Source organism: Nyctereutes procyonoides, unplaced genomic scaffold (genome assembly GCF_905146905.1).
Source record: "Nyctereutes procyonoides isolate TBG_1078 unplaced genomic scaffold, NYPRO_anot_genome, whole genome shotgun sequence".
NCBI lineage: Eukaryota > Metazoa > Chordata > Mammalia > Carnivora > Canidae > Nyctereutes > Nyctereutes procyonoides.
The window spans coordinates 23,884,880-24,170,910 of record NW_026575020.1 but is presented as its reverse complement, the minus strand read 5'-3'; the positions used below and the strand labels follow the sequence as shown (position 1 = coordinate 24,170,910).

The 286,031-nt window shown below is 49.7% G+C and overlaps 4 protein-coding genes across 8 annotated transcripts; 2 read left to right on the top strand and 2 right to left on the bottom strand.

The window, feature by feature from the left end:
- Positions 1 to 16,874: 16,874 nt before the first annotated feature.
- Positions 16,875 to 53,295, top strand: NOS2 (nitric oxide synthase 2). Its single transcript, XM_055335012.1, has 26 exons — positions 16,875 to 16,984; positions 22,914 to 22,998; positions 23,750 to 23,872; positions 25,366 to 25,514; positions 28,906 to 29,068; positions 30,028 to 30,119; positions 31,093 to 31,234; positions 31,330 to 31,469; positions 33,168 to 33,342; positions 33,451 to 33,552; positions 37,176 to 37,370; positions 38,550 to 38,632; positions 39,029 to 39,173; positions 39,788 to 39,892; positions 40,849 to 40,898; positions 41,274 to 41,448; positions 42,487 to 42,619; positions 43,771 to 43,849; positions 44,950 to 45,131; positions 46,318 to 46,481; positions 47,694 to 47,901; positions 49,719 to 49,806; positions 50,234 to 50,355; positions 50,641 to 50,789; positions 51,919 to 52,113; positions 52,676 to 53,295. Exons 1-26 carry the CDS (start codon positions 16,875 to 16,877, stop codon positions 52,793 to 52,795), a joined length of 3,474 nt encoding a protein of 1,157 aa, XP_055190987.1. The 3' UTR covers positions 52,796 to 53,295.
- Positions 53,296 to 53,427: 132 nt separating this feature from the next.
- On the bottom strand, positions 53,428 to 71,600 carry LGALS9 (galectin 9). Of its 3 annotated transcripts, none has more exons than XM_055335034.1 (12): positions 71,496 to 71,600; positions 66,836 to 66,927; positions 63,529 to 63,730; positions 62,120 to 62,230; positions 60,526 to 60,621; positions 58,864 to 58,899; positions 58,289 to 58,339; positions 57,839 to 57,880; positions 57,306 to 57,394; positions 57,015 to 57,177; positions 55,307 to 55,453; positions 53,428 to 53,656 (listed from the first exon to the last, which is right to left on the bottom strand). In XM_055335034.1, exons 1-11 carry the CDS (start codon positions 71,532 to 71,534, stop codon positions 55,307 to 55,309), a joined length of 1,068 nt encoding a protein of 355 aa, XP_055191009.1. In that variant the 5' UTR covers positions 71,535 to 71,600; the 3' UTR covers positions 53,428 to 53,656. The 3 variants fall into 3 exon arrangements, with proteins under 3 accessions (XP_055191009.1, XP_055191001.1, XP_055191020.1); XM_055335026.1 differs by lacking the exon at positions 53,428 to 53,656 and adding an exon at positions 54,657 to 54,823; XM_055335045.1 differs by lacking the exons at positions 53,428 to 53,656; positions 60,526 to 60,621 and adding an exon at positions 54,657 to 54,823.
- Positions 71,601 to 88,006: 16,406 nt separating this feature from the next.
- KSR1 (kinase suppressor of ras 1) lies at positions 88,007 to 242,331 on the bottom strand. 3 transcript variants are annotated; one of them, XM_055322096.1, is made up of 21 exons: positions 241,738 to 242,331; positions 157,481 to 157,621; positions 132,414 to 132,561; positions 127,804 to 128,263; positions 125,827 to 125,831; positions 123,178 to 123,238; positions 119,607 to 119,690; positions 117,975 to 118,036; positions 117,770 to 117,876; positions 114,441 to 114,609; positions 112,244 to 112,285; positions 109,679 to 109,733; positions 108,810 to 108,858; positions 107,612 to 107,991; positions 104,970 to 105,066; positions 103,204 to 103,337; positions 102,466 to 102,597; positions 100,961 to 101,096; positions 95,517 to 95,650; positions 92,906 to 92,986; positions 88,007 to 91,061 (listed from the first exon to the last, which is right to left on the bottom strand). In XM_055322096.1, exons 1-21 carry the CDS (start codon positions 241,966 to 241,968, stop codon positions 90,983 to 90,985), a joined length of 2,787 nt encoding a protein of 928 aa, XP_055178071.1. In that variant the 5' UTR covers positions 241,969 to 242,331; the 3' UTR covers positions 88,007 to 90,982. The 3 variants fall into 3 exon arrangements, with proteins under 3 accessions (XP_055178071.1, XP_055178079.1, XP_055178085.1); XM_055322104.1 differs by lacking the exon at positions 92,906 to 92,986; XM_055322110.1 differs by lacking the exons at positions 92,906 to 92,986; positions 112,244 to 112,285.
- On the top strand, positions 190,603 to 191,435 carry LOC129507577 (40S ribosomal protein S4, X isoform-like). The gene has a single exon (XM_055322087.1). It carries the CDS (start codon positions 190,617 to 190,619, stop codon positions 191,406 to 191,408), a length of 792 nt encoding a protein of 263 aa, XP_055178062.1. The 5' UTR covers positions 190,603 to 190,616; the 3' UTR covers positions 191,409 to 191,435.
- Positions 242,332 to 286,031: the final 43,700 nt, after the last annotated feature.

The following is a 286,031-nucleotide window of genomic DNA, read 5'->3' as shown; positions in this document are numbered from 1 at the left end:
TTTACTTTCTTAATAATGTCTTTTGATGAACAGAAAGTTCAAATTTTTTTAGAAGGTTTTAATTTTAATGAGGTCCAATCTATCAATTTTTTTTCTTTTCTGGTTAGTACTTTTTGTGTTCTGTTTAAGCAATCTCTGTCTGTCCCAAGATCATGAAGATATTCTCCTACCTTTTCTTCCAGGTTTTGTTGTTTTACCTTTCTCAGGTAGGTCTGTGATCCATTTTGAATCAATTTTTGTGTTTGATGTGAGGTAGGAGTCAAAGTTCATAATACTGCATAAGGAAATCCATTTTTCCGGTACCAGGTAGTGGACCACCATTTCCATCCATGATAGGAGCCCTGCTTTTAAGGTTGAGCTCTAGTCTAAAAAAGGGTTCTGAATGCCTGTAGTGTGGGTCTCCAGACTATGCCCCAGGAGGAAGAGATGAAAGAGGTGGGGGGTTTAGATACTCTGGGCAACACTAAGGTGGATAAGGCAGGTTCTCTCTGTCTGTGAAATTCCTTGTCTCCATAATGCTTAGAGAAGGATGTCACACCCGGCCAAGAGTTTTCAGCTGTTGCAGGAAAAATGAGATTTCCAAGAAACCACACTTGGAAAAAAAAAGAACCTGGTTTCACATTTTAAAATGTTTTCACTACTGTTCACGTTGCCTGGGCCAAGTTATTGCTTCCGGAAGAAAACAGGCTTCAAACTATGAACGATTAAGTAAGTAAATTAGTACTGGCAATAGCAGTAACTAGGGAAACTCCTGAATATTGTGAGATCCAAAACTATTTATTTCTGTAAGTGAAAGAGAAAGAGTGTCCCAGGCTCAGGTTCTGCAGATGTCAGACTTTGGACTAATATGTTCCAGACAGATGACAGCTGTCCAGAGCTTTCCCAACCACTCCCCAGGGCTTTCTCTTGGGTTACATGAACCTGGGCAGCCCTTCCACCATTTACGAGGGACAAGAAAGCCACTTTTTATACCTTGCTTTGATACCTTGAAGATGGGGCTGAAGGGTGCTTGTTATTTCTCACTGTTTATGGAGTATGTGGGGTTCAGACTTGGCTGGTAGGCACAGCACCAGGGAGTGGATATGGGGATGAGGCCTTGGCTCCCAAATTGATGCTAGAAGAGTATTTCATTCCCTGACTTGTGGTTTATTTCTGAGTACCTGGAATCTGCAGGGACAGCTGTGCCTGAGGATAAAGCACCTTCAGATCCGTGGGCTCACTAGCCCAGGACCATCCTTGAAGTCCACTCTCCTGGGAAAGTAATAGCATTTGTAGTTAACAAATAATTTATTCTCTGATATATTTTTTTTATTTTTTTATTTATTTATGATAGTCACAGAGAGAGAGGCAGAGACACAGGCAGAGGGAGAAGCAGGCTCCATGCACCGGGAGCCCGACGTGGGACTCGATCCCAGGTCTCCAGGTCCAGGATCGCGCCCTGGGCCAAAGGCAGGCGCCAAACCGCTGCGCCACCCAGGGATCCCCTATTCTCTGATATATTAATCAATACATTCACCCAACAAATTTTTATGGAGATAGACACTGTGTTAGGGTCTGGGCGTACATCAATGAACAGCACAGACAAAATTTCCTACTCTCATGGGGCCTTCTTTCCAGTGGGGGAAAACACGGAACAAACAATAAATAAATATAGGATGTGAAGTTAAGGTCCAGGGCAGGAGGGTCGGGGGAGGAACTATAATTTTAAGTAAAGGTGATAGGGTTGGCCTCAATGAGGAGGTGACATATGAACAAAGTCTTCAAGGAGGAGAAGAAATGAGTCATGGGGTTATCTGGAGGAAAAGCTGTCCATGCAAGGCTTTGGCTCACCTCTAAGTTAGGCATATTCTAAATCCAAAGATCTCTCCCTCCGTCCCTATCTTCTTTCCTACCTTCACTCTTTCCTCCTTTCCTTCCCTCTTCCCTATAGTTCTCCTCTCACTGAGAGACAAGGGACAAATGTGTTTCCCCCTGAGAGCTCTCCGGACCTCTCAAAACAGGACTTGGACATCTTCAGAAATGCCCCTAATATTACAGGACAGATGGGAATTTAGTGATGGATTGATTGTCTCTCTAATATTAGAACCCCATAGATGCCCCCAGAATGAAATTAAACTTTAATATGCTCACTCCAACTAATTTTATTTCATCCCAACTAATCCCTATCTTCTGAGGCCTTTGATGGGCACTTTAATTAAATCATGAAGGAGGGTGGAAACCTTCCCCATCCCTCCATCTTCCTCTACCTGCCCCCTGCACTGACTGGTGAGGAATGCCTCCTGTTCCCAGGGTGCTGGGATGGCAGGACCCTGTTCTGGACGTGGTCTCCACCCCAAACCCTACTCCTAGGTTCAGAGGAGTCTTTCCAGTAGAGATAGCAGCAGCCCTTCATGGATGAAACCATTGCTGGATTCCAGGCACTTGATAAATATTATTGAAAACAACCTGCCCCAAATGCTGTGTGTCTCTGTGACTCTCTGCTCTGGCCTGTTATAAGCCTCTGTGAATCTTTTCTACAGCACACTTCAGCTTTACAGCTTCCCTGCCACATGTGGCCAGAGCTGTGTTTCCTATCCTGTGAATGCCCTTGCCTGGCTGGGGCTGACCATTCATGCATGTATACATGTTTTCATTCGGCATTCATTCCTTCATCTCCACTTTCATGTCCCACAGGCATTTCAACCTTAATGAGGCCAACTTTGAGCTTCTGATCTAATCCCACCCCTAAATCAGCTCCTCCTCCTGTCTTCAGTGCCTCAGTAAGCGGCATCTGTGCCTCTCAGTCACAGCATCTAGAAACCTGGGAGTCATCCCTGAGAAAGACAATTATTATACGATCTTACCCATGTGTGGAATTTAAGAAACAAAACAGGATCATAGGGGAAGGGAAGAAAAAATAAAACAAGATGAAATCAGAAAGGGAGATAAACCATAAAAGATTCTTTTTTTTTTAAGATTTTATTTATTTATTCATGAGAGACACACAGAGAGAGAGAGGCAGAGACACAGGCAGAGAGAGAAGCAGACTCCATGCAGGGAGCCTGATGTGGGACTCAATCCTGGGACTCCAGGATCATGCCCTGGGCTGAAGGCAGACACTTCAACCACTGAGCCACCCAGGCGTCCCCATAAGAGAGTCTTAATCATAGGAAACAAACTGAGGTTGCTGGGTTGGGGGGATAGGGTAACTGAGTGAGTAAGGCAACTAATCTCTTTGCACCTTTTCCCATAGTGACATGGAAATAACATTATCACTATACTTTAGAGGATTGTTAGAGGGAGTAGGATTTACTACATCAAAAGAACCATGTCTAGGACATAGTAAGGACCAAATATATGTTAGCTGACAGAAAATGGTGTTGGCTATGTCTCCATCCTTTAGCCAAGTAGCAGCTCATTTTGTTAGTTTTAAGATTTTATTTATTTATTTATTTATTTATTTATTTATTTATTTATTTATGACAGAGATAGGGACAGAGACAGAGAGAGAGCATGATCAGGGAGAGGGAGAAGCAGACTCCCCACTCAGCAGGGAGCCCAATGAGGGCTGGATCCCAGACCCTGGGATCATGACCTGAGCCAAAAGCAGACACTTAACCGATTGAGCCATCCAGGCATCCCTAAATTACTTATTTTCACGTTAATGTAGATGTTTCTATAAACCAAGAAAAACTGAATAGTATTATACATTTTAAAAATTAATTTATTTCTTTATCTTTTTAAATTTTTATTTAAATTCAAGGTATTTGAGGAGCCTGCCTGGGTGGCTCAGTGGTTGAGTGTCTGCCTTTGGCTCAGGTGGTGATTCCGGGGTGGTGATCCCGAGGGATTGAGTCCTGCATTGGGCTCCCTCACAGGGAGCCTGCTTCTCCCTCTGCCTATGTCTCTGCCTCTCTCTGTGTGTCCCTCTCTGTCATCAGAACTGTTTTGGCTCTGGCCTGGGGCTTTATTACATGTGTGAGACCCTGAATCCTGAAGCTTCCCTGCTTTGGCTGCTGATTATGAAGGTCCAGGCTGTGGGTAGGGGGTGTTCCAATACCCACAGGGTTTGGGGCTGCAGGAAAGCAGCTACCAGAATGTATTTTTTAAGAAATTCCACCTTGGTGGAATAAAGTAAACTTTATTCTCTGAAAAAAAAAAAAAAAAAAAAAAAGAAGGGACACTCTCTGTGTGTCCCTTATAAATAAATAAAGAAATAAAATCTTGAGATCCCTGGGTGGCGCAACAGTTTGGCGCCTGCCTTTGGCCCAGGGTGCGATCCTGGAGACCCGGGATCGAATCCCACGTCGGGCTCCAGGTGCATGGAGCCTGCTTCTCCCTTTACCTGTGTCTCTGCCTCTCTCTCTCTCTCTCTCTCTCTGTGACTATCATAAATAAATAAAAATTTAAAAAAAAGAAATAAAATCTTAATAAAAATAAATAAATATTAAATTCTAGGTAGTTAGCATCCAGTGCAGTATTGGTTTCAAGAGTACAGTTCAGTGATTCATCACTTACATACAACACCCAGTGCTCATGGCGACAAGTGCCCTCCTTAATCCCCATCCTTCCACAGGAATTTCGGCCAAGCTTTGCTTCCTCAGAGCCTGGGAAAATGCAGTATCAGGGTACTTTCCAGTGTGACACCTTATCATAGTCTAGCTCCCCTTCTTCCTCAATCGCAGGTGAAACAGTTGCTCTCATTTTTATCCCGGAACAAGAGACTCCCTCAATAAAGCAGCAGCAGTGTCCTTCCTCATGAAGGAGGACTGGGCTCTGTTAAAGAGCCAGAGCAAGGCCAGTCCTTCCCACAGGTTCAGGGAATGAGTTTATTGTAGAATTCTCTAGGCAATAAGGAAGCTGGGCTGGATGGCATGGTCTGGCGTCATGCAGCCTGGGGGGGGGGGAGTCCCACTCCCCAAATGCCATCTGCCTCGGGGCTTGGGGTTTGTCCACACGGCCTGGCTGGGGCCATGTCCCCTCCATTCCCTCACCTCAGAGCGCTGCTCACCGTGACTTCTCTGTCTTCTCTCTGAGGGTCTTCTGGACATCTACCCTGCTATCAACCACTGCTCCTCTTGGAAGCAACCACTGCTCCTCTTGGAAACTCCAATTCAAACCCTCTGAGGCAGGGGCCCACCAGGTTGCCTCCAGGGCCACTGGCTGCCCCAGGGAGAGGGGCCCACCTGTCCAGTCAACTGGGAGGGGTCACGTACCCAGCAGGGAGACTGAGGCCCAGAAAACCTCTCAGAAGTGGCTGCACCAGGGCAGATGTCCTGATGCTTCTAGAAGGAGTCTCTCCAGATAGAAGTATTTTTTCTTTAAAGATTTCATTTGTTTATTCATGAGAGACACACAGAGAGAGGCAGAGACAGAGGGAGAGGGAGAAGCAGACTCCCTGCGGGGAGCCCAATGTGGGACTCGATCCCAGGACCTCGGGATCATACACTGACCCGAAGGCAGACATTCAACCACTGAGTCACCCAGGTGCCCCAGGAGTTAAGTATTAACGACAATACAATTCATATGGAATTATAGACAAAACAAGGGCCTGGAACAAAATTGCAATCACAAAGTTGGCTGTGTTTCTCTGCATTTTCTCCACCTCTCGCAAGCCACCCCATGCTTCGGTTTCCCTTCTGGTAAAACAGAGAGCATTATTCTCCCTCCACCCCAATACATGCAACTTTCTCTTCTTGACAAGGGTCCTTGAAGTCATCTGGCGACTTACACAGTGGCCTTGTGAGGTGTATCACCACTGTCACCATGTTACCTGGATCAGGGAACTCGCTCACCTGGAGTCTCTCAGATGAGCCAGGAATCTCCCCAAAGTGGGCCTGGCTCTAAAAGCCCTCCCTCATGGGGACTCTCAGGGTGGTGGTGGCAGCCTCTGCGGGCCCCCATAATTCTAGCGTTACCCTCAGGGTGGGGGGCAAGCAGAGCAATGGCTGCCACCACCCAGTCATTTCAGCGATTTATTTTATCCTTCTCTTTTTTCTCTCCTGACCTTTTGACTACCCCAACCAACAAATTACTTAGGGGACCCAGACAGCTCATCTTACAGTGATCTACAACAGTAAACACAGGTCATTGCTCTTATAATGACCTGTCCCATATAATGTCCCAGCCAGAGACAGACACAGCCTCTTTTTCCTACTGGACCTGAAAATCCTCCATGCTATGAGGCTCTGAGTAGCTTGAGGTGCTGAGAAGCTGTTATTTGCCTATTAAGATTGGTCCTGGAATCTATGAAGATTGGTCCCCCCTTGCTGAGTTGGAACTAGCACTTCTCAGGTGCCCCCTCCCATCTCCCCACCCCCTCGGAGGCCCTAAATAGGAGGACCCTAGCTCAGGGATCCGGAAAACAGGAGTGCTTGAGGATACAAATGGCTGGGAAGAAATCCCCTCCTAAGGCCAGTGCTAATCCTCTCGGGAATGTCTTCCACTCCCACCCACTCAGTGACCTGACCGCTGCTCCCCCCCCCACTGCAATTTCCTGCTGTGTATGAACCTCTCAGCTGTCTCTTTCCCTCCCCCGCTTTCATTGCCCCCTCTTTTCAAGTTCCTTTCCAGTAGTTAATGAATGAAGCAACATTTATGCACATACTGGACAAACCTCTGTGAAAACCAACTGGAAAAAAGGAACACCCACCATGTACTGCGTCCTATGTAGGCAGTTTGTGAACATTCCCTTATTCTACTGTCATCCCACAGGGCCGGCTTATTATTTTTACTTCACAGAAGAGGAAACTGAGGCCTAAGGGGGAGCCAGAGATTGCCCCATCCAGAAAAGGGTCCTTCAGAGCCTCTCCAGGGGCCTAGGGGAGTCCAAGCCCCCTGGATTCCTTGAACTACCTAGGACTGAGGCAGAGTGGGTATCTGGAACCACAGTGTAGGGCCGGCTGCAGATTGGTCTGTCTCTACTTGGTGTGGGCCCCAGTGACTGGGGAGCACTCTCCTACGAAAACCAGAGCTCGTAGCTCAGATACTGGCATTCACTTTTACATAACCAACCATCCATCCATCCATCCATCCATCCATCCAAAGGCCACTGGCCACAGCACACCCACTTGGAAGCTATAATAAAAAAAAAAAAAGACAGGCAATGGGCAGCCTGGGTGGCTCAGAGGTTTAGCGCCTCCTTCCGCCCAGGGCGTGATCCTAGAGACCCGGGATGGAGTCTCATGTCTGGCTCCCTGCATGGAGCCTGATTCTCCCTCTGCCTGTGTCTCTCATGAATAAATAAATAAAATCTTAAAAAAAAAAAAGGCAATAACAAATGTTGGTGAGGATGTGGAGAAATCAGAACACATTGTTGGTGGGAGTATAAAATGGAGCAACCACTTGGGAAAACAGTCTGGCAGGTCCTCAAAAAGTTAAACATAAAAAAAAAAAAGCTAAACATGAAGTTACCCTGTGACCCAGCAATTCCACTCTTAAGTAATACCCAAGAGAATTGAAAACATCTGTTCACACAAAAACCTGTACATAAATGTTCATAGCAACTTTATTCACAATATCCAAACAGTAAAAGCAACCCAAATGGCCATCAATTAACGAATGAATAAAAAATTGGTATGTCCGTACAATAGAATATACATTCTACAACATTAATAAGCTTTGATAAGGTTATGCTAAGTGAAATAAGCCGGGCCCAAAAGACTGCATATTGCATAATTCCATTTATATACAATATTCAGAATAAGTAAATCCGTTGAGACAAAAGGCAGATTAGTGGTTGCCTAGGGCTGGGGACAGGAGAAAATGGGCAGTGACTACTAATGGGTATGGGGCTTCTTTTAGGGTGATGGAAATGTTCTGGAATTGAATAGTGGTGATGGTTGCATAACCTTGTGAATATACTAAAAACCATTGCATTGTACAATTTTAAAAGGTGAATTTTTTAGAAAGATGTTATTTATTTATTTATGAGAGACAAAGAAGAGGCAGAGACATAGGCAGAGAGAGAAGCCAGCTCCCTGTGGGGAGACTGATGTGGGACTCTATCCCAGGACCCCGGGATCACCCACTGAGCTAAAGGCAGACTCTCAACCACTCTCAGAGCCACCCAGGTGTCCCTTAATAAAAGACTTTTACTGAGTACCTAGTATATGCCAGGCACAGTGCTACTGCCACAAAGATGTGTGTGTGAGACATGGCTTTGGGGAGCTTGTGTCTAGTAAAGGAGACAGATGATTGAGCCACAATTAAAATAGTAGGATCTGTGTTGGGCTAGATGGGAACCCCAGGGAGCATGGGAATCGAAGGTCAGGGGAACCTTCTAGAAGTGACAATACAATAAAGTAAAACAGATTCAGAAGGGCCCCGAGGGACCAGGATGAGGTAGCAGAAGTATAGGTATTGAATGCTGAAGGCCCAGTTTCCCTCTGGTGTCTCCCTAGTAAGTTCAGCAGCCAGCCAGGCAGGAGGAAACAAAGCATTCCTTCCAGTGGGGGAATGTCAGTCTCCTCTGTGGGCTCTCCTCCCCGTACACACAGCAAACAAACTACCTGTTCCCCTGGCCTTCCCCACCCCCTGCCCACATGGAAAGTACAGAGAAACATAAAGAAGAAAATAACTATTGCTCATACTTCCAGTGATGTCAATATTTTAGTATTTTTGTCTCACAGATTTTTTTCCCCCCGGTGCCTTTATTTTATGTGGTGGGAATCATTGAGCACTATATATAATCTGATGTTTTTCTATGGATACCACACGCATTATTCCTTGTCATAAAAAATTCTTGATATACTTCCTTTCTTTGACTATATTGTGGCCCACCATAAAGCTGGACCCTAAAGCTTGGCCAGCATGCCTTTCTTCAGTGATGACCATCTTGTATGCATTGGTGCTCTGAACATCTTTGTGCACCCAGTGGCCAGAGTCTGGAGTTGGGGGTGCCAGTTACTGTTCTGCTTTTTGGTGGGCACTCTGGTCAGGAAGGGGACTCTCCTAAGAGCACCAGAGACAGGACATCCATGAAGTAGGGAGACTCTGAAAGCCTAAATTATCAGAGCTGTAAAGGCTCCAGAGAATCACAATTGAAAAAACAGAGGCCCAGAGGGCTCACATGGCCCAACCAAAAATGGACAGCTTTTCAGGGAAGGATCCAAGAGGCTGCGTTTAGCTGATTGGAAGGCATTTAGAGCTCCTTCTTGGATCAGCATCCAACATCCTCAGAGGCTGAGGTTGGGGAGAAAGTGACCAAACACTTCTCTTCCTCCTCTATTCAGGTTAGCCCTTACCCACCTGTAGCATGCAGCGCGTGTTCTGCCCACATTTGTCATTCCAGCCCATCCTGTGAATTCAGGCTGCCAGCATCTGCATCTCTGGGTCTGAGAGCTTTTCCAGAACCAAGGAAGGCCACTCACTTGCAACAGGCCTTGGGGAGTTAAATCTCCCTGGGAGCAGCCCCAACCAGTGATGCTCTGGAATTGCTAGGCCAACAGCTAGCAGCCTTGCCCCTCAGGTGGGACCACTCTGGGGCCTGGGCTCTACGTTACATCCTATGTTTCCCTGTGAGGTTAAGCTCCAGTTGCCTGTTGTGGTAACAGGCTTAAAAGTGTACCCGTGGGATGCCTGGGTGGCTCAGTGGTTGAGTGTCTGCCTTTGGCTCAGGGCATGATCCTAGGGTCCCGGAATCGAGTCCCACATTGGGCTTCCTGGATGGAGCCAGCTTCTCCCTCTGCCTGGGTCTCTGCCTCTCTCTGTGTGTCTCTCATGAATAAATAAATAAAATGTTAAAAAAAATAGTGTACCCCTGATGACTGCCTGTCCTTCTCCATTTGCTTACCAATGTCCCCTGCACTTCCCAAATATACTACTTGCAAGTGAATCCTTGCCTCTTAAAGTATACCTCTGGGGCTGCCTGGATGCCACTTATCATATTAATCCTCAACCCAGGAAGCAGCATGGAAAGGCAGAAAAGAAAGAAATGTTCTGGGAAGTGTCAACAAGGAATCCAACCCTTAAAGAAAATTCCTGGCTGGACCACCCCCACAAGCTGGTCAGGTCCTGACCCACGGTGCCAGCCAGCGTGAGTCACATTCCAGGGACTCAGCAAGCAAAGTCATCCGAATTTGGGCCACCTTAGGTCCATCCACCCCAGGTGACTACCTGGGCATTTCCAGGAAAAATCCCTCTGCTTCTGTCATGTCCCAGTCACTCAAGGCGGTACACAGCCAGGGAGACTTTGGCTACCCAGTGGCTGGAATTTGTGTGACTCACGCCCTCCAGTGGTCAGTTGACAAATGACGTGGGGCTCTGGGGCTAGGAGCCCGTTTGAGGCTGGATGCCTTAGGGTATCAGAGCTGAGAGGATCCTCACACAGCTTCTTCCCCAGTGCTGTCCTCTGACAGGTGAGGGGAGGGGACGCTCTGCTAGGACATGTGATTCACCAAGAGTCTCTGGTGGGCGCGTGCACACACACATACAACTGCTGAGAAGTCAAACTTGCCTGCCCTCTAGTATATTTTCCTTGCGGTTATTTGTGTTCTACCCTCATAATTCTTATCACACCTGCATACCACCTACACTATAATTTGCTGAAATATTTTTTCCTTAAAACAATTCTTTTTTTTTAACTTAAGTTATTCCAGGTACCACCCCAAACACCCTCTGGATTGCCTTAAGGGCATTGATCACACTTTGGGAGACCAGTCATTTAACCCAGATATGGGCTTGCCTTTAGCATCATCAGTAAGGATATCTATCGAGCACCTACTGTGTGCAGAATTCTGAGATTATAAGACACTCAAGGGAGAGACCAGATATATAAGCAGCCATGTCACCATCTGAAAAGGGGATGGTACCAGAGGACCTGGGGAGAAAGCCGGCGGGGGGGGGGGGGGTGGCGGCAGATGAGCTCAAGGGAGGTCAGGAGCTTTCTGGACTGGAAGAAGGGGTAAGCCAAGACAAATTGCTGTGAGACTTAGGAGTGAGATACTCTTGGCTTCAGGTTCCCCATCTGCTAGGAAGGGAACTATTAAGTATCTCTTTGGTTCCTGACACTTTGTAGACAGGATCTCATTTTATCCTCAGGAAAATTGTACAAAAAAAGCTCTCACTGCAGGTAAAGAAACTGAGGTTGGGGACTTGGCCAGGTTCATATAGTCCAGTCTGGCCTCACCGCCACATGTATACCGCATGGGGACGGGAAGCCCGATGGTCGCAGGGCCTTGCAGAAACGCCATCACTAGGCAGTCAGCAATGACAGCACTTGCCTGAAGCTGCCTGGCAACCTGGCCCAGCTAAAGCTGAGAGTTGCTTCCAATCTTCCTGGCCACTCGGACAGCAAGTGACACAATCTCCCTGAAAGAACTCTGTCTCACCATAATGACTACATGCTGACACCTTGCTACTTTCTTTATTCCTACTGGGACACCGGGTGCCAGGGGTATTGAGCTGGAGCTTCCTGGACAATGGTGGGAACCCCCTGGGTCCAGAGAGATACAGCATCTCCATTGGGGGAATGGACATCATCACTCTCACTTAGAAGTGATGGAGGTTTAGGCTTCTCCTCTGGCCTGAGAGCCCATCTAAATCCCTCTGTCCTTCAAGCGCCCTCTTGCCTGAAGGATTGCAGCCTTATCAAGTCCCCACCGCCCCTGGAGGCCCCGTGCCCTCCACATCTGAGTAGCACAGCTCAGCACTTTGTGCAGTATAGGGATCAGGAAAGTGTCCCCCAGGGGACAGCTCCCTGGCTTCAGTGCAGGGAGGATGCAGGACTGCATTTCTGGCTCTCCAGTTTTGGGTGTTTTTTGGAGGGAAGGGAGGTAATGGTAGAAGGAAAGGGAGAGTGAGAAACTTTTTTTTTTAATTTTTTAAAAATTTATTTATGATAGTCACAGAGAGAGAGAGAGAGGCAGAGACACAGGCAGAGGGAGAAGCAGGCTCCATGCACCGGGAGCCCGACGTGGGATTCGATCCTGGGTCTCCAGGATCGCGCCCTGGGCCAAAGGCAGGCGCTAAACCGCTGCGCCACCCAGGGATCCCAGGAGAGTGAGAATCTTAAGCAGGCTCCAAACCCAGTGCAGAGTCCGGCTATCCAGTTTTGATCCATGGTTCTTGAGACAGTGGGCCACCCCTTTGAGCCTCGATACCCCACCTGTAAAATGGGAACAATGACACTTGGATTGCAGAGTTGTCACCAGGTCAGGTAAAGCACTGTGCACATAGCACACAGATCCTCCATGCAAGCAATGTTCAACCACCTACTGTATACCACAGAAATTCAGAGATAAGCGTGACAGAGTCTTCCTGTCCTTGTGGAACTTGCGGTACAGAGAAGGGCGGCCTTCCTTCCCTTATTATTATGCATATTCTGGAAGTGAGGAGGACTAGGGCTGTGTTTTTGGGATCATGGCTTCACCCACCATCATGCTGAGCCCTACCTAAAGGCAGCCCATAAACACATGGCATAGGAGGAACCTGCCTTTGGAGTCTGACCATTCTGGGTTCAAATCCTAGCTCTGCCTCGTACTTCATGGCTAACTCAGGCAGGTCATTTTCCCTATTAAACTGTAGATTCCTCCTCTTTGAGTAGCTCCCTTGAAGATCTGTTGACAGGACTCCATGGGGGCTTCTGTGAAGCAGGGGCATGGGACAGGGACTCCTCTGTCTCTTCCTGGGAGCTCCTGCACCTGCCTCATATTGTACAGAGCCAGCCTCAGTTTCCCACTCGCTACTATTTGCTCCCCTTGCCCCTGGGGTGTGCTTACATGCAGCCAAATGGGCAGCAGGTACATGCACATGGGCACACAAGGTGAGGAGTCATCTGGACTCAGCAAGACCTTGATCTCAGATCTACGACAAGCCTCAGCTCTGCCTTTTATGAGCTGAGTGACGTTGGGCTGGTTGCTCAATGTTTCTGGACTTCAGTTTCTTTACTTGTCAAATTGGCAAAATAATAGTACCTTCTTCCCAGAGGGCTGCTGGAGCTCTTGACTAAGATAATGAGTGGAAGGGACACCTGGATGACTCAGTGGTTGAGTGTCTCCCTTCCTCTCAGGTCGTGATCCCTGGGTTCAAAGATCAAATCCTGCATCAGGCTCCCCGGAGGAGCTTGCTTCTCCCTCTGCCTGTGTCTCTGCCTCTCTCTCTCTCTCTCTCTCTCTCTCTCTGTGTCTCTCAGGAATAAATAAAATCTTTAAAAACAAAAAACAGGCAGTGGGGTGTGGAGCAGGAGCCTTGCTCCCCTGGAGCTCTGTCTGTCCTGGTTCTGCCCTTTGCAGGGGCTGATAGTTGCAGGAAGTACAGAGGGGGACTCCAGCCTGTGAGCTGGGTCTGCCAGGTTTTAGCCTCAGCACTGCCTATGTGATCCTGGACAAGTCATTTGACTTCACTGAGCCTCAGTTTCCCCATCTATAAAATGGGGCTAGTAGCTTTTTTAAAAAAAGATTTTATTAAGGTGGGAGGAATCGAAGGCAGCAAAGAGCATACAGGCGGCTGGGCAGGTATAAGCACCACACTCTTCAGGGGGTCACGAAAAGGGGGGCCTTTGCACAGGTCAGTTGACAATAAGACAACGAGGACACAGAGACACTCTCAGGAACTGCATTTGGGAGGGGTCCTCTTTGTCAGGGATGAGAGCATCTGAGATGGAGTCAGGGCTCCACCCTCAAGAGAAAGGCAAGGCACATATGTACTGGGGCTTCCTGGCCCATCCATCCAATGCCCAACTGTCACATGTTTGACAGGCCAAATAACTGAATAACTGCATCTTCTGAAGCAAAACCAATCAGCTGCTCTGACACCAGCTAGATGCAATTCTAGAGGATTCCATGAATCCTCTAGCAAATAATAGTACCCATCTCATAAGATCGCTGGAGGAGTTAAAGGAATTAATACATGTGTTTGCCGCAAAAATAGCCAGAATATGTTGAAAGCAGTTAGAAGGAACAGGGGTTAGAGTGAGGCAAACTCCTAACCATCCCTCAAAACCCTGTCCTGGTGTCCTCTCCCCTGTGAACCTTATCTGAACAATGTAGATTCGGCTACTTCAACCATACCATCCCTCTATCATTGCAGGCATCACTCTGTACCAGAATTATCCAACATTCTTTTCTGGAAGCTTTGCACTCCCTGAGCCCAAGGACTCACGGTCTTTCCTCAAGCAGATTGGTTTCCCTGAACTGAACTGGCTAAAGGCCAAAAGAGGATGGCCTTGCTATGCTGAAACTCATTGCAGCCTACTCCTATTTTCATTCATTCATTCATTCATTCATTCATTCAACAAAGATCTTTGAGCTTCTCTTCGTGTCTTTTTTGTGGCTCAGTTTACCTTACACGAATTCGATCCATCTTAACAATGCGTTTAATTTGAGGTGGCCAGGAAGGAGATGGATGGATGGCGACAGTGATGTGATAGGATGGTGAGGTCACAGTGGAATAATTCACACCATACAGGAATACTGTATATGAAGTACTATAATAAATTCCATAATAAATGGAATTATAAGGAATGATAATTTTCCATAAAATAAGTTATAAAAGAATTTCTGTCATAAAACAGGAATATTTCCCCTGTAGAAAATAATTCTACCTGCCATCCTACCATAGCTTACTTAGAGCTGAAGGGTGAGACATCGGTGACACCAACATCTGAGAGGTATCTGTGTGCCAGTGGCTTTCCTTCCCTTGCTCAAACCACAAGCTGAATATTTCAGTGACCTGTTTGGAATACTGGCGTCACCCAGCATCACTGGACTTCTGTAGCCTGGGCATTTTCCAGTATGTTCCATGCTGTCAATACTCCCCAGCTTCCTGGATTCCTGCCACAAACTGGAAAACTAAGAGTTTGGACAGGAATTAGCCAGAGAGCTCCCTGCTGAGGGAAAAAAGTACCTAGATGCTAAGAGCCAAGGCAGTCAGGCTCTGCAATGACTTTTTGATACCCCTGCCCCCTCTGATGAGCCGCCACCACAGACTTGGGATCAGGAAGCAGTGGGTCTACTGAGGATGCACCACACAGAGTGATGTAACAGCAAGGTCAGGTCACCCATAGGCCAGGAGCCCCAGGCCAGAAGTCCCAGTCATAAATTAGCAAACTGTACACCCAGCCCGGGACACTCCCTTTGGAAAAATAAAAAGAGACCTTTATGCAAAAACGGCTCCCTGGAATGATGTGGGGTGGGTATAAATACCTCTTTAGCAGCCTGTGTGCTCATGACTTTGCAGTAGATTGAGTCTGAGACTCTCTGACCCCAGAGAACTCAGCGTTGCTGGTCTGAGACCTCTCAGCCACCCCTGGTGAGAGGACAGGGAAGTTAGAGGTGGTTCTGAAGGCCTAGAGATACAGGTATCCTCCTGTGTGCTTGTCCATCCTCTTCAAGAGGCAGTGCGGCCAGTTGCGAGGTAAGTTTTTCTTTTATTTATGGGTAAGCTACTGCTTTTTCCTATTTGGGGAGGCCCAGGCAATTCTGGGAGGTCCAGATTCCCTATTTGTAATTGGACAATTGGAAGGCCCAATTCCTTATTTGGGAATTTTTGGCCTACCAAGAAGTTTATCTCTGGTGGCAAATCTAAGAAATAAATGCCCACGTGAAGTTCGGCCACTTAAAAAGAGCATCTTGCTCAGATTTTTTTTCCTTCAGGATTTGCTACATTTCAAGGAAAACTCTGTTGGAAAATTCAGATTGGAGAGCGGGGAGGAGCCCACTAAGAATTTTTTACCCAGATTATCTTGTCCAGTCCTTATAATGGGCACCTCTACCCTGGCAAACAAATTCTGTTAAGATGAATATTATTAAGCCCATTTCACAGATGAAGAAATGAGTCTCAGATAAATAAGTTGGTCCAGGTCATATAACTAGTAGAGCCAGGACTTGAACCTTAGAGGTTTGGCGGCTTCTTCCAAGGGCCACATCACACACTGCCTCCCAGTGCAGTTTTGCCATTGAGAAGGCATGGTGGGCACAAGCCCAGACTAGACCTGGCCTCCACTTTGGTCAGTGTCCCTTTTTCATTTTTTTGTTTTTGTTTTTTTTTTTTTCTTAAAGAAGGTGATCTCAAATGTTGAGAGTTGAGTGTATTCTTTTCACAAACAATTCCACAAACAATTTCACAATTATCCATCCCTCCCACTCCACGCTCTGTAATAAAAAGGGAGCAGGCGGGAGAGTTGACAACAGTTGTAGTCTTAAAAGAAAGGCAGCTACAACTTGAGTGCTCTCTCCAATGACAGGCATAACATGACAGTTGCTAATTAGCCTGCTGGGAAGACCTTGCAGAACCAGGCAAAGGCACCCCATTTTTAACAGAAGTGGGCTCCTCCCCACCTTGCCTGGGTCAGAGGGCCAGCAACTCCCATTAAGAAGGCTCACAGGGTATTTGCTTTGTCCTCGTTGAGCAACGGGTTTGGTGTTTTTCCTTTAGATCGTTATGTCAAATTAGAATCTTTGACAAAAGATTTTTTGTCAAATTAGAATCTATGTCCATGGAACCCCAAATCCAACCTCAAAATAAGAACAGAAATTGCAAGCACAGATGAAGTGGGTGTTTAAGACTGTTTATGTCAAAAAAAAAAAAAGACTGTTTATGTCAGCTTTTGTACTGATTCTATAGTAACCTAGCCATATTGAGAAGGGCCAGTTCTGCAAACTCTTCCTAACCTTTTTATTTAAAAAAAAAAAAAGATTTTATTTATTTATTCATGAGAGACACAGAGAGAGGGAGAGACATAGGCAGAGGGAGAAGCAGGCTTCTTGCAGGGAGCCTGATGAGGAATTCGATCCCAGGACCCTGGGATCATGACTTGAGCCAAAGGCAGATACTCAACCACCGAGCCACCCAGGTGCCCCTCTTCCTAACATTCTGACCTTCTCTTTTGTCAGCCCATAGTGAAGAATCTCTGAGTTTAAATCCAAATAAGCCAACTGCTTTGCAAAACCATAGAGATGGCCTGTCCCTGGCAGTTTCTGTTCAAGGCCAGATCCTACCAGTACAACTTGACCGAGGAAACAGACATTAACAACAACGTGGGGAAAGCCAGCCAGGCCCCCTCCAGGTAAGCTTTTGCCTGCTGCCACTTGCTGCTTGTGTCCCCTGGGCTCCCACGTTCTGCTTTGTGCTGCCAACTCAGAATTCCTCTCCGTGCATCTGGCTTCTTACTGGAGATCTGTTCTCACCAGTTGTTTCTTGGATATCTCTGTTGGAATTTAGTACAGCTATTCTTTTTTAGTGGACACCTCGTTGCACCTGACCCCATGTGAAAAAGGAAGGGACATGGCACAGTCCTGTCCCTCAAGGATTCTGGAATCTCTGGGGGAAGAATATAGGAGAGGAATATGGAATACCTGACTTGAGAGTGGGAGGCAGTGGAGCCCAATGGTTAGAACCAGGGCGGCATCCTGGCTGATGTTTGTTCTAATTCACTGTTGCATACGCCTCACAAATTGCTGGATATTTTGAATATTGATCTGGTACAGAGTTCCAGGACGTTAGACAGATGGTATCCAAGCTTTGTGCTGGGCTGCACTTGCTGGTCCTGTGCTGTCTCTCACCAGCTGTGTGACCTAGGGCAAGTTAACCTCTCTGATACTCACACATAGTATGAGGACACCAATAGTATGAGGACACCCATAGTATGAGGACACTTCATAGCTTGTTGAGGATGAAACAAGAGTGTGCATAGAAAGCACTCAGCAGAGTGCTCGCACAGAGCATAACTCCATTAATGTTAGGGTCTCTTATCATTTACCGGGCACCCTGAGTTACTGAGTAACTCTGTGCCAGGGTTATACAGGGCACTTCACATGCATTGCACCTCAACTGATTCCCACAGCGGCTCTGTGAAGTGTGAGTTATTCTCTCATTTTACAGATGAGGAAATGGAAGCTCTAAGAGGAGAGTGACTTCCCCGGAGTCACATGACTGATGGTCATTGATCCCCAACCACACTCCCACTCCACCCCCAGTCAGTGTGCAATAACATGATCCTATAAATCAGAACAAAGCCCTAGTCTGCACGGCGCTGCCCCCTCGTCTCACAGCCCAGAGCCACTTTCGCATGGACTCTGGTGGGCAGCACGGCAACCCAGAGCGCACCCACCAGAGGCCGCAGAAAAACATCAAGGTTAAAAGCACGGACTTGGAGATAAGCAGGTGGCTTTGCCACTTACTAGCCCTGTGACCTTTGGCAAGTCCCCTAGCACCGGAGCCTCAGTTTCCTCATCTGCAAGAAGGGGTTAGGAAGGCCTATTTCCTGAGGTCATGGTAAGAATGAAATGAGTTCTTTTTTTTTTTTTTTAAGATTTCATTTATTTATTCATGAGAGACAGAGAGAGAGAGAGAGAGAGAGAGAGAGAGAGAGGCAGAGACACAGGCAGAGGGAGAAGCAGGCTCCATGCAGGGAGCCTGAGGTGGGACCGGATCCCGGGTCTCCAGGATCACACCCTGAGCCAAAGGCAGGCACCAAACCGCTGAGCCACCCAAGGGTCCCGTGAAATGAGTTTTTGCAAGCAACAAATAGCCCCATGCCTGGCAGAGAGAAAATGCTTGGTAAATGGCATCTCATCTAAGATGAGGCAGAGCAATGTTAGGCGAGGTCCCCTTGAAGGGCTTCTGAGAAGTGAGGTGGGTTCGGTGGACTTGAAGAGAGGGTAGAATGTGGGGAGGGGGTGAAGACAAGTAGCAAAGGCATTCCAGGAAGGGGGCGAGGAGGGGGGCAAAGATTCACAGACAGAAGCAAGCATGACTGTGCTTGCGGGCTGCCACAGAAGAGGTGAGGCAGGGAGCCACCGCAGATTCTGGAACGAGACAGGTGTGGCTGGAAATAGAGGTGAGCGTGCTGGAAACCAGGCAGGCTGAGCTGTGGTGGCCTAGAGACCGGGAGATGAGAACGCAGGCTTGGACAGCCTCTAGGTATCTTCCTGGCATTTCAGACTCAAAAATGCGGACTGATAGCTTTATTACTCCTCTCAGGATCTCAAAAAGTTCACCCTTCTCTTCACTGCTTGGCAGCAGCCCCTCACACTGCTCTGACCTCTTACTCCAACTTGACTTCTAGTAAGCCACGCTCCTGCTCTAGAGTCTGCAGTGGCTCCCCATGGCCTGTCACCACACCGAGGCTTGACTATGGCATTCTGTGTGACCAGCTCTCCCAGGCGGGGTGCCTATCCTACCGCCCAGTTCCCCAGTCCCCATACTCAGCACATTCCTCCCTCTACTCCTCCAGACCCACTCTATTCCCCAACCCCCCCCGCCCCCATCTTTCAAGATCATCCTGAATCCTTCTCCTCTCTAGCCCCCGCTGTGTGGCCTAAAGCCTTTAGCCCTGAATCCCACACTTCTAATAGCACTGACAGTTATTCCCGACTTGGGGCTTTGGACCATTCAGAAACTCAGCTGTAAGTTGACTGGAGGCAAACCAGCTGACTCCGTGCCTCCTGCGAGGACTAGCCCCCTCAGCACCAGCAGCCCGCCCTGTCTCCCATGACACGTCACCCCCAGCCCTGTGCTTCCTTTGGCTTCTTTGCTAGACTCACAGAACACGCCCGGAGAGAGCAGGTCTTGGGGCAGCCGTATGGGACGAGAGGGCTGGAGCTGTGGCCTGGGGCAAGATCCTTAGCCTCTCAGGGGAGCCCCCAGCTTCCTTCTCAAGAGAGAGAGAAAACCATACAAAGCTGCCTTTTTGCCTGGATTCAGTAAGGGACAGATGAAATAACAGGAAAGTGCTTTCTCAACTAGAAGCGCCCTGCAGTGGGAGTCATTACGAAAACCTTTGGTTCTTTGCGGGGAATGAACAGGCCCGCGGGCGGCCGTGCAGGCCCCTGCTCAGGGCCCGGGGGGCGCCGGGGAGCGCCGGGGAGCGCCGGGGAGCGCCGGGGCCGCCCCAGAGGCTGACTGCGCCGCGGCCGCCGGGGTGTGGAGGGCCCGGGCGCGGGACGCGGCGGGGCCGGGCTGGGCGGCGGGCGCAGGGCGGAGCCGGGGGTGGGCTGCTCCGGGCTCGCTCCGCCCCGGGGCGGGGGCTGCGGGGCCGCGCGGCGCTAAATGGGCCGGGCCGGGCCGCGGCGGGCGGGGCGCCCTGGGAGCTGCGCCCGCGGCCGGGCCATGCGCGAGGGGCTGGGCGCTGCGTGCGAGGCCGCCCGGCCCCGGCTCTGCCGCCTCCTCCGCAGGATCCTGCGGCCGCAGCCCGCCTGCAGGCCCCCGCGAGCCAGGTACCCCCGCCGGGCCGGGTCCGCCCTGGGAGGGGGGCGGGCGGCTCCGCACCCGGGCCTTGGCGCCGACCCGCTGCGGGCCTCGGTTTTGCGTGAAAGTAGGAGGCTGTAGAGTGCTCGCTCCGTCGGATTGCGGTGAGGGTTTGCCTCCCTGCCATGCTTCCCTCCTTTAGAACGCAGAAGAGGTTGCAGGGCAGTAGCCACAGACGATCCACAGAAGCCCCGCGTGCACCCTTGAGAGGCGTCTATGCGGGCAGCACCAGGAATGGTGGATGTTTCAACATGGGGGCTGTGCACACTTTAGGACTGATAGGATTAAGAGAGCAAAGAGGGTCTTGTTTTACAAGTTAGACCCATTTCCCAGAGCGCTCCACCCACCCACCCCGTGTTTGCAGCGGCGGGCGGTGGTGGGGAGTGGGAACTGCCAGGGAAGTCAGGACCCCCGTTACCCCAAACAAGCCACGGACCGCAGCTCCCTCCTCAGTAACCCCGGGGCTATGGATAGTTACGGGGTCTAAGCACTACACTCCAGCGCTCCTTCTGATGGCAGCTTCTTAAGGGTCTGCTGCTCCCATGAAGGACCAGACAGGACTGGGCATAGCTGTGGGTTAGCCAAATTGCAGGAGAGTCTGGACAGACTGTGCAATAATTGGGCGACAAGTATCCAGAACCTTAGTATGCTCACCTGGCTTCTGGCTACCCAGTCTCCCAGCAGCCAGCCCAGAGAAATTAGCTACCTGGGGGAGGCCGGGGACCATGCATAGCTTTGTTTATTGGTTTTTCAAATGAAAAAAAAAAAAAAACCCTAATTATGAAGAGTGCATGGTCATAGTGAAAGTTGAAAAATGCAGAAACCTATAAAGGAAAATTCACATCTCCTATGCTGTCATCACATCACGCTAGCCACTGTTAGTATTTACTGGCATTTTCTATGCTTGACACACACACACACACACACACACACACACACAGCATGGACCGTATACAGTAACAGTTTGAGGCATTATTGATGATAGTGGAGAAACTGATACAACATAAATGTGCAGCCATAGGCAGTGGGGTCAGACTGACTATGGACCCCCTAGATAGTGGATTTTCAGGTAGTTTTTTAATATTTGGGGGCAGTAGTTATGTAAAGTATACAAAAACGGTGTTTCTCCATCTAAATGTTACTGTGGACCAGTAGGCTTCTCCATTTCTCCAGTCCTGTGGCCACAGGCAAGTGAAAGGAAGCAAGAACCAGCAGGATGGAGGTGGGGGTAAGGTAAGGAATGATGGCAAAAGATCCAGAAGAGCGGTAAGGCATTGCCTCACTGAGGACTTCAGCCTCAAAACAACTTCCATTTTAAGAAGCCCCGTGATGAATTGCTCAGGTGGCTTACCTGCTCTGACTCAACAGATTTTGAGCTCTTTCCTGGTGGGGCCTCCAGTCTGACCCAGAGAGGTGATGGTAGGGTTTGAGTCACTCCATTCAGATAGAAGTTGTGTTCTGATACATACTTAGGTTCTCTTAAAGAGACACTATCTCTTTGTAGTTATTATCATGTAATGCTACTATATAATGTGTGTAGTTAATTATATAATGTTAATTTAAATATACAGTCATATTTTTTCCACTAATTAAAGTAATACATACTCATTCTTCACATTCCAACACATTCCAAATATGTATAAAGTAGAAAATGAGAGACCTTTATGATATTTTCTGACTTCTTTCCCCTTGGATGTGTACACACATGCGTGTCCACCCCAGAAATACCCAGAAGAGCACGGACCACGGACCACAGCAAGGTTTCATACTGAAGTACTCCTATAGTGTGATTCACCCTAGGAGGAGGCATGTGGGGGGTGGTGCTATTAGGGGGTGCTCATGTGTAAGGAGCCTAGAAAGGTCACATGCTTGCTGTTTTCTGTAGCATCTGCTGGGAGAACAAATCTGGAATCCCAAATCAGAGGGAGTGGTTCCTAAGTGATTTCAGACTACTGGGCTTTTTCACCTTCAAAGGACAGGCAAAGTTTTTTACATCTGTCATTTTGAAATAAACATAAGCAACATATCTTTTAAAAGAGTTCTTGACTTCCAGATATCCTTACTGAGATATTTCGGGGATGACCTGACAGCTCAGATTTGCTTTGAAATGATGGCAAATGCTGGGAGAGTAGAGTTGAAATAAAACTGGCCCTGGGTTGATACTTGTTGAGTGGAGTTGAATCTGGGTGAAGGGCCTGTGGAGATTTATTATACTATTTTTTCTACTTGTGTACACTTAACATTTACCATAAATAATAAAAAAATTAGAATAAGTAAATAAACCAATATAAGTCAAGGACTTTAAATAAAAAAGCCTAAGTCCCCCCCAAACAAGTGGATAGTGGGCCCTGCTGCTGTCCTGGAGTGGGGGGATTAAAGGAGCCATTTTCTCTGTATTTAGTCTCATCTCATATTTGTAGTTGACTTTTTTTGGGGGGGGCATCTTCCTAGAGCTTCCATGGGTCACCATTTGGGCAGCTAACTTTGTCTTAGCTCTCCCTTTTGTAGGGGGAAGGCAAGAGAAGAGGAGGAGGAGGAGGGAGGGTGATGATGGTGGGGAGATTGGGTCTGGTGGGCTGCCTCCCCCACCACATACACACATACTTCTGGTGTGGCAACTGTGAAATTCACTCCTACCCTCTGAACCTCGGTTCCCTCATCCATCAAATGAGGGTTGGCAAGGGGGACTCCAAGATCCCTCTCTGCCCTTAGGTACTCTATCTCATGATGGCTGTTTCCTTTCGCAGTCTAGTGACACAGGATGACCCCAAGTGTCACAGCCTCAGCAAGCACCAGGATGAGTCCCCCCAGTCCCTCACAGGGACGGTAAAGGTCAGTGAGTCACAAGGGTGTGGGAAGCCCCTTTCTTCCTTGCCCAGGCAGATGCAGGCTGAGCAGCCTAGTGGAGGCTGAGGCCTGGGCAATGAGTGGGGATCCTCAGGGGTACAGGTAGTGAGGAAGGGCCTTGGGAGAGTGGGATGATCCCTGGTAAGCAGGAGTGGTGGATTCTATGGTGCTATGGTCCCTGGATGGCTTGCCTGTGCAGGCTACAGGCACAGATGCAAGGCGGACATTCATGGATCCCGGGGGGGGGCACCCCAACACAATCCCAGACTCAGCAGCTGAACCCCAGTTCCAGCTCCCAGCTTCTAGCCCAAAGGTCCCATCTTTCCTAAGAGCTTTGGATCCCAGCATTCCGGAGAGGTGGGCAGAGAAATGGGTGGGAGGTGGGAGAGAATATGGATTCCATGTTCTTAAATAACTCCAGGGAAGTCCTGATTTCTGCTCTCTGCAGTACTGGCTGTGACAAGAGCCACTCTTGCATCTAACCTCAGTCCCTCCTGTTGCAATTTCACTGAGGGAACATTTGGCAGGGTCTTAGGTGAGGAGAGAAGCCTGGCCCGTGGCCCAGGCACCTGGGGCTCTTAGCAGGCACTGGCCCAGGTGGCCAGGCTGCTGGGAAAGGAGGAGGGGGACACAGACCGACATCCTGACCTGGGTCCCCTCATAGTCCCCCACCCCAAGCCAAAGTGGGGTCCTGGGGTAGAGGCATTTGTAAATCCTTGATGTTTCCCTCTCTTAGACGTCTCCAGAATCCACAATCAAGCCAGCTGCGCCCCCACTGGCCTGCCCACGGCATGTGAGGATCAAAAACTGGGGCAATGGGATGACCTTCCAAGACACACTTCACCACAAGGCCAAAGGGGTGAGAAGGCTGGAGCTCAGGGAGAACCACCTTCGTCCCAAGCTGGTGGAGCCACTAGGGCCCTTAGTAGATCAAATGGATGCACCCCTGGGCAAGCCAGACAGTTATCTGCTTGGACACAGCGTGGTGGGAACAGGAGCCAGTGGTCCACACAAATGACAGAGGATGGAGACAAAGCCAGCTCCCTGTTAGTTCCCATAATGGGTGTTGGATAATCCAGGAGACAGGATGAATGATTACAGGAAGAAATGCAGTCTTTTTTTACAGAGACAGCATAGTAATGGGGGGAATTTTTTTCCTTTTTCCTTTTCTTTTTAATTTTTTTCTTTTAAATTTACTTATTCATGAGAGACACAGGGAGAGAGGAAGAGAGACAGGCAGAGGGAGATGCAGGCTCCATGCAGGGAGCCTGACGTGGGACTCGATTCCAGGACTCCAGAATCCCACCCTAAGCTGAAGGCAGACGCTTAACCTCTGAGCCACCCAGGCATCCCTCCTTTTCTTTTAATCAGGGAAAGTTTTCTTTTTTTACAATTTTATTTTATTTTTGTTTGAGAGAGAGAGAGATAGAGAGAGAGAACAAGCAGGGTGGGGAGGGGCATGGTGAGAGGGAGAAGCAGACTCGCCACTGAGCAGGAAGCTTGATGCAGGGCTGGATCCCAGGACTTTGAGATCATGACCTGAGTGGAAGGCAGACGCTTAACCGACGCTGAACCATCCAGGTGCCCCTAATCAGGGAGAATTTTCTAAAAGAACTGCCCAAAGCTGGACTGAGCAAATCGGGAGATAGTGAGCTCCTTGCCACTAGAAGAATTCAAATTTGATAGGGAGATGGGAGAGGGGTTCAAGCAGCCAGTGAGTAGTTGGAATAAGAGTCCTTCAAGGCTCCTTCTTCTAAGTGTCTTAATCTAACTATAGAATGCATTCTGATTATAAAATAGAAAGGAAATGAAAATTTCAAGACCGTGAAAACAGAAAGATTTCCCATACCTTCCAGAAATTACCACAATTAACATTTGGATGTACATTCTTCCAGCATTTTTTCTGTGCCATCTTCTAACTTTAGGATTTGTATCCTCTCCATTTGATTCATTTTGGCTAAGTACAAAACTGTGTTCCCACGAGTCACATCAGCCTCTTTAAATGAGAAGGTAGTTGAGATATTCCCCGGGATCGAGCTGTTGACTTTGTCCTGGGTCTGAGTCTGGCCAGGGAGCAGAGCCAGAGAGCCAGAGACTGAGCCCAAGGTGGTGGGAATAACCCCAGCTCACACCCCCTTGGGTCAGCCAGTAGAGGAAAGGAGATGTGGGTGGTGAGAAAGCTTGGTGGGCCCCAAGGAGGAGGTAACACAGGGGTGGAGAGGGGCAGCAGGAAGCTGGAGCAGCTGGAGGAGAAAGAGATGGCTAGGAGAGCTGGCCCGGAAGGAAGACGCCCATCAACATCTTCCTGAGGGTTCCAGGCAGCCCCCTCACCACTTGCCTCTCCCTTCCCAGGATCTCGCTTGCAAGTCCAAGTCTTGTCTGGGAGCCATCATGAACCCCAAAAGTTTGACCAGAGAACCCAGGGACAAGCCAACCCCCCCAGACGAGCTTCTACCTCAAGCCATTGAATTTGTCAACCAGTATTACAGCTCCTTCAAAGAGTAAGTCTCACTTGGACTGGGTCGCTGCCTCCCCGTTTCCCTGAGCTCTCCTGTCTCCAGTCATTTCCCTCTGACCCCAGGCTCTCTCCCTTCCCAGATTCACAGTGGAGCCAGGGCTCAAGCATAGTTTTCCAAGGGAGGAGACCCCAACCCAGCATAGGTTCTCATAATTATAAGAAAAAGAGGCAGAGCAATAGTGGTGAAAAGCGCGGATCAGGAGTATAGCTGTTTGACTTTGAATCCTGGCTGTGCCAGTAACTAGCCCTGTATCCTTAGGAAATCTGTTCATCTCTGCATGTCAACTTCCTCCTCTGTAAAAGTAGGGTGAGAATAGAATCCAGCTCGTAAGATTGTTGTGAGGATTATGTAAGTTCAGAACAAAGTGACCTTGACTGTGAACTGGTGTGCACCCTTTTATTAGGAAATGTTTGAGGCAGGAAGGACTTTCGGGACCACCTGGTCAGACCCTCCTCCACATGAACAGGGAAGCCCAGTCCCAGCTAGAATCCATGCCACGTGTCTTGGAGAGAGCAGGTCATGCTCTTTGCATTGATCTCTGTGCAGTTCTGTATTCCTGGATTCCATAAAATACGTGATTATTAATTTAAGCCCATTTATAACTTTAAAATAAAAATACACAAAGGGATTGTGAGACAGAATGGCTGACAGAGTGGATTTGCTGTTTGATGGGCTGGGAGGGGAGTGTGGCTTTTATGGTGTAGGCCATGCAGCACTCTGCGGCATGAAAGTAATCATAGAAGCATACCTGGGACCCCCATGGTGGAAAGAGTGGTTCCTGGTGATACCACATCCTCTCTACTATGACCCTACAAATATCTGAGCTGGAAGGAGCCTAGCGTCTATGAAAAAGGAGATAAAGATCTTCCACGGCCACTGATTTCAATCCTGGCTGTCATAGAATCACCTGAGGACTTTGTAAAATGCTGATGCTGGGGTGCCTTGGCCAAGGGCCTCAGGATCTCAGGAAGTGTGGAGTGGGAAGACCTCTGTGTTCTCTCCAAAAAGCTCCTCCGGCGATTCTCAGAGAGAACCAGGCTGAGTAACCTGCTGGGGTTTGGCTGCCACATGTGCTGTGTAACTGCAGCCTCTATGGGAGTGCTTCGCCACTAGGAGGTTCAAGGTCTTGGGCTGTGAGCCCTGCCAGTGACCAATGAGCCTTTCAGAGTCTAGGAATTCTCTTGATGGGCCTCCTTGGGCCACCGTATCAACACTGACATTTACTGAGCACTAAGTACATCCCGGGCCGTGTGTAAGTGCTTTATAAGTAATGCTCACCACAACTCTAGGAAATGAGTATCATTGTGATTTTACAGACATTTTACAGATAACTGTAGGAACCCCCCAGTTTATGGGAACTGAAGGCCACAGATGAAATCATTTGCTTGAAGTCAGACGTTTGGGAGTCCTGCAGTGGGATTTGAACCCAGGCAGTTTGGCACCAGAGCCCCTGCTTTTAACCTGTGTTCTAGAAGATTCCAACTTCATTCTGGACCTAGGAGGTCCTGCGGGTGTTTAGAAGGCACTGGGTGGGTGTTAGCCCAGGGAAGCAACTAAGTTGTTCTTGGTAGCTGTTCAAACACAGTTGTTTCTCACAAAGGGAAAGTCCCAACCCCATACCTTGAACCCGTCAAGAGATCCTGGAGGGTACAAAGGATGAATGGCAGTCCATCCACAACTACACTAGCAGCCAGAGTCACAGATGGCTGGCAGTTTTGATTGTTAGCGAATGAAGGATTGTTATAGTTAGAAATTGTAACTTGCTGAATGTTCTGTTCAAATTCATTCACTGAGTCCAAAAGCAATACTCTCTCTCTCTCTTTTTTTTTTTTTTTTGGAAACATAAGCATCATAACGTCTGTAGTGCCTCAGAAATGTGACTGTATGGGAACAGTGGTAAAATATAAAACTCTAAAGGAATTGGGGGAAATGTGAAAAATAATGCTTTCTTTACATAGCCACACATTAACACTACTACTGTGCTTAGGGCTTCTGTCCTGGTGACTGGTACTGTTTCTATGCATAGACATAGAGCAAGGAGTCTTGCTAGAAGCTTTAGAAGCTTTGTGTGGGAAGGGAGGGGGCTTCCAGTGTGGCAACGTCAATCTCACCCAGCAGGTCCTTATGCCAGGAGTGTCCTTGAAGAGCCCCCAATGTTTTGTCTCCAAGCTTTTTTCTTTAATAAAGGAAGAGTTGTCAAGACACTCTTCATACACAGAAAGGCCACTTTGTTCAGAGTCGGCCATTCTCCTTAATCAGGAGTTCATTCCTTAAATAGTTTTGATTGTTGCCATTTCAAATTGTCTTTGGTGTTGATTGGAAATTTCAAGGTTGGCGTGTGTGTGTGTGTGTGTGTGTGTGTGTGTGTGTGTGTGTGTCTCAAAGCCTTTCTGAATTCCCACCCTGGGAGATATTTTTGTAGCCTGGGAGGGGTGAGGAGAAACACTTTAGAAATCTCCCCTGGGATTGATTGCTGGCTGAGCAATGCCGAGGTTGAGAAAAAGCATATTCTAGGGGGCCTGCGATATTGGATCGTGCTGTGGAGGGCTCCTTCCTGGGTAGGCCCTGCGGCCCTACAGGCTGAGTCCTGAAAACCCATCCCAGCTCAGGAAAGCGTGGGTGGGCCCTCAACATCTCTGCGCTTGCAATCCCCTAGGGTGGAGGGTGGAAGGTTAAGAGCCTGGCCTTGGCATTAGGGCAACCTGAATGTAAATCCTGATTGCTCTTTATCACACTTACGTTCTCAGGCTAGTACTTAACCTGCTAGAGCCTTCATACTCCAGATTATAAAATGAGCAGAAAAATGCCACCCTCACAGATTCGGCAAGACCCGGACTGTGAGTGGCTTTGCCCAGTTCCTGGCTCATAATGATTCCTCGGTACATGGGAGCATTCATGGGAGGGACTGCTCATCTCTGGATCATAGGATGGTGGCCGGGAAGCAGGATGCAGCTGTGGCTTGATGGGCACTCCTCCAGGTCGTGCAGGTATCTGAGAAAGGTTGCACTCCTTGTTGATGCTTACCAAGCTGAGAAGAATATGACTGGAGTAAAAGTATCTGGAAACAAGGATGCCAATGAGAACAGGACCAGTGTAACTGGACCCAGTGGCAAAGTGAAAATGTGGGCTCCCTGTTCAAAAATGATTAAGAATTTCGAGACAGCGACAGCAGAGCACTAAGCCAGGCCTGGGGCCCTTCTGAATTCTGGGCCACAGTCTTACACCTATGAAGCTGACCCTGGAGGGGACAGTCTCGGTGAGGGACATCTTGCCCTCCTGGTATCCTAGCTCAGTTCCTGCTTCTGTGGTTCGAATTAATCCCCATCTAAGGCCATCTCATTGTTGATCTTCCTGCTGTCTTCCTGTCCCCCAGGGCAAAAATAGAGGAACATCTGGCCAGAGTGGAAGCAGTAACAAAGGAGATAGAAACAACAGGAACCTATCAGCTGACGGGGGATGAGCTCATCTTCGCCACCAAGCAGGCCTGGCGCAACGCTCCCCGCTGCATCGGGAGGATCCAGTGGTCCAACCTCCAGGTGGCCTTCCTTAGACCTGGGCAGGAGAGGAAATTGGGGGTGGGGCGGAGAGCAGGCGCTGAGTATGTGGCTCCGAGTCGCCCGGTGGGACTCCCCAGTTCTCTCTTCACATTTGTGAACTTGACATAGGGGCTCATAGGGCTCCCCCTGGAAGTCTAGAATCTGATTTCAAGATTTTTTTTAAAATTCATTTATTCACGAGAGACACAGAGAAAGAGGCAGAGACATAGGCAGAGGGAGAAGCAGGCTCCCTATGGGGAGCCTGATGTGGGACTTGATCCCAGGACCGTGGGATCACCACCTGAGCCGAAGGTAGATGCTCAACCACTGAGCCACCCAGGTGCCCCTAGAACCTGATTTCAGCACAGGATTTCTATCCGGTCTTTTCTCTTAAGTTAAACAGACATAAAACCAAATGACCTGTTGAAACCACAAGAGAGAGAGTTTACCTCGTCTGTTTGAATCCTTGGCTCCTAGGAAACATTTTCTTTATCCTAGCCTCCTAGGTGTCTTTATCTTGGGGGATCATTCACTGCTGGGCAATATGGAAATTGCTGGGGTGGGAAAATTGATAAGAAATGCCAGTGAAACCAACACTGGCTGAAAAAAAAGAATGTGCTCGGAGCCCCGTGGAAAAGGTGCTGACATTGTGGGGGCACTAGGCTAGGGCAGTGGGAATCATGATTCTTGTGTTCAAAAGTCAGATTTTCTTGGGATTTGGGTTTTGATGGAGTCTTCCAAGAGGAGTTGCCTGGGATCCCCTAGGAGAGCAGAAGAAAGGCTAGATGAGGCAACCCTGAGGTGGGAGGTGGCGATGCAAAGAGGAGAAAGCTTGGTGTTTGGGGTGGGGTAGGGGGTTCAGGTCACTCCCCCGGTCCCTTGTAACTTAGCTTCTGATCAACCCCAAGTCCTCTGTCCTCACAATCCTTGATGGTCTGGGCTGTGTGGGCTGTGTGCAGGTCTTTGATGCCCGGAGGTGTTCCACTGCCAAGGAAATGTTTGAGCACATCTGCAGGCACCTGCGTTATGCCAGCAACAATGGCAATATCAGGTGAGTGTGCCTTTCCCAGGGCTGGGGCTGGGGCTGGGGCCCACCCTGACCCTGAGTCTGAGCCAAAGGATGCAGATGGGTTTAGGGGAGGCTTCTCCAGGAGAAGCCAGGGAGAAAGAGAGAAGAGAAAGATGCAGGCTTTTTCGGCGAGAAGAAGCTGCCCTAGTACTGAGGCTAGCCCCCCTTACTAGCCCATGTCCTTGGTTTCCTTCTGACTTGGAACCATTTGGAGGGGGTGGGGGATCTTTAAGAAGCAACATCTTCACTGCTCAAGGTCAGCTGGCTCCCCACTTTTTAGAAGGAACAAGAGGTTGGTTTTGCAGCTCAAGCCTCCATTTTTCTTAGAACCAAGAGAGTCACTGCTCATCAGTACCCACCCCCTACCTCCCTCCTCTTACCCCCAACCAAAGAGGTCAGAGCTGATAGGACTGAAATGCCCATTTGGTCATTCATTCATTTTTTTGTTTAGCAAACATGTAGCACCTACATAAGGGGAACCCAAGTCATGACTAGGCATAGCAGTGGGGCGGGAGCAATGCAGAGGTGACTTAGGACACTGCTCCAGCCCACTGGGAACCTAGGTGTGGCACTAGACAAGCATCCAGCTAACTGAATTTCATGAGAGCAATGTGCAGCAAGGGCAAAGGCTGAGGCAGTTAACCCTGCCTGAGAGATGGGGAATGATCAAGGGATGGTGGTGGGGGGTGGGGTGGTGTCCTTGAATTGGTCTTGAAGGAAGGGGAGGAGCCGGAAGGAGAAGAAGGAGAGTGAGGGTGTGTCAGGAAGGGGGGCAGGTTACACAGAAGCCCATGAGAACCTAGCATGTTGTGTTGTTGCAGGAGTTTGGTTAAGCTAGCACGGGGGCAGAGGAATGGGGAGCAGGAAGATGGGAAGCAGAGGGGCCCTGTGGGGACTGGGAGCCCCCCTCCTCCTGAACCGAGGAGTAAATGGCACTATTCTTGTCTTGGTGAAGGTCAGCCATCACCGTGTTCCCCCAGCGAACTGATGGGAAACATGACTTCCGAGTCTGGAACGCCCAGCTCATCCGCTATGCTGGCTACCAGATGCCCGATGGCACCATCCTGGGGGACCCTGCCAGTGTGGAGTTCACCCAGGTGCGAGATCCAGGCTTGGTGGCTGACAGAGTGAAGCCAGAGGGGTCAAGGGGCTTGGGTCAGGCCCAGACTCACTGCACTTATCTTGTCCCCAGCTGTGCATCGACCTGGGCTGGAAGCCCAAGTACGGCCGCTTTGATGTGGTGCCTCTGGTGCTGCAGGCTGATGGCCAAGACCCTGAGTTCTTCGAAATCCCACCTGACCTTGTGCTCGAGGTACCCATGGAACATCCCAAGTAAGCAGGCTAGGGGTGAGGTAACATGCATGCTCTAGTACTCTCTTAAGGAGCAGATGGTGTCCAGAAGGGCTGGCTTTCAAGCCTTGTTGATGCTTGTACAGGAATCCTGGGCTTGAGTCTTGGGCCTCAGACTTAAAACGATATGTTGATGATGAAGGGGAAGCAGAGGCTTAGACATATGGGGCCCTAGGAACTAGGAAAGCAGTGACCTTGGGAGAGGAGCCCTCAAAAGGCTCTAATATTCTCACACTGAGCAGCCCAGGCCTCTTGTCTTCCTGCCAACTCTCTTAGCTGCCCCTCTTCTGACTGTGGTGAAAGTATATGGCCGAAGTGACTTCTGGAGCTCATCTGGTTCAGCCCCTGCTCTGGGCAGCAGTCACAATCACAAAAATACCTCCATCTATTGAGACTCACTGTGTAGCAGGCATTGAGTTGGACTTGACTTTTCATCCTCTGCATACATTGAACTCAGTCCTAACCTAAGGGCTTTTGCACTTGCTGTTCCCGCCACCTGACATACCTTTTCCTCAGAAATGTAAAGGATTCATTTCTTGACAATGAGGTATTTCCTTAATGTAACCCCCTCTAGGGGCGCCTGGGTGGCTCAGGTGGTTAAGCATCTGCCTTTGGCTCAGGTCATGATCCCAGGGGCCTGGGATCAAGCCCCACATCAGCTCCCGGCTCAGAGGGGAGTCTGCTTCTCCCTCTCCCTCTGCCCATCCCCCCCCACCTTATTCATGCTTGCTCTGTCACTCTCTCAAATAAATAAATAAAATCTTTAAAAAAAATGTGACCCCCTCTATAGGCCTCTATTCTGAACACTCAATCTAGAGAAGACACTCTCATCCTCTGTCTACCACCTCATCTTGTTTTGATTTTTCTATTCATCTGCCTACTTGCTTATAGTCTAGAATCTAGACTCTAGTCTGTAAGCTCCTTGAGAATAGGGATCTTGCCTTTTTTTTTTTAAGATTTTATTTATTTACTCATGAGAGACACAGAGAGAAAGGCAGAGACATAGGCAGAGGGAGAAGCAGGCTCCCTGCAAGGAGCCCTATGCAGGACTTAATCTCAGATCCCGGGATCATGCCTGGAGCTGAAGGCGGACACTCAACAGTTGAGCCACGCGTCCTGGATCTTGCTTTTCTTATTCAGCTATACATCCCTAACACCTAAAAGGGTACCTGGCACATAGTAGGCGCTCAATTATAAATATTTCTGGAATAAATCAATTTATAAATGAATGATACCATTATCTTTATAGTAAGCCCATGGGTTTGATGGTAGTATCTCTGTTTTACTGCTGGGGTTTCTGAGGTTCAGAGAGGCTAACTCACATCCCAAGGCCACACAGCAGGCAAGCAGTAAGGCAGACCAGAACCTGGGTTTTCTGACACGGTTTTCTGTCCTTAACCGCTATGTTCTATCGGGTTCTCCGCATTTAGCACAGTGCCTGTCGCGTACTTGGTGCTTAACATATGTTTGCAGGAATGAGAGAATAAATGAATGTGTAGTGAATGAATGATACCTACTGTGCCCAGTTCATCTCTCCAGGTTGGATGAATGTAGAGAACAACACTTGGAAAGGAGTTTTCTCGGTTGACTCTCTTTCTGAAGCCTTTTTTGTTGGGGGTTGGGGTGAGTATGGGCAAAAAGTACAGGCCACAATCATTGCTGGTTCCACCTCCCTGCCAGGTATGAGTGGTTCCGGGAGCTGGAGCTGAAGTGGTACGCCCTGCCTGCAGTGGCCAACATGCTGCTTGAGGTGGGTGGCCTCGAGTTCCCAGGGTGCCCCTTCAACGGCTGGTACATGGGCACGGAGATTGGGGTCCGGGACTTCTGTGATGTTCAGCGCTACAACATCCTGGAGGTAAGAAGAGCCATCCAGGAGGGCTGGCTGCAGATGTGGGCCTGTCAGGAGTGGGGGTGGGGGAATGCACCCTGAGGACCAACTCACCCCATCACTCTGCCTCTGCAGGAAGTGGGCAGAAGGATGGGCCTGGAAACACACAAGCTGGCCTCACTCTGGAAGGACCGTGCTGTCATTGAGATCAATGTCGCTGTACTCCACAGTTTCCAGGTATGTTGTGTTCTGTGGGTCTGGAGACTTGCTGGTCAGAAGGTTATCTGGTCCAACCACTCATCTCAGGCTTGGTTCTCCCCTGACAGCACTGTCCATTTTTTTTCAAGCATCACACAAGTATCGAGTACCTAGTTTGTGCCAGGTGCTGCACAGGATGCAAACAAATAAGCCATCCTACTCACGCTGGGTCTTCTAGCATAAATTTGCTTCTAGCAACAGGTGACTCCTTACTTTCAAAACTCATCAGGTCCTTGAACTTGAGCACTGAGTCCTGTTCCCTCTCACTTTCTCAAGGACTGTACTCCTGAAAATTCCACCTCCTTTCTGTCTCATCAGTGTCTTCCTCTCTGTTGGGTCATTTTTATCAGTGACCAATAGCTATAATGGTCCCCATCTCAAAGAAATAAACGACCACCTAATTGAATAAGTCTCCCAGCAGCTACTACCTTGTTTTCCTGCTCCCCTTTACAGGTAAACCACTGAAAGGTCTCACTACACCTCCTTATCCTCCAGCCACTCCAGTCAGGGGTCTGTCCTCTACTACTCTGGAATTCTTGGTGTTTGCCAAACTCACCATGATGGTTCCCACCTTAGGGCCTTTGCACTTGCTTTTTCCTCTGCCTAGAACACCCTTCCTACAAATCATCCCCTGACCCCCTCCTTCCCTTCATCCAGGTCTCTACTGTCACCTCCGTAGAGTAGCTCTTCCTGACCACACCATGGAAGATGGCACCCTTACCTCCACCTCCATCCCATCCCTCTCTCTTCTTCCTTTAACTCTGTATTTTTCTTCATAATTCTTTTTTTAAAGATTTTATTTATTCATTCATGAGAGACACAGAGAGAGAACGAGGCAGAGGCACAGGCAGAGGGAGAAGCAGGTTCCACGCAGGGAGCCCGATGTGGGACTCGATCCTGGGTCTCTAGGATCAGGCCCTGGGCTGAAGGCAGGCGCTAAACCACTGAGCCACCTAGGCATCCCCATAATTCTTATTAGCTTCTGACATTACATAGTACATCTACTTCTTGCCTGTTAGGGCCAGGCCTTGTCTCTTTTGTTCACTACTCTGTCTCTAGAGTGTAGTGGAATGTCTGGCCATTGTAGATACTGAAAAAAAATATGTACTGAATGAATGAATGAGAGTGCATGTCCACACGAGCAGAGGCTGCTCTTCCATCTGCTGAGCAAATGGACCATCCCCATTGGCCTACACACAGGTCAGCTTTTGTGTGGGGCTGAGCCTTTTGGTCTGTCCACTGCTTTTATTCATAGAAATGTTCCTCTTCCTTTTGGGAAGGAGGCAGGGGATATGTGAAGATGTTACTTTTTTTTTTTTAAGATTTTACTTATTTATTCATGAGAGAGACACACACACACAGAGAAAGAGAGATAGGCAGAGACACAGGCAGAGGGAGAAGCAGGCTCCATGCAGGGAGCCCGATGTGGGACTCCATCCGAGTCGCCAGGATCAGGCCCTGGGCTGAAGGCGGTGCTAAACCGCTGAGCCACCCGGGCTGCCCAAGATGTTACCTTAAAGACTGAAACCGTCTCTACAAAGCTTGCAGATGCCCTGGAGGCCAGACCGCTAGGAAGACAGTCCTTTATTCATTCAGTAAAGTATATTGAACATTTTGCATGTGCCAGGCATAAGGCTTGGCCAAGGATGTGAGTAGTGAGCAAAATAGACAAAAACCCTTCTCCTGTGGAGTGGGGCAGGGACTTGACATTGAACAAACATCCAGTAAATATTTACAATCACACAGTTTCCCAGGGCTGGTCACCCCACAGGCAGGTCAAGCTTGTGTTTGTTGTTCTGAAGTGGGATGGGGGGGTCTGGGGCGGAAAAGGAAGAGCCCCCACCTTAGGGCTGGGGCTGTGACTGGCCTGGCTCAGAAGGACCCTGCTGCCTGTGGACTGCACATCCTGGCTCCTGGGGCTCTGCGCACCAGCTCCGTCACTGCAGGATGCAGATATGTCCCAGAAAATCTGCGATCCTCGGCTGTCTCCTGGCCATTGCTGACCACACACCCCCCTCCACTGCTTGAGAGTCTCCAGGACTTCCTCATCATCTTCCTTCAGGATAAACTTCCTCATCTGTAAAATGGGAATAAATAGTAGGATCTCCCTTACTAGGTTATTGTAAGAATTCAGTGAAACTGTGTGCAAAACACTTAGCTGGGCTGCCTGGCCCATAGCGAACATTCTGTAGGTATTCATTTTGCTGTTCTTCTTATTTATTATTACCATCATCAGCTTCTGAGCATCAAACTGGTCTGGCACCCAGGAGCTGCTTGCATATGTGTAAGATTTCAGAAGGCCGCCTGAGCCCTCCATTGGTAGGCTCCCCCTGTGCCTCCAGCCTGACTCAGGCAGTGTCCTCCTCCAGAAATGCCCATCCCCCACCCAATTTGTGCCCATCTCCCAAGACTTGCCTCCTCTTAGAAGCAGCCTCTCCTCCAGGCCTCTGCCTGAGCTCAGCCCCCTCTGGCTCCCAACAGCACCTGCACTCTCCTCCTTTACATCTTGTAGCAGACCACATGGAAGGCCAACTTACTCTGCCTCCTCTCCTTAGAATATAATCTTTTTTTAAGATTTTATTTATTTATTCATGAGAGACACAGAGGGAGAGAGGCAGAGACATAGGCAGAGAGAGAAGCAGGCCCCATGCAGGGAGCCCGATGTGGAACTTGATCCCGGGACTCCGGGACCACACCTGAGTCAAAGGCAGATACTCAACCACTGAGCCACCCAGGGATCCCTCCTTAGAATATAATCTAATGCAGAAAGGGGGCCACATTTTCACCTCTATAATGCCTGTGCTTTATGCAGTGCCTAGCAGATAGAATAATGGCAGCTAATGCTTATTGCGCATGTTCTGTGCTCTGCTTGTGCCCTTGAGCAGCCTCATATCTTCCATATGAGGAAACTGAGGCTTAGTGAAGTTCAGGAGCTAAGAGCTCATGCTCAAAGGGCCAGTAAGAGGCCAAGGTTTGAATCACGACACTGAACACTTGACTAGATGAGTTGCTCTGGGCAGTGAGGGGTGTGGCTGCTTCTTTTGGATCATTCCAGGAAGGCTCAGACCCCTTGGCTTCTAAATTTAGGATGTGGGACATTGTGGTGACTTGTCTTCCATACGCTGTGATTATCCCGATGCTCAGTCCTCTTCAGAGATGTCTACTTCCTTCTTGGCTGAGAGAGCCACATTCTTGGGGATGTGACTCCTGAAAATCTCTACTAACAAGTGACAAGAAGCCTCTGTGGCTAGATTTATCAGCATCAAGAGGGAGCCATTTGTGGGGAGTTGGGGGAGACTTGTAGGTATAGCCTGAAAAGCTGACACGGCCCCTAGAGAGCCAAGGGGGGCCACCATGTGATCTGTGGGTCGAGCATGACTGTAGTGATTTCTGGGGCTCCTTTGGAGGCCCAGAAAGTGCCTTCCACTTGAGTATTTATTTTTAGCAGCAAGGAGGTGGCCAGGGGCAATTGCTGTCACATTTTACTGATGCCAGGCCTTTCCATAGTCCCATCTTAGGAGCCCTGCCGCTGACAGACCGTGTTCCTGACTCCTCCCCATCCCTTACATCAAACCCTCCTTCTTTGCCTCCTTCTAATTCAGAAGCAAAATGTGACCATCATGGATCACCACTCAGCTGCAGAGTCCTTCATGAAGTACATGCAGAGCGAGTACCGCTCCCGAGGGGGCTGCCCTGCCGACTGGATTTGGCTGGTCCCCCCGATTTCTGGGAGTATCACTCCTGTGTTCCACCAGGAGATGTTAAATTACGTCCTGTCCCCTTTTTACTACTACCAGGTAAGGGAGGGCTTTCCTCTCCTCTCTGTCTTGGGAGCTCAGGGATGGAGAGAGTGTGACTGGATGTGTACGTGGGTGTGTGTGCGTGAGCAGATGTGTGCACGTATGCATGCTAACTCATGCAAGACACACAGGGGAGGGTCAGGGACACAGAGGCCTATGCTTTGCAGGCTGCACTCCTAGAGGCTGAACAGCGTTTGTCCATTTTCACAGAGAATGGAACTTAAGGAAATAGGTTTTTTTTTTTCTAATATATTTATTTGTTCATGAGAGACACACAGAGAGAGGCAGAGACATAGAGGGAGAAGCAGGGTCCCTGCAGGGAGCTTGATGCAGGACTGGATCCCAGGACTCTGGGATCACGCCTTGGGCGGAAGGCAGACGCTCAACCACTGAGCCACCCAGGTGCCCCAAGGAAATACCTTTTATTCTACCTTTAGTGGCCCATTGCTTCATGGGGCTTCTGCTTCTAAGGTTGATCACTGTGACCCTCACCTATCATATCCCATAATGGTGAGGAGCTTGGCTCCTGGGTCAGACATGCCTGCGGGCAACTCTCCCACTTCCTAGCCATATGATCTTGGGTGGGTCTTTTCACCCATGTAGGCCCCACTCTTCTTACTCTAAAAACACTGGGCATTAACTCCACTATAGGAGGTGGTATGGATCATATGAATTGGTGTATGCCCAACCCTGAATGCCTTCTATCACTGCTACCTGTTGAAACCAGTTCATTTTTTTGTTAAAAAGGACTTTGGTTAGATTTGGGCAAGAGGTTCCTTACTTTGACACGAAGTAGGGTGACTGATTGCTGGGACAATTTGTGTCTGTTGTCATAGTGACAGACACTCCTTCTACTCTCAAAGGTACCCGGTTTGGACTCTACGTCATATGGCCTGCCTAGTGATTAGACACTAAAAATGAAAGTGAGGTGGGCTTCTTCCTTCTGGGGAGACACTAGTGGAAAATAAGCCAACTGACCCCATCCCGGTGTGTGCAGGCTCTAAACTGGTTACTGGAGCTGTGACTCTGAAGGACACAGAGCCCCTGTCCTCCCCCATGGGGCATCCAGAGACCCCCACCTCACAAACGGCATGAAGGGTCCTCTAGCTCCCTCATATCCCCAAGCCCGAGCTGAACCAGGGCCCACCTGCCTCACATTTGTCTTCTTTTCTGGAGGTGGAGGCCTGGAAAACCCACGTGTGGCAGGATGAGAAGCGGAGACCCCAGAGGAGAAAGATTCAACTTAAAGTCTTGGTTAAGTAAGTGAGAATGGCCAGAGCTGACACACCTGAGCAGCAGCCCTTCCTTCCAGGCAGCCTGCCCTTCTAGGCCGTGACGGGCAGGGCACAAATCGAAATGATGATCTTTACGGAGTTTGGCTGGCAGAGGTCCAGACGCCAAGGGGGACCACCTGCCACCATCAGCCCAACCTTGCCTGTCCTCCATTTCCCTGGGGCTGAGTAGCGGGTCGGGCAGGGGAGGGAAAGAGAAGGGCCACAGGTCAGCGTCAGTGGCTGGTAAGATATGTGCATTCCTTTCCCTTGTCCTGCCACACTTTGAACTCTGTCCCTCTCCCATTCTCCTGGGCTCCCCCTACTCCCTGTGTTCCTCTGGAGGGTGGAGTCAGCACAGTGTCCGTCTGTCTGTCCACACAGAGCTGTGCTTTTTGCCTCCATGCTGATGCGCAAGACCATGGCATCCCGAGTCAGAGTCACAATCCTCTTTGCGACAGAGACGGGAAAGTCAGAAACGCTAGCCCGGGACCTAGGGGCCTTGTTCAGCTGTGCCTTCCACCCCAAGGTAGTGAACTCAGCTGGACGTGGGCCTTTCTCTCTGCCTGTGCACAGACAAGTTGGCAAAAGTTAAAGTGGTTGCTCTGCCCCTGAATGTCCCAGAGCCTTGGATGTGCTGAAGTACATTGTAAATCTGGGATAGAAGGATAGATTTGGGTCCAGGGATTCCCAGATTTACATAGTAAATACATTTTCCAGGGTGTTGCATGGGAACACAGTTTGAGAAACACTTTCTTAATCCAAGTCTCTCTCTCTATATATATATATATTTTGTGTGGAAAATACGTCCACACACTCAGAATTCAGAGTAGCAGTGGAAGTGTTTTCATTTGGGACTTAGCAGGATTTTGAAGGCGAGCCCTCCAGGGCTTGTGGAAGTGTTGGTGTTGGGGCTTGAGTGGGGTAGGAGGATGAGGAGCGAGGTGTTCATATAGGTTTATTTGACTAAGATTCACAGAACCCTCACCCCTGTACCACACTGGTGCTGGACGTGGGCGGGATGGGGGGAAACAGGTGATAAGGGTCACCTGGGTTGGGGAGGAAGCACAGGGCATCTGGAGATGGCATAGAGGACCTTGGCCTGGGAACACAGGGCTGATGTCCACCCCTGGGGCCTTGCAGGTTCTCTGCATGGACGAGTACAAGCTGAGCCACCTGGAGGAGGAGCAGCTACTGTTGGTGGTGACCAGCACATTTGGGAACGGAGACTCCCCTGGCAATGGAGAAGTGGGTGGCCTGGGGCCCAGTGGTCTGGGTGCAGGGTTGTGGGGGATGCCAGGCCCCAAGGGAACCAAGGAAAGGATCTGGGGATTCAGCATGTCCTAAGGAGGACATTTGGAAATGAGTGCTCAGATCACTCTGGGCTGCCAGCATTTACCTGCCTTCTTTGTAATTCTCACCATATGTACGTGATGCCTTTCCAATGGCATACTTTATATTTTCAAGTAAATTGACTCACCTTTTTAAAATAAAAAATTTATGTCTAAAGGAAACGTTATATCACTCTCACAAAGGGAAAGCTGACAAAATAAATCTTATGAGAGCCAAAGTTCTTGAATTTGAGCTAACTACTATTGTCTGGCCGTAGCAGGCTTTGTTTTTTAAAATGAGTAATAGGCAAGTATTAGAGGTCTTTGGGCTCCAAGAGCCCCAAGCTGAGGATCTCCCTAGTTTTCATAAAGATGATAAAAATAGTAGAAACGGGAATAAATTTAAAAAAAATTACAGAAAAGAGAATACTTTCTTACCATGTGATTTGACATTCTTTCTGTTGGGTCACATTCCACATTCCATTCCTCAGAAATCAGGGTTATCTTAGGGAGTGCGGGATCAATTATCATTCTTACCAGGTTCCAAACAGGAAGAGGGGCTCATGCCCCATCAGGAGATCCTCTAAAGATGCCCTGCTGCAAGGCAGCCCTGCCCTCTGCCAGAGCTGGATGGGGCTGGGCTGTTCTGAGTCCCCCACCAAGGGACAGGCCTGCCTGAGTTGCTAAGGCTGAACTTCTCCCTCAGCCCCAGGAAATTGTCCCTACACAGAAACTGACTTCCATTTATGGGTCTTGAACCTTCTTCTGCCAGATGTGGCCAGTTTTTAAATGGGCTACCAGAAGAAGAAGAAGAGTAAAGCAGTGCTTTTCTTAATCTTGTCCTAAGAACTCCGTGGTTCTCTCTCTTTCTAGAAACTAAAAAAATCTCTCTTCATGCTGAAAGAGCTTACCAACAAGTTCAGGTAAGGCTTCTCCCCACTCCCACTTGTCCAAGCCTTGCCTGATGGACCTAAGGGTTCCGGGGAGGGTACTGGTTGTGTATAAGGGAGGGGGGGTCTTATCCAAGATGTCCAGGCACAGAGAGATCCTGTCGTCAGAGTGTACTAAGAGTCAGGCCAGGGAAACCAAGTCCCTCTCACAGATCTGCAGACCAACTCATGGGAGTTGGCGATAAGGTTTGGGAGCTGGAGAGGACCAGAAGATGGCGTGCACTGGCCGGTGCTGTGCCCAGCTGGAGTAGAAGTGTCTGAGGCTGGCTCATGGGTGGGTGGTGCTACATAGTGCTTGCATGGGTGGGCTCACTCCTGTCTCTGTGTATGTGTGTCCTCCTCGGGCAGGTATGCCGTGTTTGGCCTCGGCTCCAGCATGTACCCTCAGTTCTGTGCCTTTGCTCATGACATCGACCAGAAGCTATCGCATCTGGGAGCCTCTCAGCTTGCCCCAATAGGGGAAGGGGATGAGCTCAGTGGACAGGAGGAAGCCTTCCGCTGCTGGGCCGTGCAAACCTTCAAGGTCAGTTTGTAGCTGGAGCTGCCTCACCACAGGGACAAGGATGCCACAGCCCATTCATGCCCAGGATATCTGTGCATCCTGGGTGGCACGACCCCTGCCGCGTCCTGTAGGCATCAGCCTGAAGGCTCAGATCACCACTGTTCTCCCTCAGCCCCCCAGAACCCTACTTTAGACATGTGTCCCTGGATGGGAGAAGAGCCCTGAGATGCCTCCCACCCTCAGGGAGCTTTTTCAGTTTAAGATGTTCGCCCTCTAATTGTCCAGGTCACCTCTTGATGACTTTGCCCTGTTTCAGCCTCCCAACCACAGAGAGCCTGGGGACAGGGACCATGCAGTGGAGTCCTTTGGATCCATGTCAGAATCTCAGTAGACTTTTGATTCCTGTGGCCTGACACCCCTAATTTAACTGTCATTGGGGTTCCCCAGGTGGCTCAGTCAGTTAAGTGCCCGGCTCTTGATTTCAGCTCAGGTCATGATCTCAGGGTCATGGGATTGAGCCTCTTGTCAGGCTCTGTGCTCAGCAGGGAGTCTGCTTGAGATTCTCTCTCTCCCTCTCCCTCTGCCCCTCCCTGCACTCATTCTTCTCAAATAAATCAATGAAATCTTAAAATATAATAATAATAATAATAATAATAATAATAATAATAATAAAAGCCTCCTCATGTAAGCAGACCATTTCAGCCAGCAGTGGTACTTAGAACACCAGCTTGAGTCAAGGCAGACCTGGTTCCCAGGCCCACACCACCTCCACATGACTCCACATCTGGAGAATGGGAGTAATCAAATCTCAGAGCTCAGGCATACGGGTAAAATGAGATAGTGTATTAATATCCATACTAATAGCAGTAACAACTGTGTGCTAAGTCCAGCCACTTCTTTGAGTCCTTGTAGCAACTCTATCAGATCCATGTGCTCAGTAATTTTACAGGAAGCCCTTTACTGATTTGTAAGGACCTACAAAATGGTGGCCGATGATGACATTGACATTGTTAACCACAATGACAGTGGTTAACACCGGCCTGCTCCATCCTCTTCCAGGCAGCCTGTGAGACGTTTGAAGTGCGAGGCAAACACTGTATTCAGATCCCCAGGCTCTACACTTCCAATGTGACCTGGGACCCACACCAATACAGGCTCGTGCAGGACTCGCAGCCTCTGGACCTCAACAAAGGTACCTGCTTTGCCGCACCACACGGGACTGGTTGCCCTTCCTGCTGGGGTGGAGGTCTCTGACCCTGGGGTCTATGGTCCAGGAGACCACTAGGACCCTCTGAACAGAGACAGCTGGCTTAGGGCTGCTAGGCCTCTCTCTCGTATCCAAGAGCCTGCTGGCATGCAAGACTGGAGAGCTTGCTTCATCTCTGAGGGAGGCTGTTTCAGGAGGAAGCCCTGGGAGGGTGGTGGAGAGACAAAGGGAACCAGCACCAACTGAGAGCCTCCTATGTGCCAGGCACTGTTCTGGGCTCCTCGCCTGCCCACTCTCAGTGAGCCCTGACACTCATCTTGCAAGAAGGGCACAAAGACCAGGGCCCCCAGCTGGCTCAGTTGGTAGGAGCAGCTCTGGGTCATGAGTTCAAGCCCCAGACTGGGTACCGGGATTACTTTAAAAAAGAAGAAGAAGGAGGAGGAGGAGGACGAGGACGAGGAGGAGGAGGAGGAGGAAGAAGAAAGAAGAAGAAGAAGAAGAAGAAGAAGGAGGAGGAGGAGGAGGAGGAGGAAGAAGAAAGAAGAAGAAGAAGAAGGAGGAGGAGGAGGAGGACGAGGAGGAGGAGGAGGAGAAGAAGAAGAATATAAAGAAACTGAAGCTCACAGAAGTGAAGCAAGTTGCTAGCATATGGCTGAGCTGGGATTTGAGCCCCAGCTGTCCAGTTCTGACAGCAGCCAAGAATTGTAAACTATCGCAAAGAACATCATGCAGAGGCAACCCTAGGCTGCCGTTGGTAAACTCTCCTTCTGGACACTGATTCCTCTTTTCTTGTACCATGAGTACAGCAGTATTGTGGTTTTCCTGCATGGTTAGCCTAGGCCCGACTTCAGCTAAGCTCTCCTGTGGATGCCAGGCCATGGGAATGGCTCAGAAATGCCCATATTTGGGCACCTAGTGTATTTCCTCCTCACCTAGCAGCGTCACAAACACCCCTGTCAGTCCAAGGGTCTTTATTTATGATTCAGAAACACAGCAGGGAAAAAGAAAACCCCACTACCATCACAGAGGGACACCCCCAGGGTAGTGTCCAGGTAAAACTGACTCAGACACATGGAGGCTACCCCCACCAGCACTTAAGAGCCACTTTTTCACTTCATCATCTCTGTCTCCCACAGCCCTCAGCAGAATGCATGCCAAGAACGTGTTCACCCTGAGGCTCAAATCACAACGGAATCTACAGAGTCCAAAATCCAGGTAGGGGAGACTACCAGGCTGCTTGGGTGATGTTCTGCCGGTTTAATTTAAGACAAAACAAAACAAAACAAAAAGACCAGAGCCAGTCAGTGTTTGAAAGGAGAGAGGTGTACACAGCATTAGCAATGATGCCATCGGTAGGACCAGCTTGGCTGGTAACCCCTGTGACCTCCAGTGCCTTTAGGTCTGGTCTCCATTAACCATACACTGGTTTTTCAGCTTGAGAACTAGGCCCCTGCTTTACCACCTGCCCTTTGTCACTAAACCCTTTCACCAAAGGTGGAGAGCAAGAGAAACTCAAACCATTTGGCTCTTAAGAACTTTCAGGAAAAATTTTGGCAGGGAAGGACATTTCCCCACCAGGAGAAATGGGTGTTATGCATTCCTTGTGGGTTTTGTTCATCTGTGCTGTCCCCCCACCCCAATCATTAGGAAAACCAGCTTTGGGGATGCCTGAGTGGCTCAGTGGTTGGGTGTCTGCCTTCAGCTCGGGGCATGATCCGGAGGCCTGGGATTGAGTCCCACTTCGGGCTCCCTGCATGGAGCCTGCTTCTCCCTCTGCCTATGTCTCTGCCTCTCTCTCTGTGTGTCTCTCATGAATAAATAGATAAAATCTTAAAAAAAGAGAAAGAAAGAAAGAAAAAGAAAGAAAAAGAAGAAAGAAAGAAAGAAAGAAAGAAAGAAAGAAAGAAAGAAAGAAAGAAAGAAAGAAAAGAAAGAAAGAAAAAGAAAATCGGCTTTGTTCAAATGAGAGCCAGATTTGTGCTGGGGACAAGGAAGGGTTTGTCCTAATGGCCACTGATCTCCCAGGGGGGATTCTCTCTTTAGATGGAGGGTGTAGTCAAGCCTGGGTGGGCTCGGGAGTGCTGCACCTGGAGGCTGTGGCCCACCCTTTTCCCACAGAGAAGCCCCAGGCCTGGTTGGCCGCAGGCCCTCTTGAGCACCCCAGCTTCAGTGGGGGCTGGTCACCTGACCGTGTTCACGGAACTAAGCAGGAAAATGAAAGAGGGCACATTTCCTGGGGAAGCCAGCCCGCCCCTCAGGGAGCTCTGGAGGAAATCCTGGTGGCGTCACCAGAGGCTTCTTTTTCCCTTCTCCAGCCGCACCACTCTCCTGATCGAGCTCTCCTGTGAGGACAGCCAGGAGCTGAGCTACCTGCCAGGAGAACATCTCGGAGTTTTCCCAGGCAACCAGCTGGCCCTGGTGCAAGGCATCTTGGAGCGAGTAGTAGACAGCCCTGCACCCCACCAGCCTGTGCACCTGGAGACCCTCAGCGAGAGGGGTGAGACCTTAGCACGGTGGCCCCAGCATCCGCCCTGCCTCCTCAGCAGCCTCCCAACCCCGCTGTTTGGGCTGGTCCCATGCCTGCACCATGGGCGCCCAACCCCGTCCTTCCTGCTGAGTGGGTGGACCACCCAAGCCCAGGCTAATACAGCTTTGCGAACAGAAGGGATGCTTCTCTAGGGCTCTCTGCCCAGCCCAACAGGCTGGGGAGTCTCTTTCCTTTCATCCTTTTGCTCACCTGGCCACTTTTTTGTTAATTGATAGATTCATTTATTTTTCCATTGAAATTTTAACTAGTCAGTTGCATCTATATACGAGGCATGCCCTGGGCTACAAAAATGAATGAGACTCAGTTTCTGCACTTAGAAAGCTCACTACCTAGTACAGGAGGCAGATAGGCAAGAGTATTTGTCACCATCGTCATCATCAACAGTAGCAGCTAGTATTTCCTGCGTAATTATTAGATGCCAGCATTTTACATGTCTTGTCTCTTCAGTCCTCGCGATAGACGTGTTGATGGTTTGCCTGATGACATGATGGAGAAATGTGGGAACGGTGTAGTAATATTGGGCTTTGAAGGTTCAAGTCCCTGATCCATTACTTCCTAGCTGCATTACCATTGGCATATGAGTCAACCTCTCAAGGCTTTATTTCTTTGTCCACACCGTGACCCCCTGCATACTGCCTCCTGGGACTCCTTGGGACTTGACGCTTTGGGCTGCTTTGCTGCTTGCCCAGTACCTATTGGCATAGCCCCAGGGGACTGCAGTCATGGGCTTTTTTCTCAATGAATTACTGGCCTGGGGGGGCGGGGGGAATACATCAGTCTTTCGTGAATTTAGTCACTGTGAGTCTGTAGTTCACCTGTGGGTGTTTTGCTCTAGTTCAGGTCTGAACCAGAGAGGAACTGAACTCTGGTGTGTAATTTTTAGGATCATGTCAACTTGGGGGCCTTTCAGAGGGCTGTTGATCAGCCTTCCCTAGCAACCCTACCTCTGAGCACTGCTTTCTTGCACATGAATTGGGTAGAGGAGCACTTTCGCTATTCCTGGAGACAGAAATTCAGTGTCTTCTCTCCCCTGCAGCTGAAAGGCGGAGAGTATCTTCCCCAGAGGCTTATCCCCCTTCAGGAAAGACTTGTTTTGCTGTTTCACCATCTCCTGACTCCTTCTTTCCCTGTCCAGGAAGCTACTGGGTCAGAGACAAGCGGCTGCCTCCGTGCTCACTCAGCCAGGCCCTCACCTACTTCCTGGACATCACCACTCCCCCAACCCAGCTGCTGCTCCGAAAGCTGGCACAGCTGGCCACAGAAGAGGCCGAGAGGCAGAGGTTGGAGATCCTGTGCCAGGTAAAAGTTGGGCTGGTGGAGCCCCAGAGTCAGGGGGCACCAAAACCCAGAGCTGGTCTTTAACCTCCAAGGGGGAATTCGACTCAGCTTCCCAAAGTGAAACTTGTCAAAAGCTGGTGGGAAGTCAGTATCCTCTCCCATTCTATATCCAGGACACAGCTGTGTTAAGTGAACTAAAATTTTCTGAGTGTCTGCGGGATGCCACCAATGTGCACTTCATTAAAAATTAGCTAGAAAAGGAGAGCCATGTAGGCTCTGCCCAGCCTTACCAGGAAATGCAGTGCATGTAGCTTCTGCCCTCACGGACCTTCCCATCTAGACGGGCAGTGAAGAGAGACTTGTAGAAATAGACAGTTGTCATTATGCAGGTGCTAAGAAGCATAGGGTGCTCTGAGGTCAGAGGATAGGGGATGGGCTAACATAGCCTGGGAGGTCCAGAACCTTGTCTCCTTGGACTTGTCTCCTGCCCCAGATGAACTGTCCTTGCCCTGCACGGTGTCTTGTCTTTGTATATTCCCCAAGCCTGGAATAAGCTTGGAACTTAGGAAGTGTTGGAGGATGGAAGGTGAGGATGAATGGAAAAGTAGACATAGTAACAGACGGGTAATAGAGTTAATAACTTAATGAGAGGACGCATTAACTCACCTGCAAATTTCTAGGCCAATGCCTCTGCAAAAGGCACTGGATGGTATTATTACCATCATCTTCACTAATTAACTTGATTCTAGCCACCTCCACTGCCGTTATCCTGTGGCCACACTGTACTAACTCAGCACACATTTTCTTATTTCATTCTCCCAACGTCCCCATGAGGGAGACGACACTATTCTCATGTGACAAAGGTTAACTGATTGGGACAAGATCCCACAGCCATAAAGGCACCCAGTCAGGATTTGAACCCAGGTCTGTAGGATTCCAAAGCCCTGTCCAAAATTAGATTATAATAAAGGTGTGACTCTTGCCCACCGGTGGCTGACGGTGGAGTTCTAAGCACACGAATTAGGTAAATACTACTCATTGGCCTGAGTTCTTCCAGGACGGACACCATTTTCTCTCCAGCTTGGTCGTGTCAGCACCCTGGACAGCGCCTGGCACTTGGCGGTGTTTGTTGAGAAAGTGAATGAGCGAATAAATGAATGCTGGATTGTGACAGCCTCCTGCCTCCGTGTGGGGCACATGCCACGAGTTGCTCACACTGCCTTTGGCTTTCAGCCCTCAGAGTACAACAAGTGGAAGTTAACCAACAGTCCCACCTTCCTGGAGGTGCTGGAGGAGTTCCCATCCCTGCGGGTGTCTGCTGACTTCCTGCTCTCCCAGCTCCCTATTCTGAAACCGCGGTACTACTCCATCAGCTCCTCCAGGGACTGCACACCCATGGAGGTCCACCTCACGGTGGCTGTGCTCGTGTACCCCACCCGAGGTAAGGCTGGGCAGAGGCTTTGGAGCAGTCCAATCCTGCTACTTCTTGGGCAGCTGCTCAACATCTCTGAGCTATGATTTCCTCATCAGTTAAAAACCTACCTCCCAGAGGGTTAATAGCAGTAGCAGGCATGTTATAGTAATCATAGAGATATTACTATGTAATAATAAAGAGATTACTATGAGCAGGCGCCAAGCAGACCCTCTGTATATGTATTATCGGTAACCACAGGAGATGGGTACTGTTTGCATTTTACAGGTGAGGAAACTGAGACATAAAGAGGATAAGCCCCAGGGGCAGCCTGAGTGGCTCAGTGGTTTAGCGCCGCCTTCAGCCCAGGGTCTAATCCTGGGGACCCGGGATTGAGTCCCACGTTGGGCTCCCTGCATGGAGCCTACTTCTCCCTCTGCCTGTGTCTCTCTGCCTCTCTCTCCCTCTCTGTGTGTCTCTCATGAATAAATAAATAAAATCTTAAAAAAAAAAGAGGGTAAACCCCAGAGTCACACTGTTAGCAAGTAGAGAAATGGAATTCACACCCACACAGTCTCATTGCTGGACCACCCTGCTTCACTCTGCTGTCCTGCTACTGCTGGGATGGTTTAATGAGTGAGATCAAATGGAGAAAGTACCCAATACTTGGTGGGAGCCCAGTGGGTCTTAGTATTCCTTATAGTCTACGCTGGGTATGGAGGTGATTATGCCTTGCTTGCTCACTCACTCACTCAGCAGTGGTTTATTTCATACCTCTCTACGCTTGTCATGATGTTGGGTGTGGAAACATGGTACATGTAGCTTCTGCCCTCATGGAGCTTCTCGTCTAGATGGGGCAGTGAAGAGAGACTTGTAGAAATAGACAAGTGTCATTATGCAGGTGGTAAGAAGCATAGGGTGCTCTGAGGGCAGAGGTTAGGGGATGGGCTAACATAGCCTGGGTGGCCCAAAACCTTTCTCCTTGGACTTGTCTCCCATGGATGGACTGTCCCCTTGCCCTGCCCTCTGTAATGCAGCATTGTCCATGTTGGCAAAGTTGGGTGAAAAGCACAATCACACAGTTTCTAAACCCTGGGCAGAGACTTTGTCTGCTCTGCTGGAGGACATCTTCCCAGGCCAACTCTCAGTCCTCAGACAGGACTGGGGTGGGTACATCTTATGAAAGCCAGATCCCATTCTGAGGGAGAAAGGGACTTCTCAGGTTGGTTGGGATAGCTTTAAACGCCAGGCCTTTGGAAAGGGAATGTAACCCAGAGGAAGCTGGGGTTTCCACAGGCCCAGGAGGAGCCACCAGGGAGAGAGGTGTCAGAGCAGACCAGGATGCTCAAGAGGCTGGCTACCACTCAGGGATCATACCAGCAAGGGCTTTACCTCATGAAGACACTGTGGGGCAGTGACTATGGCCACCCTGCAGGGCCACTCTTTGCTACAGCCACCAGAGCTGAGTGGTGGGCTGGGAGGGTCCCTGGAGCAACTCTTGGAAGGAACGTTGGAGTAGGAGTCAGGGAAGCTAAGCTGTGATCTGATTTGACTACTACCTGAGTGGCCTGGTGCGAATCACTTTGCTTCTCTGAGATTTTCTGCAATGCAAGATAAGAGGCTGGCACACTTCTTAAGGTGCCTTTCAGCTTTCCCCAACTCTGGCTGCATAGAAGGAGAACCACAAAACCAGGAGAAGAATTGCCCCCTCACTAAAACCCACAGAGTGCCTGAGTGGGCACTTGCAGGAGGCTCACTGGCATGGGAGGAGCCTCTGGGACAATTCATTCCCCCAAGGGGTGGGAGGGTGGGGGATGATGTTGGTCAAGTCTGTTTTGTCCTTGCAGATGGCCAAGGTCCTTTGCACCATGGTGTCTGTAGCACATGGCTCAGCAACCTGAAGCCCCAAGACCCAGTACCCTGCTTTGTACGAAGGTAAGCACCCTCTCCACTCCAGCCATTGTAGGACCACTGGCCCTGGGAGCAGTGGTTTGAAAGGGAGAGATCTAGGCCCTTAAGAAGGCATCAGGGTCCCACGGGGCCTCTCCATTCTATCCCCTGGCAATAGAGCATGGCAAGGTCTCCAGTAGGGACAGAGAGGACAGCGGTGGGGGGCCCAGAGTACAATGAGGTTCAGCCTTTTTTCAAAAGGAGCCCAGGACAAGGTGAGGGTGTGCCTGGACAGGGGAAATGAAACAGCCTAGGGGACTTGGGAAGTCAAATTTGAGCTCATTGTCTTCTCCACCCCCACCACGCTACCACTGCCCCTCCCCCCCTGCACCTTCGGCTCCCCAGTCCCCGTCTAACTGTGCATCCATCCCAGGGTGTCTGAGAACTGAGCCTCTCCATCTGTCCCCCTCAGTGCCGGCAACTTCAAGCTCCCCGAGGATCCCTCCCGTCCTTGCATCCTCATTGGACCTGGCACAGGCATCGCCCCCTTCCGCAGTTTCTGGCAGCAGCGGCTCCATGACATCAAGCACAAAGGTACAGTTAGGGGCTTCCCTAAAGGCGGGGAGGGAGCACCAGGTGACCTGGCATCTCCCTGGGAGTAGAACTACAGCGACTGGAGAGTTGTGCCTCCGCCCGCTCTCCCATTTGCCTCAGCCTGTATGGACCAGTGATCAGAACACTCTGGGCCTGGGTTTCCACATTTGTAAAGTGGGGACAATACTAGGTAGGACACTTGGGGGTATCTGGCTGGACAGGTCTGGAGCAGTGGCCCGCCCTCTGGTGGCCTCCCTGGTAACTGCAGCCTGCTGGGTCTTGCAGGGCTCCGGGGCAGCCGCATGACCCTGGTGTTTGGGTGCCGCCGCCCAGATGAGGACCACCTGTATCGGGAGGAGATGTTGGAGATGGCCCAGAGTGGGGTGCTGCATGAGGTGCACACAGCCTATTCTCGCCTGCCTGGCCAGCCCAAGGTAAGTATGGCAGCGGCCCGAGCAGCAGGTGGAGCTTTAAAAGCACAGATTGGGGGCACCTGGGTGGCTCAGTGGTTGAGCGTCTGCCTTCGGCTCAGGTCTTGATCCCAGGGTCCTGGGATCAAGTCCCACCTCGGGCTCCCTGCAGGGAGCCTGCTTCTCCCTCTGCCTATGTCTCTGCCTCTCTCTGTGTCTCTGATGAATAAATAAATAAAATATTTGGGGGAAAAAAGCACAGACTGGTGCACTCCGGCTCCCAAAAGCCCCTTGTTCTCTGAGCCTTCATCTTAGCTCTAAAACAGAGGCAGTTGTACAACCATCAGAGCAGTGCTGTGAGGCTATCGTGTTTGCCAGGAGAAGAGAGGAGCCCTGAGCCATTCAGGAATAAACAGGGTCACGTGGTGGGCTAGTCCCAGTGCCCAGCTTTGCTACGAGTTAGGGGCTGGGATGCACACCTGGGATGCACACCTGCCTGGGAACAGGTGGCCCAGGCTGGCTTCATGCTTAAACACCATGCCCCGCTGATGGTCCCTGCTACCTTTGGGAGCACTTAGCCCCGTGAAACACGAGGAGTCAGAACAGACGGTTACCTCAGCCCTTGAGAATTTGTTCTCTCCAGACTCCTCCCAGACCCAGTGTTTTGTGTCCAGTGCTGGGGTCACTGGGTTTCTTGTGTGGAACAAGAGCAGAGGCTCCTAGACTTCTGTGTGACTGGGGAGCCCAGCGCACTGTGCCCTGCTCTGAGTTACAGTGGAGCTTCCATGAATAGTCTGCACTAAGAGGCTCCCTTTCTGGGATGCACACAGGTGGGCCTCAGAGCTCTGGGCGGGGGAGTGGCTTGATTGATGCCTCTCTCAAGCATGGTAAAATTCAAAGTAAATGCAGGAGCTTCACTGAATGGTCAGCTTCTTGAGACCAGGGTGGTGGCCAACGTTCATCTCTAGCTGGGCTGGGCAGGATGCCGGTGCACTCCTCATCCTGAGCCTGATCCCTGGGCAAGGTTCTGGCTGGGATGGCACTCACCTTGCAGCCCACCGTGCCCCCCACAGCCCCCTCCTGGCCATCAGGCCTGACTGCAAGCTTCACCCCAGCAGCGGGGACCTGGACCCACCATTTCCTCTGCTTTCAGGTCTATGTTCAAGACATCCTGCAGCAGCAGCTGGCCAGCCAGGTGCTCTGCATGCTCCATGAGGAGCAGGGCCATCTTTATGTCTGTGGGGATGTGCGTATGGCCCGGGATGTGGCCCATACCCTGAAGCACCTGGTGGCTGCCAAGCTGAGCCTGAGTGAAGAGCAAGTTGAGGACTATTTTTTCCAGCTTAAGGTATGGCAGCTGGTGTTTGGGCTGCAGCTCAAGGACACAGACAGGGGAGCCAGGACTGGGAGAGTCAGATCTAGGGGAATCAGGCTCATTCTAGTCCTGAAACTCAAAGGAATCCTAGAGGTGACTGGATGTCTGAGCTAGATGGGCTGTTAGAAGGCCTGCCTGTCCCATCCTGGTCTGCTTGCTCAATTAAACAAAGGCAACACGTTGCTTTATGACAAGACTCCTCAGAGCCTCTACCGTGCTACCGTGCATCGTGACTCCTCAAGATTGGGAGAAAGTATGCAGCATTTTCCAAATGCATTTATCTCAGAGCCTATGTTTCCTGGAGCATCTTGTGGGACAGGCATGAGGCAGGCTTGGCAAGCTGTTCAGGTGGTTCATCTCAGCTCAGGTGCTGATGGGAGTTAGTCTAGTGGGATTCAAGTACACTCTAAGCGTGACAGTTGTGAAAGCAAATGGTGTGTGGGTATATGTGTGATAAGGAAGCTGGGGGAGCCCCAATGAACAAGAAGTGGCTGGACCAGCAGAGCTGACACTCTGATTCTGTTTTCCCTTAAAGAGCCAGAAGCGCTATCATGAAGATATCTTTGGTGCTGTGTTTCCCTACGAGGTGAAAAAAGATGGTGCAGCAAAACAGCCCAGCGATCCCAGAGTTCCAGCAACCCACGGAAGAAGTTAAAGTTGCTGCCATAGAATTGAATGATGAAACCAACTCTCGATTATCTGAGGGCACAGGGCCTGGGGAGATGGAAGGAAATTGCATCCCCGAGCCTCATATCTTATCTCCCCAGCTGCTTCCCCACCAAACCCGATACTTGACCTGGACTATATAGCTCCCTGGACTGAGTGGAACCTCTTGTCTCCCTTGAGCCCACCCTTTCCAGGTAATGGAGAGTTGGGCCTTCCAGGTCCCTTGAAGACTAAATCTGCAGTGCCAGGCCCAGCTGATGGGTGAGAAGGATGGCACTTTCATCTGATTGCACCACTTTGAGTGACCAGCAGGAGACGATGTCGTCCTGCCCTGTATTTATTTGCCCTGTGTACAGTTATTTATAACTCTGTATTTAAAAAAAACAAAACAAAACAAAAACCCAGTCTTCTCTTAAGGGCCACTTGGGCCCTCCCTGTATGACTCCTTGATGGAGATATTTATATGAAATGCATTTTATTTTAACCACATTGTATGTGTGTGTGGGTGTTTTGTAGGGAAAGCAGCTCCTTTCGACAGAGTTAGGGATTGGTGGATGGTACCACCTGGACCCAAACCCCCCCAAGAGGGACATACTAGCTTGGCCAGGCTGCTTCTCAGAAATGGCCACCAGGTATGGGGCAGCATGTGGAACTTTGTGCATATCCGCAGGCCCGAAAGCGGGGTGAGGAAGCCAGGCTTGCCTGCCAGGCCTGCACTGTGCCTCACCCGGGGGACACCCTACTTCGGGGGGGTAGTAGAAATGCAGTCCTGCCTGTGATGCCGACTCCGCAGTGAAGGCCTTGACCACAATCCCATCGTAGAAAGTCACAGTGTTTGGCTCTGGGGCACCTGGGTGACAAAGTGGGTGAGATCGGACCACGTGTCAAAGACTTGACAGTGAGTGAAGGACACATATGTTCCCTGGGGAAGGCTTATGGGGCCAAGCCATGTTTCCTTCTCTTAGAATAAGGAAGGAGCTCAGCCAGGGGCTAAGTGAGCAGTCTGGGAAAATCAGGCTCCACAGCTTGGGTTGGGCCTCTGTTTCGTCGGCTCCCTGGCCCACTTCTCCCCTCCCCCTACTCAGAGGGGGGAGGCAAGGGGAGAGAGAGGCAGGCCAGAGTCCCAGCAATACATCTGAACCGTATGGTCAAGAACACGGTCACCCAGACCCAGGCTTTTCCCCTCCAAGATGCACACAGACCGCCTGGGATCTCGTTACAAAGGCAGACTGATTCTGGAAACCCAGCGGCAGCGCCTAGGATCCGGCCATTCTGATAGGCTTCAGGCGCTGCTGGTCCAAGGCCAATGCCCTGAGCCCCCGGCCTGGTTCCTGAGGCACTGGATTCTTGATGGAGTTAGCAGGGTGGGTTGGCATCACATGGACCCAGAACCAGCCCCTCCTGCTCTGGCCCAGGGGCTGGTAGAAACCCACACACTGAGTCACTCTCCCCACCACACCCTGACCCTGAACGCCAGGACCCGCAGTGGAACAACACAAACAGGTGTCAGCCTGAGTCAGCTTCTCCTGACACCACACCTGCCACCTCCTCCCACTGGGACACAGGCTTCTCTGATAAGCCAGCCCCGCTATTTGGCCTCTGGCCCAGCCTTTGGTCCCTCTCAGAAGTGTGAGGCTATTTGCTGGGTTTACCTGTTACCAAGCTTTCTTGCATCACAGATTCCAGCCCAGGAAGTCTGAGCCCAGCCTGCTTTCTCCCACCTGTGTGGGGTTTGTGGGGAACCACTGGGAGCAGGTGTGGAGGTCAGGACCCACACCATCAAAGCGAGCTCATGCTCTTTCCTCCCAATGCCCTCGCCCAGAACCTCCCCAATTCCAGAGACTCCAAAATGTCTTAAACACATTTAATAGCTGCAAAGATCCATGTGGATGTGCCAACAAGCATTTGTCTTTCTTTGAAAGACTGGGCAAGAGAAGTGCCCCCTGCTGAGAAAGGTCCTGGTGGTGGATACCAGTGGAGAATCGGGGTATCTTTCCTGGAGCAGGTAGGGTTGGACCTGGGTGGAAGGAAAGGTTGAAGGTAGGAGACCGCCTCCCCTGTGGAATGAACAGCCGGTGGCTTGAGGCCAAGATGGAGTTAACTGGGGGGAGATGTGACTGAGCAGCAGATGGGGTGGAGGCCTGGGCTGGGAGCTTGGGAAGGCCCAGGACTCTCCCTTTCTGCCAAGGGGACCGAACGTAGGGCTTAGCCTGCAGAGACCACCCTCCTCTCCCCAGATGGTAGGATTTAGGCAGCTGGAGCCCCAGGTGCTGCCCTGCCCGAGGAAGGCAGCCCCGCCAGGTGCCTCCTCCCCTCCAGCCTGGCTACAGCGGGAAGCAGAGCCAGACAAGGACACCATCTCTCCAGAAAAGCCCCAAGTCCTTCAGCAGGCTGGGAAGCACTGAGGCAGGGACAGGGGGACAGGGAACACGAAGGTGATGAGCAGATCCAGACAGCAGCATGCCCCAGCCGTGTCATCCCCAGGGCCGCGGAGACCCACCTATGTCTGCACGTGGGTCAGTTGGACGTCGCCCGCCACTTCCATGTTGTTGATGGCCGGCAGGTTCTTCAGGCGGTGGTAGTACTCAAACAGGTGCTGACCATCCACAGCTACCTTGAAGCAGTGGCCCTCACACATGATCCACACCTGGGCAGAGGCCACATCATTCGCACTCCCCTCGGAAAGTTCTCAGACCCAGCGCAGGCTCGCATCTCCCTCCGCCTACCTGCCTTCCTCAAACATTTAAGCAGGTCTCACGCCTGCCTTCAGGCCCACTGGGGGAGACACACTCCCCTCCACACGTCACCTGTGCTGTTATATACCCCATCCGGCACGCCTCGCCCACGTGGGTAACTGCTCGCCCTTCAGCCTCGCCCTCCCAGCAAGTCTCCCCTGCCTTCCCCGCACCTCGAGCCCTCCTGGTCAGGTGTCCCCCACCCCACCCCCATTCTGCCACTGACTCCGAGCCTCTAGGGGCAAGAAAACCGGCCTGGGCCACCCCTGTCCTCAGTGGCCAGCACACAGCTGAGTGCCTGTGAGTGCCTCACACCTGCACAGCTGCAGTGCAGCCTCCTGACTTGTCCTTCCCGCCCCCCTCATTCTCCAGGAGGCAACAGCCACATGTTAAAACATCACGACAGCTGACACTTGTGGCACACTTACTGTGCCCCGGCCACTGTCCCAAGCCTGTCACAGACATTATTTCATTTCATCCTTCTACCTCTATGAGACTGATACTCTCATTAGCCCCATTTTTCCTTTAGATGAGAAACTGAGGCACAGAGCAGTTAAGTCACTCGCCCCAAGTCACACAGCTATCTGTGGATCAAAGTATGCTCCTCTCTGGCTTGAAACACACTGACTTACTGCACTGAAATTCAGTCTTCTTTCCATGGCTCTCCCGGCCCTACATTAATCACTGTCAATGCTGGGTGAGGAGCATTAGGGCATATCTAGAAATACGGACGTTCAGGCAGGGGTGCAGCCAAACATTGCTTTTTCTTTCTGAAGCTCCTCAGGTGATTTGCATGTGTAGTTGAGGTCACGAACACCTACTCTGTGTGATCAGGCCTCTAGCCACACCACCCACACCTGTCCTACGTACAAGCCCCTCACTTCCCTGTCCCTAGACAGGCCCTGGCCATGACTGCTTTTGCAATGATAGCTGCCCATCAGGAATGCCCCCCACCTTGGGCCTTTGCAAGGTGGGATGCTTCTGTCCATGAGGTCTTGGCTTACATTGTGGCCTCCTCTGAGAGCTGTCCATCTAAGGCGGGGTGTCCCCTGCCCCAGAGCTCACTTGATCCCATTATTTATTCTGTTTTGCTTTCTGCACAGACCTATTATTTCCAGTATTCTGTTCATGATTGTTGAATGAATAAGTGAATAAATGAATGACAGCTCATGGTTGGGTCCCACCTGGTACTTATGGACTATAGGGCCTCAGGCCAGTAACCTGCACTGGTGAATCTGTCCCATTTGCAAGCAGGAGGTACCACCAGCCACCTTATGTGGGACAGTACGGGCACAACAAGAATAGTTGCTGAATAGAAGATTCCTGAATATGTGGGGCACTTTCTCTCCGGGGCCCAGCCCTCACCCCAGAGGTGTCAGCTCTCATGTGATTCAAGGGGCCCCCAGACGCCCTCTGCTCCCTCGTTCTGTTGACCCCTGGAGCCCCTCTGAGCTCTAGGCTGCAGCCCCTTACCGAGAAGCTCTGGCCTTGGACAAAAGGCATTTTTCGGGGCAGGCTTCGCTCCTCAGACCCCCAAGAGTTGTTGATCTGCGTGTTGCGGACCACGGTGTTCTCATTGAAGCGGGGGTTCAGGTGGAAGGCAATGTCATTCCCAGAGCGCAGGTTGATGTGGAACCTGGGGGTGGACAGCTCAAGTGGACCTCCTCTGCCCCCTGAGCCCTGAGCCCCTACCTGCTCCCACAACCTGCCCAGAGCCAGGGGGATGACCAGGGGGACCTTGGGTTCCTGAGAGCCCTGGCTTACCTCTTGGCACTGGGCAGGACAGTGCCTGACACGATGATGTTCTTGGAGGGGTACAACCCACCCGGGATGGAGGTGAAGAAAGGCATCGGCTGTTGTGGGGAAAGGGGCAGGTCAGCTGCGGGGGAGGAGCTTTGTGCCAATTACTGTGAATTTGGACTGTCAACTAAGTTTGACAGCCATACCTGTGAATAATATATTTTCAAGAAAGAATTCCATGATGTCATTACTTGGTTCAGGAAATGCCAAAGGAAAACTTTCCAGCATTCCTCAAAGTAATGGGCTTCAACTGTCATGAAAAGAACTTCAGCTGGACACAAAAGGATACTTGGGTCAAGAAGGGAAGGCCCTCTAAGATGCTTATGTTGAAGGGACAGTTTTAAAGGTGACAACTCCTTTCAACAGCCTTTTAATTCATTTGGATGTTTCCAGAACTTCAGCTTACAGAAGGACTGCCCTCATGTTGTAAGCCACCCATCACCTCCCACTCTGCCTGACACAGACAAGGCCTCCGCCCTCTCCAAGAAACCACTTACATAGGTTGGGGTGGGGTACGCCATAGGTGGGATGATAGGATTCTGTTGAAAGAGACCAGAAGTTCAGTTTGGGAATGCACACTCACACAGCCCCCCACCTGCTAGCAGGGGCGCCCTAGCGTGTGGCCCTTGGCTTCTCCCTTTCACCTTCCTTCCCAAGTCAGTCTTGGTGGGACTGCTTACCATCCTTTCGGTGATGGAAGGACCCGTTTTCTTGCTGGTCCCTAGGGGACCTGCTTCTTAGGCCACTGGGTAAATCCACCCTGATCCAGAATCTCCATTGTCCCAAGGGGAATTTTACTCACATGGCTCTTGAGCAGAAGGCCCAACCCCAGATACCCCCATCCTCCTTGCTACTCTGCTTTCTTCCTGCCTCTGGGACTAGAGTTCAGTCCTTGATGAAGAGGAAGCGTGGTCAGGCTGTGATTTGACCAGAGCTTTCAGACTTACAGGGAACGGCTGTCCAGGGGTGGTCTGCACAGTGTGGATGACTGTTTGAGTCTAGAAGAAAGAAACCCAGATTTGAATGGGCTCTCACCAGCATGAAGACCACCACCTGCCACCAGAGGGCACCACTTAACAGACAGCCTATGAGGTGAATCCACCTGGAGCCCCTAACCAGCCCAACCGCCCCCCCAGGCCCCCAGAATTGGCAAGTAGAAGTGTTTCTTCTCTCAAGGGGATGAGGTGGGGGCAAAGGTTTCTTCTACTTGGAGAAGAAATAGGCTGCACTTGTGGCCTGTGGCCCATCTTTCTTCTCAGGGGACTCTCTCTAGCGCAGCCTCACTTTCCAGGAGGAATAAGTCAATGTGGGGCCTCGGGCTCCTGTGGCTGCTCATGGAAAGGCGGGGCCTTGAGCAGAAAGGTGGCAATTCAGGTTGTTCCCCAATTCATGAGGGCCAACCACTCCCCCCACCCCCACCCCCACACACAGTGGGAGAGGCCCGGTGCCTGCCCTGCCTCCTCCTTCTAACACGTGGGAGAAGCAAAATGAGAGGGATCCCAGGAGAACTCGAGAAACTTACGATGGGAGCTGAGTTGCTCTGCCAAACGCCTGGAGACTGACCGGGATGAGAAAAGCAAAACGGTAGTTAATGTTGCTGTTATATTCCGGGGGCGATGCTGGCAGAAACCGTGGTAAAAAAGGCCTCTCCAGACTCACGCTCCCCTACTTCCTGCTCCCCATCAAGCTTTCCAGAGCCAGTAGCTGCAGACTCTCCCCCCCAATCCATCCCAGGTATGCTCTGGTTGGGGGGGGGGCACAGGAGCGAGGACATGCTCATTGGCTCCTCCAGAGGGAGAGACCACAGCCTCCCTCAGCTCCCAGAGGCAAAACCATGAAATCCAGTGCTGAATCTTATGGTCAGGTGAAGCCCTTAGTGAAGGCCTCCTGCCCCAGGCTCTGGCTCCAGCACTTTCACCGGGGAGGCACCCTCCGCTCCTGTTTCACTAGTGAGGCTGCGACGCTCAGAGAGGCCAATCCACTTGCCCAAGCCCCTCCAGGTACAAGTGATAGGATCCCAAATGCTACCCAGTTCTGGTTGATCATATCTGCCACATCCTGTCCTCTCCAGGCCAGAACCAAAGTTGGACTGCCCTGCAAAGACTCCCTGAAGCTTGCCCAGCCCTGAAGTCATCTTGGCAGGAAGCCACTGGGGCCCTCTTGGGACCTCGATGGACCATGGAAAGCTGGGTAGAGAGGCACCCCTTCCTATAGCCCCCCCCCACTCCAGTAGCCACAGGAAGGGCTGGGCCCTGCTTCCCTTATTGTTCTAACCCTCTCCCCCCCAGACTATCCTTGCCCTGGCCAGTCTCCCATTCTGCTGGCTGTGCACGCCACACCCCACATTCCTGGAGTCCCTGCTGCTTGCTCAGGCACTGTGCAAAGTGGGGGGATACAGATGAACAAGCCACAATCCCAGCCCACAAGGGGCTTGTGGGTGTGGGGGAGGAGGGGCCGGAGTGACAGGGACAGACACGTAAGCACAGTTACAACAGGATGTGGTAGCTGGCATAGCACGGATATGGACGAAGTACACGGGGTCACGGGGGAGCACCCGATGATGTTCCAAGCACCAAAGATGCTCCAAAAGAGTGACATTTAAGCAGAGCATTGAAGGGCTGGTTAAGGTCAGCTGGGGGGTTGGGGAGGGGTGGCGCAGAATGCTGTCAGCACTGGAACTGCAGGTGCCAAAAGTATGGTAGCCCAAGAAAGCCTCAAGTGAGGGAGTGTGACCAGGAGGTGGGCTGGGGCAGGACTGGGGGGCTGGATGGGGTTTTGCACATCCTGCTGGGGAATCCAGGCTTTACTAGAAGACCTTGGATGGAGCCTTTAAGATGTTTAAGCAGGGAGAGGATGCAATCAGATTTGGATGTACAAGGGCAGGGTCTCAGTGGGTGGGGTGGGTGGGGAACTAGACCAATGGTCTTTGTAGTCAGGGGTCAGATGGCCTAGCCTGAGGAAGGCAGTGGTGTGTGGATGGAGAGGCATGGGAGCACCACAGGGGTAAGGAGGGGAAGAGAGAGCCAAGGCCAACCCCCAGGTCCTCAGCTCGGCCCAGGTGGTGTGGTGCAGACAGGGCAGCTATGGGTGGGCATGATGGGGCCTGCCTGCTGGAACCAGCCTCTTGGACCCTCTGTCCTTCCTGCTGAGTGCTCAGCCTCCAAGGCCTCCACATCAAACTCACTTTTGGCTTTCGCCCCTTGGGCCTGGGTGGGAAACAGGCAGTCTGGGGGAACTGCATCGTGGAGAAGGCAGACTGGGTAATGGTAACTCGGGTGTTCTGTTAAAACAAAAGGCACCACAGCGTGAAGAGAAACATTAATGGAGCTAGAGGGCAGGCGCCTGGGCCAGAGGGAGGAAGCCTGGCAGGAAGGGGAGGGGAGGGCACTCAGGATCACACGGAGGGCCAGAGGCAGGGGTTAGGCTCCAGCGACGGACAGCAGGCCACAAACTCTCTCCCCACACCCCTACTCCCCTCCATCTCTCTCTCCTTCCCTGCTCTCTCCCCCCAGTAGGGAGGGAATATGAGAGATTAGGACAAAACAGAAAGGAGCTTGCATCTGTTGCAGGCCTACTGTGTGCTTTTCTCATCTCAGTGAGCACAGACTGAAAGTGGTGACAGCAGCTCCACCCAGCCTCCTACAGCCCTGTGGGAACATAGGTCCAGTGTCTCCCATCCTCCTGGTTTTCAAAATGGCCAGAAATCCAGATTTCCATGTGATACCACCTGACTTTTTCTTTTTAAATTGTGGCAAATAGGGAATCCCTGGGTGGCGCAGCGGTTTGGCGCCTGCCTTTGGCTCAGGGCGCGATCCTGGAGACCCGGGATCGAATCCCACATCGGGCTCCCGGTGCATGGAGCCTGCTTCTCCCTCTGCCTGTGTCTCTACCTCTCTCTCTGTGACTATCATAAATAAATAAAAAATCAAAAATATATATATATATCTTTAAATTGTGGCAAATAAGATTTCCCATCTCGGGGGATCCCTGGGTGGCTCAGCAGTTGAGCGGCTGCCTTCAGCCCAGGGTGTGATCCTGGAGACCCGGGATGTAGTCCCACATCGGGCTCCCTGCATGGAGCCTGCTTCTCCCTCTGCCTGTGTCTCTGCTTCTCTCTCTGTGTGTGTCTCTCATGAATAAATAAATAAAATCTTTTTAAAAATTTCCAATCTCAACCAATTTTAAGTGTATGGCTCAGTGGCATTAAGTACATTCCTAGGATGGTGTGGCTGGTACCACCAGCCATCTCCAAAATGCAGAAACTTCTTCTCCTGACCTTTTAGATGCTGGCAACACATTCAAAAACATTAAAACACAGAGAAGGTCAAACAGAGCCTGGCTTGGGCGCATACAGGCCGTTTTGTGACCTCTGACATATATTGCCACTGGGGCAGCAGTGACTATGCCCCTTCCACAGATGGGGGAACTGAGGCTGGGGGAGGCAAAGTCGCTTGTCTCAGATCCTGCAGTGGATGACAACGTGCAGACTTGAGCTAGATTCCGTTAGATTCCCAAATTCTTTCTGGATCCACATGGCCTCCTGACCGTGGTAGAAGTAGAGAATGAGAGAGGAGTGGCCTGGGAGTCTGAGAGACTGAGGCGAGTGTTCTGGACAAAGACAGGAACACAGAAGGACCAGACAGGGGAGCTGGACGGGTATCCCCAGAATCACCTGGGTAGGAGATTGGCTGTTATCATCAGGCCCACCCAACAGGAAGTATAGCTAGAAGGGGCCCCACACTCGGCCTCTGAGACAAGTGCCAAGTGGACAATCTGACCTGGAAGCTAATGTAGGACAGCTGCACAGCCCCAGTGATGGAGAGGGTGTCCACACAGTGGAAGGGCACGCGATGTGAATACTGCATAAAATGGCTCCCGTTCACCATCACCTGCCAAGACAAATGCATATTCCAGAAGAGGGGTCTCAGGCCAAGGCAGAAGATCTGTGCCCCTGCTCCCAGGAATTAAGACCTATGTCTGGTTTTCACATCTGTCCCCTGGGAGGTCAGGGGCACCAGCCTTCAGAGCTGTGCCAGTTGTAAGAACATGGCCTTACAACAACAAGATCCAGAGTGTATCTGAACCTAGTCTCTAATTGGCTCTTCTTGACTCTTTGGGTTCTTATGGTTGTTTATTGCAGTCAGTTTCTCTTTCTAATCGGAGCTTCCCTGAGGTTTTATTTAAATATGCATAAACATGTTCATGGGAAGCAGAGGAGAGGCAACCCTGGGTTGTACATTGAGTGGGAGGCACATCCACCCCCACATGGAGGACAGACACGGGGATACTCCCCCCCGCCCCCGTCTCCCAAGCCCAGATACACTACTCTGTTTACCAGTGCAATGCACAACAAAACTAAGCCATCCCTAGAACCTGGATAAAGCCTGAACAATATAGGGGCACCTGGGTGATTCAGTCAGTTTAGTGGCTCAGGTCATGATCTCAGGGTCCTAGGATCAAGCCCCACATCGGGCTCCCTGCTCAGCGGGGAGTCTGCCTCTCTCTCTCCCCAGCTTGTGTTCTCTCTCTCTCAATCTATTGAATAAATGAATGAATGAATGAATGAATGAATGAATAAATAAATAAATAAATAAATCTATCTAAGAGAAAGAAGAAAAGGCTGCAACAATATTACTGAAAAACAAGTGTTATCCTGGACCTGCAGTGGAGGAATGACTACAGCAAAGGAATAGGATTAACTAGAACTTTAAAGATCTGCAGGGCCAAAAAGCACCATGGTGATGTATCTAGTTCTTATTTCCTGAGTAAAAGAAGCGATATGTGGCCTGTAGATGCAGGGGAAGGTGTGTGAGGAGACTGTAACCCCAGAAGCACCCCTACAAGGGGAAGGTGCTGCTGGGTAATGGCACTGCACGTGTGATTACTTAAAAGCTCACGTGCTTTATAGGAGGCACCTGGGTGGCTCAGTTGGTTGAGAGTCCAACTCTTGATTTTGGCCCAGGTCACGGTCTCAGGGTCGTAGGATCAAGCCCTGCATCAGGCTCTTACACTCAGCAGAGTCGGCTTGAGATTCTCTCTCCCCCTCTCCCTCTGCTTGCACCCTCTCAATACATACATACGTATAATCATTTAAAAAAAGTGAAGGCTCACATGCTTTATAAAAGGCTATTCATCACATGCGATGGGGCTGGGAGGTAGACAGCAAGAAGGGGGGGTCACTGCTCACCTTGAAATCGCAGCTGTTCACCATGAAGCAGAGCTCAAATGGATTCCCCATCTGGAAGGGCATATGCATCTTCCTCTCCTCTGACCCCCAGGATCCTTTCTGCTTCGTGTTACAGACCACATATCCACCCTCCTCAAAGCGAGGGTTGAAGTGGAAGGCGATGTCACTGTCGCTGTGGCCACTATGAAAGTTCACAGCAAACCTAGCAGAGGGAAAGCAGACAGCCTTCTGTAGCCTGGTTTATCGCCCGCAGAGGGGGCAGCCTTGCGCCTTTGAGCCTTTGACTTGGGATTGTGTCAGTCTGTAGACCTGGACCTGCGTGCAACTTGTATGGCAGGTTTGGGCCTGTCCTTGGTTGGTTGCTATCCTTCCTAGTCACCTAATTTGTACTTCCTGTGTTTTTGTGCAGTGATTGCAATTTGCCCTTACAGTGTGATTTTCCAAAAATACATAGGAAATGGGTAGAGAAAAATGTTGACACTAGCAACAAGAAGCATAGGGCTTGAACACGGATTCAGATTTATATCAGAGATGGAAGTCAAGAAATGTGCCCAGAAGCAAGTGACTTTCATGCCAAGTTGATACTTGGAGGCCAGTCTCCATCAGCTCAATTGCAAAAGAAGAAAACAAATTTAAAGAATGTGTGAAATTGGGTACCAGGGTGGCTCTGTTGGTTAAGCGTCCGCCTTCGGCTCAGGTCATGGTCCCAGGGTCCTGGGATGGAGCCCCACATCGGGCTCCCTGCTCAGTAGGGAGTCTGCTTCTCCCTCTACCTCTCCCCCATTTGTGATCTCTCTCTCAAATAAATAAATAATATCTTTTTTAAAAAATGGGGGAAGAAGAAGGAGAACATGTGAAATTGATGAAATATACCTACAAAGGTAGTTACTAATAGAGAAACATCGATTAAACAGTAGCTCCAGGCATAAGAGCTTTCCATATGTCTGTCTGTCTCTCAATAGAGGTTGGCTTGTGTCTCACGCATGATGTGTGGGGAGGTGGCCCTGAAGTCAGCAGGCAGGCCTGGACCCAGATCAGACCCCAGCTCTGCACTGTTTGTCATTTGTGATCATCCTGAACCACACTACTCTCAGGTCATCATACCCTGGGAGCTGAGTGACTTCTTTTCTCTGGGGATGCTTAGTGAGGCGGTGTCAGGTGGCCCCCAACCAAGTAAACGCCTGTTCCTATCTCTCTTCAGAGGAAGCCCCCTCACCATCAAAACCACCTTTGGGTACAGCCATGGCTCTAAGGTGAGGAATTAAAACAAAGAACTTTGCAAAGAGCCTGGCTCACAAAAGGGGCACAATAAACGTTTGCTGGTCCTAAAACAAGTTCCAGTCTGAGGTTCTCCTCCCAGGCACCTCTGTCTTACCCCAGCCTTCCCTGAACTCAGCACCAGCCTCATTTGCCACCTGCTTCTCGGGGTCACTCTGGTCTCCCCAGCTACCGCCCAGTGCTCTCCTGTTACCCACAGCCCCCACAGTGTTAAGCCCAGGGGTGGGCCTTAGGAGGCATTCTATTAAATTCTTGCAGAGCCTGCTTGATTTCTTGCTAGAGGAACGTGAGTTCTGGATATTGTCCTCAACACCAGGTAGCTCCGAGCCAGCAGGCCCCACAGGAAACTGCCATGGCCCTGAACCCAGCCAGCCCTCCTTCTGGGAAAGGAGGCTGCCAGGGACTCTGGAAGCGCAGTCTAAGCCTGTATTCTTCTGGAAATGGAGAATATTGTTTCTGAAGTGTCTCTGGGTGGGCAGCCCGGATGGCTCAGTGGTTTAGCGCCTCCTTCAGCCCAGGGCCTCATCCTGGAGACCCGGGATCGAGTCCCATGTCGGGCTCCCTGCATGGAGCCTGCTTCTCCCTCTGCCTGTGTCTCTGCTACTCTCTGTGTATGTGTCTCTCATGAATAAATAAATCTTAAAAAAAAAAAGAAAGAGGGATCCCTGGGTGGCGCAGCGGTTTAGCGCCTGCCTTTGGCCCAGGGCGTGATCCTGGAGACCCGGAATCGAGTCCCACGTCGGGCTCCCTGCGTGGAGCCTGCTTCTCCCTCTGCCTGTGTCTCTACCTCTCTCTCTCTCTCTCTCTCTCTCTCTCTCTCTCTCTGTGCGACTATCAAAAATAAATAAAAATTAAAAAAAAAAAGAAAGAAAGAAATGTCTCTGGGTATATTTTTCCCTCCAGCTTAGAAAAATCCTGTCTTAGGGGCACCTGGGTGGCTCAGCAGTTGATCAGCAGTTGAGCATCTGCCTTCAGCTCAGGTCGTGATCCCAGGATCCTGTGATCGAGTTCTGCATCGGGCTCCCCATGGGGAGCCTGCTTCTCCCCCTGCCTGTGTCTCCGCCTCTCTCTCTGTGTCTCTCATGAATAAGTAAATAAAATCATAAAAAAAAACAAAACAAATCCCCACGTTAGAAAATCCCTGCCCCCAGGGAAGGATGAGGGCAGGAGCTTTTCAGGGGCGGGGGGGGGGGGGGGGGGAGAGGTGGGGCCGGTCTCTGTTGGACAGGATGGGAGTAGAAAGCCATCTTGGTGCTGGAGGAGAGGGAGGCAGGGGGAGAAAGGGACATTCAGAGGCCGAGGTCCCCAAGTCCCCTGCTGGTAGGGAGTAGGGAACTCTTGGCCTCGCTCCCCTCAGAGTCTCCTGGGGGCCCTGAGGTCTCTCAGAGAAGACCCACCGTCTGCATGGCCATATCCACCCAGCAGGGAAAGCCAAGGTGGAGGAAGTTGTCTAGAATCGAGGTGCCCAGCTGGGCCTGGGAGTGGTGTGAAGGGATCCAGGAGGTCCCAGACCCCTGGGAGGTGATCAAAGAGAGGACCAAGAGAAGGGCTTCCAAGAGAGAGGACCACGTGTCCTCTGTGTATCCCCCAGGTACACAGACCCCATGCAAACCGGGCAAGAGCCCCACTGCCTCACGCCACCTGGATGCTGCAGTCGTTACAGCAACTGCATGAGCTTCAGAGGGGTCTCCAGCCTCTGAAGAGATGGCAAGCTCCTCCCTGTTCCGGGAGATGCTCCCTTGAACAGGAGGAGGAGGAAAGAGCACGAGAGGGGTGTTTGTATTTTGAACCAACTTAGCATTTCCCTGAAAAGACCTTGAAACTGAAAGAGACCAAAATGCACTTGATGACAAGTTTAAAATAAATCTAGATCAGCCAAATGAGGGTTCCGGGCAGTTATGGGAAATGAAGGAAGCGATACCAGGCCGGGCACAGGCAGCTCAGGGGGTGTTGGGTGAAACAACCTGAGCTGATGGCCGCCACGGTTTGCTAAGGGCAGAGTCTGGAGGAAAGAAACAGTTCCAGGTACCTGGTTCCATTGGAGTAAAGAATGGTCCCACTGATTGTGATTTTAAGTCCGTCCTGGAGACCCCCCTGGATTTTCCCGGAGAAGGGGACACCCTGCAAGGAAAAAATGCAGGTCAGTCAGTGGGCCTGCCTCCTCCTGCTTGTTCGTCAGCACTTGCTAGCGCGGCCTGGGTGTGTCAGGCCCATGCAAGGGCGTCTCAGCCTCACAGATCTTCCAGGCCTATGAGGAAGCAGACTTGAGTCCAGGTAGTTCCACAGACATTCTGCAATTGTTCCGGGGAAACTTTGGGGCTCCGAGAGTTGTGATGGACAACTCCTCTCCCTTGAGCATCTGAGAGGAAATGACAGTTTCTAAGAGGAGGAAGTAGCATGTCCACAGCCCAGAGATGGGAAGAAGCCAGGGTAGTGATGGGGGCTGTGGGACCCCAGGCCAAGCTCCTAGCAAAAGCCCCAGGGCCCTGGCTGGAGACTCGAATGCCCAAGGGACCAAAGAGACCACCAATGTGTTCTAGAGGATAAACCTTCCGCTCGTGACAAGGCCAGGAAGAAGGCATCCTCCCCTGCTCCTGCCCACCCCACCCCCGGGACTATGGTGACCACGACTTTGCCCTCCTAGCCACCTCAGGTAGCACCTCAGTCCCAGGATCGAGTCCCGCGTCCGGCTCCCTGCATGGATCCTGCTTCTCCCTCTGCCTGCCTCTCTGCCTGCCTCTCTCTCTGTGTCTCTCATGAATAAATAAATAAATTCTCTTAAAAAAAACTTTAAAAAATGGATTTGATGTAGGTTCCACAAAAAAAAAAAAGAGGAAGAAGGAAATTCTTTGAGAACTGATATGAAATGATGCCATTTGTATGTAAAAAATGGGTGGGGGAGGCTATAAACATGCATTTAACTTATTATAGATGAAATATGTGTGGATGGATTCAAAGACACTGACAACCCTGGTTGACTCCAAGGAGGAATGGGGGGCTGACCCCACTGCCCCAGACATCCACATTCCAATCCCCAGACTTTGTGGATGCTGTATGTCACCTTACAAGGCAAAGGGGACTTTACAGGTGTGATTAAGTAAAGGATCCTGAGAGGGGGAGGTTATCCTGGATTATCTGGGTGGGCCTCCAGGTCCTCGGAGAGGGAAGCAGGAGAACAGAGTCAGTAAGTAATAGGACATGTGACAACAGAGGCAGGAAGCTGCTGGCTGTAAAGATGGCAGAAGGGACCCCCAGCCAAGTAAGCCAGCTGCTTCTGGAAGCTAGAAAAAGCAAGCAAGGCATGATCTTCCTTTGAAGCTTTATTGATACTTCTAAATTTCTGACCCCCAGAAGTGTAAGAAAGCAAATTTGTGTTGTTCTAACCCTGGCGGGACAAGGCTGTGGTGCAGTTTGGGCACGTGAGGGGGGGGCACACGCACATGCACAACCGCACACTTCTATGAGAAAGAGAGAGAACTTTTGGATTTACGGTCCCACAGACATGGGTTCGCCCCCCCACCACCACCACCAGTTCCTCGTGCTAACAGCTCTCCTACTGGGCAAGTCACTTGACCTGTCTGCACCCCAGGTCCCTTCTCAGAACAATAGCACTGCCTTACAGTGTTCTTGAGAGGATTAGATGAGAGCCCCAGTGGTGTCCAGGCCTTTGACAATGGCAACTGTTTGCATCAGGATGAATTAATCCCTCTACTCCTGGCTGTGCCTGGAGCCTGAGGACTTCCTCCTCTTCTGGCCAGGCTCTACAGGTGTGAGGGTGGGCAGCCTCCATCTGGAAGCCCCGTGTCACCTGAGGACCCAGCTGGCAGAGGTGGCTCACCAGCAGGAGGCAGCAGGAGACTTTTAGCCAAAGGATGCTGCCCGCCCCCTCAAGAGGTTCTGCGGCCGTTTTGGTGACTTAACCTGCCCCTATTACCTCATTACCCAGTATTAGTGCACTTTTACAGAGGAAACTGAGGCACAGAAGATTTGGTAGTTTGCCCAAAGCCACTTACCTGGTCAGCAAAAGCATGGGGTTGAAACTCTAGCACTCGTGCCCCATAGGCTGCTTCTCAGGATGAAGCACAGAAATCCTCTCCTGGCTCACCAAACGCTTCCCCAGACCAAACATTGAGTCTTGTTCTAATTGTGGTTCCAGATTCTGTCCTGGACCTCTGATAAGGCTGACCAGGTGAGGCGGGTGGCAGGTGACACTATGGGCAAGGAATGGGGGCCAGACTCCCCAGGCAGCCTGGCCGTGTGACCTTCCCACCCCACTTTGGAGGAAGCAAGGTTCCCACAGCTGGATGTCAGTGGGCTGTTTGGGAGAGGGTGCCCATGAGGGTGGGCATTGTTCCCGAGCCTGGGGCGGGGGGTGGTGGCTGCAACCATCTTATTTCTTGTCTGGACTCCAAGGCCCTATTTTAGCTCACTGTTGCCCATAGGAGGATTTTCCTTCTGATTTGAACATCTCGGATGCAAGGATAGGAAAGTAAAAACTAGTCAGCAGAATAATTAAATGTCAGGGCCTGGGAGGATCTTGGGGATTCTCTGATGGGGAAGGAACCCAAGGTGACATGCTTTTGTTTTTGTTTTTTTTTTAATTGGCATTTTATTTATTTATTTTTTAAAGATTTTATTTATTCATGAGAGACACAGAGAGAGAGAGAGAGAGAGGCAGAGACACAGGCAGAGGGAGAAGCAGACTCCATGCAAGGATGGGAAGGAACCCAAGGTGACATGTTTTGTTTTGTTTTTTTTAATTGGCATTTTATATTTTATTTATTTTTATTTTTTTAAAGATTTTATTTATTCATGAGAGACACACAGAGAGAGAGAGAGAGGCAGAGACACAGGCAGAGGGAGAAGCAGACTCCATGCAAGGAGCCCGATGTGGGACTTGATCCCAGGTCCCCAGGACCACATCCTGGGCTGCAGGCAGCACTAAAACGCTGTGCCACCAGGGCTACCCAGGTGACATGTTTTGATCCTGAGAGTGCCATGGAAGGTCAATCACTAGGGCCTGATCCGGCTTCCTCCAGCGACCCGCCCCCACTAGCAGTGCCAGAAAAGAGGCCAAGCAGGCCCCCTGCTGAGGTGGGTTCCAGTGTGGAGCCTAGCAGTTTTCCTGCTTAAGTGGCTGTTGCCCACCCCATGCCCATCCCGCATCCCCACCCCCCACCCCCCAAAGGGCGCTGTCAGCCCTTTGGCCCAGGCCCCTTGGGAAGCTCAGAGGGGCTCTGCTACAGGGCAGGGCCCAGGACACTAGCTTCCTAGGCCTGGGGCTGCTGCTTGGGTGCCTTCTGTTATCACTGCCCTCTCAGCAGGCACCTCCCTCTTCTGGGGATAAGACAAAGCACTTCCCTTATCTGCCACTTATCTTCTGGGCACAGTGACCTTAACTTCTCTGAGTCTCGATTTTCCGTGTATTATGTGGGGCTAATAAGGCTCACAGGGTTTATTTTATTTTATTTTTAAGATTTTATTTATTTATTCATAGACACACAGAGAGAGAGGCAGAGACACAGGAGGAGGGAGAAGCAGGCTCCATGAAGGGAGCCCAATGTGGGACTCGATCCCGGGTCTCCAGGATCACGCCCTGGGCTGAAGGTGACACTAAACCGCTACGCCACCAGGGCTGCCCAGTTCACAGGGTTTAAACAAGATCTGTGCAGACAGAACCTACACGCATGTGGCCAAAGGTACAAAAGGCAGCCCTGGGACGCCTGGGTGGCTCAGCGGTTGAGCATCTGCCTTGGGATCAGGCCGGCTCAGGGCCTGATCCTGGAGTCCTGGAATCAGTCCCCTATCGGGCTCCCTGCATGGAGCCCGCTTCTCCCTCTGCCTGTGTCTCTGCCTCTCTCTCTGTGTGTCTCTGTGTGTCTCTGTGCGTCTCTCATGAATAAATAAAATCTTAAACAACAACAACAACAACAAAAACCAAAAGGCAGCCCTTTGAGCCACACACTGCAGGAACAGCCCACTTCCTTCTCACTCCTGAGATGGCCCCTCTACAGACTCCCTTGGCCTGCCTCTGCCTTAGCTTACCTCTCAGGGAGCAGAAACCTCCTCAGGTCTTCCCTGCTGCCTCCAGACTCCTAATAATACAAAACACTTCCCAAGGACCCCCAGTGTGCCAGGCACTGTTCAAACACTCGAGACATGCTGCCTCTCAAATCCTTACTTACTCTAGGAGGTGAGTTTGAGGATGATCCCCATCTTACAGATGTGGAAATTGAGGCCCAGTGAGGTCAAAGTAACTTGCCGGAGGCCACCCAGCTATTCAATGGCTGGACCCAGTCTCCAAAGTAAGCTCACTAAACTGCCACGCTGGGCTGTTAGCCTCCCTCAGGAACCCTGTTTATTTCCCTGTTCCTACAAACTGTCACTCTCCTAGTTATCGTTCATGCCTGTCTCCCACTCCCCATTTCCCCTCACCAAGGACAGGCTCCCAGGGGAGCTTGGTAAGCATTAGTCAAAGGCACAACCCCTGGTGATCACCAGCCCACCAGCCCTGGGAAGCAGGGGAGACCGGCTTGGGGTTGTGTCAGGATTGCCTCACTTCTTTGCCCATTTTGTGCCATCTTTGGGACGTCTGCCCTCTTCACCTGCTGCCACCCCAGAGTTACCTCTCTGGGGACCCAGTGCATCCTGGGGCCCGCACCACCCCTGCCCGCAGCCCCGGAACTCACTGGGCTCAGGTAGGGAGGCTGGGAGCTGCTGAAGGCCATCTTCACACCACCTCTGTGGCCACCAATGCTCTTCACACCAGCCAGCCGGTCCTCTGCTCTGGGAGGAGTTATTACCGGGGAAATAGAAACCAAAGCAAATTGGCAGTGACCCAAGGAGGAGGAGCCAGGGGCAGGAGGAAGTGGGTCTAGAAAAAGAAAGCAAGTAGCGTGTTGAGTGGGGGCTGGAGGTATGACCCAGGCAAGGATGGGGACACTTCCCCCCCCAGTGAAATTTTCCCCTCCTCTCTCCTTTGCTCCACCCCTTTCAGAAAGCCTTAGGGAGCCTAGATAAACATCCTATGAGTGAGCTTGTATTTCTCTTCCTGCACCCTCATTCCCTCCTAGCCACCCCCAGAGGACCCTGATAAAGGCAGAACTTCAGGTCTGTGCTGGTGCGCACGCTCTCTCTCTCTCACTCTCTCTTTCCCTACAGCCTCCCTGTGTAGCCCCTGTGTGCCCTGCAGCCCCTATGACTTGTGAGTAAGAAACCTCGAATTTTCACAGGTCCCCGATGGTTGCTGCTGAGGTGTGCCTTATAGGTATAAGAAGAACCAAAGGGCTGGTCCAGCCACAACACTGGCTCCAATGCGGGAAATATCTGAGGGGGTCTCACCACAAGTGGTATGAGGTCAGTGATCACCCCAGGTATTTCTAGCCTGTAGCATCACTGAATCAGCTGAGACAAAAGCAACAACAGTTTGGTGGTTCCTTAAAAAATTAAACATAGAGGGCACTTAGGTGGCTCAATGGTTAAGCATCTGCCTTTGGCTCAGGGTGTGATCCTGGGGTCCTGGGATCAAGTCCTGCATGGGGCTCCCCACGGGGAGCCTGCTTCTTCCTCTGCCTATGTCTCTGCCTCTCTCTGTGTCTCTCATGAATAAATAAATAAAACCTTAAAAAAAAACCCTAAACATAGAATTCTTTCATGATCCAGCATTACCACTTCACAAGTGTCATAAAGGATTGAAAGCAGGGACTCGAAGAGATATTTAAAACCCATATTTATAGCAGCATTATTTATAATAGCCAAGAGATAGGAGCAACCCAAGTGTCCATTGTTGGATACACGGATTAAAAATGTGTGTGTCTGTGTGTCTATAGAATGGAATATTATGCAGTCTTAAAAAGGGGGGAAATTTTGACATAAGCTACAACGGTGGATGAATCTTGAAGACATTACACTGAGTTGAAAGAAGCCAGTCACAAAAAAACAAACGCTATATAAGTTCATTTACATGAGGTATCTAGAGCAGTCAAATTTATGGAAAAGAAAGTAGAATTGTGGTTGCACAGGGGTTGGGTCAGGGGAATGGGGATTTGTTTAATGGTTATGGAGTTTCAGTTTTGCGAGATGAAGAATGTTGTGAGTCGATGGCAGCACAACAGTGGGGAAGTACTCGATGCCTTCAAACTGTACACTTTAGAAAAAACTGTACACTTTAAAAGGGCTAAGATAGTAAGTTTTATGTTATGGGTGTTTTACCACAATTAAGAATTTTTTTAGGGGCACTTGGGTGGCTCAGTGGTTGGGTGTCTGCCTTTGGCTCGGGTTGTGATCCAGGGTCCTGGGACCGAGTCCTGCAACAGGCTCTCCATAGGGAGCCTGCTGCTTCTCCCTCTGCCTATGTTTCTGCCCCTCTCTCTCTGTGTCTCTGGTGAATAAATAAATAAAAATCTTTAAAACAATAAAATAAAAAATTTTTTTAGAATGTGACTCTGGGGATCCCTGGGTGGCTCAGCTGTTTGGTGCCTGCCTTCTGCCCAGGGCCTGATCCTGGAGTCCCGGGATCAAGTCCCACGTGGGGCTCCCTGCATGGAGCCTGCTTCTCCCTCTGCCTGTGTCTCTGCTTCTCTCTCTCTCTGTGTGTGTGTGTGTGTGTGTGTGTCTCTCATGAATAAATAAATAAAATCTTAAAAAAAAAAAAAAAAGAATGTGACTCTGATGGTCTGTATTGTCAGGCCAAGAACTGATCACTGTGGGGTCTCTGCTCCATTTGGTCTCACAGGGCTGAATCCAAAGCACTTCCTGTTGGGCTGATAAGGGCAGGCGGGCCTCCAGGGCTTTCCAGGGGAAACCAGACCAGCTGACAAGGAATCCGAATCTCACGCTAGGGTAGGGGAGGGCAGAGGAGGGAGAGGAGAGCCAGGGCCCCAAAGTCCCCAGGGAGCTCTGTCTCCTCAGGACTGAAGGGGAGAGGTGGGCTCTCAGCCAGGCATTGTGGGGAGGAAGGGTCGCCAAAGAACTTCCCAGGCAGCAAAGGTGAAATCCTGGAGCTGAGTTCGGACAAGTTTAGGAAAGGACAGAGGCAGCGAGCAAGAGAGGGAGTGGAGGAGGGCAGAGCCCACAAAGGCAGGGCCCATCGGGGTCCAGACCTTACTTCACAAGCAATGAGGAGCCTTTAGAAGTTGCTGATTTTTTTTTTACTTTTTTTATTTATTTATTCATGAGAGACACACACACACAGAGAGGCAGAGACACAGGCAGAGGGAGAAGCAGGCTCCATGCAAGGAGCCTGATGTGGGTCTCGATCCAGGGTCTCCAGGATCACACCCTGGGCTGCAGGCGGCGCTAAACCGCTGCGCCACCAGGGCTGCCCTGAAGTTGCTGATTTTTTAATCAAGGTAGAAACTACAAACAGTAAAATGCACCGGTCCTTAGTGTAGAGGGGAAAAAGGTGGTAGATGTCTGCATGCGTGTAACTACCACAGGCATTAGGAGGGAGGACGTCTCCCGACCCCGGAGATTTTCTTTGCGGCCTGGTGTGCCTTTGTATGGGCAAACCATAATTTATCCATTCGTTCTTCTGCTGGTGGAGATTTGTGTGGCTTTCAGCTTTATCTCTACAGCTGCTGTGAACAACGGTGGTGTGCGTATCTCCTGGCGCACAGACGCATGGTGCCTGTGGGACTCACCGCAATGTGGGGTAGACAGGTCTCCCTTTAGCGGCCTAGGAGGCTTTCAGCAGATAACAGACACAGATGTGTAGTTTGGGAGAATCACACAAACTTCCATGTGAAGCCTAGAGAAGCTTCGGCAATGGTGAGGGTCAAGGACTCATGTTCCAGTCTTGTACTCAGGAGGGTGTCGTGTACAAAACAGAAACTTAACAAAACTCTAGCTTGCAACTTGCTTCTTCCTCCTTTCTTGTGCAACCAAAGGTTGACCTTGCACTCTAGAGTGACCCCAGGGAGACCGTGTCCTTAATGATCTAGATAAGATTGACTCGAACCACATGCCAAACCTCAAAACTTTCCAAGGACCATTGTTCAATTTTGGTGTGTGATGAAAAGATCAGATTCTCGTGGATGTTGGCTCGCAACTACTGTTTCCACACATTTACATAAATTAAATTAGTTCCTTTTATCTTTCCTTCTCTGCCTTCCTGCCTGTCAGGGGCCATGCTCTTAGCCAGGTCACTGTTCTGCTTCTCAGATAGTTTGATGAGAAAAAGCCCGTGGCTTGCATTCAGACAGACCTAGGATTCATTCCTGAATGATATGTATTGTAAATCCTAGGGCAACTACTAAAAAAAAAAAAAAACAGAGGATAGTGAAGAGAAGATAAAAATGTAGAAAAGACAATGTGGAATTTAAAGGATACCTTTTAATCCAAAAAGAAAAATCAGGAAAAGAGGGAAAAGCACAGCCAGGACAAATAGAAAACCAGCAACAAACTAGTCAACCTAAACCCAGTTGAATCCATGATGACATGAAATGGTGAGGGACTTGACACTCCAAACCAAAGGCAGAGATTGTGATGACGGATAAAAAAGCAAGACCTAGGGGCGCCTGGGTGGTTCCGAGGTTGAGCGTCTGCCTTTGGCTCAGGTTGTGATCCCGGGATCCTGGGGTCGAATCACACATCAGGCTCCCTGGACAGAGCCTGCTTCTCCTTCTGCCTGTTTCTCTCTCTCTCTCTCTCTCTCTCTCTCTCTCTCTCTCTCTGTGTGTGTGTGTCTTTCATGAATAAATAAATAAAATCTTAAAAAAAAAAAAAGCAAGACCTAGAGTGATGTATTTTTTTAATTCTGGCATAATTCACAAACAGTGTTGTATTAGCTTCAGGTGTACCATAGAGTGATTTGACAATTCTATACATTTCTCAGTGCCCACTATGGTAAATTCACTCTGAAACCCCTTCACAGAGTGGTATGTTTTAATTGAGACCTCTTAGTTAAGCTGGGACTATGTTTCCTGAATATTCTCTCTTTCTGCATAATTCTGGATGCCACAAAACAAGTTTTGCTTGCAGTTTGGAAGGAGGAACTGGAGTTGCTTCCACACCCAGACGGTTGCCACTTGTGGGTGTTATTGCTCACCTGCTAGCTGTCCTGTTGGCGTGGGGGTAGCGGCGGGGCCTGAATTCAGCACCACTGCATCTCCTCCTTCACCTGCTTCTGACTCTGCTCAGATGTGTGATCAAAGGCTCATGCTTTTCTCCCGGGACATGCTCATCATCAAAGAGAGAGGCTTGGAGGCAGTGAGAGAAAATGTGTTCCACAACCTCGTGGGTTCCACTGATTCTCACAGGTTCCATTTTTGTCCTTGTTCCATTTTGTCCATTGTGTCCTTGCACATACCCCTTTGTGTCCCTGTCCTCTTCCTGACTGCCTGTCCTGCTGACTTCAGACTGTAACAGTGAACATAGAAGACTACTTGCCCAGCTCCCACAATTACAGATTCCTAGTAACCACATCCTACTCAAATTCCTGCAAAGCACATTGGAAAATTGTTCTGGGAGTTTCTTGCAAAGTTAAGCATACCTTCCTTATGACCTAGAGATTCCACTCCTCAGTATTTACTTCAGAGTGAATAAAGTCATATATCCACACCGAGACCCATGTAAGAATTTCATAGCAGCTTAACACATAGCCCAAGTATCCACCAAAAAACAGATGAACACACTGTAGCATAGCCACACAACAAATACAGTAATAGAATGAAACAAACTACGGATAAACACAATATAGGTAAGTCTCAAAGATATTATGCTGAGAAAAAGAAGGCAGTCACAAAATGTATGAATGCTTCCATTTCTATGAAGTTCTACAACAGACACCAGTGGCCCATGATGAAGGAGTGCAAACAGTGGTGCTTGCATCCCCACTGGGGTTGGGCAGGAGGGATCTTTCTGGGGTGATAGAGATGCTCTCTGTCTCAACAAGATCATGGGCCACTTGGGTGTAGGTACTTGTCAGAAATCACTGAACTATACATTTCCATTCTGTTCTTCCCACTTGTGTGCAAAGTAAACCTCAGTTTCTAAAAACTAGCTTGAGGGAGGCCCAAGGAACGAAACTCCATGTGTATTTCAAAATTTTTAAAAAGCTTTTTTTTTAAACAAAAACCAGGCCCTGCTGTATGTCAGCAAGAAAGACATCATATACGGTGTCCCCGTCCCCACGTTTCTGCCAGAGGATACATCTCAGGCCCCCCAAGGGATGCCTGAAACCCTGGATGTACCAGCTCTTGTATGTGTACTACACTTTTTCCTCTACATATGTACAGATGGCAAAGTCGCGTTTATACATTGGGCACAGTGAAAGATTACAATAATAATAAAATGGAACGATCACAACAATACTGTAATAAAAGTCATGTGAAGGTGGTTTCTCTCTCTCTCTCTCAAAATATTCTACTGCACTCCCCCTTCTTCTTGTGATGTGAGCTGCTAACATGCACGCGTGACCAGGTGGAGCGAGGGGAGTGAGGTGGCGCAGGCTCCTGCGGACCTGGCAGTTTGTCGGAAGGAGGATCTGCTGTTTCCAGACAGTCCTGGAAAGGGCGGATAAGGGGGGCGCTACTGCATTCCTGGGGAAGAGCCGCGTCAAGCAGTCGGAGGTCCCCTCCAGGGATCTAGCCTGGGGGGACCACCTGCAGGCCTGGCTGCCTCTGCCACTGCCTGGGCAGCTCAAGGGGAAGCGCAGTGGAGTGTAGAATAGCCTCCATTGGCCGTCTCCCCGCTGCCTGGGGGGCGATCCTCCTCCAGCCCACACTTTCCCTCCTAGTCTCTTACGGTGAGGACTTGCAGGCTCCAGTGGGCTCTTCTGCCAGGGGTATATACAGGGCAAATGAAAGGCCGCCAGGCTTTCTTGGGGTAACTCGGGGACACCCGGGGTGAGCTCTGTCTCCACCGTGGGCTTGACCTTCCTCCACAGGGGCTGCTGATTGAGTCACCCCTTCCCAGAGCAGAAGTCAAAACTGACCACTTGTTCAGAAGGAATGGGGAAGGGGAAGCACACTTGTCTTGGGAGGGGAAGGGGACCATGAGGTAGGGTAGGGACAGACGGTGGCAGGACAGGGTGACATCTTCCCCTGGCCTGGGCCCCCTTCCGCCCTCTGGCCCCAGCCAAACGCTCACTGGCATGCCCAGGTCTTGGCCTGATAAGAAGGAATCGAAACTGTGTCCCATGCGTGACTTAGGCAGTTAAGAGTCTGCCTTTGGCTCAGGTCATGATCTCGGGCCAGGGTCATGGGATCAAGTCCCTGCATCGGGCTCCCTGCTCCCTGGCAGAGAGCCTGCTTCTCTCTCTCCTTCTGCCTGCCGCTCCCCCTGCTTGCACTCTCTCTCTCTCTAATAAATAAAAAAATAAAAATAATAAAAAAAAAGAAGTAGGAATCAAAACTACTCAGAACTCAAGGAACTTCTACTGGAATCCACAGCTTTCCAGGAAAAGGAGGGTACATATATACAACGACTCTTCCGGGAGCCCCGAAACAAATAACCCCAGCGCCGGCATAGGGTGGAAACGTTTAGCACGGTGATACTCAAACTTTAGTGAGCCCAGAATCTTTCCCAGGACCTGGGATTGGGTAGTTTGGAGGTGTCTGGAATTCTGCATTTCCGACAGACCCCTCACACAGAGCTGGGTAACCCATATTACAAGCCTGGGAGGCACCTTAAGGAAAAAGAACACACGCTTAACTACAATAGATGACTAAATAAACACACTGCTGGGGCCCTGCCCACAGGTCACACAAAGGAGTGGCCCTGCAGTCAGAGCCTCTTATGCCTGCTGGTGAGCCCACCTCTGAGCCCAGAGGATTCTGATGTCAGAGGCAGGTGGCACTCCATAGAAGAGGCACAGACTAGCACAGGTGTATACTGAGGCTGCATGCCCAGCGCTGGGCTTGGCTCTGGGACCAGAGACCAAGAAGATGTTGTCCTTTCCCTCCAGTGGTTCACAAATCATCAGGGTTGGTGGAGATGCAAGTTGTGAAATGCACTGATGGACAATGAAGGAAGCATATTCAGCCTGCAGTCGGGGCACAGCAGCTGAGTGAGGCCAGGCAGGTTACTTGAACTCTGTCAGCCTCCGTTTCCTCGTCCATAAGATGAAGCTAATCACGGGGCCTTATTTCATTAGGTTTTGAGGACCAAGTGAGCTGATGCTTGTGAGGCACCAAAGTCAGTGCATGGAGTAAGCACTCCTGAAATTCCGTTTGTTCACATACCGTACTTGCGGGTGGCCCCTGGACTAAGTCTTGAGACAGTGGTGATATCCCTTCCATGGACGGCGGGGATAAGGAGCCGAAGAGCATGCTGCACCGGAGAATCACTGGGGGCAATCATGCAGTACCAGATGTGCAGAAGTAATCTTATCATATCAACAAATTAGCCAGACACACCACTGCTCTGCCTTTAGTGCTTGTGTGACTAATTTTACTTGCCAATTTCCTGTAAATCAACTTATATGCATTTGTTTTTAAAAGAAAACTTCAGGGGTGCCTAGGTGGCTCAGTTGGTTAAACATCTGCCTTGGGCCCAGGTCACGATGCTGGGGTCCTAGGATGGAGCTCTAAGCAGGGAGCCTGCTTCTCCCTCTCCCTCTTCCCCCACCCAATGTTCTCTCTCTCAAATAAATAAATACGATCTTTAAAAAATTAATAAGATAAATAAATAAAAGCAAATTTCATGGCATCATCATAAATGAAAACCATCACCACTCCCATAAATAAGAACTCCTGGTGGGCAAAATGGGTGAAGGTGGTCACCCAAATTTTGGGGGGACACAAATATTGAAACCATTGCAGTCAACAAATACCCTGCACATCATAAAATCTAGAAAAATATATATTTTTTAAATTTAATTTCCTGGTGGGCAGCCCGGGTGGCTCAGCAGTTTAGCACCACCTCCAACCTGGGCTGTGATCCCGGAGTCCTGGGATCAAGTACCACATCGGGCTCCCTGCATGGAGCCTGCTTCTCCCTCTGCCTGTGTCTCTGCCTCTCTCTCTCTCTCTCTGTGTGTGTGTCTCTCACGAATAAATAAATAAAATCTTTAAAAAAATTAATTTCCTGGCACTATAATACTTTCCTACTTTTTTGGCTGCATACTCTTTGCTTCTCTCTGTGGGATGAAGATGTGACACATTTTCCATAAAGGAAGTAGGAAGAGCATCTACTTCTTGAAGTCCACCGCGTGTGTACTCTGGGACACATTCCATTGGGATGTGTTTCTGGCCCCGCAACTTTTTATATGGACCCAGGTGGTCTGGCACAAGGGGCAGGAGGAGGGTTCCAGAAGCCATTCCTAAACTGGGACAGCTGGGAATCACTGAATTATTCACCGAAGTGTCCGTGAACCACATGCATATATCCCATTCAACCTAGAATAAACATATGCCCATCTCAACAACTCTCTTAGTTCGATCCCCAAAATGCATATGGCCTCTCCGATACTACCTGACCCAAGAGGCCTTATGATAGAGGAGAAGTCATAGGCGAAGGAGACTATAGTGTTAATCAGTTCACTCCATACATCTTAGCTCTTGCAAATGTTATGCACTCCTGTGGCCCTGCAAACCCATTGCCTCTGCAGTGAAGAACCCTGAAGTCCAAGCTTCTCGGTGACCCCACCTCTGGGTTCTGCTCCTAACCCTGCCGGGAAGACAGACAGCAGTCGGGCTGGCAGCCAGCGGCACTTGCCACAGGAAGATGAAACCTGGTTTGTCTATAGCTCCTGGCCCCAACCCATGCCTTTCCTCTCCGTGGCTCCCCTGCCCCCCTCCTTCCCTACACTGCTTTCAGGAGCCAAGTCCCTCTTCATTCACCAGGAACGCCCCAGAAAAGGAACCAGTGTTTATGGACACCAGTGGGCCAAGGATTTTACATCTGTCACCTCTGGTCAAGCTCCTGGCAGGCCTTGCCGTGCTGAATCATCAAGGAATCTAAGAATCAGAGAAGTGCCCCGTGCCACACCTGTAATGAGCAGCCGAACCAGAATAAAGACCGGGTCACCCTGGCTTGCAGGTCTGGCACTCCTCCTGCCACCCCCAGTGGCCCCTCTCTCCATTTTGGTGTCCCTGGAAGAGATGGCCTGAGCGACCAGCCACCAGCTACTGACCTGCTGAGTCGATGCCACCAGCGCTGCTTAATCTAGTCCATGTCCTAATGATCTGCTGCGTGAAATTATACAAAAACTGAGTAGCTTCAAACAATGAGAACATTCACCTGGCTCACAAATCTGAACTCCAGCAGCGCCTGGTGGGGAGAGCTCGTCTCTGCCCCAGAGTGGGAGCCAGATGGACTTTTTTATTTTATTTTTTTAAATTCTTATTTATTTATGATAGTCACAGAGAGAGAGAGAGAGAGGCAGAGACACAGGCAGAGGGAGAAGCAGGCTCCATGCACCGGGAGCCTGACGTGGGATTCGATCCCGGGTCTCCAGGATCGCGCCCTGGGCCAAAGGCAGGCGCCAAACTGCTGCGCCACCCAGGGATCCCTTTTATTTTTTTGTTAAAGGTTTTATTTATTTGAGAGAGAGAGAGAGAGAGAGAGCGTGTGTACAAGCAGGGGAGAGGGAGAAGCAGGCTGCCCATCCAGCAGGGAGCCTGATATGGGGCTCGATCCCAGGACCGGGAATCATGACCTGAGCTGAAGGCAGCCACTCAACCAAATGAACCACCCAGGCACCCCCAGATGGACTGTATAACCTAGCCTCGGAGAGCCATTTCCTCCACATTCTACTTCTCCAGGCAGTCCCAAAGCCCCACCCAGGTCCAAGGAGCAGAAGGAGACCTCACCTCTTGGTGGGGAGCAGTAAGACTCTGGAAGGGCTTGGGGACTGGTAATGTTTGGAAGACACAATGACTGCCATGGTCAATAACCAAGTGCTGGGATCTCCTGGGCACTGGGCTCAAGGAAGACCTGATAGGTACAGACAAGGAAGTGCTCAGAGACGGGTTTGGTTTTTTTTTTTTTTTTTCTTTTTAAGATTTTATTTATTTATTTGAGAGAGAGTGAGAAAGAGAGATCACAGAGGGAGAAGGAGAGGGAGAAAGAGAAGCAGATTCACCGTTGAGCAGGGAGCCCAACACAGGGCTTGATCCCAGGACCCCGGGATCATGATGCAAGCCAAAGGCAGATGCTTAACCGACTGAGCCACTCAAGTGCCCCTCAGTTTTAAGGTAATTTAACACTGGTATAGTGCTGATTATGTGCTGAGCACCGACCTAGGTGCCTTACATTTAATCCTCCATTAGCTTTATGAAGTAGGTGCAATTAATTATGTCTAGTCCACGTGGGATGAAAGCACAGAGAGGTGAAGCAACATGCCCAAGGTCACACAGCCAGAAAGTGTCGCAGCTGGGATTCAGCCTAGGCAGTGCAGCAATGAAGCCTGTGCTGCTAACCCCTGCACCGCCCTGCCTCATTTTTCAGATGCCTTTTCATAGAATGGGCTTCCTTTCACGGGCCCCAACATCTGTTGGGAACATGGTCCCATGTGGCTGTGTGTTTTCGCTCCCAGGGATGAGGAGACCTCTGCCAGAATCTGTCTCCTGGTTTCATTTTCTTTTTTTAAAGATTTATTTATTTGAGAGAGAGAGAGAGAGAGAGAGAGAGAGAGAGAGAGAGAATGGGGAGAGGGAACAGAGGGAGAGGGAGAGAATCTCAAGCAGGCTCCCTGGTGAGCATAGAGCCTGACATGGGGCTCCATCCCAGGACTCTGAGATTATGACCTGACCTGAAATCAAGAGTTATCTGCCCAACTGACTGAGCCACCCAGTCCCTCCTGGTTTCATTTTTGATCAATATTTTCCATGCCTGGGCAGGAGGAAGCCTAGAGCATCAGGTGCTGCTTTGGGTCCTGTCAACACCCTCTCATCCAGGGCTTGTTCCAGAGGGGGCAGCAGGGAACAGGGGGTGGAGGCTGCTCTGCTGAACAGACAGGAACAATGAATCCATTCTCTTTTGTATCCAGGGATTTCCTTGGAAAAAGTTAACATGGAGTGAAATGGTATTTCCCATGGTATTCCCATGGAGTGGAACATCATTTACAGAGGAACCCTGGGGGCAGCCCAGGTGGCTCAGCCGTTTAGTGCTGCTTTCAGTCCAGGGCCTGATCCTGGAGACCTGGGATCAAGTCCCATGTCGGACTCCCTGCATGGAGCCTGCTTCTCCCTCTGCCTGTGTCTCTGTCTCTGTCTCTGTGTGTGTGTGTGTGTCTCATGAATAAATAAATAAAATCTTAAAAAAAAAAAAAGGAACCCAGGGGTCAAAGCAAGAGCCAGACACTTTGAGTCAGCCAAACTTGTCTTCAAATCCTTCAAGTCCAAGCTTCCTCATGGTTAGATGAGGTTGGACAGACGGTTGGATGTCCAACCATGGTTACTTCTCCTCAGTGGTCCCCTACTCCTTCTGTAGATGGGGGTAATACTTGTTTCATATAATGTTATGAAATGAGAAGACAGGGATCCCTGGGTGGCGCAGCGGTTTGGCGCCTGTCTTTGGCCCGGGGCGCGATCCTGGAGACCCGGGATCGAATCCCACGTCGGGCTCCCGGTGTATGGAGCCTGCTTCTCCCTCTGCCTGTGTCTCTGCCTCTCTCTCTCTCTCTCTCTCTGTGACTATCATAAGTAAATAAAAAAAAATGAAATAAGAAGACATATACCACACAACAGGCATGTAGCGATGTTCTCTTGCTTTACCTTGGCCTCCTGGTATGTGTCCAGACCTACATCCTGCACCCAAAATCTCTGAACAATATATAACCATGTGGAGCTTTCACCTCTAGTTTCTAGACACTCTACCTCTAGTAATATGGCCTAACATGGTATTATTTTTAGCAGCCCTGTCATTCAGTGGTTCTTACCAATTAATATCCTACAGTTTTTTCCATATGTCACAGCTGGTCCTCAGCCTCCTCCCAGCAACCATCATAATGTGCCCAGGTGCAGACATTGATGGTTGGTAGTGTTCCAGAAATGTGGCAAATCCCAGGCTCCTTCCTCTATGACTCAGGGCTTTCTTCCACATTGCCATGGAAGGCTTGCCCGATCCACCCAACAAAGGAGGGGCCGGGTAAGATTCAGAGCCCAGGCTCCCTGCACCTCGGCCCTGACCACCTCTATTCCCAAGGGGTGTCGGCCCAGTAATGTGCTCAAGAGGGAAAGATGGGAAAGATAGTAGACACTCAGTTCCTACTCGATAAGGTGAATGAACCTGTGCTGGTATACTCCTCCAATGCTGTTCCTTCCTCCCAGACTAGAAACTTACTGAAATGACTGACGATCTTTTTATTATTTATTTAAAGGTAAGGATGGGGGTGGAAGAAGGAAACTCGCAACCACTTTGGAAATTAGACAGTGCCCTGGCCCATCTCCGTACACAAACTTTTTTTTTTTAAAGATTTTATTTCTTTATTCATTCATGAGACAAACAGAGAGAGGCAGAGACATAGGCAGAGGGAGGAGCAGGCTCCCTGAGGGGAGCCCGATGTGGGACCCAATCCCAGGACCCCAGGATCATGCCCTGAGCCAAAGGGTTGAATCTCTTCCCCAGAGCGCTAGAAGCCCGGGTTTTAGCTGGGCTTGTGACAGCACTGATTAAAGAGGACACTACCAGCTGAGGGCTCTTCACCCCACAACTTACCTTTCAGGTCTGCTTCTTTTCTCATTTGTAAGACTGGGACGGTAGTAGTACCTCCCGAGTAGAGCCGTAGGAGGATTAAGTGAGTTAATCGTGCATAGTGCTTACAGCAGGGCCTGGCACATAACATGTGCATGGGGACAGCTGTTCACAGGTGCTGTGGACTTTTGGATCAGAACAAAAGAGACTTTGTGTGTTGTCCTGGGGCCATCCTCACCAATCCCCTCCCATTCCAAGCTGCTCTGGGGAGCAAAAGAGAGGGCCTAGCTTTCCCTTCCCAGGATTAATCCACATCAGAAAGCTTGTTCCCTCTGAAGGCTTATATCCTAAGGGCTGGAGCCCAGGTCTTTATTTATTTTTAAAGATTTTATCTATTTATTCATGAGAGACAGAGAGGGGCAGAGACACAGGCAGAGGGAGAAGCAGGCTCCACGCAGGGAGCCCGACGTGGGGCTCGATCCCGGGTCTCCAGGATCATGCCCTGGGTTGAAGGAGGTGCTAAACCGCTGAGCGCCACCCAGGCTGCCCTGGAGCCCAGGTCTTTAGAGATACTCTAAAGTGCATCCACGCCGCTTGCAATGTGACTGCTCTTCCTCCCCTCGAGAGATGGAGTCTCCTTTCCTGCCCCTGAATTGGGGTTGGCGCATAACTTACTGTGGCCGACAGAACGCAAAAGCGACATTGTGCAATTTCTGGGGGGGGGCCTTAGGCGCCACACAGTTAAATGGTTAAAATGAGATTTATGTTTATTTAAGAGGTGGGGGTGGAGGGAGAAGGCTATTAAGCTCCAGCTGTAAAACGCTGTTCCTGGGAAGTTCTGAGTCTGCAAGGGGCCGAGACTGTGGTAAAAGGCGGATCAGCGCTGGTGGGAGAGGAGGCTACTAACCATCCGGGCCTTTCCTCTTGGGGTCCCCAGAGGGACTGAAGGATACTTGGAAAGAGAATCACTTTCTCACTGTGTGACTCTACATCACTTGCTGCCTCAAGGCGGGTTAAGGACCTACCAGTAGCTGGGGCCTCTCCCTGGGCAGCTCTCAGCTGGGGGGCAGTGGCCGTGTGCTCTGGGGCAGGCAGGTGGGAGCACAGGATCAGGCTCTCGTCGTCGGGCGGCCCTGTTGACAGCGGGATCTGCAGGAGGGCTGGGGACTGTCCAGGCCCCAAATCGAACAGGGATTAATGCGAGTGGCTGGACTCCAGAGCTCTGGTACGTAAGTCGCCCCCACGCGTCCACTGCTCGGGCGCCGCCAGAGGACACCCCCTTGCACCGAAGTCCAGTGACATGTCGGGCTCCCACCACCAAGCCCCGGGCCTTCTGGAGAGGGGTGCTGCCATGTGCGGTGAATCAGCGTGTGTCCCCAGAGCACACGGCCCGGGCGGCAGGGAGGAGGGCGAGCCTGCACAATCTCCCCTGATGCTGGGCCTCCTGGCACCAGCTCGTCCTTAGCTCCAGCTGCCTCCTGCCGGCCCCCAGGGTCGGGCCAGAACCTACACTGGGTGGCCTGTGGGCCACGGCCAGTCTGCAAACTGGTTTTGTTTGTCCTATACACAGAATAAAAATAAAACAATAAAATAAAATGAAAAAGAAAAGCTAACTTTTGGAAATTTGGAGATTTCACCAAAAAAAATAAAAAATAAAAAATCCAGACTTCTAGGTCCTGTTAAAAACAAACGAAAAGAATGATAAACAAGGGATGTTTGGGTAACTCAGTGGTTGAGCATCTTTGGCTCAGGGCACCATCCTGGGTCTGGGGATCACGTCCCACATCGGGCTCCCTGTGGGGAACCTGCTTCTCCTTCTGCCTATGTCTCTGCCTCTCTCATGAATAAATAAATAAAATCTTAAAAGAAAAAAAAAAGATAAAAGGGAAGGTCTGGCAACACTGGGTTCTCCTTCCCAGGAGGCGACAGTTCACCAGAGATGGGGACCAGCTGTCTCACAGAGCACATTGTCCAGTTCCCCAGTCTTCACCACCCTCCCACTTGTGGGAAGAATTCTCGCTGGGTGCCGGCTGCTCCCTCAGGCGATTGCTCTAGCTCCTATCAACTTCGAGCCCTGAGCACCTTCTCCTGCAAACCAGTTGGTACTTGGCCCTGAGAACATCTTTGAGCTACCTTCCTCAACCACTGCTTTCAACTGGCCCCTTGGGGCTTCTGGCACAGGATGGGGAGACCCATTTCGGAGTCACACACACTTTCTGAAGACACAAAGCTCCTGTCAACGTTTTGGGAGGCGCAGGCCTAAAGACTGGATTGTATCTGCATTCTTCTCAGCCTAGCAGCAGGCGATGGGAGAGCTCATTCTTCCAGTTACAAAGCTCTCCTCCGGGGATCCCTGGGTGGCTCAGTGGTTTAGCGCCTGCCTTCGGCCCCTGTGCGTGACCCTGGAGTCCGGGGATCGAGTCCCACGTTGGGCTCCCAGTATGGAGCCTGCTTCTCCCTCTGCCTGTGTCTCTGCCTCTCTCTCTATGTCTATCATGAATAAATAAGATCTCTTAAAAAAAAAAAAACTACTCTAAAAAAACAAAGCTCTCCTCCACGTATACGCGTTAAAACTTATGCCCAAGGACCCAGGTGCGCTGCCATGTGGGAGCTGTGGTACCCTTTGTCCCTCCTCCATACACCAGCCACCAGTACCTGCCAGCGCTGCCCCCAACCCCCACTATATTCCTGTGCCAAACTCTGGAGCCATCTATCCCTGCAGAAGCCTGCATGAATGCAATAGCATACAAAAAATCCAATTGCAGGGTACAGAGGTAATTAGGGAATGTTAAATATTAAACAATGTGTCAAAGGGCCACTGTGTGCCAAACCCTCCCTCCCCCTTTCCAAGATAACCAGGGATCTTTTTTTTTTTTTTAAAGATTTTATTCATCTATTAATGAGAGACATAGAGAAGCAGAGACACAGGCAGAGGGAGAAGCAGGCTCCATGCAGGGCTCATAGCTGAAGGCAAGGGCACTACCACCTTTTTATCTGTGTTCTAGAACTTAGCACCATTGCCTGAGCACAGGTGCTCAGTAAATGACTGGTAAGTTCCTTGTCTTTCGCTGAAAGGAAGTTTTGGCGTCAAAGCCATGAACTGCATCCTGAACTAGCCACCTTTCAGCCATGTCATCTTGGGGGATCAACCTCTTGTGCCCCAGCTTCCTTGATTGAAACATCACAATTCCTGCCTCATGGCATCGTTTGGAGGATTACACTAAGGAGGGTGGGTGGCATGTACAGAAAGCACCTCCCTGGCTCAGAAGAGGGCCTTGTGAATACTGGATCCCTCTCCTCTATCTGTTCTGCTCACTCCAACCTCCAAAGCACCTACTTCTCTACCTGACTGGCAAGGAGAGGCTCCTAGAAATAAGATTCAGATAAATGAGCGTTCCACTTCCCACCCCACCTCTAAGGCTTCCATGAGGCAAGGCATCTCCAGCCCAGGAGACACTGACTGGATTTAGGTCTGCTTACTCTTGAGGGCTGGATGACCATCCTCTGTGCATCATGGGTTCTGATGCCATTCTGTCTCCACTCTTCTGTGCCTTCAAGGTCCATGGATAATTTCTTTCTTCGGAAGGTGCTCCTAGAGGGGGTGCAACCCCCACTGACTCCCCCACCCCCATTCCTGTTCCCTGTGCCATCCGAGTAGCTCCTCACACTCATCTGGAACTGATCCAAGTAGACACAAGCCCCAGACATCATGGTACACTTTTATTCACAAACTCCAGACACCCAGGCTTGGCCTGGCACAAAAGATGTGTTCTTGCCAGTGGCAAAAAACTAATACAGCACGTTCATTAATACTAACCATTTTAATTTAAATTAATAGCATTTCTGGAAGACAAATGCAGTTGATAGAAAATATAAAAACTTTTACTGTACAAATTTTACATCACATTCAAAAAAGCAAGTGTGTGCCTGTGGCCACGGAAGACGCTGGTTTTACACACACTAATGAAATCCGGGCTAACACTGCAGCATCACACAAGCTCTCTAAACGGCTTCACATTTACATCTCCACTCGGCCCCCTAATCAACACGGAACAACAGCAATGCAGGCTTATAGGACACACAGCTGCCCCCTGTAGTCACGAGAAATGCCACTAAGAGGGCAGAGGCGCTCCAGCACCCTGCATGGATTTGGTGACATGGTGAGGTCAACGTTGCTACACTGCCCACGACCAACAGGGAGCTTGCTAGGACTGAAGACCTTGAGTTGGACAGAGACCTAGGGACTGCAGCTCTGGTGGCTAAAGGCAGCAGGGACAAGGGCCCTAGGGTTTTGGAGGGGATGCTAGGGACTGGGGACGTGCCATGAAGGACCAATGCTTGGGGTCCACTCTCAGACCCTGGTGGGGATCCCCCGCTATCCCCAGAGCTCTCGCCAAGGAGGCCATCTCAGCTTCTCCATCCCCTTCACAGTTGGCCATGCAGGCTGAATTCACAGTATCTGCCGTCCTTCGTGTTTCCACAACAGACGGGAAGAGCACACAGAAGGGCAAGCATGTCTTCTCAACCTCAATTCACAGTCACTTTGAGTGGGAGAAGGGGACTACTTTTCTCTTAAATGACAGGCAGTGCAGGGGTAGGCCAAGAGCTGGGAGGCTGTCCAGGGTCCTGCAGATGAAGGGGCTGTCACCACCAGACCTTCACCTCCGCCTCACGGTTCCTGGCAGAGGGTCAGTTCCTTTAAGGGCAGAGACTGTGGCTGCTCCTGTTGCGGAGTCCCCTGCACTTGCACAAGACACCGTTGGTGTTTGACGAAAGCTTCCTGAAACTGATCTGCGGCATGATACTCATTGGGGAGGCCAAGGGATGAGGAGGTGAAAGCAGTCCCACCTGGAGCTGAATCCAGCTGGTTTACAGCTCCAATCTTCCCCAAGCACCCTGACTGGGAAGGGTTAAGGAGCTCAGGTCTGGGGTGCTGATGGGCAGTGGGAGCCCAGATACCCTGCATGGCTGCACAGCTCTGCTAAGCGTGTGTCAGCCAAGGGGTGCCTGACCTGGGGACAGGAAGACAGCCCTACAACTTCTAGGTAGTGGCTTGCTTCATAGGACATTTTGGCTAGACTCCAGGGAAGGCCCTGAAGATTGGGAGCTTTGCTAAATGGGTCTAAATGAAAGGGATGAGAGGACCACATGCCCCTCCATCTTGGCTCAGGGCATGGCTCAGAGCATTCTGGGTCTGAATCCAACCACATCTCCACCCTTGTCACCTTCAGTCAGTTCTGGCTTGAGGCCTAACATGGTAACACCCACTGAAGGCTTCTTTGCCATTTGGTACTTTCCCTTTGGGTGACAGCTTCTAATGAAGATAGGGAGGGTGCTCTCACATCACAGACTTCCCCTACTCACACCCCTCCTTCTCGTGCAAAGGTACACACATAGATAGGTGGCCCTGACTTAGTTCATGGGAAGGCTCGAAGACTGGTGGGCTGGGTGGGTCTAGATGAATGGTGTGGAGGGGCACAGGCCTCCTGTCTTAGCTAAGAGCTCAGAACACGGACTGCAGAAGAGTCAGGAGTGGCTATGGGCTTTCATTTCAACAGTACAGGGGGAGAATGGGCAGGCAGTTCCAGAACCCTGGCATGACTGATAGAGCTTCCAAAGAGCCAGGTCACCCCTGTGACTGGGAGGGTGGGCTCAGGAGCCCTGCCACTTCTCCCTTCCCTTTGTCCTCACCAAGCAAGCTTTCATGGTATACACAGCTGCTGGGCTGGGCCTTAGGTCTGGGGTCAAAGGTCAGCCAGGACTGGGACGTGTCTAAAAAGCTGAAGCCCTGAGTGCCATCTCCTTGGTGTCTTCCTGGAAGCTGTGTGAAAGAAACCTCTCCACAGGTGAGAGGCTACCTCCACCCTGGCTACCAACCCACGAACCCCTGGATCAATCTAGATACTATTTGCATTTTATCTGTCTCTCTTTTTCCAGCAGGGATGGGCTGGATTATTGGGGTCAAAAGGGAAACAAACTCTTGGAAATTCCTGACCCTCATAATCTAGCTTGGTTCCTAGCCAGGGTTTCTTCTGACAGAAGAAAAAGGGACAGCGTCTCTTTGATAGGATAGGGCAAGAACCCAACACAGGGACATTCTCCATGGCTGGGCTTTAGGGCCAAAGCAGAGTCCATCCAGGTCAAACCTCATGGTTCCCCTTCCTCCCTGGAGAACAGCCACAATCATGATGCTTTTCTTTCTTTTCCTCAATGCCGACAGGGTCCTCCAGAGGGAAGGCCACTTCTGCCATCCTGGCCAGTGGTGCCAGTGTGCCTCTGCAGAGCACTTTTTATTATTACCTACTGCAAAGCATCGAATTCACTCCCCAGAAACATATATGTAAACATTCGCTGCCTGTTGGGGCAGGTCTGGTTGTCAGTAATGTCACTTTAAGAAACAGCAGGTGCAGCTCCATCTCCAGCCCGGGTGTTTTTGTGGATGAATGGTCTGAGTCGAGGACTCACACTCCTGATTTGCAGCACTTAGGGTAGACTGATGTTTTGAAGAGTGTTTTCATTTTTGTCACGGTGGTTGTTTGGATGCTTCAGAAACACATTTAAGAAAGAAAGAAATTGGCAGAAAAAACTGCACAGCTGGCTACATCTTTGGATTACTGGACTCCAGGACACCCAAGCCAAACCTTTCAAACCGGGGTACAACTTTGCTGCTGTTAATGCTGCAAAGAGGAACAAAAACATGAGTTACAGCCACGCTGGTCTTGACGGAAGTAGGGTAATGTTAGCTCAGGAGCAGGCCAGTTTCAGAAGCTCCATAGAGGACCTGACCCCAGCAAGAAGTAAGGACGACTACAAGCCAACAGCCTCGGCAGAGCTGCTCCTGGTCATACTTGGCCAAGGGAGTTTAAGACTTGGCCGCATACCCTCCTGAGGGGACAGGGGCTTGTTCATCTTGGAGTCCTTGGCCCACGGCATGTCATCATTGCCACAGGCCTGAGTACTTTCTCACTTGCAGCCAGGAAGGCTCTGCTCCAAGTGCAAAGGAAGAAAAGAGAAACTGGACCCCAAATACTAGGGCGGGCAGGCATCAGGACCATCTGGAAAGCAAGTATAAATGCAGACTCTCAGAGCCTGCCTCCAGAGACCTGGACTTGGTTTGGGGGGTGACCCCAGGAATCTGCACTTGGGAAGCAGCACAGTGATGGTGTGTGGCCTCTTAGCCTCACTCGTGATGAGCCTGACTTGGGGTCTGGTACTTTCTGTCTGTAAAGGGAGTGAGGGCTGGCGGCAGAAGCTTTGTTCTTATCAGTGAAATTATTTGGCGACAGGCCCCCTTCGTCTTAGGACAGCTTTCCTGAGGGCACTGCTGAGGACAGAGCCCTTTCCAGCTAGTGTTTTTCATAGCAATAGGACTCTGATGTCCATCGCCCCAGCCCTCCAGATGGGGCGGGCCTCAAGCAGCTCTGAAATCATCCCACTCCTTGTTGGATGAGACCTCTGCAGGTTAACAGCCAAACAGAAAGCCCTCCCCTGTACTGCGGACACAGCCCACAGGGGGGCTGATGTGCTCAGCAGGGAATTGATCCCATTGAGGTGTTAGTAGGGAGCCAGGATCACCCAAACAAACCGGTGCCGCCCTCACACAGAGGATGAGTTAGAGAATGATGTCCTGTCAGAGTAGGCAGCTCTGCTGGGTGGGGTGAGGGCAGGGTCTGTTAGGGGATTGTGGACAGCAGTTATTCAGGTACACGTGGGCCATGGAGAGGGGAGGGGGCCCGTTTTAAAAACAAACAAAGCAAAAGAAGTCTCGGGAGAGGTGCCTGGCGCGGCAGAGATCACATCCCCTGGGTTAGTGCCCGCACATCAGTTTGCGTTTGAGCAGAAGTCACGGTGCCAAGTGTCGATTAGGAGGAAGAAAGCCCCTGGTGCATGCAAGGCAGCCAGGCCTACAACCTACGGGAAGAAAGAGAAGAGGGGAGAAGAGTCAGCAACCCGAGCCCTTGGAGGAGCAGGAGGAGTGGCAGAGGCCTGGCCAGGGCGGGGGGGGGGGCACTTTCCCTGCAGAGGGAAAGGGCATCCCCGCTCTATGCCAGGCTTGGCAACACAGCGAGCTCAAAAGGGACCTGGCACAAAGCACCTGTCCCAAGTTCCCCTGGGACAGCCACAGAATGTTTAGACAGAGGTTGGCCAATGGACCCATTCCCCTCAGCCCCTGACTATCAAAACGGACCTCCTGAAAGTTCATTCATCCTGCTTACTGCATTCCCTTCTTTAAGCTCTGGTCAAAGGGCACCCTGGATTTGGATGAAGGACCCAAGTTCTCTTCCACCCAGCGACAAGCCACAGCAGGTAGACGGAGGTCCTGCCGTATGCCTGCGCCTCCACTCAGCCCGGCAAGAGCCACACAAGCCTGTGGGACCCTTGCCGGTGGCCAGTTCAGCTATGAGAACATCACTTTGGCTTTAGGGGAACAAAACAGGCAAAAAGGGAAGCTGGATGCAGACACAAGACAGGAAGCAGGGTACAAACAGGCAGGAAACAAGGGCAATCACAAAAGACACACTATTCCTCCAGAGCCGGACAGGAGTTCTTAAAGTCCAGGTGACCGTAACGCCCCTTCCCGTAGTAGCGGCTCCGCCAGCGGCTGGGGGTCCCCCCGCGACCGTTTTGCCAAGTGTGGGAAGAATGCAGCCCGGTGGGTGATGGAATCAGGCACCCAACGCAGACAGGTGGAGGAGGAGCGGCAGGAAATCACGATGGTGGGAAGTGGGGAGATGACAGCACAGGCCAGCACATGCGCCACCCCCCACCGCCGAAAATAAAACAGTAACAAGACAGATGGAAAAGAAAAGAGAAAATGAGAATTAGAGGCAGAATGTGTTAAAGTACAAATTATGAACAGGAAGCTCTGACTGAGGCTCATTCAGATAGGCTGGCATTTTTTTCCTCCCAGCGGCTGAAACAGATGGTTTGGGGTGGGGAATGCCGATTTACGGCTCTGTCTCCCACCTGTAAATGAGAAGGTGGGGCTATATGGTCTTTAGGGAATCTGAAATCATCTCCTGAATGCCTGACCTGCCTAGTGCAGCCTTCTCCTCTCTTCTGTGGATGACAAAACCAGGAACCAGGATATTAAACAAGTGCCCAAGTCCAGGGGAACCCCAGTCTCCTGGTCTCTGCCAGGACAGTTCCTGTTTGAAACCCAGTTCCAAAGACCCCTCTTTCTGGAGACCCTTTCTCAAGCTTTCTGGGTGGGCAGAGAAGCCCCTGTGTGGGCTCCCACAAAGGCTGTTCTTCATCATAGCTCTTAGCATGTTATAATCATTCCCTCATCCATTCTCCAATTAGACTAGAAACTCCTGGCTGGCCGAGGCCTGGCCTTGGCCTTCGTCTCTGTGGGTGTGTAGCAGGCACTCTGCAATGGATAGGCTGAACCCACATTTCTAATCACAACATTCTGTTGTGCCCTGTTTGCCTTAGACTCTGACCCACCTTAAGAGCAAAATATGGAAACTAATGTGGCATTTTAAGAGACAGCATTCCCAACCCCAAACGGTCATTCCTCTAGGCTGTCCCTGCAGATGACCTAAATCAGTGGTTCTCCTACTGCACCCTCTGGTCACCCTCGGGTGACCTGTGCTGGGCCTCCTCTCACCCATGACTCGAAACCCAATACAGTTTGTTTTCAAGATGGGCCAGCAAACTAAATACAAGCTAAATCCAGCCACAAACAGATTAATCACTTTAAAGTTTTAAAAGAAAAAATTCAAAAACCAAAAATACCAAGAACAGATGATAGAGATCATATGACCTACAAACCTAAAATATTTACCAACTAGAATAGGAGGAGTGCTGCTGCCACCACATGCCTGGGCAACAGACAGAAGATCCAAGTGCCGCTTCTCCAGGGGCTCTGTGATGTGACTGCAGGTGCCACTTGCATCATGACTGGGGACCCCAGGAGCCACCTTGGGGATGTGGATGGGCTCCTGCCCACACAACTACCAAGAGCAGCTATATTTTATCTGCTTTATAATATTGGGACTTTGGGGGGAGATTGCACTTTTAGAAAGTGCCCTTTGCCTGAAAAAAGTTTAAAACCATTCATATCAGGAGTGCCTGGGTGGCTCAGTGGTTGAGTGAGCGTCACATATTGTGAAATCTTCTTTTATTTTTTTCCCTCGAAAAGCAGTATGTGAAAGTTGCATGGAATTTAAGTTGGAGCATCATAATTAGCTTAGAGCCCCCAGCCACTCTTGGTTTACATGCTGTCTGTGACTGCTCCCACATCAAATGGCAGAGCTGAGTCCTTGCCTTGCAATACAGACCGTCCACAGTGCTGTCATAGCTTCGCACCGCTGCTGGGCACACTAGAAATCCCAGGGACAGGAGCTGTAACTTGAAATTTCCCTCCATGTCTGTAAGGCTTAATGCATTTCCCATGCTCACCCACCCCCCACCCCGCTCTGGCCCAAGCCCTACTTTTAAAAGCTGTGGATACTGAGGCCTGGAACAAATGACTTCCTGAGATTCTCACAAAGGGTTTATGGCAGGGCAAAGGTCTGCTTTGGAGCGTTCAGGCAGAGTGTGCCAGAGGGACAGAACAAAAGGGGAATGAGACAGAATGTACAAGAGGAGTGAAGGCTGCCCAGTACCAAGGGGTACAAACAATTGTGTGATTCAACAGGAGAAAGATGGACTTCCAGCATCAAAGCAGCACATAAACTCTGGCCATGTGGCCCTCTAACAGGTGGCTGATGTGGGGCTAGAAAGCTGTCTCGAGTCTGCACCCTTTTAAGTAATAGCCGCTCTGCTGACATTGCTGATGCTCTAGGACCCATGCTGCTCTGGCTTCCAGCTGGCCCCGTGTGGCCCCTTCCAAGGCAAAATCTTCTTGTCCTGGCCCAGAGTCTGCACTGCCCTGATAATAGTGATAGGCAGCTTTTCACAGAAGAGCACTAGAGATACTTGCCTCTCAAAAGGAGTTCTCTGAAATAAACAAGATCCTAGTATCACTTGGGCAAGGGGACGAGTCTAGTTACCTCTGGCTAATCTGCTCTGTGTATTCCCCGAATCAACACTGTAGGCAGACAGATTGGACGGTGCCCTTTAAGAAACCAGATAAGGCTGTACAGGCTTGGTTGGTGAGTTTGGCCCACTCAGGGGAAACTTACTCAGCAGACTTCCAGAAGTGCCCAGGGTGGGAGAGCCTCCGGTTCAGCTTGGGCAGTTTTTCCAGCATGTCCATCAGCAGGGTGAAGCTGGGCCTCTCCTGCAGGTCAAAAGCCCAGCAGGCAGAGAGGATCTCCTGCAAGCAGAGCCAGCATTAGTGGGTGTGAGAGCTGGCTGGGAGGGAGGAGGGCACAGCTGGGGTACTCGCACAGGGTCCCTTTGATGCTCTCGAGTCCCCCTTCTCCATCTGGTGGTCCCCTGAACATTCTGCCAATATTTGGAAGATTGGTCATTTCTAGAATAGGGCTGAGAAACAACTGAATCTCAGAAAAGCTCTCATGCTTCCAGTTGAAAACAAAGTGCATGAGCTTGTCTCCCCTCTTTCCTTCTTAGACTGCCCTGGAATAACAGGAACAAGGCTGGATAAACAGGTAATAAAAAAGAGATCAGAAATTGGGTTGTAGATTTTTGGAATGGAAAGCAGAGAAATGCAAGAGCTCAGAATACATGTGGGGCGGACGGGATGCATCAGAGGCAGAAGCCCAAGTATTATAAGAATGGAGGCTGGGAGCGACCAAAAGGATGAAACAGCAGAACACCTGTCCTGACCGCCCCCCAGCCCAGGGGTGCCGGGGTGGCTCAGTTGGTTAAGTGTCCAATTCTTGATCTCAGCTCAGGTCTTGATCTCAGGGTCGTGAGTTAAAGCCCTACGCTGGGCATGGAGCCTACTTAGAAAAAAGAGTAAAGCTCCTCTCACTTTGATAGTTTGCTGCCTACTCTCTGGATCTGCACATTTCCCACACACCTCTCAGCCTTTCGATTCAGGAGAGCTCCCGCAAGAAAACAGGCCTACACACACGACCAGGCAGAAAGTGCTCACCTACTTAGGCTCAGCAACTCAGGTTTTTGTTCTTAAGTACAACTAGACCTCATTGGGTTGCCTACCAGGTCAGGAAAACAAGAGATGAAAGACAAACTGACCAAAACACCAACCCTGGAGAAAAGTGTGTGTGTGTGTGTGTGTGTGTGTGTGTGTGTGTGTGTGTAGAACCTACTCTGTCCATAAAAGAAGATCAGGATGCAATAAAAAAAACACACTAACAAATAAGAAAGAGATTGAAATTAATAATATAACTTCTGAAACAAAATATTAGGAATACTGGCAGATAAGATCCAGGAAATTCCTCAGATTGTGCACTCAATTTTATTTATTTTTTATTTTTTAAAGTTTTTATTTATTTATTCATGAGAGACCCAGAGAGACAGGCAGAGACATAGGGAGAAGGAGAAGCAGGCTCTCTGTAGGGAGCCTGATGCGGGACACGATCCCAGGATCATGTCCTGAGCCAAAGGCAGACACTCAACCACTGAGCCACCCAGGCGCCCCAGCACTCAATTTTCGATAGAGAATAGAAAACATTAAGGAAGGTAAAAGACACAGAACCTCACTAAGGACCGATTTCTGTCCAATGGAAGTTTCCACAAGAGAAAACAAAGGAACTATAGGGCAGAAGCCATATAATGAAGACTTAATAAGAGAGAATTTCTCAGAAACCTTTGAGGGGAACTGGAATCTTCATCTGAAAAGGCCCAGAGAAGAAGGGACCTCACTGAAAAAAGAAAATCAAACCAAGAAAAAGAACTTATTCTATAAGGTACATTTTAATGAAATTTCAAAGTAACAAGGATAGGGCAGCCCGGATGGCTCAGCGGTTTAGCGCCGCCTTCGGCCCAGGGTATGATCCTGGAGACCCGGAATCGAGTCCCATGTCAGGCTCCCTGCATGGAGCCTGCTTCTCCCTCTGCTTGTGTCTGTGCCTCGCCTCTCTCTCCCTCTCTCTGTGTCTCTCATGAATAAATAAAATCTTTAAAATACAAAAATAAAAATAAAAACAAAAATAAAGTAACAAGGATAAAGAGAAGATCCTAGACATTCCCAAAGAGAATAAACCAGGGCATCTACAAAAGACTGAGAATTAAGATTAATATCAGATTTTTCAACAATGCATTGGACACTTAGTAGACAGTAGAGCAAAAATTTCATGTTCTTAGGGAAGATTACTATGAACCTCTTGGTGTAAAAACAAAATCAGGACTTGTGTAGGCATGTGAGGAGTCAAAAATTATCTCTTATGCATCCATTGGGAGGAAGTTCCTTTAGGATTCACTCTCTCTCTCTCTCTCTCTCTCTCTCTTTTAATATTTTATTTACTCGTTCATGAGAGACACAGAGAGAGAGAGAAAGAGAGGCAGGACACAGGGTCCATGCAGGGAGCCCGACATGGCACCCGATCTAGGGTCTCCAGGATCATGCCCTGGGCCGAAGGTGATGCTAAACCACTGAGCCACCCGGGCTGCCTAGGATTCACTCTCATTTTGCTGGAATGTAAATAAAGAAATGGGAAGACATGAGATACAAAAAATTCTAGTATTGAACCAGGATTGAAAAGAAATGGAAGGATAACAGCACTACAGTAGGCCAAAAATTCCATTATCCAGGTTACAAGAAATCAGTGGGCCCTGGAAGAATGCAACAAATTGCATTCCATAAACAGTATGTAGGAACTGCAAGACCTCGGGAATATGGTAAAGGTGACTGTGACTATTCTCAACAAGAAGAAAGACAGACAATTAGAAACTACAGGAAAAACCTAAAGGTGCACAAGAAAACCATGGTCCACATGTGAAGCCAACAAAATTGTGGCGAGCCTTTGAATAACTGATAGAATGGAAGAAAAGAAGTGGACCCGCAAAAAAGAGAATGTAGTGAACTACTGAATCAGCAGCTAATGGCAACTACAATCTATTATAATAATGTACACATATTTATCGTCCTTTCATTTTTAGCCTCAATCTATAGACACAGCATGGACAATTTAATCATGTCAACACAAAATCAATTTCAATAAAAGGATAAAGGGAAAGCTGATGGAAGTTAAACAGAGAAGGGGCAGAGGGACAGGGAATGAAGAGGTGATGGAACAAGAAGTTGGTCTTTTGGAGAGTGACCTCAGGTAAGGAACTGGTGGTTTTCATTAAGAATCATTCTGGCCTCTTGATGTCATCCTGTGTACACTAACTCACTGTGGCTGCCTTGATGCAGAAACTTGGTGGTGAACTTACAACAGTGTGGCTGAAGGGGCAGAGAACAGTGCCCCCCAGAGGGCACTCCCTGCTTTTGACTATGATTCAAAATCACTTTTTATTGCCATTGACCAATGTCTCATCTACCCTCCAATGGCAATGTGTTAAAAAAAAAAAAAAAAAAGACCAAAAAGGAAAGCCAAATTTCATGAGCCAGAAGCTGACTGCTTGAACTTTATCTGTCCCCATTTCCCCGCTCCCTGTCCCTAATCTATTCTTGAAAGGCTTCAAAGGACCCATAGCCTTTGTAAGCTATCCTTTCTATAAGGTATCCTTTCAGAACAGAACTCTAGCTGTGCACTAGGAGGAGCTTTACTTAAAATGAAAGATTAAAAAAATTATGATCTTAGCCTCAGCCCAGGCCAAGTAAATCTTTCTTTCTGGTAAAGGCCTGGTCCTTATATTTTTAAAAGCTCCCAGATGACTCTTATAGCCAGCACTGAACTCTGACTCCCTTGTCCTTGCCTCTGATGGGCTCTAGACTCTGCTCCAGGCCTTCACCCTCTTGAAGACTCCACCTCTGTGCTCTAAGATTCTAAGTGTGCAGAAATATAACGAGATAGCTGCCAGGAAAGCAACTTACTCTTTTTTTTTGCGGGGGGGGGGGGGATAAAACAAACACATCTGTACACTCTAGTTTACACAAAGGTGTCCTTAATAACTTTGTTGTAATGGGCAAAAATTGGAAATAGCCTAAATGTCCAACAACAGAGAAGTTGTTTTTTGTTGTTGTTTTAAAGATTTTACTTATTTATCCATGAGAGACATAGAGAGAGACAGAGAGAGACAGAGAGGCAGAGAGAGAGGCAGAGACATAGGCAGAGGGAGAAGCAGGCTCCCCACGTGGAGCCCAATGCAGTACGCCATCCCAGGACCCTGGATCACAACCTGAGCTGAAGGCAGACTCTCAACCACTGAGCCACCCAGGTGTCCCCAGAGAAGTAGCTGGACTATGGTGTAAGCCATAGGACACAAAGGTAGACAGGTTTAAAAATAAGGTTTTGTCAATGATTTGAGATAAGGATAACAAAAGATCATGTGGGGAAAAAATGTCATGATTAAAAAAATCAGCTATATGTTATGATCTTGATTTTGTTAAACATATATCTTCAAAAAAATTAAGGGGCATCTTGGTGGCTCAGTGGGTTAAGCGTCCAGCATTTTTTTTTTTTTTTTTGAGGATTTTATTGGATCCCTGGGTGGCTCGGTGATTTAGCGCCTGCCTTTGGCCCAGGGCATGATCCTGGAGTCCCAGGATTGAGTCCTGTATCAGGCTTCCTGCATGGAGCCTGCTTCTCCTTGTGCCTGTGTCTCTGCCACCCACCCTGTGTCTCTCATGAAAATCTCATTTATTTATAATATTTATTTATTTATTCCTGAGGACACACAGAGAGAGGCAGAGACATAGGCAGAGGGAGAAGTAGGCTAGGCTCCCCCATGGAGAGCCCGATATGGGACTCAATCCTGGGACCCCAGGATCACCACCTAAAGCTGAAGGCAGATCCTTAACCACTGAGCCACCCAGGCATACCAAGCATCTAGCTCTTGATTTCAGCTCAGGTCATGATCTCAGGGTCATGGGATAGAGCCCTGAGTTGGGATCTGCACTGAGCATGGAGCCTGCTTGGGGTTCTCTCTTCCACTGCTGCACCTCCCTCCACTCATGCATGTATATGCGCTCTTTCTCCCAAATAATAAATCTTAAAAAAAAAAAAAAAAAAAAAAAAAAAACAAGACAGGAAGCTGAGTAGCTGCTCAGGTGTTCTCTCAACTACTCAATAGTCAGGAGCCTGCATCATTGTGTCAGGGCCAGGAAACTTATAAACTGCAATGCAAAGAAACCATCAAAGGTATCTGGAAATAGGTCAGTACCTGTATTACAATCTGATATTTTGGCAAGAAATAGGCTGTGGAAACTTCGATTTGTTCTTGAACAGTTATAAAGAACATTTTGGAGAAGAGATTTGACGCCACAGTAAAACCCTGTCAGTGTTCTGTACAGTGAGGATTTTATCACCTTTTTTCATCTAAGATACAGGGCACTACTATCTTTTCAACTCATAACTCAATTAAAACTATGATCTTTATTTCTTTCCAGTCTTTTTTTTTTTAAAGCTTTTTCTAAAGAAAAATAATTGAGTAATAAAAGACACAGCTGTATTAGCCAGATGCAAGGAGACCCACCCGGCATACTTCTGCCTCCGGGGCTCATTTCTCAGGTGAGTGAATGAAGAAGGGCACACCTATCGTGTGCCCAGGCTCACCCTCTACCCTTCTTCCCGGAACACAGGTGGCTACTCACAGTGACTTCCTTCCCCAGGCTGACGGAGGCCAGGACGCGCTTCATACCCTCTCCGCTCCCAATCTGCCAGATCAAGGCCTCTGCGGCTTGGTTCTTAAATGGCCAGTCTCTTGCTTGCAGTTCATACCAAACAGTCCTGTGGGGACGGTCCATACAGCGTGAGCTCTGGAACCACCTGGCCCAGCTCATGCCCAGGGGCTTCTGTTGCCACAGTGCCAGGAACCCAGCCAGAGCATCCAGGATCCTCCTCCAGCTCTCCCCACTCACCGGGCTTCCAGAAATCCTGTGATGCCATCCTGGTGGCTCCTCCTGAGTACAAGAGGACCCCTGGCCCTACATATCTGTTGTGGTGGGAAGTCTGAGGCTGCACAGGCTCTGAACAGAGTTCCTGGTACAGGATCCTGTCTAGAATACGGCCATACCACCCTGAACACACCTGATCTTGTCTGATCTCTGAAGTTAAGCAGGGTGGGGCCTGGTTAGTACTTGGATAGGAGAGATCCCGTCTAATCTCAGTAGGGCTAATGCCAATGTCCAAGGTTGTTTGGGGAGTAACGAATGTAACACAGAGGTGCTCAGGAAGTAATAGTCCAAGGTCAGGAGATGGAAGCACTACCCCTAAGGGAAAGTACCCAGAGATTACACAGTGAGGCCCTCACCTAGCCTCTCCAAATTCCCTCACCTTTCTTGACTCACCTTGGCCTTCTCCATAAGCCCCTAACTGCCACTGCCGAGGGTTGGGGCCACTAGCCACGTGGGGCTACTGAACAACTGACATGTGGGGAGTAGACCTGAGGTGTGCTGTAACATATTCTATACCAGATTCTGGAAACTTTGTGGGGTCAAACGGTTCCTTCATTTTTAAATTTTGATTACATGTCAAAATAATAGTATTTTGGATCTACTGAGTTAGACACATTATTAAAACAGATTTTATCTGTTTTTCTTTCCTTTTTAAGATTTTATTTATTTATTCATGAGGACACAGAGAGAAGGGAGAGACATATAAGGCAGAGGGAGAAGCAGGTTCCTGCAGGAAGCCCAATGTGGAACTCCATCCCAGAACCTCGGGATCACACCCTGAGCCGAAGGCAGACGCTCAACCGCTGAGCCACCCAGGTGGCCCTCACGTTATGTTTCTATGCTACTTTTCTTTTGGTCAGCTTCGTGGGGCACTAGAGACTGGCTGGTAGGATCCTATGGTTCTCCCAGGGGGACAGTTCTGAGCTCTGGGCAGTGCCTTCACGGGGTCAGGGGTGAGACTGACACCTAGAAATCACCTTAGTCCTCGTGAAGCAACCTTACAGGAGGTATTGTTAATTCTCTGCATTTTAGAGCAGGGAAAAGAGAAGGTCCAGGATGTGGTCTCTTAGCCAGAGAGGCAGAGCCAGGACTCAAAGCACAACACTCCCCCTTCCTCCCTGTCCCCAATGCCAGCAGGGCCCCTTCTTTGGGTCACACTTGGCCTTAGAGCCACAGGAGGGAGGATGTCAGGGCCTCCTCACCCAAATGCATAGACATCAGCAGCTTTGGAGAACGGCAGCTGGTCCTCGTCCTTCCCAGGGGTCATCTCTCGTACGATCTCCGGGGCCAGGTAGCAGAGCCAGTCATGCGACAGCTTCAGCTGGTTCTCACGCCTGGAGGCCAAGAAGCCAGGGCAAGGACATGAGGCCTTTTGGCCAGGGGAGGAGAGGCTGCCTAGCATACCTATGCCCCAGGGCCAGCACACCACCCATGCATGACCCAGAAAACAGTGCTGCTCCTACACTTGCAAAGGCAAGAATGTTACAGAAAACTGAAACCAGGTTCTTTCAGGAAAGTGGGCCGGTAACAGGTATCAGTAGGGGGTGTATTCTCTACCCTAGGATAACTGCCTACCTGTGGATCTTAGAACCTGGCCTGGGGCTCATCTCCAGATAACGTGCTACTCTCCCTCCTGGCGGTCCCCCAGATTCTTGGAGAGAAGCCTTTCTCCCCACTCCTGCCTTTCAAGATTTGGGGAAATAAAATCGGATGCTCTTCCTCATTGGGGACATGAACCTTGGCCCTCCGCCCAAGTCAGTGAGCAAACAGGGGACCTAGCCTCTTATGAAGGTCAGCCTGAGAATGCAGGGCTATGTATGAGGGAAGGCTGCCCCTCAGTAACAGACTGCAAGGGTGCCCAGACCTCAGTGACACCCCGAAGCCTGGCTGGCACTGCCCAGCTCCTCCCTATTCTATCCAGACACTCAAAACCAACTTACCGGCCCTCTCGGACCACGCCCGAGATCCCAAATAGTCCGAAGTCGGTGATGACAACTTTGCCATTGTCATAGAAGACGTTCTTGGATTTGAGATCTTTATGCACAATACCTTTGGCATGTAGATAGCCCATGCCCTGGAAAATAGCAAGCCTCATGTCAGGGGGGCAGGAAGATGAGGGACAATGGTTCAGCCCCCACCTGGGCTGGGCAAAGAGCTGGATGCCTCATGCAAGTCCCTTCCTGTCATCTTCAAAATCCTATGCAGTAAAAGGTCTCCACTGAACAGATGAGGAAACCAAGCTTCAGGGAGGGGAAGTCACTTGCCCCAGGCCACACAGCAATTAAGCAGCATTGCTGAAGTTTTGGTTCCAGGCTAGTCCACAGCCTCAAAGAGCTAGCTTTAAGAGACAAGACATAAAGCACCCATGTCTGGAGCACAGACTCCCCTCCCCACAATGTCATACTGTTTCCCAAGTAGTCCCCAAGTCACAAACCTAGCCAAAAGTTCAGGACCTTGTTAATGCACTTTGAACCTCAAAACACCACAGATGAGTACAAAAGGAAGTGGCTTAGAAAGTTCTGGAAGGGGGCAAGGGACAGCTTCTTGGCAGGAGGAAAACCAAACAAGACAGCAGAGAGGTGGCTTCCGGCTCTGCAGCTCTAAAGTCTCAGAAGTAACATCTCATCTGCCCCTAGGATCTTCCGGATGGCTTGTTCATCTGACCTTAGCCAGTCAGCAACAAGCCACGACTCCCCAGTGCTCTTACCATAAGGAGAAGGGAGGAGGGCAGAGAAGGGGCGAGAGGGGAAATAGGACCCAGCAAGTTTGGGGGACAGTCTGAAACAAGTGTGATACCCAGTAGGTCCCTCCAACTCCTCTGAAACGAGACATACTGCAAGTGAAGGCAGAAATGTGCTATTTCAATTTCGAGGCTTTCAAAGTTTATTTAATTCATTTAATTTAGCCACATGTTAAGTGTCACGTGGAAATCCTGGTTTGCTCATAAAAGTCACTGTGATTTTTTTGGTGTTTTCCTTGTGAAAGACACACCACACACACACACACACACACACATATGATGGGTAGGAGGGAGGGAGAGAAAGGAAAGGTAGGAGTGAACGCAGAGGAGAAAGCAGGGGACAGAGAGTTGAGGGAAGCTGGTTACAGCAAGCTTTTCGACAAAAACAAGAGAAGAGGAACCCCTATCCAGCAGCAGTCTGGCTTTTATCCAAGCCTGCTTGGTGTTAAAGAAAGCAACTTAAAAAGAAACTTTTCTTTTGTGTTTCATTACTTTAAAAAAAGATGAAAGAAAGAAAAAAGGCTGCCTGAAGGCCAGTCCTCATGAAACTTAGATCTGGATATTACCCTGCCCTTAATCAGTTCTAGCAAACTGTCACTGAGTGCCAGGCCCTGTGCCCAACATGCTCTCAGTGGATTTTTCTTGCACCAATCCAATGGAGGAGGCTACGGTGGAATTCCTATGCTACGGGAGAGGAAGCCAAGGCTCAGAGAGACTGAATGACCTACCCAGAGCCACACAGCTGGTGCTACCAGGATTCGAACTCAGGCCATGTGTCTTTAAAGCCTGCTGCATTCCAACCAATTCATCTGTCATCACAGACTGGGCATCTAGCTCCTGGCTCTAAGTAGCTGAGACACAGACGAGGGAAGGCGATGGGGTCCTACCCTTGAGGAACCCTAGCTAAGAGAAGAAACGGAGCAGGGGACAGCCAGGAACCCTGGAACCAGCTGGATAACCCTTTACCTTGATGATCTCCTGAGCAATCTGTCTGGTCTTGTTGATGTCCAGAGACGTCTTGGGGTCCCTCACAAATGAGTGCAAAGTCCGCCCCTTGCAGAAGCTGTCAAGAGTGGTGAGGTCAGATTGAGGGATGGGGCCAGTGCAGCCGAACCCCAGCCCGCTGGGAGCCTCAGAGAAGTCATGGAGAGAGTTGTGCCCCCGGCCTCTGGAGGACTCTCTCTGTCCCCTGGACTGTGAGGGTCAGAATCCTTGTTCTTTTTTTTTTAAGATTATTTATTCATGAGAGACACAGAGACATAGGCAGAGGTAGAAGCAGGCTCCCTGTAGGGAGCCTGATACAGGACTTGATCCCAGGACCCTGGGATCACAACCCGAGCCAAATGCAGATGTTCAACCACTGAGCCACCCAGGCACCCCCAGAATCCTCGTTCTTAACCAAGCCCCTGACAACCATTCTTTCTTGGGCTGGGCCTGAGTGTGCAAAATCATATACATGTCCCCCGATCCCTGCAGCTCAGGGCCTATGCACCCCAGAACAGGACACCCAGTTCACTGAGACTCCTGGCAACCCAGAGCAGCTTACCTTTGGAGGATTCAAGGCCGAAACATGTCCCCCCTCAAACTCAGGGAAGATCCTGGTCTTTTAGAGGACTATAATCAAGCAACATCTGGTACTGTCTATAATGATTCTCATGACCATTTTTACTGCTTTCTGAATATAGAGATTTTATTACAGTAAAGGCATGTGTAGGAGCGGGGTGGCTTCAAGGATATCAGAGTGATTACCAGACAATGGGCTCGAGTTTTCAGGTCTCCCCCTGCACGGATTCCCAAAACCCAGGATGAGCAAGCACCCAGAGAGAATGTATGGCTCATTGCCCCCTGTTTCCAAGAGTTCACTAAGGCAGCTCATGAAGGGGCTAGTTTTAGGAAACTTTTCCAAGGAGAGAGGATTCTTAGAGCCTCAGAGACTTTGAGAACTGGCTGAAGGGTCTGGGACATTGGCTGATGGTTCCTTGTCTGTTTTCTGATCCCCTCAGCATATCCTAAAATGTGATTTTTTTTGGGGGGGGTAATGAATGCTTTGCTATTTTTTTATATGTATTTCCTTTAAGCAGACTGAGATTCTCACAGCCCTGGGTGGGTAAATAGAGCCGGACAGGTGAATAGACAGACAGCGCCGGGGGTGCTAGGGCCCTGGGGGCTGCTGAGCTGATATAACTTAAAGCATCATGTTGTGCTTTGGGCTGGAATTTTGTTCCCTTGCTGTGTGACCTGCCCGAATCACAGTGCTCAGGAATTCTGGTGGTTCTGGTTTACATCTCTGATAAACAGGAAAAAGGGAAATGAATTTTTACTTAGTAAATACAGGTGATTTGAGGGGGGACGAAGGTTCTTTCAAAGCACAGGGTCTGGCTATGGGGAATGTCATCAGAATATTAAAGAGGGGACTCTTGGCTGATAGGATTAAAGTGATTTCTAGTTGCTTTTTGAAACCTCCCTGTATATTCCAAACTACCTTCAGTAACCTCTAATTACTGTTCCTGACTGTAAAAGTAAACACCCAACAACAATTTTTTGAATGCCAAGGGCAGCCTCACAGCCCTGGTACTGGGGGAATGGACTGTCATACACCAAAGTTGGGGGGCAGGGGGGACTGGTGAGCACTTTCTGGAGTAGAAAGGGACAATGTACCTCAGAGCAGCACATTCATATACTCTCCCCTAGCACTTGCACTCACAGAAGTCCACCAACACGTTCACTATAGCAAAGTGCCCAGCAAAAGAGGACTGACTAAATAAATAAACTTGGGCGACCAGTGATCAGCCGGAGGGAGAACATGTCGTTAGCTTGAAATCAGCTGTGGTGAGAGTATTTACACCACAGGCTCGGCTTTCCTCCCCACCACCTAGGAACCAAGCACACCACTGGGTTCCACTTCGTGCCAGGAATGCTGGGTAAGCATTGAAAGATTACGCTTGGCCCCAGACTTGCACTCAAGTTGGAGAACATTGCACTCAAGTTGGAGTGATCCAGTAGAACCTGTTCTATTTTTACAAAGGAATAGTTTAAAAAACATAAGTAGGGGTGCCTGGGTGGCTCAGTCGCTTAAATGTCTGCCTTCAGCTCAAGTCATGACCCCAGGGTCCTGGGATCGAGTCCCAAGGGCTCCCTGTTCAGCGAGGAGTCTGTTTCTCCCTCTCCCACTCCCCCTGCTTGTGCTCTCTGTCAAATAAATAAATAAATAAATAAATAAATAAATAAATAAATAAATAAATAAATAAATAAATAAATAAATAAAATCTTTAAAAAAATTAAAAAAAAAAAAAAACCACAAGTATCAACAAACTTCTCAAAGTAACAGAAGGCACACTAAGGATCTGTTCACAGTTTCCGCCTTTGGGGGAGAAGCACCCAGTTGGGATGAGAGGAGGCTGGTTTTCACTCTGTGCCTTTTTAGAACATCTGATTTTCTTTAACCTTAGGCACCATTTTATTTTTTCACGTCACTGGGGCTATGATGGGAAGCTATTTTGGTTTCTTTCTTTGTACCTCTCCCCATTCAGGCCTCCCAGTTCCCCAGAGCGTCCCCACAGATAACAGGGCACCTGGGGCAATGGCGGGATGGGCAGGGGCTTGGTTACCTGGTGATGATGGCCAGGTGGGGCGGGTTCATGCAAGCCCCCATGAAGAGCACCACGTTCTCGTGTCGCGTTTGCCGATAGTTCATCACCTCCTTCTTGAACAGCTTCAGGTGGTCCTGGTTGTGACCGTCCATCTCCAGCAGGCGGATGGCCACCTCGCCATGCCAGCGGCCACGGTGCACCCGGCCCCAGCGGCCCTGCCCAATGGGCTCACCCAGCTCCACCTGCTCGAAGGGGATGTCCCACTCCTGCAGGTACACGCTGGTCTGGCTGGCCTTGCGAGAGATGGGGCCCCGCCAGGGCCGGCGGGAGCTCGGCAAGTCATCCACCTCGTCCTCGTCGTCCTCTGCCTCTGACTTGCCAGCCTCTGGCTCCTCAGCCTGGAAGGAGGGGGAGGGCATGGGGGGCTGGGCAGCGGATCTGGGCTCGGCTGACGCGCTCTCCCCAGAGCCCCAAGAGAGAGGCATGGGATCAGGAGATCCAGGTTCTGGTTGTAGCTCTTGCTCTGACCTGCTGTGGGCAGGTCACTTAGCACCACAGGACCTCAACGTCCTCATCCACACAATATGGTGGGTGGCCCAGGTGGGCCCAAGGCCCTTCTTCCCAAGAATGCTCCAAGATTTACTCATTACTGATATCTAACTCCCAGCAAAGAGCATTAACATCCCCTGGCACAGATGAATTTAACCCCATTTATCCTTTCTGGGCATTCTTTTGTTTAAACAGTTTCTGATGCTCCTCTCAGCAGGAATAAGTCAGTCAGCGAACATTCTAAGGCACGTTGCATTGATGGAAGCCAGGCTTGGCTGATGCTTTAGTTCAAGGGTTTAAGACAGTGGTTCTTGGGCCTAACTATAATCAGGATCACTTGGGGCGCTTTGACATCACACAGATGCCTGGCCCCACCCTAGACTGACTAGGAGTCTCCCACACTGGGCACCAGGCCTCTGGGCTAGGGGTGGGAACCAGGAGAATCGAGTACTTACTTTAGCTTCAAAGATAAAAACAAAACAAAACAAAAAAAAAAGCCTGCTTCATTGTACTCCTCATTCTTCCCTGCTGTGCACCTGCCTCAGTGGGCCCCTGAGATGGCCCTTGCTGGCCCGGCACCCCTGTGCTCCCCACACCTTTGTGTGTGCTGAGACAACATGGAGAGAAGGAAGGCAGGGTCCCTGGGCTGCATGTCCCCCTCACTCACCTCCACTTCGTGATCCTCCAGCACATCTGCTTTTGGCTGGTGGTCGAGCCTAAAGGTAAAATAGTTGGTCAGGGAGATGCTGAGGGCGGTCCACCCTGCTCTCACATCTGGACTCCCATGTGAGGTCAGAGAGAGGGCTACCAGGCCCGCATCCAGACTGTGACCTACCTGGTCATGGGAAAGGCAGTCTGGATGCTGTAGAAACAGACAGGAGGCCCAAGACCAAACCCCATTTCCCTTCTTTGGCCTTGGCCTTCTTCAGACTAACCCGAGGGTGGTGGGGAAGACGGGTCATCAGGGACCACAAGGCCCCTTTCAAATCTGATGCCCAGTGCTTGGGCTCTGAGTGTGTGTGCGTACACACACACACACACACACACACACACACGGGGTTTGAAATTTGAAATTCTACCTGAGAACCAACTTCACGTAATTTCTTAACATCTCTGTGCGGGCTTTCTCCTCCGTATGTTACGGATGACACCTACTTAGACACCTGCCTTCACCAGGCTGAGGCCCGTGTGAGGAAATGGGAGCCAAGGGCTGGGCAGAGCCGGGCTCCCTGAAAGGGTTCCGCAAACAGGAGCCATTTTTAGTAGTTGTCTCTAACTCCAAGTGGCCTTTGCTCACCTCTCCTGCATCACAAAACTGCTCCAGGGTTACATATATCCCTATCCAATGCCAGCTGCACCTCTGGCCGAGTTCACAGATGCAGGGAGTGAATTGCCCAAGGGGTATCTTGCCTGGCTGGCCCAGGCATACGGCAGCATCTGGAGCTGAGGGGGGACGGTGGTCAGACACTTATAGGTGGGGTGGGAGGTGGTCCAGGGTATGGGTCTAGAAAGAGACCATGGCATAGGGATGCCTACCGGGTGCTGTCCGCCGCATCAGGGGATGGCACTGCCTGTGGAAATGCCGAAATGTCTGGAGGAAACAAAAATCAAACACAAGGCCTGAGACCCCCCTCCCCCTCCCCCAAAGGGCAAGGTGCTTACAAACCCAGCCCACACAGTGGAGTGGCTCCTCCTCGAGCGGCCAGCCCCTCGCAGGGCTGAGTACGTGTTCGCCAGGCCACTGCCACTCCTAAAATGGGACACAGAAGTGACCTCTACTGTACTTGGTTTGGCTCACACGGCTCAGTGCTGGGAAGGGACTCCAGGTGAGAGAGAAGGTTGAGATTCTCCAGTGAACCCCGTTCCCCTGTAGCCAAACTGTGCACTAGGAGCAGGTGATAAAAGCAGACTGGATTATTATTTACTGGACATGTGGGGGTCAAGGCCCCCCTTGTCTGCTCAGAGGCAGCAGCTGGATGCAATAGCCCTGGAGAACAGTGAGCTGCCTTGGCCCAGGCCAGCAGAGGCCCAGAGGCAGGGCTCGCAGATGGCTCAGTAGTGACACCTGGTGTCTGGCTCAGCTGCTGGGCATTTCTGGTGGGAGCCAGAGGCCCCACCCCCTTGGCTTTCCAGGTGTTTAGGTCGTTGATGGAGCAGCTCTTTGATGGAGCAGCTCTCTGGGGAGACGAAGAAATGCACAGTCTATACTTCCTGGGGCCCGAAGATTGGGCAGGAGCTGACCCTGAGCCTAGGGGTTTCCCACTTTTAGCACTGAAAGTCTCACATCTGGGGAACACCAAACAGATGGGTCACCCCAGTGTGGAACCAAAACCTTCCAGGGCTCCTTCTGCTGCCTGCTTCCTTCTGGTCCCTCTCTCTGGTTCCCCTGAGGCTGGCAGCCCCAGGCCTGGCTGGGCCCCTCACTCCCTCCTCTTTGGTCAACAAAAGAAAAGAGACTATAGGTGACAGTGGCTCAAGCTATTAGCAGCCTCTCCCTGCCTTCTAGGACAAAGAGCTGCCCAACTCAGCTACCAACACCCCCTCAAGTTCTAAGGCTTTATCCAAGGCTACCCCCTAAAGATCATCTATGCGACCTCACAGACTTGGAGAATCTGAGAGAGGCCGTGGGACTCTTTATCAGGGAAGTGCACACATGCAACATTTCTGGGGGATCCTGGGCCCTTGAAGACTCTGCCAAGGCCTCCCCCAGATACCATTACATGGTGTCTGCAGACTACCAGGGGCAGCCTGACCTTTCTACCTCTCCGATACAGCTCAAATATTCCCACAGAAGATAGATGCATGCATAGGGGGTGGTAGTGGGGAGAAACAGCACCCCAAGTGAGAGGGAATAGTGTCTCTGAGGCCTCCTATGTTTCCTTAAACATTAAGAGTGTCTTTTGCATTCTGCTGCAAAATGTGTCCATGTTTATTTTAACAGAAATACGTTCCTTCTCCTCTCTCCTTGACATATGTTCAGAGCAAGATGGACCCTTCGGGAAGGAGAGCGACATTCTTCCAATGCTTTTGAGTACTCCTCTGTACTGTCCTACAGCTGGTAACCAGAGAGGCTCTTAGAGGCGAACCATGACAAAAAAGGGTGTGAAACCACCAAGGCAGCTCAGAGAGCCTCCACAGGACCAGCCCCAGGCCCCTGACCCCTGCCAGCCTGCTCACACCTGGCCAAAGCCATACAAATAGTCCTGTAAGAACTTACAAATGCTCCAGATCACTCCCCTAATGGAGCTGGGCTGGGGAACAGAAAATGCTGAGCTAACCAAAATAGCATTTCAGGACAGGTCTGTTTAACCCAGGAGAAAAATAATTAGCCACAGTCTTTGTCTAAACACACAGCGACTCCCTATGACTCAATTAAGAATTAAAGTAGCCCCCCCCCCAAAAAAAGAATTAAGGTAGCCAATCACTAATAGGAATGCTTGTCATCCTCAGCTGGAGAAATAGGTACTAACCACACAAATTCCTTGGGGGAAGCAATATGGCCAAAGGCAAAGGTTGGCACACAGTGAGTGTGCAAAGCAAGTTTTGTGGAAGGAAATCAGAGATTCAAAGTGGTCTCCTTGAAACTCGAAAACAAAGCTGCATTTTATCTTATCGCCAGCAGGAGGCGCTAGGCAGCAACGCTCAGGAAGGAGAAGCCCAGTCAGTAAGTGAAGCCTGCAGACTTTTCCCAACTGGCTTCCCTTTCTAAGATAGGTTCTGTAAGCAGCTTCCTAGTCATGACATAGGGGAAGATATCCTGACAGATGCTCAGAAGGCATTAGCAAAAAGGTCTCTTTCTTCATTCTACAAACTGGATTTTGGCCACCTCCCTGCTGCATGATCCTGTAGTCTCTCTATGCAAGAGGCTGAACAGGCTCCATGCCAAGGTCCCTCTCAGGAAGTCACTGCCCCTGTGAAGGGTCCCCTCAAGGTGAACCCCCCCCCCAACTGTCTTTTCCAGCTATGACACACAGTCAGCTCTCAAAATAGGTATATGTGAGACTCCAGCATCTCAGAGGTGCCCAGGGAAAGGGTGCCCAGGTGGGCTGGACAGAAGGCTCACCGTGAGGGGCAGTTAGTGGAACCATGCAAAGGACTCACCTGGAAAGATAAACTGCTGTCTATGATGAATGAAGTAGGCAGCTTTAAACAGAAGAGGAGGTGAGTCACACACACAGAACAGCAAATGCAGGGGCTTGGCCCAGGGGTGGGGGCTGATTATGGAGTGGGGCAGAGCAGGGTGATCCATGCAGGAAGGAGGATGGGAGCTAGAAGGAAACGGGTGCTGGCAGGAGCCCCCAGGAAGGACTGGTCCATGAAGGATCTGCTGCAGAGCCCTGGCCCATTCCCTTTATCTCCCAGGCTTGCTTCTCTGTGCAATCTGTGTGAGCTCAGCTGGGGCAAAACCCAAGGGGGAAGAAATGGTGCTTGTGAAAGCCGGCTGAGCCATGTGCAGAGGAGTGGCCCCCCTCAGCCCCACATTCACCCCCTTGGCAACCCGACCGCCCCACACAAAACAAAACAAAAACCCAGCTCACTGAAGGGGATGCGCTGGGGCTCTGGACTCTGACACAGTTGTCATATTGTCAAACAGGGGTACAGATAGCCTTTCCCCGGCTTTATTCTTGGAGATAAACAGAAATGCTCCCCTGAAGTGCAGGATGGGGGCATGGTGGGAGTTATGACTTCCCAGATTAACCACCAGGCCGGGCCCAGGGGCACTGCCATGCCCAGCGAGACCACAGATCCTGGAGAGACGGAGGGCTCTGTGCACAGAACAATGAGGGCCCATCAGGGAAAGCTGAGAGGCTCTGGCTGACATCACAAAACGGACTTTTTCTGTGGCCTGTTTTTCAAACAGGGACTTCCTTTTAGAAAAATCCAGGGATCCCTGGGTGGCGCAGCGGTTTGGCGCCTGCCTTTGGCCCAGGGCGCGATCCTGGAGACCCGGGATCGAATCCCACGTCGGGCTCCCGGTGCATGGAGCCTGCTTCTCCCTCTGCCTGTGTCTCTGCCTCTCTCTCTCTCTGTGTGACTATCATAAATAAATAAAAATTAAAAAAAAAAAAAGAAAAATCCAACCTATGAGTTTAGCAAAAGATCCAGTTTCAGAGCATAATGACAGAGCCGAATGGGAGAGGAGGTCGCTCAAAAGGGCTGTCGCTCCACTTGCAGGGAGGGGATAGGTGTGATGGGGACAATGCAGAGGGTATCCAGCCAGGTGCATGTTAGAGCAAAGGGGCAGGCAAAAGAGAAAAGATCCCCACAAAAATCTCAGTTTCCCAGTGACCCTAAAAGAAATCCCTGGCACATTGGTAAAATGGGCCCAGAGAGGCTACCTGGCCTCTTGCTGGCTGCATGTGGCCCCAGCTAAGAGTCCCCTGGCACAGGAAAATCTGTGGCCCTGACCCCTCCACCCACCCACCAGGTCTGGAGCCCCAAGGACCAGTGACAGGTGGGGCCTGACCTGACTGGGCCCAGAGCAAACTGGAGTGTCCCAGTGGCTGCTCCTTCTTCCTGGCTGCCAACCGAAGGGCCAAGACCAATTGCAAGGAGATGTGAGGGAGGCCCAAGCCAAGGTATGTCCTGAGACAGGCAAGTGGGCCTTGCTGAGACGGGGGTGGGGAGGGGGGCACCCTGGCCTTACAGAGTGCAGGGCAGCCCGGGCTATGGTGGAGGCAAAGGTTACCTCTAGCATGCACCCCTGAGACTCAGTGTACTCATCTGCACAGTAGGAATAAACCAAATCCCAACTTCATGGGGTCTTTTGTTTCATGGTAACAAAAGTTCCTCCATAAGCAGCTTTTTTAGATCACAGAGCAGGTAAGCAATTGAGCCTCAGAGTCCCTCTCCCAGACCTCCTGGGTCTGCCCCAGCCCTCCGTGCTGCCTGCCATGCTTCCTGAGAGCTCAAAGCCCTGAGTGAACAGTGCTTAGGAGAAGCCACCGCATGCATGGGAGGGCGGCCTGGGGATCCTGTCAAGAATCCAGGCTTTATGCCAGACAGATTTGGCCTTGATGGTGGCTCTGTCCCTTACGTGTTATACAGCTCAGAGTAAGCCACTTCCTCTGAAACCTCAGTATCCCCATCTGTAAAATGGGTGTGATAACAGCATCTACCTCAGAGCTCTCATCAGGTGTAAATATGGTAATGTACTTGAACTTGGCACAATGCTTGGCTCCCAGCAAATGTTCTTTCTTAGTGGTGGCAGTGTTTGACCTTGAGCCTGCTAGGGCATGCTGAGAAGGGGCATCTGACCCTACCCTGAAGGCACACAGAAGCCCCAAGGTGTGGTTACCTGGGAAGTTGAACCTGCTGTCCCGCTGGCCAGGAGAGGGGTTGGGGGGTGTGGTTGCACTGGATGGATTGGACGATGTTGGGAAAGGTGCCGGCGAGGAGGGCGTGGAGGAGGTGGTAGAGGATGGGTTGCTACTGGAGTCCAAGTGGTTCATGGCCGGAGGATGCTCCTGTGGGACGAGAGACACCAGAAGTGGGCAGGGACTGTCACTGCCCTGACCAGCCTGCCTCCTGTACCCCATGCTGGGACCCTCCCCTCCCTGCCTAAAAATGAAGAAGTCTGCCCAGGGCATCCTGACATTCTACTGGTCTAATATTCAAGGGAAGAATGGCACAGAGAGACCCTCACCTCAATGCCATCCCCTGGGGCACACCTGCTCATCTTTCTTCAGCTCATACTTTCCTCTCAGAAGCCCTTCTCAATCCCAGTGGGGACCATGCTCCTCCTCATCCTCCTATAGCTAGCACCTTTCCTCATCTTGGGGGGTTTCTGAAAAATGTCTCTCCCCCACCCCCCAGAGTGTCCTGTGAGGGCAGGGACTGGCCTGCTCCTCATAAACCCAGTGCCTGGCTCTGAGCCAAGCACACAACAGGGTTTCTTAATGAATTTAGCCTCTGACAAGTGTTTGGTATGTGGTACACAGTGGTGTCTAATAAATGCTCCCTCCACTCTTTTGCAGACCTACTGGTTAGGACTGCCCAGTGGTTTGGGCCCTAGCAAAGTCAAAGGGCCAGCTGAGAGAGGGCTACAGGGGGACTCTGTGTCAGGTGGGACACTGGCCCTGACCAAGTTCCCAGACCCAAACTCCAATCCTTTAGGGGACAGGATTGGAATTCCTTGGTCAAAAAATTGGGGGCTAGGGACACCTGGTTGGCTTAGTCAGTAGAGCATATGACTCCTGATCTTGGGGTTGTGAATTTGAGCCCCACACTGGGTGTAGAGATGACTTAAAAATACAATCTTTAAAACATAAAGTTGGGGCCAAATTATATTGAATGTTGAGTTCTATAGGTTTTTCTTCTGCAGACCATCAAGGCTCTGGGGACCCCAGAACCCACCAGAGCCACGCAGTGGGCCTCATAGTCCAGGGACAGCCACCACTACCCAGTGCCACATGCCAGTGGGGGAGAGAGCTGGGTCCACTGAGCCTGTCCTCTCCCTGTGCACCCCACAATGATCCTGCATCCCATCTCTGTTCCCCAGGGCTAGGCCCGCCAGGGGAGGAGGAAAAGCTATGAGGCAGGCGGGTTGAATCCCGGGCTCCTCAGCTCAGCGCCCATGTGACTTGCTTCAAATCAGCCCATCTTTCTGAGCCACAGTGGTTCTCTATAAAAGAACCAGCTGCTGCTTCACGGGCTCAGTGTTCAAGGCCAACATGTTCTTACCACAAGCTATGTGCCAGGCTCTGATGCAGGCACCAGGTAGAGGCAAGACGACAAGGCCCCGCCCTCCAGAGCACCCACCCGCTGGGGAGATAGGCCCTCAGCGGGCACACAGGTGACTGTGCCATGCGGTCAGGCTGCAAAAAACATCCAGAAGGGGGTGAGTGCAGCCAGGGGCCCCGATCCTTAGCCCACATCTTGGCAAAGTGTCCCTGAGGAGTGAGTGTGTAAACCCGAGAAGGTGGGTGTGGGCAGAGCTGCTGTAAGCAGAGGCAGCTGGAGGAGAGGCTGTAGAGACAGGAAGGCCCTGAAAATGAATGGGTCAAACACGTGGCCCTCAGCACAGTGCCTGGCAAGAACTCAGTAACCATTAGCTCTGGTTATGAAAACGACTACAAATAGGGGTGAGGGAAGGATGACAGCCGGCCAGTGTCCTCAGTGAGGTAAGAGAAGGCATAGTCTAGAACTATGTCGGGGCAGGGCCGAGCAGGTGCATGTAGGAGGGCCTCCTGGAAGAGGAGGGGCCTGAGTGGGTCCTGAAGAACCAACAAGGACTGAATGTGGTGAGATGGTATAAATGGGGGTGCATCTGGTGCTGCCAGACAAGAGGACAACACTGGCAGGGTGGGAGTGGCAGATCCAGGGCCTAGCATCCCTCCCAAGAAAGTGCATCTATCTGTGACAGCCTGGACACCACCACTACTCCTGATGAGCAAATTCATGAACGTCATCTCGTTACCCTCACAACACCCTGAAAACGAAGCATTCTCATCCCCACTTACAAACCAGGAAGCTGAGGTTCAGAGAAGTAAAGGAATTCACCCACGGTCACAGGGGCAAGAAAGGGGACTAGTTGGGACTGGAGCTCAGGCCTGTGATCCTACACCCTCCATTCTACCTCTATTCCTGCTGGGAACGCCACCTCGGGGGAAATGCAATGATGGGGGAGGGAGGCCGGAGAGACAGCACAGGCTGGCCCATGAGGAAGTCAGCTCTGAGGCACTGGCCTCCCCTGTTGGACAGTGAGACGTGGAGCAGCCCCTTACGCTGGATCTTCAGGTCCCCGGTGTTCATCAGCTGTGCCATCTGCTTCTCTTCTCCCTGCCTGAACCTCCACCCCAGCCTGGCCCAAGCCTTGGAGAAGCCTCAGTAAGGCAGGCAAGGGCATGCTAAGCCCCGGTGTAGGCCTGGGACACAACACACTGAAAACCCAAAGCCACCCCCGCAGCAGCATCGGGGCAGAGTGGGGAAGCCACCGGCTGTATGGTCACCAGGGAGCTGCCATCAGAAGCCACTAGTGCCTGGAGGCCACAACAGGTGTGTTGAGACTCTCCTTTCAAAAATCTGTGTTATGGCAGAGCACACCAGCTCTGGGCCTGCCCCTCACTCACGGGGGACCCTGTGCCCACTTTCCTCATCTAAAACCGAGGTACCGGGATCCCTGGGTGGCGAAGCGGTTTAGCGCCTGTCTTTGGCCCAGGGCGCGATCCTGGAAACCCGGGATCGAATCCCATGTCGGGCTCCCGGTGCATGGAGCCTGCTTCTCCCTCTGCCTATGTCTCTGCCTCTCTCTCTCTCATTCTGTGTGACTATCATAAATAAATAAAAATTTAAAACCGAGGTACCATCAGTATGCGATTTTTACAACTACTGTGAGGATCAAAAGACACATTGATGGAAAAAGTTCCCAACTCACAGTACATGCTCAGGAAACATCAGGTTAAACTGGGGAAGGAGGTCATGGGCACATTAACTATGATTTTGAACATAAAATATGAGGTCTTAAAAATGGCTAAAGACAGAATCCCTGAAGGCCACCCTCTGGCCTTGGATCCTGGATTGCACGCCCCACACTTCCCTGCTGAACTCTCCCTTTTGGAAAGGAGCAGGACGGGTTTCTCCCAGCAGAAGCAGCTGACCAGGGGACCACTGCTGCCACCAGCGTACCTTCTTTGTTAGTGCTTTGGGGAGGGTTCCGAAATGGGGCTCAGCTGCTCTGTCCACTGGGTTGTTGATGTCCGAGGGGACAGACTCTGTCCTCCGAAGCCGAGGTTCTATTGAGAAATGACAGGGGAAACCATTAACAGGGAGCAGATCAAGCTACAGAAAAGTTCACCCCAAACCCAGTGAAAGCAAAGAGCAGAACACTCACGTGGAAGGAAGGATATTCGACAGGCAGGGGCTTCTTTTGTACACTTGTTGTGACACTTCAATCTGAGAAAGAAGGCAGGGTCAGTGCTCAGGGGGCCACTCGGGGCTCCCAGGGCTCGCACAGGGGGCTCTGGGCACTGGGCACAGCAGCTCTGGGCACTCTCTCATGGCTGCCTCAATCTCCACACATTTCTCAACAAACATTAATTCAGGAGTTTGGAACATCCCACATCAATTGCCCTAGCAGCTATGGGGAGCAGGACACTTTCCCTTTGGTGTATGCCTAATCTTCACAGTGGAGCAGTTTTACTTGCACCCATTGTAACTTGTGTGGGTCACATATCTATTTCTCTTCTCTAAAGAAAAGGGAGACCCTCCGCTCACATTCAGAAAACTGGAGAGAATAGGAACTTACAAAAAAAAGATGAATTGGAAGGAGAGCATCTACATGACCAAAGGGATCCCAGGAATGCACAGGGTGGCTCCTGTTGCATTCCAACATGGGCTACGTGGTTTGAGAGTCAGCCGGGGGGCCAAATTGGAAAGAGCAGGGCCCTCAGTTTGGTCCTACCTGCTGCACCATGTCTTAGTGGTTCTCAACAATCAGATGGGTTGATATTGGTGCCCTACCAACCTTAAACCACAATTGTAGGAGAGCGTGGGGCTCAAAAATCATGCTATGCTCTCCATGTGAAAGGCACTGCTTGAAAAGAAGAGGGGGTCCCCAATTTAAAGCCAGGAGCCACAGAAGACCTAGACTGGTGGAAAGCTCTGACATCATCTCCTTGGTGGTCAGGGGAGTCATCAGGAAAACACAATTTATCCAAATGACAGGCACGAGACCCGGTCTGGTGGGAGCCGAGATGCTTTTATTACACGCACTAGCTCAGAATATTGAAGCAATCCTGATAGATAAAGAGCCTGGGATCATCCGCCTGCCCGGTTGTGAAATGAGGCCCAGAAAGGGCAGGCATCTTGCCCCGGGTCACAAAGCAATGAAGGGGCTGTGATCTGGGAGCAGAGACTCCAGGTCCATCCTCTGTAAGATGAAGGCAGCTGATAGCAGCAGAGGCCACTCTGCCCCCAACATGGTTCCCTTCCTCATCCTTCTGTCCTACCAGAAAGCATAATGGTAGGAAATAAGTTGGGTCTGTAGAGAAGCCATTCTCCCTGAACTCTCCTCTTCTGTGAATACCACAGGTCATCTCCGCTTTCACGTCTATCTGACCCTTCTCCTCACTTTGTGTGCTAACATGTAAGGTTAAACTTCAGAACTCCTTATAGATAAGAACAGTCCTCCCATTCCTCTTGGACTTGTACAAGGTCAAAGGTTTGGAATTCTTTTTCTTTCTTATCTACCTGGTAAACTTCTACTCCTCCTTCAACACCCACCTCAAACATCCTCTTCTTCTGGGAATGCCTTGCTTGATGCTTCCTTAATCTCCCTACAGAGAGCTGATCATACCGAGGTATGTCAAATGGGATTATAAATAATAGGTTTAAGAACTCTCAAAGGCGTTCCCTTGCACTCTGACTCAACCTAGGGCCAAGAATCAAGTAGTAGGACTCTTACTAAACTAAAAGTATGGAGTTTACTTGCCTCTCTCACCCTCTTCCACCCTCTTCCCATCACCTGCAATGCTTGCATTTCACTCCAAACATCATGCTCTTCTGGCACACATGGCAGACCTGTGACAGCCAAGATTTCGTGGAGAATCTGCAGAAGGTAGACAGGAAAATGCTCACATGGTAGGAGACCAGAGCCTGGGCAGGGAAGGGCCCCAGGAAAACCAGGAGACTAGGTTCCATCCCAAAGCCTCTAGTGCCCTTTCCCAGGGAAGGGCAGGGACACCCAGGGCCACTGCCTGCCCCTGAGCATTCAGATTTCCCCGCTGTAAAGTCATCATTGCCAAAACCCCAAAGTTAGTATGATCACGGATACCAGCTCTCTGGCAGCAGCCATCAAAATTACAAGAGTGCATACCAAATGACTCCCGTCTCAGGAAGTGACCCAATAGATACTCCCAACTGGTGTCAAATGATGTACAGACAAGGTTACTCCCTGCCGTATGTTTGCAGTGTAGAAGACTGCAAACAACCTATGCTGTTTAGGTGTATAGACAGCTGACTGTGCAAAGTACAGTCCAACTACACCATCAGACACCATGAGGCCAGAAAACAAAGTAAGAAAGCTCTTTTTGTACAAATACAGGATGATCTCCAAATTACATTATCAAGGGAAGAAGTACATGACTCTATTTACATGAAGTTCAAATATAGGAAAATGTAACCAATGAAGACATAAGTGAACAGTAACCCGTGGTGGTAGTGCTATGGACCCAGAAGGGCCAAAGATCAATTTCTGGGGGGCCAGAATATTCTAGATCTTCCCCAGGATGACACACATCGGTGTATCCATATGTAAAAATGCATTTGTGCTCTCAGCTATATGTAAATTATGCCTCCATTTTTACAAGAGAAGCAGAGTATAGAACAGTGTATATAGTATACATATGTATTTGCTTTTATAAAAACATCTCAAGAAACTGCCAAGATCTGCCTATAGGGGGACCTAGAGGGCTGGGGGGTAACAGCAGGAGGGGACTATATACGTATTATGTGCATATATAGTATACATAGTGTAATATATATATGTGTGTGTGTGTGTATAGTAACCCTTCTATACTTCTTGAATTCTGACTGTATTTCAATCCAAATTAAAAAAAATTTAAAAACACAAAAGATAGATTGGAAGGAAGGACGAGGATTGAGTGGGTAGACGTGTCCTGCAGAGAAAAACTCTAAGGCAGTCCCCAGAGTGGGAAGGCTGAAGGGAAGAAAGAACTCACATTTTTGGAGGAGCAGATTTTTGAAAGCATAGTAGATCATAGTAACAACAGAACAAATAGCAACAGTATTTGGGAAACAGTTTGTAACACATCCATGAACATTAGCTCACTCCACCCCAGGGTGGAGATGCTTAGTACACAGGCAAAGGAACCAGAGAGGTTAGGTGACTTCCTGGGGTCACACAGTTGGGATGTTGCTGCAGCAGGGTCTGGACCCCAGGTCCCTAAACTCAGAGCTGCACAGCTTTTGAGACCACGAGGGCAGAGCATAGAGAAAGAACATGGGCTTTGGGATCAGACTGCACCGGTGTGATTCCTACCAACTACTGGCTGTGGGATGCCTCGGAGCCTCTACAAATGAGGCCAACATCCTCATAGGGACCTGGGGAGATCACATGTGTGAACGTGTAGTGCACACGAGAGCTACTGTCTCCACCCAGCCAAGACGGGTGCTTCCAGGGACAAGGACAGAGGTGCTCATGTCCCTGATGTACCTTTTAGGAGCCCTAATCCTACCTATCTGGGATCCACAGACTCTCTCTGGGCTTCAATCTTCTCTCATGCCAACAGTGGGAATAAGGGGAGCAGCTCAGTGAGAGGACCTCCACTCAGAAATCTTGAAAACGGGGCAAAGTGGTGGGTCAGATCTGGCCCTGAGAAGAGGCAAGTGATAGAAAGGGTGTAGGCATAAAAGCCTTCCCAGACTGGGAATGGACCATGATTAGACTAAAGCACTTTAGATTTTCCTGCTGAGGGCAGCCCGGGTGGCTCAGCGGTTTAGCGCCACCTTTAGCCCAAGGGGTTATCTCAGAGTCGAGTCCCATGTCAGGTGACCTGCATGGAGCCTGCTTTTCCCTCTGCCTCTCTTTCTCTCTGTGTCTCTCATGAATAAATAAAATCTTAAAAAATATATATATATTTTCCTGCTGAGCAAGAGAGGCCTGGAACCAGGGCTTAAAAAACCAAGCAGGGAATGCTCAACCCTGAGCATCAGCTTCGGCTCAGGTAGTGATCCCGGGGTCCTGGGATTGAGCCCACATCAGGGTCCTGCCACAGGGAGCCTGCTTCTCCCTCTGCCTATGTCTCTGCCTCTCTGCGTCTCTCATGAATAAATAAATGATTCTTTTTTTTTTTAATTCACCTTTTAAAATTGTATAATGCAGTGATTTTTAGTATATTCACATCACCACTAGTGATGATGCACCACTAGTTGCATATTTAGTATATGCAACCATCACCACTATTCAATCCCAGAACATTTCCATTACCCCAGAAAGAAACCCCATACTCGTTAGCAGTCACTGTCCACTTTCACGGAGGAGGAATAAGTGGGCTTCCTGTTGATGAGATGCCGTGCAGGCCTGTTATCTGTGGCACACACCAGCCTCACACCCTGGGAAGATCCCGCTGGGCACCTGGGGACAGAGGAGGGAAGACCTCGGACCTTCACATGAAGGGCTTGTCCCCATTGTGGCACCAGGGCCTCTCTTCCTCAACACTCAGCCCTGACAAGGCTCCGGAGGTGCCTGGGTGCCAGTCAGAGGACTCAACCACTATCTCACCAGCAGCATGACCTTAGGCAATTACTTAAGCCCTCAGAGCCACAGCTGGGTCTCCAGGTCTGGCCAGAATTCCAGGCCAGTCTTCCAGGCTCACTGCCGCTACAGTTCATGCTCAGGGGGAAATGAAAGTCCCTGGCAAGTTGCAAAGCTCCTGACAAGTGTGTTCCCAACAGTCTGTGGCAGGGATGGCCAGAGCACCAGCATCCCTAGGCACTGTTCCAGTGGTTGTCCAGGGTGATGAGATGCTGTGCAGGCCTGTTGTCTGTGGCACACCCCAGCCTCACGGGAACTAAGGCCAAGTCTCCTGGTCCATCCACGTCATGGGCCTGTGTCAACCCATGACAACACACACCAGCCACTAGAGTCACTAGAAGTTGTTGGAAATCCAGGCTACCAAGCCAAGAACTTTAGGGATGGGCCATGGGACCCTGGAGTTTCAAAGCTTCATGGACTCTGATGTGAGGCCAGCTGTAAGCCTCAACATGATCTCACGGTGGGACCTGCAGGAAGCTCGCAGCTCCTCCTCCCTGAGACCATAACCGTGTTTCTCCTGGGACCTGTGTCTTCCCTCAGCAGGGGTGGGGTCAGGGAGGGTCCAGTGAGTCCATACAGCCACTGGTGACAGGCAGGGGCTCCACATGGGTGGGTGATGGACAGGCCAGAGGCAAAGAGCCCCAAGAAACAGGGATCAGGCCGGACACCCACCCACAATGAAGACTGACCCCTCAGTGGGTGCCCTGAGACCCCAGTCCAGCTCTACGTCCCCTTCCTGTCCCAGCCCGGCTGGACCTACCTGTGAGTCACTGACAGTCCGATATCCCTTCGTACCATCTGTGGGGATCCATGTGGGAGATCTGTGGGGAAAGAGGCCAGGTCAGGCAGGCTGAAGAGGCCTGTGCAACTGTGGCCTTCTAGATCAGAGACCACAGGCTAGGTGGGTTAGATGACTTGCTGCAGAGTAGATAAAGTTGTCCCTAACATTCAGAACAGGGACGGTCCAGGGAGACCAATGGGGCAGTGTAGTTACCGTCATGCCTGACCTGCTTCTCCTGTGAACATTACTGTCTGGTCTCTGCAGGTGGTTACGAAACCATCGCTGTGTGGCTCCTCGCTGCAGTGGCAGGCAGCAGGCAAAGCAAAGGTAAGGACAGAAGTCTCCACCTATGCCCACCTCTCGCGCTCCCTCATGGACACATCCTTAGGTCATCATTTGCAAGGGCTTAATTTGGGTCTCTTCTTGTTTAGTGGGTAGGAGCTCTCTGATCTTTGGCGGAGGTTCTGAGGCTGAGCAGCCATGTAGCACATCCAGGACCTTTATAGCTACAAGCACCTTGAGAATTTTGCTCTGAGAGCCACCAGAGCCAGATCTTAGCAGGTAGAGCAAGGACAAAGTGAAGTTGTATCATGCTCCGACTTGGGCCAGTCCCACTGGCTTCTGGAGGAGTCTCAGATCACAAGCTTTGAGATGAGCCTTATGTCTGCCTTCCTAGAGGGGACCCAGGCTCTCCCTGTCCTAATCCTGGGTTCCCCCATAAGAACAGCATCCCTAGTGGTTAGGCCTTACAGGTCAGGCAGTGGAGGAACACCTGGAGGCAAGCCCTGCATCCACTGGCAGTCCACATGTCCCACTGCCTCCTGCCTCTCCCCCACTTCCCAGTCCTGCCTCTGCCCCTACTTAGCACTGCCTACCTCCTCCTAGAGGAGGGGTTCTCAACTGAGTCCCTGGATGGACTTCAGGGGTTCTGGGAATCCTCTGGACTGGAAAGCTTTGTGGGTGGACTTTTCCCTGGAAGGTAGGTCTAAACTTGTATCCAGTTATCAAAAAGAACCATAACCCAGAAAGGTCAGAAACATGGTGCTTGAGGGATCTGTGGCTGTCTCCTGTCCTCAGAATCAGCAACAATCCCAGACCCCCTGCCTCCTCGTGCTGGCCTGGCACATACCTGGTGCTCATTAAGTGCCGGTTCACTTAATGCCAAGTACCACATACCTGAGCACACAGAGAAGGAAGGACATGCCGGAGGTGCTGGCTCCTCCTCCCACACTAAGGGGGTTTGATCAGGACCAAAGGGCCCTGTGCTACCCCCTGATGATTTGGGAACCCACAATCACACTACCACAGTTCTCTCTGGCATATCTGCTCTGGGACTGACTTGTCCTGCCTCCCCCCTGGGACCCACTTCACTGTGAACAGCCAAGGCCATCAAAGTACATGGGTGTAAAAGGGATTAGGCTGCCAGCCTAAGAGAAACAGACTGTAGGAAAAATGAGACTTCGACCATATATACAACCTGTAGTGGACTTGTAATGTCAGCTGTGGGTGAGAGATACGAGGCAGGTGAGAGGGCACAAGGGCCAGGCATCAAGCACCCCTCATCTAGATGAAATACTCGCCCTGAAGACTGTCTGCCTCCTGGCAAGCTAGGCAAGCAGTCCCACAGCAACTGGGAGGATGTGGGGACTGGGTTATCCGAAGGATGCTGATGATGGATTCTCCTCCAAGGCTCTGGTAAGGGCCCTGAAGTTTTCACCTTGTGCCCTGGGGAAGGGACAGTGCAGCCTCCCTCCTCGCTCACTCTATGCCTCTCTGGTGGTCCTGCAGCCAGCTTCATTTTGGCAGAGCTACAGCCTATTATCCCCCTAACCTACTGCCCCCTACCTTGTCACTAAGACCCTGCTGACAGCTTTGTCACTCTGCTTAGCCAGCTCAGGACAGGACAAAAAATAAACTGCTATTTTGCTCAGGCAAAAACCAGACGTCTCTGCATTTCCACTGAGACAATTCAAAGCAGACCCCAAAGGCATGGTAGTTTCCCTCCACTCTGACTCAGGAGTGAGAAGCCCTTTCACAACAGCCAAGTGCAAGACCCCACTTCTGACCTGGAGGTGGATAAAGGGATCAGGGGCCACGTGGGTCTCCTCCCCTCTTAAAGGGGAATTCTCATTCACATCCTCCGATCTCTTGGGGCCTCATTCAGAGCCAAGCTACATTCCTGCTGGCAAGGTTGCCTCTCCCCTAAAAAGAGAGGTCCCAAGACATCAGCTGGGTTCTGTGGACAGCTAAAATCCACCTACACCAGACAGATGGTGCATACCTCTTGGTTATCATGGCAGCCCAGCAGGCAAGGCTCCCTGCCAGAAGTCACCTGTGGGGATGACGAGGTACAGACTGGGCCTGAGTAGGTACTGCCTGCAGCCCAGGATGCTCTCCAGGTCTCTGCTTCGCAGAGAGCAGCTCCTGGCTGGTCTGAGGCCACCTCATATCATCCTAAGGTCACCTGTCTTAGAGCTACTTCCTGAGGTGGTTCCCAGCACCTCTGCTTCTGAATGGTGAAAAGGCCAAGTGGACTGGGACAGGTTCAAAGAAATCCACCCCAGATGGGGACAGCAACACAAACACGACTCCCAGGCAGCAGAGGGGATGAAAATGAATCACTCTTACCAAATCTGCAGGAGACAAAAGAGAGAGAAAGTGGGATGGCACCACGCTGGTTCAGCATGTCCCCCAGGATATCCCCTCTTGGGAGGGAGTGGGTAATGTGCTCAGGTAAGGACTTTGAGCCCCCCGAGCATGGGGTAAGGTTGGCTACGTGACTATGGAGACAATTCCTCAATGGAAAGGGCTAGAAGTTACCCCTAATGGACACTGGAGCTACACACTTGAAAAGGAGAGCCTATGTCCGGAGAAAAGCCAAGTTCCCCAACCCTCAGAGGTACAAGAAAGTAGAAGGCATCCAAAGAAAACTCCCCCCTTGCCCTGTGCCCTGCCGACAAGGGCAATTTTTGTAATAGCAAAACTGACAATGACCTGAAGGTCTATCAGGAAGGGAGAGGGTAGGTAAACTATACACTGCAATGATATGAAAAGGTTAAGAATAGGAGGTAGTTTGAGGGCGCTTGGGTGGCTCAATCAATTATGTGTCTGCTTTCAGCTCAGGTCATGATCCAGGAGTCCTGGAATGGAGCCCCACATCACTCTCTGCTCAGCAGGGAGTCTGCCTCTCCCTCTCCCTCTGATGCTCCCCCTTGCTTGTGCTCTTGCTCTCTCTCAAATAATTTTTTTTTAAAAAGGTGAGGTAGTTAAAAAAAAAAAAAGCTGAAGTAGTTTGAATAATTATAGGTATATACAAAATTGATAACCTGGTTGGCTCCCCAAGGGCAATGGGGTGACAGGAAAAATGGTGGGGGTAACTCACACCGTCTGCCCCCTACAAACTATAGGAGCCACAAGGCTTCTACATCTTGAGACACGTTACTGTTAATACCCATTTCAGTAGATTAAAAATTTTTTTAACATAAAAAAGATATTTTAAGATATATGTACATAAAGTTCTCAGATATAAAGTAAGTTGAAAAACATTGGTTAGGGGTACCTGGGTGGCTAAATTGGTTGAGCACTCAACTCTTGATTTCAGCTCAGGTCATGATCTCAGGGTCATGAGATTGAGCCCTATGTCAGGCTCCGCACTCAGCAGGGAGTCTGCTGAAGATTTTCTCTCTCTCCTTCTCCCTCTGCCCTTCCCCCTATTCATGCTTGCATGCTCTCTCAAATAAATGAATAAATCTTTGGAGGAAAGAAAATAGAGTCTAGAAAAGACTACATGGTATTTGACAATCATTAGAGGTTTCAGTCTTATATTTCAGTTCTCCCCATTTGGGCATATGGGAGAATTACATTTCTTGGTTCCTTTGGGTAGGGCCGTGATGGTGAGTGGAATTTCTAGGAAACAGCTTCTAATCACTAGTGTCTAACATCTAAAATTCTTTCTTCCTCTGCTCTAGTGGAAGTTTCCAGATAATGTTTGAGAAAGTGTCTGCTCTGTCAGCCTGGGACCTGGAATGAGACCAACCCACAATGGACAGGTAGCATGAGCAAGAAATAAATCTTTGTCGTTTTAAGACTCAGAGAATTAGGGGTTATTTGTTACTGCAGCATAATGTAGTCTATCCTGACTGATGCATGGTACCATTCTGTGTGTGTGTGTGTGTGTGTGTGTGTCCAGAAAGAACCTAGTAGGCAGCATTCAGCTCAAACTATAATGAAGCCTGGAGAGTGAAGTGAGAGACACAGGTGCTTTTCACTGTGCACACCTTTTTTTTTTTTTTTAAGATTTCATTTTATTTATTTGAGAGAGAAAAAATGAGAGACAGAGCATGAATAGGGGGTAGGGGAGAGGGAGAGGGAGAAGCAGACTCCCCATTGAGCAAAGAGCCAGATGCAGGTTTCCATCCCAGGGCCCCAGGATCATGACCTGAGCCCAAGGCAGACGCTTAACTGACTGAGCCACCTTGGTGTCCACACTCTGCACCCTTCTACATTGACTGATTTTATTTGTCCTTTTAAAATAAAGCCCATATTACCTTTATAATGGGAAAACCGCAGACAGAACTTTCAGGGGACGGCAAACTGAGCACTCACCTCATCGGGGAGACCTCATCAATGCGGTTCCCCAACTGTGACTCATGGGACTTGCTCCGGGTGAGTGTGGGGAAGCTGGGCAGCAGCTGAAAGACCTTGCGGCTGGGCGGGGGTGGTGTCCGCGGCGGCTTCAGCTTGGTGTGCCTTCGCAGCTGGGGTGTGGTTGGGGGGGTGATGAAGCTGTGCAGGGCCCGGGGGGTCAGCCGACCACTGGTGTGCAGGAGGATACAGGTGTCCGAGAGGCCCTCGCAGGGGCCAGGGGTCAGGGAGTCTGAGGTGGGCAGAGCTGACACGGACACGGAGCGTGGGCCCTGGGCACCGCTGCCCATTCTGCCCAGCTGGGCACTCCCTGGGGGCCAGGGCAGGCTGGCTGGCGATGGGGTATCCACCGAAGACCCAGAGCCACTTTCCCGCCGGGCATCCAATGAACTCCAGCCTGAGTCTTCTTTGTGCTCCCCTCCTGTGGGCCAAGAAGTCGAGTCACAGATGATGGGAGCTAGAGGGAGGTGGGTCAGCACCCAGAGACGGTAACACTTTGTCCAGGGGTGCACATTTCCTTAACAGGAGGCTTTGACTACCAGCCTTCATACAGGCTTCTCACACACACATATCACCCATGTCACCTGTGACTACGAGGGCACCAGCACAGGTATTACTGTCCCCATTTTATAGAGGTGAAATGAGGCCCAGAGAGAGAATGGCTTGTCCAGAGTTCTTGCTGCCAGGTCTGTGGGGAGCAATGCGGGAAACCCAACCCAAAAATGGGTGACCTCAGAGAGGAAGCGGTAACTGATCTTTAGAAGTCAGGAAGGGGAAGCTAGGGTGCTTAAAGGGAATGACTACATCAAGAAAATTCAGGCACCAGGAGAGGAGCATACCAACCTTCAGTAGTAATCTGCTCTGGAAATTTGCTAGGAAAGAAATCCGGTTAAAAGAGGAATGAATGAATGAATGAATGAATGAATGAATGAATGAATGAATATAATAAATAAATAAATAAATAAATAAATATCAATAGCCACTTCCTTCTGAGAGGAGCCCATGACTTTTGGCTGCCCACACAGAAGACCCCTAAGACCATGGGGGCAGTTCCGACTCAACAGCCTAGTCTGTCCATTCTTTCAAGCATATACTGGAGGCCGGGTGTCAGGCCTTGGAAAAGGCATCCACTGTGCTCCAAGAGTCCAAGGAAGGTGACAGTAGCATGCCAAGACAGAGATGCCTGGCCCCAAGGGAGCACAGAGGAGGGGGACCCTAACTAGCCTGGAGGTCCAGAGCTTCCCAGAGGAAGTGGCACTCGAGCTGAGCCAGCAGGAGAGGGCAGCAAAGCAGGTGCACCAAGCAGAGGGAACAGCATGTGCAAAGGCAGGGAGCACATGGCACCATCTGGTGACTATGAAGAGTTCCCTGTGCCTTGAGAGGTCAAGGTCAGGACGAGCCCAAGAGATGCAAGAGATGAAGTGGGCTGGTCAGCCCCTCTGGGGCCAGCTCAGGAGGGGTCCTGAAGGCCTCCCTAAGGACTTCAGGTTGGAGCTTAGAAGGCTTGGGGAGATACCGAAGGGCTGGGGGCAGGGAGAAATGAGCCTGTCTATAGAGACCCCACTGCAGGGAAGGAAGACACCTCCCTCCCGGTTTTATCAATGAGTGGAAGGTATGAGAAGGTAGCTTTTGATTCAAGACCAAATGAACTTCCACATCGGAGTCATCTACTTTGTTCCCCATCTTGCTCAGTCTTCCCAGCACATCAGGGAGGCCATGGACACTGCAGAGGTCTGGCGGCTAAGCGAGAAGTGGGCCGGGAACAGAGCCCTCAGTCCCAACCACAGCACTGGGCCTCCTCCCACAGGGCTGTCCGTGCTGAACAGCCTACAAATACGACACAGCCTGGAGAGCTGCAGAGCTCCCTAGGGTCAGAGGTGCTCAAGCCCAGCCCATACAGCCATTTATCAGGGATGGTGGGGAGAAACTGTCCTTCCCGACTCTTGTACAAAGAGGGGGCTCTTTGTACACACCCTCCCTCCTACTCCCTGGCATCAGGACTTTCTTTTCAGGAGCCAGTTCTACAGAGGGAGTTACTCAACCTGTGCGTGCCTTGCATTCGCTCTTGTAGAACTGCAGCCACCACTGTAACTCAGAAACTAATCTACTAGATGCACTGGCCTGTCTCTTACTGAGGGGAGCAAAGAGTGAGTTCCACAACCCATGGGCAAGTCTGCCACCCAAGTAAACAAATCGCAAACTCTTCCAGTTGCCCATTTGATCAGCATCACTCTGAACCAGCACAGAGGTGGCAGATGGGTCTTGACATGCATTCCAACACCAGTTAACCAGCAGTGGCTCTTGAAGATGACCTGGAGTCAATCAGTAGGAAGAGCCTGGGAGCAGTTAGTGATGTGTGCTACGGATGAGGGACAGGAAGTGTGGGCAGAAATAGTCTCTCCTGTTCACTAGCCACAGGCACAGAGAACTATCCCTTACCTTTCTTAAGACCAGCGGCCACAATGTCAATGTATTCAACATTTTCCATGACCCTGTAAGCCCAATACTGAAAAGAGCACTAATATATGCCAGGCTCTCGCCTAAGCACTGGACCTTCACCCATTTCATCCTCACAACAACACTATGAGAAAATGTTATTACCTTCATTGTACAGGTGAGGAAACTGAAGCACAGAGGAGTTAGGTAACCAAGGTCCCATGGATTCTAAGGGTGCTAGGCCCAGGCAGATGGATTCCACCGTCCATCTTTACTGCAAATAAATTGCTCTCACCAAGCCCTGTTAGTTGCAACAGACTCTCTGATGGCATGATCTGAGAGGCACGGTGATGGGGGTACCCACTCAGTTCCCAGCAGATGCCCCTGTAGCATGGTCACCGCTCAGCAGACCCATTTGGGTTGGGTGTGGCCAGGACCCTCTTGGGGACATAGGGGTACCCAAGCTGGTACCCAAGCATAGGGTACAAGCTGAGACCAGATGAGAAGGATGTGGAAAAGATCCCCTCCTCCCCAGAGGCCTCCTCTGGGGCATAGCAGAAAATCACCCTTTGAGGAAGAAACCCAGCTCTGCCAAGTGCCGAATGTGGGACCCCAGATAATTCACCCAATGCCTCCGATGCTCTAGCTACAACAGGCGCTCAACACCACCACTTAAAAAGGTGTTGCCACACACATGGCAAGTGCCTGGTTTAATAAATTAGTGCTTAATGAGCTGGTGATCTCCCTAGCTTGGCACCCAGGATGGGCAGTCACCTTCCTAACACAAATAGGTCACCACCACTTGACAGCTGGCTTTTCCACATTCCTTACAATTCCAGATATAAGGAGGGAGGGCTGACAAGTTACCCCCAATCCCAGCTTGGGTGGCAAGTACTTCTAAATTTCCACAGTGTAGACACAGCCTAGCCATCAACAAAGACTGAGGCCGGAATTCCAGCTCTGCCACCCACTGTTGTGTGTCCTCGGCAAAGCCCTATCCTCTCTCTGGGCTCAGTCTCCAGCCTTCTCTGTAAAATGTGGGGATGAGAAGGAGGACTACATCTGTCTCGTGTTTCTTTGGTACCTGCTGGAAGGCCTGGCCTGTCGAGGTCTTCTGACCTGAGTGAAGCGCTCCACACTGTGTTCAGAGGACTTGGGGGACAGTAGGGCCCAGGAAGAAATAAAGCCCACTCCCCTCTGGGGGGAAAAAAATCAAGCAGAGCATAAACCTCGATAGCTTCCTGAAGCCACAGGCAGTCAGAAATAAGATAGGTGGCTCAGATAATTAAAAACAGGACTGCTACGCCTGGGTGGCTCAGTGGTTGAACATCTGCCTTCAGTGCAGGGTGTGATCCCGGGATGCAGGATCAAGTCCCGCATGGGGCTCCCTGCATGGAGCCTGCTTCTCCTCCCTCTGCCTATGTCTCTGCCTCTCTCTCGGTCTCTCATGAATAAATAAAATCTTAAAAAAAAAAAAAAAAAAACAGGACTAATTCTATTCATTAGGCTCATTTTAAAGCCTTATCGGCATGGTAGTGGGAATATTAAATCACAGCAGTTGAAGCTGTTTAAGACAAGATTTAGAAAGCCTGCAAATAATTCCCGAGGAACTCATTCTAATGCCAGGATTACACACTTTGCCTGGGGCGGCCATGTCCATGCTCACAGCTGAAACACCATACAATTTCTCTCATCATGCTACTGCCTTCTGAGCAGATAGCCCAGCATCCAGTGGGGACAGGAAAAGGTAGGGAATAGGCTGGGGGTGAACCAGGTTGGGGATGGGGCTGGAATGCAGGGAGCCCCAGGAGGGTTCAGAGCCCAACAGATGTGCTCCAAAGAGGGGAAATCCCACAGGGCCCACCTAGTGGCCCGGTATAGGGCCTCTGACCATGGCAAAAGCTTTCCTAGCTCGACCAGTCAGGATGCAAACCCTATATCCCAAGTCAGGCCAATCCACACACTCTCTGGCCTTTCCAAGCTGTCCCACAAGCCCTGGGCTACACCTGCCCCACCCCCATCAGGGGCCCCAAAGAACCAGGACAGGCCTGGAGAAGGCTGATGTCCCAGCCCAAGTGGAGGGACAGGAAGCTGATGGGGTTGCCCTCAGCACCGGGGACGCTGGTCCTACCTACCCAGACCTGTCACTTTCCGCAGGCAGGCAAGTGCATACTGCAGGCGGCTACACTCCTCGGTGTTGGCCCCGTAGCGCCGAAGCGTCTCCTTCACCTTGACCTCGTTCATGTCCAGCAGGGCATCCAGTGTGAGCTCGCTGAGGATCTCCTGAGGAAGCACAGAAGGGACAGGCAGATAGCAGTGAGTAGTCAGGCCGGCCCTGGCGCCCTCCTCATCCTCTCCGTGGCCAGGGCTGGGCTCCCCCGCTGACTGGCAGGGGCCAGGTGCCGGCAGGCCAGCCTCCGACCAGAAGCTGCCACTTGTCAGAGGACACAGGCCGCCAGCTCTCACCCCCACCCCCAGAGCTACCAGAGACAGCAGCTGAGGCCAAGATACCAAAGCTTCAGGGTCGGGGTGGGGGAAGGAAAAGAAAGGAAAAACAGTGAAGTTACAATGAGGGCACATTGCCCACTTGTTTCTTTTCATGCCTCTGCACAGAAAAATGATGAATCATGACAACTTTTTAGAATGACAAGAACTTCAGATAAAGATGGCCCTTTACCACTTTGTTACACCTGAATTAGACAAGATAGATTCCAAATAAAATTGGCTCAACAAGAGAAGGATTAAAAAGAACGAACCCTCACCGAGCCCCGTATAGGCCCTTATACCTTGCTGTATTTAATTCTCAAAAACCTTTCAAGGGTTCAAGGTAGCAGAGAGGAAGAGAGAGACTCGTGTCACAAGGGCTCCATGTGGCCTCTGGAGGAATGGAGGGGACAGGTGAGAAGGGACGCAGGTGGCTTCTAGCAGAGAGAGTGGTCCCTGGCTGACCAGCAAGGTAAAGGGAGCCTCAGACCTACCCAAAAGGAACTGGCTTCTGCCAACAACCTGAACGCACCTAGACATTGCTTCTTCCCAAAGCTTCCAGGTAAGAGGCCAGGCTTGCTGACACCTAATATTCTTGGGCCCAGTGAGATCCTACGCAGGGAAAAGCTAGCTGAGCCCACCTGAGCTCCTCTATCCAGTTCTCCTCCTACAGAACCGTGAGCCAATAAATGGGGGATGTTTCAAGTTGCTCTGTTTGTGGTTGTGATACAGCAACAGAAAACTAATAGAGAGAGTGAATATTTGAATCAGGGCCTGACTTCGAAGCTTGTGTTCCTTCTTCTCATCAAGGAAGGAGGGGCACCTGGGTGGCTCAGTGGTTAGGCCTTTGGCTCCAGTTGTGATCCCGGAGTTCTGGGATCAAGTCCCGCGTCAGGCTCCCCACAAGGAGCTTGCTCCCTCTCTGCCTATGCCTCTGACTCTGTGTCTCTCTTATGAATGAATGAATGAATAAATAAATAAATAAATAAATAAATAAATAAATAAATAAATAAATAAATAAATAAAATCTTAAAAAATAATAATAAAGGAAAAAGGAACCCCCCCCCACCCCACCTTGGCTGATTGCTTTGAGCCATATGTGATACCAAGTCCGGGGTAGATACAGAGAGAAGGGACAGGTCTCTGGCCTCAAGAGGCTTGCAGGTGATTGACATAAAAACAAGTCATTGCAGGGATCCCTGGGTGGCGCAGTGGTTTAGCGCCTGCCTTTGGCCCAGGACGCGATCCTGGAGACCCCGGATCGAATCCCACATCGGGCTCCCGGTGCATGGAGCCTGCTTCTCCCTCTGCCTGTGTCTCTGCCTCTTTCTCTCTCCCTGTGTGACTATCATAAATTTAAAAAAAAATAAAAATTAAAAAAAAAAAGTCACTGCAAAGCAATATGATATGGCCTAGCACAGAGAAAACTCAAAGAGCTACCTGATGAGGGGTGGGGAGGATGAGATTGGGGATTGGGTTTTTTTTCCTCTTCTTTGGTGCCTTTCAGTATTTCCCAGATTTTTTCTATCAGGGAAGGCCAGGTATCCCACATTAAATGATTCATATAAAGCTTGTAGTTCTTCAGAAGCTAAGCTGATTTTCATTGATTTCAGCAAGCTGTGCAATTTTATTTTAGAAAAGGTTTTGTCAATTCATGCTGGTATAGATCTTAGACTCAGGTGTCAAAACAGAACCTGATGGAGATACTGGCTTTAGTCCTTAGAGCAACGGGCTGGGGGGATTTGCGATCCTGGTGGTGGGAGGCCACAGCTGAGGCCTGGGGTCAGGCCAGATCCCACCCCACCCCACCCCCTGCACCTTTGTGTCTTGTCTGTATATTCTTCGATCTCCAGGGTTGTGGACAAGAATCTCAGAGCTGTTTAGAATGATTCACCTCGAAATTTGGAAAAATAGGCATGAAAAAGTACCAAGAAGCTAGCTCATCATTGGCTGGACAAACCCTTGGTTGTCAGAAATCCTTCCATGTGATCAAACTAGAGTGTCACAGGAAACTGCTGATAAGAACAGTACAGACGGGAGGCTGGTCAGATAAATGTCTCCAGGCAGCAGCTTTTGTTCATCCATGAAACTTCCTTTATTGGCTACCATGACATTCTTCATCAAACTGCAGCTTTGACATCTTTTCCCCTCCTTCTACTATGGAAACCAATTTGGCAATACTGTCAAGAACGAATGGAAGTGATGCTGACCTTTACACAACTGCACAAAATGACCCCGCCACCTTTCCCTGGAGTGTCCCCTCTTCTCACCAAAGGAGCATTTCCACACCACCACCCCCCAGGCTGTGATGACTCAGCAGTTCCCCAGAAAAGAGATTCTGAAACCAGCCTAGAAACCCAAGCCCCAATCTAATTATAATGCAAATAGGGATTTTCTGCCTTCCTTTCTGTCTTTCTATTCTTTTCCTCCCCACCCACACCAAGTTTCCAGTTCTCAAACATAATAAGTACGTTTATTACGACAAACCATCTGCCCAGTACGATGTGCCCAGTGCTTTGTATGCTCTCTCTGTTCAGCACGATTCAGCAAGAGCAGGCAGTGAGGCGCGCCTTCCCAGGCCTTGGAGTCCTCAGGCAGGGCAAGCTACTGAACTATGGGCCAGACCTGAAACCCATGTGTGGATTGCAGGGCTCCTTCAACTATTTCCCACTGACATTCCTCAACATGCCAAAGCCTTGGGAAGCAATTAATAGATTAATTTTTCCAAAGTAAATTAAGTGAATTAATTTCTACCTGCTTTCTGAAAAAAAAAAAAATTTCCTGTGTAATGGAAAGTCTTTGTTCTTCATCAAGTGAAGCAACCTCCTAGAAAAGGAAAAGAATATGTTTAAATCCATTTCCTTTTAAAAAAACAATGAAGAAAAAAGGTATTTCCCTTAACGTTTCAAATTAGCTGGGAAGTTTCTCCCACTGCCATGAAGCTTCATGCATCAGCCCAGCACACAGAAAAAGGCAGCAGGGGCCACCTTCCCTCTCTTCCTCTGCCCTTTTTATGCACCAATTCAAACCAGAGGTTGGCAAGACATAACGGGGGCGGGTGGGTGTACTGGGACAAAAGAGCCAATCCAGGGTCCCACTTAAATCGGAGCCGCCCCCACCTCTCCCGGGACAAGCCTGCTTTCCGGAGTGTGAACTGTGTACATCCATCCGTGAAATGAGAGCGCTAGCACAACACATCATCATTTCTGACTGCCCCTTCCATTCCCTAACCCCTCCTCTCCTACAGGGTTGGATCACTGAACTGGAGAGAGGGACCACCCCACTCTACCTAAAAGCTGTGGTCAAAAAAGCTATCCACCAGTCAGCAAGTTACTCGGGAGAGTGAGGGTCTCAAATACATAAGCCTCAGGGCCAGGCCGTGGGAAATGAGACCAGTAGGGGATGTAGCCCACTTGATCTACCTTTTATTAGAGATAGAAGTAGTAAAGACACTTTTCTTCTTTACTGGACAGCGAGAAAGCCACAGCAGCAAGGATGATGCTAATCAGAAACCCACCCTTTGCCTGCACTCAGTGTTGGGGTTCTGAGGTGAGGCAATGAAGGGTTGCCAGATCTCACATAGAGAAATCTGGGGGCATTGGGGTGGCTCAGTTGATTGGGCACCCGGCTCTTGATTTCAGCTCAGGTCTTGATCTCAGGGTTGTAAGACTGAGCCCCATGCCGGGCCCTGTGCTGAGCATGGAGCCTGGTTAAGAGTCTCTCCCTCCTTTCCCTCCCTGCTTCTCTCTCCCCATAAAAAAAAAAAAAAAAAAAAAAAAAAGAAGAAAGAAAGAAAGAAAGAAAGAAAGAAAGAAAGAAAGAAAGAAAGAAAGAAAGAAAGAAAGAAAGAAAGAAAATTAAAATGAAAAAATTGAAAAAAATCTGGATCTTTACTTTAGCTTATTTGGGGGTGGCTAGGTAGCTGAGTCAGGCGTCTGACTTTACCTGAGGTCATGATCTCAGGGTTCCTGCTGGAGGGGGTCTTCTTCTTCTGTCCCTCCCCTTGCTTATATTCTTTCTCAATAAATAGATAAAATCTTAAAATAAGTAAAATAGCTGATTTTTATAGGGTAGCAACTAATACAAAACTGTGCAGACCAACAGTCACATCTGAGAGTTATAGGGAGTCCCCAGCAAGGAGACCCTATGTGAAGAATGTAACACCTTCCCAACTACTGTCTGATTAGCAACTTCTAAAGCTTTATTTCTGTAGGCACATGAGGAGGGGAGGCAGCCCAGAAGCAAATGCCCTGGGGAACATAGCATGGGGTGGCCATGCCTTCTCAGTGAGGTGTCCATGCTGGCCCTAGAACCCCACCCGAAAAACAAAGTACCCCAGCCTTTCAACACCTACAAGTGATTTCAGACCTAAAATTAATTCAGTCGAGGTGGGAAAGTGCATAAAGCAATCATGCTGGAGTCAGGGGAACTGGTATACAAAGAAAAGGCATACCTCCAGCTCTGAGCTGCACCTTCAGCTAGATATCAGTCAGGCCTGGGGAGTGGCCCTGCTATCTCAAGCCATGGCCCCAAGCAACTCAACACCCCCAAACCTCACATATTGACGTGACCTGCCCACCCACACAGGAGGGCCCAGCCAAGTCTGAGTTAGGAAGTTCTTTTAAGCCATGTGCAACAACTTCCCTGGATCATCCCTAAACTGAAAGCACACTAGGGAATGAGTTTCACCAACTGCTGCAGGTGACCCCACATGCCCACCGACTACCCTGCAGGTGAAGCTGCTCTGTCTCAAAGACAAGGACCCAGATCCTGGAGCTCAGGGCAGGGAGACTGATAGTCCATACTGCTTTGAGGAGAATTCCTGCCCATTCCATCCCAGCTGCTGTCTAAAAACAAAACGTGAACCTAGGACACGGTACGGCGGGGGATGTCAAGCCCCGGCTCTCACAAGACTTCCATTAGCACCAGCACAGAATGGGGCAGCAAGGACCTGGGACAGAGCAAGAGCTCCTGCCCACCCCCACCCCCCATCCTTCAGGTCACCGCATATGTTCTCCCGGTGATGGGAAGTTACTCTTCTTGATATTAAACAGTAGGGTTGGTTGAGTGCTGAGGTCACCCCTGGCCTATGCTGTTCAAATACCGGTTTTGTTCTCTCAGGCAGCACCTGGTGTTAGAGGCCAGGATGCTGTCAGACGGTATGGTATCCTGGGACTTACCAGCAGCCACGGGGCTGCATGGGGTCTATACTTAGAAACCTGTACCGGCTGACACCAAGAGTTGTCCACACTCACCCTAGTCAGTCAGGAGTGGAAATGCCTGGGGCTTCAGCGCCTGTTTGTGGGCCACGTGCTAGAAACCAGGGCAGCTCCAGGCTGAATTCCGGTGAAGGCCTGGGTTAAAGAAAGCCCAGGAAGCAAACCCACACTTTGTGGTTTATTTAGTCTTCTGGTCCGAGAGCACAGGATGGGTCAATAAAGTCAGTAAGTGCCCTGTCAGTGCTGCTAGCTCTCCAGGTCCATTTGCAGAACTCAGATGTCTGGTATGTGGGTGCAGGGGCATCCCCCACCCCCACTTCCCTGGCTGCCAGATAAGTAAAAGGCCAGGATCCTTCACTGATGCTTCCCTGGGACTGGTCACAACCCCAGAGCCCGGTGGATGGTGATGCAGACCCCTGCACACCCCTCTGAGGCCAGGGGAGCAGCTAGGGAAAGAAAGAGAGGGGAAGAGCAAGGGAGTTTCTCTGGCAACCCAGGTGGGGAGTCCACATGCCCGTTTGGCAAGGGAACACCTGCCAGGTGTTCCTCTCTGCCCTCTGCCCACAGCTGGGCCTGAGGAAGAGGGGCAGCAAGACTTGGGTGACAATAGTTGGAAATTCTGGAAGGCACAGGTGGAGCTGAGGCAATGAGAGCCTGGATTGGGCAGCTTTCTGGGGCTTCCATGGAGATCCAAAAGACAGCTTTGTCCATAGGGTATACTGGCTTGGTCTGTGGACCAGTCCTGGGCCCAGCCTCTTCTTATCTCAGCACTAGGAAATGAGAAATACCCCCTTCCCAGAAGTCAGCCACATTCTGGAGGGCTTCTCTCCACCACCTCCCAGTCGGACAACATAGTGAAGGAAGGGCCAGGCCTGGTCACTGGAAACCCCATGACCTTGGGCCAGTCCCAACCCCTCTCCTGAGGTCTGGTTTCACATTTGTAAAATGAGTGTGTTTGGCTGATTTAGATCAGTGGTTCTTAACCCTGGCTGGGGGGCTTTTAAAAAGGATCCTGATGCCCAAGCTCTACCTCAGATCAATCAAATCAGAATTTCTCAGGGTGGGGACCATGAGAGAAGGCAGGCTGCAGGGGCTTACATCCAGCTAAAGTAGCCCAGGGCAGAGAGTCTGAGAAAGAAGACAGGTCTGGCTAGGGCAGGGCAGGGCTGCGCCCTGGGGCTGACCACTGCCTGTCTTCTCATGAGGCCCACACTTCTTCAACTCAACCCCAGCCTAGCCCAAGCTCACAGAAGTCCTAGGAAAGGTCTGTACCTGCCCTCCTCCCTCCCATAAGACAGGATGGGGGCTCAAAGAGTGGGGAGGCAGGCTGGAATCTTTAGGGAGTGGCTGTCTCTGGCCTATGCATTGGTATGTCTGGGCTTAAAAGCCTCAGAAAGATGAAGCAGCAGTGGGGTGAGGTGTGGGGGTCGAGAAATGCAGGTCAAAGGAGGAACTGAGGAGGAGGAGGTCAAGAAAGAGCAAGCAATGAGCATTTATTATGCATCTCCTCAGTGCTAGGTGCTCTGTGGGACGAACTATAGAAGTGTTTATGATTCTGATAACATCTTGAGATGCACGGTAAGGTTCAGAGAGGGTAGATAACTTGCTCAAGACCACACAGCCAGATTGGTAAGGCTGAGGCTACCTCTTCCTATTCCCAGCCAGCTGGCCCTGCCTGAGCTGGTGCCCACTTCTTTGCTTTATTAAGTGAGTTCTTCTGCCCAGGTAGAGTTTACTTGGCATCACAAGGTCACGTCTGGTTTTCCTGGCTCCACACCATGCCCTATCCATTATGCCAAGCTGGGTCGAGCTCTGGCTGTAGGGGTTAAAAGCACCTGAAGGCGCCACCCCCCACCCAAGGGGCTTCTCCCCACATTCCCTTTCAAGGCTCTCTGTTTTCTTTGTGCCTTCTGGAGGAAACCAGTGCTTCCTGACTCCACCTCAGACAAGATCTCCAGCTTCTGGTGGCATGTGCTGTCACCACAGCCACCACCATCACCCCAGGAGCTGGCCCCGCCTTCCTAGAAAGCCTGCCCTTTGTCTCCATGAGCCCTGAGGTACCTAGGGCAGGGACTGGCAGGCTTTTCCTGAACAGAGAGCGAATAATCTTCAGCTTTGTACGTATATGGTCTGTGGAAGAACTACTCAAACCTGCCATAAGAGGTGCCCAAACAGCCATGGACAGTATGTCAATAAATGGGTGAGACCACATTCCAATAAAACTTCAAGTATAGGGGGATCCCTGGGTGGCTCAGCAGTTTACTGCCTGCGTTCCGCCTAGGGCGTGGTCCTGGAGTCCCGGGATCAAGTCCTGCATCGGGCTTCCTGCATGGAGCCTGCTTCTCCCTCTGCCTGTGTCTCTGCCTCTCTCTCTCTGTCTCTCATGAATAAATAAATAAATAAAAATTAAAAAAAAAACTTTAAGTATAGACACAAACATGACTGTCATATAATTTTCATGTGTCACGGAATAGTCTTTTTTCTGTTGGCTCAAAATGTGAAAACCATTCTTAGTTTACAAGGCTGTACAAGAAACAGTGGTGCTCTGGATTTGGCCCAGAAGGCACAGTTTGGCAACCCCTGATCTAGGGGGTCACCCAGCTACTCAACAAACACACATCAACTATGCTGGGTTCCATCTCCTCGTGGCCTGCACCTCACTGCTCCTTCTTTTCCACCTCCCTCTGTGCTGACAGGCCTTCTTCCCCACCCAGCAGCACCAGCACACAATCTGCAGAAGGGGACACAGAGGAGAGGCTTCAACGGAGGCCCACACACACCTGCCATCTAGGGTACCTGCATTTTGTCACCTTCCTCTGTAGCATCAACACACATTGCCAAAACTGCTCCTCCTGGCTGCTGTTTGCAAACAGCCACACACACCCAGCTTTAAGAGAAACACACCTACACACACACACACACACCAGCTTCGGGGTTGTGTGCTCACCCCTCAAATACACGCTACTTCCCAAATGGACACAGGAGACATGTAGGCTTCTACAGGGGTGGAGGATCTTGTCTACACCCAGGATCTTTGCTGGACGGGGGGCGGCGGCTACTGTCCCCTAGACTCCACAGTAAAATACTCTAAAACAAATAAAGAATAGAACATTCAAAGATAAGATTGGGGTCAGAGTGGGACAGGGAGAGGGTTTGCCAGCAGCCAGAGAGCTACACTAACCCTTGGGTGACTACCAAATGGGAAAGTCCCTTCCTGGACAAGTAGGGCAGGAGGAGGGAGGGAGAGCTGCCCCAGAGCCGCAAGCCCGTCCTGGCAACCCTGGTTGACACAGCAGCTGACAGCAGGACAAGCATGGTGGCAATGGGGATGCAAGCCAGGCCAGCAACTGGGTGACGAGAGGCTCCAGAGTGAGGGTGGGTGTACGAGGGACCCACAGGGACACCTCTGAGAGGGGGGAACTGTAACTGCTTGGGGAGCAAGAGCCCCAAACTGGGATGCCTGTTAATCCCACGCACAGGGTGCAGGGAGTGGGGTCTGGTTTGAAATGGATCTCCTCATGGGAAACCCCAGCTCTTCTGAGGGCAAAGGCAAGGATGGAAACCAATAGGGGCTCCTGGGTGTGGCCATGCCTAGGGCCATCTTTACTGCTGGCCAGTGCTTCCATCCAAACATACTATTAAAAAGAGGATTCCCACCAGGTCAACTGGTCTGCTACTTGCACCTCCCTCCATACCTATCAGATTGGGGGCAGGGGGCGGCGCAGCTGAGTCTAACCAGTGAGGCCCACCACACCAGAGTGCACCCAGACTGGAGAACAGTCCCTCAGGCCACAGCAGCTTTGCTTAGGGTCCTGACACATGCCTGGCCCCAGCCTCGGAACCTGGTGGGCCCCATCCTGGGGCCAAGAGCCAAATCACAGACCCCTCTACCAGAGTGGCACGTGCTAACATGCGGTTATATAGTCTGTCCTTTGGGGTTGTTTATCTGTCTGGGTGGGGGAGACACTGGGCCACAGAAAGTGAGCCCAGGGCGGAGACCTGAGAACCAGGACGTTCCACCTGAAAACAGGGGCTGCATTGTTTCCACACTACCCCACAGGCATCCAACCAGGAGACCAAGATCTTTTAGGAGATCTCTGTAGTTTTCCAGAAACCCTGTAAACAACTCCTGCCCCACAGCAACAATGGCCTCAAAGTATAGAAGCCCAAGCGGATGGCCAAGACTCAAGCCAAGCCATTGCTGGTGCCACCAAGGTCTGAGGTCATGAAAAATGCTAATGGATATTCATGAGGTTGAGAAGAAGATAAATCCTTCCTCTGCCAAGGTCAAAGGGCAGAGTTTAAAAGGGACCTGAGAAACAATTTAGTCCAAGACTCATTTTATGAAGAAAACCAAGGATCACAGAGAGGAGGGGACATGCCTGGGTCACCCTGACCAGGGCCCAGATTTCCCTATCACTGTCCAGCACTGTTGATCCCGGGTCCCTGGGAGAGCTCACTGGTTTTCATCATGGGCTTTCCTCACACAGATGTAAAGGTTTCACTCCTGCCAGATTCTCTGAGCTGCTCTAAGAAGCGAGCCAAGGGTAAGAACTACCTTGAGATCTGCCCAGAGAATCACCTCCAAGGCACTTCCTGGAATGCCAAGCCAGGTGCTTGCCTAGTGGGCCCAGAGTCCTACGGAATCCAAAAGCAAAGGACTTCTAGGCTTATGGCCTTACCCAGAGACCAGCAAGTCCCTTATGTCTTGGTGGCTTAAAAGACAAGTGGGCAGAAAATCTCAACTCCATGTTCTTGTCCACCCCTACCCGTGCCCACTGATGACAGTGCCCATTTTTCTTTTTATTGATAAGAAGCAACAAATCCCACCCAAACACCTAAGTCCTGCCATGCGGCCTAAGACCTGCCTAGGGCTGAGGCGCATTGATTCTTACTCAGCTTCTCTGCATGCTTCCTCTTTCCACAAACAATCTAGTCATAAAAATAACCACTACTGGTACTGTCACTGCTCGTGAAGTGGCCTGGGCACAGCTGCTTGGTAGCTAAGGAAACTGAGGCTCAGAGAGGTTAAGTTACTCACTTAAGACACAGCCACAGAGCACCGGAGCCCGGATTGGACTCTGATCCATGTAACTCCAAAGCTAGCACTCACAGCCTCTACACCCCGTGGCCTCGCCTGGGTGACCAGAAGCACCAACAGGCAGGGCTGGGCAGCCTGTACAAGTTCAATTTCTTAAGCTCCCTACAGAAGGATCAGGCTCAAAACAAGTATATATCCTGCCCAAAACAAAAGCCTGAACAAGCCAAAAGTCAGTCATTCACTAAAAGGATGGGGAAGATCCATTTCGGTAAGATCCTAACAGTTCCCCAGCCACTTTACCACAAGAAAGCCAGGGAATGAAACAATGAAATGGAAATCACAATCTAGATCTTTTCAGATACATTCTATAGACAGTTAGCAATGCAAGAACTCAGAGCCCAGCCAAATGTTCCCGTTCTGGGGACTCACAGAAGGGCCACCTGATCCTGGACCCCAGGACCTACCTTGTAACCCTCCAGACTGGGCTGGTCCAGGCTTTGTGTTTCTTGCAGGACCACGGGTGGTGGGGTCCCCGAACCCCGTGCGGCCTTGGCCATCACCCAGCTCCATAGGCAATGCATGGTGGGGGTCCCAAGCCCAGGGTCCCCAGCAGCCCCAGCCCCGGGAGCAGTGTCTCAGAAAAGGACAAGGCAGGGAGAGCAGTTTCTGTTTTCATGACTGTAGTGAACAGTCACTGTAGCCAAAAATAGTTTGTGCCTGGGAGCTGGGGAGTCAGCACATACCTCCTGGAGCAGGTGCTAGTTTTAAGACACTCCGGCTCTGGCGGGCCTCATTGCAGGGGCCTAAGGACCCAGACACCCAAGATACCTGGGATACCAGGCCACAGACAGAGAGGTGTTCTCTGCCTCACTGCTCACCTCCAGAAAGTTTGACCTGAGTCAATAAGGAACACCATCGTCTCCCTCCTCCCAGTGAATCATCTGGGGAACCCCCACCCCCACATGAACTCCAACTATCCCCAACTTTCCTGGAGCTCTCACACATTTGGGACTGGGTGGTTTGGACAACCACAGGAAGAGTTCTGTGAACTACGGCGATGCCCTAGACGGTACATAAGACAACCATTACAAATGAGGTGCGGCTGTCGAAGCTCTTAGAACTTTACCATATACACATGAAAAAAAAATGTAATAAAAGTTAAGGGGGACTGCCAGTGGCTGTTGGAGTTGTGGGAGAATTTTGTTTGTTGTTTTGTTTGTTTTTAAAGTAGGCTTGAATTCAAGGCCCTGAGATGGAGAGTAGCATGCTGTAACTACCTCATTGTTTTCTTTTTGGAGCTGATTTTTTTTTTTCAAATTTGCCTGCAATGAATATTTGTAACTAGATTTATGAAATGCTATTTTGAAATAAAACTGTGAAAAAGGAAAAATGTTCAGGTGTCACAGAGGGAATGTATCACATGGTTCTTAGAGAACTGAAAATTTGGGTTTGGGTGTATCCTGTGATGCCTGCTATGGAGCCAGATACCCTGGATAGGGATCCTGGCCTCATCACGTACCATCTAGGGGACCTCAGATAAATGACACCTTCAGTTTCTCTAGCTCAATTGCATATTGAGCATTAAAGCATTGCCTCCTGCTATAGACTAAATATTTGTGCCCCCACCTCAAAACCTAATCCCCAGGGTGTTGATATTAGAGTAGGGTTTTTGGGAGGTGAGGGGATTATTAAGGGTGGAAGCCTCACGATAGGATCAGTGCCCCTAGAAAAGAGACCCCAGAGAGCTGCCTGGCCCCTCCTACTATGCGAAGACATAGCAGAAAGACAGCTGCCTATGAACCAGGAAGTGGGTTCTCACCAGATGCTGAATCTGCTGGCACCCTGATCTTGGATTTCCCAGCCTCCAGAACTGTGAGAAATACATTTCTGTTGCTCATAAGCTCCCAGTCTATAGTATTTTGTTATAGCAGACTAAGACATCACCTTATAAGGCTTTGGGGAGGACTGAATGAGAGACATTCCATGTACAGCTCATAGCTCAGCCCCAGGCACATTGGGAACACTCACTATAGAATTATAGCACAGGGGTGCCTGGTTGGCTCGGTCAGTGGAGTATGTGACTCTATATCTCAAGGCTGTGGGTTTGAGCCCCAAGATGGATATAGGGATTACTTAAAAATAAAACAATATTTAAAAAAAAAAAAAGAGGGATGCCTGGGTGGCTCAGCAGTTGATCGTCTGCTTGTGGCTCAGGGAGTGATCTCGGGGTTCGGGGATCGAGTCCCATATTGGGCTTCCGGCATGAAGCCTGCTTCTCCCTCTGTCTATGTCTCTGCCTCTCTCCCTGTGTGTGTCTCTCATGAATAAATAAATAAAAACTAAATTAAAAAAAGAATTATAGCATAAATTCCTTAATAAACTTCATTTAAAAAAGAAGAAAGAGAAAGAAAAGTCAACAATGAAGGCTGACTGGAAGGAAATGCACCAAAATGTTTATACTATTTCCTGAGAGTAGTAAGATTAAGGGATAAATCATCAATAAATGTAGAATTATTATTTTACTTTCTATGCTTTTCACATTTTGAAAATGAACATCTAGGTAAATTACTAGATATTAAAAAAAGAAAAGCAAAAAGCCAAGAAGCAATGATTACCTCTGTGAAGGATTTCAGGTTACTTAACTTTGCTTCTCTATATTTTCTAATCTGAAATAAATACTTAGTGCTTTCACAGTGAAGAAAAAGAGAAATGTCATCAAAAACAAAAATGAGGGGATGGGTTCACTAATTATATTCTAGAAATGTGATCTCTGCTGGCCCCACCAGGGTCAGGCCTTATGCAGTATCTCGAGCCTGAGGCCCTTTGTCTCCCACACAGACACAGGAGCTCTGCTCAGTGATGGAAATGGGACACAGTGGTCACCCCTGAGACCCACGGGGGAAAGCCAGGTGACCCATCCCCATGGAGAGGCCCTGCTGAGGGTGGAGACCACTGCTCTTACCATCTGGGGATGACAGTGTTTATGCACACCTCTTCTGCCGCCCGAACTGTCTTTCCTCCAGGAACCCATTTCCCCGAGTGCAGGTGGCACTGAGCCTTCAGACCCCACACTCTCCACCATGCTATTAAAGGGCTGAACCATGAGCCAGTGTGGGCTAACTGGAGTTTCTCATCTTCCTAGCCCTGTGATTGGTTCTGGTATAACATATGACCAAAGGCAGGCCATTCAGAGCCTTCCCTGGGATTTTTCAGCTACCACTCTTGGGAAGAAGTTCTCCCTAGGCAAGCACTACCGGTTATGCATGAAGAAAGTGAGGCTTAGCAGCTGGTGCCTGGGGCCTGCCATGTGGAGTGGGCCTGGCTGAGTAGTATACGCTAACTGCATCATCTGAACTTCTGTGTCCAGACTTCCCCAGACTTGTATTACTTTAGCTGACAAGTCTTTAGTTTATACCTGTCAGTATTGGAACTTGCTACAGCAAAATTCCAATTAGTAGGAGAATATAATCGCTTGTACTTAGTATGTACTTACTATGTGCTCTGGTACCATTAATGCCTCCATCTATTTATCCCTCCCTTTCAACCATCTCATCAATAGACAGCTACTGAATACTGACTGTGTGCTAGACACTTTATTCCACGCTAGGAATATGACAGCAAACAAAATATGTAATCTTTTTCTAGTTTCTAGCAAGCTTACATCTATTAGGGAAACATAATTTAAAAAATAAAATAAAATATGTACTTGAAATTTGTGAATAAATGTTAAAAAGTAAAGAGCATGTTGAGATACGGGGGGCATCTCATTTTAGACAGGGTGGCCTCTCTGAAGAACAGACTTCTAAAGATCCTAGCCATGTGAGTATAGAAATTTCCAGGCAGAGGAAACAGAACATACAAAGGCCCTGGGCTATGACAGGAAACCTGACGTATTCTGGCACAAGGCGAAGTGCGGAGGGGTAGGAGATGGTGTGGAAGAAGGAGGCAGATGCCAAATACTTCAGGGCCTTGCAGATAATGGTGAAGGGGCTTAGATCTTATGCTGAGTGCAAGACATTAAATGAAGGACTGTACTCAGAAAAGTGAAATGATCAGATCTGGGGTATCAGAAAAATCATATTTGGCTGAAAAATGAAATGAAGGAGAGGGCAAGAATAGATAGAGTGATGATAGGTGCTACTGCACAAGTCCGTGCAGTAGCTAGGCCTGGGGAAAGGGCAGTACTGAAAAAGAGACATAGATGGATTTGGGATTTATTTGGAAATAGAGCCAGGAGGCTTTGCTAGTCAATCAAATGTGGAGGTTAAGGATGCAAAAGGAATGAGAAGTGACTCCTCAGTTTCTACCTAGAGAACGTACAACAGAATAAGCAGGCTGAGAGGGAAGGGACTTGTCCATTAGCAAGTGGCAAAATCCAATTTCTGCCTGCCTCCCAAAACCAGGTTCTGAGTTATTTCCAATCTTGCTACTTGCCCCAAAGCATATGGATGAGAACCAAGTCACCAAAACGTCTATGTTGACTGTCTTGTGAAAGAAGGGTAATAAGAGAAGAGGCTTTATCTGCAATAATTAAAACACTGTGGTGTGGACACAAGAATTCCCCAATGATATCTGGCTGGTGAGGTGTGTCCTGGAGCAATCTTGCCTTTGAGGCCAGTCCCGGAGGATGAAAGAACACAAACTGGCAGCCCAGGAGCTGGATGGCCCCAGAGGTGGCTCCAGCACACCCTAAGCCAGAGTCATCCCGCAGCAGGACTACAGGCACACAGTTGACCCAAGTCCAGCCCCTCACCAAACAGAGCAGAGGCAGCTCAGGAATCCCGACCTCAGCAGCCCCCAAATACCTCCCTGCAGCGGCCCCTGTAATCCAACCTTCACGAGCCTAGATGAGAAAGTTCCTGAGACCCCTCAGCCCAAGGGACCAGAGCTCTGGGTGATCTGATCTTAATTCGTTCATTCAACGAGGACACTTCAATGTGCCAGGCAGCAGGGACAGAGTCTCGAACAAAATAGCCCGATTCCTGCCTGCATGGCTCTTCCAGTCTGGCCAGTTTTCACTGGACACAGCAACAGCCCAGAAATCCAAAGAATTGAGGAGATGGACTCACCATTCATAAATGCCAACCAGGAGAAGGGGCAACCAGGACCATCATGCTCTGATTTTTTCTGATTTCTAGAAACCAGGGGCAACCTCACACTCAAAGCTTCAAAGAGGGCCTTTTGGCTCAGAATTAGAAAAAAATCACTTCATTAATTGGAGAGAGGGAGGTATGCAAGTTCAATTAGGACAGGAACCCATGCGTGCCACCTGGAACAGGACCTGGCATACAACAGGAACTAACTACACTGAATGAGAGCCTGACTGGGAGGGCAGGAGACAACACAGGAAGGCCCTCGGCTCTGTATGGTGCCCCATCTCAGCCCTTCCTCTCCTAAGGCCCCATCTGCTTCCTCAGCTGTTATCTGTAGATCTGTACATCCCACCACCCTGCAAGCCCCCCCAAGAAGACTGTATTTTGTTCATCAGTTATCCCCCACCATAATTTTTTTTAAGATTTTATTTATTTATTCATAGAGACAGAGAGAGAGAGGCAGAGACACAGGCAGAGGGAGAAGCAGGCTCCATGCAGGGAGCCCAATGTGGGTCTCGATCCAGGGTCTCCAGGATCATGCCCTGGGCTGCAGGCGGCGCTAAACTGCTGCGCCACCGGGGCTGCCCCCCCACCCTACTTAATCCGGATAAGTGATCAATGTATGTAGAATGAATGTATATTAAGGAAAGACGGAGGAGGAAAGGAAGAAAAGGACAAAGGACAGAGGAAGGGAGGAAGGGAGAGAGAAAGAGATCAGTTCAATCATACAGTTGCAGGAGGTAACCCCAGGCTGGGCTCTTGTAAATAAGAAACCAAGTCAAGGAAGGAACTCTGGCTTTGCAATCACAGAGACCTGACTTTGAATCCTGACCCAGCTAACAGGCTCACTGTGTGACACTGACCTGTCACTCAACTTCTCTAAACCTCAGTTTGCTCAGCGATAAAATGGGAACCAAGGTGTCCCCGCCTCCCTCTACCCTGGGTATAAGGATTAAAGAGGACAATATAAACACAAAAACGCCGCCTTCCTTCCATACCACCCCACTTCCAGCCCTTCTCCTGACTGGTTGGGTGACATGGGCACACTGGCCCCCCGTCCAGGCCTCCATCGCCCCATCCCGCTGGGCTGGTACTGACACCTCAAATTGTCAGTAGCAAAGCAGCCCTGGGCTGCTGGAGCCAACACGCTGGTGCCGATCCCTCCACGCAGCCTCGGGAGAGTGTGAGCTGCATTTGGAGGTGGCTCCCAGCTGCCAAGAGCAAGGCTGCTGAACCGTGGAGCCTCTGGCTCTGGGGAGTGGGTGGGGGTGACGGGAAGATGGGCAGGAGGAGAAGCTGGGCAGAAGGGTAGCAGGATTCATGTGCCTTAAAGCTGAACCCAGGAGCCAAATACCGGCTCGCTTTTGCAGTTTACTTTTTCACAGCCTCCTGCTTCATCCAGCCCGCTCACCAGGGCCCATACAGAGCTACGGCCACTCCCAGCCAGTGGGAAACCAAGATGGTGGCAGACTTCAGGTAGCTTTCTTCCCCATCCCCAAGAGAAGGCCTGATTTTCAACATGAGAATTCGAGGGGAGTAGAGGAAAGGCTGTAAAGAGAAACTTGCCCAGGGCCTTAACAAAACCCCCTTACCGGACTCGCCTGCATCTTCAGTTGACAAAACACCACCAGCAAGAGCTCACTCAGGGGAGCCTGTGGCCTGTTGCTTGGGCCCTGGAATCTCGGCCTCTGCAGTGCCCACCTCTCACTCTCACAGCTGGGACTGATCCCAGTCAGTGCTCGCCACTTCCTCTAATGACTTCCAACAGGGAAATTGCCCAAAGGAAAAAAAATGGCTCCATGCCAGCAGGCTCTGAAATCATTTCCCCCCAGCTGCAGCCACAAGATGAAGCTGTGATTTTTAACCTGTGGAAGCTTCAAGCGGTGAGGGTGGAGGAGAGAGTCACAGTGTGTGACTCTACGTGTCTGGAGAGGGAGGGGAAAGGCACCCTTCCTCTGAACCCAGGCTCAAGCTCAGTGCTAGGTCTGAGGGCCCCTCCTCCACGCGGCACCCCGCGTTCCCACACCAGCACCTTCTCACCTTTCACTGTCCTCATGATGAACCCAGCGTCTCACCAGCAGGGGTTTTAGTTTCCCTAAAACAATTCTAATGTTCTCTCTCCCCCTCCAGTACACATGCACGGCATTGATCTCCAGATAAATCCCTCCATGCGAAGATTTCCATAAACTGACCCTTTGCTCACTGGTCTCCTCCCAGGCCAAGCCCTTTGCCAGCACTTCCTTTGAGTCCCAAGCAGCTCTCTCAGACCTCAGGGTCTCTGCTGGTACAGTTTCCGCCCTCTTGTCCTTCCTGCCAGCCTAGCTCCCAGCTCTGAGGGAAGCTCTCCCTGGTGCTGGTCCTTCTCCGACTCCCAGGGTAGGTTTGCCTGCTTGCTCCCATGAATCCCAGGCTGCCTTGTCAGGGCATTTGGTGTCGGCTCTCAGCAAGTCTCACCACAGCCTATGAGCTCCTGGGGCAGGGGGGAGTGTCTCTAGCATCTCAGTTGTGAGCACAAAGTCCCGCCAGGGCAGGCTCCAGACCTGCCCTGTCCAATACAGCCAGGGCCATGTGTCTCTGCGTTAAAATTCATAAAACAGAGCAGCCCGGGTGGCTCAGCGGTTTAGTGCCACCTCCAGCCCAGGACCGGATCCTGGAGACCCGGGATCAAGTCCCGTGTTGGGCTCCCTGCATGGAACCTGCTTCTCCCTCTGCCTGTGTCTCTGCCTCTCTCTCTCTCTCTCTCTCTCTCTCTCTCATGAATGAATAAAATCTTTAAAAAAAATTCATAAAACAAAATTCAAATTTTGGTTTATCAGTCACACTAATCCTGTTTCAGGTGCTCCATGGCCATATGTGGTTGATGGCTACCATGCTGGGTAGGGCAGTACAGAATGCTGCTATCGTCACCGAAAGTTCTATTTATTGGATAGGGTCGCTCTAGACAAAGATCTGATGGTTGAGTAAACATACGAAGATGTCTCCCAGGCTGTCTGTCTCCAAAGAAGCTAGAATTAAAGGTCATTTAAGTCCAAAGCACCCACAGCAGGCTCTGGAGCTGCAGAGGGCTGAGATTGGACTCGGAAGGGAAGAAAGAGAGCAGAGTCCCTTCATCCACACCAGAAACCAGGAAGTGTCACTACCACCCTGTGGCCACTTCCACATGCATCCCCTCTCTTCATCAAGCAGAAGGGCACTATTTCCCAGAAGGGTCAAGATAAGCAGAGAAATGAGAGGCCCAAAGGACAACTCCCAGCACTGGAAGGCCATGCCCAGAGGCCTCAGGGAATGGCAGTGACATTCCTCAGGGAATGGCATGTCAGCAGTGACAGCTCAGGCAAAGGAAATTGCCAGACTTCATGGTTCAGATCTGTTCTCCAAAAAAACAACCAAATAAAAAAAAAGATACACAGATAAGACCATGTCTTGGGGCAGCCAGGGTGGCTCAGCGGTTTAGTGCCACCTTCAGCCCAGGGTGTGATCCTGGAGGCTCAGGATTGAGTTTCACATCGGGCTCCCTGCGTGGAGCCTGTTTCTCCCTCTGCCTGTGTCTCTGGCTCGCTCGCTCTCTCTCTCTCTCTCTCTCTCTCTCTCTCTCTCTCTCTCGAATAAATAAATAAATAAATCTTAAAAAAAAAAAAGACCATGTTTTAAACTCTCCATCTGGGACTCCTTGGTGGCTCGGCGGTTGAGCATCTGCCTTTGGCTCAGGGCGTGATCCCGGAGTCCCAGGATAGAGTTTCACATTGGGCTCCCCCCAGGGAGCCTGCTTCTCCCTCTGCCTGTGTCTCTGCCTCTCTCTGTGTGTCTCTCATGAATAAATAAATAAAATATTTTTAAAAATAAAAATAAAAAAATAAACTATCTTAGGGCATCTGGGTGGCTCAGGTTATGATCCCAGGGTCCTGAGATCCAGCCTCACGTGGCAGGAGTGGTGCTGCTCAGCAGCCTCCATCCCATGAGGACTTTCATTCATTCCTTGGTCACCCCTTCACCCAGCAAATATTTGCCAAGGACTTCCCACAGGCCAGGTGCTATGCAGCTGTGCACATGGACTCTTCTAGGTACAGGCTGAAGCCTTCTGTGTGTGCCTCTATGTGCACAGATGGGTACCCTTCAGACAGTCACTGCTAAGCTGGCTTGCAGAAATCCTACTTCTTAAAGAGGAATGAGATGCATTTGTATGAATAACACAGAGACGAGATTAAGACAGAAAATACTGTATGAGCCCATTTTAGCAACTATAAAAAATAAAAATAAAAAAAGAAACAAATTTGTATGTAAATAAGAACAATGTGCCATCCTGGATTGGCTCCTAGAACTGAAAAGAAGACACTAATGGAAAAACTGGTGAAATCCAAAAAGAGTCTGGAATTTAGTTAACAGTAACATACCAACATTTTCTGTTTTGACAAATGTACAACAGTAATGTATGATGTTAATGATGGGGGAATCTGGGTGAGGACCATATACAGGAACCACTGCAGTTTTCCCATAAATCTAAAACTCTTCCAAAATAAAACATTTTTTAAGAAAATTAGCCATGTTCAGATGCCATTCAGAAGCTAAAGGGTTCTATCTCTGACGTCAATTTTGGAAAAGCACGGGTTTTTATGCTGTTTGGACCTTTGGTTTCTAAGATTTGCACCTATCTTTGATGGGTGGAAGTTTTAGAACCAATTCCGGCTACAAGCACACAAGACCCATCAGGGCCAAAAACAGGGTAGAGTAGGTGTCAGAGTCCAAACAACCATCTGAGTGTAAAATCAGACCCATACCCTGGGACCAATCTTGAGGCTTACGCCAGGGAGCTGCTCTAACTCCGGGCCCCCATCACTATGCCCTCATACAGGTAATAAGGAGAGATTCCAGGAGCAGAGCTGAGTGGAGGCTGCCCCCTCCCCAATCAGCAGGGGCTGGGGTTACTAATGGAAATTGCCCTCCTTTCCAACCTTCAGCATGCTCTGGCCTGAGCCTAAGAACCAACCTGAGATTTGAAGGGAAGAAACAGAATAATCTTGAGAAAAGGGGTCTGGAGACTTTAGGGAAGACATACTGTGATACCCAGCCAATGGTTCCTTGTGAACCTTAAAACCCATGCAGAAAACTGTTGGTCTGCTCCCCAGCTCCTCTCAGGTAGCCTGGCCCACCCTTCTCATGCTCCCTACCCTTTCAGGCCTCATTCCTCAAACTTTCTGGTAAGGATGCCCATGACTGGCCTTTGGCACCAGGGATGGGGGCGGCAGGGTGGGGGTGGCAGTGAGGAAGCTTCTGTCCCTGCCACCCTTCTTAGGCCTTGAGCAGATTCCCATTGCCTCTTGATTCAGAAAACTGCTTCCAGCCTTCCCTTCATTCCCTTCTTTGCACTCCCCAGATGGTTATTTCAAGCTACCTGTGTGCAAACCTCCAGCAGTCTCTGTGGGTCTGGCTCTCACTCAGGAATAACAGCGGCTGAGGATGAAAAGTGAGGAAATTGCCCAAATTTTCTCTCCTCCACCCCAGTGAACACCACTGTGGTTCTAAGTACTTGACCTTCCCAAGTGCTTCACAGTGTAAGAGGCACACGGGTCATGGTACAGCCCCAGACTACAGAGGCCTCGCAGTGAAGGGTTGGCCCAGCTCCTGGAAGCACAACCCTTTAACGAGTGAAGCGTGTTGGTATGGTCACAAGAGGGGTGCCAAAGAGGCCCAAGGACTCCCCAGGGCAATGGCTTGTCCCGGCCTTCCTGAGGTACCAACTTTCCCAGGGCTCCTCCCAGAAGCTGACTTGTGGGTAGACGGCTCAGGCCCTAGAGCTGGGAAGGTAGATCATGGGGCTGTGATTCTAAAGAGGCTTCTCTTGTGGAGCATGAAAAGTCAGAGTAATCTGTGCCACTCACTCAGAACCAAACCCTCGACTCCTGGGACATCCACCACAAGGATGAGATTCAACCCTACCTCCCCTCTCAATCGTCACACTGAGCCCAACACCTAGTGGGTTGTCGTGGAGCATGTATTCCAGCAGGAGAGAACAGATAGACGACATACAGTTAGATACACTCCAGAAAGTGGTCGGTGTCAACGAGAAAAATCAGCCAAGATGCACTGGTAGAAAATAAAGGGTATGAGTGATCAGGTTATCAGAGAAGGCTGCTTAGAGGAGGTGACAATGGACCTGATGCTATAGTGATGTCCCCAGGAGAAGCCAAGGAGAAAGCACTCCAGGGAGAGGAAGAGGGTGGGGATGGGGAGAGGTAGACAAGTCTGCAGATCTGGGGGCAGAGCTCACGGGGTTCACATATGTGAGAGAGGGCAAGGGAAGACTCAGGGCTGTAGCCTGAGCAACTGGGCAGATGATGCTACTGTTCTCTGAGATGGGCAGAGGTGGGAAGAAAACATGCCTATGTGAATAGAAGGAGAAGAGCAAGAGTTCGGCCTGAAACATGTTGTTTCTGAGCGGCCCCCGGTCCCCAGGCAGCTGGAGATGCTTTTGCTCTCTCACCCTGACCCCGTCGTTCCCACAGAGTTCTCTGCTCAGTCTCGACCCCAGTCCCCTGGGCCATGTAGCATCCTGGTTCCCAAACCATATCTGGCTCTTGGGCTCTCCCTCCTACCTAACCCTTCCATACAAATGGGCCTGCCCCCTCATTTACCACCAGCTCTGAGGCATCACTCACAACCTCATGACTCAAACATCACCTAACTCAGTATCTGCTATGCCTCCGGGTCTGGCTGGGAGACCCCGGTCCCAGCTGCCCCCTGCAGCCAGTCTCCATGGCACCAGCTTCTGCAACGGGCACATCTGGCTCCTGTCTCACAGGCAGGTATAGGTGGAACTGGGTGCCTGGCACACTGGCAGATCTCTGCAGATCTAAGGAGAACGCCTAGAGAAGCTAAACCAACTGATGGAGATGGCTCAGGCCCTAGAACGGAAGTTAGAAGGCACAGTTTGGAGTACAGAAGGCCTGGGTCAGAACCCCAAGAGTGTCCCTATTACCAGCTCCAGACTATCGCAGAGCCCTTTGGCCTCTTGAACGTGTGGTGGTCCTCTGTCAAGGAGGGATGCTGCTGGGGAGATGTTGGGCAAGTCATTGCCTCTGTGGGGCATCCTCCACTGCAAGCTACAGATGCAGGTGTGAAGGGAAACTGCTTTTCACCTCTGAGACTGGGGGAGAGGAGGAGTAAAGGTTGGGGTTAGTGGGGGGGGGGGCAGGATTCAACTCTTCCTAGCTCCCAAGTCCATGATTTTAAACATGATATCATGGACAACCATTATATATATGTTGAGATCTCCTTCCTATACAACAGAAAGCTGTTAAGACAGGTTGGTGGGGGACGCCTGGGTGGCTCAGCAGTTGAGCATCTGCCCTTGGCTCAGGTCATGACGCCAGGGTCCTAGGATCGAGTCCTGCATTGGGCTCCCCACAGGGAGCCTGCTTCTCCCTCTGCCTATGCCTCTCTCTCTGTGTCTCTCATGAATAAATAAATTCTTAAAAAAAAAAAAAAAGATAGGTGGGTGGGTGGAGAGACATGGCTCCTTATACATGTGTGCATGTGTAAGTGTTAATAATGCCCTAGGAAACACCATCTCACAGGGCAGTTTCCCTCAGCCTTCACACAGACAAGCTCCTTCCTGCCAGCTTTGTAACCTTTGGCGTGCACCACAAATATGAGGGCCGCCAGGGCTGGGCCAGGCCAGGCACATGTGACGTGTTGACAGCACCCCGTGGGTCCACCGTTCACCCCCACCTGCTCCACTCACCTCATGACAAGACCATCTAAGTTTATGTCACTTCCTGTCCAGGAAATCTCTCCCAGGAAAAATTCCTAAATATACAAATAGCTGCATAAATCATATTAACTACTGCATTAGATAGAATACCCAAGGACTGAGATGAGCCTCTGCCTGATAAACCACATCCCATGCACACAATCAAACATTATACAGCTACTTTAAAAAGAGAGGGGGGTTATTGTTAAAGTATGAAGAAAACATGCTGGCTAGCATAGCAAATGATAAAAACAAAACTGTTTATTCAAGATGGCTAGTATGTTGTTGTTGTTTTTTTAAGATTTTATTTATTTATTCATGAGAAGCACAGAGAAAGAGAAAGGCAGAGACACAAGTAGAGGGAGAAGCAGGCTCTCTGCGAGGAGCCCGATGCGGGACTCGACCTCAGAACACTGGGATCACACCCTGAGTTAAAGGCAGACACTCAATCACTGAGCCACCCAGGTGTCCCTATTCAGGATGGTTTAAACCAGTGTTGCCCAAGAGTAATATAATACAAGCCATATACTCAAATTTTTGAGTCACAACATTTTAACAAGTACACATGAAATTAATTTTAATGACATTGTATTTACCTTAATATACCCCAAAGTGTCATCTCAATGTATACTAAATATGAAAAGTTATTAATATTTTATTTTTTTCTATAAAAAGTCTTCAGAATTCAGCACATCTTTGGATTTCTATCTTTGAAATTACAGCACATCTCATGTGGATTTGCCACGTGGCAAGTACATCATAGCCTCACTGGCTTGTAACTACCTTACAGCACGGTGGGTCTGACCCATTAGAAATTTCAAAAAGACTTAGGTACTAGGGAGGAAAACTAGAAGGAAATATCAAAATCTTAATGATCAGAGACTTTTGCTGAAAGGTGGGAATATATATGTGATTTTTTTCCTCCTCTGTTTTCCAAAGTGTCTATAAATAATCAATTCATATTGCTTTTAAACAACAGCAAGTGTCAACTTTTTAATTTTAGAATTGAAGGGATTTAAGAGATCTGACGGTGAACTCCACCTGCTATAGACTGATTTACTGACTCCTCAAGAGAGCTGTCCTGTGTCCCTGACACCTGGCACAGAGTACACTCTCCAAGCTCACTGGCTGCTTAGTTGGTGGGTGGGTGGGTGGGTGGGTAGGCTGGCTGGATGGGAAGAGGGAATCAAGGAGGGAAGATAATACAACAGATACAAGAGAGAACTAAACTCAGACTCTTGTTTCTGAATCCCAAAGTGATCCCTTGCTAGCTGTTGGACTTCAAACAAGGCATGTAACCAACCACTCTGTGCTTTAATTTCCTCAAGTATGAAACAGCAATAATGACAGTATTCCTTCAGAGTTTTGTGAGAATTAAGTGAGATTATCTAGACAAAGTGTTTAGCACGGTGTCTGTCACACAGCCAATGCTTCCAGAAATGCTGGCTGGCTCTACTTATGGTGGTGAGTCAGTGAACCATCAGTGTGGTCAGGCTGTCTACCTCATAAAGCAGCAACACCCAGGACACATGCTAGAGCCACAGGTACTGTGGGTTCCTCCCACTGTGGCATCCTCCCAAGTCCCCCCCCCCCCCCCCAGTTCCCACACCCTGCTTACCTGTACCACTGCTGACCTCACACTGAAGGTACACAGCCAGTCACTGAAACGGGGGTAGCTGTTGAGCTCTGGGGTCCTCTCGCCAGGAGCCACGCTCAGCTTGCACTGCTGCTGTTTGCAAATGTACCGGACCAGCTTTGCCTGTGGGAGCCCAGGGGAAAAAAAGGCCAGTTCATTTGGGGCGCACACATGCATGTGGCAGCCCCAAGCACAATACACAGGAGCCTGCTGTAATCCCCCCTGCGGTCATTCAAACACCGATAAAGTAGGAAATGGAAGGATGAGAAGAGGAGACGGGCGTGAGAAAGCTGGCAGGAGACCTGGAGAGCCACTCGTGACCCCTCTGCACCCTGAGGCTGGCTGACACTGCCTCACCCTCAGGACTCCCATCCTCGGAGATCAACGGGTAACACTGGTCAGGACAGAGAACTGGGTTAACACATAAGAGCCTCCCACCTGGGGAAGCTGGGGGTGTGGGGGGACAGACAGTAAGTGAGGACAAGGAAGATGTGGGGATTTGGGGAGAATGAGTAACCCTCCACTTAGGAACCTTCCAACCTAGTTTCAAACTGCCTAAGTTGGGATCCGGGGACTCAGGCATACCCTAACGAGGGACCCTGAATGAATTACTGAACCCCAACACCCAAAAAGCCTCAGTTTCCTCCTCCAGAAAATGAAGTAATAACAGAACCTCCCTCCCTCTCAGGGAGGCCAAGAAGAAATGAAGCACTTGGTGCATGCCTGGCACACATGAGCATACCACATGCTGGCCATGCCTTTTGGGATGTGGCCTTCTGGGCAAAGGTCCTTGACTTGGGCTCACCAATGGGTTTTTAGGAAGCACACCCCAATATGTATGCAAATTTCAGAGGTACGACTCTGCATTTTCCAGGGGAAGAGTGTCCATAGTTTTCAAAAGCCTCTCAAAAAGCTAAAACTTTAAGAAGGGAAGTTGAAATAAGGACAGCCTGGTCCTCTCTCTGACAAACACTGGGCTCTAACCAGGTGCTCTGCACAGGACTAAAGAATGCAGAGGGAGGGGTGATGGGATGGGCAGGATGGGTGCCCCCATCAGTGCCCAGGGTTTATTAAAAGAAGGTTGAGCTGATAGAACAGATAGAAATGAGCTCACAGTCTCAAGAGGAGGACCAGGGAGCTTCCTGGCTCCGCTGAGATCCAGGGACGCAGAGACTCCATGAGGGCTCCGGTCACACTGGCCTCCCCTTGGTGCCTTTCAAGCTTCCCCAGAAGGAATGCACCTTCAAAGTCTTGTGCAGGAACTCTCCCAAGTAGAGCTACTTCCCAGTACCCCCTGACCTCAAGGGGTTTTGTTGTTCATTCATTCCTTTCTTCCTCATCTGTAAATATCTCAGCGCATTTCTCTAAGGGTAAGGAATCCTTCTGTTACTCACGATACTAGTAATAATAAGTATTCTGTTACTCACAAAAAAGTAATAACAATTAATTAACATTTCAAGTATTTAGAAAGGCTCCCCAATTCCTAACAGGAGCTCTTGACTATTTGGGGACCATGGACCCCTCCCCAGTAGACTAGGGAGGTCCCCAGTCCCTTTCTAAGAATGATGCTTCTAACGAAACACTTAGGATTATAAAGGAAATCAATTCTATTTAAATACATTTCTCAAAATATTTATAATGGTGAAAGAGTACTAAAAGCCCAACTTTCTTCCTTTAAAGATTTATTTATGTGGGGGAGGTGAGCAGGGGGTAGGACAGTGGGCGAGGGAGAGCCCAAAACAGATGACATACTGAGTATGGAGCCTCACAACAGGTTCAAACCCAGGATCCTGAGATCACAACTTGAGCCGAAATCAAGAGTCGGACGCCTAACCAACTGAATCACCCAGGCGCCCCCAAAAGCCCGTCTTTATTACAGCATGAAACAATAGCTGGCTGTGGGTCTCATAACTATGACAGCTTTTATATTGTGACAAGTGTCAACTACTTTTTTAGATATAGCCACAACTGTAAGGTGATATGCAAACAGCTGTGCTTTTCGCTGGTGACTGAGTCACACATATATGCTAAGATGACTGTGCCTTGTTGCCTACATTCAAACTGAGTAACATTAAATTCCAGTTAAGGTTAATGAAAATAAAGGTTCCTTTTTTCCCCCTACAAATTCATGGATCCCCTGAATTCTATCCACAGGTAAAGAATCCTTGTGGGGCACTTGGGATGCTCAGTTGGTTAAGCATCTGCCTTCAGCTCAGGTCATAATCTGGGGGTCCTGGGATGAAGCCCCACAGCAGGCTCCTACTCAGTGGGGAGCTTGCTTCTCTCTCTCCCTCTGCTCTTCCCCCAGCTCATGCTCTCCCTCTCTATTTCTCTCAAATAAAGTCTTTTTTTTTTTTTTAAAGAATTCACTTATTTATTAATGAGAGACACAGAGAGAGAGAGAGAGAGAGAAGCAGAGATACAGGCAGAGGGAGAAGCAGGCTCCATGCAGGGAGCCTGACGTGGGACTTGATCCCGGGTCTCCGGAATCACGCCCTGGGCTGAAGGCAGCGCTAAACCGCTGAGCCACCTGGGCTACCCTCAAATAAAGTCTTAAAAAAAAAAAAAAAAAAAAAGAGTCCTTGTGAGATGTGAAACGAGACCCACACTGACAACAAAACAAGACCATTTGCTTCTCCATCAGCCTTTCTGAAAATTCCCCTAGAAACTCTGGTCCCAGGACTAGACTCAGGGATACCCACCCCTTCGTACGGCCCTGAGCACCATTATGTGCCACCACCTCCAGAGGGCTCAGTGGCAAGTGGGCACAATTGCCAGGGAGGGAAAAGGGAATCAAAACAAAAATGATTCCAATTTCCAGTTTCGATGTTTAGAGAAATCTACACAGAGGCAGACCCCTGGCCTTCCTGCACCACGGGCCCCGCAGGCACCCCAAGCTGACACTGCTAATCAAACACTCTCTGCGGAGGCTTTACACCCCTGAGTGACACGGCTAACAGAACACCACTCTGTACAATCCCAAGTGCCACTTGAGAAGTACATCCGCTGTCCTACCATGGAACTAAGCCCCGGGAACATCTTCAGAGCACAGTTAACAAACAGGAAGATGTGAGTGCCACTTTTATCCTACAGGGTTAAGTAAAGGCACTCCTGTCCCCCCCATCCGGCCTAACCTCACAACAATCTATCCCTTCCAGTGTGACCAGAGGCCGAGGACTCCCCACCTTCCTTCCCAGGCTCATCTCTGCTCCCCTCCACCCCTGGCTCACCCTGCCCTGCAGGTGCACACTCACCTAGGAGCTATTTCTCCAATACTTCCTGTACTTTCCTACCCCTGGGCCTCTGCTCAAGCTGCGTGCAGTGGTTACAAGTCCTTCCCTCCCCTGGCCACGGCATCCTCGTGCTGGGCAAGACTTCCCAGGCCTTCTTACAGTCCCCGTCTCCCCTTCTGCACATGTGCTCTACATCTCTACGGCTGCACCCCCAACCGGTGTGAGTTCCCAGGGCAGCAGACACAGCACCGGGCCCCGGAGTTGAGCCAAATCAGGATTCAAATGTAGGTTCTACCCCACGTTCACAGTTATATGACTTCGGGGAAGTTTGTTCATCTTTCTGAGTTTTGGTTCTCTCATCTGTACAACGACAGGCATGATGACATCCAGCCCATGCTCTGTTGGGGGAATCGAACAGTACAGAAAAACCCTGAGGATACGTAAGTCCCCAGATTATTACGTATCAGGTCAGGACCGTGTCCATCTCATCTGTGACCGTCCCCACCTGCCTATTACTGCACCTGGTATGCAACATATGCTCAAAACGGCCCAAGGAAGGAAGGAGGCAAGGACACACATGGACCACAGCCCCATGCTGAAGCCACTCTTTCCCTCCATCCCAGCCACTCTCCAAACATGGCTCAAAGAGCTGGCCAAAGACAGGGCAAAACATCAAATAACTGTCCAGAGTCCAAACCGTTAAGCAGAGGTCTGGCACTCACAGCAGATCAAGACTGGCCCCCTTGGCCTCAGCCATGAGAGCCAGGGTCCCGGCTTCCTAGACTTCAGCCCCTTCCCACATACCCAGCCCCTTTCGGCCTCAAGGCTCTCTGCCCAGAGGCTCTCTTCCGTAACCTCTGGGCCACAGCTCAGCTTAGAACTCCATTCTTCCAGAGAGCACTGCCCATGCCCCTCAGCCCACCTCCCTGACCAGAACACACAACCAAGTTCTAATATTTTACTCTTCTGATTCCCACCGTATGCCCCCCCCCTCCCCCGGTCAGGTGTCTGCTGTGTTCGGATCCCTGCTACGAACCAGCAGAGCCCCCAGAGCACACGGTCTGCTACTGTAAAACCTCTGCTGGACGAATGGACACAGGAACACACAATCTACCTTGGAGTCCTGCCAGGCTCAGACATTTACCAGAATGAGAGCAGAAAATAAAGGCTAACTATGCAAGTGGTCACTCAGGAGCTCAACAGTCTCAAAAGGCAAGGCAGGTTCCCCAGAAGAGGAATGAGTGGGCTTCTCTTCTTAAAGGTTGCTAGAGATCCCTGCTAGACAGCACAGAGGCTGGGTAGGATTCTGCAGAATGTGAAGGGACTCCTCACTACACCCAGTTAACAACCCATATGCCTGGCTGGCTATGCTGGGACAAGGAAAGACACACAGCGCGCTGTGACCCATCTGCCAGCAGGTCTGATGCTCTGGCAGCTGCTATCTATCCCCCGGAGCTCATAAAGAAACACCTCATAGGTCTGGTTTCTGCTAAAGCAGCAAAACTATTCTCATTCAAAAAAAAAAAAAAAAAAAACAACTATTCTCATTCACAGAGGATGCAGGTACCCAGCATGCAGCAGCTTCCATCTGAGTAAGCCAGTCTGCCTCACTTTTTGGAAAGTTGGTCACAGTCACAGAAGCAACCAGGGGCTACTTTCCCAGACAAACCACAGTGGGACCTGCCAGCCCAGCCCCAGGGGCCTACAAGGGGACCGTTCACAGGCAGTGTCATTTTTTTCTTAACCACAAAACCGCAAGATAGAAATTTTCCGGAATAGAAAAGCACCTGGGGTTTCAGCGAAGGAACGTGCAGCAAGAGGGAAAGACTTACTGGCTCTCTGGTCGCTGGGGAGGACCCCAGGCCGGAAGTGAACTCGTAACCCCACCCCCAATATTCTTCTGCTTCACTGAATGTGTGCTTCACCCCTGCCCTGACACTCAGCCTGGCTTCACAGCTGAGAGGTAGTACCAGCCACTAGAGTACACAGGAAGCCCTCATAAGTGTCCTAGGCTGAAAGAGCCAGGACCTGGTCCCAGCCCTGACATTTAGATCAAGGATCTAAGGGGAAATCCCCCTTAGCTCAGCTTCAATCTCACCACCTATAAAAAGGGTATCATTTTATAGAAGCTGGGGCCAAGTGAGTGACCATATATAAAACTGTTTGGAATGAGGGAAAAAAATATGACAAGTCCTACTACATTACTGTTAGGTTACTCCAACCACATCCAAGAGGCAGCACTCTGGCTCAAGATAGATGGACCTGGCCTCTCAGCCCCAGTCCACACACACTCCACGAGTGGACACAGATTTAGCCTGTCGGTCTTAGTTTTACCACCTATAAAATGAGACTGATCTACCTCAGAAGGTTGTTGTGGAGATTTACATGAGAAAATATGGACATGAAACATTCAGCAAAGTGCCTGGAAGAAGGAAAACATGTGCTCAGTGGGCGGTGTCCTCACTAAGCCAAGTCTTCAGGCTCTCTTACAACCTCCCTGGGCAACAGGGCAGGTGTGGGTGGGATTGTACTCATTTCAGAGATGGGGGTTAAAGATGACCCCGAAAGCTGGCATTGGTCTTCAGGACGACACTGGGAGAACTCACAGATCTGGTACATTTCTTTTCAAGGCATGAGGGCCAGGACCTGGCTGAGGTGTTGGCTCCTGTGAACACGAACAACCCCTCTCCTTGGGAGTGCTCACATCCCCCTGCAGCAGCATCAGAGGGCATGGCTGGAGCCGAGCATCAACTCCAGAATGCCCCTTGCCTCATCTGGCATCTTGAGCAACCACAAATCTACTGCCATCTCTAGCTGCTCTGGTGGGACTCCAACACAGGCCTTCCAAATAGAAGCTGCCGTAAGCATGGCTTCCGTGAAGTGGCCGAGGGAGGTGGGCTGTCAGACATCCCTAAAGGGCAGACACCTGTCAGAGCTCCCAAAGCACCTGCCACCGAGAAACTTCTGCAGGAACAGGAAGCAGCTCCCAGAACTGCAAGGGGCCCAGGAAGCTGAGAGGCCTTCCATGTCTGCTCTGCTCAAAGTTCGCCCAAACATGGCTCTGTGGAGGCATCTTCAGCTCTCAAATTCACCCTGCAGAGAGCATCACAGCTGTCAGAGGCAACCCATGAGCCTGGCTGACCTTGGGCTCGCGCTCTTCTGCGGCCAGAGTACCAACCACAGCAGGGTGGGGTGGCAGCTGTCCTGGCCTCCAAGCGAGACAGGGCAACGCTGGCTGAAATGGTCATCCCAGCAGAAACCTCTCGCAGGCTCCCACAGGGCAGCAGGATGGGGGCCAGCCATTGTGCCTGAGTGGCTGGGGGGTGCAGTGGGAATGACCGGGCAAACATTCTGCGCCCACACCTCCCATGTACCACCAGCACCCGTTCCAACTGGTCAGGGCCATGCCTCCCATTGTTAACTGTTCTATCACCCACAGAGGGAAGCACAGGCTTAGCAGCCGGGCAGACAGAGGCAGACCAAAGTTCCACCCCTGGCGTTCTCACATACCAGGGGCACGGCCGTGGCCAGTTTATTCCGTCTTAGTTTCCTCACCTGTAAATCAGAGGAAATAGCACCTGCTCTACAGCACTGCTGAAAACTCATGATGGGATTCGTGCAGGTGTAATGCTTAGCCCAATGGCCAGCGCTCACTGAACAGGATGCTCTTAGCATCAGCCCTGCTCAGCCTGCAAGCACAGCCTCGAGGAGGAGGAGTGTAACGACTTTTGGCCAGTGCCATCTGGATTACTCTTTTTGAAGGCTTTTGCACTTTTGCAGAAAACACACAGACAACTAGCTCTGCAAAGAAAGTCAGCTACCCCCTAACACTGCAGGGCCTGGGATGCAGAGGTCCCAATTTTGTTGGCCCCAAATCTGTAATCCAGGCTCTGGAAGTGGCCAGATGTCACGACTTTTGTCACCCTAACTCTGTCTCAGGCATTGGCTGCTTGCCTTTCTCAGTGTTGCAGGGGTTTTCAGATCTCAAGCAGGGCAGGCAGTTCAGTCTATGGGGACAGATGTGACAGATGCTGAAAGATAAATGGTGGACAAATGAATCCCAGGCACAGAGATGTACACCAGATTCCCGTGTATAGCAATGGGCTTTCTCAATTATGCATATCATGTCATTATTCCATTATCAGCTCTAAGTAGTTATAATGATCTCTTCTATTTATGTAGTAACTTATCACTTTCTCTCCCTGGATTCTCAATGAAAATTCCAGGAGGTAGGAATTGCAGCAGACCCCTGAAGGCACAGGAGTGATCTCCCAAACCCTCACATATCCCCAAAGCTGGCAATCTCCCTCAGCATATATCATACTCCCCACAAAACACCGTCGAGCTTAAATGAAGACACTACAGACCCTTCTAGACTCTTGGTGGGAAGTACTGTGTACTCAATATTAAGCCAAGAAAAAAAGCTGTGTCGAGATGTGGATGCTGGGCAGCCTGCTTGGCTCACTCACTGACTAAGGGATGCCCACCCACCCTACAAACAGCAGAGTGCAATTCTAAGCCCAGCCTCAGCACACTGGTAAGTATGGCCCATCACTTAGGATCACTCACAAATAGTCAAACCACATATGCTAAACCCATGAGCCTTATGGGTGTATTTTATTATTCCCACCTTACAAATGAGAAAATTGGGACACCAAGAGCTTTGTAACTTTCCCAAATCATATGGTTAAAGGTATTCTTTAAAGAAACCCAATAGTTTCTACGTACCATACCATCTCCCAGAATAGTGACTCCTGCTACCTATACCTTTAGCTCGTCAAGCAATCCTGGCCAGCACAAGCAGGACACCAGTGGGCAAGGTCTACCTCTCTTGTGATCAGAAGCCCCAAATCCAGCAATGCACAGACTGCTGCAGGCGGTGAATCCTCTGAATAAAAGCCATAGACTTCTCCACTCTCCAAATGTGTCCAATCACTCAAACAGGCCACCACCTCTGACCCTAATTTGCAAAACCTATCATCTGGACTATACCCAATCCCTGGCTCCAGACCAGCTCTGAATTCACTAAAACTAGCCACCACCCTGCCCAGTACCTAGAGTCACCCCTTTCAAGGATATCCCAGCATCTTTGCAGACTAAGGTGAGAGGTACCTGGATGGCCACTTTGGACCAGACTCCAGCTCACCACCACCTATGGGAGCCTGACACCCTCCTCCAGGTGAGCAACACCATACTCTAAGAAGATCTTGACACAGGCTTTGCTAGTACCAAGCCCCTGTCCACTCCATCCCAAACTTCAGGGAGTTGCTAAAGCTCTTGAGACTTACTCCCATCTTCCCTAGATAGTTCCTGACACTACTGCTCCTTCCCAGGCACCTCTGGCCCTGCCCAGGCCTTGGAGCTATTCCTCTTATTTTTCCCCACCCCCTCCCCAAAGCTGGAGTGGACTTCTGGGGACTTCCTGCCAGCCGAGCCAGCTAAGCTGTCTGCTCTGCCTACCATGGCCAACGTGTTGCAAAATGATTTCTGAGAATGTAAGGAGGCCTCTGGAGGTCATGACGCAGCTGACAGCTCCATGCACAGGCACGGACCGACCACAGCACTTAGCTCCAAGAGCACCAGAGGCAGCCCTGGGTCTCCAGCACTGCTGTACCTCCCAGAGCCCTCAAGGGGACACAGGGGGTCGGGGCTATTCTTGGTGAGCAAGGGACAGAGAAAGCAAGAGTGCCAAGCCAGTGGGGTGAGGAGAGAGAAAGTGACCTCAATCTCCAGACTGGGGATTTTGCAACCAGTCATCCTTCGGCTGGCCCTGTCCCGCACACGGGCTCTCCTGGGGAAGCTGCCAACCATGTGCATTTGTGCAGAGACAATCTCCGCGCCAAGCCTCCCACTAGCAACCCTGCCCTGACGTCAAACTCCGAGTCAGGGAACTTCAAATACAAACAAACAAGTCTGCCCCAGACCACAAGTGGAGCCGTTCCCAAGGAGGCCAGAGATGACAGGGTCACAGCTGGGAACTCAGGGCTCCCTGCCCTGCCTTGACTCTACTGGAGCTACAAACTCCAAGGCCTGACTATGGGCTACATATGGGAGCCTCAAGCCCAAGCTGAGACCAAACGGGATCCATCTCTGGCCTCAGGGATAGATGTTGAGCACCAGCCTGCAGCCCCGCACAGCAGGGGGGTCCAGTGACCCTGTCTGGAACCACAGTGCAATCAGTAGCCCCCCCCCTTAGATAACATCGCCAGTTGTCACTGCCCTGATGCTAAGTGTGAGCATGCAGAGGGAAAGGAGAGACCGATGTGACCAGGAAGTGCTCACAAAGCAACCTGGGAAAGATGGAGCTGGAGCCCAGCCAGGGTGGATGGCTACGGATGAGGGTTTTCTTAGCAACACCTGCTCTTCCATCGCAGGCTCCACCGAGGTCAGGAGACTTGATAGGAAAGATTTTCAAGAGGAAGGCAGTTCCCTGACCTACGTATTATTCTAAGACAGCCTCCACCTGAGAAGCCACGGGGGAGTCAAATAAATGTGCTCTTCAACCTTTGGCTTAAAAAGCTGGTGAGGGCAGCCGGGTGGCTCAGCGGTTTAGTGCCACCTTCAGCTCAGAGCCTGATCCTGGAGACCTGGGATCAAGTCCTACGTCAGGCTCCCTGCATGGAGCCTGCTTCTCCCTCTGCCTGTGTCTCTGCCTCTCTCTCTGTCTCTCATGAATAAATTTTAAAAATAAAAAGCTGGTGAAACGGTGGTCTCAGGGATACCTTTCCAGTTTTGCTTTGTGCCCCCATTCAATCCTTTGTGCTCTGTGTTTTAGAACCAGCAGTCCCAGGGGAGGGGCCTGTGGGAAAACTGGACTACATCATGAGAAAGCCAGACATCTGCTTCATCCTCCCAACTGCCCTGCGCCTCACGTGACTGCACAAGGCAAGGGAAGCAGAACCTTGATCTATAATCCATTCGTGCAAGAAGGGGTCAGGAGACTTCTTCCCAGTGCCAGGCACCTTGACACAGTCCCAAGACACCTAGCGCATGAGTTTGAGGAGCTTACACAAATGTAGGCGACAGACTTATCCATGGAGAGACCTCACTTGACAGTGGGAGGTGGAAGGCACAGAAAAGGAGGTGTGTCCACCCTGTGAGCATTGCCTCCACCGTCCTCCACAGTCTCAAAGCTCAGCACTTCTGGGAAACTGAGGGGAGCGTGGGCATCAAAGCCCAGGTGTCACCCACAAACCAGATTCCTAATTGACACAGCTTTGTCTCCGTCCAAACACACGGCTCCTATATGCCTGGCTGAAGTCCACCAGTCCCACAGAGCACGGCTCAGCCCAGAACCCCTCAAGTACAAAAGGGAATTCCACAGGCAGCCCAGGTGGCTCAGTGGTTTAGCGCCGCCTTCAGCCCAGGGCATGATCCTGGAGACCAGGGATCGAGTCCCATGTCAGGCTCCCTGCGTGGAGCCTGCTTCTCCCTCTGCCTGTGTCTCTGCCTCTCTCTCTGTCTCTCATGAATAAATAAATAAAAATACACTTTAAAAAAATAGGAAATCCCAGAGAAGTCCTAACACTGCCTACTAGAGGGGACATGGGTGTGAATTACTAAATGTGGCCGAGGAAAAAAGGCAGAGGGCACACCTAATGCAAAGGTGGAGCCCTGCCAATGGGGCCACCCCATTTACTATCCTGAGGATCTCATCCCCTGGAAGCTTCAAGAAGTAAGCAATGGGGGAGGCACTTCAAATTCTGATCTGAAAGCATCTGCTGTGTGTAGGATACTGTGCCATGTGCTGGGGATATAGAAGGTGTACCTTTCCGGGAACATACATGACTGCTTGCCTAGCGACTCCAGTCACCACAGAAAAGGATAAAGGGCTACATAGGGGGCAAAGGTCAGGAGCAGGTAAGCAGACAAACAGAGGTCAACTCATGTGATGGCAAACTCCTCTAAAAGATGATAGCCACTGGGATGCCTGGGTGGCTCAGCGATTAAGTGTCTGCCTTTGGCTCAGGGTGTGATCCTGGAGACCAGGGATTGAGTGCCATAATGGGCTCCCTGCATGGAGCCTGCTTCTCCCTCTGCCTGTGTCTCTGCCTTTCTGTGTCTCTCATGAATAAATAAAAATCTTAAAAAAAAAAAAAAAGATAATAGCCACTGCATTAGGCATTGCTCATGCCCTACCTCATATCCATTCCTGACTTTCTCCTCACTCACAGAATGATTTTGTCGCTGTGCCCAGTGATGAACTGGTCTGAGTCAGTGGTTCTCTACACTGACTTTACATCACAGTAACATGAGCCCCCTAGATTCGCATGGGATGGGGTCCCAGCATGGGATTTTGTGGCTGTGTGTGACAGTCCTGGTCAATGGGACACAAGGACACATCCACCGAACTGCAGAGAAGTGTCTGCTTTCCTCACAAGTGGGGCAGCTGCCAGGGCTGTCCACCACCTTCTTCCCGCTTTAAAGATTTGAATTGCCAAGAGTTGTCCAGAGAACCAGAGACAGCAGCACTATCCAGCTACTGTCAACATGTAAGCCACCTAACCCCAAACTTCTCAGTGTAGAAGAAACTTAACTGCCTATTTGTTGAAGTCACATTTTCTTTTTTTTTTTTTTTTTTGAAGTCACATTTTCTGTTAGTCATTTCTGCTAACACTTACTAAGCCCACACTATTTCAAACCTCCTTCTAAAGCTTCTAAGGTGGGGCACCTGGGTGGCTCAATTGGTTAAGCGTCTGCCTTTGGCTTGGGTCATGATCCCAGGGTCCTGGGATTGAGCCCTGCATTGGGCTCCCTGCTCAGTGGGGAGCCTGCTTCTCCCTCTCCCTCTGCCTGATAAATAAAATCTTTTTAAAAAATAAATACATAAAGCTTCTAAAGCTAACATTTCTAAGCCTATGGCTTCCTGTTGGCTTCCAGAAAACCTACAAAAGGAAAAAGTATCCCTTCATTCTTCTTGGGACCACCTGCTACCCAAATTCATCGCTTTAAAAAGTCCTTCCAAATTTCAAAGAGCAGCTATGTTGTCATGAAGTCCAATTTGCCAATTTTTTTTCTTTTTTTGGTTTGTGTTTTTCATTTACTAAGAAATTTTTGCCAAGACCCACATTCACAAAGATGTTCTACGCTAAGTTTTATAGTTTAATCTTTGTTTAGGTAGGTCTATGATCTATAAAATTTGAAGTAATTTTTGTATTCCAAGACTGTCTTTACCATAACTCTGCACTGATTTTTAAACTGGATATTCCTATATGCCAGGCACTGTGATATGCATTTTATGTATACTGTCTCATCTACTAGTCACACGAAACCTGTGATTGGTATACATGAGAGCCTTCATGGACTCTCCAAGACCAGGACAGCTGATGCCATGTGGAACATGCCACCTCTGCCACAACAGAGGTTTATGTATGTGCTGTAAGATCTCAAGAAGACTGGATCTAACTGTGAGGTGTGGTGCTAAGATCCTGGGAAGACATCAACAGTTTGGGGTGGTCCACAGGATATGGCACACAGACACAGGGTAAGGGGAGGGCACAGCGTGAGCAAAGAGTAATGACATTACTGACTCAGGTTTTGATCTCATAACCCTGAGATCATGACTTGAGCTGAAATCAAGAGTGAGACACTCAGCCACCCAGATGCCCCTAACAAAAACTTAAAAAAAAAAAAAAAAAAAAGATAGAGTCAATTGCCAAAGAGTAGAGAGGATAGGGAAGAGAAGGGAAGCAAAGTTAGCCAGGGAACAGGACCCACTCATGCAGGTCCAGGAAGGTTCTGGAAGGTCCCGGAAGGTCACACTAAAGCATCTACACCGCTCTTGCAGGCATGGAGAGGGAAGCAAAGGAAAACACGTGATCAGATCTGCATTTTTGAACAATCATCATTCTGGAAACCATGTGGAGGACAGATAGAAGTGGGTGTGGAGAAACCAGAGAAACAGGAAAATCAATTAAAAAGCCACCGCAATTCAGCAAGTGATGAAAACAAAAGGTAATTTAGTTAGTGGCAATGTGGGTGTAGGGGAAGAAGCAGATTCTAGAGATGTTTTATTAGCATTTTTACTATAAAGACAAGACTTCCCTGATTGCTTGTCCAGGGAATGTCTGGCATACCAACACCATGGAATGCAGGAAACTGCTGATTTTCTCCAGCAGAAGAGCCAACAGAGCAGAGAGCCCAGAACTCGGTGCTTGGTCGGGGAGAGGGCCTGCTTCCTGCCAGGGCCTCCCCACTGAAGATCCGGCTCGGCAAAGCCACCTTGGTCCAAAGGCAGCTATCATCGGCCTGCTCCTGAGCTCTGCTCCTTGCCCTCCTCCCAGGTGAAGGGAAATCTCGTACCGCCAAGAGCAAAAGCCACTCCCCTAACAGTTCCATCTCCAGCTTCCCTGCAGCCCCCAGTGGTGGGTCAGACAGATGGGGTATTGAGAGAGACAGCATCTGCCAGAGTAGCCAGACCCAAGAGGAGCCTTCTCCAACCAGCTGAGGCCTGCTGCTGCTTCTGGTCTGGCCCTCTCCAACTTGTCTGTGCAGAAAACATGCCACCCTATTAAGGAGAGTGGGCCCAGCTGGTAGTAGGGATAATCATCAGAGAGATTCAAGTTCAAATCTTCCTCCCATGCTAAGCTAGTGAACCCACCAGCTAAGCTGACCATGGGCAACTGACACAGCATCTCCATGCCTTTATTTCCTCTGTTATAAATGAGGCAGCGGCAGGGAGGCTGTGAAGACAAAAACGATATAATACATGTCCAGCAGCTGGCGACCAGCAAATATTTGCCTGCATCTCCCTTCTTTGCAACCTCAATTGTAGGAAAGGCTGGGCTTTGACAGCCAACAGGCAGACTGGGACAGGAGACTGGGGGAACCTCAAGAGGCAAGTGTCCCAATGCAGGTGTCAATCTACTGACACATCTCCAGTCTCCCCATGGAACAAGGAGAATGACCAGCTATAGAAACAAATCATGAGCACAAGGTAGTCTCCTCCAACCCCAACCCCCTAGAGGGGACAGTAGGACTTTAATAGATTAAAACCAAGGAGCCATTCAATTACCCATGACCTTCCTCATTATAAAATCTTCAGAGCTCTCATTTTATCTGGGCAGAGGAAGCTATAAAAATTAAATATATATATGCTGTTTGGGATGGAACTGCAGTGGGGCTGAGGTGACCTCTGCTCTAGGAGACAGGAGGAGAGGAAGACCATCCTCTCTAACAAGCAATAGTCAAAGACTACCAGATTTCTCCCCTGAGCCCTGTGCACCTCAGCTGACCCAGTGCTAACTGAGCTCCTGTCATCCACACTATCACTAGCAGAGAGTGAGAAAGGATTCAGATAACAGCAAGTCACTGTGGAGCCATCCCAGGAATCCCAGCCAGAGGCAGTATGGTGAGGGATGGTCAGATGCTTGGGCACAGAACCTGGCAGACCTGAGTTCAAATCCTACCTATACCTGCTGTCCAATTACCTTAACATGGGAATTTTTTTTCTAAAGATTTTATTTATTTATTCATGAGAGACACACACAGAGAGAGAGGCAGAGACACAGGGAGCAAGGGAGAAGCAGGCTCCATTCAGGGAGCCCAATGTAGGACTCAATGCGGGACCCCAGGATCATGCCCTGAGCCGAAGGCAGGCACTAAACCGTTCAACAACCCAGGGATCCCCATTAACATGGGAATTTAAGTTAACCTTTCTATGCCTCATTCTCTTATCTATAAAATAATAGTACCACCTTCGGGGAGGGAAAAATAAAGTGCTTAGCCCTAGGCCTGATAGACTGTTTACACTCATCACCGGCCATCTTTATCATAAAAATTCCAGCATCTTGGGGTGCCTGCTTGGCTCAGTCTATAGAGCATGCAACTCTTAATCTCAGGGTCATGAGTTCAAGCCCCACACTGGGCGGAGAGATTACTTTTAAAAATTTAAATTTAAAAATTAAGTCTTTTTTTTTTTTTTTTTAAAAAAGGATGCCTAGAGCCAAGGAAGCAAGCTGGGGAGAGCATGGGAAGGGTGGGCAGATCAGCCACCAGGCCTGGCACACAGGCTGTTAAATGGAACTGTTCTCTGACACAGCTCAAAGACAAAGACACACAAGAACGTATGCACACCAGCCACCCCGGACAAGCTCCAGCTTAACAGAGAGAGGACCCATTTCAAAACAAACCGGGCGCATGGGCTGCCAACCTTCCTAAAATCAACTGACCTGACCACAGCTTACTGAAGAAATTAGATCATAATGCTAACAAAGTGCTTAATATGAGCCGGCATCACTCTAAGTATTTCATATATATTAAGTCACTTACTCCTCATAACAAACCTCTTGAGAGAGGCCCTAATACTATCCCCATTTCACAGAGGGGTAAACTGAGGCCAAGGACCAGTCCCAAGGCTACTAAGTGACAGAATGATAATTTGAACCCAGGCAGTTTAACTGCTAAGTCCGTGCCCTAAGCACAGTCTAGATTACCTCAGGTGTTTGGGGCACCTACTATGAGCCAGGCCAGTGGTGAGCATCTCAGCATGAGGATCCTCATTTATAAACAAGGACCCAGAGGTTCAGAGAACCAACTCAAGGTCTTGGGTTGAGAGCCAACCTAAACCCAGGAGGATCTAATGCCCCATGCTACCCTTCCTGACTCCATGCACTGCGTTTCATCTTATTGTAGGCCACCCCACACCAAACCCTGCCCACTGCTCTACCAGCACTAGTGCACACACATCACTTACACAGTGCACAGACCCAGGTGAGGCTCTGCCGCCTGGCCAGTAGGAGGCCAGAAACTTCTAGAAGGCCTGGAGGACCAGCAGAACCTGGAAGAGCATACAGTCCTTCCCTCCTTGGAGGCCTGCAATCCACATCCTACTCCATTCTACCAGTCCGCAGAAAGAAACAGAGCAAGAGCCAGTTCCCCGACTGTAAGAGCTCTGCTAGAAGCTCTGCATATTTAGCCATCTGACATAACACCTCGAGGTGGAGAGATACACACAAGCTCTTGCATAAGACCCGATTTCGCTCACACACAGACCTCAGGGCAAGCAGCGAGCTCTGCAGGCAGGTGTGCACTGCAGCCCCACAGAGCAGAGATGCTAGTGGCCCGCACCTTAGCCCCACTCTGCCATGCAGGACAGCACCTGCCTCACATCCCCAAGGAGATCGGTTCTCCCATGACTTTTTCCCCGGTGACCCAAATACTTACATTCACCCTCCAGATGGAGGCAAGCTCACCTACACAAAGAAAACTCCAAGCAAACCCTAAAGGTTTCTGGATCTCCTCCTGACCCCCAATCTATGCAATCAGGCCTGACTGAGGACCATGCCAAGCAGGAGGGGCTATCGGCAGGACTGGACCCTTTTTGAGATATCTGAAATACCTTTAAACCATAAAATCCTAAAGTGTTCTAAAATGAAAAAGTCCTTCCAGGTCAACTCATATATGTAACGAATAAGCAATAAGGAAACTAAGGCCAGGACAGGACAGTAACCTAGTCACATAGACAGTCAACAGGCAGTGCCAGGACAGAGCCCCTGGTCTCCCGACTCCTGGTCAGTGCTCGTCCCGTGGGGCTGGATGGCAGAAGGCATGGTTCCACCTCCTGCAAGAGCAAAAAGCTTAGCCAGGTCTCTGCTTCCCTATTTTTACTTAGCAAATTAGGGACTATTTAAAGAAGTTTACAAATACTAACTCCTTTCATTGGAGGTGTTATTATACCACATGGGGATGAAAATACGACACAAAGATAAAGGAACTGTCAGGTGAGGCATGAACCTAGGCAGTGTTCCTCCATAGTCCAAGGCCTGGACTTTTGGGCCACACTGCCTTTGTAACTGCAGCCCGGGTGGGGGGGGGGGTGGTGGACATGACACGGACTTGGCATCAGGAGCTTGTCAGTGTGCCCTGAGCAGCTCTTCAGAAGAGTGAGGCTGAAGATAATTCCAGAACTGCTCCCATCCAGCAGCAACACAGGACTCACACAGGATCGATCGGCCATACAAGATCCAAGTCTGGGACCAGCCAGCAAATGGACCCGGGTGTTCACTATAAACTCCCATGGAGACATGGAAGAGTGACCAGAGCTCACTAGCGGGGAGGACAGCTTTGCCAGGTCTAAGGCCTATGTCACGTCTAAAAGCTAAGCCTTCCCTCCCCTGCATCCTCTGTACCCCAGAGCCCAGGCGGGCAGGAGGGGCTGGCTATGCGACACCAATGCCCCGACACCCACAGGCCATGATTCTGCACTCCTGTGTGGTCTCCTCAAGGCTCGAGCACTTGAGTTTTCCTCCCAAAAAGGAAGCTGTTTCTCAACATGTTGCTACACACAGATACTGAGAAACGCAGACCAAGAGGCAAATGGGGCACCAGCCACAAAGGGAGGAGGAGAGAGAGGGCAAGGGTGCGATGGGTCTTTCACCCTGGCAGTGCAGCTCAAGAAGTGGCAGGGCAACACTGTGCACAACCTGTCCATCCCTGTCCACAAGAGTGACACAGTGGGCACAACCCAAAGACCCACCAAGAGAAATAGAGCTGGGGAAGTTATGGTAAGACCACTTACGGTGGTGCAAAACCGTTCAACAAGTTTACAAAGACACGAGAAGTTTTCTGTGTTATTTTCCTGAGTGACAAAGGCAGGACAAAGAATTGCATGACAGACGGTTAACACACGTGCACCTGGACACTGCAGCTCAAAGAAAACATGGCAGAAATGCCAACCACAGTCAAGCCGAGTCTGGGTGGGAAGGCGACAGGTAATCACTTCCTTCCACTTTTCCCTTTTCCAAATGTCCCAGAATTACCATGTACTGACTGTATAAGATGATTAGTGATAGTATTACATTTTTAACTGTCAGAAGAAGAAAACGGAGGGTGATGGGGAGTCTCTTCCAGCAAGGGGAGAAAAGTCTGGGTGGGCAGCCAACCATCTGTGTCCTAATTGATGCAGAGACTTGCCAGGGCCACCAGACCCGGCCTGCCCTTGAAAGCCCTGACAGGTTATGTGATGGAGCAAAACGTCACTACTTCAGAAAGAAAAGAGGAAGAAAGGAAGAATACAATGTGACAAGATGGCATTAGATACATCTTGCTGAAAAAATTAATATTTTTTATTTTTAAGTAATCTCTACATGCAACACAGGGTCCTGAGATCAAGAGTCACCCGTTCTACTGACCAAGCCATACAGGCACCCCTTTTAATTTTTAAGAACTGTGTGTATCCATCCATCCATCCATCCATCCATCCATCCATCCAAGAATATTGAGCACCTGCTAGTTATCTAGCACTGTGCCAGGCCCTCTAAGTAATACAGAAATGAGTAAGACCCATTTCCCACCCTCAGGACTAGATTCCAGTAGGGGTCAAAGATACCAACTTATAATGCAAAGGGGGACTTAAAGGGGGATTTGACAAGTTGTTTTAAGTTACAGACTGCTATGAGAATTCAGAGGTGAAAATAAAACCTTCCAGGATGCTTAGGTGGCACAGTCAGTTGAGCAGCTGATTCCTGGTTTCTGCTCAGGTCCTAAACTCAGGGTCATGAGATCCAGCCCCATGTTAAGCTCCGTGCTCAGCTTGGGATTCTCTCTCCTTCTCCCTCTGCACCGCTCAATCATGTGCATGCACTTGCTCTCTAATAAATAAATAAATCTTTAAAAAGAAAAATAATTTCCAGCTTCAGAAAAATGGCAGGTAGCAGGAAAGGGGTCACGAAAAAGGCAGGCTTTGAATTGGGTCTCGAAGAACAGGAGCAGCCCATGACAGGGTCAGGTCAGTAAAAAAGGACAAGGAAACATACATGCTCATCTCAAAGGAAAGTTACAGACCTGTGCAACTATAACAAACCCTTCTACCTTAATTATAAGTGAGGAAACACAGAAGGAAAGCAAATGGAGTTGTGGCAATGCTGTAGAACCACTCCCCAAGTGGTCCCTGGTGCGGGCTGCAGCGGGAGCACGGAGCAGTAGGGCCAGCTCCCTGGAGGGTAGCTGAGGCCCAGGCAGCTGCCTTAAAAAGTGGCCCACTCGCTTTGTGCCAGCAATTCCACTTCTAGGAATACATCCTAAAGGAACAGTTAAGCATGCGCGTAGGGCTATTCATGGAAGTGTAACTTAAAATAGCCAACCATGGGGAAGTGGGTGACTACATTTTGGTGTGTTTATAGAGGAGAAAACTGCAGCAACTAAAAAATGAAATCCCATTTTCGAAGAATATTAAATGACAGGGTGATGCCCGTAATATTATAGCAAGGGAACAACTCAAGATAAGAAAACTATGTTTACAATATAATCCCAAATTTATCCTTAAACAATTTTAAAGATTTTATTTATTTATTCATAAGAGACACACAGAGAGAGAGGCAGAGATACAAGCAGAGGAAGAAGCAGGCTCCTGCAGGGAGCCCGATGTGGGACTTGATCCCGGGTCTCCAGGATCACACCCCAGGCTGCAGGCGGCGCCAAACCACTGCGCCACCGGGGCTGCCCTTGGATCCCTTTCTACTGACCAAAAAAAAATTCATTCTGGATGAACACAGATGAGGTAGGAATTTAGAAAACATTTTACAAAATGTACCAGTGATGAGAGAATTTGCTGAAAAAAAGTGTCACATTAAACCAGTGTACAATGCATCCCAATTTCAGAAATATTACATTCTTTCTGAAAAGATATCTGTCCTAAAACCTAGAAAACATGAAAGTTTCTTCTCAAGATGGTGATGACCATGGGGCACCTGGGTGACTCAGTGACTGAGCGTCTGTCTGCCTTCAGTCCAGGGCATGATCCTGGAGTCCCGGGATCGAGTCCTGTATCGGGCTCCCTGCATGGAGCCTGCTTCTCCCTCTGCCTGTGTCTCTGCCTCTCTCTGTGTCTTTCATGAATAAATAAAATCTTTAAGAAAAAAAAAGGTTGGTGATGACCAGATTTAGGCCATCGGTCATAACCCAAGACATTAATGTTGTTCTCGTGCTTCTCGTGTGGTCTAACTTGCATCTAAAATGAGTAAATGAACCAGAGTCTGCTTCCAGTTCAAAGCAGACCTATATGTGAAGCAGACCTGCATGCATAGGGATGAGGTCCCCCCACCACAAAAACAGTTCTGGATTGGAGAGTGCTGCTCTCATTCTCCCTGGAACCTGCCTACATCTCTCTAATCTTACATTTAGGAAGAGAATTTAGACAAAATTCTGCACAGTAAGCTCTGCCAGCCTACCTGGGAGGTATCCTTGACCACAACCACTCCATCACCTCTCAAATGAAGACAAGACACCAGCAATGCCAAAGTCAACTCCCTTTAGAGTAAGCAGATGCACTCTGGGAAAGCTTAGGGTTTGGAAAAAATCCTTGGAGGGAAATGCAAGCTCAGTAACTGAAATGTAAGCAATCAAGAGCCCCAACCCCTTCCAAATGCCAGGTTCTGGCAAACCCAACAAGGGAAGCTTTCAAAAAGGAGACCCAGGAGGCTCAAATCACCCCCCAATTAAATATAATCATGGCAGCTAATCCTTATATGGTGCTTAACATGTGCCAGGCATAGTTCTGAGCACCTTACCTGGAGTAACTCATTTATCCTCACCACAGAAGCAGCAGCACACACACAAAGAGGTTAACCCAAGGTCAGGGCCAAAACTAGCCCTTGATCCAAGCTGAAAGAGGGTGCCCTTTCCTTTATGGAGACAGCACAGTCACACGCAGGGCACGTGCCTGACAGATGGGGGCAGTCTGGATTTCAGTATCTCTCAGCCCCTTGTGCAGTCCACAGCCTGCTTAACTATACACTGCCCCATCCAAACAAACAAGTGGGTACAGTTTAATAGTAAATAAGTGGCTTACAAATTAACACAAGCCAAAATTTTTGAAGCACTGATTTGGGTGACTAGGAGCACTCAATTCTGTTTATCGCCGATGATCAGATTTTCAGCAATGATAGCAAAATGCCCTGACATTTACAACTTCACGGGCTGAGACTTTTTAGTCTTTTCACCATTTCTAATGAGAATAGTTCTAAACTACATCCCATTCTTCTCTGTCGCTTAGAAAAGAGAGCATCAAATACAAGCAAACCTTGCCTAAACTCCACCATCACCCCCCACCCCAGGACCCCGCAGCCTCCTGCCTTTGCCTGACACCTGGCCTGTGCCTCAGGATCCTGGGTAATGGATCCTTCTCTGCTTCTTTAATTGCTACTGCAGAAAATTAAATATGCAGGTGGGTTGAATTCCCTCAAAGTTTTGGGTTTAAAACTCCTTTCTATAGCTTAGTTTTTTCACTTGCTTCTACCTAACTGCTCATTCTTCCTCGGTTCCTGGGTCTCACTGCTTCACGCTGGATGAGCCCTCATGCAGAGTCCTGGTACTCCCTCAGCTGGCCTCTCCTCACCTCCCAGGGGCCCCTGCTTCCTTCTGAAGGCAGTTAGGGTTTAGCGAAATGGGTTTTAGCTGTCCTGTGGCCTCTCAACCTTTATTCCAATCTTTCTGACCATAGGAAAACACCTTCCCTCCTCTTCTTTGAGGCCCAAAGGTCTTGACACTGTCCCTCAGCTGTTCACTTCTTCCTCCTCCATCCATCTCAGTCCCTCTGCTTCCCTGGGATTGCTCCTGCAGACACCCAAGGAGTTAGGCTTCTTACTTCCACGTGCATCTGTTTGATCTCACTGGGGCACAGGGAGCCTCTCCTCCTGCCTACCTGCCCCTAGCTTCCTGTCATCCTTCTACCTCTGAAAGTTGAGGAGCTTCCTTTCCAGGACTCCCACCACCTATAGATCAATGCCTCCTTAACCAGAAACTCCAGACCCATCTGTGCAACTCCCAAATGGATGGCCTGCCAGCACAGCCCACAGGAACCTCAAAGTCAGTGGGTCTGAGTCAACCTCGTTCTCTCTCACCTTTCATCATCTAGTGGCCTCCCATTCTCCACTCTTCCTAACAGAATGCTAATTTTTCATTGGCCCATTTCCATCCTCTCTTGCAGTTAGGTGTAGCTGTCTGGCCAATGACATGTAAATGGAAGTGTCCTGTGGCAATTTCAAAAAAAGAATATTTAAAGAACACATCCTTCCCCCAGTCCCTCATCCATCCCACTGCCTGAAATGATGATGTGATAGCTGGAGTTCTAGCAGCTATCTTGGAATGTGAGGACAAACAATGGCAGAGGGGGTGACCTGGAAGGAATGTGACTTCCTTATGTCTTTGCAGATCCACTACACTAACCTCGTTTATGCGTAAGAAAAATTAACTTGTTTAAATCACTGCTATTTTATTTTGCTGGTGTCATTTGCCTCCATATCCATCCCTCACCTCCAAGCATGTGCATGCACCTGAATACTCTGAATTTGCTACAGCAGACACAAAGGAATACCCTCAGCCTAAGCTCCTCTCCCCAAAAGGCTGCCTGGCTACTATGTGGAGATGGGCACCCCTCCCCCCCACAAAAACCGATCTAGCTAGGCAGCCAACATTCAGAGTGAGTACCTACTCTCTGTATCTCTGTATTTTATCCTTCTGTAACACATCACCCTGCGGGTGGATGCCGACTCTTTTCCCTTAGAGAGCAGGGGGCGCGGGGGGGGGGGGGGGGGAGGGTGTCCTCTGCAACCACTTGTAGGGGATTCCCCACAATCATTTCATGTGAAACACATCCCCTCAAGCCTTCCCCCAAACTAACATGAACACAGACAAGGGCAGTTTGGGGGTGTCTCACCCATCACAAGCCGTCCCTGTTTTCCCCAGCCACTGGAAAGAAATGTCGCATCTTAGGTGGCAGCTTGTATCTCCTGATAAAGGAAAGTCCCAGGCAGAGAAAGCGGCCAATTTGTTTATTTCCAAACACAAGCCAGTGACTCCAGCTGCGACACTTAAACTGGATCTGCCCACTGCAAAAGGGCGCTGGGCAGGAGGGCCAGCAGGAGGGAGGGCTGGGAAGGAGCTGCGGTTGTTATTTTAGGTGAGCCAGTCTTCCCTAGATCAAGTACACAGCCCCCTCCCAGTCTTGTTTTTCCTGACTCTGCCTGGTCATGCATTTTTCATCTGGACTCGATTCAGATACAGAAGGGTAGATGCCTAGACCCACTTAACCCAGTGGCTCAGAAGAACAATGGAACGCTCCGGGACAGGTGTCTGCCCTCCCACTCCACCAACACTTCCTGAATGCCTGCTCTGTCTAGGCACTGGTTTATAATGATGGCTAGAAACCACCCCCCAGGAGGCTCACAGCCCAGAAAATAAAGAACTGTAATGTTACGTGAAAGGATGCAACGTAAACAGTGTGCAAGATAAAGGGAATGGGGAGAATGACAAAGACTAAACACTAACTTGGAGTTATTAGCAAGTCTTCCTGGACAAAGTGGCGCTAAGCTTGGTCTCCCTACCAGCATGGGTGACAAGCGAACAATTTATTATCAACCTCAAGCAAACAACGGCCCTCCTTTCCCATAACTATGAGCATGAGGAGTGGGCAGTGGGCAGTGCTCAGGGGAAAGCCTGAGTCCCACACGGAAACCTGGTTCTCACCCAATCTGCCCCTACCAGGGTAGCCTTTGCCAACTCATCATCCTTTTTATAGGTAAACCCAAGGGAGGGACAAGTAACTGGAACAGTCTTTTCAGCTCTAGCATTCTGATGTTCCCACCCCTCACTGGATATATAGGACCACTGGGAGAGAGTATAGGGATAGGGTGTCTGGGACCCACCCCAGAGGTTTAAAGTCAATTGGTCTGGGGCTGTGCCTCCAATATCAGTATATTTTAAAAGCACCCAAGAGGGATGCCTGGGTGGCTCAGTTGGTTAGGCAGCTGACATTCAATTTCAGGGTTGTGAGATCAAGCCCCATATTGAGCTCCACACTCAATGCAGAGTCTGCTTGGGTTTCTCTCTTTCCCTTTGCCCCTCCCCCTGCCTAAAATAAATAAAATCTTTTTAAAAATAAAATAAATAAAATAACAGCATCCCAGGTGATCTGCAGACAGGGTTCAGAACCAGTGTGGCAATGCTAGGGATGGTGGCAGCCATTGGTGCTTGAAGGCTGGGAATGCCACTCATAGGACTGACTTGTCCACAGAACTTCCCAAATCTGAAAGCAGACAGGCCAACAGCACCTCCATACCAGTTCCCTTCTCACAGGGATGTAACAATTTGAGGCCCAATTGTCTAAGAGTCCAATTAAGGAAGACAGGCAAACAGAAAATATCACACCATCTCCAAAGCTCACCTTCTCTCTACCTGTTCTCATGTCCCCTCACGGGGGTGGCTCTCATCCTCTCCTCCTGACGGTTGGGGAAACAGGTAACCACAGTCTGAAGATGGCATTCCCTGCCATCCACTGAACGTACGGTCACCTCCCAGTCCGAGAGCTCCTGGTAGAGCAGCAGGAGGCGGCCAGAGGGCCTGGGAAACCTGGCCCAGCACAGCCTGGCCTCCGTTCTGAGTCAGCCACAGTCAGCCACGCAGAGAGAGGCCTCTGGCGGACAAAGGGGCAGGAGAACAAAGCTCCATTGTTCGTGCTCTGCGTGGAGAGAAGCGAGCCAAGACAAGGAGACTTTAGAGCTGGGGGGGGGGGGGGTATTAGCATTTTATTTATTTATTTATTTATTTATTTATTTACCTTAATTTTATTTAACAAACACTTAGTGGGCACAGCACATAGCATGTGCCAGGCCAGTCCAAGGCCCTTCCAAATATTAACTCGTTCGGTTTCCAGACCACAAATTCAGAGGCTTAAGCTTTCCAAAGTTCCTGCTCAGGGCCAGGAGCAATAGAACCTACACCATCATCTAAGAGTGATTATCTACCTCCTATAATCTGCTACTGCCAGCTGGTGGCACGGTCCGGACACCACCTGGATATACGGGTACAAATAGGACGGGCATTCTGTCACAGTGACACAGGAAGAATCTGGGAGTCAAACTCCACTTGTTACATGAACTTGGGCAAGGTCTGTAACTTCCCAGAACCTTGTCTCCATGTATATAAAACGGGGACAGTGTTGCCTACCTCAGCAAAGTGTGGGGGTGAAATAATTAGATACAAGTTGCTCCAGCAAAGCACCTGACATCGCCCCTGTCCATCTGCAGAGCACCATCGGCCCCGTTCCTGAGACCTCCTTCTACCCTGGATATGGAGGTTTCCCCATCTCCAGGCCCTGAGTTCAAAGCCTATGCCACGGCTCAGGGCCTAGCTCAGGTCCTTCATCCCTGCCACACCCCAACCCATGTCCAGGGTTTGAATGACCATAAAGCACAGGAGCCCTTCTGCTTCTTTACTTGGTCTAACCATCCCCTTAATCTCCACACAACAACCTGGCAGCACGAGGTGCTCACACTGCAGACCCCACAGAGCAGGACTCTCAGTCCTGGCCTCCGTCAAGTGCCCAAGGAAAGGTTCATTCCAGGGACAGCTGGAGTCCTTCAGCTGGGACCTTCAGCATGGGACAGACTAGCTATCACCACCTGGTTCCTCCTTCCTGCCATTGAGCCCACCTTAGCCAGGAAGTCACAAAGAGAATCAAACTGACACCCCAGAAGCACCAAATGCTGAGAGTTCAGCAAGCCTCAGTTTCCTCTGCTGTAAAATGGGCATGGGGAAGAGTGCTGCTGAACTAAACAACCCTGAAGGGATTTCCTGTCCTCCTGCCTCTGGGAGCCAACCCCAACAGTGCCTCACACTTGAGACACAGGGCAGGCTGCGTTTGAACAGTGGGCAACCAAGGTGCTATAGAGTCACTGGGGGGTTATTAAGGGGTGGGGGCCGTCCAAGTAATTTCCTATTTTGATTAGTCCAAAGCCTCATTTACAATCAGCAGCACCACCCCCCTCTTCAGGGGAACCACCACCAGGCTTTCCGTCTGCTGATCGCCACAAGCCACTATTTGTGGAGGCCTCTGGTCAGGCATTACCCTGCTCCCCAGCAGCAGCCTGCAAGGCCCAGAAGGAAGTTCTGCAGCCCAAGGCTTCAGGGTAGAGCCAGCCTGGGGCTAAGGCCAGCCCTGCTACCTCAAGGCAGCGTGACCTAAACGAATCACCCAACGTATGAACCATAATATCTAGAGCTCTAAAACATCATGCAAGGTTACTGACACGTGCATCCTACCACAGTGTCCAGTCAGGGCAGGCACCAGCCAATGTCTTTCCTTGAAAGCTCTTTCTGGTCTTTTGGCCACTGCAACCACAGCTGAGGGATGTGGAACCTTCCTGGCAGTACTGAGACCGTGTCCTTTGCCGGGGGCAGAGGAAGGGCAGAGGCTGATACACTTTTTCTCCCATTTTATTTATTTTTGAAAGATTTTATTTATCCATTCATGAGAGACACAGAGGAAGAGGCAGAGACATAGGCAGAGAGAGAAGCAGCTTCCATGCAGGTAACCTGATGTGGCACTCGATCCCAGGACCCAAGGATCACGACCTGAGCTAAAGGCAGATGCCCAACCACTGAGCCATCCATTTTAACGTCACAGTCTTAAGCTCTCCCTGATCTTGCCAATAGATTCCTGTTCTCGTTCCCACTTTCCCACAAGACCTGTCAGCACAGAAAATCAGTGATTAATACAGATGCCCACCTGCCTCAACACACTGTGAGGGCTGGGCAAGGGCAGGCTCCGGGCCCACAGCACCGTGCCTGGAAGGGGGTGGGCACTCAGATGGCAGATGGACAGGTGGGTGGACTGCAGACACCAAGATTACTAGAAACTACTTCTCTGCTATTCTGGGTGACACTTCCCAGAGAAAAGTGCTTTGAAAGCAAGTACCTTCGGCCTTTTCTTTTCACTTTAAGAATATTAAAGTTCATGCCAAATTTCACAAGTGCAGCTTCCCTGCCCAGCATGAAATGCTTTAGAAACAAAAAGGTAAGAGCTATTGCCCCACCTTGCTACTAATGTAATCCATCCAAGCTGTGCCACACCTCCAGAGCCTGGCTCTGCAGGGCCCCTCCCTGGAATGCCCTTCCCCTGCAAAGGCTTTGATGTTGTGGCTCAGAGCAAGTCCTCCGTAAGGACTGAGTGAACCAGGACTGAGTGAACAAACGGTCTGAATCGTCTGATTACTTTAGGCCACAATGGTCCCTCTGCCATAATTACGCACCTGCCTGCGTCTGAAATCATTCCAGAACCCCGATCTACTCTCAATCCCAGCTTACAACATCCACGGTTACAGAATACAGGGACCCAACTGCAATCCACTCAGTCTCAGAGCTGGACAAAAGCAGCTTTTACAATGTGGAAGGATTTTCCCAGAGATCAACCAGGAAAGCACACTGGTCTGAAGCCTCAGTGGTCTCTTTCAACTCAGGGTAAAAAAGCCACCCGACACGATGCTGCGCAGCTGTGCTGAACATGATGAGCATCCACTTGTAGTTTACTGCACCGTGAAAATGAGAGGTGACAGAGCAGAAAGCACAGGACCCCACCTTTTTAGAGTCCTCCCTCTCTCCCTTCCTCCCTCCCTCCCTCTTTCTCTCTCTCTCTCCCACACACACACCTGCACACACAGAGGTAAACGTTTTTTAACAGTGACTTGAAAAAATCTCCTATGGGACACTGGGGGGCTCAGTAGTTGAGCATCTGCCTTCGGCTCATGTCGTGATCCCAGGGTCTCAGGAAGGAGTTCCACATCAGGCTCCCCACAGGGAGCCTGCTTTTCCCTCTGCCTGTGTCTCTGCCTCTCTTTCTCTCTCATGAATAAATAAAACCTCAAAAAAAATTCTTTTATATTTTTACATTTCTCAGATTCTCCACAATGAACACATATTAGTTTTATAATCAGATATAAAATTATTGGAAGGAAAGAAGGAAGAAAAAGAAACTCCACTCTGCACTGTCATGGGAAGGGAACAAGGGCAAAAAGACACACTAAGACATCTGTTGTTGGTTCCCTCTTGTCCAAACAATGGATTTATCTCTGTCATCAGGTAAATACGGTTCAGACTGGGGTCTGTCCAAATACTTTCCCAGGTGGACTGATCCCACACTGAATACACACACCTCTTCTATAACAATGACGACAATATCAATAATAGCTTTCATTGTGTGCTTACTATGTGCTAGGCAACTATTTCATTTTTTTAACTCATTCTAATTTATTTCTTTAATTGCCAAAGCAATTAATATTACCTTCCTTTTACAGATAAGGAAATAGACCCAGAGGGATTGGGTAACTTGCTGAAGTCACACAGCCACATCTTCTTGATTTTCTCCTTTGTTTATTGCCTGATTGTGACAGGTCTCTCAATCAGGGAAAAAATAGGTTTATGGATGTTGTGCTTATAAAATGAAGCTTGACATTCCTAGGGACAGAGGCGGCAAGGAGGAAGTTATCTGAGTGGTGATGGGACAATCAGCATTAAGTCATATAAAACCGATTACCTTGTATCACCTTGATCGGAGGATATGACTGGAAATGGTCCTTGGTTTGTTTTTATTTTTGTTTTGAAGTATGATACTTAATCATCTTATCTGGTAGGCCAGTTTAAGAAAGCAAATGCCTCTAAGCAGACAACGGACCCCAGTGCCTGTGCGGGAAGGCTCCAGCTAACCTACCCATCCTGCTCTCACCAGAGTTCACACTTCTGTAGCACTCGACCAGGTCCCCCGTCCACAGAATACAGAAAGCAGATAATTTGAAGGTGAGAAGAACCGTGGCATCTAAAGACCACAAGATGTGACAGCAATGACAGAACAAGTGTAAGAAAATATAAAGCAGCCCCAAGATTCAAAAGGCAGACTTTCCTGGGACCACTGTACCAGGGGCCAAGTAGCCCCTTCAGCCCACACCTCCACAGAGGTAGTGAGGCTCCGCAGCCACAGTGAAAAACGTGATGCCATTAGATCGTTTCAAAAAAACATTCTGCACCTTCTGGAGCCATATAAAATGATTAAAAATAGGGTGCCTGGGGGGCTCAGAGGGTTAAGCCTTTCAGCTCATGATCTCAGGGTCCTGGGATCAAGTCCCATGTGGGGCTCCCTGCTCAGCAGGAAGTCTGCTTCTCCCTCTCCCTCTGTTCCCCCTGCTTGTGCTCCTGCTCTCCCTCTCAAAAAAATAAATCTTAGGGATCCCTGGGTGGCGCAGCGGTTTGGCGCCTGCCTTTGGCCCAGGGTGCGATCCTGGAGACCTGGGATCGAGTCCCACATCGGGCTCCCGGTGCATGGAGCCTGCTTCTCCCTCTGCCTGTGTCTCCGCCTCTCTCTCTCTCACTGTGTGCCTATCATAAATAAATAAAAATTAAAAAAATATTTAAAATAAATAAATAAATAAATAAATCTTAAAACACAAAATAAATTTAAAAAAATAAAATGATTTAAATACATTCTGGGGCTCACAGGAAACTGGCTCTACATTAACATGAACCCGTTCCCAACAGGATCTAGGCACATCGTGGCACCTGCTGTTAGCTGCCTTCCATATCCATTCTCCCCTCTTCCTGAACTTCAGGGACCCTTGATTCCGTAGAGAGGGCGTGGCTCCCAGCCTCCCCTGGAACCAGTAGTTGCCACGTGACCCAGTTCTAGCCACTAAACCATCAAGGGAAGCCTGTAATTTCTGGGAAGTTAGTTTTCCTTATTGAAATGGGTGAGTCATGGGATCCCTGGGTGGCACAGCGGTTTGGCGCCTGCCTTTGGCCCAGGGCGCGATCCTGGAGACCCGGGATCGAATCCCACATCGGGCTCCCGGTGCATGGAGCCTGCTTCTCCCTCTGCCCATGTCTCTGCCTCTCTCTCTTTCTCTCTCTGTGACTATCATAAATAAAAAAAAAAAAATTGAAATGGGTGAGTCAGTTGGCAAAAACCAGCTTCCAGCTTCTCTCTCCCCTTCTTCCTGCCTGGAATACAGCTGTGAAGCTGGGAGCTGCAGCAGCCATTTAGAGCCTGAGAGAAAAGGTTATACGCTAAGGATGATACAGCAAAGAGAAACAAGGAGTCAACAGAAAACCCTAGGACCTTGCCTTTGGACTTATTTCATGAGAAAAATGACCCCCCCTTACTTGTTTAGCCCAGTGTTATCTGGATTTTCTAAACATGGATCCAAGTGAACCTGGCACATTAATATCAGATTATAATTCCCGGATGAGAAAAATGACTCCTAAATATCTTACTGTTATTCTTCCAAGTAGCCTGTAAAGTATCTTGGTGTCTTTGGTGTGCCTCCATAAAACAGAGGCTGACCCCCTGATTCACTCGGAGCTTGCCTAGCTGCCACAAGTGGCAAGTGGCCATTAATTGGTATTGTGTCTTTGCTAAGCTGACTTGCTTTTGCAACTTGGAATTTTGTCAGGAAACAAAAAGCGCTTTATGGCAAAGGCGTTAGTGCCACAATGGGACCTTTCTGCTTTGATTATGAAAACACATTAAGAGCTTAGCTGCACCGCAAGCAGCGGCCAGGAGACTCAGTTGAGGCCTGGGCCTTCCTGACCATTCTCCACTCGGTATGCTGGAGGGGTGCCAAAGCCACTCAGGAGGAAACACTGTGGGCAGATGCCAAAGTTCAGAGGGGCTGGGCACTCGGGTCCAGCTGGGGTTCTGTGATAGACAGGCTGCACCCCCACACTGTCCATCCACCCTCCTGACCAGTCTGTCACAAGCCACTCTTATAGTCTACCTGCAGAGTTACTAGTGGTAACTCCCATAACACTAGGAAGGTGACGTGGCCATACTAGGAGCTTGGGGATAACCCAAGGGGTACAGAGGCAGGACAGCAGCCAAGACTCTCATTTGCAGAGCTGAGCCAACCCCTCCCCACCTGCTGAAAAGGTTTGATGTAAAGAAGAAACAAGGTGACATGATTATACCACCAGATACGCCCAACAGAAAGCAAGACATGCACATGTGCATGCATACACACAGGGATGTCCAACAATGATCACAGCAGTATTTTTTGGTAACATTCCCAAACTATAAACAAACTAAATGTCCATCCATCAACAGGAGAACAAAAACTGTATGAATCATTCCATGGAATAGTACACCGCAATGAAAATGAATAACAGCTACATGCTACAAAAAGGCATACATTTCACAAATATAACATTGTGCAAAAAAAGCCAAATACTAAAGAATACCTACAGTCTGATTCTCCCTGAAGAAAGTCCAAAAAACAGGCCAAACTAAATGATGGTGATTATAGATGAATATTAATGGTGAAACAATCGTTTTAAGAAGCAAGGAAGTGACTACTATAAAAGTCAGGCCAATGTTACTTTGGGCAGTAAGAGGAAGGGGTTATGATCAAGGAAACCTCTGGGGTGCTGGCAAGGTTCCATTTCTTGATTTAAATAGCAGTTGTAAGGGTGTTCACTTTGTGATCATTCGTGGAGCTGCACTGTTATGTTTCATATACTTTTATGACTGTTATATTTTACAATATAAACAGTTAAAAACAAAAATGAAGAAGAATGAGGTTTGGATAACAAACCCAGCCCACTGTGGGTACTCGATACACCTTAACTGAACCTAAATCTCCTGCTACCTTATTACCACACCACCCCCACCCCAACCAGGGCGTCCTGCGCCCCACCCAGATCCTTCTCTTCAGAGAGGGAGAGGGTGTTCACATTTGTGTTCAACCAGAAACTGGCAGGGGTGGCACATTACGTTCTTCCTTAGATGCTCAAAATATATTCATCTCTATCTCCCAAAACCAGAATTGCAAGCTCCTTGGAGGAAGGAAATAGTTGGGGACATACCATACATTTACTCCACAGATTAGTGACGAGACCTAAAATACAAGAAGCTCAGAAAGAACTAGAAAAGTCAGTATGGCAGAAAGAGGTGGATGTTCTGCTGAGCCATCAGAGCAAAAGCCAGAGCCCAGTGCATAGGCAGGACCTCAATGAAGAGACAGTGGATCTAGGGTCCAGCCCTCTGCCAGCCCCAAGGACATGCCCATGCTAACTGAACATACACAAGACAGATCGAGACTGCACAGAGCCACTTTACTGTTTTATGGTGAAAAACTGCTGTCTCATGTTCTGCTATCCTACAAAGGCTGTATAAATCAGTAAATTCTCTCCTGGTGAGCAGGTTTACACTTAAGCAAATGTTTGCTTGGTGAGCCTGTCCTTACCTAACACCTAGTAAGGAAATTGCCACGTTTGGTGGCATTAAGGGGAAAAAAAAAAAAACAGAAAACCTAAAAATCTACAACTAACCACAGTGATGGAATGCACGGAAGTCTAATGGCTGGGGGGCCCCCTACCCCAAGCAACTTCGTTTGGGTACTGCCAAGCTCACTGAGGATCCCTCCCCTTTCCTAAGCTTTCATGGCTGACCAAAGCCACCTTTAAATCAGACGTTCTCAGGATGCCTGAGTGGCGCAGTGGCTGAGCATCTGCCTTCGGCTTGGGTTGTGGTCCTGAGGTCCTGGGATCAAGTCCTACATCCCACGAACATCCTGCTTCTCCCTCTGCCTATGTCTCTGCCTCTGTGTGTCTCTCATGAATAAATAAATGAAATCAATCAATCAATCAATAAAATCACACGTTCTCTCTATAGAGAGGCCTCAACCAAGCCTCAGCCAAGCCCTGCCAGTCTACCACTCCACCAAGGTCCTGCAAGAAATCGCCCAATCGGGATCCCTGGGTGGCGCAGCGGTTTAGCGCCTGCCTTTGGCCCAGGGCGCGATCCTGGACACCCGGGATCGAATCCCACGTCGGGCTCCCGGTGCATGGAGCCTGCTTCTCCCTCTGCCTATGTCTCTGCCTCTCTCTCTCTCTCTCTCTCTCTCTGTGTGACTATCATAAATAAATAAAAATTAAAAAAAAAAAAAAAAAGAAATCGCCCAATCCACAGGTCCCTGGTGAGTAGAATCTGACAGATCTACAGGACAGGCTGTTATCCTTCTATTCTGAGTATCTAGTCCCCAAATGTCCCCTGATGCCCTCACCCATTCATGAGTATTAAAACTTCTTCCCTGAAGAGTACAACCACTCTTTTCGTGCCTATCGCAGCCATGGCTCATGGTCCCAAGAAGCATCTGAAGCGTGTAGCAGCTCCAAAGCACTGGATGCTGGATAAACTGACCGGCGTGTTTCCCCCTCGCCCATCTACTGGCCCCCATAAGCTGAGAGAATGTCTTCCTCTAATCATTTTCCTAAGGAACAGACTTAAGTATGCCCTAACAGGGGATGAAGTGAAGAAGATCTGTATGCAGTGTTTTATTAAGATTGATGGCAAGGTCCGAACTGATATCACCTACCCTGCCGGTTTTATGGATGTCATCAGCATTGACAAGACTGGGGAGAATTTCCGTCTAATCTATGACACCAAGGGTCGCTTTGCTGTTCATCGGATTACACCTGAGGAGGCCAAGTATAAGTTGTGCAAAGTGAGAAAGATCTTTGTGGGAATAAAAGGAATCCCTCACCTGGTGACTCATGATGCTCGCACCATCCGCTATCCTGATCCCCTCATCAAGGTGAATGACACCATTCAGATTGATTTGGAGACTGGAAAGATTACGGATTTCATCAAGTTTGATACTGGTAATCTGTGTATGGTGACTGGAGGTGCCAACCTGGGAAGAATTGATGTGATCACCAACCGAGAGAGACACTCTGGTTCTTTTGATGTAGTTCACATGAAAGATGCCAATGGCAACAGCTTTGCCACCCGACTCTCCAACATTTTTGTTATTGGCAAAGGCAACAAACCATGGATTTCTCTTCCCCGTGGAAAGGGTATCTGCCTCACCATTGCTGAGGAAAGAGACAAGAGACTGGCAGCCAAACAGAGCAGTGGGTAAAATGGTCCCTGGGTGACGTGATTGGAAGTCTTTATACTTAATTAAAGATTCTACAGCATGCAAAAAAAAAAAAAAAGAGTACAAGCAGCCTGCATACTGCCTCACCCCCAGGGAAGCAAAACTACTCCCAGGTGCTCACTTGACCAGCCTGGAATCCCCAAAGCACTGAGACTGGGGAGAAAATAAGAGCAGAGACCCTGGCTCTAAATCACCACGATAGTGTCTACACCCAACAGTCAGCTCCCTAGAGGTGGCAAGGATTCAGCGACAGCAAGTTTCCAGCCTGTCAGTGTCCCCACAACACACCTTTCGTCTACCTCTTCACAGGCAACTGCTCTGCAAAAGCAACAGATACTAGAAAATCTCTATCCCACCCTTCTTTTTTTCTCAGAAAGAAGTGAACAACAAAGAATCTAATAGCAAGGGCTTCTTCTAGACCTTCTAGACTGTTCTTCCCAGGACTCTGTGCACAGGTATGCTCACCCACCTTCTGAGAACTGTCTTCTAAGATGGGCCAATGGCTGTCCAGCCCACTGCTGGGAGAGCTATGAGGATGAGGGACATGAAAGCACTCCATGATTTGCTAAGATGCCACACTGTTACTAGAGCAGAGCAGCTACCAGTATTGAGAGATAAGACTGGCCCAGAAGTGTACCTGGGAGGCTGCAGGATACTAAAGGATTAAAACTCCTCCACTGCAGAGAACTGAGCCAGGAAGTGGTATTTGTATGCTTTAAAAAGGAGCTAGACAAGCACTCCCCTGACAGCCTTCAGCTCAGCAGACCATAGCCCTGCCTGAGCATTCGGGAGAAGAGAGGCGACTAAGCGTCGGCTATGCACAAGACAGGCACTCATTTAAACCCTCTTCAGCAAACCCCACTTTGCAAACTAGGCCCCTGCAGCCTGGGAGGGTACACTACCTAGGTTACCCTAAGCTAAGGCCACTCAGCTATTTGGTGTTAGGGCTAAGATTTCTTTAGCTCTGGTGTTCTTTCCAATTCCTTTGTCTGAAAAATGGTCATCGAACTATACAAACGACTGCTTAGAGCAGTACCACATGCTTCCCCAGGCCCTCTGACATGTTCTCAACCCTCCCCTCTCCTCCGGGTGTGTTTAATCATGACCAACGTTCTCCTACAGATAAGGAAATGGAGGCTCGGGGAGGCCAAGTGACTCGCATGAGGTCACTGAGGCCCAGGAGAGCACAGGTAGAGGGCAATGAGTCAGGAACGTAGTTCCTGACTTGGCTCTGCCACGACTCTCAGCCCTCAGAAGGAACGAACGGAAATCCACGGGACAAAGAGAAAACCACAGTGTTATCTCAGGTCAGGGTGGAACATGCAGTGAGGAAGTGGCCCAGGTGGATTTGGGTGAAGAGATTAGCCTAATTCCCTCGACACTTAGGGTGGGGGTGAGGAGGCAGGCGGGTGGGTACTGTTCCTCAGGCTCCCTTGCAAGCTAGGATGATATAGTGACACCCCGCCCCCACCAACGACCTGTGAACTCAATCTGCCCCACACCTGGTCCCTGGACCAGAGAGGGTGGAGCCCACGGCCTCCCCAACACACACCTAAGAGAGGGCTCTGGCCTCTTCAACCAATATTTATTCAATGTTTAAAAGGATTCGTGGTCCAGGAAACAGGGTTGTACCCAAATGCCAGGAACATAGAAACCTACCTGGCTATGCACAGGATCCTTTGGGGCATCAGGATTGGCTGGCCAGCCTCTGGGCACCTGGCTTCTACAATGGGACTGCTCAAAACTTCAGGCCAAAACTCAGTCAACACAAAAAAGAAGAGCCCAGTGGAGACAAGTGCATGTGTTTTCTCTACAGGACAGGTACCCTGGTCCAAAGCCTGCGTTGTACCCCTGCCCTTCCTGCACCTCCTGTGAGCAAGTGGCCAGCCCCTCTGCTTTCGGCAGAACACAGACAGCCAGAGGGAAAAGAGGGACTGAACCCAGAAAGGAGTGGCATGGGGCAAAGAGTCAGACAGGTTTCACTGTAAGCTCTGGCACTTACCAAACAGCAGGATTTGGGGCCAGTATTATAGTACTTGGGCCCTGTGATTCTCATCTGCAAAATGGGCTCCATGGAACCCCCCCACCAACCAAGTGGGAAGGTTCAGAGGGATGAAGCACAAGGCTTGGGTTATCAGAGGCACCCCATCAATGGTAGCCATTATTCTCACTTCTCCGAGTCAGGATTCCAGCCAGGCCTCATAAAATCATGTCCAGTAGGACACCCTTTAGCCCATGTCCACCCCCCAAAGTCCACCCTCAGTCAGCCACTCCCCCCTGTGAGAAATTCCCTCAGTGACCTAACTTCCTGTGCTCAAGACCCCAGGTGTATTACCAGGGTAGCTGGATCTCTGGGAACTCTGGGTACTCTGCCCCAGGACCCTTGCTGTTTCTTCACTCAGATGGCAGGTCTGGAAGCAGGAGGCACTGGGACATGAGGAAGAATAAGGGGGGCGCCCGAGTGGGTTTCACTTCTGCCCTCTCTAAGTCAAGTCAGCCCTTCGTGGGATAGGATGGCAGCTGCCAGTCTATACTCTAAAACAGTGCTGTCCAACAAAAAGTATAATGTTAGCGCCCATGGAACTTTAGACTTTTCTTTTTTTTTAAAAATATTTTATTTATGTATTCATGAGAAACACAGAAAGAGAGAGAGGCAGAGACACAGGCAGAGGAAAAAGCAGGCTCCATGCAGGGAGCCTGATGTGGGACTCAATCCTGGGTCTCCAGGGTCACGCCCTGGGCTGAAGGCAGCACTAGACCACTGAGCCACCTGGGCTGCCCACTTTAGATTTTTCTAGTAGCCATGTTATAAAAAGAAAGTACCAATGGCAATGATATCTATTTAACCAATAATATCCAAAAAAAATCACTCTAATGTACATCATATAATATGCAAAAAAATTCAAAAGTAAAGATACATTCTTTGGTTCACACTGTCTTCTACATCTGCACGCATTTTTACAGCTAGAGCACATCCAGGGATGGACTAGCCACATTTTTAGGTGGCTCACTAGCCACGGGTAGCTGATGGCTACCATACAGGAAAGAAGAGAATGAACATTTCCACTATTACATAAAGTTCCACTGGACAGTACAGGTGTCCCCTTTCACTAAATCCTGGGAGTTTCTGACCCTTGACAGGTGGGGAGTGGCATGGGTGGGGCTCCTCTTTCTGAATTACCAAGGGGGCTGATTTCTCTGACAGCTGGGGGCCAACAGGAAATACCTGTTTGTCTGCTGTGAAAAAGTTTTCCCCTCCTTCTTCCTCAGGCCTGGGGGGTTTCCATGACACCTGCAGAATCCGAAGCACAAGCAAGCACTGTCCCCCAGGGAGCTGAACCTACACCCAGACCACATTAGAGAAAAATCCAGCTTGGGGGCACACAGCATGGGGGGCGGGGACGGACACAGTGACTGGCAACAAGGGATAAAAGCTGACCCTCGGCATGGTTCTGGGCAGCCTCTCACCCAAGCAAACCCCAAAAAACAGCAAGTCACTACCTTCAAAAGGTGAAGTTTGACTCCAGGGGCTTGTAGCTGCAAGCTACATGACATCTCTGTCATGATAATGATAATGCCCACTGTCTGCTATTTTTCCAGAAAAATACAACCAAGAAAGAAATAACGTCCAACCCCATACACCGGCTGGAAAAATCTGGCTAGATGCATACAATCAAATATCAGGCTTAAAAAAAAGAAAGTAAAAAATATATATATATATATATATCAGGCAGTCAGTAAAAACTCTACAGTAAACATGCACAGCTTTTCTAATAAAGGACGCTTTGGGGGCACCAGGTGGCTTAGTTGTTTAAGCACCCAACTCCTGATCTCAAGTCAGGTCTTGATCTCAAGGTCATGAGTTCAAGTCCTGCATTCGGCTACAAGCTAAGCATAGCAACTACTTACAAAAAAAAAAAAAAGAGTATGCTTTGTTAAACAACCACACTAAGCTTGAATATTTATCTATACTACCTCTTTTTATTATCACAAAGTCAGGATAGTCTTATTTCCATGCTACTCGAGGGAGAGAGCAAGGCTCCAGAGTCAAATGACTTGCCCCAGATGGCCCAGCCAGCAATGGCTACGGCCACCCTGAGTCAAAGCCCACCAGACCCCCAGACCTCAAATATACTACTCTTCTACTGCCTTATGGTTTTATTTGGGGCAGTGGGGGAGATAACATTGTGCAAACATGTGTCTGCTCTTTCATTACTAGATGCCTATCTGCCTGCAGACAAGGACATGGAGCAGGCATGGAGATATCAACGCTTAAGTTAGGTCAGGGGCAGTAAGCCAATTTTTTTTAACATCATTACGCTGTTTATGCAACGCATCATTTTTTAAAGGCAGCTATCTTCTGGGAAGAGAAAAAAACAAGAGAAATACCAAGAAAACCAAGCATACACAAAGCTGTCCCCAAGGTCTGGAGTCCCACCCCCCCACCCCACCCCCACACACACAGTGGGGGGTGGGGTGGGGACTTAGACTTGAACTATGTTTGCAAGGGGCTTCCACTGACAGCAAGGACACAATTCTTAGTTACACCAAAGAACTGGGGAGAAGCATGGCAACCTGTGGGTGACACCACCACGTGGTACAAAACAAGGTAAAAAGTAATAATAAAAAAAAAAAATACTAACAGCTGGGACCCCTGGGTGGCTCAGCGGTTGGGCGTCTGCCTTCAGCCCAGGGCATGATCCTGGAGTCATGCAGGATCGAGTCCTGCCATCCAGCTCCCTGCATGGAGCCTGCTTCTCCCTCTGCCTGTGTCTCTGTTTCTGTCTCTCTCATGAATAAATAAATAAAATCTTAAAAAAAAAAAATACTAACCACGCCATGTTCATGGTATACTGGCACGGTTATAAGCATTCTGCTCATACTAAATATATTGGCTCATTCGAACAGCACCAAAGCGCTCCTGAGGAAGGTAGTTATTACTCCCATTTTGCTGATTAGGCAAACTGAGTCACGGGCAGATCAATAACTGGCTCAAGATCATACAGCTAGGGAATGGCAAGATTGGGATTCACACCCAGCCAGTCTGGCTCCAGAGCAGGGCTCTTGGCCTCTCTGCCATGTGACCTCTCATAATAGTAACAAACCTCTGCTGCCTGAATGTGAATGAATCACCCAGTTGAGGTGGAGACTGCTGGCACCTTCTTGGATTAAGAACCAATCCCTCCTGGATTAATGAAGGTAGTGCGAGGGGGAAGGAGCAGATTTACGGGAAGCATACCCATGCACCTGCAGGCCCGCAGGCATTGGGGAAAGGCAGTCTTGCTGGACAGGTGGGGTGCACTGTGGAGCCCACACAGTGAGAACCAACTCCTGAGGCTAGGAGCACCTCAACTGGGGAAGCCAGGGCTGCAGGGGGCAGCGAAAGACCCCTCCAGCCAGCAACCTGAAGATTTAAACAGGCCATCCCACTGACAAGCGTTGCCAGCTCAGACAGTGTCCACTCAGCAGGGTACCTTTTAGAACTATCCCAATGCTCCCATCTGGTCCCCTTCAGACAAGAGCTCCTCCGAAGACATGAACAGAGTGGCAAGAGACTCAATATGTCACCCCTCCCCTTCTGACTTGCAGGGCATTTGTCCCCAGCTTTATAGGACTACTTTGGTGAAACACAGATGGATGGGGTAGGCTCTCCTGATGCAGCCCCTTTTGTCGATGGGAACACTGAGGCACCTGGGAACTGAGTCAAGCTGACTTTGTTCTGTGCTGCTGGGAAGGGCGCTGGCTCTATGCCAGGATAAGCCTGCTCCTGGCACTACATGATCATTCCCTGAGCCTCTGAGGGAGATGAACACAATTAATGAGCCTTTGGAGCAATTCCTGTCCAGGGACACCCTCTCCAAGGCCATGTGCTGTTCAGGTAAGGCAACACCTGCTTGGGCAAAGCCAGGGACACCAGAAGTCCTCCCCAGGGCCGGCTAAAAGGAGGACACCCTACCCTACAGTATCTCTTTTCCATGAAGACCCGGGAGTTGGGGCGCTTCTCTGGGTTTCTGAAACCCAGAGAAAGTGATTAACACCCAGCCCCTCTTTCCTCCCTGCCCAGGCCCCACCCTGAAAGCAGGCCCAGTGTCCCTGCGGGCCCCTCGGGTCACCTCTTCCCCTAGAGCCCTCAAAGCCCTCAAAGCCCTCCAGCTGCACACCATCTGGCTCTACCCACTTTCTACCCTGTCCCACCACCCAACTCACTCAACAAACAATACTGTGCCAGATGCTACAAGAAGCCCTAGGCAGGTAAAGATGGACTTTGCCCTTGGAGCATTCCCAGACCAGTAGATGCCTTAAGATCAATCAGAGCTGGGGGAGCATCCTAGTGAGGGACTCACAGATGGTTGGCTAAGTCACTTACCCTCTTTAGACCTCAGAAAGGTCTGGATGGGCCTGACAGGTCTTCTAAACTCCCATTTCTTCTATGAAGCAATCTGCCAGCATCCCTAAACCACCCATGGGTTGAGCACATCATCTTCAGAGTATGCAATCCTCAAATATTGGATACTGGAGCCTGTTGCCACAGTATCCAGACAGATCAAAGAAACATGCCATCAACCTAACCCAAATCCTAGCTTATTTTTGTTCTATTTAGAACATACCAGTCAGCATTGGATAGGCTATGCATAACAAACCACCCTGAAATCTCAGTGGTGAAAATAACAGCGGTTAGCTCTCATTCATACTGCACGTGCACAAGAGTTGACCAAGAGCTAGCTCTACCCTGGTGGTCCTTACTCCAGGACACAAGCTGCTGGTGCCTCCACCATCTGGGAGCTCTGATGGTTGCCACTGTAAGGAGGAAGCAATGTGGCAAATTGCACCTGAGCTCTCAAAGGTTTCCACTTTGAAATGTCACGTTACTTCCTGTTCCCGTGTTATTGGCCAACACGAGTCACAGCTCCACCTAGCTCTCTGAAGGCAGCAAGTGCAACCCTACCTTGTGTTCAGTGGGAGGACCAGAAGCAGATGGTGAACTGCAAGCTGTGACCACAAGCAGGGTTTGACCAGAAGTTAAAGGATATCAAACTGGCTGAAAGGCTGAATACTGACTGTACCTAACTCTCTTTAGATTAGTTTCTCAACCTCCCACTATCGACATTTGGGTTGGATAATTCTTTAAGAGGTTGTCCTGTGTATTGCAGGATGTTTTAGCAGCATCCCTGGCCTCTACCCACAAGAGGACAGTAGCAAACCCAAACTGTGGCAACCAAACTATCTCCTGACATTGCTGAATGACCTCTAGAAGATAAGATGGACCCAGCTGGGAACCTCTGCTTTAAACTTAGAAGAAAGCGGGATGCCTGGGTGGCTCAGCGGTTGAATCTGCCTTAGGCTCAGGGCATGATCCTGGGGTCCAAGATCGAGTCCCACATCAGGTTCCTTTCGGGGAGCCTGCTTCTCCCTCTGCCTGTGTCTCTGCCTCTCTCTATATACATATCTAATAAATAAATAAAATCTTTAAAAAATAAACTTAGAAGCACAATTTCTCCTAAACAAAATAACAGCATCCTCCTCCCTCAAGATATCCTTAACTCAGAACTACCTTGAGAGACAGTTTTTCTCATTTGTAATATAGGAATAATCATTGATGCCCACCTCAAAAGGTCATTGTAAGGATTAAACCAGCAAAGGTTTAGAAAGCACTCAGCAGGGGCCTGGTGCACAGGGAGGGTAAGCCAGCAAGAGGCCACCTACAAGTAATACAGACTCACTGTGTTACTACCCCTACTAGAGCTGCTAGCACTGTAGTGCCAGAGAACACTTGGGAAGGGCCAAGCCAGATTTCTCCCTAAGAGCACACACAGCAGGGCCCAAGGTCACCCCTGGCCACGCATCCTCCCCACCCCCGCTCCTCCCAAGTCCAAGGCAAGGCAACAGCTGCAGAGTTCACTGCAGAGTTCTTACCATTTGATCTCCAGCCCCTGAGGCCTACAGTCAGACATCTCTGTCATGATAATGCCCACTGTCGGGTAGAACGTGCTGGTGCTCAAGAATGGGCAAGCAATGGATGTTAAAGAGTGTCTGCCCAGAAAAAGGAAAAGGGAAGGAATGTGGATCAGAAATGTGGGATTCTGCGGCACCTGGGTGGCTCAGTGGTTGAGCGTCTGCCTTTGGCTCATGTCGTGATCCAGGGTCCTAGGATCGACTCCTGCATCAGGCTCCCCACAGGGAGCCTGCTTCTCCCTCTGTGTCTCTCATGAATAAGTAAAATCTTAAAAAAAAAAAAAAAAAGAAAAAGAAAAAAAGAAATGTCAGATTCTAAGATGCCTTACTTGGGCCACAAGCTCTAAGAATTGGCAGAGAGGCCCTTCAGTGATAGCCACCTTGTCATACAGGACCTCTTCTAAAGGCCAACCCTGGGACAGTCCAGGCCACACTGGCAGGCTCTGATGGGCACACAGCTCTCTCACCTTGGTGCTGGTTAGGAGCACCAGTTCCAGAATCAGCAGACCAGGCTTGGAATTCCAGCTCTGCCATTTCCTAGCTGTGCAGCTTTGACTACCTATCTACCACTGTGTGGTCTGGGTCTTTGCACTGAGGCGCCAGGCCAGGGGGCAGGCATGACAGCAGGAATCCAGGCCACAATCTTCACCAAACTCAGTGCCCTGGACCAGTCCAACCCCAGGGACACCCTTTAGAAATCTGCATGCATAGTCACATCTGTCAGAAGAGCTAAAATCAACAACAGGTGTTGGCAAAGATGTAGAAAAGAGAAAGGAAATTGAACACCAATAAAAAATAAATTTATTATTAAAAAAAAAAAAAGAAAAGAGAAAGGAGCCCTCATGCACTATTGGTAGGAACGTAAACTTGGTGTGGCCACTGTGGAAAACAGTATGGAGGCTCCTCAAAAAGTTAAAAATAGAATTACTCTATGATCCAGCTATCACACTACTGGGTATTTACCCAAAGGATACAAGAACACTAATTCAAAGAGATACATGCACCCCAAGATTTATTGCAGCAGTATCTAGAATAGCCAGGATAAGGAAGCAGCCAAAGTGCCCATAGATTGATGAATGGATAAAGAACATGGGGTATATACACACCATGGAATGTTACTTAGCCATTAAAAAGAATGAAATCTTGCCATTTGCAATGACACGGATGGAGCCAGAGTATAACACTAAGCGAAGTCAGTCAAAGAAAAATATTATATGATTTTGCTCATGTGTGTAATTTAAGAAACAAAGGAGCAAAGGGGAGAAGGGGGGGGGAACAAATCAAGAAACAGACTCTTAACTCTAGAGAACAAACTGATGGTAACCAGAGGAGAGGTGGGTGGGGGAAATAGGTGATGGGGATTAAGCAGTGCACCTGTCATAATGAGCACTGGGTGATAGATGAAAATGTGAGTCACTACATGGTATGCCTGGAACTAATTTAACACTATATGTTAACTAACTGGAATTAAAATAAAAACTTAAAAAAAAAAAAAGAAGAAGAAGAAATTTGCATGCAAAGGCCAGTGTGCTGGGCCACAGTGGCCCAGCTGATCTTCAGTTCCTCTGCTTCAGAATAAGGAGACTCATCCCCAAATCTCCAAAGGATTAATATAAAGATTAATGGCAATGCATGCAAAATAGTTAGTATTGGCTGGCATGCAGGAAGTGCTCAGTGATCGCTGTGATGATAATTATGATAAATCCCAATGATGACGATAACTTAATTTATAGCCTTGGTCCGATGTCCTACCACAAAAGCAACTAGAACAAACCTAAATGCTACCTTGTGGCGCTGCCACAAGGATTAAAAGATATAACTGTGTGAGAGAAGCACAGAATAGGAAGGGTTCAATAAGTGCCAGCAATTATTATAGACCTGCACAGCCTTTGGTCTAAATTCTGCATCCTGGAGTTTCACCCACATGTGATCTCCTGGTAAGGCGGCTGTGTCAAGGATTCAGAGTTAACATTCATGAAGGGGCTGGTACCCAGCCTGGTGGGGTCAGAGCAAGGACATGGCAATCCTCCCTTGCCCTCCCTCTCCAGGGAGGCTTCTGGATCCCTGAAGATGGAGATGGCCATCTGCCCTCCACAGGCTGCTCTTCCTGCTTCTCATTATCTTTATATACCCTAATCACCCACAAGTTCATCAGCATCCTTCTAGAATGCAGCCCTCAATTTTTCCTAAATTTTCAGGTGTCATAATGTTACTTTTAGAACTTTAAAATACTTGTTTTAGAACAAAGGTTTCTAATATAACTAAGTAAGGTAAAAATAAAATGTGGTACCCATACCAGAACATAAAGATCCAGCTGAGGCCCAGCCACTCCAGGTGGATGGAGCCCCAGTGAGGTCTGAACACCAAACCAGCCCCTCCAATCCCCACCAGTCCTCCCAGGCTACCCTCAAATAACAGGTAATTCAGACAAACTCTATACTTGCCAAACTTGCCAAGTCCCCTTTGCCCCCCTTCTAAGCAGAACATCTCACCAGACCCCTTCTACACTAATTTTCAGAGGCCCCTCTGCTTTGGGATAGCTGGTGAATTTACTCCAAAGCCACACAGCTGTATCCCATCCAGTCCCTATCACAAGGATGTATCACCGAAGGCCTACCCAAACCAGACCTGGCTCACTCTGGGGAGCTTCCCAGGAAGAAGGCATCAAGTGCTTTGCAAAATACTTTGCTGAGAGGCCTGAGGCCCTGCCTGAACTAGCGGCTGGCTACCTACCAGAATAGGGAAGGGTGCTTTGTTCTGGGAAAAGACAGCGGTCATCACCCTGACCCAGACTGAGCTCCACACCTGCTCCCCAAACAGCTGCTCAGTAACGTTCTCTGGAAATTCCTCAGAAATGGAGCCCAAGCTCACCAGACTGGTTTCACTTAACTTCTTAAAAGCTGAGACATTGCCACGAGGCAGTGTCCAGGAGCCTGGCTCTCTTCGTAGCTCCATGAACTGACCAGCAACAATGGAGTGGCCAGGTTCCCAAGGGTCCGGGAAGTCCCTCCCTAGGGCAAGGTAAGGAAGCCTTCCTCAATGAAGGTGGCAGGAAGCGCTCTGGCCATCTCTGCCTCAGCTCTGTCCTCATGGCCGGCTTACCTTGCTGCCCAGAGGCCTAAGAGAAATCAGAGCAGAGCCCCCACCACGAGCTCCCCCTCATTCCCATCCTCTCACCACATTGCCCTGGCTGGGCTGCAGGCTGCCCGGGTCCTTGTTCTTCTCCCTCTGAGCAAATCTGTGACAGTCCTTATGATGACCTTAGCTGATTCCTGGAAGCTGTTAACCCTCCTGAACCCGTTCTCACAGATTGATGCCCCTCTCCCTCTCACCCTGGGCTACTTGCCTGTCTCCATCTTCCCGCAGGAGTCCTCCAGAAGTTTTCCTCTGCAGCCACGCTAATTTTTTTGCAAACGCCTCATGCATCCCTCTGCTCCATCAATGAACGCTCGGGGGTGTGAGCAGCAGTGCGTGGCCCCACCCCATAGATTCTGGCTGGCCTTTCTCTAGGGTGGGGCTCAGGCCTCAACATCCTCCATGGCTCTCTGTCCAGGCGTTTCTAAAGGGCAGCCAGAGGGCAGCCCGGGTGGCTCAGCAGTTTAGCGCCACCTTTGGCCCAGGGTGTGATCCTGGAGGCCAGGGATCAAGTCCCACGTCGGGCTCCCTGCATGGAGCCTGCTTCTCCCTCTGCCTGTGTCTCTGCCTCCCTCTCTCTGTCTCTCTCATGAATAAATAAAATATTTTTAAAAAATAAATAAATAAAGGGCAGCCAGGGCTGGGACCCGCAACCCCGCCCCCAAGCGCACTGGTGTGTATGGGGATCACCTGGGGCAAACAGAGGTCCCACTGGGTGGGACAAGCCATGAAGGTCCCCAGGCAGTTCAGAGAATGACTCAAGTTTGGGAGACACCAGACTGTCTGCAAAACAGGCTATCAGACAGTTTTAAAAAGGGAGATGGCCAGGGGCACCTAGGTGGCTCAGGGCTTCAGTGTCCTGCCCTTGGCTCAGGTCGTGATCCTGGGGTCGAGTTCCGCATCGGGCTCCCTGCATGGAGCCTGTTTCACCTTCTGCCTGTGTCTCTCCCTCTCTCTGTGTGTGTCTCTCATGAATTAATAAATAAAATCTTTAAAAAAAAAAAAAAAAAAAAAGGGCTATGGCCAATCGGGCTTTTTTCCCCCGGAAGCCCCAGGACTGCTTCTCTGCAGTTAAAATCACCCAGACAGAATTGTCACATCGAGCTGGGTAGAAGTAGAGCCGGTTGGTAAGAGCAAAGCACCACTGCTGCTGAAAGAAAAAACACGCACATGCTTACCCCCAAATACAGACATGCCGTGCACACGTTCACATAACATTCAGGCACAGGTGCCCACACGTACATGTAATCACATGTACACACTCTCCCCAACAGCAAAACCTGTTCAAACCTGTCTGGCCATCCCGGAAATAAACTGCCACCCTGAGAGTCTGGTGTGTGCGTGTACCTGTGTACCGACGCTACCAGATTTCCCAGAAAGAGGTCTTTCCCTCTCCGGACTTGCTGAGCTGCCTGCAGCCAAGTAGGTTCACAAATGGTGCCTGGTCACATTGGCATATGCCACCAATGCTACTGCTTGTTGCTTTTTCTTAAATCAACTCACTTTTTAAAAAATTAACATAATTGCTACAAAGGGGTACTTATCTGTACTAGACAGAGATTTCCAGAAAAAACAAGTATAGGTGAAACAAAACAATGTTATTAAACCTAGCAGACTCTGTTCTCTGCAGAGGTCTGGCGTCTGAGGCCCATTTCTTCCTTGGTCCTGTGCTCCTTGCTTCTTAGAAAAGGAGATGGCGGGATGCCATCTGGGCGGTGGCTCAGTGGTTGGGTGTCTGCTTTTGACTCAGGTTGTAATCCCGGGGTCCTGGGATCGAGCCCTGCATCAGGCTCCCTGCAGGAAGCCTGCTTCTCCCTTTACCTATGTCTCTGGCTCTCTGTGTGTCTCTCAAAAATAAAATCTTTTTTAAAAATTTTTTTAAAAAAAGAAATGGCTTCAGACCTTCTCCTCAAGGCCACTGAAGAGCTGGAAGGGGATGAGGCTTCTCATGGGACTTAACGTAACTAATGCCACATCTGGGCATTGCTTAAAGTTATCTGAGGTGCCCACCCTGCACTTTGTCCTTAGCCAAGTTTTCTAGAAAGGACAACCAACACCAAGAAGTGAAAGATACTGAGATTGCTGGCTCCGTGATGGAAACAGGACAAATCCCACCCAAGGCCACAGCAGCCCACCACACAATCCTGTGCTGGTTACTGAACCAACCCCAGGTTCAGCATCTGTGCAGGGGCTGCTGGCCCTTCACCTTGATGCAGATGTTAAGGGGTGGAGTAGGATTGTGGAGGATGCACACGAAGAGCCTAGATGCATGGCCACCATCTCCCCCATGTAAAAACAAACAAAAGTGCAACTCAGAGTGGAAGACCAAACATCTGCCCCCCTGCCGACCTCAGTGAGCAGCTCCACATCCTCTTCCTTCTCTAGCATCCCCTTCTCCCCATGGGAGGGAGGAAAAGACCACTTACTGCTGGCCCCATAGAAAATACCAGAACTAATGCTTCCTGTTTACATAGCGATGAAAGCAGTTATGGGCTTTTTAAACTATCCCACCAGGAGAACTTTCAGGGCAGATCCGGGGTGCTCAAGCATCCTCACCCTGCTTGCTTCTACCCTTATCTCAAGATGATGATGGGGCATGGCTGTGGCTTCTGGCAAATTCACTAGCCCCCCCAGACAGCCACATTCCCAACCTCCAACTGCCAGCCCATCCTGGACATTTTTCTTCCTCACCCCGTTAGAAAGACTAACAGGAGGGGAAAGCCCCAGGTCTGGCTGGGGGCTGGAAATCCTGAAGACACGAAGGACTTAATCATTAACCTGAGGTACCCAGGCCTCACTAGTTGGTTACCATGGCAACCACCAAGTCCCAACCTGCATTCCTGCCTTCAGGCCCTGTCAACCAGAGGCCCAGCTGGACAGGACCCGTGCTGTGCCAGGGCCTCCCCCTGGCCCAGGGTTATGAGGAAAGAGTACCATGCAGTCTGGCTTGTGACAGATTTCAAAGATTTAGTATCAGCTACAAGGCTGGACAAAACAGAGAAAAGAGGGTAGCAAATTATTTGGATTTTTCCATTCAACTCACCGGTTTTAAGGTTTCTAATTTTTTTTTAAAGATTTTATTTATTTACTCATAGAGACAAAGAGAGAAAGAGAGGCAGAGACACAGACAAAGGGAGAAGCAGGCTCCATGCAGGGAGCCTGATGTGGGACTCGATCCCGGATCTCCAGGATCACACCCCAGGCTGCAGGCAGCGCTAAACCACTACCCCACGGAGGCTGCCCTTAATGTTTCTAATTTTAAGGGAAACTGGGATTTCATTAACTAGAAGTATCTCTTGTATACATTCTTTCCCCCCAACCCACCCATCTTATTAAACATAACTGGAGATGAACAAAAGATGCATCACGGCGGACTCTTTCCGGTCACATGTGGGTGGCTGAAGAGAAGACATCCTCTCAGGCAAACAATAACCACCACCCGTGGGTCTCAATCTCTTACCCAGAATAAAGCTGCAGTTACTGAGGGAGAGACAGGCCTATCCTGGGAGCTTGACCAAAGTGGATTCAAAATGCCAAGCCTGGGGGCGCCTGAGTGTCTCAGTGGGTTAAGTATCCAACTCTTGATTTCAGCTCGGGTCATAATCTCAGGATTGTGAAATCAAGCCCCATGTCAACCTCCATGCTCAGCGGGGAGCCTGCTTGAGGTTCTCTCTCTCCCTGTCCTTCTGCCCCTGCCCCTCGCTTGCTCTCTATACCTCTTTAATAAATAATCTTTAAAAAAAAAAAAATGCCAAGCCTGGCCACTGCCCCATGAGGTCCCAATAAACCAAAGCCTGGCAGTCCTCATGGGGCAGTGGCAGGGCCTATGTAAGGTTTCAGAAACATTTACTATCTGTTCACACAAGACCCGGCCATAAATTAAGCTTACAGCAATGGCATCTCATCCCAAAAAGGATGCATTTTCCAAACTGTTCCCTCTGGGCTCCCCAAGGCAACATGGGCAACAAAAGTTTACACACCATTAAGGGCAAATATAATCTCACAAAACAGAAAAACATGATTTCAGGCTTTGAATAGAATGTCTGTGCCTGACCAGCTCCAAGAAAACTGAACCCACTACAGGCCTGTGATCAACTCCATTTCCATGGGGACTGCAAGGTTGATAAAGCAATGAAAACTGTGAGAACTGGCTCTGGTATTCTGAAACTGCAGTGATTAAAATACCTACTTGGCAGTCATGTGTTACCTGGTAGACACAGTCTTACTGGACACTGTTCAGAAAATTTCAGGGTTGGAGGGGGCATTAGAAATGATCACCAAGCCTGTCTCATTACTTGTCTCCACCCCTGGAGCCAGATGAGGGGGCCATATCCCAGGGAGATGCAGGAAATAGGTCAAGTCACCATCCAGGTAGATGCCAGGACCTACGTCCTCGAACTCGGTTCCAGGCTGTCTGGTGCACCTCACCTCCTCTGTGTTGAGGGGGCCCTTGGTCTCCTCGAGTTAGCACACAGCCACACAAGGGCAAATGCACAAATAAACTGCTTTTCTGCCAAGACACTAGATAAGGCCAAGGGAATGAGAGATCGGAGTAGAGATGTGGGGAGGGGGAGAGAGTAAGGAAGAGGAGCCACTCCTGGATACACCCCGGTCTCCTCTGCCTCTAAGCTACCTGTTCTCAAAAACCACAAGCTCCTGCCCTAAGACCAAGCTTCCAACAGACACCCTCTCCAAAACCAGGCTCAACTTTTCCAACTGCTTTTCCTGCCCAGCAGATCCAGGAGACAGCCAGAAAACCACCCTGGCTGCCAGCTCTGAGCAAAACTCACAGCTACTCCACACACCTGAGGCCTCCACCCAGAGGAAGCCCCTCCCTCACTGCACTCCTGTCCTGCCACCACTGCCACCACCCTTCCCGGCTGCACCCACCTGGGACCCGTGCTGCCCGGAAACTCCTTCCCTGCGTCTCAGGGCGCAGAATCACAGCAGGATCAGCTGGGGCACCTGCTCATGGGCCGGGCCAAGGGACACTGCCAGAGCCGCCTCCCAGGCGCAGGGAGCCACCCAGCAGGCCACATTACTGAGTCAGAGGCCAGGGTCCAAAATCGGCTTCCTGGAGGACTCGGAAGGGATGCCGCCCAACCGCGCCCTCGGAGAAGGCGCTTCCATTGTCAGGACATCAACATGGAGAGGGCTCCCAGCCCAGATCGAGAGCTAGATCTCGGAAACAGCTCCTTCAAGAGCTGTTTTATGGAGTTGGTTTTTAAAAAATGCAAATGCCAGAAATCTCTTTCCTGCTCTTTATCGCTTTTAAATGTAAATCAAAAGACCTGTTCCTTCATGTCTCTGGAATCCAAAGTATCAGTCCTTCGACTGGTCTCAAAGGAAACATTAACCCTGTAGAGTCATGGCAGGCTGCGGCGCCAACAAGCAGGGGTCCGTTAAGGCACCCACCAGGCACAGGACCCCAGGCACGTGAAATCCACCCTTTGCACTTGCTTTAACACCTGGGATAGGATAGATGCAGTCTCCTTAAACCTCACTCAGAGGCTGAGCTTCCAAATTACTGCAACCTGCTGACACCTTCCCACCTTCCCTTCCTCACTGCCAGGAGGCCCATAGTGCTCACGTGCTCAGCCAGCCAGGCACAATGCACACACCCCCATCTAAGCCCAGCATATGCCCCCTCCCCAGGAATAATCCTATATGCTCCCTGCCCAAAACCCCATGGCAATTTATTTCACTCTCAAATCCCAAGTCTTTGTTTAAAGGGCCCTAAAAAAAAATTCTCTACTTGTCCCTGGAAGCTTGTTCTTTTTTCCCCTGTTGTCTGACAGAGGAAGGGGTAGAGGAGCCCCGGTGCCAGTTCACGGCACCCAGTGAGCATTTCCGAGGCCTCTGCTCCATTTCTCTCAGCCAGAGGAGAAAGAGGCCAGAGGCCATGAGAGTCCAGTCTGCCAATCACACCACAGAATGGGAGCCTCAGGTGCCCCAAATTAAAGACAGTAAACAGCCAAGCCTCCTGACTGAAGCAGGGGCTGTTTTGCTTTGTGATTTTTCCAGGAGTAGGCACAAGCCTTCAACCCTGCTACCGAATATAACCAGCACAACTTAAAATGCTCTGCCAATCGCATTATTCCCCCTTCAATGCCCCTCCCTCTCCACCCCACCCCATAATTACAGAGAGTCTGGGGTTGGGATTTTTCATGATGCTGCTTTTTAAGCGTGTGACAACACAGAAGGGTTATTTAAATCTGAGCTAGAGTGGAGAGATCAACATTGTTAAAAGGGCAAAATTAAGAACACATTTCCCTGGGTCTTAGGTAATTCAAGGTCACTTGCAATAAACAAGACAGAAAACTGAATCATCGAATCAAATGTATCTCGGGGCTCCACTACCTTGCAGGGTCTGAGAAGCCATAAGCCCGGAATGGAGCTGATGTTAACGTCTCTTAGAAAATCTACCACATTAAGGAATTCGAGTGCATGACTGCCCGTCTGACTCAGGTGTTTTACCGCTTTTCTTGGTCCCCTAATGCATCCCGTGTTCTGAAAAGCTCATGTTGATGATTACAGGTAAGGACTCGTAAAGAAAGATGTGCTTCGGTCCTGCCCTTACTGTTCACTGGCTGGGTGACCCTTAGGCACATCACTTGACTCCTCAGAGCCTCGATTTCTTACTTTATAAAATGAGAACAATGGTCCTGATGACTTCCTAGGGTTTCCTGAGGAGTAAAGGAGATTAGAGTTGTCACATGCATCCCACAGTCAATGTTCAGGGGATGCCAACCTTAATCAGGATGATGAAGGAACATACGTTGCTTTGGGAAAGGTCAGTAAGGCCCAGTGTCAATGCCTTCTACTTGAGAGCATCTCTAAAGCAAGATAATGCCTATCTCTCTCCCTACATGGCATACATTTTTCTGCTAAGACAGAAAGAAAGCACAGTTGGGAATGCCAAATCCTAAGTGTATGATACATTTGATAAGCACTTACCACGTGCCAGGAATTTACCATATAGTCACAAATCTTCATTCACCTGCAAGGCAAGTACTGCTAGTCCCATCTCACAGGGTACAGAGCTCAGGTTGAAAACATGTCCTACCTACCCCCTCCTGCTCCAGGTCAGTCTCAATGCAGATGTGGTAGGCCAGGATCAGCACCCAGAGCTTGGCAGCAAGCACTAAAGCACAGTGCCTCGACTTCTGGGCCTCTGTCTAGCTCATATCCCCTCCCTGCAAACAGCACATGTGAGCCTATTACTCACAGAATGTTCTAGAGCTGAGAGACCGTGTCCTCACCTCATCCAACCCCTTGAATTCAGCCTTGGGAGGGGAAGTGGCCTGTCCAAGGTTGCAGGATGGCCCAAAGGCAGGGCTGGTATTCAGCCTCAAGTTTACTGACTCTGGAGAAGGATCTTGCTGATGGATGGCCCAGCGGTTCGGAGAACAGTAGGTGGGCACTAGGAACAAGCAGGAGTACCTTTGAACAGATTTCAAAGTGATGCACAGGGGACCTAAGCAGACCCCACCCTCCACAGACTGATGAGAAAGTAAAACCTGCCTGATAGTGCGCTAGGCCAGCTGTCTTGAGCTTGGTTCACCCATGAACCACAACCTCGAGATTATCAGTGTGTAAAATTACTTTCCTAGATGCTTCATGAATTTCTATTTTGAGGCCACCCACTCTTAGCTGTTGCAAGCACCCTCCTGGTCCCGCCTCTCTCACAACCCACAACTAATCTGCCCGTCTCCAGCAAGGGAGATCCATCAGGTGGCTGACCCCTGTAAATAATTAAAGGGTGATCCCATCGCCCCAGGGAAGCTGGGCAGCTTGTTATGGGGGGAGGCACTGCTAACAGCCTAACAATTGCTTCCTCAACAGATGGCGAGCAGGGTGTATCAGGAACACAGCCCACAGAGCCAGCCTGCCCAGGGGCCAACCGAGGCAAGGGGCCAGGGCCTGCATTTCCCAGGCTAGCTTTAAGAGCATCAGAGCCTGCAGCCACAGCCCAACTCTCTCCACAAAGACCTGTGCAACCCTGGCACATCCATCCTTGGCTCTAGGATGGCCTCTTTCTTTTTAATTCGGAGGAAAACGCCAATCAGCAAAATCATTCAAAGAACTCATCTCTTTTGAGTAGGGGAAAACTCCTTGGAGTTAGAAATGCCAACTTCCCCTCAATCCCCCAAAAGTCAAGTCCTGTTAGCAATCTAGGAAGTACCCGTCCAAGCTGGCTCTGACACTGGTGAGCGATGGAGTGTTCTGTGTGTCTGTGTGCATCTATTACAGAGAGGTACGGACACATACGCATATGCCTTTTAAAAAACAGGAATATGCCAAATATCATTCTCCCTCTGTTTTTTTACACTTAAGATATCATGAAAATAATTGCGAGAGAGTCCATAGATCTATCTTGTCTGTTTTACAGTCAGAAAGTATTTCATAAATGATCCAGTCTTTCTCTTTACTACTGGACAAAACTATGATGAACATATACCTATAGGTACACAGGCATGGTCTGTGTCAGATGTCAGAATCCCAGGAGCTGGTCTGCTGAATCCTAAGCAATATATATTTTCAGTTTTAATAGTAACTGTCAGGGGCACCTGGGTGCTCAGTTGGTTAAGTATCTGCCTTCGGCTCAGGGTCCTGGGATCGAGCCCTAGCCCTACGTTAGGCTCCCTGCTCAGCAGGTAGCCTGCTTCTCACTCTCCCTCTGCCTCTGCCCTTCCCCTTTATCTTTTGCTAGCTCTTGCTCTCTCTCAAATAAATAATCTTTAAAAAAAAAAAAAAAAGGAACTGTCAAAGTACCATGCAAAAAGGAACTGTCACAGTACCAAGCACAACTTAATTATACCTAAGAGTTGCAGGAAAGAGGTTCAGGGACACAGCAGGAAAACCCCTGTGCCTCCACCGCCCACACCCCACCACCCCCATCCCACCCTTCCAACCAGTGCTGCTCCCATTTCACCTTCTTTTGTATACTGGCTTTCCACAAAAGATTTTACAAGGGAGAAAAAAAAAGGATTACTCTGCCTGAAATGGTTAGAAACCACCTAAAGGCTGGTAACAATTGCTAACACACAGCATTTACTATTTCCTTACACTGTATAAGGATAATCTCATTTTATGCTGCAACAGCCCCATTTCATGGATGTAGAAACTGAGATGCATCAATTTTTATAAGGTCCCTCCAAGCATGCGGACAAGAGGTGGAGTCTGGATAGACTTGGCAACCCGATTCCGAAGTCCACATACTTGTTAAGCCCTTTACCCCTTTCTGGCAAGGGCACTGAGAACACAGGTCCATCCATGCAGACCCACAAACACAAAAATGCTTCCAGACCTAGGCCTGCTGCCTCTCCAAACCAATTCTGATAAGCTTCTAGGTCATCACCTTTCTGCCCAGACCGGTGAACCAAAGAAGCATCGTCACTTTAAGAAGGTGCTTGCCACCTCCCAGCCCCTCACCCTTCAAAACCCAGGGGCCATAATCCCTATCACTGCCTGTCTGTGACCTCCTGAGCAGGCAGGTCCTCCCTATGTCACAGCCACAGACTCTGAAGGAGGAAGTAAAAAACGACCAGCAGCAGATCTGCTCAAAGGGAGAAAGAAGAAGCAAAAGGCAGCCAAGGCCCCGATGCTGCCGATTCACTGCCCTCAGACCTTAGGGCCCACCACATTTCACCACGAGGGACTGTCCACATTCATTCATTTATTTATTTTAGAGAGGGAGAGAAAGGGGATAGGAAGAGGCAGAGGGAGGGGGAGAGAGAATCTCAAGCAGGCTCCACACCCAGCACGGAGCCAGACATGGGGCGCTCCATCTCACGACCCTGAGGATCATAACCTAAGCTGAAACAAAAGTCACTCAACAGACTGAGCCCCCTAGGTACCCCAGTACGGTCCATACTCAGAACTGGGAAAGAAAGGAGAGAACAGCCACAACTTCTACACACATGGATGCAAGGATCAGCCCGCTTCCCAGGGATTTTAGTTTAAAGGGGCTGAAGAAAGAGAAAAGGAAGACCAAAGAGGGAAAGAGGAAATGAGGAAGAGGTAGATGAAGCAGCAGCAAAGGAAATGTGAGGAGCAAAAGCTCAAACACATCGTGGCCAGGGCTTGAGCACCCAAGCCAGCCCCCCTGCCTCACTTCTGTCTGCAAAAAAGCTGAAGAAAAGCAGAAGGGCAGACCCAGGCCCCTGCAGGGTCATTGCATAATCAAAAGAAAAGGAACTTTTCTGCCTGGAGGGGAGCCTATAGCTGTATTCCCATCAGCGCACTTCTCCAGCACCCATGACAAACACTCGACCAGGGATCCCACAACACCCAAGACCCAGCCCCGGGGGGCACTGGGGAAAGGGTGGCAGCAGACAGGCCATGCTGATTCTAGGAAGGTGCAAGCAGAGGCTGAAAGAGAGTGGCACAGGACATCCATGGCTCTGTATGCCAGAGCCATGCAGTGCTTCCTGCAAGAGCGTTTCCATGTTGTTCTAGAAATGACTGGCAGGGCAGGGAGGCTGATGCAATAAGACCTCTTATGGCCTATTTTGATTAATCTCCGTTTCTGGAAGTCAGAATTACTGCAGCATTGTTGGTAATGACAAAAGATTGGAAACACCCTGAATATCCAGCAAGAGGGGATTGGAAGAAAAAAATAGTAATAATTATAAAATAATGGCACACCCGTATAGAATAAATGTTATGCAGCTATTAAAAAGAACAAGACAGGGATCCCTGGGTGGTGCAGCGGTTTGGCGCCTGCCTTTGGCCCAGGGCGCGATCCTGGAGACCCGGGATCGAATCCCACGTCAGGCTCCCGGTGCATGGAGCCTGCTTCTCCCTCTGCCTGTGTCTCTGCCTCTCTCTCTCTCTCTGTATGACTATCGTAAATAAATTAAAAAAATAAAAAATAAAAATAAATAAAAAATAAAAAGAACAAGACAGGGGATCCCTGGGTGGCTCAGCAGTTTAGCCCCTGCCTTCGGCCCAGGGAGTGATCCTGGAGTCCCAGGGTTGAGTCCCACATGGGGCTGCCTGCATGGAGCCTTCTTCTCTTCTCCCTCTGCCTATGTCTCTGCTCTCTGTCTCTGTCTCTCATGAATGAATGAATGATTGAATGAATGAGTGAAAATAAAAATAACAAGACAGGGCAGCCCGGGTGGCTCAGCGGTTTAGCGCCGCCTACAGCCCAGGGCATGATCCTGGAGGCCCAGGATGGAGTCCCACATAGGGCTCTCTGCATGGAGCCTGCTTCTCCCTCTGCCTGTGTCTCCTCTCTCTCTGTCTCTCATGAATAAATAAATAAAATCATCAAAATAAATAAATAAATAAATAAATAAATAAATAAATAAATAAATAAATAAAACAATACAGTTCTACATGTCCTGATGTGAGCCAATCTCCCAAATAGAATTAAGTGTAGAAAAAAGGACAAGAGAGCGTAAATAGCATGCTCATGCAAATAAACGAGATGAGGAACACCGAGAAAAGGATGATTTCTCTCTAAAACACTGGGAATTCTCCTATTTCTCAACCTGAGTAGTAGGGACACAGATGTTCAGTTTATCATTCTTTAAACTGCATATACGTTCTATACATGCTTTTGAAGATATATTTCATAATTAAAAATGTTTAAGGGTGGGTGCCTATGCATAGAAAATCTTCAAAGTAAATGCTTCTGATAAGAGAAACCGGCAGGGAACAGTGGGGTGCAGTCTGAGGGAGGCTTCCTTTGACTCTATATCCTTTTACAACCTTCAGTATCTTTTACCACACGCATGAATTGCTGATAAGAAAAAAAGAAAGAAAAAGAAGAAAAAAAGAAAAGAGAAGAGAAGAGGTCGAGTCCCTGGCAATCCTCCAGGGTGTTTTGGCATCATAAATCGGGAAAGTACCCAAGGGGCCAGTTTCCCCATTTTGCAGCTGAAGAAGCTGCAGCCCAGAGTATCTGAGTGTCCTATCTGTGGCCACACAATGAGTGACTGGCAGACTCAGGAAAAGAAGCCAAGTCCCCAGGAAGTGTTCTCCACTTTAAGTCTCTCAACCAGGGGTGCCCAGGCTACTCAAACCCGAGTACCACTTGTCTGGCCTAGTCAAACCCTCCTGCAGCCCTTCCCCCACCCCAGTGCACAGACGGAGCAGGGAGAATCAGGGGAGGCACCCAAGACCCAGGGTGAGAGTCACCGGGCACAGTCAAGGTTGGAGTCCCCAATGCAGCCTCCTGACCCCATGCTCCCTGGGCTGCTTCCTTCAGCCTGTAAGCACACAGAAGGGCAGACATGTAGGCAGGGGGGCTCCAGGGCTCCCATCCCAACCCTCCAGGCACTGTTGGTGGCATGGCCACTCCTGCATCCTCAGTAGGCATCCTCCTGGCAAACCACTGCCTGGCAAACTAACGCCCAGCAAAGTAACTGGACGAGTTCCACATTCTGGCCACTCTGCAGTCATAACCACATCTGGGGAGAGAAAGTACTTACCCTGAGGTCTTCTTGCCAGCAACCAGGCACCAGACCTACCCACTCAACAGCCTTAGATCCCAGACCCCAAGTCAGTGGGTAAGCACCAGGAGCCAAACCAGACACTGGTTGCAAAATACCACCCTCGTCAGTGTATTTACATTGAAGAAAATCCTTAAGGGCTATGCAGAAGAATCATAAAACCTCAGAACCAGAGGGAGTTTAAGAAAACTGGTCGGCTCCCCCCACCCCCCACCCCCTATAGTAAAAACCTACCACGCCTGTTTCATTTATTGGAGGCCAGAAACAACTCAATCCAAATTTTAATACTTCCTTATTTAATACATGCTAACCAACCTGAGTTCATATGTTCTTTTCAACAAATAGCACCCAACCCCAGGCACACTGGGAGCACGGGAGGTAATTACAACAGCTAACCTTTGGAGAACGTTTACCGAAGAGCTGAATTCAACATACAAGTCATGCTGCTAAGCTCTCTACGCAGGACACCTCACTGAGGCCTCACGGCAGTCCTATGAAAAGAGTCAGCTGTTAACCCATTTTACAGAGGAGGAAGTCAAGGTTTTGGAGGTAACCTGTCCAAAGTCACAGAGATAGCAAATGGCCAACTGAGGTCTGCCGGGCTCCAAAGCCCGTTCCCACCCACTGAGCCAGACACAGCCCTGTTCACAGGAACCCACGCTCTAGCAAGGGTCTGGACTTCCTCTAAATCTACTCTGCCCACAAGGGGCCAATCAGGACTGTTACTTCCCACTCCTTCCCACACTCTTAAAGGGAAATGTTTCCCCAGGAGTTCCAAATAAGTCTAGAGCCCAGGATCCATCCATGATGCTGCCTTCTCTGCTTCAGCTCCAGACCGAGGGCCCTGATGACCTACATGCTGACACCAAGAGAGGGTGACAGCCTGGGTGAAAGGGTTTGTGTAACAGGAGACCTGGCACACTCACCCCAACTGATGGCAGAGCCAGCTCCACAATGGCCCAAGGGAACAGCAGACCCTCTCCCCACTTCCCTTGCCATGAAGGCCAAGCCAGCCTATCCAGCAGGCAGGGGTGGTACTGCAGGGCTAAGGAGGTGGGCTGGGCATGGGGAAGGGGTTCTAACCTAGGCTCAGCTTTGGGAAGTTTCCTAAACCTCTCTGGGATGTCTCCACTTCTGTAAAAATGAGAATAAGTCCTTCAATTCCACAGGGAGAAGAGTGCTAGTAAAGGGACTTAATCACATAAATTCCTCAAAAGATCTTGAGGAGACCTAGTTTACAGATGGGGTACCAATGTGGGGTATCCTTCCTTGTGTGCCACCACCATGACACACAATATGCGGTTCCCAGGATGTCTACCCTCTGCCTGGAATGTTCTTGGTGCCCCTCTGACTGGGAAGGTTAAAGGTTCAGATCAAGAACCACCTCCTCTGAGAAGTCACCTCTGTCCTCCAACCCCCTCACTCACAGGTACCCCCTGCTCTTTGGGCGCCTCCCCATCACACTGGACAGGCATTAGACACCTACTGGTCAGTTCATCCCGAGGGCAGGACTCCTTGAGGTGAGGTCTGCCTCTACACTATCAATCTGTGCTATACTGTCTGGGGCATATGTTAGGAGCTCAATAAATGTTTGCCAAATACATGAAAAGTGTTAGTAGTGTTATTATCACCCTCTGAAAGTTGTTAACAGGATATAAGCCTCCTGGGGGAATGGCTCCCCACAGGGACCCCCAATCACCGGGACTGACCCAGAGCATCAGAACACCCAAGCTTCCCTGCACTGTCTGCTTTCTGGCAAATACTTCTCATGCCCAAACATTAACTTCCCTACACTTGATCTGTACCAGGCACTGAGAAGGCAGGGGAGACAATCCCTGACACACCCCCAAGTAGTTCCCAACTCAGAAATTCTAGTTCAGAGGTGCTTTCCTCAGATAAGGAGAAGAGAACTTTCCTTATCCCATCCTCTCAGAAGGTATAGATGTATCATTATACATCTTGGTATATATATATATATGTTATTTTTATTTTATTTATATACATATATCTTGGTATATGTATTTTGGTATTTTATTTATATACATATATCTTGGTATAGATGTATCATTATAATGGACACGCTACAGTAACACAGCAGTAGGTGCACATAATTTGTAGGTGAAAATACCCATGTTGGGAACACATGATCAAAATCTCCTTCCCGATAGGTATGCAAGAGCAAGTCTGGAGGTCAGAGGGCCAGCTAGGAAATGCACCATGCAGAGGAAAAGACAGGAGAGAAGTTTCCAGCATTCACAGAGCAGGGGGCCCCAAAGGAACAAAGACAAGGGAAGTCTCAAAAAAACAAGATGCTCAGGGCCCCAGGCCCAGCACACTCCCTGCTGGGGAAAGATAGGACAGGAAAGAGAAAGGAAACAGATGAGAGAGGCCATCCAGGGAGACAAGGGGGAATTCCAGGCATTCCAGGGAGAGGAAGCTTGAAGGCCTGAAACAGTGTGGCCCAGGGGCGATGATCCGCAGCTCTGCAGCTCTGCAGCTCTGCAGCTCTGCGGGGGCAACACGCTAGATTCAAGGGATGGGGAGAAGGAGCCAGGCAGGAGGCTCAGGCAAAGCGCCACACTGCAGAAGCGCAACTCGGCCCTGCAGTCAAGAAGAGCAGCCCCCAACCAAATGCTAAGAAGCTACTACTGTCCTCCATTTGTCCATCTGCTTATCAACAAAAGGCCACCCAGTTTGGGAATATTTTGAGAGTTGGGAGAGACGCAGTTAAACCCAGTGCTTAGACAGCCGCAAGCGAAGGGCCGCCAAAGATTCTGGCCTGAGCAGAACAGATCTGCTTGGGCACAGGTAAAGACCTTTCAGGTCCACACCCACAAACCCTTGGAGGGCACAGCTTGTGGCAGACAACCTGTCCCCAGCGGTCAGGGCCAGTCTCTGGGAGCAGCCACAGCTGAAGAGGCAGGCAGGCCAATGTCTGCAGCCTTTGGGTTTTACTGAGTACCCCAAGAATCAAAGCTACTTAGGGGCACCTGGGTGGTTCAGTCAGTTGGGTGTCCAATTCTTGATTTCGGGTCAGGTCGTGATCTCAGAGTCCCAGGATCAGGCCCTGCATTGGGCCCTGTGCTCAGCGCACAGTCTGCTTGTCCCTCTCCCTCTGCTCCTCCCCCCAGTTTGTTCGATCTCTAAAATAAATAAATAAAATCTTTAAAAAATAAAAAATCCAAGCCACTTGTTTTGAATGAAGTAAGAGGGCAAGAAGACACCAGATGGCAACCCTGAGAGCCAAGCTCCTGACGGCCAGGAGGGCCAGAGCTCAGAAAGAGTGTCCCGCTTTCTTCTCCACAACCTCCTCACTGGAAAATCGGGGTTTGAGGTCAGATTTCCCAAGAAGTAGACTCTGAAGTAGAGGTCTGGCTGAAGGAGCAGTCCACACCCATGAAGTAAGCAGGCCTGGGCAGCAAGGCAGGGACACCAGTCGTCAGACCCACGGGGAACTCAGCTGGGATGGCCCTTCGAGGTGTCCCAAATGGAGGCAAGGGGTCAGCTTCGGTACCCCATGTTTGGATGGAGGGAGGGGTCACCTTGGGAAGAGAAGGCTTCCTTTAGCTGAAGGCAATCCCAGGGAGGGACTCAGCTATGCTGTCAGTGGCCATCACTCCTGGCAGCTGGGATGGGGGCACAAACCCTGAAAGGGGTTTGGGCAGCACATCACAGCCTTTTTGATGCGCCTCGGGCTTTTCAAATGGCTGCTCAACAAGAGTTTCATCTAGAAGGGAAGCTCAGTCTAATAATCTCAGAATGACATGGCACAGAAAGTCTCAGAGGAAAAGCACTTGTCTTGTTATTTTTATGTCACTTGTAACTGAGCTGATAGGATCTAACGTTCTCTTTTCCTGGTCTTAGATAATTTTTAAGAACACATCATTTCACTTCAAAGAACCCATCAACAGGTTGCTCTGTGAATTTTCCATTTTGTCCCTCCTTGTTTTCAAGCTCCTAGTTCACATATCTGAAAAAAAAATCTTTTTGATTTGTAGACTCAAACCACACCATCTGAGCAGATATTTGCATTAAGTTGGGAACAAGGCCTTGGTAATCACATGGTTAAAACATTACAATAGGCATAAAAATAAAACCTGAGGGGGTACCTGGGTGGCTCAGTCAATTAAGCATCTGCCTTCAGCTTGGGCTGTGGTCCAGGGTCCTGGGATGGAGACCCTCATGGGGCTCCCTGCTCAACGGGGGGGTACGCTCCTCCCTCTGCCCCTCCCCACCCTCCTCCCTCAGATAAATAAAATTTTTTAAAAAATAAAAACATGAGAATGTTTTATCACGTTTTTTTTTTTTTAAGATTTTGTTTATTTTGGGATCCCTGGGTGGCACAGCGGTTTAGCACCTGCCTTTGGCCCAGGGCGCGATCCTGGAGACCCGGGATGGAATCCCACGTCGGGCTCCCGGTGCATGGAGCCTGCTTCTCCCTCTGCCTATGTCTCTGCCTCTCTCTCTCTGTGTGTGACTATCATAAATAAATAAAAATTTTTTAAAAATTTAAAAAAAAGATTTTGTTTATTTTCTCAAGAGACACACACAGAGAGAGAGAGGCAGAGACAGGCAGAGGGGGAAGCAGGGTCCCCGCAGGGAGCCTGAGGTGGAACTCCATCCCAGGACCCCAGGATCATGCCCTCGGCCAAAGGCAGACGCTCAACCACTGAGCCACCCAGGCGTCCCTGTCACATTTTTAAATAGATGAAAATCCAGCCAAAATATTTCTGCATTTATAACATCATTTTCCCCTAATTTATGAGAAATGCATATTTACTAAGGAAAAATTGGGAAAGAAAGGCATCGAGAAGAAAATAACTACTATTCCACAATTCAGGGATAAGCCACTCACCATTAAGAAGCATATGCACGACCTTCTCTTTTTCTTCCATGTCTTTCATTGGTGTCATACCACTGAATAACCTATTTCTTTCTATTAAAGGTATATTATGAATATTTTTCCAAGTAGTAAAGCTCATCATACCTGTGGCACAGAGCTACAAGCTTTGTCATGAAGCCTGGGACACATCAAGCATCATCCTGACAGACACAGAAGAACACACACACAGAGACATACACACAACTAAGAGACAGTTAGCCAGACTCCACTGGATGCCTGACTGATGTTACAATGACTCTGACTTTCTGAAACTGGAAAATTACTCTGTGGGTCCCACTGGGCTCCAACAGCCAAACTATACCAGGCACTGGACATTTTATCACAGACTTTCTTCTTTCTTTGATTCATTTGAATTTTCTTGAAGGGTCCACTCTCCTTAGGTGTTAATGATCAGTGAATGACTAAAACAGATATAAATGCCAACCCTTCTAGAGCTTTCATTCTGGTGAGGAAAGAAGACAATCACAAGTAACATCACATAGCACGCATGGATGGCAGAAGGTGTGGGAGAGACACAAAGCCCAAGGGGGTGAGACAGCAGGGAGGGCGCGCTTTTACCCATGGTGGTTGGGGAAGACCTCTGGCACTCAGGAGGGGAAGCGAGCCCCATGGGCACGTGGGGGTAGGACACCAGATGGGATGCCTGGTGTGTTCAAGCAACAGGAAGGAGGCCAATAGAGTGGAGGCAACGTGAGAATGGAAAGGAGAAGAAAAACCCTTGCCTTGACTTTGGCTTTTACACCAAGTGGACTGCGAGTCACTGAAGGGTTCTCGGCAGGGGGCTGACGTGAGTTCACGCACACGTTTTTTTCAAAGATTTTATTTATTTATTCATGAGAGACACAGAGAGAGAGGCAGAAACATAGCCAGAGGGAGAAGCAGGCTCCCTCAGGGGAGCCCCAGGCGGATCTCGATCCCAGGACCCCGGGATTGCGACCTGAGCCAAAGGCATATACTCAACTACTGAGTCACCCAGGTGGCCCCACATGAACTCTTCATCATTAGATCTCTCCCTCAACCTCACCAAGACCCTCTTTACATTCAGACTTACCCATGCACAGAGGAATTCTCTGTACTCCTCTCCACAATACCCACCAACCCCCTGCCCATAAGGCCAGCTGTCCTGCAGAGCATGGCGTTGGACCCCAATTCCCGTAATGGCAGCAGTTACCCCAACCATAGCCCCACTATTAGTTAGCGATCCTCACACCCCAAATGAGTGGGGGGTCTCACCCCAGCTGTGCCTGCAGAGCATTGGGAACAACCCTCCTTTCAACAGTCTGGATCCATGGTTCCAACTCTCTCCTGTTCCTGTGGTTCACAGCCTCTGAAGCCCTTCCTCCTTCCAGCCAGAACCCACCATCCCTCACCCAGGAAACCCAGCAGAGGCCAGAACTTGCCAGCAGAGGCCAGGGGTGACCACCTTTGTTTTTTTGTTTGTTTGTTTGTTTTTAAGATTTTATTTATTTATTCATGAGAGACAGAGAGAGGCAGAGACACAAGCAGAAGGAGAAGCAGGCTCCATGCAGGGAGCCCGACGTGGGACTTGATCCCAGGCCTCCAGGATCATGCCCTGGGCCGAAGGCAGCGCTAAACCGCTGAGCCACTCAGGCTGCCCGGGTGACCACCTTTGAAGGGAAGCCTGAACCACAATCCAAGTGTCAGCCATTCCCAAGAATGCAGTGGTGCTTGACGGGGAAGGAGGGGCTCAAGGTCTAAGCAGGGAGAGCCAGGTGTGGGCCAGGGAGGCTCACAGTGGCCCGTCTCAGTCACCTGCACTAGGAGGACACCATTCTCACCTTGCCTCACCTGTCCCAGAATGAACAAAGGGAAAAGCAAAGTCAAGTCAGGTGGGTGAGGAGAGGTGCACTCAGCTTCAGTGCTGCCCCTACAACTCAACATTTGTACGTCCTCTCCTGGCTTGCTGGCAGGGACGCACGCCATGGTCTCCTCACTGATACAGGCCCAGGGAGTAGGTGGGGCTCATGCAGGTTTGAGGGTGGCCCTTGCCCTCCAGGATGAGAGAGGCACATTGGCTCAGTGCCTGCAATGCCCTGTGTCTTATGGCATGGATCCTATTCTTAGCACCCCAATAATGACCCCATGAAGTAGCTATGACTGTCCTCACCTCCCATGTTAGAAATGGGGTTCCCTGAAGCTGAGGAGACCTATCCAGGGTCACAGAGTGACATAGCTAGGAACAGTCAAGACTTCATGTTTATCAAGTGCTTACCATGGCAAAGTTCTTTCTACACGCTCTACACATTTACACATTTGATCCTCACAGCAGCCCTAACCATACTATGACTGCCCGCCACCACCATCCGCCCCCCTCCCACATTGTACAGATGGAAAAACTGACACCCAGGAAAACAATAAACTCACCAAGATTGGAAGCAGGTGATGGCACAGGTACAATTCAAACCCAAGCTGTCTAGATCTGATTCCAGAGGCCAGTTTCCCAACTTCTGCACTAGAGTGCCTTCTACATTGATTCACATGATTTCTCTAGGAACACAGTGAGGTTAATTTAGCACTATTACAATATATCCCCATTTAATTACTCAGCACTTACAATGTGCCAAGCACTGTATGAGGCCCTGAAACTTCTGGATAAAGAGGTCACCCACAGTCTTTGTCCTTAAAGAGACAGGAAATCCTTCCTTTAATGCAAAAGGGCTCTAATCATACTTCTTAAAGAAGGCTGTCCCGGAAACACGTGGTATCCCAAGTGGAGGGGTTGCCAAAGGGAGAGGCAATGGCATTCTGGGAGGGACAGGTGGGGAGTGGAAGTGGGAGGCAGAGAGAGGACCACTGGTGACACTTGTCTCTGTGTAGCCAAAGTGTGCTGTAACACAGAAAATGCAAAGGCGAGGGCTCCATCATCAGCCAGATCCTGATTTGGATCTCCCCTCTGTTCCCATCAGTGTGATGTCAGGAGGCTAATCCACCTCTCTGGGTCTCTGGGCCTCAGTTCCCTCCTATGCAATGTGGTGAGAACTCACCAACCTCCCAGGACAGCTGCAAAGTGTGATATTCTGGGGGGCCAGCCAAGAGCCCAGAATCAAGAGCATTCAATCAATGTTTGCTTTTGTCATAAATGTCCTCTTTATCACCTCCATCCATCGTCCAAACACCCAGAGCACTTTACTCAGAGTGTGGACAGCAAGAACCAGAAGTGGTTGTCCAATATTTCCACAAGAGTCTCTCTGAGCCAACCACCAGCTTCCTGGGACAGTGTGATGGGTAACGTTTACCCTGTGAGTGTTTGGCACCTAGAGACAGAGCCCACAGCAGCACTTCTCCTTTCTGGGACAGTCCCTCACACAGCCTCACTGTCACAAGGACGGGGACACTGACTGGGTGCCCCCAGCATGGCTCAAGCCAGGCAGCCAAACCAGCCTTCTCGGTGCCAGGCAGGCTCTGCTCCCACAGGACTGCTTGCTAGGAATAGTTTACTTGCCTCAGGAGGGGTGGCGGCTCTGGAAACTTCTCTGCTTCTCAGCCAAATCCTGGACCAGCTCAACAAAGGCCTGAACACCCCGGGGCAAAAGCTGCAGGACCAAGTCTCATTATTACTACAGCAGATCTGAATTCTGTATCATACCACATGGCTAGCCTTCAGTCCTGGGGCACTGAGAAGAGAGGAAGGCTGAGCAAAGTAGGGCAAGGGGACTCAGGTCAGATCTGCCACCATGTCTGAGCCCCAGCTCCCATCTCAAGGCTGGCAGGCACTCAAATATTCATTACCTTAATAAGCAAATGAATGGAAATAATAATGATAATAAGGGAATTTTTCCAGAAACACTTCCACACACGTTACTTTTCTAGATTTTTCCAGGTGCAGATATATTTTTATACATTTATAGAACTACAAATGCTATACACATGCAATTTTGCATTCTGTATATTTTCACTTAATATAATATCATAAATATGGTCATGTTATCACCCAGGCTTCCTAAGAGCAGCTGTGCATGGAGTAACGCATCGTATGTTATACCATGGCATGTTTAACCATGACCTCGCCACCAGACATCTGTTTGGGTGGGGGTTTTTTGTATTACAGATAATACACATAACCTCATAAATTTTGCATTTCTTTTCCACTGAATAACTGCCTTAGAATAAGCTCCCTTGGATGGATGAACAGAGTCAAAGCGTATCTATTGTCCCAATGTTATAGATGAGGAGAGAAATACCCTGCCACCCACCCTCACAGTCAGAAATAGGACCCAGTTCCCAGTACTTTCATTAGTCAGCAACAGAGCTTTTGATCACAGGTTTAGTGCGTATACCATTCCCAAACTCCATTTTTTAATAAGAAATGAGGGCTGAGTTTCAAAATCCCTGTACGATTCTACAGGATGGACAAGAGGCCACTGAAAAGCCACCTCTGGCCCTGGTACCCATCATAACCTTCCCTTCTCATCACTCCTTCCTCCTCACTGCCAGGCTCCTGGCTCCCTTGAGCGTGACACCTCCTTGTGTGTCGCCGAGGCACCAGCTGGAGGCACGTCATGGCTTCCAACTCACTCCCTTGGGCCCCTGCCCTGGTTGGTACTCAGCTTCCAAAGCTCCTTCCCAGGTACATCCCTGTGGTATCCCTCTCTACCCTTCTGAGCTCTTTATTCAAATATTACCTTCTCAGCACAGCCATCCTGACCCGTCCCTTAAAATTATATCATCCCTTACGGCACTGGGGTGGCTTGGTCGATTAAGCATCTTACTCTTGGTTTCGGCTCAGGTCATGATCTCAGGGTCATGGGATCTAGCACCGCACTGAGCTCTGTGCTCAGCATGGAGTCGGCTTGATCCTCTCCCTCTGCTCCTCCCCTCCATGCTCTCTCTTTCTCTTTCTCTCATAAGTAGATAAAATCTTAAAAAAGAAAAAAAAATCATACCACCGCTTGCCCCTGGCACTCTTCCCTGCTCTGTTTCCACAGCACAGTCACATTTTAACAATCTATTTTACTTACTCACTCACTGCCTTACCATCTCCCAACCTGATATCTTTGTCCGTTTTGTTTACTATTTCCCCCCAGTTTAAAATAGGACCTAGCCCAGAGTGGGGGCCGCACCCACTAATGAAATACCTGTTGAGAAAACAAATACAAAGAGTCTTACTCTGTGCCAGGCATTGTGCCCTCCTTGGCTCATCTCACTTATGATGAACAACAATCCTATTAGAATCCCCATTTCAGGGATCCCTGGGTGGCGCAGCGGTTTGGCGCCTGCCTTTGGCCCAGGGCGCGATCCTGGAGACCCGAGATCGAATCCCACGTCGGGCTCCCGGTGCATGGAGCCTGCTTCTCCCTCTGCCTGTGTCTCTGCCTTTCTCTCTCTCTCTGTGTGTGACTATCATAAATAAATAAAAATTAAAAAAAAAAAAGAATCCCCATTTCACAGATGGAGAAATTGTTGCTCAGACAGGTTATGCAATTTGCCCAAAGATGCACAGCTAGCCAGGAAGGGAATGGGCCTTGAACCCAGGTCAGCAAGTGCGAAAATCTGTGCTTGTACCTACAAGGTACTGCTCATTCTCCTGGCCATTTATCCAAATACAGGACCAGTCCTGTATTGGCCAGCAGAGCCTTCCAGAACAAGACCAAGAACCTACCCTGTGGGGGCAGCCTGGCTGGCTCAGTTGGTAAACATGGGAGCTTTGATCTTGAGGTCATGAGTTCTACCACCATATCAGGGGCAGAATTTCAGAATTTACTTAAAAAAAAAAAAAAAAAAAAAAAAGGGCAGCCCAGGTGGCTCAGTGGTTTAGCACTGCCTTCAACCCAGGGCGTGATCCTGGAGTCCTGGGATCGAGTCCCACATCGGGCTCCCTGCATGGAGCCTGCTTCTCCCTCTGCCTGTGTCTCTCATGAGTAAATAAATAAAATCTTTAAAAAAAAAAAATCTTAAAAAAAGGGGGGGGTGGGGACGCCTGGGTGGCTCAGCGGTTAAGCGTCTGCCTTCTGGCTCAGGGCGTGATGCTGGAGTCCTGGGGATCAAGTCCCACATCGGGCTCCCCGCGTGGAGCCTGCTTCTCCCTCTGCCTATGTCTCTGTTTCTCTCTGTGTGTGTCTCTCATGAATAAATAAATAAAATCTTAAAAAAAAAAAAAAAAAAGGAATCCATCCTGTGATTAAAAAGGGGAAGAGGAGGCAGGAGTGGCGAGCCCAGGCAGTGGACCCCAGGAGCCCACTCTCCACTTCCTCAGGAGAACAGCAAGTGTGACTTGCAGAACACAAGCCCAGTCTAGTTTGGCAGCCACAGGGTGACAGAGGCCAGTTAGCTGTGACAAGTGGATTGGGGCTTTGACAACAGGGTGCTAAGAAAACAAATCCTGCCAGACCAGGAAACTGCTTAAACCCACCAGGGCCTGAGAGGAAGTTTAGTTTCAGTTGTTAGATGCCCAAGACAAGCTCTGGTCATCTGAGGCCACCTAAGGCTCTTTCCAAGAATAATCAGAAGCCCCCTCTGGTTGAGGGACCAGAGGTGGGGGAAGATGTGAACAAACCAGTTGTCACCAGTCACATGGTGAATCGCAGCCTGCATGCATGGCCGGCCACACACACAGGTATCAGGACTAAGCGACATCTTTGGCTTTTGGTTTCTTTTCAGTTTTTTTTTTTTCTTCTTTAAACTACTTCCTAAAACTCTCAAAATTGTCAAAGATGCAGTTGCAAGACCGGCCTGGCGCTTTGTCTCTACTGCTCCCCTCACCTCATAAACCACCAGACCAACCACACATAAAAAGTTTCCTGTCCCCTAAAGAGACAAGTTTCCATTCGCTGATGGATTCTTCCTTGCTCTGTTCTGTCCCCTGGGCCAGGGTCCGTCAGGGCCACCAAAGGGAATCTCCCTAGGGACTTACCTTCTCTCTCTCTCTCTCTCTCTCTCTCTCTCTCTCTCTCTCCTAAAATCCACCACCAGACCTGAAAAACAACTGTGGGGGGTGCCTGGGTGGTTCAGTCAGTTAAGCATCTGCCTTCAGCTCAGGTCATGATCCTGGAGTCCCAGGATCAAGCCCCAAGTCAGGCTCCCTGCTGGTCTGCTTCTCCCTCTCCCTCTGCCCCTCCCCACACTGGTGCTCACACCACTCTCTCGCTGGCGCTCTCTCTCTCACGCTCTCTCTCAAATAAAAAAAAGTCTTTAAAAAATAAAAAAAATAAAAAGAAACACAACTGTGCCTGCAAGTCATCGGCACCAGGCCCAAGTGCTACCCACTACGCTGCCTTTCTAACCAGAGTGCTTTGAAACAGAAGCCAAGTTCTTTGAGATGGAGTCAGATAAAGAGCCTTGGCTCTGAACCTGCCTCCCCCCACCCTCTCCCACTCAAGGATGCTTCTCTCTCCATCTTCCTTCCCCACCAGGGGTCATCCACCTTCCCCCTATGCCTCCTTTCTGCTGCAAAGGGTCACCTGCTAATCTAGACTCCAAAATTCTGGTCAACTCCTCTTCTTTACAACTTTGAGGTCATCTAGTTCAAACGGTGTGGAAAAGGAGAGATTTTCAAACCCTTTTCCACCTAGCATTATGTCTTCCAAAATGCTGAGTGTTACTAAAGTAACACTAAAGGTCTTTTCTGACCTCTCTGCTCCAAACAAGACCCAAGATCCAGCAGATTTCTGAGGGGTGCAGACAAATGAACACGAATGTGAATTCAGACCATTCTAGATTTGAACCCCGGCTCTACCAATTACTGTGTGACTTTGGGCCTTATTTCTGATTCACAAAGTAGGCTGATAAAGTTATCATTACTGAGAAGTTAAGTGAGAGAACACCTATAAAAAGCTTGATTTGTGGAAGTTGGACAAATCTACCTCTGATTAGCTGTAACAAGGAAGGAGGACATGGGAAGCCCAAGATACCATATTCCTAGAATCTGGCCTTCCCTTCCCATTTGGCAATAAACTCATCTACTAGAAACCCAAGAAGCTAGCCAAAGCTGACCCCCAACTCAATGCTATCAGAGCACCCTATAAGCTTATGAGTCACCAAGCCTGCTCCAAACAAAATGGCAGCCAACATCTTCCACAGCCCAGTTCCTAGAACCACCACAGGGTCACAGCTCACTAGGTGATACATTCAAGGCTGCCCGGAGGCTGAGCATCTAGGATCATCTACTCAGACCTCATCCCCCAGATCTTTGCTCTACCCAAAAAGAAGAAAATATTTGAAAAGCACAGTGTCCTCTCGTCTACATTCCCAAGAAGACTCACAAGTCAGAGTCCCTGGCCCGGGTTGGATGGGCCAGGGCAGAGTAGCTCAGCAAGAAGGGGGTTTCCCGTGTCTATTTCTCAGGCTTGTTTCCCATAATTGGCACCTAGATACTCATACCTGGTATCAGCAGCACCACTTCTGAGTTGGCAACCTCAGTTCTCAGGGCCCCTTCCTTGCAAGAGGCCCAGGATCCCCTGCCCCACCCCCCAACTTGGCAGGCTGTGGCTGCCAGGCCTTACAGGAGAAAACTGAGTTTCAGTTAGCATGGGTGAAGGCTGGTGGCCCAGAGCACAGATTGGTTCAAATCAAGAAACATTTCCCAAGTCCCTGCACACCTCAGGATGTAGAGATGAGTCACTATGCGGTCCGATGGGCTTTCATTCACACCCTCACTAGCACCTTCTAGCGGCTTACTCATCTACAAACTCCTCCACTAAGCCGACTTTCTTATTTACTCTTAAATCCCAGAATAGTGCCTGACACGTACCTGCTGGATTAGTACAGGAATTCTTCACCATAGCCCAACTTTAGGGAAACAGGCCCAAACTCCTGCCTATAAATCCCTGACCTCATGATGCATCACCCATAGCCAAGCCAGGGTCCTCAGGGACCAGCACGTCCCACTGACCTCTAGGCATACTGGCCTCCTTTCCTGTCTTTGAAAATACGAGGCTCATTTCTGCCCCAGGACACTTGCACAAGTTGGTTCCTCTGCGTGGAATACTCTTCACTCAGGCTTCCATAAGACTGCTGCTTTCTCATCTGTCAGGACTCAGCGCAGACATCACCTCTGGGGTGGAGGCCTCTCCTAGCCACCCAACCTCAAGCAGCAACCTTCTCCCCAGCTTCATCACTCAAACACACTTCCAGGTTTCTCTCTCCCAGGTCCCCTTCTCTGTCTGCTGGCTTTGGTCTTTTCTCTCTTTCCAAAAAGAACTACTCATTTTTCTCATTGCTTCTTTCTAAGGGCCTAAAACAGTGCCTGGCAAATAGGAGATGCTCAGGAGTCCCTGAATGAATACCCAGAGAAGAGAAATAAACAGCAAATTCAGGATGGGGAAAGATTTCCACACTTTAAATATGTCAACAGTTTTACTTGTCAATTATATAAAAGACAGAACGGTGGGGAACAATTTAACAAAGCCAAAAAGTAAAAATAAAGAAAAAGCGGGGGAGAAGAAGAAATGGCAAGAAGATTGCAAAAAAAAAAAAAAAAAAAAAAAAAACCACAAACAAAAAAACAAGATATTTACACAAGAGTATGATTTTTAAGATAGTTATCATCCAAAAAGCATAAAATGGAGAACAGTTTAGCAATTCCCATCACGAAAAATATCCATGCTCTTTGACCCAATAATTCCATTCCTGGGAATTATCCCAAGGAAATGAATTCAGAACTGGAACAAAAATAAAGAGGCGCCTGTGCAAAGATGATTACAGTCACATTGTTTACAATAGCAGAAATCTGGAAACAACCGAAATGTCCAACAATAGGGGAAATGCTTTGGCAAATTACAGCATGTCCACTGGATGGAATATCATGCAGCAACTAAAATGACCAAAAGAGAATCATGGAAAAGTGTTTTAGAACAAGGTTGAGAGGAGGCTAAAAAGCACTGAATCCCTTATTACCAGGCACTGTCCATCACACCTTCTGTATCTGTATTTGGGACACTTCACCTGAGTCCCAAAGAAACCTATTCCTATTCCCTTTTAACTAACAAGGAAACGGAGGTTCAGAAAACTAAAGAACCTGCCATGGTCACAGAGCTATCAAGGAGTAAAGTCCTGACGTGAACGTGACCTTCTGCCCCCAGAGCCTGTGCACACCCTGAGGTCCTCACTGTACCCCTCAGTGTCCAGACTGTCCTTTCCTGTAATGACATCATGACTGTACTTGGGAGGCCAATCCAGATCTGAAGCAGCTAGCAAAAAGTGACAGGGCATCTGAGAAACACCTGTGAGAATACTTGGCAAAAAGCAAAGACGACAAAATAACAATGGAAACCACCTTTGTTGGGGGCAAGAAAACGCACAGAAAAGAAGCCAGAGAGTGGTCCGCAAGACCAGGTGTCGGGAAGGACAGCTGAACCATGAGCCAAGGAGCCTGAAGGGCAAGCAAGCCTGGAAGCTCCTGGAAACTGGGTCTGCCCATCCTCACCCACTCTTCTCCCCAGGGCTACATTCAGCAGCACTCAATAAATGCTGGCTGAAATACACACATCTCATGGTATATGTGGATAAACCAAGAGAAAAGCTAGAAGATACTAGCTAGAGATACTAGAGCCAGGCAGATGAGTGGACTGGAAATCGGGACCGCCACCCTATGACCACAGGTCTGGTGGCCCATGGCAGGGCTGCGAGACTTTGAAGGAAGGCGATGAAGCATTCCTGGACTTCACCATCTGAGAACAAATGGCACAGGAAGGAGATTTGGCTTAGCTGATGACCTGGCCTCCCTGCACTGTGCGGGCTGCCAGAAGCCAAGTAAGCTTCCAGAGGGAACGGAAACGGTCATTTCATGAGGAAAGGTATAGAGATTCCTCCCGCCTGCTGAAGTAGGTACAGCTCTGCTCGGAGGCAGAGGGCTGGACTAGAAGACCTCCCTGGCTCACTCTGCTTAAGGCCAACTGCCCAGCACCACACTCTCAAAAGCAGGCTTACTTAGGGGAAAATGCCAGAGAGGGCCCAAGATTAGCTAGGGCTGCTTGTTACTGAAAATGGAGGGGGATCACTACTTTGGGGGTTCATCATATCATTCCCTCTACTCTTGTACATGTTTGAACATTTCCGTAAGAGAGCTTTCTTTTTTTTTATTTTAAAAGATTTTATTTACTTATTCATGAGAGACAGAGAGAGAGAGGCAGAGACACAGGCAGTGGGAGAAGCAGGCTCCCTGCTGTGGGAGCTTGATCTACACTGCAGCCAAAGGCAGACACTCAACTACGGAGCCACCCAGGCATCCCCATTAAGAGAGCTTTCAAAAAATGAAAACTCCCAACCCAGGCATTTCATCTAAAAATCACCAGGGCCCAGCCCAGGCTTTGCAGCTGCCCTCTAAATCCCAGAAAAAGCCACCAGGGTCTACACAAATTATTCTATGCCAAGAGATTTTTCAGGGCAAAGGGAGAGGAGTTTGCAGATGCAAGGCAGGCAGTATAAGCAGGTAATTAAGAATATCCGTGTTTGGGGATCCCTGGGTGGCTCAGCAGTTTGGCGCCTGCCTTTGGCCCAGGGCGTGATCCTGGAGTCCCGGGATCGAGTCCGGCATCGGGCTCCCGGCATGGAGCCTGCTTCTCCCTCTGCCTGTGTCTCTGCCTCTCTCTCTCTCTGTGTCTATCATAAATAAATAAATAAACCTTAAAAAAAAAAAAAAAAGAATGTCCGTGTTTAATTCACTGTTTGGTCTCTCCTTAGCTGTGTGTCTCTGGGCAAGTCACTTAAACTCTCTATACCTCAATTTCTTCCTCTGTAAAATGGGGATAACCAGAGGACCTTCCTGACAAGGCTGCTGGGGGGCGTAAATGGCACATGTAACTCCTAACAGGGGGGTGTGGCATGGAGTAAGCTTGCACTAAAAGTTGCCTATGATGCTAGATCCATTTTGTAACATAGATAGTCATTTCGGAAACTGTGCATCCATTTGATCAGTAATCTGAAGAAAACAAAAAAGGGTGAAACAGGCCAGCTACTTCTGAGACCTCAGGCAGCACACCCAGCACCTCTAGAGCGGCCCCAGGTCCCCATCAGCCAAAGGGCTGGAGAGAGCTCCTCCTTTCAAAAAGCCAGCAGCTTCCTTTCCTTCCCATTCTAGGCCAGCATTTCCTTCTTTGTTTTAAAAAGCATTCCTCGTCTGCAGCCCAGCCCTTCCCCTGCCCTCAACAGCCCCAGGCTCAAACACACCCAGAGCCATCTGCATTTCTCTGGGATAGTTTTCTGCCCACCAGCTAGCAGGGTCTCCAGGTTTCTGGGAGGCCCAGAGTGAGTGTGCCCTTGACACCATGCTAACCAGCATGGGGGGGGGGGGGGGGACGGGACACGGACACAGGGAGAGCAAGAGTGAGGATTCCAGTGGACTGTTTTCGTCACCCAGTTGGAAGAATTAAGTGAAATATGTCTTAAAAAAATATATCTCTAAGTGCTCATGTGATGCCCACAACACACTCTGCTTCCCTATGTAAAGAACCTCCCTCAGTAAGGCAACCTCACACAGCTTGGAAGTCTATGGAGTCCCTAACCTCTCTGTAAACCACCTGATTTAAACTGGAATCTCAAATGGGACCCCAGCATCATAAAAACAAAGCTTAGCTAATTAACTATAAGCCTACAATTTCTTCCCTCTTTCCCAGTTCATGGCTTAAGGAAGTATTTCCCCAATTATGTTCAGTGGAATACAGATCCCTGGATAAATAATAAGTTTTGGGGTCACCTGGGCAGCTCAGTCAGTTAAGTGTCTGCCTTCAGCTCAGGTCATGATCCCAGAGTCCTGGGATCCAGTCCCATGTCAGGCTCCCTGCTCAGTGGGGAGTATGCTTCTCCCTCTCCCTTTGTCCCTCCCCACTGCGTGTGCATGTACACACATGTGTTCTCTCTCAAAGAAATAAATAAAATCTTTAAGTAATAAAATAAGTTTGGGAACACTTGCTGCATAACTTCTTAGAGCCTATAAAACACCAACCATCTTCAGGAATCTCCAGGAGGGAGTGGGCTGATAATGGTGCATTCTCAACCACAAGGAGGCCTCTTTCACAGATACAGTATGGGAAAAGCTGCATTAAGCCCTTTCAAGAGCCCCAGACTCGGGGGAGGGGGCTCTCAGAATACTGTCCAATGGCAGAGAACACTCAAGTCCCAGCCAGCAAAACTCTGAATGCACCAGGAATAAAGCTAGTCCTGCTTATCCATGCCCAAATCAAACCCAAACTAATTGACTAAACTGGGACTCAAAACCTCCAGGCAACATGCTGAAGGAAACCCCAGCACTCTATAAGCAGCGTATCTCAAGAGAAAAGCAAAACTCTCATGATTCAAGTTACAGATTGGAGTCTGTAGTTTATTCTGCACAAAAAGTTATTTTTCCTAACCATGGCTGGTCTATTCCATGGACTGCAGTATGCTGTCTTTCCCTCTCTCTCTCTCTTTTTTTTTTTTTTTTTAAATTTTAAACACGTCTTAATTCATTCTTGCAATTATTCTGTGGGTGGAAAAATTAAAGCGGGGAGAAAAACAGCAAGCAAACAGGATACTTCAGCTCCATTATTTTGAAAGGCAATCTGCCCAGTTAAAACACACTGCTGCCCACCAAGGCCAGAACGGCAGAGGAGTACAAATGCATATAAACATATAGGTTTTATATGCAGCCGCAGCTTGAATTGAGGCTTTTTCAGTGCAGATGAGAAACAGTTATGCCTAGGAAAAAGTGACAAAGCATTTCTGATCCCAGCATCTGTCCCCAGCATACCCCTCTGCATCTCTACCTGGGGTCTCTGACAGGGCAGAAAGCCCAGATGGACAGAAAGACACTGGATTAAAAGGTTGTATCTTCTAGAAGTCTTAGTAAATGATGTATAATGTTACCATGAGATTAAAATCAATAATGTATCATGGAATATAATGCAAAATCTGCACAAATTTAAGACAGCAGGTCCTACAGGAGTAAAAGTTCACCCACCCAAGTCTCAGGGGATCTTTCAGTGGAAGGATGAGAAACCCTGGAAAGTACATAGGTTCAAAGACAGATATAGCCCATCCTGACTGAGCCAGCCCACTGGCTAGACCAGTTTTCAAAAAACGTCCCACCCACAAAGACCCCAAGCTGTTCCCCAAGAATCTATCCACTGCCCAGGGTCCCCAAGGCACTGAGATGCGGCCAGGAAGGCGAACCCATTTGCTCACTCTTGCAGGAAACTCCTAGAGGCGGAGGAACCCAGTAGCACAGGAGGGTGAGAAAGCAGGCTACAGCCATCATGGTTTGTTTTAAGATTCTATGTATTCATTTGAGAGAAAGAGGAGAGAGCACAATGGGGGCAGAGGATACAGGGAGAGGGAGAAGCAGATTCCCCATTGAGTGGAGAGCCCAAAACAGGACTCGATCATGACCTGAGCCAAAGGCAAATGCTTAACCAACTGAGCCACCCAGGGGCCCAGTTCTAGATGGTTTAAGGATCTCACTCCCGGGCCCCTTGGGTCTGAATCCCAGCTCAGTGCCTGGTCTCTCCTCTACCTTTGGATAAGTAATTCTCTAATAGGGACTCCTGCAGACTCACGCCCCACTCAGGCCTTCAGTCTCCTTCCTCACCTGCAAGACGCCAGGGCTAGACAGATGGAAAGCCCAAGATCCTTTGAAACCCTCTTGCCAAGATACCTCAAATAGTTCTCTGATCAAAATTTGTTGGTGAGGAAGACAAGGCTCCAGTTCAGTGAGGGGCCTTCCATGAGCTCCAAGGGATAAAACCTCACCTCACCGCCTGGCTGTCCCCTGCCCATAGGCACCCAGCCCCTGGACACAGAAGACCTAATTGCCCTTGTATCAAGGGAAGTTCCCTCTTCTAGTCGGTCAGCCCAAGTCCCCCTCCCAAGTTTGCTGCAGGCAATCACAAAACTGGAACCCACAATCCTTGACCCCAGAACCTCAGCCTCGGCAGCTGCAAAACGAGAATCCATAATTCCCAACACATAACCCAGTAGAGCCTGAGGGACCACATCTTTCCTGTCTCATGTTTACAGTACTCAACCTCAGGGTGAATACAAATGCAGTGGCAAAGGGGTACATACATAAAGGCTACCATTTTGTAAATCCTGGCATTCATGTTGGGAAAGGGGACATATATTACACCCTAAAGATTTTAAAGAATAGGATCAGAATTGCATTGTGGGGGGATCCCTGGGTGGCTCAGTGGTTTAGCGCCTGCCTTCGGCGTGATCCTGTAGTCCTGGGATTGAGTCCCGCTATTGAGTCCTGTATCGGGCTCCCTGCATGGGGCCTGCTTCTCCCTCTGCCTATGTCTCTGCCTCTCTGTGTGTGTGTGTCTCTCATGAACAAATAAATAAAATCTTTTATAAAAATTAAAAAAAAATTTAAACTTTAAACATTTTTAAAAAAATAGAATTGCATTGCGTTCCTATACTTTGAGTCAGCAAATTCTACTTCTAGGAAGAGACTCTCTGCAGCAGAATTTACAATAACAAGACTTGAAAACAGCCTGAATGGGATCCCTGGGTGGCGCAGCGGTTTGGCGCCTGCCTTTGGCCCAGGGCACGATCCTGGAGACCCAGGATCGAATCCCACATCGGGCTCCCGGTGCATGGAGCCTGCTTCTCCCTCTGCCTGTGTCTCTGCTCTCTCTCTCTCTCTCTCTCTGTGACTATCATAAATAAATAAAAATTAAAAGAAAAAAAAAGAAAACAGCCTGAATGGCCAACACTAGGAGGACTGGCTCGGTGAATTTATGGTTTGACCATACAACGCAGCCACCAACAGTGATGATGCATATCTATATGCATTAATGTAGACAGAAGACACTGTATTACAAAGCAAGGCACATGGTATGCTCTGCAAATGTGTATGTGTACATCCATATGCAAATGCAGAGGATAAAAACACTGGAAGAATATACAGCAAAACGTGAGTAAGAATTAACCAGATCAAGGGCTCCTGGGCAGCTCAGTGGCCATCTGCCTTTGGCTCAGGTCACGATCCCCAGGTCCTGGGATCGAGTCCAGCATTGGGCTCCCCATAGGGAGCCTGCTTCTCCCTCTACCTATGTCTCTGCCTCTCTCTCTGTGTCTCTCATAAATAATTTAGGGTTAATTTAAAAAAAATTTAACCAGATCTGAGAAATGGCATGATAAGTGTTTTTTTTTCTTTTGTTCATCTGTATTTTCTTTTTTACATTGAACATGGATCATTATGTGTATTTCTAAAATATTTTTTCTAAAGTACAAAGCTAAAGAATATTTATCAGAGGGATTATTCAGAAAGAATAAGGCAGGTATCCATTAAAAAAATTATGAGCAAGCTGATCTCCAGGCAGCTTCTTGTTTCTCAGAGTGACACCAACACAATGCTTGTCGCATCTCAGACCTGTCTTTGAGGATGTGACGCGCTGCACTTTAAGGAAGCAGCCAGGAGCCCAGCTCAGAGGCTGCATGGCCTGGGGTCACCACCAGAAGGCCCAGTCATCTGAGCAACCAAACATACACCCCTAGGCTGCCCTTTCCGTTACAGGCCACTTCCTGGGCCTCAGCAGCCATGATCCTGATCAGCATCCCCACCATGTAGTTGCAAAGTTCAGAATGAAGGTTCTGAAGACCAGCCAATGAGGTTTTGTCACCTATTCACTCAGTCTCTTAATCCCTCTGAGCCACAAAGTCTTCATTTGCCACATGAGAATAAAGACTCCTAAGGCAATATATGCCAAGGGCCTAGCAAAGGGCTCCACCCAGAACAGCTGAATAAGAATGTTTCTGTTCCCTGTCCACTCTTACTGTACTGGAAGGCCATTCCCATAACCCCAAAGGCACCTACACAGCTTTTTCTTTCAACGTAGTGAGAGAAGATTCTAACCCACCTATTCTGAAAAGACACATACTTTTTTCTTTAGAACACTTGTTTTTTTAATTCACTTGAGAGAGAGAGTGAGTGAGAGCAGGAGCAGGAAGGTCGGAGGGAAAGAGAGAAGCAGACTCCCTGCTAAGCAGAGAACTCCATGCAGGGCTCAATCCCAGGACCACCGGATCATGACCTGAGCTGAAGGCAGACGGTTAACTGACCCACTCAGGGGGCCCCAAAAGACGTACCCTTTTTTAAAAACACAGCTTAGAGAAATTTGGTCGCAGGGTTTGCTATATCCCCCACCACTGCAGACACTGCTACCAAGGACCAGCGCACCTCTGGCACCTCTGCTGACCCTCTCCAGACCACAGCCAGCAGGCAGGTTCAGAATACTTGTAGGAGGGAATGCAACTCCCCCCTCCCCCCATATCACCCCACAGGGGAAGGAGGCATTCCCATTATCATCCCCAGGCAGCAAATCAACAGCCTCCTGGCACTCACTCAAACTTGGGCTGCAGATGTGGTGAGGCCTTCCTCCAGCACCACCCAGCCCTCCTCAGCCTCAAGAAACTCCAGGACCCTTTCCAGGTCACCACCCAGGCATGCTAGTGACAAGTTCCACCAGGGAAAAAGCTGCCAAGGCAAAAGCAGACACCAAAGGGGACACTGCCCCATCTCTGCATCCGCTCAGGGACAGCCAGGGTTCAAAACCCCAGCAGGAGGTTGAAACTCTGGAAATGGAACACAAGAAGAGAAATGCCCCATTCTGGAGCCATGGCTGGTAGGGAAAGGAAACCAGCTTTCAGTCACAGCCCTGCCAGGAATGCAATTAGGGATACTGAGACTCTGGGAATATTTCCCACAGAAACAGAAGGCTAGACTGGCCAACTGTTCGATCATATTCCCGATTCCTAAGCACTCAGCAAGCCATGTTACTGGAGTCACTACAGTTCACCTGCCTGGCTCCCCATTAGATTCAAAGTGTCCCCCAAAGACCAGGAAAACATCCTACCTACCTCAGAATCCTTGACAGGGTGGCTGCAGCTAGCTCAGCAGGCAAACCAGTAATAACAGAAGGTTTGTCCAGTGAACAGATGTTCATGCAAGCCCAAAGGGCCTGATCTCTGAGGACAAATGGCACCTGTCTCCTTTCCAATGCCACTCCTTTCCTCTCTTGGGGTGGGGGAGGGCATCATGGGGAGAGCTTGGGTACTCCATGCAGCAGGGTTCTGACCTGTATCGCAATCAAGCTGGGTGAAAGGCAAGCCCCATTGACTTTCCAAGTAGCAGCTGGGCCTGCCCCAGGTGCTTCCTGGCTCCAGGGAAACTCCTCACAGAAGTGGCCAAAGTGCAGACTGGACCTACCCCAATGTCGCCCTCCCAGCAAGACCCTGGGCAAGGTCCTTTGGGGACTCCTTTCTCCAAGTCACTTCCATAGGAGGGATTTCTCTCTATAAGAGCACAAGGTGGGGAGATTTGGCATGCCTTGGCCTGTTCTGGAAAGTACTAGCAGGCTGGCAGAAAAGGGCAAAGTTACAATGCCACTAAACATGAATCTTCATGAGGCACTGCTGTCTCCCCAGAGCCTAGCACAGATTTGGCCCACAAAGCAAGAACACATGAGGGAATGCACTGACATGGGGCTCTAGGCCCAGCTGCGAGGTCAGCCAGGTATCCCTGTGTGAGCACATCTGGGAATAAGAACATTCTATCCTGCCTCAATAGAGTTCCCAGACCCCCAAGGAGGGTCTGATGGAGGCAGGGCACCAGCTTCCGCTAGTAGAAAGTAGCCTCACAACTTTGTTTACAAATGCAGACTCTGAGTTCAGATTTTGACTCCTTCACTCCCCATCTAGAGAGAAAAAATTGTGTGGTAAAAGTGGGTGGATTTCCAGAAAATATCAGGAGACTGAGAGGGGTCCAGCACCCTGGCTGTCAGGTAGGAGGCACACATTAAATCCCTCTCCTTCTACTCTTCTGAACCCAAACGAAATCCTCACAGGGCAGCTGGACACGCTCACCCCCACACATCATCCTACCCTGCAATCTCGGCCACCACCAGCAGCAGCACCCAGGTCAGAGACTTCCAGGGCATCCCACATGCTGTTTCTCCCAGCGAATGCCTATTGAACAAAGGCCAGAGTGGGCTGAGGTTCCTAACATTCTGGGAGAAGTCTGGCGCAGTTGTATAAGCCAAAGCCTTTTGGTCAGCCCCTTTCTTCAAAAGCCAGGAATCCAATGTTGCAAGCATAGTCTCTGGGGGCCCTGGCCTGGAATACGATGGGAAAGGAGCCTGCAGAAGAGAAAAGAAAGCCAGAGTGGACATCGCCACTGCCCTGCCCACCTCACTACGTGCTGGTGGGATTATCTCCCGGCCTGTGTCACCCACCTTCAGGAAACAAGAGCCAGCTCTATAGGAGTACCTTCCCCTGAGGGTGGCCTGTGTCATGAAGGCCACTGGACCCTCCCTAAGGGAAATTTATAGGTAAAATATCTTGGTAGTAAGACATGGACTTACAGATACAACACTGCAGGTTTATGTGGTCTCATCCCCACTTTACAGATGGGAAAGCTTAAAGGCTCAGAAATCATGGACCTTGCTCCAATCATTGACCTTGAGGTCACACAGACTCTCAAACCTGAATTCAAAGCTTTCTGTCACACTGTCCCTATCAGCAGAATTCTTTGACTAATACACTCCCCCCCTATTTTATCAGTTTGGTAAATCCGGGTTTTAGAACGCTTTTAAAACAGGGGCAAGTGTAACAAATGTTTGATTCAACCCAACTGAATAAACCCCTTCACTAAACCACAGAATTGAGAGCCACAAGAGCCTGAGGAAATCCACTCCAACTTCCCTGTTCAGGCCCGGAGGCTGAGGCCTCCACTGCTCTAAGAGCTTCATTTAAACAGGCTGAAGGCAGCCCTAGGGAACCAGTTCCTGAGGTCTAAATTCCCATCCCCCCCAAAAAACTAGGTCCTGCCTTTTCTGTGGTATGGACCCAAATTTACATCACAATGGAGACAGAGCAAGATATTTCCCCTTCGGGCCTTTGGATGGGTTTCCGGCTGCCAATAAACACTCAGGAGGGAGGCCACTGAAAAACACAGCTCAGAGAACTAAAGAGCGGGATGCTTTGAGGTGTCATGATGCCACGCCTTTGTCAAGATTAAGGACTTTGCAAGTCAGGGTACCTTGTGGGCAAAGCATCCTTTCCAGGGAACGAACAGTAAATGGTTCTCCTGTATCCACTCTGTGAACCAGGAGCTCTTCTGAGCAACATGGGGACAATCCGAGAGAGGCCAACACAGAGAACTTTCATCTCAATAACACAGCAGTCCAACAAGACACATGCTGCTGGACGATGATCCCTCCTCCCACAACTAAGCCACACAGGCCCCCTATTGTGTCAGTTTAAAAACTGAACTTTGCTGGGCAAACACATTCGGCTGTGTTCAAGAAACCAGTTTCTCTCACCACTTGGAAAACAGCAGCATGCCCACAAGAAGGGACAGCTGCGGGGGGGGGGGTGTTGTCAGTTGGTTTGTTTTTTAAGCAAAGTCCTGGTCATTCTGCTATAGCAACTGGAACAAAAAGAATAATAGCCAGCACTGATTAGATGCTTCCAATGTCCCTGGTTCTATAGCTTTTAAGAAAACTGACGGGACACCTGGGTGGCTCAAGCGGTTGAGCATCTGCCTTTGGCTCAGGTCGTGATCCTGAAGGTCCAGGATGAGTCCCGCATTGGGTTCCCTGCATGGAGCTTGCTTCTCCCTCTGCCTGTGTCTCTGCCTCTCTCTGTGTGTCTCTCATTAATAAATAAATAAATAAAATCTTTTTAAAAAATCATTTAAGACAACAGAACTGCAGGAGAGAAATCGCCCTCCCCTCCCAAAGCATTTTGGATCAAACAGGGATTCAGGCTTCTGGTGTGCTCAAATCTTTGGCTGGCCCTATGACAGCCGCCAGAGGCAATCAGCAATAAGGGGTTGGGGGCTGAGGGGTGGGTTAGGTTGAGAAATTAAGGTTCTAATAAAACAAAACATCCCCAAATCTGCAGAAGGCCAGATGAGCTAATGCAAGGTGGAAAGAAGCCACTTCTGCAAGATGGGGCAGCAATTAAGTGGTGCCTGGCATTTCGCAGCCCTTCGAGTCTCTGGACGACAAAAGCTAGTTGGGAATGCACTAGTTTTCCTCTATTGTGTATGGGGGAGGGGGACACTCCCCCATTCTGAGAACCCAACCACCCTTTTGACTGGTTCTTCCAAATCCTTTTTAATACTGCACTTCCCGGCTATAATTTGAGGGAGGAGGGCCTGCATATCTTATTTCTTCTTTACGCTGAAGACCGGCTCCTCCAGAACCCCTTATATTTAAGGGGTCATCTTTGCACCAAAGGCGTTGTGCCCCAGCACAATCCTCCCTAAACCCAAATCCAACGTTTGAGGAGTGGGGGAGTCGGCGGGTAATCATATTTTGAGCGGTGAAATGCTGTGCGAAAGCAAAGCACCAAATGCCTGAACAGTAAAATGCAGTTTCAGCAAACACGTTTTGAAAAGCGGCAGACAAAAATCCTGTAGGAGAGGAAAGGAAGGAACAAGCCGGAGCCTGGGGCGTGAGGGGAAGACAGAGAGAGAGAGAGAGAAAGAAAGAAAGAGAGAGAATGGCGGGCCTGTGGTCACACTTCAGGGGGACCCCCCACGCCTCGTCACCCCGGCCCACGGCTGCTCGTGTCACAGCGGGAAAAGTCCAGCGTGTGACTCAGTGGGAGAATGAGTCCTGCAGCCCCGCAAAATGGAAACGGGGTGGGGGCAGAGCTGGGGAGGCAGCGGGTGCCCGAGCGCAGCCCACCCCGCCCCCGGCTCCGCCAGCCTCCACCCCGGCTCCCACTCCGCCCCTCCCCCCAAGTCCTGCCCAAGGTGAGGGGCCGCTCCGGGGCTCCCAAGCCGCCGCATCCGCGCGCGGAGGAAGGAGAGGAAGCCTCAGAGGGGCGACCCGAGCTCCAGGACGCCTCGGGGCAGCAGTGCCCTGGGCAGGAGGGAGGTGCCGGGGGCCGCTTCCCGGGCGCGCGGCCCCCTTACCTCCAGGGTCCGGATCTCCTGCTGGGTGAGGTCGTTGGACACCGCGCACTTGGTGCGCAGCCCGCGCAGGCTGCCGATGGAGATGTCGATGAGCTTCTGGAGCTGCCCGCACTGCTGCAGCGCCCGGCTGGCCGCGGCCCCGGGGCCCCCGTCCGCGGCCGCCACGTCCCCCCCGCCGCGGCCCTCCTTCTTCTCCCCCATCGCCACCGCGCGCGGCGCCGCTCTATCCATGCCTCGGCATCGGGGCCGCGGGGTGACCGAGGCGGGGAGCCCGGGGGCGCGGGCGCCTCGGGAGGGAGTCCGCGAGCGGGGAGGCCGGACGAGGAGCGCCCCTCGGCGCCGCCGGAGCTCGCACGCTGCGACGACCGGCCGCCGAGCCCGCTGCTCCGCCCGCCCAGCCGCGGCGGCAAAGCGAAAGCCGCGGCGACCCGACGGCTGCGGCTCCCGAAGCTTTTAAGTGGCAGCGGGGGCCGGGTCAGGGTAGCTGGGCATGCCGGGACTTGTAGTCCGCGCCCCGCACCTGCCGCCCGACCCGCGCCCTCGGGGCCCCTGTCGGCTCCCCGCGCCCTAAGCCCGGCGCCCCGCGGTCCAGGCCTTCCCCCTGGGCGGCGGGCTCCGGCTGCGCGAGACCGCCCCGCCTCTGCACCCCGGGAGTGGCTGCTGCGCGCCAGCTCCTCCCCCGGGCGCGCGGAGCCCGGGAGCCTCGTCTCCCCGCCCTCCCCCCACGCCCCGCGCCCCACGCCCCGCGCCCCGCGCCCCACGCCCGCCTGGAGGCTTCCCACGACCCCCGGATGGGGCGGGGCAGGGGCCCGTGAGCCCTGGATGGGGGGAGGGCGCGCTTCCTGCAATTCTGCAGCCGCCGCTGAACCCTGGAAGATGGGGACAGTGGAGGTTCCAGAATTTCTATGTGGGTTTAGGGGCCGCCATCTAGTGGGAAGGGGCCTAAAGTACTTGTCCTCTCGCTGGCTCGAAGAGCCTCTCGATTGTCTACGCCAAAGGGAATGCTCAGGCCTGGAGAAAGACGTCAGCGCTTTCTTCAGGAGCCTATTCGCCCACCCAAAGAAGTATCCCATCCCTCCGCCACCCCAAGCCAGCAGGCCGGTCCAGACACTTGGGGTGGCACGTTGATTTGTCATGGGCTTGGAGTGCTCTAGAGCAAGACAGCCTGGGTTCAAATTCACACTCTACTTAGCTGTGTGACTTGGGCAAAGTTAGCTCACCTCTGAGTGTCTTGAGTTTCCGCATCAGTAAAAATGAGGTGATAACAGTACCTATCTCATAGGGTTCATATAAAGAATGAGTTAGGGGCGGGACACCTGGGTGGCTCAGTGATTGAGCCTTTGCCTTAAGCTCAGGGCCTGATCCCAGGAGGGGCAGAGGGGATGGAGTCAGGCGTCAGGACCCCAGTAGGAAGCCTGTTTCTCCCACTACCTATGTCTCTGCTTCTCTCTGTGTGTCTCTCATGAATGAATAAATAAAATAAACAAAATAAAATAATGAGTTAGGGGCACCTGGATGTATCAGTGGTTGAGCACCTGCCTCTGGCTCAGGGCATGATCCCAGAGTCCTGGGATGGAGGCCTGCATTGGGGACCCCACAGGGAGCCTGCTTCTCCCTCTGTCTGTGTCTCTTGCCTCTCTGTGTGTGTCTCTCATGAATAAATAGATAAAAATCTTAAAAAAAAAATGAGTTAATGTATGGACCTAAATTGACTACTGACAGTGAGTAGTCACTGTATAAATGCTGGTAATTGTTACAAGCCAATCTCAGATCTCCTAACCATGCATGACTCCAGACCCCTGCTGTGGACACCTTTACACACCATGGCCTGGGTGTGGGGGCCTGTCTATGCCATTTAACTCAGAATTCAAGCTGCAACACTCTCCCCACTCATCCCCCACACCACCTCCTGCCGGTTCACATGTGCCCTATTACTTGGCTTAACTGAAAAGCCAAGACTCTAATCAAAAGCACACAATTCCATTCTTCCAACATCTGCTAACCAGAAGAAATACTCTGAATTTTCTCTTGTAAGTGCCTTGGCTGCAGAGTGGCTGGCTAATTTATCTTTGTATCCTCTTCACTGAGCCAAGTACAGCACATGGCCCACAGCAGGAGCTCCATAAAATTGTGCAACCCAGTTCAGGAATTCTTCAGGCACAACCTCTGCTGAGTTTCTCCTATCTTTCAGACCAGCCCAGGCCTGGGCACTTTCTCTGTGTGTCTGTCTCTCTGTCTCCTCTTTTTTGAAGCATGAGAATGGAACAGGAGGTAGGGTCCAAGCATTATATTCCTACCTGAACTCTATACATAGTACTGGGTGGCAGTTTATATTAAACCTTCCTTTAATGTCACTTGACATTTCAAAACTAAAATACAAAATTATGGTTGTGCTTTTGCAAACTAACCCCTCCTCTGAAGATTTTCTGAAACACAAGAGGCTTCCTTCCTAAGTCTTGACCCTTCCCACTCCTCACTTAAAACAGGACTCCCTGTACCATACCTATGAAGCCCCCATCAATGATTATTAGCTTAGCCCAGCCCACAGTCCTTGCAGGAAGTAGTAACTGTCCTAAAAGAGAAACCAGTGTTCTCAAACTGTGAATCAGAACTGCCTGGAGGGGTTAGTGATGGACCCCACCCTCAGGGTTTCTGATTCAGTGGCTAGAAGATGCCGGGCTGGATAATTTGCATTTCTTTCTTTCTTTTTTTTTTTTTAAGATTATGTTTATTTATTCATGAGAGACACACAGAGAGAGGCAGAGACATAGGCAGAGGGGAAAGCAGGCTCCCCACAGGGGACTCCATCCTGGTACCCCAGGATTGCGATCTGAGCCAAAGACAGGTGCTCAACCACTGAGCCACCCAGGTGCCCCTATTTGCATTTTTAACAAGTCTTCAGGTGATGATGCTGCTGTAGTTCTGGGAGCCTGAGCTTTGAGAAGCATTGGTGCAGAGGAAGGTCAGGGGGCCCAGAGAACGCTCTCCATGGGCCACCCATACTCATGTCCTGGCTGGTCAAGAATCTGCTCAGCAGCCAAAACTGCCTGGCTTGAGCGACTGACTTACTCTAACTCAATTCACAGGAGGTTTCCTGATAAGTGCCTATTTATGCATTTACATAAGCTGTAATTGCCACTGGGGCCTGGTTGACACAGTTCCCCTCCCCCCCAGGGCCACTTTATGTAGGAAGCCATCTCCTGAGAAGAGTAACCGCCAGCCTGGCAGTGGTGGAGGGCTGGAGAGACAGACCCCAGCTCCCTGGCTGCTCTGCCAGGCTTCATGAGGCCGGTCCCTCTTCTGGGGACCCGGTCTTCCTTCTGATGTGTTGAAAGCAATCAGCCACAGCTTTCCTACCCACTCCATCTTGGAGGCACTGACGCCCTTCTCCAGCGGGTTTGGGTGTCCTGTCAGCTGGGCTTTTACAGGACTGCCTCTTAGAGATGCAGAAAGCAAGGCTTTAAAAATAATCCCTCCATTCATCCCTTTAAACATTCAGTAAGTACTCATCAAGTGTTTACTTGCGTGGCAGGCCCTACTCTAGGCTCAAGGAAACAGTAGTGAACAAAACAAAAATCCTTACCCTCCGGGAATTTATATTCTGGTGAGATAAAACAGACAATAAAGAAATAAATGGCAGGCACAGTATCACAGCTGGTAGTAGGTATTAGGGCACAGGAGGAAGCAGGAAGAGGAACAGGGAGTGTGGGATGGACAACCTTCCCTAGAGCTGTTTCGGGGAGTGGGGTTCTCAGTTCTGGCCTCAAAAGGCTGGCTGACCCTGGGCAAGCCGGCTCTAATCTCAGAGACCTTCTCATTTGCAATGATGGAGGTCATGTGTTGTGAGGATGAAGAGAGAGGGAATTCTACAAAGCGACCATTACAGAGGGTTCAACACATTTATTTTTATGTATTGGTTAAGTACTTTCTTTTTTTATTAAAGATTTTGCGTATTTATTCATGAGAGACACACAGAGAGAGAGAGGCAGAGACACAGGCAGAGGGAGAAGCAGGCTCCATGCAGGGAGCCCGATGTGGGACTTGATCCCAGGTCTCCAGGATCAGGCCCTGGGCCAAAGGTAGACGCTCAACCGCTGAGCCACCCAGGTGTCCCTGGTTAAGTACTTTCTATGTGCAGTACTGTTCCAAGAGCCTTAGTTAACTAATGTTAATTCCTTTCCCACCCTCCAGAGCAAGTCTCTCCCAGTCTGATGATTTCATCCATTCCATGGTGACTCTTAGGTTCAACTTTGTCTCCAGGCTCTTGAGACTTTTCCTGTGGTATCCTCGGTCCAGAGAGTTCGCTCCTTCCTTTCCCTCTACCCTCTGCCCTAGCCACCTGCATTACCAGCGCACGATGTGCTGGAAGCTTGCAAAACCCCACATGCATCTCAACACCACAGCAGCCGCGTGGGCAAGTTGGTGCCGAGACCCAGTAGACACGAGACAGGCACGTGCCACGTGCCAGGCTCTGGGATAGGCCAAGCGCAGGAAACCAAGTCCTTATTCCCGTGCAACAAACCTGAGAGGGGAGACAAGAAGTTCACAAGTCAACAAAGATATCACCAGAATAAATTCAAAGAAAGGTAAGCAACATGAAGGGGGGAAAAGCTGAGAGCAAGCCCCCAGGATGTGAGGTGCTTCATTAGCTGAAGAGTCAGAGCAGTGCTCTCTGCTCTTGAACTGAGATCTCACTAAGAAGGAGCGAGCCAAGGGGAGCCCCAGGAAAGGGGCATTCAGGCAATGGGAACACCATGTGCAAATGCCCTGAGGCAGGAACAGCTTGGCACGCTCCGAGAACAGAATGTAAGCCAGTGTGGCTAAGGCACAAGCAGAGAAGAGCACGGGCTGGAGAGGACGGGGGATTGCTGGGAAGGGGCCTGATAAAGTAGGACTTGGATAAAGTGGGACTTGGACAGGAAGTTTGGATTCTTCTCTAAGTTTTTGTTCCTCCTACTGTGGTCCAAGATGCCCGCATCGCAGCCCCGGTGGCCCACCGGTTTAGCACCGCCTTCAGCCCAGGGTGTGATCCTGGAGACCAGGGATCGAGTCCCACATTGGGCTCCCTGCATGGAGCCTGCTTCTCCCTCTGCCTGCATCTCTGCCTCTCTCTCTCTCTCTCTCTCTCTCTCTCTGTGTGTGTGTGTGTGTGTGTGTGTGTGTGTATTCTCATGAATAAATAAATAAATCTTAAAAAAAATAAAAGAGCTCTCTGACCACATGAAGAGTGGATGTGAGAGAGGCAGGGGGAGACAGCAGGGGCACTGTTTTTACAACTGCTGTAGTGGCTCAAGTGAGATCATAGGAGCAGGAGCAAGCACAGGGTGCACGAGGAAGAAATAGAAGAAATAGATAGAGTGCCTGACAAGCTGATGGGTTGAATGTGGAAGGAGGAAAGAAATGATTTTGACCATCTTGGCCTCTGCTCCTACTAAGACACTGCAGGGCCTTGTCATAGGACCCCTACCCTGCAGTCAGGTGTGGCCACACCTACTGGCCCCATACCCACCTCCACCCCCAGCATCATCTCCGAACTGACAGGTGGCAGGCTCCTCTTAGAACCTCGGGCAGTACAGAAGAAGCTCTGCTTTCATGGATTTTACCTTCAAACTATCCAGGAAATGCATGGAGTCACCCTGGAGACCTGGAGAGATGGACTCTATTTTCTGTTGCCTGTGCTCGTTCATTCATTTATTCATTCACCAACTATTCACGGAGCCCCAAGATGTGTTTAGCGTTGAGCTAGCCTCTGGGAACAGAACAGTAAGTGATACATCACTTTATAAAAAAAGCATTCCTTTAGGGGATCCCTGAGTGGCTCAGTGGTTTAGTACCTGCCTTCGGTCCAGGGTGTGATCCTAGAGTCCCAGGATCGAGTTCCGCATCAGCCTCCCTACATGGACCCTGCTTCTCCCTCTGCCTGTGTCTCTGCCTTTCTCTCTCTCCCTGTGTCTCTCATGAATAAGTAAATAAAAATCTTAAAAAAAAAAAATTCCTTTGAAAGGAAAGCTCACAGTAACCTCTGTTGTCTTCCTGAGGCCTGTCCCATGTTGCTGGCCAACTAGCAAACCCCATGGGGTCCCTGTTGACCTCAGGGTGGAGTATGAGAAAGAAAAATACACACTCACAATTATGATACAACTTCCTGGGGTTTGTGAGGACCCTTAAGGGTATCCGGGAACCTCGGGGCCATAGACAAGCTTAGGAGCTCTGCTTAGCAGTTGCTCTTGACCACCTTTACTCAACAATCGTGGGTCACACGGGTCACACTGGGGAGTATCATGTCACAGTGACCTTGTCCAGGCTGTGCCTTCTGTCTGCCGTCCTTCCCCTCCTCCCCCACATACATTTCCACTCATCCTAGAGTTGGAGCTAGACAGAGCAAGTTGAGAAAGATCCTTTTAGGACCTGAAACTGAAATCACTCCAGTTGACCTGTGCTTTTTCAGGCAACCTGGCAGAGAGAAACCCATCCAGGGGAGGCAGGAGGTGATGCAGGTACCCTCTTCTCTCCACTCTCTAGCCTCCTCCACTTCAGATTCTTGCCCTTCTGAAGCCACCAGGGTGTGCTCCCCATCCTGTGGTTTATCATACCAATTCCTCCCATGATTTGGCTCTTCCACTGTGGGCCCCAGCTTCCCCCCCACCTCTGTGTTTCATCAACCCTCCATCTGTTCCCATGGTCACCTTTACCCACTATCCCCTGCGCTTGGCCTGCCTTCCCTCCTTACCCCGCATAGAGTTCTTGCTCCATTGTGACTGCCTGTCCCTAGCTTGCCCCCTCAATGGACTCGCCCCTCTCTTTCCACTATAGGAACTTTGGCTGACTAAGTCCCAGGACCTGGTGAACCCCAACCCTCCATGTTCTGCAGGTCTGTGCCACAGCAGCCAAAGGATATTGGAGAAAAATACACAGCTCTGCTGACGGGTTGCTCTTTAAATTCATGACCACAAACCTCAAATTGGCACTTCTCAGGCCTGGCAAGCCTACCAACCTTTCCTAGAAAGTTCATTTTCCTGTTCTCAGAGATGGCTATTTCATGCTTTCTTCTATCTCTACAAATTACCTTGCACTCCTCTGCTAATGTTCTTGGCTCACCCTTCATTGAGAAACTAGAAGCTGTCAGACCTAATCTACAGCCCTCCTGCCCTGTGCATCATGCCTTCCTCCTGTAACCCCAGAAGGGGTGTCTCAGGACCCATCCTCTCCAGCAGGCTTGAGGCCTCCACTCCAAGTAAACAAATATCCTTTTTTTTTTTTTTTACAAGTAAACCTTTTTTTTCCTGCATCATCATTTTCTCCCTTTCTGCCCTGTTATTCTCATTTGCATTCAAACATGTTCTAGTATCCCCTCTTCACGAAGGAAAGAAAGAAAGAAAGAAGTAGGAAAGAAGGAAGGATGGGCAGAAGGAAAGAAGAGGAAGGGAAAGCACTCCTCTGTATCAGGGTCCTGGCAGGAAGTAAAATTTCACTCAGATGGTTCAACTGAACTCAGAGGAGACACTTCCAAAGTTAAGGGAACAGACAATGATGCTGGGACACCCAGAGACAAGCAGCGCCAGGTAGGGGTGGTATCTCCTAGCGCAGGAATGACTGGGGGAGGAAACAGTGCTCTTGGAACCATGTGGAAGGGGACAGCCAGGAAGGACTTGCAAGCGTAGGGGACAGGACCCCCAGGCAGCAAGGGCAAGGGGAGGAACACCCTATCCCTTCCTTCTGGCCTTCAGCTCTCCTGCCTTTGCCTTCTCTTGGCTGACTCCTCTTGAGAACATTCTAGCAGGACAGTCTAGGTGGTGGTACCAAAGGATCCCTCTCCCAAGCCCGACTGGGCAGAGAACAGATCTTGGATGGGAGACCAGACAGTACACCTTGCTTTTACCCCCGATTCCCTTCCAGCTCCTGCCCTGTTTCTCTGCTAACTCCTATAGCAAAACTTCTTGAAAGAATTGTCTATGCTCAATTTCTTTACTTCACGTGCTTTCTCCAACCTACTAGTCTAGCTTTGTGTCCACCATACAGCCTGACAACACTTTGCACTGAAATTCACTTCAAGATTGCCAGTGGCGTCTGTGATCCCAAGTGAGAGACAGCCTCTCAAGCGGTGGCCACATTGCTGTCTTAAAACAGTTCTCTTGGTTTCCATGCCCCTAAGGCCTCTGTGTTTCCTCCTACCTCTGTGAGGGCTATTGCTTGGTCTTCCTTTCCAGCCACTCATCCTCTACATCCGCTTGCTCCGGAACACAGTCCGGGACCTATAAGAACTGTCATTTCTGCGCCGACTCTCGACTCTCCGGCTGACCAGATGCATAGTGTCTTCTTATCCTTCAGCTCTTAGCTCACATGCACCCTCCCCACAGAGGCTTCCCTTGGCCACACTCTCCAGAGCAGTCACTCCCACCCTTGGTGCTGGGTCACACTGCCATGTTTGTTTCCTTCCTTGGCCTTATTGTTATTTGTCAACCTGCTTGGTTTATGGGTTTGTTTCCTTTATTATCCAGGGACTTGTTATCCAGCAGTCATGCCCATTCCTATATCCCTAGTACTTACAAAAGGGCATGGTACACAGTAGGTGCTAAATAAATAGTTGTTGAATGAGTGAGCAGGAACTTTGCAAATGTCACATAACAAGATAAAGCCAATAATTTAAGTGCACTGTTTTGCTTTTGCAAGACTGCATTTCCTGGCAGACACTTAAATATCCTATTGGATCCTTTGAAAGCAATTCCTTTTCCTATTAAATTTATACTCATATATATTACATAGATATGTGAAAATAACCTGAGCAGAGAATCTGGCAATACAGATTTGGAAGTAGATGAAGCTCCATATTATTGTCACATAGTTCCATAAAGACTCAGAGATCATCTCTCTGCCCCATCTGGATCTAGCCTGCATGAAGCAGCATGAGGAATGGTCAAGGGCCAGGTCAAGGACCAGCACTATAGAATGAGGCCAGACTTGGGTTTAAATTCCATTTCTAGGCGTGTCTGAGTGGCTCAGTGGGTTAAGCATCTGCCTTTTGTTCAGGTCATGATCCCAGGGTCCTGGGATCAAGCCTTGCATCAGGCTCCCTGCTCAGCAGAGAGCCTGCTTCTCTCTCTCTCTCTGCCCCTCCTTGCCACTATGTGCTTGCTCACTCACTCTCTCGCTCTGCTCTCTCTCAAATAAATAGTTTTTTAAAAAGTAAACAAACAAATTCCATTTCTAACCCTCACTCATAACGTGACCTTAACCGAGTCACTTTATCTCTCTGAGCCTCTGGGTTCTCCTGTGTAACTGTCTGGCTAGAGCTGTCACGAAGATTAAGTGAACAGCGCATGTAAATCCTCAGCCTCTCAGCCTAGCACTGTAAGCACACCATATTAGTTCCAATCACTTCCACAGCTCTGATACAATTTTCCAATTTCGGAAGCCTCCCACTGATCACAGCCTGCAAAAGGGAGCGGCGAACGTGAACCGGGGAGGTAAGAACTGGCAGCTGTTTCTGGCAGGTTGTTTGAAAGGTGGCGGGGAAATGGCTAAAAATTGAAGATAATGTAATATCCTTTCCAGGGTCAAAGCATTGAAAGATTAGAGTGCCCATTCCCACTAATAGGAGCCAAAATAAAAACATGACCACAAAAAATAAAATCGGCATGGATGCTCAAATGAAAATGGCTTTTTTTCTCTCTATATTTTCGAATTGTAAAATTCTAGATAAATTTATTGAAGCCAAGTTCTTCATTTCCCAGTACCTGGCTGTGTTGTCTGCCTCCAGGTAATCCAGCCCCTATCCCATGACAGGTTTAAAAATCCCTAGGACTTGGCGATCCCTGGGTGGCTCAGCGGTTTGGCGCCTCCCTTTGGCCCAGGGCGCGATCCTGGAGGCCCGGGATCCAGTCCCACGTCAGGCTCCCTGCATGGAGCCTGCTTCTCCCTCCTCTTCCTCTCTCTGTCTCTATGTCTAAAATAAATAAATAAATAAATAAATAAATAAATAAATAAATAAATAAATCTTTAAAAAAAAATACTCTTTGCCTAGAGATCACCCACTCACCTTTTACACAGACAATGCAACTCACAATGCAAGACTCAGGATCGGGGTGCAGCCTCTTCCTAAAAGGCCTCCCTCCCCTCCCAGCTGGCCTCGCTCACCTCCTCCAAGATGCCAAAGTCCTGTGCTCGGCCTCAGCATCGCCAGACTGTCCCTGCCTCAAAATTCTTTATTTCCTGGGACACCTAGGTGGCTTAGCAGTTGAGCGTCTGCCTTTGGCTCAGGTTGTGATCCCAGGATCCTGGGATCGAGTCCCACGTCGGGCTCCCTGCCTCTCCCTCTGCCTATGTCTCTACCTCTCTCTCCGTGTCTCATCTCTCATGAATAAATAAATAAAATCTTTAAACAAAACAAAACAACTCTTTGTTTCCTTTTCTGCCTCCTGCCCTGGACCATGAATGTCATGAGGGAAGGGATCTTTGCTCGTTGCACAATGTTCCCAAAAGTTTGTGGTTCATCATTGAACCAAGTGAACTGATTTAATTAGTATAGAGATCTTTCTCAAGCTGGATTCCATATCCTGGGAGGATTTGTTTTACAAGAAATTGAGGCAGCACTAACCTAGTCCCAGGCAAAAGAGAGACTTGGAAAGTTTCCCTCTTGCCACCTACAGCCACCCATAAACACAACTGTGTCCCTGAAACATCACCATTTGAGAAGACTCTGTTGTTTTGGACTGATATTCTTATTCCCCCAGATGGGACTAGAGTGATCTGGGTGAGTGGATAAGTGCCTAGGAGGGAAGGGGGCTGCTGGGACATACTAGTTCCTACAATTATTTACGTACCTGCTATGATTATCCCTGTTCTACGGAGGCTGAAATGCAGCCAGCCTGCATCTATTCCCCGTGGTCTGGGCATCCAAGAGGACTTTCAGGCTCCGGAGCATAAAACGAGGTCACGGTTCTGGTGACTGGTTTGGTCAATTACAAGGACTTGAAACACTCACCTTCCTTAATCATGGTCTTCAGCCAGGTCCTGTCCCTGAGGATGCCTAGGTCTCCTCTTTGGGAACTAAGCCTGTTGCACAAAGTGGCCAGGTCTGTGATGGGCCTTGACCAGCTCCAAGTGCCGGGTGCCCAGACAATCTGGTCGAGGCAGGCTCCAACCCTCCCCCTAGATGCCCTCACCTCACAGCTAAGACCAGTAGGCCAGGGTTAGGGATTCTTTATGAGGCTCAGAGCTAAGGGGTAGATTTTTAGGTAACATATACTGAGCACTTACTACTTTCAAGGCACTATTCTGACCACTTTTTTAAAATGTCATTTACTTATTTAATAGTGAGAGAACATAAATAGGGGGAGTGGCAAAGGGAGAGGGAGAAGCAGGCTCCTCACTGAGCAGGGTACCTGATGCAGGGCTCGATCCCAGGACCCCTGGACCATGACTTGAGGTGAAGGCAGATGCTTAACTGACTGAGCCACCCAGGCAGCCTGTTCTGACCACTTTTAATGCATAGCCTAGGATCCTTAGGGCCCCTCATCAAGGAAGGACTATAACTACTAATCCCTACTTATTACAAGGAAACTGAAGGGTAGGAAGATTTAATTGCACTTCAGTCTTCTTGCTGGGTCTCCCTCATCATCCAACCTCCAGCCACAGAGCACAGGAGCAGGCAGGCCTCATCTTCCCCTCCTCTGGGCTCACCGGGACATCTCATCTATAAATTGACCTTGCCCTGGGCTCCAAATTCCACCTGCCTCTGAGCATCTCCATGTGGATTGATTTCTTTCTTTCTTTCTTTCTTTCTTTCTTTCTTTCTTTCTTTCTTTTTAAGATTTTATTTATTTATTCATGAGAATACACAGAGGGGAGAGAGAGAGAGAGAGAGAGAGAGAGAGGCAGAGACACAGGCAGAGGGAGAAGCAGGCCCCATGCAGGGAGCCCAATGTGGGACCCAAACCCGGGCCCCCAGGATCACACCCCTGGCCGAAGGCAGCACTAAACTGCTGAGCCACCCAGGCTGCCCTCCATGTGGATTTCTAACAGACAGGTACCAACTTGGCATGTCCAAAGGAGTTCCTGATCCCCCCACCCTTAGCCTGATGCTCCCCCAGTCTTTCCCTGTCTCAGAAGGTGGCAACACCATCCTGCCCATTGCTCTGCCAAAAGTATTAGTTGTTCATGATTTTTCCCCTTCTTTCTCCCACAACCAGCGCATTGGCAAATCCTGTCAGCTAGACTTCAAATACATAAACACACACACATACACACACACACACATTTTTATGAATATATGTACATACCAATATGACATGATAAAAGAAAAAAATGGTAAATTGGGCTTCTTTAAAATTCAGAATTTGGGGGGCATCTGGGTGGCTCAGTCAGTTAAGCATTCACCTCTTGATTTCTGCTCAGGTCATGATCTCAGAGTGATGAGACTGAGCCCTGAGTTGGATTCGGCACTCAGCGGAGAGTCTGCTTGAGATTCTCTCCCTCTCCCTCTGCCCCTTCCCCAGCTTGTGAATTTACACTCTCTCTCTCTCTCTCAAATAAATAATCTTTTTTAAAAATAAAAAATAAAATTCAAAATTTTTGCATCTCCAAAGACATCATTAAGAAATTGTGAAAAAGGGATCCCTGGGTGGTGCAGCAGTTTAGCGCCTGCCTTTGGCCCAGGGCGCGATCCTGGAGACCCCGGATCGAATCCCACATCGGGCTCCCAGTGCATGGAGCCTGCTTCTCCCTCTGCCTGTGTCTCTGCCTCTCTCTCTCTCTCTGTGTGACTATCATAAATAAATAAAAATTAAAAAAAAGAAAAAAAGAAATTGTGAAAAGACAAGCCATAGATGGGAAGAAAATATTTGTATTTAATTTTACTACCTCCCCCAAATCTGCTAGAACTACAGTAAAGGGGTGTTTTTTCCTCTCTAGTAGAAGAGACAACAGCTATAAAATCTTGGGAGCTGAGAAGCTGATAGAGGAGTGGAAAGAGATTTAGGGAAGCCAAGAAGCAACCAAACCAAAAAAGGGGTCAGCAATGAACTCTTGAGACAACAAAATGGACAGGAAGAAAGTAAGCATAATCTCCTATCATTCTGTTCAGCTATGATTGACAAGTTCATAGTTGTAACAATGTAAATACTGAATATTAATCTAAGCTAACCAAATTAGAATATGATGACCCTCAGAGGATGGAAAGAGAGATCTTTGTGGTGGAGGATAAGGAAAAATTCAAGGGTAAATCCTCATTTTGCAGAATGTGAAGTTGAGAAATAATCCTAAAACTGAAAAATCATGCAACCATCCTAAAGGCTCGTTTTTTTAAGCTATAGAGAAAAAAAAAAAACTAGTTAAAAGGGTAAAAGATTTGCTAGAGGGGTCCCAGGCAATGGTTGGGGAAGCTTGATTTTTCATATTGACTCTTATTTACTATTTGACTATGAGCAAGCATGACTTTTCACACTTAAAAATTCTGCAGTTTGGGACACCTGGGTGGCTCAGTGGTTGAGCATCTGCCTTTGACTCAGGTCATGATCCTCAGGTCCTGGGATCGAGTCCTGCATCAGGGCTCCCTCTAGGGAGCCTGCTTCTCCCTCTGCCTGTGTCTCTGCCTCCCTCTCTCTGTGTCTCTCATGAGTAAATAAATAAAATCTTAAAAAAAAAATCTGTGGATTGTCGGGGTGCCTGGGAGGCTCAGTTAGTTAAGTCTTCAGCTTTTTTTTTTTTTTTTAAGTCTTCTGCTTAAGTGACTTCTGCTCAGGTCATGATCTTGGGGTCCTAGAATGGAGCCCAACATTTGAGACCTGCGTTGGGATCTGTGCTCAGTGAGGAGTCTGCTTCTCCCTCTCCCTCTTCCCACTCATGCCTTCTCTCACCCTCCCTCTCTCTCTCAAATAAATAAAATCTTTTTAAAAATTTAAAGAAACAAAAACAAAAAAACCTCCACAGATTGTCACCCAGACCTGCCCGTTAGAACTCTCTCAGGATGGCGCCTAAGGAACCTGCGTTCTAAAGGGTCTCAGGCAAAAACCATTTTATTATTTTTATTTTATTATTATTATTATTATTTATTTTAAAAGATTTTATTTATCTATTCATAGAGAGACACACAGGGAGAGAGAGAGAGAGAGAGAGAGAGAGAGAGAGAGAAGCAGAGACACAGGCAGAGGGAGAAGCAGGCTCCATGCAGGGAGCCCGATGTGGGACTTGATCCCAGGTCTCCGGGATCATGCCCTGGACTGAAGGCAGCACTAAACCGCTGAGCCACCTGGGCTGCCCATTATTTTTTATTTTTTTTTAAAGATTTTATTTACTTATCCATGAGGGACACAGAGAGAGAGACAGAGAGAGAGGCAGAGACATAGGCAGAGAGAGAAGCAGGCTCCATGCAGGGAGCCCAATGTGGGACTCGATCCCAGGACTCCAGGATCACTCCCTGAGCTGAAGGCAGACACTTAACCACTGAGCCACTGAGGCATCCCTAGAAACCATTTTATTTATTTATTTATTTTAAAGATTTTATTTATTTATTCATGAGAGACACAGAGAGAGAGAGAGAGAAGCAGAGGCAGGCTCCATGCAGGGAGCCTGACGTGGCACTCGAGCCTGGATCTCCAGGATCAGGCCCCAGGCCAAAGGCAGCACTAAACAGCTGAGCCACTGGGCTGCCCCTAGAAACCATTTTAAAGATAAATCTACTGGAAGGCAGCTTTGTTTAAGATGCTAAATCAGAAATGTCTCTGCTTCAGTTTCCTGAGGCCAAAGTGTCCTTGGGGGGCTTGTCTCAGAACAAAAACATAGCCCCCCCACCCCAAGATGACTTTAAGTCCTTTCTTGCAAAACAGGGCCCCCTTCTGGCCCTGCTGTTGGCTTCCTCAGCAGGATTTCTGAGTTCTTAGGACAGATGAGGCTAAGCTGTAGCCTGATGCGCTGTGTGTCCCTGGGAGTAGAACTAGAGAACCCTGACTACGTCTCCAGGGCCGTCTGCCTTTTCTCCATGCCTTCATTCACTCAACAGAACTAGCTTAAGGATTTAGCAGGTTCCAATCTCAGCACAGGGCAAGGACCAGTGTGTGGAAGAGAAGAGATGTGGTCCCTGCCCTCGTGGAGATAACGGTCCCGTGGGGGAAGACAGGCAATAGACCAGTACCCAGTAGAGCATTCCCGGGCACACTTGGATAGCCAGCGAGAAGTGCTTCGGAGGAAAGAATGCACGATGACTTGGTAGATCTATGTGGCAGTCCATCCAGACAGGGTGGTCCAGCGGGTGGTGGTTGAGTCGTGCACGTCAAGGGGCCACCATGTGGGGCTCCGGGGGTTGGCGGGCAGCACACATACAGCCCCTGCAGCAGGAACCAGCTGGGCACCCGGGGACTTCTCAGAGTCCGGAAGCCAGGGCATTGCAGGAGACTGGATTTTCCTCGAGGGCAGTGGGCAGCTAGGAGGAGGGCTGTGGGCAGGTATGAGGAGCTCTCCCACAGCCTGGTCCCCACAGAGGCCAGAGTTCCTTAAACAGGAAAGAAGAGTCCTAGGAGCAAGAACAGAAGGCGGGGGCTGGGGGGCAGTTGGAAGTTTACTGGGAGATAGGAGACAGTCACTTTGAGAGACTGGATCTTTTTTTCTTTTTATTTATTTATTTACTCATGAGAGACACACACACACACACACACAGAGAGAGAGAGAGAGAGAGAGAGAGGCAGAGACATAGGCAGAGGGAGAAGCAGACTCCTTGCGAAGGAGCCTGATGCAGGACTCAATCCCGGATCCTGGAATCAGGACCTGAGCTGAAGGCAGCCGCTCAATCACGGAGCCATCCAGGTGTCCCGAGAGACTGATCTTCTGGGCAGGCCACTCTGAAAACAGAACTCTGACTCACCTCCTGCAACAATCAGCCCAGGGGAACCAAACTGCAGCCCCTGCAGCCCTCAGCCCCAAACTGATGGCTCCACCAATAACTGCCAGCTTCCTCAATTTTCACCCCTATTGGTCCCGATTTAGGAGCAAACAGTGAAAGCCAAATACGCATCCCTCACCAACCACTTGGGTTGCCCCATCGGCCCATCCAGCCCCCCTGGCAACAGCCTCCAGCCAGGGCGCACCTGAAGCCTCCCCTTTCCCGTTCCATAGCATTCTGACCTCCGCCCACCTTTGAGGCTCTGCCAAACATGTGGGCAGACTCCCTACAGAAAGCTCCAAATACTTTTGTCTGTTCTTTGCTCATTTCCAAACTTTGGCACTCATTTCTGAACTTTGGACACGAGGTGGCAGAAGGAATGGAGACAAAGGCACAATCTGAGGTTGATTCTGGAGATGATGCAGGCTGGCCTTGCCAAGGGATTGGAAGCGGGGAGAGGGCTCCAGGGAAGGAAAGAGGGAGGGGACGCCTGGGTGGCTCAGCGGTTGAGCACCTGCCTTTCGCTCAAGTCATGATTCCAGGGTCCTGGGATCGAGTTCCGCATCGGGCTCCCCGAAGGGAGCCTGCTTCACCCTCTGCCTGTGTCTCTGCCTCTCTTTCTCTCTGTGTCTCTCATGAATAAATGTTTTTTTTTAAAGATTTATTTATTTATTCATTCAGAGAGAGCGAGAGAGAGGCAGAGACACAGGCAGAGGGAGAAGCAGGCTCCATGCAGGACGCCCGACGTGGGACTCGATCCTGGGTCTCCAGGATCACACCCCGGGCTGCAGGCGGCGCTAAACCACTGCGCCACCCGGGCTGCCCTTCTCATGAATAAATAAATAAAATCTTTCTTTTAAAAAAAAAAAAAAAGGAAAGGGAAATCAAGAACACCCCTAGTGGTGGATGGGGCACCATTTACTGGGATGGTGGGTTGAAGCCTGGAGGAGGAACAGGATCATGAGGCTGGCTGCACATCAGAAGGTGGGTTTGGATGAGTTTGAGATGCCTGTTGGATGTTGGTGTCCAGGAGGCACTTCTACATCTGAGCCTGCAGTCAGAGGGCGTCGAACAAAAGAGAAGATGTGGGAAGGGGCCCATGAACACGGTTGCCAGAGCCAGAGGGAGAGAGGAAGTGATCAGGAGCCCTGGAGACTCCCAGGGTCAGAGGTGGGTAGAGGATGGGCGTCCAACGCTGATGAGGAGGACCCACTGAACCAGGGCGAGCCCCAACCCCTCGGGATAGCTCTAGTGCTCTGAGCCACTTGCCACCACCTTCCTCTGTGGCCTTGGCTCATCCTGCCATCTTCCTCTGGACTGCTGTATTTCCCCAGGTGTGTCTCATTGCCTCAGACCTTTGCACATGCTATTTCCTCTTTAGGATCTCAAGAGTGATGTAGACTCACCATCAATAATTCAAACACAATGGCAATGCACAACACAGAAAGTAAAAGCTGCCCGCAATCATTCCCTTATCAATAAACTTGTGGGCTACATTCTTCCAGATGTGTTTTCTGTGTTTGTACTAGTGTCCTCTTTCACACATATACATGCAATCTCTCCCCTGCCACCAAAAATGGGAAACACCTGCTTTAAAATTTGCTTTCTTCTTTTTTTTAATTTAATTTTATTTTTAACAAGATTTTATTTATTTTTTTGACAGAGACAGAGAGAGCACAAGTGGGGACAGAGGGAGGTGAAGAAGCAGACTCCCCACTGAGCAGGGAGCCCAAAGTGGGGCCCGATCCCAGGACCCTGATCATGACCTGAGCCAAAGGCAGATGCTTAACCAATTGAGCTACCCACATGCCCCTTTTCTTTCTTTAAAAAGATTTATGTATGTGTGTATGTATGTATGTGAGAGAGAGTGAGCAAGCAAGTGGGGGGAGGGGCAGAGGGAGAGAGAATCTTCAAGCAAGGGGCTTGAGAAGTGGGGCTCCATCTCACAACACTGAGATCATGACCTGAGCAAAAACCAAGAGTCAAATATGTAACCGACTGAGTCACTAGGTGACCCAAAACTTGCTTTTTCTTCTTAATACACTATGGACTCTTCCCATGTCAGTACGTAGAGAGATGCCTCATTCTTCAAAACATGTTTAGATTTCATTGTATAGTTTGATCACAATTTAACCATTCCCCATTGATGAAGCCTTGCCCCCTATCTTTTTTGCAATTACAATGTGGCATTGCTCTAATTTATACATTCTGTGCAAACTCATGCCCCTGGACCAATTCCCAGAAGTAGGACTGTGAGGTGAAAACAGGTGAATGCTGTTAATTTAACAGATATTACCAAACTTCCTCCAAAGACCCATGACAATTTTTACCAATAAGCATGAATGAAATTCCTGTTTATCCACATTCTTGCCAGGATAGTATTGTCAATCATTTTGACTTGGTCAATTCTGATAGAAAGATTTTATTGTATTATTGTTTAATGTGCTTTTCTTAGACTATAAAGTAAGACTTCTCATAGTTTTTCATATGCTTTGCCCATTTTCCTGTGTTTTTTTTTTTTTTTTTCCTTTTGATTTGTTAGCCTTCTTGGCCTATTTGAAGAATCAGCCTCGGCAGCCGAGGTGGCTCAGAGGTTTGGCGCCGCCTGCCCGGGGCATGATCCTGGAGACCCAGATCGGATCGAGTTCTACATTGAGCTCCTTGCAGGGAGCCTGCTTCTCCCTCTGCCTGTGTCTCTGCCTCTCTCTCTCTGTATCTCTCATGAATAAATAAATTAATCTTTAATAATTTTATTCTCATGAATAAATAAATTAATCTCCTCCAAGGAGGAGTCCAGGGAAAACAGACAAAGGCAGAGTGCATGCTGCTCCATAGTGTTCTCAGTTCAATGCTGCAAGCAGTGGACAATTCTTTGTCAAGCTAGAAACTACAAACCAGACCTTCAAGTGCCACTTCCTGGAAAGAGTTCCCACTTCCCAGTAGAATGATGTAGTCCTTGAACTATTGTAATCCTGTTGCTCTAGAATTAAGACCAAAAGCCTTAGTGTAGCTTTTAGGTCCTGCATGATCTGGTCCCTGACCACTCTCTGGTCTTTTTTTTTTTTTTTTTTTTAATGAGAGAGAAAGAGAGCCAGAGAGAGAGAGAGAGAGAGAGAGCACAAGCAGGGGAGAGGCTGGAAAAGGGAGAGGAAAAAGCAGACTCCCCACTGAGCAGGGAGCCTGAGGTAGGGCTCTATTCCAGGGCCCTGAGATCACAACCCCAGTAAAAGGCAGATGCTGAGCCACCCCGGCACTCCCACTCCCTGGCCTTAAACTGCCCTGCTTCCTTCAGGCACTCTTGCACTCAGTCTTATGCTAGAAGGCACCACACTCCTTCCCTTCTGGCCTCTTCATTACACTGTTTCCGCTGCAAGAACTACCACCTCATTCAACTCCACAACCAGTTCCTTCACTGAATAACCTCATCTATTCTGAGGAGCTCAGCTCAAATGTCACCTTTTGCAGGAAACTCACTTGGATACCCCAAACAAGGTCAAACTCCTTTCTCAAAGCCCTGTGCATTTCTCCTTTCTAGCACCTGCTACAGATGCGTTTACATGACTGTGTTGATTCACATCAAAGTCTCCTGCTAGACTGCAAGCCCTGTGGAGGTGGGGGCATGTCCATCTTGTTCAGCCCAGAGCCTGGCACAGAAGGAAGGAAGGAAGGAAGGAAGGAAGGAAGGAAGGAAGGAAGGAAAGAAAGAAGAGAGGGAGGGAGGGAGGGAGGGAGGGAGGGAGGGGGGAGGGAAGAGGAAAGAGAGAAAGAGCAAGATAGAGGGAGAGAAGAAGAAAAGTCCCTGAAAAACACAGCATTCTTAGTAATAGATGATGGAACATGAAACATGATTAATTATATCAGGCACATAAATAGAGGTCCATATGTCAAGGTTCTATTTGTCCTAGAACAGTGTAAAACCTGCACATTTTTCATCAAGATGGAAACAACAAACACAAAACCACACGCACCATCACCTGGTGAGACCTTCTGCTTTTTCACCCTAGTGAGCTCCTCCCTGAATTCAGTCTCAGCAGGAGGAGCAAGTGGTCCCCCAACCACAGAACAACATGGTCTGGGTCCAACTCAGATGACGAGGTGAATGTCTGCAACCAAAGTGGAGGCCAGATGTAGATTAATTATCTCCTCTATGCCAAGTATTGGACTTGGTGGTTGACCTGTTTAATCCTCCATGTCTGGGATGCAGGAACTGTTCACTGGGCTTCCAGTGGATTGAGGAATTTGATTAATGTCACACAGTTCTGGGGGTGCCTGGCTGGCTCAGTAGGTAGAGCATGTGACTCTTGATCTTGAGGTCGTGAGTTTGAGCCCCACATGGGGCATGAAGACTACTTAAAAAGTTTTCTAAAATAATAATAATGTAAAAAAAAAAAGTCACACATTTCTGTACCAGAGCCACCTGACCCCAACAACCATGCTCATTTTTCACTGTAGCTTCTCTGACCAGGAGGCAGAGGGACCCACAGTACCCGTGGGCACAATAACTAATGGCTTTAGAAGTCTAGGCTACAAGGGGCATGTGGGTGGCTCAGTGGTTGAGCATCTGCCTTCGACTCAGGGCGTGATCCCACGGTCCCGGGATGGAGTCCCGCATCGGGCTCCCTGCCTGGAGCCTGCTTCTCCCTCTGCCTGTGTTCTGCCTCTCTGTATGTCTCTCATAAATAAATAAATAAATAAATAAATAAATAAATAAATAAATAAATAAAATCTTAAAAAAAAAGGGGGGGGGAATCTAAGGCTTTGATGGGCAGCACCTGATGGTTCCTGATGGTTTCGTCTGCCCCGTAGCCCTCCCCCTTTGTGGGAACATAGCCTTTCTAGCGGGAAGCTCATTCCTTGAGGGGATGGCCAAGCAGCCCTCCCCAGCTCCCAGAGGTGCACAGACCCCTTTCCACATTCAGAGAGGTTGGCTCTGGGGCAGACACGTGACCAGGCAGGGCCAATCAGAGGTCTTCCCTGGATTTGGGGGCTGAACCTACTGGGAAGGACAGCCTTTTTCATCAAGTGCTAGGTAAGTAGGAAACAGAATTGGGACTGCCCTGGGACTTCTTTCCTGCTACATGAAGAAGGTCAGCTGGGGACTCAAACCAACAGGGGGAGGGAAGCAGAAAAGAGACAGGAGACGGAACATGCTCTGGAGACGTTGCTGGAGCTCTGGACCCAGCTGCGCCCTCGCTGCCCTTGGACTGCCCGCATGCACTTTTTGTCCTGAGCAGATGCGAGCCGGAGCAAAGTAGGCACAGCAGGATGGAGAAGATAAGAGGGTGGACTGGAGCACAACGAGGCCCGGAACCATCCAAGCAGGACAGAAGAGTCTTCCACCTCGATTTGGCGCCATCCTTGTCACCCGCCCACCAGCCTGCCATGTGACTTCGTACCCATGATGTACTTCTCTCTGATCTCGGGCCTGCCATCTGCAGGGGATGTACTCATTGGCAAAACCTTACCAGAGACTGCTTGTTCCTGGGGAACTTCAGAGAAATGGGAAATTTTCCAGTGAAATCAATACAAATAGATCTTTCCTGGTCTGGAGAGTTAGGAGGGACTATGCCTTACTGAGTACCGTGTATCTGTCAGGCCTCACCTGCTTTAATGCATGCTACTAAACGGAAGGTGGGACTCTATGCTTGATACTCAACGCACCTCACTCACTCAAATAGGAAACATTTTTGGAATGAATGAAACATTTATCCCAGGGGCAGCCCAGGTGACTCAGCACTTCAGCGCTGCCTTCAGCCCAGGGCGTGATCCTGGAGACCCAGGATCGAGTCCCAGGTCGGGCTCCCTGCATGGAGCCTGCTTCTCCCTCTGCCTATGTCTCTGCCTCTCTCTCTGTGTCTCTCATGAATATATAATATATATATAATATATATTTAAGAAAAAAAAAAACATTTATCCCAGTTAATCCTCACCAGTCCAATGGAAGAAAGTTCAAGACTAGGAAACTGATTCTCAGGGAGTCAGCAGCTGCCCTAGACCTACAGAGCTGGGAAGTGGCCAGGATAAAATTCAAGGCACATCTTATTTGCATTCTTCCCATTGCCCTAGATTGACAAAAACTATCACCTCTGCAAGATATGACCACTTGGGGATCTCCAGGAACCCCAGAAAGAAGATTGCATTCTATCTTATTTGTATAAGTCTTCTAGATGATGAAGGATATGTAATTGCTAACATGGAGGAGAAAGCCACACTGCAAGGAGTTCATGTTGTGGCGGGGGGTGGGGGGGGTATGGAAGCAACCAGATCAGGGCCCCGGAGGATTCTAGGAGGAGGCCTTGAGACACCAATGCTGAAACACAAAGCTATAGCCAGGAAAGACTTGGCATGAAGGTTTTATCTGAAACTCTTGGTCTTGAGGATGAAGGTCCTGCTTGGGTAAGAAGAGAGAAGCTAAGAGATGGTTGTGGTCAGAGTCCAAGACTGCAGGGGAGTGTGTTTCTGCTGGGGGCAAGGGAAACGAGGCAAGAAGGACAGCAAGAGAGATACAGGTAGACAAGGGGAAGCTTCCTTCAGGGCAGGAGTAGGGGAGCCATGGGCTGGGTGGATGAGAATCCTTGCAGACTCTGTGGAGGGCAGTTGTGTGATAGACTGCTGGTTCGATGCAAGAGCTCTTGGCTCTGCGTGCAGCCAGCACTGGGTTGAAATCCCAGCCTAGCCTGTCACTGACCATGTGACCCTGGGTTTCTTCGTTCTGAGCCTCCATTGGCATCAGTTCAGTCCTCTACCAGAGCCTGTTGCAGAAGTAGGTGTAACAGGGAAACAATAAACAGAGGAACTTAAGCCCTGTGCCCTGGGGTTTGCCATGGAGATGAGGGCTGGCTGTGTCTCCCACTCCTCAGCCTGCCCCAGGAGGGCTGAGTTTGGGACACCTTCCTATTTGCAAGATCCCTAAAGGGGAAAGAAGGGAAAGAGGCCAGGAAGCCCAGGTACTTTACCCTTGAGCCTTGTCTCAAACATTCATCTGGGACTTTTGAAACATTTTCTTATGGGAAAAAAAAAAGTCCTCTGTGTTGGGGAGGAAAAGTTTTAAACAATGTTTGGGGGCAGCTCTGGTGGCTCAGCGGTTTAGCGCTGCCTTCAGCCCAGGGTGTGATCCTGGAGACCCAGGATCAAGTCCCACATCAGGCTCCCTGCATGGAGCCTGCTTCTCCCTCTGCCTGTGTCTCTGCCCACCCCCCTCTCTCTGTGTGTCTCTCATGAATAAATAAATAAAATCTTTAAAATAATAATATTTGGGGCACAAGCCCCTCTTGGTTTGAGAGAAACACTTATATGGCCCTTGGCTGATCACGGTAGACCAAATCTTATTTTGGGATGGATCAGGATGGCCATAAAATGCTGCCTTGAATGTGCACAGATGGGAATTTTGCTCAATGGTGTTATCTTTAGGGATCAGATCTCCAACCTTGCTTGGTATGTAGGCATGGGCTGTACTGTTTTGAAAATTGTGGGAGAAGAGTGTGCAGTGTATATGTATGTGTGAGTGTGTGAGCATGTGGGTGTGGCATGCACCTGGTGCGAGCAGTGTGTGTGTGTGTGTGTGTGTGTGTGTGTGTCCTTGTTTTCTGTCCAGGAGAGTCCCCAGGGGATCAGGTCTATATTTGTAGGCAGGATGCTGAGGCCTATCTTCATTTCCTGTTGGTGATGAAGCCTTCAGGACTGGGTGGGGAGTGCTGAGCACCCTAGATGTTTGTGCCGAGCCCCCTGGTGTCATTCCAGAAGGAGAAGGAAGCACTCAGGCTTTGGTCATGTATGGCTGCAGACACCTGGATTCTCCTAGCTTATCATGGAAAGAGTAGGGTTTTGGTTTGTTTGTTTGTTTTTAACTTTATGTATTTGAGAGAGAGTGCCTGCTAGCTGAGGGGAGGAGCAAAAGGGAAGGGAGAAGCAGACTCCCTGCTGAGCAGGAAACCCTCTCCTGCCCCCCCCCCACACACAGGGCTCCATCCCAGGACCCCCGAGATCATGATCTGAGCCTAAGGCAGATGCTTAACCAACTGAGCAACCCAGGCGCCCCTAGAGTTTTGTTTCTTGAAGCAGCCAGGCAGCCCCCCTCAACCAGTCACCCTAGAAGAGGATGTAGAGAATGTAGACCCAAAGCAGAGCGGCCAGAAGTTCTACTTTTCTATCTAGGGAGGAGGAAAAGGGCAGATGCCCCGGAGGGTGAAAGAGGCTGCCCATGGGGCTGGGACTGGGACTCTGGCGAGACTTCCCCTGGTGTAGTCATTGTTGGTGTCTGGGTTTAGGCTGGTTTCCCCAACTTTGCAGTTGCCTCCCGCTTTCACCACGCCTCCAGTAATACTACGTTGACCACTGCAGCCTAGTCATTGCCTGGGACTTATAAGGGCAACCAGTGCCCAGGCTTGGCACGGACCCCAAGGGAGCTGATAGCCTTGCCCACACAGTCTCCTTCTTGAGGCCTATGGGACAGCACAGCACCCTTTCCTGGGGACACTAGCAGCCACGTGAGAGAGGTCCGTGTGGAGGAGAAAGTGACATTAGGGAGCTAGGTGGCGAGGTAATCACAGCTCAGGCACTGATGGCCCGGACTAAGCAGAAATAACTCCCCCTCCTCCCTACAGGGGTGGCAAACCAACCTTGAAAGCTGAAGCCTAGATCCCATGACATAAAGCTACAGATGAGTCACTCATTAGCTACTTAGTATATTGATGGGGACTGCTTCGGTTGCAAGGGACCTGGTTGCAAGGGACCTGGTTGCAAGGGACCTGATTGGCATTTCCCTTAGACAAAAAAGAAACATAATGGCTCATGTAATCAAGTAATTCAAGGGATTTAGGCGTGGCTAGATCTAATGGTGCCATGGGACCTTATGTGTCTCTCCCTCTCACGTCCACTTGCCTCTGATTGACTTCATTCCCCGACAGAATATTACTGCAGGAAGATCCCTCCCTACTTAGAGTAGTAGGAAGATGACTCCCAGTGGCTCCAGGCTTGTATGGCCTCAAAAGTTGCAACTCCACAGAGGGACTATTTCAGAGTCCATGATAAAACTTTTCAAAAGGTATAAACTCGTAGTATTTAACAGAGAAAGTGTGTGCCCCAAATATAACGAGTGCACCTAGGGCATAGAGCTTGGTTTCCAAATGCACTCTGCAACAAAATGGAATTAGAACTCCATAGAGAAATGGTAGATCCCAAAGCTGAGCCTGGGAAAGTACAAGATGAACCTAAAATATCTTCTTAAAACAGAAGGCAAGGAGGCACTTAAGAATGATGGGGACTTGTCAAAAGGCCACAGACGCTGGCTGGGAGAAGTTCTCTCAATCCAAATCTGGGGGAAATTTTGAGCATCAGAATAAACAATGAGAGTAAGAGATTATAACCCATTGGATAAAATAAGCAACGAATCCATTCTGATAGAAATAAATAAGTAAAAAAAAAAAAAGAAAGAAAGAAGTACACAACTTGAGTGCTTAGGGAGAAATGGGGTATTTACATTGTCACAAAACGCTTATTAGTTACAAAGAAGGAAAGTGTTAATTCACAGTGGAGAAGCCTGGCTGACACCACCTTCATCAAGTGACAAAGTGAACATCACCAGTAACAGGACAAAGCAAAATCACACCACCTGATAGGATGCCACAAGAGGAGGACAGCTAGGCTTTTGTGACATTCCTGCCAAAGATGCATCATCCAGTCCAACCATAAAGAAACATCAGGCAAGCCCTAATTGAGAAACATTCTATAGAACAATTGGCCAGTAATCTCACAGTGATCAAGGTCATGATAGTCAAGGGGAAACTAAGGAACTGTTCCAGACTACAGGAGACTAAAGAGTCATGGCATGCATCTTTCACTTGCACTTCAGTTAAATGGCCAAACTACAGGTGGAAGGCAGAGGCATTAGCACGAGACTAATTTGCTGAGGACCGGGGGACACTAGCCAGGAAGACCCTCCCACCCTCGCTCTCTTTCACACCCCAGACACTAATGGCAGGATACGTATAAATCTCCACTAACTTGGTGGGGGCAGACAGAGGCATGTAGATGATGTTGTGGTGGTGTAGATAAGCAGAGGGTCACAGGCACTTGACACCTGAACACATCACTTGTTTTCTTTTGATGAGACTTACCTTCCCAATTACATAGGAGATTGCGGTCACATGAATTGTCATGTCGGGGCCAAGTACTCTGTGTTTGTGGGACATATGAGTTGAGGACAGTGGGATTATGTGATCAGAAGGAGCTCGTTTGATTTAAGGCAACCAACAGGAGGGTAAACATAGGCCATAAGTTACAAGCACAAGTTCTCCTGGATGGAAAACTGCAATTACTGAGTGGAGTAAATGAAGGTGAGCGGACAGACCAACACCACATGGCCCTTTATTTATTTATTCACTTATTTTAAAGATTTTATTTATTAATTCATGAGACACACACACACACAGAGGCAGAGTCATAGGCAAAGGGAGACATCCGCAGGGATTCTGAAGCAAGATTTGATTCCAGGACCCTGTGATGACACCCTGAGCCAAAGGCAGACGCTCAACCACTGAGTCACCCAGGTGCCCACCACATGCCCCTTTAAATGCTAATATAGGACCCATCTCATTGTCTGATTTAGCTGGGAGCACATCCCAACTGGCCTCTTGTTGCTTCATCTCATCACCCTCTTAATCCTGAATTGCTCACCCCGACCCATCTGACCTCCTCCCCAGTTTACAGTGATGACATCACTCCCCTCCAGGTGAAAGGCTCCACACCTCTCTCCAACTGCCACCAAATTGAAGCTTCTCCTCCCAGCAGTGCTGTTGTGGCATGTCCCACCTTAGTCAGGCTCTAGGGTTTCACTCCCAGTGCAGATCCCGAGAAGACATCCAGTATCTAATCATGGAAAGCCCAAAGCTGGGAAGGACTCTACAGTGCAGGTGCCAGGTGGCCATCTTTCTCTAAATCTGAGATTTGTGATTTTGAGCAGGAGTCATGAACCCCTTTGCGAATCCGATAAAAACTATGGACACTTTACCCAGGTAAAAGCACATTCACGTAAGGATATAGGGGGCTCCCTGCATCTCATGAAGCCCATCCACAGGAACTAGATTTACATCTGCTTTAAGTAGAAAGCATCCTATTTTGCAGAAGCTTTGTTATTGTCCTTGAAACATTCCAATGATCAGATGTTTTTCAACCTTAGGATGATTGGGGGTGTTTTCTCCCTAAATTACAGAGGAGTTTGTGTTGGGCGAAGACAGATCTAGTGGTAAATAAAGCTGAGGACGTGTCTGGGAGAATGAAGATGAAAAGAATAGCTCAAGTCTCGTGTTTTGCCAGAAGGAGAAGGAACACGGCGTCCTCACGCTGGAGGCTTGTTCTAAACTTAGCCGGCTCCCGTGGTTCCAAAGTTGGCAAAATGAACTCCCACCATCCTAATAAACATGCCGTGGTGCAGTGACTCACTGAGACAGCAGCCGTGTGCAGGACAGGGCTGCTTCTGGTCAGTGACACAAGGGCTGGTGGTGGCCTAGGACCCCCAACCCAGCAGGATGTCCAATGTAAGGGTGAGGATGGCCTGGGCCCCAGCTGCCCCGAAGAGCCAGAGAGGCTTGCCAGTGACAGAGCCCAGCTTCTCATCATACAGAGGAGAAAATGAAGGCCTGGGGGGCTGGGGAACAAGGGATGACCTGGTGGGGTCACACAGTAAGGAAGGGAGCCATCATCTTGAGGACTTCATCTGATAGCACTTCACACCCATCAGGGCACAGAACCAGGCATAAACAAGGATGTTCCTAGATGTGAAGGGATTTCCCTGTGGCCTTAGTCATCTGGACATTAATAGAAGGTGGCTTCCAGAAGGAGAGACAGGCAGTGCTCCTATGCCCTTCCTGGCCCTGCTGTGATGGTCAGGCCATGTTGGAGGCCTGTGGTCAGCTCAAGGAGACCTGAGCTGCACTCCTGTTTGGAGGAGGTAAATGGACTTGGGGCTCACCACTAGATGGGAACACCGAGACAGATGGGCACAGTCGCTATCTCCATGGGACTGTGAGCTGTCCAGTGTGTTGGACTCTCTCTGCAGAGGTGGAATAACCCAGCCACAGGCTCAGTGGGGTGAAAAGGGGCCTCTGAGGGCCAGGTGGGTGCTGAGAGGTCCTCGCAGAGGTCAGAAAAAAGTTCACCTGGGGGGCAATAGAAGATGCATCTGGGAAGGGGAACAGCCAGAGGGTCATTTAGCAGCAGGTCTGAGAGGCCATGGGAAGCTGGGACAGATGGCCCAGGCCAGGGAGGTGAGGGACAGGCTGGGGGGCCAGGATTGGAACAGCGCAGGATACTGGCCCCAGTGTAAGGCAGGGATGTGCAAGCTTGCTCTGGGTGGGGAATGGCCTCCTGGCACCTCAGGGAGCTCAGAGGGCCCAAGAACGTGGGCCTTGCTGGGCGTCGTAGCAGAGGCATTAGTGACATTCCATGCTGCCCTCGGGAGAGCACAGAGGCTAGTGGAAGGTGTTGGCACAAGTCAGGGTGACATGAGGAAGAGCTTCCGCCAGCCACAGCCACAGCCACAGCCACAGCCACAGCCACAGCTATTGGGCAATGAAATGGGAGGTCGTTAGCTCCTTCGCCCCTGAAAGCTTCAAGCAGGTTGGCTTGGTGGGGAGAGGAGATAGCAGATTCAAGCACCCACGTCCCTTCCAACCTTAACGGTCTCCGGCGTGGAGTCTCCAGAAGCCTAGTTGAGGAAGAAGAGCAGAAACTTATTTCTTCTTTTCCAAAGTGGGAAAGCGAAAGCCCAGACTGAACACTGTACCCAAGGTCACACAGAGAGGCAGCAGAACTGGGAATGAAATCCTGATCCACTCCTTCCCAAGCCCCAGACTTTCCCATCTGGTTTCCCAACTGGTGTCCCAGCCTGTGCTATTTTGAGCTGGCTCCCCTGCCAGGACAGAGGGCGCCTATGGGACCAACACAGCGCCGACTACCAGCTTCCAAGTGCAGCTGGTACATGAGCACCCAAGGGTCTGTCGTCTCTAACCTGGTCATGATGGGGACTAAAAATAAGCTCCACACTTACCCAGCCCTGGTTCCGTGCCTGTGCCACGAGGCACTATAACTGCAGGGCGGTACTCTGACTCTGGCTCTGTTGGCAAAGAAAATCCCATGGACTTCCTTAGGTGGGGGGCGGGGCAGAGTTCAAGGATCACAGGTGAACCTCGTCCTCCAGGCCACCAGGGGGACCCAGCTGGCCTGGCTTGGATCTCTGTTTCCTACAAGAGTTCCTTAGAACACTAATTCTTCAAAAAGCAATCTGTTTTGTATAATAGCTTTGTAGAGCTATAACTTGTATACATGTAATCCACACACTTAAAGTACACAATTCAGTGGTTTTCAGTATATTCAGAGAGTGGTGTAACCATCCCCACAATTGATTCTAGAACATTTTCATCATTTCTAGAAGAAACTCTGCCCTTCTGCTCTCCCCCTTGAATTCCTCATTCCCTCAGTCCCAGGCAACCACAGATCTACTTTCCATCCCTATAGATTTGCCTATTCTGGGCATTTTGTATACATGGAATCATACAATTTGTGCTATTTTTGTGTCTGCTCTTCACAGCATAATGTTAGCAAAATCCAGCCATGTGTGTTGGTGCTTCCTTCCTTTTTCTGGCTGAATAATATTCCATTGTGTGGACATGCCACATTTTGATTATATATTCATTAGTTGATGGGCATTTGAGTTGTTTCCACCTTGTGGCTATCATGATTGAGGAAAGATTTAGTATTCAAATAAACCTGGTGAAGGATCCAGTGCTCTCTCTCTCGGAGGTTCACAATGTTCCTTAGCATATATATATTTTTAAGATTTTATTTATTTATTCATGAGAGACACAGAGAGAGAGAGAGGCAGAGACACAGGCAGAGGGAGAAGCAGGGTCCATGCAGGGAGCCCTATATGGGACTCGATCCCGGGACTCCAAGATCTCAACCACTGAGCCACCCAAGCATCCCTCCCTTAACTTACTAAAGGTTCTGAGAAGTCTTCCAATAAAGATAACAGTTTACCTTTACTTGATCTAATGTTTCCCAATATTCCCTCAATTCGCCACACAGAGAAATCTCAGGGATTTTTGCATCAGGTATATACTTGAGGAAACAGTGACCTGACTGAAAAGAAGCTGTAAACCAGCAGCAGTAGGGGACATGGGGGGTGGGGGTATGCGGTCTCAACTGAAAGGAAGTAGGCTATGAAAAGTGTTTCAGCTCCTTCCTGCAGCTGCTGCTGGAGGCACTGAAAATGCCATGAATTTGAGAAATCCAGCAGATTGAGAGACCTTCCGCGGCTAAGGCCAGTCCGTTTATTTGCTTCTTTGGTCATTAAACACACATAGTTTGAGCACCTATGGGGCTAGAGCAGAGGCTTTCAAACATTTATGATCAGGGGAAGGTATACATTTTGCTTTGTGACCCAGTTTTATATGCACACAAACAACTGAAAGTGTGTGAAGCAATGTTTAGCCTTACCGTGTGTGATACCTTCTGTGAGTGACTATTCTATTCTACTTTATTCAAGACATATATAATCGTCCTGACCCACTAACTCATTAACATAATCTGCAGTTTAAAAGCCAATAAGGAGGAGGAGATATTCACAAAATATATTTGACAAAGAGCTGCATATATAAAGCACATAGAGAGATCAGTTAGGGGTGCCTGGGTGGCTCAGTCAGTTACATGTGTGACTCTCTCTCTCTCTCTCTCTTTTTCTTTTTAAGATTTTATTTATTTTGGGCATCCCCGGTGGCGCAGCAGTTTAGCCTCTTGCAGCCCAGGGCTGATCCTGGAGACCCTGGATCGAGTCCCACATCAGGCTCCCTGCATGGAGCCTGCTTCTCCCTCTGCCTGTGTCTCTGCCTCTCTCTCTCTCTCTGTGTCTCTATGAATAAATAAATAAAATCTTAAAAAAAAAGATTTTATTTATTTACGACAGAGAGAGACACACTTGGGACTCTATCCCTGGTCTCCAGGATCAGGTCCTGGGCTGAAGGCGGCACTAAACCGCTGAGCCACCCAGGCTACTCCTGTGTGCAACTCTTGATTTCAGCTCAGGTCATGATCTCAGGGTCATGAGATCGAGCTCCGCGTCAGGCTATGTGCTCAGTGTGCAGTCTGCTTGAGATTCTCTCTCAAAAAAAAAAAAAAAAGAGAGAGAGAGAGAGATTCTCTCTCTCTCTCTCTCTCTCTCTCTTTCTCTCTCTCTCCCTGCCCTTCCCCTCACTATATATATATTATATATATATATATAATTAATATATTTTTAAAAAGATTTGTTAGCACTCAAAGAAAGGAAAGAAGAAGAAGAAGGAAGAAGAAGAAGAAGAAGAAGAAGAAGAAGAAGAAGAAGAAGAAAGAAAGAAAAAGAAGAAGAAGAAGAAGAAGAAGAAGAAGAAGAAGAAGAAGAAGAAGAAGAAAAGAAAAAGGTGCAAGAGCAAGAATCCAATAAAAAAAAAATGGGCAAGAGGTGCCTGGCTGGGGGCACCCCGGGTGGCTCAGCAGTTTAGTGCCACCTTCAGCCTGGGGCGTGATCCTGGGGACCCGGGATCGAGTCCATGTCGGGCTCCCTGCATGGAACCTGCTTCTCTCTCTGCCTGTGTCTCTGCCCCTCTCTGTGTGTCTCTCATGAATAAATGAATAAAATCTTTAAAAATTAAAATTAAAATAAAAAAAGAGGTGCTTGGCTGGCTCAGCTGGTAGAATATGTGACTCTTGATCTCAAGGTTGTAGGTTTCGAGCCCCATGTAGGGTATAGAGATCACTTAGGAACAAACTAAAAGAAAATGGGCTAAAGATTTTAACAGGCACTCCCAAAAGAAGACATATGAACAGCCAATGCACACATGAGAAGGCAGTAAGCATGAGTAGTCATCAGGAGATGATATGCCACTGCACACCCATTAGAAGGGCTGCTGTGTAAAAGAACTGACCGTATCAAATGTCAGGATGTGGCATCAGTGGAGCATTCATATACTGTTGGCGGGAATATAAAATACTCTAGCCACTTCGGAAAGCAGTGACAGGGCCCTATAAAATTAAACACACACTCACCATGTGCCCTAGCCATCTCACTTCTAGGTATTAACCCAAGAGGAATTAAAACCTGTCTCTACAAAGACTAGTACAGTGATGTTATTCATATTATCATTATACACATTAGCCAAAAACGATAACGCCAAAGTCCACTGGCAGATGAATGGGATCAACCAGGTGTAGTATATTCATAGGAAAGAATACTGCTCAGCGGGATCCCTGGGTGGCTCAGTGGTTTAGCGCCTGCCTTCGGCCCAGAGCATGATCCTGGAGTCCTCGGATCGAGTCCCGCATCCAGCTCCCTGCATGGGACCTGCTTCTCTCTCTCTCTCTCTCTCTCTCTCTCTCCCTCCCCCCCCCCCCCGTGTCTCTCATGAGTAAATAAAAAAAATCTTAAAGAAAAAAAAGAATACTGCTCAGCAATAAAAAGAATGAAATGTTAACACATGCAATAGTATATACAGATCCCACAACATCAGGCTGAATGTAATAAAGCCAAGCGTGAAAGACGACAAATAGTATAATTTCATTGACATGAAACTCTGAAGAAGACAAAGTGATAGTGACACAATGCAAATCAATGGCGGCCTGGGGCCGGGAAGGGACTGCAAAGGGGGGCGGGGAACCATTAGGGTAACAGTAATGTGCATCTAACTGCACACAATCACCCACATTCATCAAGTTCTACGCCCAGAATGAATGACTTTTATTACATATAAATTACTTCAATAAAACTACTTGTAAAACCCTGAAGAGAGGGGCGCCTGGTGGCTCCGTCGGGTTCAACCACGGACTCTCGATTTCGGCCCAGGTCCTGAGCCCAGGGTTGTGAGATGGAGCCCTGCGCTGGGGCTCCTTGCTGGGTGCGAGACTGCTTAGGATTTTCTCTCCTCTCCCTCTGCCACCCCTCCAGCACCTCTAAAAATAAATGAATAAGTAAAGAAACAAAGCATTGAAGGCAGATTATATAGGGGAGAGTTGGAAGGGGAGGGAGATGGAGGGCTCAGTTGGGGTCTACAAGGCCAAGGGGTGTGGGCGTCGTGATCCTATTTGTGTTCAGAGCCTTCCCCCGGCCGCTCAGTGAAGGAAGGGTTCTGGTGGGAGGAAATGAGGGCCGGAACTGAAGCGTGGGGCCACCAAGAGCCGGTTAGGTGGCAGGAGGGGCTGGAAGGGCGTGGGGGGGGCACGGGGCAGGGGCGGCTGAGTGCGTCCCGCGCGGCTGCCTCCGCCTCCAGGGCGTCCACGGTGCCTGCGCGAGGCCGTCGGGTTAGGGCACAGTGGGGAGGCCCCTGGGCGGTGGCGACTGGCATCCGGGGGCCGCGGGCCCTCCCGAGGACGTGTTGGGAGGTCAGGGCTCTTACGGGTTAAAGCCCTGGGAGGGAAGGAGGGGCTGGGAAGGCGGGAGGGACGCGGAGGGAAAAGCCTGGTCTGGCGGCAGTGGAAGGGTGGGCGGGGAGGGCTGGACCCGAGGTGCCGGGAGCTCCGAGGAAGGCAGAGGCTGTTTGCGTGTGGTCGGAACCGGCCGCCGCCATAGGGCAGAACAGTCAGGGCCGCGGTCATGGTCGCGGGGGATGAAGGCTGAGATCAGGGCCGGGGGCCCGGGGCTGGACCCCCCCCCCCCCCCGGCCCCAGGGAAAGGGAGAGCAAAGGGTAAATGAGGAGGTGACAGCAGGGCGCCCAGAGGCTCTTTGGAAAGGTGTTTGTGAGCGGAGGCAGGCTGACGAAGTGGGAGATGGGGGGGGGGGCAGGGAGGGTGCGGAGTCTGGCTCGGATCTCCGGGGCCGGCTTCCCTCCCAAACCTTCTTGCTGCTTGGAGCCGCAGCAGCCTCTTTTTGGCAGCCGTTTGGCCCTTACTCGTGCTTGGATTAACAGCAAATTCTAGTTTCCCTGCAGACTCATTTCCCACCCTTCGGGGAGCCTGGCAGGCGGCCCTGGCTCCTTCCCTGCCCTCCCTTCCAGGCGAGAGTGAGCTGCAGGAGTGCCCAGCTGGCTCCTCCCGGGGGAGCCCAGGGAGCGAGGTGAGACCTGGAAAGCCCCTCAGCCATCTCCCCTTTAGGGGATGAGCAAAATTGGACCCAGAGAAGGGCCTTCGGTTTGCCCACCCCCACCCCCCTCACAGACCCCCAGCTGCAGACAAGGGAAGTTTTGAGCCCAGGGGTGGTGCCCAGCCACTCCGGAGGCCCCAGGGGACACCTCCCACCCAGCAGGAACTCTGCGTCCTCAGGCTGGAAGAACCTGGAGGAATGGGGGAGATGAGAGAATGACTCTGCAGGGACTGGCTGGCCAGTTACCCCTGACTGCTTGCGTGGGTGGGGAGGGGTCTTGCCCAGCCCAGGGCCTCCGGCAGGTTCTCTATAGGGTGGGAAATGAGTTGGCCTGGAAATTGGAATCTACCGTTATCCTATCCCAGACGTGAGTAAGGGCCAAACGGTTGCCAAAGAGGCTGTTTCTGCTCCAAGCAGCAAGAAGGTTTGGGAGGGAAGCCCGCACGGAGAGACCAGAGCCAGGACTCCTCACCCACTTTGCTGTTGTCTGGCTCTGTGACCTTGAACAACCTGCTTCACCTCTCAGGGCTTGGAAATTCCACCCATTACCTCAGGCAGACACATGTTCACTCATTCATTCATGTTCATTCAGTCATTCATTCATTGACCCAACAAGCATTTCTCAGCATCTGCTCCCTTGAACAGAGATGTGCAGTGGGAAGAGCTAAGGCTTTGGACTGAGAGACCTGAATTCATATCTTCATCTGCCACTTGCTAGCCAGGTGACTTTGGGCAAGCCATTTAATATCTGTGTACCTCAGTTTCCTCATCTACAAAATGGGGGTAACAATAGCTACCAAAGGAGTCCTACTGTTTTCCTATCCCATAACCAGCCAAGAATCATCTTCACATGTATCTCTTCAAGTTCAAAATGAGGGTGTTAGGACAGCCCAAGTGGCTCAGCAGTTTAGTGCCACCTTCAGCCCAGGGCCTGATCCTGGGGAACCAGGATCAAGTCCCACATCAGGCTTCCTGCATGGAGCCTGCTTCTCCCTCTGCCTGTGTCTGTGCCTCTCTCTCTCCCTGTGTCTCTCATGAATAAATAAATAAATAAAATCTTTAAAAAAAAATGAGGGAGTCAATACATGGGCTGGACATTTAAAAAAAGGAATATCTACCTCACAAGGCAGATATGAGGATTAAGTTACTCTGGACAAATAAGAATCTTTAATAGGGGTGTCTGGGTAGCTCAGTCAGGTGAGCATCCAACTCTTGATTTTGGCTCAGGTCATAATCTCATGGCTGTGGGATCAGGCTCAGTGTGGAGTCTGCTTGAGATTCTCTCTCCCTCTCCCTCTGTCCTTCCTGCTCATGCTCTCTCTCTCTCTCTCTCTCTCTGAAATAAATCATTTTTTTAAAAAAGTTTTTATTTATTTGAGAGAAAGAGCATGTGCACACCAGTGGGGGGAGGGGCAGAGGGACAAGCAGACTCTCCACTGAGCAGAGCCTAAAGTGAGGCTCAATTCCAATCCCAGGACCCCAAGATCATGACCTGAGACAAAGGCAGATGGCCAACCCAAGTGACCCTGAAATAAATAAATCTTAAAAAAAAATTTGGAGTTACTGTTATTCTGGTTACTGTTACTGTGTCATTGTGTTTTTGTGTTACTGTTATTACATTATTGTGTTATTGACATGAACAATCATAATGCAACAATATCATTATATAAAGTGCTTAATGGGCTTGCTAAGGAAGCAGCTACTCAAGAAGTGGTTGCTATTCATGCATTTATCTCAGCGATTGCCTCACAATATGCCCAGTGCCTGGCACCTAGTAGGTGCTCAATACACGTGAGTTTCCTCCCCATTGGCAGAGACCTCAGAGCATCCTGACCCTGGCGAAGGGTCCATGGTCATCTAGGAAGGACTTAGCCACCCCTGGCTACCCAGGGCAGGATGTGTGTGAATCCCAGGGTCCTGTAGAAGTCTCTACCTCAGGGCAGCTCTGGACCCGGATCTCTCTCACAGCTGCTGCTGGAGGAGACAGATCTTTTCAGCAAACCTTAAGTCTGGTTCCAGACCAGCCACTGTCCTCTCACCCCCAATCCATGTTTCTCAGCCCAGGAGCAAGCTAGACTCTGCTCTCCCTGCTGAACATTTATATTCCCAGCTATTTATAACTCAGGCTTAGAGCAGCCATGGTGGGGCTGAATGGGCAGTGAGGAATCTGGCCTCCCATCACGTGGACAGCGCCAGAGGCCCTGGCACCCATCAGAACATTTCATTTCCCAAACCATCTCTTTAGCTTTCTTTCTCCTCCCCTGGCTCTGGTCCAGCATCTTTGTAGCTTGGATGATATGGTTCAATGAGAGGACATTTCATGTATCCCAATAACTAACTGTTTTAGAGTCACCTGGGTCATGGAGTCCTGGTCTGTTTGTGGCCTCCAGGTGCTGTGCTTCTCTTTTTTTTTTTTTTTTTTTTTTAAGATTTTATTTATTTATTCATGGGAGACACGGAGAGAGGCAGAGACATAGGCAGAGAGAGAAGCAGGCTCCCTCTGGGGAGCCTGATGTGGGACTCTATCCCAGGACCCCGGGATCATGTCCTGAGCCAAAGGCAGATACTCAACCACGGAACCACCCAGGTGCCCCTGTTCTTCTCCTTCAGAGCCTCCCTGGCACTATGGAGGAAGGTGATCCTGACTACTTGCTGTGGGGTAGAGGAGGAGGTGAGAAGCCAAGTCTAGTGGGGGAGGAGAAGGGGTGTGGACAGTTTAGAGGAGTGAGGGAGAGGAGGAGGACACTATGCTGTTTGCAGCACAAAGGGGGCAGCTAGAGGACCAGAAGCCACTGCAATGTAGTGAAGGTGCAGGAGTCCCAGATCTGCTACTTACTATCTCTGTGCTCTTGGACAAGTTACTTAACCTCTCGGAGTCTCCATTTCTTACCCTGTAAAATACAAAGAGAGTCTCACGCAGAGTCCCCATCAGGACTGAGAAAGTGTTTGAGGAGCTCCTGTAGCACAGTGGCTGGCTTGCAATCACAGTGTCTCTCTCTTCCTTTTACCTCTCTCCAAACACTGAACCCTGGATTGCCCTCAGCCTCGAAAAATCAGAATCCACTGCTCTTCATGCTCTTCTCGGGTTTGGCCTTGAAAAGGGGATCAACCTGAGGAAGAGAGCCTTGGTTTCAAGGCCAGCTGACTGGGAGCTCCCCGCCCACATTGTCTGAGTCGGAGCTGATCTATTAGTCAAGGGCAGCTGCACTTCCAGCCTGAGCCTGAGTGACCACAGAAACTCAGGCCTGTGGGGAAGAGGATGGAGGGAGCAGACCACACAAACACAGGCCTGCATGAGGAACTCTGGAGGCTCACAGAAGAACACGTGTTCTAGGCTGAGAGTCAGGGCCAGGCCAGGTCCAAGGACCTCCTGCCAGCTCTGGTGAGACATGGCCTCCAAGTGGCTTTGTGGCAGCATCAGGACCTGGCATCATGAAGGTGGAGAGATCTTCCACCCAGGGCTGGCTCAGGAGGGGACAGAAGGTATAGTCCAAGAACATGAGGCTCAACTGGGGAGCTCAAAAATCCCCAAGGAGCAGGGTAAGCAGAGCACCTGGCACTACCAGTGGGCTAGAGCCTGAGGAATCCTGCTCAGTGCCTTTGCACGGCCCACTCGTGGCCAGGTGGCCTAGGAGAGAGCTTGGCCCAGGCTAAGGACTAGAGTATGTTAGGTTTCTCATTATACTTGAACAGGTGGACTCTGTGTGTGTGTGCATGAATGCAGGTATGCGTGGTGGTGGTGGTGGAGGGAGCAGGTGTGTGTTTATGTGTGGTGTGTGTGTGTAGGTTGGGGGAGGGGCTACTGGATTTAATTTACCCCCAATCACTCTTAGTCTCCTTAGGGACTCCACTAGCTGTGAACTTTGGGAGGAAAGGACCGTATGTAGTTTGTTCAGTGTGGTCTCCCCAGGGCCCAACACACAGCCTAGGATGCTCGTGAATGAACGAATGGATGAATGAAGAGAGAGGACAGCTTTCAGGAAGAGCCTGCCAGACCTGGGCAGCAGAACAAGATTGAGAGGCAGGTCCTTGGTCCGGTGTTCCTGCTCCTCCTCACCCCTAGTTTGGGATGCTGGTATAGGGCAAGGAGCTTCCCGGCTCTGCTACATACAAGCTGGGAGACCTTGGCTCATTTACCCTCTCTGAGCTTCATGATCCCTAGGACTGTTTAGGCAGAGAGGTTTCTTTCAGTTAAATAAGTTACAATGGTAGGCACCTGGGTGTCTCAGTGATTGAGTGTCTGCCTTTGGCTCAGGCTCCCAGGGTCCTGAGATCAAATACAAATCTTTTTTTAAAGATTATGTATTTATTTATTCATGAGAGACACAGAGAGAGAGGCAGAGACACAGGCAGAGGGAGAAGCAGGCTCCATGCAGGGAGCCCGATGTGGGACTCGATCCTAGGTCTCCAGGATCACACCCGGGGCTGAAGGCGGCACCAAACCGCAGAGCCACCTGGGCTGCCCAATACAAATCTTTAAACATAAACAAACAATCAAACAAACAAACAAATGAAGTTAGATAAGTAAAAGGCCATAACACAGTCAGTAGTCACTGCCTGTGCATTTCCTTAGCAAGGCAGAGGTGGGTGGGCAGAGACTCCCCCTCCCACCCCAGCACCCTGTCCTGCTTTCTCTTCCTGACGCAATGTAGTGCTGGCTCCCCAAGAAGGGCTGGCAGTGGCTGAGGGGGCTGCTGCCTGCTGGCCTACATCCAGGCCCAGAGCAGAACCAAGTGCCACCCGTGCCCCCAGTCCCAACGTCCCCACAAAAGCCACTGACTTTCCTCCTGCCTTCCCATTCCTACTCACCAGCCCCCCTCCCACCCTCTGTCCCATCCCTTCCTCCTTCAGCGCCTTCCCGCCTGGCTTTGTGTTCCTCCCAGACACAGTTCCAGCCCACTGGAGAAGAATAGAAGAGAAACCTCCTCCTCATCCCCCTTCTATTGTGGCTGTGCTCCCAGCCCCCTCCTCTTGGGCCCCTGGACGCCTGTCCCCAACCGCTGCTCACAAGGCTAGCCTGTGATGGGAACCGAGCTTTTCACCGGAGTGAAAATATCTTTGTTTCAGGAAGCAGACAGAGCTCAGGGAGCTGGCCTGCCTAAGCTCCAGCCCTGCTATGCATCTCAGGTGGGAGCTCACTCTTCCTGGCTTTGGGTGGCCTTTTCCCACAAACAGGTTTCTGCTCACCCATCTGTAGACTCTGTGTCACTCAGGCTGACATGTCAGGGATATCAGCATTGTCTTCTCAGCAGTGTCCCAGGCTCAGGGACCTGTTGTACCTCCCTCCAGAAAATACCCTACAGAGCACCCCACTGTGGTCACCCCTACCTCTGGGTAAGAAGCCCTAACAGACAGTCTCATCTAATGAGTGCTTACTACATGTCGGGCACTGTACTTGGAACTTTATGTGAAGTATCTCATTGAATCTTTACCATGACCTTTTGAGGTCAATACCATTGTTCCCCCCCCCCCCCAATTTATGAGGAATTTGAAGTGAGGAATTAGATGTGGAAATTGAAACAACCTGCACATAGGCGTTAGGGTAGGCTTGGAACACAGTACCTCTAACTTCAAAGCTGTTGTATTTGTATCTGTTTTAGCTTTTTTTTTTTTTTAAGATTTATTTATTTATGATAGAGAGAGAGACAGGCAGAGACACAAGCAGAGGGAGAAGCAGGCTCCATGCCGGGAGCCCGACGTGGGACTCGATCCCTGGACTCCAGGATCGTGCCCTGGGCCAAAGGCAGACGCCAAACCGCTGAGCCACCCAGGGATCCCCCAAGCTGTTGTATTTGGATCACCATCCTCGCTCAGGACAGAAAATGTGCAAACAAACAAAAAGACAATATGTAAAAAAAAAAAAAAAAAGACAATACGTAAAATCTCCTTAATTTTTTTTAAGATTATTAAATTTATTTATTCATGAGAGACAGAGAGAGAGAGAGGCAGAGACACAGGCAGAGGGAGAAGCAGGCTCCATGCAGGGAGCCCAATGTGGGACTTGATCCCAAATCCCAGGATCATTCCCTGAGCTGAAGGCAGCCGCCCAACTGCTGAGCCACCCAAGCATCCCCCTTGCTTAATTTAGATAGATTTTGTGCAAAGGGAAAGTCAGAGCCTCTGGAAGGTGCACCACTGTCACCTGAACAATAAAAAGTTCTGGGATTCTCAGTGAATAGGACACAGAAGACAGATTAGAATAATAAAAAAAGACATGCAGGGGCTGGAGCTGGTTAGGCCTGGGTTTGAATGCCAGTTCTTCAATTTGCTAGCTGGGTGGCCCTGTTACCTCTGTATGGGTTGGTTGGGGGAGGTTTTTTTTCCCAGTATAATTAAGTAAGATCTTACTGAACTGACCCTCCCACAGATAACAAATGACTCTTGACAACACACACACACACACACACACACACGCACACTTCCTCAAGGCCCTGGAGAATGAATAAATTTTTTTATTTATTTTTTATTTATTTTATGATAGTCACACAGAGAGAGAGAGAGAGAGAGAGGCAGAGAGATAGGCAGAGGGAGAAGCAGGCTCCATGCACCGGGAGCCCGACGTGGGATTCGATCCAGGGTCTCCAGGATCGCGCCCTGGGCCAAAGGCAGGCGCCAAACCGCTGCCCAGCCAGGGATCCCTGGAGAATGAATAAAAGCAAGTAGATTCTGGAAGAAAGGAATGACAGGAAGTTACCCATTTTTTTTTATCTTAGCTCTTGAGAGCAGGCCACAGTAAGCATAACACAGATAGAAAACCTCCAGTCTTGGGATGCCTGGGTGGCTCAGTGGTTGAGCATCTGCCTTTGTCTCAGGGTGTGGTTCCTAGGGTCCTGGGATCGAGTTCTGCATTGGGCTCCCGGAGAGGAGCCTGCTTCTCCCTCTGCCCATGTCTCTGCCTCTGTGTGTGTGTGTGTCTCTCATGAATATATAAATAAAAGCTTTAAAAAAAAAAAAAAGAAAGAAAGAAAATCTGCAGGCTTTCTGGCCTAAAGAACCAAAGGACAAATTCAGATCAACCACAGCCACTGGGAGGTAGAGAGGGCAACCCCAGAAAGAAGCGGTGCAAAGAGGGAGAGCTTCCAGATCCTGTGGATAAGTGTGGTTCAATCTCTGGCTTGATCCCTGAACCACATGAACATGCAAGCAACTTCAGCTGAGGGAAAATTTAAACAAAAAAACAAACCCCAAACTAAACTGCGATTCGGGCTGCCATCCAAGAACAGAGTTTGAAGTTAATTGCCTAATAAAACAAAAATTCAACACATTTTGAGAATATTACAGAACTCAGAGTCCTCACAACATAACATTCACAATGTCCAGGATATATAGTTCTGTTCCTCTAGAGCTAGGCTCTCAGACCTCAATGGAATTAAAGCAGAAACCAGGAACAAGAAAGATAGCTGGAAAATTCCAAAGTATTTGGAGATGAGACAACACACTTCTAAGTAATACGTAAGTCAAAGAAGAAGCCGAGCGAGAAATTTTTAAACATTTTGAACTATATGAAAGTGGCAATTATCAAAGTATCAAAGTTTGTCCAGCCCAGAAAAAGCAGTGCACAGAGGGAAATTTATAGCACCGAATGCATATATTGCAAGAAAAGAAAGATCTAAAATCAGTGTTTCTACCTTAAGGAACTAGAGAAAGAAAGCCAAGTCTAAAGCAAGCTGAAGAAAAATAAAAATTAGAGCAGAAACCAATCAATTGAAAAACAAGGAAATAAATAGAAAAAAATAAATGAAACCCAAAGTTTGTTCTTTGAAAACATCAATGAAAATGATAAACTTCCGGGATCCCTGGGTGGCGCAGCGGTTTGACGCCTGCCTTTGGCCCAGGGCGCGATCCTGGAGACCCGGGATCGAATCCCACGTCAGGCTCCCGGTGCATGGAGCCTGCTTCTCCCTCTGCCTATGTCTCTGCCTCTCTCTCTCTCTGTGTGACTATCATAAATAAATAAAAATTTAAAAAAAAATCTTAAAAAAAGAAAGAAAATGATAAACTTCCAACCAGGCTAAGAGAAATAGGGTGCCAATAAGGGTACTTATTACTGCAGAAATGAAATAAGAGTCATCAATATTAACCCTGTTGACATTAAAAGGAAAATAAAACATGATAACCTACATGAAATGGATCAATTCCTTGAAAGATACAAAGTACCAAAACTCACACTGGAAGAAATAGACCATCTGAAGAGGTCTATATCTATGAAACAGATGGAAGCAATAATTAACAACCTTCCTCTAAAAATGCACCACAAGGACAGCCTGACATTCCCGGATTTCAGGACCTATTATAGGGGCTCCTGGCCAGCTCAGTCAGTGGAAAATGTGACTCTTGATCTCGGGGTTGTGTGTTCGAGCCCCACATTGAGTGTAGAGATTACTTAAAAATAAAAAGACATTATAAAGCTACAGTAATTACTAGAATTTATTTATCAAATATTTTATTTATTTATTTAATCATAAGAGACACACACAGAGAGAGGCAGAGAGAGGCAGAGGGAGAAGCAGGCCCCATTCAGGGAGCCCAATGTGGGACTCGATCCCAGGACCCTGGGATCATGTCCTGAGCAGATGCTTAACAGACTGAGCCACCCAAGCACTCCTGTCTCTCTCTCTCTCAAATAAATAAATAAAATCTTAAAAAAAAAAGACAACCTTACTGTGCTGTATGTACCTTTCCTGTGACAATATGAGGTAATAAAATGCCCATGTATGACAGGTTGAAGTGAGGTGAGCGATGTAGGCATGTGACATAGTGTCAGGCTAGTAGAGACCTTCCCATAATATGTCAGAAGGAGGATCATCCACTTGTGGCCCAAGTTGACCACGGGTAACCCGAACCCCAGGGCCAGGCGCATCATGAAGCCTGGTAGCTTCAGCCTCAGGAGGTCTCTGGAGTCTCTGCTTCCAACACTAGCCTCCAGCAGGTCTCCGAAGGCAGGCACACGGTCTCAACCTTGACTTTTCCTTAACTGTCACTTGAGGCAGCCTGAGTCCTGTGGAGTGTGTTGCCAGGATGTCTCTGGATAATTCCCATCCTTGTCCTGGCCTCACTGGGCTGTAGCCAAACCATGTTCCAGTTGAAGGCAAGAAAAGGCCCTTCCCTACAAGGTTGTGCTGGACTTGTCTCCAAGCCTCAAAACAGGACCACTTGGGCTCCCATGTCTCATAAAGTCAGTAGGAAAAACAGTCCCTTTGGCTTCTGCTGGGAGACCCACTCTAGAATTTCCAAATATGCCCGAGACCCACGGCCCTTTGTCTCAGTGCACCTCAGATGTTCCCTGTTTTAGCACTCAAAGTCCTGTGTCCAGTATGCCCCTCAGTCCCGGGCAAACTGAGACAGTGGGTCATCTTATGACAGAGGACACAGGAAGAAGAGACAGGACATGATGGTGGGTCAGCCACCCTGAAAGACTCCCACCCAGACAGTCCCCACCATGGGCTTAGAGCTGGGGCACATGAAGCTTTGGTTCAGGCCTCTGACCGATTATGAATTTCCAAGAGAGGCCTGAGAAACCCAACATTGTCTTGTTTCTTTAGGGAACTTTGTTCTAGATTCCAAACCACCAACCTTCCCATGACCTGTGAAAGAAACCAGAGAATGCTACAACACGAGGAGTTTCACAAGAAAAAGAAAACTTCAGAGCTAGAAAGGACCTCAGGCATTGAAGTTTTTTTTTTTTTTAATATTTGGAAAGTTTTATTTAAATGTTTTGTGTTCCCTTTTAACCAACACCAAAAAGAGGGGAAAAAATTTTGCCGTCCCAAACAGGAGTGTTCCTTCAGAGAGGAGTGGGCAATGCATGTTAAGAGCTGAGAAATGTCTGTCTGTCCAGGCTGCTGCTCTTTCCAGCCCAGGAAGCCCTGGGGTCGGATGGCCAGTCCCAGTTCACTTCTTGGAAGCCCCCGGCAGCCTTGGAATGAGTGAGCAAATCCCCTTCCTGTGGAGAACCTGGTCTCTCCTGCAGTAGGGACTTAGCATGATGGGGCCTGGTGGTTCCAGGAGGGAAGGGGAGTGGGAAGGTCAGATCCAGAATGTTCCATGGAAGCTCTGGGGCCTCCAGGTCTGGAGAAATGTGTTTGCTACAACACATTTAACAGATGAGAAAGTCGAAGCTAATAGTTAATGATGTGGTTTGGAGTAGCGTTAGGGCCTGGAGCCAACCACCAAGAAAGAATTCTTGAGGTGTCTTTGATGCAAAAAAGGTGATTTTATTAAGGCACAGAGACAGAACCCAGGTTTGAGTGGACCCAGGTGGGACATAAATCAATATTTAAACTAATTGAAACGTTTTATTCTACCAAGGTTTACTGAAGGTC

Coding starts and splice junctions, on each gene's coding strand:
- LOC129507577 (XM_055322087.1), top strand. CDS start 190,617: ATGGCTCATGGTCCCAAGAAGCATCTGAAGCGTGTAGCAGCTCCAAAG.
- KSR1 (XM_055322096.1), bottom strand. CDS start 241,968: ATGGATAGAGCGGCGCCGCGCGCGGTGGCGATGGGGGAGAAGAAGGAG. Junction 112,286..114,440: donor CAGCAGGTTCAACTTCCCAG/GTAACCACACCT, acceptor TTCTGTTTAAAG/CTGCCTACTTCATTCATCAT. Junction 105,067..107,611: donor CACCTGGCCATCATCACCAG/GTAACCAAGCCC, acceptor CACTCTTGACAG/CTTCTGCAAGGGGCGGACTT.
- LGALS9 (XM_055335034.1), bottom strand. CDS start 71,534: ATGGCCTTCAGCAGCTCCCAGCCTCCCTACCTGAGCCCA. Junction 58,900..60,525: donor CCAAGGGGCGAAAGCCAAAA/GTGAGTTTGATG, acceptor CATCCCGGTCAG/TCTCCAGGCGTTTGGCAGAG. Junction 55,454..57,014: donor TCCAAGGCCAGAGCTTCTCG/GTAAGGGGCTGC, acceptor GCCTCTGCCCAG/GTGTGGATCATGTGTGAGGG.
- NOS2 (XM_055335012.1), top strand. CDS start 16,875: ATGGCCTGTCCCTGGCAGTTTCTGTTCAAGGCCAGATCCTACCAGTAC. Junction 25,515..28,905: donor TATTACAGCTCCTTCAAAGA/GTAAGTCTCACT, acceptor CCTGTCCCCCAG/GGCAAAAATAGAGGAACATC. Junction 49,807..50,233: donor GTACCCTGCTTTGTACGAAG/GTAAGCACCCTC, acceptor TGTCCCCCTCAG/TGCCGGCAACTTCAAGCTCC.